The 254,511-nt window shown below is 42.7% G+C and overlaps 3 protein-coding genes across 4 annotated transcripts; 2 read left to right on the forward strand and 1 right to left on the reverse strand.

Moving 5' to 3' along the window:
• The first annotated feature begins 9,118 nt into the window (after nt 1-9,118).
• Nucleotides 9,119-170,904, forward strand: FRMPD4 (FERM and PDZ domain containing 4). Its single transcript, XM_037046296.1, has 16 exons — nt 9,119-9,234; nt 89,781-89,941; nt 94,301-94,403; nt 128,255-128,300; nt 136,830-136,934; nt 139,493-139,600; nt 144,123-144,254; nt 146,125-146,244; nt 150,679-150,815; nt 153,474-153,600; nt 155,809-155,898; nt 156,423-156,605; nt 159,222-159,360; nt 162,636-163,700; nt 164,067-165,356; nt 166,997-170,904. Exons 1-16 carry the CDS (start codon nt 9,197-9,199, stop codon nt 168,322-168,324), a joined length of 5,172 nt encoding a protein of 1,723 aa, XP_036902191.1. The 5' UTR covers nt 9,119-9,196; the 3' UTR covers nt 168,325-170,904.
• A 44,993-nt stretch (nt 170,905-215,897) lies between these two features.
• LOC118987278 (60S ribosomal protein L39-like) lies at nt 215,898-216,059 on the reverse strand (the record flags this gene model as incomplete). Its single annotated transcript, XM_037046363.1, has 1 exon — nt 215,898-216,059. A coding segment is annotated over one exon (162 nt), but the record flags the coding sequence as incomplete, so codon positions are not given.
• Nucleotides 216,060-217,556: 1,497 nt separating this feature from the next.
• PRPS2 (phosphoribosyl pyrophosphate synthetase 2) lies at nt 217,557-246,404 on the forward strand. 2 transcript variants are annotated; one of them, XM_037046298.1, is made up of 7 exons: nt 217,557-217,804; nt 224,273-224,456; nt 232,228-232,326; nt 232,742-232,866; nt 241,643-241,816; nt 242,560-242,719; nt 243,854-246,404. In XM_037046298.1, exons 1-7 carry the CDS (start codon nt 217,683-217,685, stop codon nt 243,944-243,946), a joined length of 957 nt encoding a protein of 318 aa, XP_036902193.1. In that variant the 5' UTR covers nt 217,557-217,682; the 3' UTR covers nt 243,947-246,404. The 2 variants fall into 2 exon arrangements, with proteins under 2 accessions (XP_036902193.1, XP_036902192.1); XM_037046297.1 differs by lacking the exon at nt 217,557-217,804 and adding an exon at nt 217,840-218,179.
• Nucleotides 246,405-254,511: the final 8,107 nt, after the last annotated feature.

Raw genomic sequence — 254,511 nt, forward strand, 5'->3', positions numbered from 1 at the left:
TGCCGGTCACTCTGTTGAGGGGCTACGGTGCACTGGATAAGGTGTCGCAGGGTCTGTGGTCTCTACCCCCTAGATGCCAGTAGTGCTCCACCAACCCCAGTTGTCCCCAGACCATGTCAAATGTCCACTGGGGAGCCAAGGCTCTCCTGTTGAGAGTTGCTGCTCCAGGTGAACAGGGCAAGGATGGCAGTTTGTACACTCCTTTCAAGTTTTCGGTATGATTGAGATTCCTTAAAATGAGAAGTCAGGGAAACTAGCAGTCTTGGTGGGCAGGGTAAGATTCCCAGCAGAGGGGAGCTGCCCCTGACATCTAAGTGAACCTTCATCTGGAGAATGGAAATGACTTTATATCAAGGACACTGGTCAAGGCTGAAGTTAGCATATCAGTAAGATTTATTTTATTTTTTTTAATTTCTTGTGTTTTTTAAAATATTTTATTTATTTTCAGAAAGAGGGGAAGGGAAGGAGAGAGGGAGAGAAATATCAATGTGTGGTTGCCTCTCATGTGTCCCCCACTGGGAACTGGCCTGCAACCCAGGCATGTGCCCTAATCAGGAATTGAACCATGATCCTTTGCTTCACAGGCCCGCGCTCAATCTACTGAGCCACACCAGCCAGGGCCATATCAGTAAGATTTAGACTTAAATCCTTTGATTTCAATTTGAGGCTTTTGAGTTCCATTCTGTCTTTAGAAAAACAAGAGGCTTCCAGGACCGCTGTGGGAGCCAGTTCCTGTTGTTGACAGCAGTACTTTATGGACTAGAGTATCCATCTTTTGAAATCCTTCACTTGTCCTCGCATTGTCATATGGTTCCTTTCAAAAGATGCTCCACATGTGAATGCTACCCATGTATTTGTTTGTTGAAACAAATGGTATTATAAAGCAGTTCCTATGTGCCAGATCCTGTACTGAATGCTGATGTAAAAACTGATGCAGTTGGGATCCGATAATGCAGGATACAGGCTTATTGGCTGTGTGTGAATTCGGGTCCCATGACGGCCACATCTATGCACTCTTACCATGCAGAAAGAATCAACTGGGCAGCCATTCAACAGTGGAAGGTAATAGGAAGACTTACGTTATTGCTTTTGTGTATTTAGGTCTCCCATCCAGAAGCAAGTAATACTATTTCTATTTTTTAAATATATTTTATTGATTATGCCATTACAGTTATAATATTTCTATTTTTGTGCAATTTTGTATAGCCAGGAAAGCATGCACCACAGAACCGCATCTGTGTCCGCTGAGCGAACAAACAGTATGCATCGCATACCTACCATTGCTAGGTACTGAGAACTCGAGGGATGTCAGATGAAAGAGACTGCTGATATCCTTACAGAAATTGGAATTGGCTGAGGGATATTACAGACAAAAAGAGATCATTCCAATTCAACGTCACAGTGCTAATGAGAAATGTTCAAGTTGCAGAGAATTAGTAACAAGTCAGTGTTTGTCAAGCATAAACTATGTGCAGAATGTGGAATTTTTTACAGTTATGAACTCTCAGGAGCTTATAATCTAGGAAGACATGGGTTAACACGGTAAGTATAGAAGGTAGAGGTTAACTCAGTGGTGCACACAGGGGCTTCCCATAAATACAGGGGAGCGAGGGAACCATTTTAGCCCTGACCAGGGAATGAACCCACAACCTCGATGTGTCAGGACGATGCTCTGCCCACCTGAGCTACCTGACCAGGAACAGAATGTTTTCTTAGGCCAATGGACACAGAAAGTTTTTAAAAGTACTTCACACTGGGCACAGTCTTTCTGGAACCAATTTTTTTAATTTGTTTTATATCCATCGTCTCCATCATCCTGGTGACAACCAGCCTCTCTTGTGAAAGTGATGCGATATTCAAAATGGAGTAACCTGTGAAAATCGCTAAAACGATGTCTGCCTAGTAGCAGTTACTGAACACGCAGTACCTGCCTCCTCCCCTGACCAACACGCTTACCGACTCAAAGGCTCAGAGGTACCACTGTCATGCCTAGGGTCCAGTGCCAGTACCATGTACCTTGGATTGTTCTATTAGTTCATATTGAGCTGCTATTACACGTTGGACACTAGTCTGAATAAGAAGAGAAAGATGATGAAGAGCTGGTCCTTGTCCTCACAGAGTGCGCACCAGTCTTTGCATTGTGTGCGCTGAGAACAGCGTTCTAGTGAAAGGGGCTCGATTATGGATGGGCTGACTGTTCCCGCATTTAGCCCTGGAGTGCCTCTTGGCATCCTTGGCCAGCCTGGCCATTCTGCATCTGTTTCCTCCAGTACAATGCAGGGCTAATTATAATTGTCCTTCCTCATCAGTGTACCAACAGATTCAAGTGCACTTCGCACATTCAAGTGACTTTCATGGCCTCCCCCTGTGTGCAGCATTTGGGGACTCTAGATACATGTTGTCAGTCTTGCAAGATGTCTTAGGTCTGCAACAGGAATGTTTACAGAGTGAGGCTAATGTTGCTATGTCCACGTGTATAAAAGTGAACCACTTAACTTGGAAGCTAATTCTCCTAGTAATTCTCCCAGATAACCAATTAGGAAACAGGTCATTCAGTAGGCTGCTGAGAAGTTTGTATTGAAACTCCTGGATGTAGACTTGCACAGTGAGTTTTATTGTGTGGGCTGCTGAACCACACAATGAACGTGCTGAAAATACTGAGAAAAATGTTTGACTTTGGTTATTATAATATACATCCAAATGTCTTTCACCATAGGTAAACTCTTGATTTTTCCTTCATTTAAGCTCTACTAAAATGAATTGGTTATGAATATATTTTTGAGGTCTTGCTTTTAAGAGGCTTGTCATTAATGTTCCAACCAGTTTTTGACTGCCTACTTTTCTTCCTTGACTGGATTTTCCTGTCATCCTTGTCATAAGAGAAGTTAGATCTCAAAAATTGTTGGTAGGATGATGCTTCTCTGTGGATGGCTTTGAGGTTATTTTCCTCCTATTAATGTAGTTTTCTTCACATGCACCCGCACTGAAAGCTGCTACTAAGGGATTATGGCCTGGAAAACTTACCTGTTTGACTAGACTGAAATACCGTGGCTGCTCTACTAAAGCCTGAGTGGATGATGTTCTAAGATAGAACAGAATGCAATGTAATTCAGAACACGTCTGTCTACGTAACAACATAACTAGAGCCATAAGAGTACATTGGGCCCTGGCCAGTGTGGCTCAGTTGGTTGGATAGTCATCCCGTACACCAAAAGGTGGTGGGTGTGATTTCTGGTCAGGGCACATACCTAGGTATTAGGTTTGATCCCCAGTTGTGGTGTGTTCGGGAGGCAGATAAGGGATGTCTCTCTTTCACCTCAATGTTCCTCTTTCTCTCCCTTTCCCTCTCTCTTTCCTGTCTCTCTCTGCCTCTAAAATCAATATACATGTGTTTTTGTAAAAGACTAGATTGGTTATTCGGTGACTCATTGGCACAAGAAACTTTGCAGGAGGGAACCCCCTTAATCCTACTGACCACACGAGGTCAGTCAGTAAAAGAAAAAAGGCTGCCACCAAACTTGGAGCTTTTTCAATTCATGCAGAACCATTTTTGTTTCTTTTTCTCACTTCCTCTCTGCTTCTGTTGCCTTAATCTGTATTGCACATCAACCTTCAGTGTCATGTGCTTGCATATCGTTTGAAATTAGGAGTTCTGTTAGTTTGTGGGTACTATCATCCAGCCACCATTTAGAGCAAAATAAATGAGAAAATACTTTACATTTTATAACACCATTTGTAACACTATACAGCCTTGGGTTATTCTGAAAATAATCTTGGTGTGTTTAAAGAAAGAAGGATGATTGAACTCGGGGTCATATTTTATTTTGTTGGATTTTTGTGGTGTCATTCTGTGTCATGGATCAATAACTAAATACATCTAAATGATCTGAAATGGATGTGTTAATCAGCTTCTCAGTACCATTTTCTGAGGTACAGCTTCATCCTGGCTCCTGGTGGTAAATATTGCCAGGTGTTTAAGGAAGCCCGAAAGCTGAAGTTGGGCTTCATCGTGGTACAGTGTTCGTGGCATGTAATTTGGAGTAACACACAGCATGCTTTCATCCTGGACACTCTGCCAACTAGTTGCAAACCACCAGCAGGAGCTTTGCGTAGGGTAACTTTGAGTGGGTTCTACCTTCCTCACCCCCCATTTCTACCCCTGTACAATCTCCATAAAACACTGCTCACTGCAACATGAATCTCACTTGCAACTACATCGCTGGGCCTATTTCCGTCAAGTGAAGGAGATCTGGTGCCTCCATTGAACGTGGAGCCTCAGTGGCTTTATCTTTCCGATAGATTCATCAATGCCTCACCCTCACTGGAGTTCTGTTGTGTGGTGAGATAGACTTGTAAGTACCAAGGAAATCCTGTAAGTGGAAGTGACTTTTAAAGTGTAAGTCAAACGCAAAAGTTGCTCTTATTACGATTAGAACCACTTAGAGCACAGCACACCGTCTGTGGATGGTTCTATAGGAGTCCAGCACTGTTCTTCTGGCTTTATACATCTCACTGATTTGCATAACATTGATGTGAGCTGGGTGCGTTTTACCTTTGGCACAAAAACTAAAAACCAGCGAGGCCAAGGATTTCACCCAAAGCCAAGCAGCTATTAAGTGGCCAACCTAGGGTTTAAAGTCATTCTCTCTGATGTAAAGATATCTATTGTAACTAGGCTTCAAGTGGAAACATCAAGAATGCTTTTTTAAGTGTATTCAGCACCAACTACAGGTTAAGTCCTGAGTTATGAATTATACATTTATTACTGTATGAGCTAAAGGGGGACACTACTGTCAGTTTTGCTGGACTATTTTCTGGGGGCAGTTCTGTGCATTGAAGGTTGTTTAGCAGCATCCCTGGCCTCCCCACCCACTAGATTACAGAATTCCTGTCCCCATTGTTAGCCAACAATGTCTCTAGACATTGTCATTGTCAAGTGTCCCCTGGCACAAAACCACCCCAGCGTGAGAATCAATGAGTGAGACTAATTCTACTTTACAGATGATGAAAATCAGGCAGAAAGAGTTGACAGTCCAGGGCCACAAAGCTAACAGCTGGCAGACTTTGAATCTGACCCTGGACTTCGGAACCGGATCTCATGCTTTTCTCATGCACCATCTTTTTGTGTGTGTGTGTGTGATCCTGAGTGTGTTTCCTAGGAAACACTGGTCACCAGAGAGCCTGCGGGTCATTTTCTAAGAGCCCACCTGTTCCTAGGTGAGATTTTCCATGAAGATTGTATTCAGGTTCATGAGGTGTACCGATGGGAAGAAACCATGGGTCACTTCCGCCCGTGATCCCAACACAAATAGCTCTGCGATTTTGTCCATCACAGTCACTGCTGTTATCACTTCCTGAAAATTAGGAAGATCTTTTATGTCCAGGACAGTTTCAATCTGTTGCGGAGAATAGATGGGTGAAGCGCCAAGTCACAAATCAGTTCAGTGAATCCTGGAGAGTTTCTGGTTGGACTGAAATAGTCCTGCCAATGTAGGTCATTATTTTTAAAGCTGAGCTAAGTGTTTGAATGTGGTTCACACAGCCATGATCTCAGGTTGAAGTCACAGAACATCAGAGTTGCAAGGAATCTCGGGACTTGGCCTGAGAAGAGTAGAAGTTGACCCTGCCTACCAGGGAGCACACGCACAGCTGGTATTATTGGCTCCTGGGAAAAGCTATCTAATATTTTATTCTGTTTGAGACCAGCTGAAACTCTTCAACTTCCAGCCTTATAAGGAAGGTGTAACTGGGGCTCACTGCAGCCCCTTCTGGCCCTTGACTTATCAGCGTGGAAAACACAGATGACTGATCCTCCCATCCTATTCTAGTTTGAGCCTAGATAAAGCCATTTAGGTTTGCATTCCTACCCAAAGTCCCATGTCCTTTTGAGGGGGAGGCAGAGATGTATGTAGGAGACAGTTGATAGCAGCGTACTAAATACTTTTAAAACACATGTAATATTCTGCCAAGGACATGGTCCTATTATCACAATCTTATAGAAGAGTTTTGGGACTGAGAGGGTTAAAGAGGTTGAGTAACTTGCTCAAATTTATGGAAAAGAACTGGCGGAGCCTGAACCCAAGAGTTTGATTCCAACCTGGCAACCCTGTGCTTCTGAGTTCAGTGGGAACCAGGGTGGCATGATGGATTGGTTGCCCCTTCACTTTGGAGCTTTGGGTTCAGTAGTCTTAGGTGCTGCCTAGTAATTTGCATTTCTAAGAAATTCCTGTGTGCCGCTGATCCTGAGACTTCACTTGCTACTCCAGAAGCCAGGTGGTGGTGTATTGCCACACCCCACTAGTCTGCATTCTAGGGGGTTCTAAAGCCAAACAGCCAGGCACTCTGCCTTTATATGCTCTGGCCCTTAAGTTGCTCTTAAAGCAGACTCCTCTTTGCCTTCGGGTAGAAAACTGTTTCAGCAGTGATGGGATGGGAGGTATTTGGGAGTGGTGGGGAGTTTGGTGCAGCCACAGAAGTGGGAGTCAGAAAAGCAGGTTCTTGTTGCATCTTTCCGATTGAGAATAAGCAACCAGCATCCAAGGCTGAATATTGGGATGGACTTCAAGTAACCACATGGCACAGAGAAGGCAGCCAAATCCTTCCACAACTATGACCCACATCCTTGGTTTTTCTCCATACTGTTATGGATAGATGTATGCAAAGACTTATCTTTCTTCTTGGACTTTTAATTCCCCAATACTCATACCTTTGTGACCTATGTATTTTATGTCAACACAGTAACAGATACAGAGTCATGTCTTAGTTTAATGATTGATGTCCTTTGACCTAAATTAAGTCAATTAGTGTTTGCAAATTTTTCCACTAATAGTTCTTCCCTTGGTGTTTTATGACAAAATAATTTATTGGGGCCTGGCATGCTGGCTCAGTTGTTTGGAGTGTTGTCCCATACACACATGGTTTGCAGATTCAATCCCTGGTGAGGGCATATGTCTAAGTTCTGGGTTCGATCCCTCGTCCCCTCGTCCAGGTACATACAGGAGGAAACTGATCAATGTTTCTGTCTTAAGTTTCTTTGCCTCTTTGTCTCTCTCTAAATTAACAAGCATAGTATCCAGTGAGGACTTAAAAAAAGATTTATTGCAAAACAACTTTCTGGACTGTTGTTTCCTACTTCCTGAACATATGGTACAGGACAGAATGTCATTCGCAATAAAATTTATGTTTCCTCAAGCTCATTATTACAATTATAGTATTTTACATGTCAATTACACAAGGAAGCCTGTGTGTTTCTTTTAGTGATTTAGACTTCAGGGGGGGAAAACAATGGAAGAAAGGGAAAGAAAGGAGAAAAGGCAGCGTACTGTATTTGCTTTTAAGAAGTTACCCCCTCTGCAAAAGGTTAACATTCTGATATAGCACATAATTTAGTAAATACAGAATCAATGGTTGCGTTCTTTACCTAAGCCTCCTTTCTCTTTCAAGAGCATTCTTTGTGTTACCCAGTACTGTACTAATGGCATTATAAACCTGTAATAATGGCATATACTGTATTCATATCTCTAAGGGCTTGGGTTCTTTGGTCCCACCTTAGAAAGCGTTCCCAGTGCGCTCTCAGTGAGGGTTGAGAAATTGGCGGTTTGGGGTGGTCGCTCAGCGTGGAAACTCATGTGTTCTCTCCCTGTGGGGAAGCAGCACATTTTGTTAAAAAACCACCAGAGGAAATTGCTATTGCTGAGTTTTGCAGAAAGAAGAGGAACAAAAACCCTTGCCATGGCTTTGTTTTTTGAATAGTCAAAAGACAAGAAACAATCCTATGGTAGCATTCAAAATTTGCCAGACCTGTACTAAGTGTATGAATGCTTGTTCACCACACTTTATGGTGGACATGGCAAAACTGAGAGGAAGTTGGAGAAAAGCGTGGGAGGTGGTTAAAATAATACCAAGGAGTCCCTCTGGAAAACTTGTAGGAAATGGGCTTCTCTCTCTTGAGGACAGTTTGGGTCCCTAGCAGATGTATAAGTTGGGTGGGGGTTTGGGGTGAGTTCCCCTGCTCTGTGGGGAATTAAGAACCCCTCAGAACCACATCGACTCTCCTGGTTTGGGTGTTGGCTGCACGAGATGTCCGACATATTTGTGTAAGTTGTGAATGTTGTGCTCGTTGTAGGCATCAAGTTCCATGTGGTACTGAGATGCTGATCATGAGGTGCTTGAAATGCCATCCCTGGTGTTGCCTACAGTCTCTGGTGGCAGTCTGCAACTGGGAAGTGTCCACAGGCTCTTGCAGGAAGTAACTTCACCGGGAACAAAAGGCTAAATAAGGAGGAATGTTGGTGAATTATACATGGTATCACATATTTCATTTCCATTGTTCATCCCTGACGGAATCTTGGACATTCATGACAGACCAATGGGTATTCCCTAGGTCCTGGGAAGAAGTGGACTGACTGGGACTGGGCAGTGCTCTTGAAACTGGACTTGAGCTGCAGTTATGGAATGTGACTGCACAGCGCTGCCCATCACAACATTCTGTCACATGGAGTCACTTCCCCTTTCCTGTTCATCTTCTAGAAAATTCTCTATAAACTATCCTTTCATTTTGCTGACAAGTCAGATAATGTGTGGATTTCTGTTGGAAATTCAACTGGGAGTTTGTCTAAGATTTTATGGCTTACCTTGAGTGGAGTATGGCTAGTACGTGTGGAAATTTTGTCGTTGGTCTGAATACTTCAGGTTATTGGACCTGAAGACCCAATACTGTCATTTAGTTTTACATGTGTATGTATATTGTGGTGTGATATCTATTTATGTGCCAAACTATCCCGGTGTCTGGTCTCAGGAATGCGTACTTAATGGAAAGTGTGCAAAACCTTTGTTCAAAACCGGTTTGTGTTTCCTCAAGAAACTAAATCTTTCTGAGGCATTCGTTATTTCATCACCTGCAAAATGGAGTAAGTACATCTACCTCATCGGGCATCTGTTAAACACTAAGCAAGATACTAGAAAAGAAAATTCTGAGCATGTACCTGTCACAAACTATTCATCAGCTGAGGACTGAGCCCTCCGAGGAGAGGAGGAAGTGCTGGGCCACTTCCGGTGTGTCTCAGAAGAAATGTTCAGGAGTGTGGTATAATGCTTTTGTTTATTTTTATTTTCTAGCCACAGGACCAAGTCTTCAGGCTGGCCACCTCCCTCTGGAACCTGGGGCTTGAACCAGGTTGCGCCCTATGGATGGGAGATGACGTCGAACCGGGATGGCCGCGACTGCTTCATCAGGTAGGTGGAGCCTCACATACCTGTAAAATCTATGGCTTTTTGGGTGTCTCTGTTTTGACCCTCTACTCAGGAGAACTAATATACAAATATTATGGACTTAGGAGCATTGGGAGGCCATTGCACCATGAAGTTGATTTTTTGTATTTACTGTACATTGTGACATATGATTGCTTCATTCTTGGACAGGTACCTTCTTAGAGGGACAGTTCCCAAGGCAACCCTAGGTACTCATTGTCTGATGCTCACAGGAAAGTGTGGCATGAGGAGAACCACTCAAAAATGCTTTCTAGAAATATTCAAAACTACAAATGTTACTGATTCACTTATAACTAGAAAAGAAAAATCAGCTCAAGAGATTATGTACATAATGGATTGTGTCATAAATTTTTCACACTGACATTGGCTAAGGTTTTGTATTTTGGTGGTGCTTTTTAAAAAAAGTGTGCATATATATATGCAAGTATATATATACTTGCAAGTATATATATATATATATATACATACCAAAAATTTTGCAATTTTAACTCCTTAGTTGTACAATTTAGTGACAGTAAATATTTTCACAGTGTTGTATAGTTATCACCACTACCCATTACCAGAAGTTTTTCATCATTCCCAACAGGAACTTCCTCTTCCCCCTGTTCACAGCTCACTGGTAAGTTTTATTCTACTTTCTGGTATTATGAATCTACCTATTGTAGGTACCTCACCTAAGTTAAATCATACACTATTTTCCTTTTTTTAAAAAAATATTTATTTATTTTTAGAGAGAAAGGAAGGGAAGGGGAATGAGAGGGATAGAAGCATGAATGTGTGGTTGCCTCTCACGTGGCCCACAGTGGGGCCACAGCCTGCAACCCAGGCATGTGTCCTGACCGGGAATCAAACTCCCAACCATTTGGTTGTCAGGTCCACACTCAATCCACTGAGCTACACCAGCCAGGGCTATTTTTCTTTTCTATGATACTTATTTCACTCAGTGTAATGTCCTCAAGGTTCATCCGTGTGTAGCACATATCAAAATTTTATTTCTTTTTTCAGACTGAATAACATTCTATTGTATGGATTTGTACCACATGTGTTTTTCCATCCATCTGGCAATGGATAGTGAGGGTACCTCTACCTTTGGGCTCTTATGCCCAGTGCTTCTGTATATATTGGTGTGCAAGTGTCTGTTTGTGTCCTTGTTTTCCACTGTCTTGGGCATCTAATTGGGATTGCACTTGCTGGATCCTATGGTAATTCTGGGTTTTTCTTTCTAAGGACCCATCAAACTTTTCCACTGTGCTCTGGTATTGTGCAGTTGTATGAGAAGAATGTTTATATAACACTTCTCAAAAGAGTAAGGGTCAGCCCTGCTTTCTTCTCCAGCTTACATGAAATTCTTAATTATGAGAAGTTAGTGACATAGATTTGAAATTCAGAATGACAGTTTGTCCTAGTCTAATATAATTGAGCAGACATTGGTGGCCAAAGGAAAAGCTGTCTTTTGCCCAGGCTGCATTCTTTTACGTACTGATCAGCAAAGATAGGCTCACCAAGAGGTAGGGTATCATTTTTATAAAAATTAAGACATCTGTCAAGAAGACCTGGCTGGTTTCATGGTGGGTTGGAGCATCATCCCGATACTCCAAGGTTGTTGGTTCGATCCCTGGTGAGAGCACATCCAAGTATAAACAAATGATGTATATATATGTGGAACAACAAATTGATTTCTCTATCTCTCTGCCTCCCTATCTCTCTCTCTCTCTGTCTCTCTCAAATAATTAAATAAATAATTTAAAATATATATCTGCCAAAATTGGGGATATCCCTGCACCTCCATTTTTAAGATTGTTGGAAAGTGGCTAGGGGAAAAAGTCCATGAGTGTTGTGGCCAGTTTCCCGGCCTCTGTAGCTCAAATCTCTTCCCTTCCTGGAATTGCTCTGGGGACAATAAAATCCCAGCTTCACAGTCCATTTGGTGGCTCAGGGGGCTTGCCAACTGGATTCCTGTTGGGAAATTCAAGTTGCCCTTAAAATTGACCCACTGCAGGGAGCCTGTAGGAAGTGGCCCTATGGCTCTTCAAGGCTTTCATGAGGCCATGTTCATAGGGAAACTACCATGGAAGTGGCACTTATTAACGAATCTTTCAGAAAGCTTGAAGACATCAAGAAATGCTAATTGTTTTGCTTACACCCTGGATTCTGAATAGTTAATCTCATTTAATTTGCCTAAATCCCTCATATTGCTAGAAAGATATTTTTACATTATATTGTTTCCTGTCTTTTCGAACATGGTCCTGAATTTACGTAATTGACTCACTTAAGGTGTCATAGATGCTTTGAATCAAAACAGTAAAAGTTGCTCTGACTGATGTGGCTTAGGTGGTCTGTTGTCATCCTAAAGCAAAGGGTCCCTGGTCTGATTTTCAGTTAGGGCACGAGCCTGGGTTATAACTTCAGTCCCCAGTTAGGGTGCTGAGTAGAGGCAATGTACTCATGCTTCTCTTTCACTTCGCTGTTTGTCTCCATGTACTTCTGCCTCTCTCTCTTCCCCTGTCTAAATAAATACATAAGTTAATTTTAAAGGGAACATTTCTGCCCCCCAAATCAAAATTTTAAGAAAAGCATACATTATGAATTCATGAAGGTACATCTCAGATTTCTCCAATTACAAAGGGTTTTCCTTTTTCCCTGGTTAGATTTGGGTCCCTGTACCTTCCAGGCTGTTTGATCAACAGATGGGAGTGAGGGCAGCCCTTGGTGGCATTTTCACATTTCCAAGGGCCTAAAGTGAGCTGCTGAAATGTGTAAGAGGAAATTAGCAGATTAACAGTGCCACTTTTCTAAATCTCTAGGGGGTCTGTCCACAGTCCTCAGAGACTCTGTTTTAAGATGTGACGAACTGGAGTGCTTTGGAAAGTGTTTGCCCTGTCCCTGTCACTAATGAGTTTTACAAATAATGAGAGTCATCCTGATTTTTTCCTTACCTACTGAGTAACATCCATTATAAAAAGGTTCTCTAATTACCAGAGTTTCTGGGGAGCCCCGTTTGCAGTATGGAGTATATCTCTAATCGTTCGTTTTAGAAGTTAAATGAACAATTAGAAAATGAAGCCATGGTTAGTAATTAGCACCTTTCTAGTTCTCACTCTTTCACATATTTTCTTTGAAAGAGATGAGATGTGTTCCCTTTTATATTGTAGTAGGTTCTAAATGATAAGCCCTACCAGGGTGTCATTTTTGAAGGAGGCATAACTACTTGCAAGTGCTAGACAAACGTAAGGGAGGGACCAGGCTTCACATGTTCAAAGTTAGAGCCTCAGAGCTAAGTGATGAGGTAATTTTATCATCGTGAGTCTTTTAGAACATGGTTTGAGATAGTTCAAAACGGATTCAAATTTCTTCCTCCCTCTCCCATTCCCAACTGTTGGTTTCTTTTAAGATTTTATTTATTTTTAGAGAGCAGAAGGGAAGGAGAAAGAGAGGGAGAGAAACATCCATATGTGGTTGCCTCTTGCACACCCCCTACCGGGGACCTGGCCTGAAACCTAGGCATGCGCCCTGACTGGGAGTCGAACTGGCAACCCTTTGGTTCACAAGCCAGCACTCAGTCCACTCAGCCACACCAGCCAGGGCCCATTCCCAACTATTTAAAGTAGGACTGAATAACATGTTTTCTGTAAAGAGTTACTAATCCACAGAGTTAACGAAATTTTAATGCCATCATGCATGTATGGATGTACTTTTTAATAATCTTGAATAGTCTGTAGTAGTTTGCAACCTTGACTGCACATTGCAATAGCCTGAGGTGCAGTAAACATCTTGATTCAGGGTGGCTTTGTCTCATTGGACTGCTATACAAAAAACACCTTAGTCTGGGGCCCTGGCTGGTGTAGCTCAGTGGATTGAGCACGGGCCTGCGAACCAGATGATCACGGTTCGATTCCCAGTCAGGGCACATTCCTGGGTTGCAGGCCAGTTCCCAGCAGGGGCCAGTTCCCAGCAGGGGATAGTTCCCAGCAGGGGATGCACAAGAAGCAACCATACATTGATGTTTCTCTTCCTCTCTCTTTCCCTTCCCCTCTAAAGATAAATAAATAAAATATTTTTAAAAAATTAAAAAAAAACACCTTAGTCTGGGGAGATTAAATATAGAAAATTGTTTCTCACAGTTGCGGAGACTGGGAAGTCCAAGATCTGGGTGCCAACTTGGTCCCCCTCTTCATAAGGACTCTTTTTGAGTTGATGACAGCTGTCTTCCTGCTGTATTCTCATATAGGAGAGAGAAGAGAGAGGGATTATCCCATCATGAGGGCTTGCTCCACGTGACCTAATTACCTCCAGGAGGCCCTGACTTCCAATAGCATCACATTGGTCATTAGGGATTTAGGAGAACACAGTCATTCCATAGCACTGGATCTGGGGTAGATCCTCGGAATAGAAAGGTTCAGAATCTTCCGAGGTGATTCTGAGGGACACCTATGGCTGCTGTTTTAATGCACTTTTCTCTACAAGACCTCATTTAATATAATACAGAATAATTATCACAATTTCAAGATGATAAAACTGTGCAAACTGATAAAATGGCTTTCCCAATATTGTACACATGTACCATGTCCCAACCCATTGATTCTTCAAGTATACTAGATCCCCCATTAAGAAAGAACATCTTTTGTTGGTATTCTGAGGAACAGAGAGCATTACTTCGAAGACATGATGGATGCAAAATAAAAAGTAGTCCATTTATTTTTAGGAGAAAGAGCAGAGAGAGGGAAGGGACAGAGACCAATGTAATGAGAGAAAGTGCAAGGTGATGAAAGGGTCATAGGAAAAAAGAGCATCCTAGTTAGAAATGGACAAAAGAGGGGGATGGATGTAAAGAGCAATGAACAGAAACATAGAAAGTTTTCTGAGACGGTTGTTGTAATAACAGGATGAATAAATAGTTCTTTGTGGGTGAAGGTGTGAATGCTTTTCAATACATGATTGTCAATATAAAGATATTGATGGAGATGTGGATCTAGATAGACAGGAAGAAATGAGTACAGATTATAGATATAGATGACATAGACATAGATACACATGTGTGACCATACATACAACTGGGTGTGCCCAGGAAGGTGTTGGTTTGTGGGTATTGTTCTGACATGATTACGGGTAGTGGCACCTCCATTTGCTATTATAGTGCTCTGCTTTGCATAATACAAAATAACATGACTAAGTATCATACTACCAAAGATTGGGGAATTCTTGCAAGATGGAAGATTTTATTTAATCTTAATAGCTGTCTTTTAAGGCAGTTAAGGTATATTGCGGAATATCCTTTTTTGCAGAAAGAGCTAAAATTCAGAAGCATCAGATTCTCCACATCCTTAGGCTAGTCAGGCCAGTATTTATACCACATCTTCAGACACTAAGCCTCTGAAGTGGAGTTTAATCCATACTAAGCCTCCTCTTATTTTCTAGGAATCTCCACCCCTAGACTTAGCCAGTCTCATCAATGTGTTCTCAGCTCTGCTCACCCCCACCTGCCCCTGCCAGAGCCTTCTCATACAGCAGCCTTAGCAACGGCCTGATCAGCTTGGTTGTCTGGTTCTGCACTTCTTTCAAAAGCTCTCCTTGCTCACACCCAACATTTATTGGGCACCCCAAATGCTCAAGATCCATTTATGAGTAAGATGAGTGCTTACTTCCAGGACCTTAGAGTGTAGAGGAGGTAATAAGGAAAATAATAGCATGTGCTTTAAAAACAATAGAAGCCCCCAAGGAGGAATTCATGAAATCTCTCAGGAGTAGGGGTGATGGTTGGGCAAGGATGCAGGCCGTAGCCATGGGCCTCACTATTGAGAGACCAACCATCATTCTCGATTAAGCAATGTCACTTTCAGTCTCCTTAGCAATGCACAACATGTGTAATAATCAGAGAATAGGGAGCATGGTGTCTTATTATTTACTGTATGTTTCCGTGTGTAATTTGTGTCCATGTTCCTGGCCCACACGGTCAGAAAAAAATGTTTCATTTTATTTTTAAATTCAATTATTTATACATATATTTTTGATATTTTTGGTATTATAAAGGAATGGAAGCATTTAATTATGTTGTATTTAAAATACAAAATATTATATTTTCATTATATTATGGTACAAGAAATTCTATATAGCAATCAATTACAAAATACGAGAATAGATACAAGGTAAAAAATTTTTTAAAGAATTTAAAACACTTATATAGATAAGGAATTAGTATTACAAATGTCTAATGCCCATCCTTGTTTTTTCCTCAAAATTTTAGGGCAAAAAAGCATGCATTATACACAGTAAAATATATTATATTTCAGTTTTGAGTTAAATGAAAGAAGAGCATGCTTATTTGTGTGTTCATGGGGGTAGGAAGAGTGAACACAAAAATACACTTTGTTAATTTGGGGTGTTGGTTTTTGTAGATTAAAGGAAAATTAAAGAAGAAAATAAACATTAAAACACTAGCTAGTAAGATTGATTAATAAGAGGCAATGTGCAGCGTAGGTTAAGCAATTGCATAGGGGCAGACTGGAGGGTCATTTCCAAACTGCATGCCCTGATTTTCCACGTTCAAAGTTTTATACTTTAATTTTTTTATCGTGCTTTTTTTCTGACCACTTTTACTCTGTCAGTCAACAAAAGTAGCTGTGTGTACATATTGGACAAGACCCACTATCCTATCAGATTACCAGCAGTTCCCGTGGTGCACAATTAAGCAGGGTCACTACTTTGTGATGCGGAGGAATTCAGTTCTGAAAACTGAAGAGTGGCGATTAGTAATGAGATATGGGAACTTCCATTTTGTTCTCCAGTATGCATTTAGCCTAACTTGGGAGAAGTTAGCTAGTCCGCCCTGCTCTAGTCAATTGTGTGCTTAATGTGAAACGTATTCTTGGTTCATCTATCTCAAGAAAAGAATTATCCAGAAAGATCCAGGCAGTTTGTGCGCCTCTCTCCCCTTTGTATTATTCACTGCAGAAGCAAGTCAAGTCAGTGTGACTGGATTCTGTCACCATAGAAATTAGAAGTGGCAAGGCTTTACCTCATCATTACGCATGAGCCTCAGAGCATTCCCTGTAGGCTCCACCTAGTCTAATTCAAATATCCCAAAGAGGGGAGAATGTTGATCATCCTCCAACATTATTTGGTATTTCTAAGGTTCTTGTCCTATATTTTCCTTGATTTTTACCCCAAAATTAATTTCATAAGAAATCTTAATGGTATTCTGTAGAAGATTCCCTGAATGTGTTACTCTGTTGTGGTTGTACCCCCTACTCTGTGATATTTTTGTATTTGAAACAATACAATTTCCTGATTTACCAAGCCCACATTTTTAAAAGATTTTATTTACTTTTAGACAAAGGAGAAGCATTGGAGAAAGAGAGGGAGAAAAATATCACTGTGTGGTTACCTTTCATGCACCCCCTACTGGGGTTCTGGCTGGCCACCCAGGCATGTGCCCTGACTGGGAATTGAACTAGCGACCCTTTCGTTAAAGGCCTGTGTTCAATCCACTGAGCTCCACCAGGCAGGGCTCAAGCCTGCATTTTTAATACACATTCAACAGGGGACCAATGAATTTGAGACATCTCACAAGCTGTTACCCTTTGTGGTAATGAAATGCAGAAGAGCTTTGTGGAAATTAACAGTTTTGTCAATAAGGGAAATAAGAGAGATCTATTCGAGGTAGGTGGCTCTTTTATTTTATGCCATTCTAAATATCCAGACCAAACAACTGGCCGTGTATATCTATATCTATATCTATCTATCTATATCTATTAGAACTGGCATTATATTAGAGAAGACGCAGTTTACTTCACTTTTGTGGTTTTGGAAAGAACTCTTAAATATATCGCTTCCAAGTGTACACATCAAATTCTTCATAAAGTGCAAATAATTGCCTAATGGCAAGAGCAAATGCCATTTGCTTAATGAGTTCCTTAGGATCTGCACATCCAGTCAAAGGGAGGAAGGTTTATTATAATTTTGGAAATGGAGGAACAAACTAAGTGTGATAGCGTCATTACATGAAATGAGAGGTAATTAGGTCGTGTCAGTGTGAGAGCTCCCAAGCTGAATGTTAGAGTCTGTGTATCTCCTTCATTGGAGCAGATTGGTTTTCCTTTGAATGCAACAAAGCTCCTATCTGCCAAGTTAGTCATCCCTGTTCCTAGCTGAAAGGTAAGTGTGCAGAGTTGATGGAAGGACTTTTAACAGGAAGGCTTTGAAATGACAGTGTCACTTGAAATTCAACTCAGTATGTGACTCACAGAGTGTTGTGCTGGCCAGATTCTCACATATCACAGCTCTTTCATTTTCCTTGTTCTTGAAACTTTTCTGGTTTTCTTAATCTGTCCATCACCCTAGGACAAGTCCCTGGAATGCTTGACTTATTTTTGTCTGGAAGACCCAAGTCTCTGAAGGCACGGTGATTATCTTTGGTTCCTTGGGCCACTTGATGGCAGGGTTGGGACATGCACATTCAGGTGGAACTGGAGACAGCAGGTTCTCTGGTACCCAGAATGGCTCTCTCTTCTCCTGAGCTTTTATGTAGCCCCTAGGGCCAGCTATGAAGTGGGTCAGAGAGGCCATTCAGAATCACAGGGACAGCCAACCTGTGCCAAGGAGCGGCACCTGGATGACCAGGTTTCCATCACAGACTGTAATTGAAATGCTAGCTTGGGGCTGCTTACCACCCCTTGATTCTTTTGAGCGGCCCTTGGATCTCTTCTTTCTGGATAGAGCCAACCCTTGCAGAGAGCAATTTTGATGTCATCGCCCAAAGCTCGGGCACAGGCAGGAAATTCTGGTCTGTGCCAAATGCCACATGTGGGGCGAGGGCGTTGCTGCCAAGTAAATTGGCTGAACTTAAGAGGACATGCAGTCACCTTTGTGGCAGGTGTCTTTTCATTATTGCCTGCGCTGCTGCCTAAGAGCAGAGGAGGGTTGGTGACAGAGCGCTTTACTGTAGTCCACCAGGGGGTGGGAAATAGCAGTTTCCTGCCAAGCCCTTGTCCTCTAGCTCCTCTCAAAGCTCCAGTAAAACCTTGTTAGCCAATTTCTGAGCAAGAGCCTCTTCAATTGCTAGGATGATGAGAGATGGCTGCGCTTTCTGTGCCAGCGGACACTGATCATCCCGATTTCAGCGAAGCCATGTAACGTTGTTATTCCATGAAGTGTGCCACTCAGCTGCTGCAGGAGCACTGGTTTGGAGATAGCAGTTGAAATTGGAAAGGCTGCGGGCTACACTCAGAGCAGGCTGTTTCGATCTTAAAGGATGCTGCCATGTCTGCAAGGCTACCTGCATAAGTTGTGGGCCCCATTGCTCAGTGAAAATGCAAGCCCCCTGTTCTAAATCCAGATAAAGGTATTGATAAAGTTACTAAAATGAAGTGTCCATCTATGTTCATTGATGCCAATTCAATGCGAACAGGAATCCTTAATCTGGGGTGTAGTGGAGAAGGAAATTTTGTTCTGTGCAAAATGGCTCGGTTTTGTTATACCATGACTGAGAAAATGGCATAGCTGGGAGTTGGTCCTTGGGCCCGGCGTCTATGTGGCTATAGAGCTCTGCTCTGAGCCTCTTGGATAAGATATCTTCCATGTTTCAGCTTGGCCAGGGAGACACAGTCTTCAGTCTTTGGTGGAAAGGGAAAGTGTGCCCTCTGAGCCAGAGGGGAGCTAGCTTATATGAACTGGAGTCCTTCTCCCTGGTCCCTGATTGGTGCATCCTCATGTAAATGAGGACTCTATATCCTTGGAGTTTGATTGGTCAGAGAGGCTCTGTTCTGATTGGTAAGAATATAGAACCACTCTGGTTGTTTGGACCTGCACAACACTGATTGGATAGGAAAATCGACAGTGCTAGTTGTTGAAATAAGATTCCAGGAACTCCTTTATAAGGACAGGCTCTGATGGTAGGAACACTGTGCAGGCAGGCAGTTCAGTGCAGGCATGTCCCTGAAGTGCAGTGTGTGTGAGAGGACTCTCTGCAAATATGGCCACTAGGCTCAGTTCATTTTTGAATTTCAGCCCCATCAGTCTGGAATACCCCTTTGTAGTTGGTGTCTTCTTTCTCAGGGTTCACACACCTTTCTGCTATTTGATGCCATTCTAAGTTAGGAAAAAGTACACTTTTCTTTATCATTTAATTTTGTTTTAGAGAGGAGAAGGGAGGGAGAAGGAGAGGGAAGGAAACATCATTGTGTGGTTGCCTCTGGAACACCCCCTCCTGGGGCCCTGGCCCTCAACCCAGGCACGTGCCCTGACTGGGAGTCCAACCACTGACCTTCCGGTTCGCGGGCCAGCACTCAATCCACTGAGCCACACCAACCGGAGCAGAAAAACTGTCATTTTAAACACATAGCATGAATTCTACTGACCATCCATATATCATGCAATGTGAGTTTTAGGTGCAAATATGAGAGCATTAACTCATATGAGGGAGAAATCACTGAAATTACACAATGGTAATTAATAGCTCATACATATGTTAAGTACTTCTTTCAAATCAGGGAAGTATAAATGCCGCATAAAACAAATGCAGTATTTTTCAGTTTACTTCTGCAACTCAACCAACATCCCCTACCTTTGGCTTGCTGATAAGTGAAGATGAACTGACTTCAAATGGAGCTGAGGGTTGCCATGACTTTCTCCTTTCTTCTCTCTCAGCCCTTTAAGTGTGCCTGGGTGGCCACTCAGGGAAGTAACACAAGAAAGAAAGAGTGTGGCAGGATTCCTCCATCATTCATGTTTCTTAGAAGGCCTCATCTTTTCAACACTAATTACACCTCAACCCTCTCCTCCATCCTTATCTCTTGAATTTTTAAAAATTATTTCTCATGTTTCTTCTGTCTACAGTCCTATTTATCCAATGGGAAAGATTGCCTCTCACTGTGGATTCTCTCAGTAATCAATCTCTTCACCCTCTTAGGGAGGGGCTTTCTCCCCAAAAGATAGACCCTCTTCACCTGACCTATAGCCCTTAATTCTCTGGGATAGGTCAGTACAGTTTTCCTATAGCATGTCACCTCATGAATACTTTAGGATGTGGAGATTACGTGAACTCTATTGCAATTTAACCCAATGCAATGCTTCCATTGTAGAATGAAAGCGGCCATAAGAAATACATAAATAGTTGGACATGGTTATATTTTGATAACATTTTATCAAATACACTGGAGGCCAGATTTGGCCCACACGTTTGCCACACCTTGCTCTAGCCTTTACTGGTGTGACTCAGTTGGTTGGGCATCATCCCACAATGCAAAAGGTTAGTGGTTTGATCCTCAGTCTAGGAACATTCCTGGGTTGCAGGTTTGGTCCACAATCATGGTGCCTACAAGGGGCAGCTGGTCAACATTTCTCTCTCACATCGATGGTTCTGTCCCTTTCTTTCACCATCCCTTACCCTCTCTGTCTTAAAATAAATAAATAAATAAATAAATAAATAAGAAAGTAAATAGATTTTCTAAACCTACTCTTGAATTAGAAGCTGCCATTTCTTGTGCATATGAAAGAAGCCTGGGCCAACATCGGTGACATGACATTTCTGGGCTCGCACTGTGAGCCATGCAGAGAGCGGAACCTGGACCCCCAAGTCCTATTGCTTCCCATTTGTTGTCAAAAAGCTCTATGCTGTATCTACAGTCAGGAAGCAGTTCTTTCACAGCTTGGCCATCCATGGCCTACATCTAAAGGGAATTCTAGAAATAACATCATCAAAATCCACCAGAGACGTGGAACTTTTAATATGAGAGTGTCATGACCGCCCCCCTTTCTTCTGATGCTGCTGCTAATGACAGGATATGTAACTGCTCCCTACCTCTCACCGGGCCCTCCATGGTAGGAGGTGGAGGGACAGGAAATGATAGCTTCATAAAGCCCAGTCACAATGGGATGCCTAATGCATTAAGCAAATAATTATTACAGAGGTGAAAATTACATAGCAACATGTTGTTACTAATGGTCTACAGAGAAACAGCCTCATTGTACTTTCAAAAAGTTAATTGTCCATAGTGCTTTGAAGAAATTGTGCTCATTACCGTTGTAGAAATTTATAAAGCTTGCGAATAAAAGTCCCCAATTCATGTGCGGCGATGTTCTCTATTAGGCTGTTATGCTAGAAGACCGTCCTCCTCGCTTTGCTTCAAACACGCTGGCAACACGCTGGCGTTGCCTTGTTATGTCTTCTTGGCTGGTTTTTCTCCTTTAGCTCAGCATTTAAACTTCAGTGAAGAAGGAACTACTACCCTTTGCAACATCATGGATGGAACTGGAAAGCATTATGCTGAGCGAAATAAGCCAGGTGGTGAAAGACAAATACCATATGATCTCACCGTTAACAGGAATCTAAACAACAAAACAAACAAGCAAGCAAAATATGACCAATGACACTCAAATACGGAACAGGCTGACAGAGTCCAGAGGGGAGAGGGGAGAGAATCATAGGGGAAAAGGGGATGGATTCAATTGAACAAGTATAAAGGACACATGGACAATAACTAAGGGTGGGGGGGCGGAAATGGGAGGGAGGTGGGGACCACTGGGCGGGGGTGGGCAGGGCTGGGAATATAAGACAGAAAACTGTACTTGAACAAGAATTAAATAAAAAATAATAAAAAAATTAAAAAGAATGAGATGAAATTCAAACTTCAAAAATAAAAATAAATAAACTTCGGTTTCCCACATCAGGAAGCATATATTTCTAGTTAGAATCCTCAACAACGAAACAGGGCTCATGCATTGAAATACAGTGATACCATTCAGCTTAGATCCGAACATTGCCGGCACCCAGTGACGTTCTAATATAGGAAATGAAGGACATCAGCGTGCATTGCTTTATGCTGTGCAGAATATTGGCGGGGCAATAGCCGGCCATTAGTATATATTTTCTCAGTAAATACACAGTTATATGTATATATGAGTAGGTGGATGGGAGGATGACTCAATGGAGGAATAGACTTTTTCTGAAGCATTATATTCAGTAGGTGCTTAATGTTTATGCTGGTACATAAGTCAGTAAGTGAAAATTACCTCTCCTTAGTTTGCTGCTGTAGAAATTGCACTATAAATAAATAAATATAGTGAATAGATAGATAGATAGATAAATCACCACATAGATAAATCCTGTATCTTCTAATAAGACTTTGAAACTGCATCAGTGCCTTATCACTGCTTCGTGTACTGTGTGGTTGTTGATAGTATATCCAAAATTCAGGATGTAATGAAGGTACCTTTCTAGGCTAATGTGATTGCAGTGTATCCCACCCACAAGTGGCATAGAATCCTCATGCTCAAAAATTAGTGAGTTGGATCCTCAAGGTCAGATCTCAGCTCTTCTAGCATCCCCTGTGGAATGATGGGTAAATCATGTGGACACCATGGTCCTCATTCATCTCATTGGAAAATAATGGGTTTGCACTAGGAAAATGTATCGGTTGGCTATTTTTGTAGGTTACAAGCAACAGAACATTGTTAACCAATGTAGCTTAAGCAATAAAAACATTTTCTTTCCTTTTATGTATAAAAAATAATTGTTAAAACTGATAAGTAAAGGGGCCTAAGCATAAATGACAACTAAATATGATGTAATGTCCTAGATGACTTTCTGGAACAGATACAGGACATCAGGTAACATCTCAGGATAGTTGGGTAAGAAATGGACTTTAGCTCCTGATAAGTATCAAAAGTGGTTCATTAATTATGACAGATGCGCCATGCTAATGTGAAATGTTAACAGTAGGGGGTACAGGAACTCTCTGTACTCTTTATAGTTTTTTGTAATTCTGAAAGTGGCCTAACATAAGCATTTCAAGTAAAAGATACAATGAGCAAACTGACATCAGCAAGGTTGTGATCTAGGATGCTTCAGACCCTCACTCTCCCACAAAGAAACTAAGTTAATACCTGGACCAATATGCCTTTGTGAAAATTCTAGCACTGGGTCAATTGATTGCAGCACCCAGACCAATGTAAAAGCAAGAAGAAATTCCCACAACAGGGGTAGAAAGAGTCTCATTGTTTTATGTCTGTTCATGCTTCTCTTCATTATGTGACCGAGCTTGGCACAACCAGGAGGAAACCTTCCACGCTGGGGACTTTTCCTCATGTCAGAAATAAAAGAGTGGACCACGCATCCAGTGCTCTGTCCAGTCTGAGAAGTGCGTGTCTGTGTTATCAGAATTGGAGCTGTGACAGAGCTGGTGGCCTTATTTAAAACCTGCTTAAAACAGATGGGATCACCGTGGCATCTTCCAGCTGCAGTTCCCCAATCAGATTCCTGGGTGGACAAGAGATTGTGGTTTTGTGAACAGAAGGAACAAGCTGCTTGGTGAATTAATTTATTTATTTTAAACTACACTTTTTAATTTTATTTACTTATTCTTAGAGGGCAAGGAAGGAAAAAGGAGAGGGAGAGAAGTATTGATATGTGAGAGAAACATTGATAGGTTGTCCTTTGCATGTGCCCCCACTGACCTGGGATTAGGGAGGTCCAGAAGCCACGCATGTTCTGTGACCAGGAATTGAACTGGCGACCTTTCCCCTTTCGGATCTATGCACAGGCAACTGAGTCACTGGAATCTGAGCTGCTTAGTGAATTTCAAAGGAGTAAAAACATGCACAAGCATGGAGAAGGAATTTCCTTGGGAAAGGTAGGAGAGGTCCTAGGATCTCTTAATGAGATTGCTCATAGGAGATTGCTCTCCTACTGTTTGTTCACTTTTAGCAGTGCCTTTTTTCTATATTCAATATTCCATTGATTAGAACCATCTCCTGAGAGATGTACATCTTTTTTTAAAAGATTTTATTATTTTATTTTTAGAGAGGGGAAAAAATGGGGAAGAGAAACATCAATGTGTGGTTGCCTCCTGCACACTCTCTATTGGGGACGTGGCCTGCAACCCAGGCATGTGCCCTGAGTGGGAATTGAACCAGTCACCCTTTGGTTTTCAGTCCAGCATTCAGTCCACTGACCCACACCAGCCAGCGCTGATCTATTTCTTAATGCTTTTATTTTGCAGCCATTGCCCAGAATGCCATTATGTATATGATAGTAGTAAGTTTTCACAATGTAGGTTCAATGATCTGCAGGATAAGAGGGCAAGCCCAAAAAGAAGGATGGGAAGTAGAGTTGAACAATGAGGAGCGGATGATGGAACAACGGAAGGAAAACTAAATTCCTTTTCAAGAGGGTTTAGCTGGTTCTCAAGAAGAAGATTGAAAAAGAAAACAGGCTTGAGAGAAAGTTAAAATACTTGGAATAGCGTGGTTCTGTAGGAGGAGAATGATCTGTTTTTAAACTAAAATGGGCAACTGTGGAATGATTTAGAGAAGTGGATTTTGGCTGCCTTTGAATTGTAGTCCAAATACATTTAGCACGTGTAATAATTTTTTGTTCACTGTTTGTTCGTGACTGCCTACTTTGAAACAAAATACTCTAAGCCTGAGTAGCCAGTGATTTCTGCAAGTTTGGGGGTGTGTCCCCCACTGACCTATCAGTGAGAACTCTGGGACTAATTCTGAGAATGCTGGGCCACAGGGTATGCGTGTGGATGGTGAGTGTCAGGACAATGAGGCAAAATACATAAGGGACCCACTTTGGGCTACTGTGGCCCATCCTGTGGCATATTTGCACTAAGTTTCAAGTGTTTCAGAGCCGTGCAAGAGGGCTGTTAGACAAGGCCCCTGCACAACCACTGGCAATGGCCTATCTCTGAGGTGGTTCATGGTCAAAGACAACTGATTTGGTGGCAATGCACTTGAATAGCTGTGCCCCAGATAAAATCTCAAAGAGGGTCAAAGGGCCATTTAGGGGACTAGGATATGTAGGACCTGGCCAAATTCATCGGGATTGACACCAATCCATGGATCAAAATACTCATTTGTCTAGCTCTTCACAAAACTAAATTGCCCCAATACTGACCAATGAAAATTGCAAACTGTATAATTTGATAGAACTTGCTTTAGTAGTAATATTTCCTAATTAGTAGTGTGTCATTGCCTCCTTTTCATGTGCTCTTGGGCCACCATCATGGGGCTCGTGCCCAGGAGGGTTACACTGGCCCTCCGTCTGGGTGCTTCCCCAAGGCTTTTCCTGTGTTCTGTAAGGACTTTGCTGTTTTTTTCTTTTTCTCTCTTTTATTTTATAAATTGGAGAACTACTTTGTGGAAAACTGCTAATAAAGCTTTGGGCTTTGAACAAATCTTCAAATAGCAGCCCCTTCCTAAAATACCTTCTTGCTTGGTCAATTTTATTTTTATTTTTTTAAGATTTTTTTTTTCAAAAGAGGAAGACAGAAGATAGGGAGAAAAACATTGATATTTGAGAGGTATATCCATTGGTTGCCCCTTACTCACCCCTTACTAGGGACCTGGCCCACAATCCAGGCACGTGTCCTCATTGGAAATCGAGCCAGCAACCTTTTGGTTCACAGGCCAGCGTTCAACCCACTGAGCCACATCAGCCAGGGCTCCTTTTAATATTAGGTTTAAAGGCTGCTGATAACTATGAAACACATTGACAGGCCTCATGGGCTCTCATGAAATAAACAACCCTTAGATTTAGTGCTCAGGGTGTGTTGATGTATACTTTCCTGATACCTGTTGCTTTTCAGGATGTAGGGTTTCATGTATCGCAGTGCGGGGATCAGGTGTATTACAGGGTCCCATGGAGAAACAGGACTAATAGAATAGAAGACAGGTGTATAGAGATTTATTATAACGTATTGGCCCAAAGCAAATCAACAGAGATTGGAGAGTGCCTTGAGATAGGCAGGAATGGAAACACAGCATGCCAGAACTTGTGTGATGCAGCGAGCACGGTTCTAAGAGGGCAGTACCTATATATTAAGTAAACATTCAATAAATAAGTGAATAATAGGTTTGAAGTGGACAACCTAACTTTGTACCATGATGAACTAGAAGAAGAACAATGTTCTGGACCAAAGCTGGCAGAGGAAGGGAAATAATAAAAGGTATAGCAGAGAGAGAAATGAAATGAGACTAGAGCGACAATAGAGAGGATTGATGAAGCTTGAAGTTGGTGTTTGAAATGATAGGTAGAATGGGATGTACCTTTAAGTAGGCTAGCAAATAAAAAATAATAATAAAATTGTAAGTGGAAGATGGGAAATTGCAGGTGATGTCACAGTTGCAGAGGATTCCAAAAGTTTACTGTCAACATTCATAGGGCAAAATATTGGATGACTGTGAAGAGGTACATGGATTCCTGTTGAGAGAGGAAGTTGTGAGGAAAAGACCAGTCCTGAGTAGGAAAGCCCAGGGCCAGATGGTTTCTTGGGTGAATTCTACCAAACGTTTGAAGAAGTAATGTTAATACTTTCCAAATTCTTCCCAAAAATTGTAATGGAGGGAACACTTTTAAACTTATTTAACAACAAGGGTACTATAAGGAAAGAAAATTATAGGCCAATATCCCTGAAGAACATAGATGCAAAAATCTTTAACAAAAACTGGTAAATCTTATTCAACATTACATCAGGCAACAAAATCTATATGTAATAGTCACTAGCATTTCTAGCCACTAAGATTGAACTTTCTGGAAAAAAAATTTAAAGTCATAGTTAAGGAAATTAAAAAGATCAGACATTGTGAAAGATCATTCCTTTCCTAGTTAAGGAAATTAAAAGATCAGACATTGTGGATCTAACAATAGTTCAATATATAAAAATCAATAAATGTGAAACTAAAGACACTGAAATCAAGAAAACAGTGTCCAGAGGGGAGAAGGGAGGAAATTTCAGGGGGAAAAGGGAAGGATTTACAGGAACAAGTATAAAGGACACATGGAAAAAACTAGGGGGCCTGGGATGGGAGTAAAAGACAGAAAACTGTACTTGAACAATAATTAAAATAAAAGATAAAATAATCATTAAATGTGATACCCCACACTTACACAATCAACAACAAAAATCATATCATCTCAACAGATGGAGGAAAAAAATTGACATTTTAAACAGCCTTTGTGATAAAAACACTCAACAAATTAAGTATGAAAACTATATCTCAGTATAATACAGCTTATATGAGAAACCCGTAGTTAACCTCAGACTCACTGGTGAAAGCTGACAGTTGTCTCTTATGATCAAAAATAAGACCAGGGTGCCCCCCTCACCACTCCCATCCCACAGAGTACTGGAAAGTCTAACCAGATCCAGCAGGCAATAAAAAGAAGTAAATATTCAAATGGGAAAGAAAGAAGTTCATTTGTCTCTGTTTATAGATGACAAGATCTTATGTATATAAAACCCTAAGGATTCCACGAAAGAACTTAGAATAAAGGAATTGAGTAGAATGCTGGGAAACAAAATCAATACACAAAAAAGTAATTGCATCTCTATATGTTAACAATGAACTATTTTACAAGGAAATTATGAGTACAATTACATTTTTCAATAGCATCAAAAGATGTCGAATTGTTGGTTCATGTGGTGACTTTTTTTTAACTTTTAGGGAAACTTTCCTATATAACATTCCCACCAGCAATTTCTCTGCATCGTCACTACACTTGCAATTAACCAAGTGTAGATTATAGCCATCCTAGTGAGTGTGAAGTGTTATCTCATGATTTACATTTCAATTTCCCTGATGGCAAATGATACTGAAGGTTTTCCCATATCCTTTTCAACCATCTGTATGTTTTCTCTGGACAAATATCTATTAAACCTTTTGCCCATTTTAAAATGGGGTCTTTTATCTTCTCATTAATAAGCATTCTGTTTGTATCCTGGACCAAACATCATTTCACTTCCTGAAGTCATTTGTAATACATTTTATCCTCAGCCTGAGAGTGCTACAGGGTAGGTAATTTAAAGTTTGAGGGCTTTAAAGTGCCTCCTTAGTGAAGCAAGCACCAACTAGCAATTCCCAGAAGCATACAGCCCTCTGCAGGTTCCCTGGTGGGTCAGTTCCCTTGGTATGTACAATTCATCAAAGTACACTTTGTGTCTGTCTGCCAAGACCAGGAGCTGGTGCACAGCAAGAACTGGGTTGACACTAGCTGTCATCTGACCTGAATTTTCATTTTAAGCAACTTTGTCCTGATGTTTGCTTATGAAATCTAGAACAGCCAGAGCAAGTGACAGGAACCTATACTGAGATCCTTTTTTGGTGTATTATTCTTTTCTGTTCTTTTTAAAAATTATTTTATTGTTCAATTACAGTTCTCTGCATTTACCCTCCACCACTCACATCCACCCCACCATGTCCACTTCCCTCCCCTGATTCCAACCCCCTTGGTTTTGTCCATGTGTCCTTTATTGTTATTCCTTTTGGTATATTATTCTTAATACATGCACATGTTGGCCTCTTCTTTCACAAAGAGCTTTTCAGGGTAAATAGCATTGTTAGAAGTTTTGCTGAAGAGTATAGAAACTGCCGAGTACAGAAAAGCCTGTTTCTAAAAGACTTGAGAGCAATCCAATATCAGGTTCACCCATCAGAAGCGTCCTCTGGATCCCCTTCACCTTCCATTGCCATCCTGCATAACACATTCTCTAAATCTCCCATCCAAGTACTAACCAGGCCCAACCCTGCTTAGCTTCTGAGATCAGACGAGATCGGGCGTGTTCAGGGTGGTATGGCCGTAGACATTCTCTAAATCTTCCTCTTGCATCAACCATAGCGACTTGGTGGTCAAATGATCATTAAAGGTGTCTTTGTCATCCTTGTGGAAACTGTAACTCATGATGCACCTGGCGTTTTTCAGAGATTCCATTGTGAATGACAACAGAAAGGATTTAAATTTCCAGAAGTTTCCGTATGCTAAAACAGTCTGATTTTCAACTAAGCCAAAAAGATTTCTTATACTTTGATAAATATTGTTGTACATCACCTTGCATATCATCAAGAGGAAGGTAGTCACTTAGCGAAGTTTGCATCTTTCACAGCCAGTTTGGTTATAAATGCTGCTCCTAGGATTCCTAGGAATGTCAGTCCTCGAATTAGATGTCAAAAAGTAAGGCGGAATGTGTTTTCTTATCTACAGTCTGCCTTTATCTGCAACATGCACTCAACTTCATGGGTTATCATATAACCAAGATCAAATGTTAGAAACCTGGAGAAAAAAACAATGAAACAATCCTTCAGGAAAATAATGTACAGGCCTTGCTGATGTGGCTAAGTGGATCGAGCACTGGCCTGTGAAGCAAAGGGTCACTGGTTCGATTCCCAGTCAGGGCACATGCCTGGGTTGCAGGCCAGGTCCCCAGTAGTGGGTGTGTGAGAGGCAACCACACATTGATGTTTCCCTTTCTCCATCCCTTCCCCTCTGCTTAAAAATAAATAAGAAAGATAGAAAATAATATTCTTGGTTGATCATTTTGTCTTTTAAATTATAAACACATAATCAATGTATCTCTTAAGGGATAAATATTGGTTGAGTAACTAAGATGGTCCCACGTACCTCCTGGTGCTTAATTAAAGTTCTTACTGATTTTTCACTTGCAGGAAAATGACATGCTGGTGGTATCTTTGTGTTGCTGGGTGTTTTGCCTCATTTCTTCCTTTATTAACTTGCATTTCTGTTTATTTTATTGGCACTGCTTCCCTTACTGTCCTTGATCTTTGTTAATCCTTTGGGCTTAAGGCTTGAAATGTTAACTGGTCCTCCCCAACCTCAGAGACTCAGACATCTCTGATACAAGTGGGGTTTTCTGTTTGTTTCCTTGTCTTGGGGTTTTTGTTTTTGTTTTTGATCTTCCTTCTGTGTGAAGCAGAAGGAAATCACCATGGTCTTGGAATCTGAGGGTTTTTTTAAAGATTTTATTTATTTATCTTTAGAGTAGAAGGGAAGAAGAGAGCAAGAGAAATATCAAGTATGGTTGCCTCTTATGTGTCCCCTACTAGGAACTGGCCTGGAACCCAGGCATGTGCCCTGCCTGACTGGGAATCGAACTGTGATCCCTTGGTTTGCAGGCCTGCGCTCAATCCATTGAGCTCTACCAGTCAGGGCGTAATCTGAGTGTTTTATTGGTTGATCTTAGGCTGGTTGATTTTGCTTTGCCTTTCTGAGACCTTCTGCTATTTAGCCATGTTCTGTATGCCAATCAGAGGTAGACAAAAGACTAATTCAAGGTTAGTTTCTCACTGCCTGGAACTCAACTACCATAATGCATGGGATATATTCACTTATTCTATTAAAATTTTCTTAAGGAATTGAATTGACATGACTGGAATTTTTCCTAAGGTGTTAGATGGCGCTTCTCAAATGCACATTGCAATGAAAATTTAAAGATTAAGACATCTCTTTAATTTAGTGTGCAAATTGAATGTTTTCTTTTTTAAGATTTTTATTTATGTACTTTTAGAGAGCAAGGAAGGGAGGGAAAGAGGAAGAGAAACATCAATGTGTTGTTGCCTCTTGCCTGCCCCTTACTGGGGGCCTGGCCTGCAACCCAGGCATGTGCCCTGACTGGGAATCAACCCTTCGGTTCACAGGCTGGAACTCAACCACTGTGTCATGTGAGTCAGGGCTGAATGCTTTCTTATATTATAATTTCTGGCGCTCTAAAACTTTGTGTTATCTCTCATCAACCTAGCAGTCCATGGGAATTTACTGGACGATTGCCATATGCCAAATGATGCATTAGGTTCCTTGAGAAATTGGAAAAATGCATAATGTGCAGGTAGTTTCAAGGAGCTTGAATTAGTTCATGTATTCACTTATTTATTCATTCAACTAATACTTTCTAAACATCAGTGTATGCCAGACATAATCTACTTGAGGCAAAATAAACATAACAAGGATCTCTAACAGCTGTCCAGGTGGAAATGACAGGACAAAAACTCTAGTAGGAAGTAGCTGGGAGGGCTAAGATATCACGTCTCCTTCACAGGAAGTCAGTCTCCCAGTGTCTTCTTTCACTCCTAGTGGGGTTGCAAAGCCCCCAGTGACCACCCTGAGTCAACACTACTTTGCTTATGTTGCAACTCTGTAGTCAGAGTGAGAAGCAAGATGGTAGCGGTGCTGAGGGATAGAGTCCTCTTTGTAGTATCTGAACTTTTCTTCCAGGAAAGTTAGATACTACAGCATAGATGTAGTATCTAACAGCATAGATGTTAGAGCATAAAAATCCAGCACCAGGAGTTCTTAGATAAAACTCACCTTAAAAAGACTCTCATATTCATGTTGAAAGTAATGTCCAGGATCATCCATATCTATTCTTAAGTCATTATTGTTCAACCCACCCAGATTGGTCCTCTCAATGTGTTAGTTTTCTGTTGCTGCAATAACGAGTTACCCCAAAACTTAGTGGCACACTTTATATCACAGTTCATGTGGGTCAGAAGTTTGGGTATGACCCAGGTGCTTCCCCTGCCCCAGGGTCTCTCACAAAGTTGTAATCAGTGGGTTCACCAGGGTTGAGGTTGCGTTTGAAAATAGACTGCAGAAGGATTCATTTCCTCCAGATTGGATGAAGTGGGTCTTAGGCTGTTGGCCTGAGGCTGCCCTCTGACCCTTGCAGAGTGGCTCGCTTCATCAAAACATCAATCCAAGAAGGTCACAGATACAGTCTGCCAGCATGGTGGAAATCACAATTGTCACAACCTAGTCAGAAAACCAATATCTGCTCCACATTAATGTATTCAATTGGAAGCAAATTGCTCGAAGGGAGAAAGATACCGTGGTCATGAGGTACCTTGAGGCAAGGGTCATTGGGGCTCATCTTAGAAGTTGGATGCATAAATATTTATTTCATTCAGAAAACATTCATCACTCATCCAACATGTTGTCACTAGGGTGCAACTGTAATAATGAGTGGCCCTTGTCCTCAAGGTGCTGACAGTTGTCTTCAGGACATGAGCACATCTACCTTGAACTCTAACATGGAAAATGTTACCAGAGAGTGTCATTAAAAATCCAGTGAGAATATGGAAAAAATGAATGTAACTTTCTGTCACAGTTACAAAGAAATAGAATGTCACTTCCACTGTGGAACTTCCCCAACACTGCTGTTTATCCTCAATGATATTCCCCAAAAGGTGACATTTGAGACAGTTCTTAGACAATGTAAGAAGGACTGGCTTTGTACATGTAAAAGGTAGTTTAATGAGAGGCCTAGAGCTATGATACAGTGTGACATGTTCCAGGAGCAAGCGAACTACAGTGTAACTAGAGTGTTGGAGATGCCGTCAGAGGTGGGGAACTGTTATGGCCTGTAACGAGTTTAGAAAGATGGATTGGGGTCATATTAGGAAAAGGAACTTGAAAACTACTGTGGTGCTCAGTCTTCTCTGTATTGGAAGCAGAGGGCCCCTGTAGGTTTCTAATCAGTAAAATAATGCAGCAAATGGAACTATGGAAGCAGGACAGAGAATCTGCTGGAGATACTAGATAGATGGAGATGATATCCCAGAGTGTGTTGAGAATCATGTAAAATAATCAAAGGGAAAATGAAGATGAAGTTCAAAATTAGAAGATGTTTTACACCTGGAGTTGAGAGGAGTATCAGACTCATGAATGGATCTGGAGGGTATTATTCTCAGGGAAATAAGACAGAGAAAGAGAAATATCATATGATGTTACTTACCTGTGGAATCTAGAAAACAAAATAAATGAACAAACGAACAAAACCAGACTCATAGATACAGAGAACACACTGATGGTTGCCAGGTGGGAGGGGTTTGGGTGGAAGTGGGTGAAGAATGTGAAGGGATTAAGAAGTACAAATTGATAGTTATAAACAGTCTCAGGGATGTAAAGTATAGTATAGGGATTATAGTCAAGAATAACATAATAACTATGCCAGGTGAACACTGGAAATATCAGGGAGAACACTTTATCAAGTATATGATTGCCTGATCATTATGCTGTACACCCAAAACTAATACAGTATTCCACTGTAGTTAAATAAAAATATAAAAATAAATTCAAAAAAATTTTAAAAGGTTATTTGAAATGAGGGAGGCTTATGTAAGAGCCTAGTATTTCTCTGGAAATTTTATCTGAATGGGGAAAAAAAGGTACCTTAAAAGAGGGACCATATCTTACTTGACTTCATAATCTCAGTATTTTATTGGTTCCTGGTACTTGCTGGTTGGCACTGAATGAGTAGACCAGTGAGCGGAGGGATGGAAGGATGGTGGTTGGATGGGTGGATGTCCCTGTGGATTGCATTGTTTAACATTCAAGAGAATGCAGGAGAGAAATCCATTTTGAGGACAGAGGAGAGAAGGGGTACAAGAAGGTATGAAGCCCCGCCCCCCATGGCTAAAGTGAAAGTAGAAAGTTAGGTGAGCAACTAGAACATTAAGCCATGTTTGATCTTTATGGTAACCCATGGCTTTGTTAGTTTTTGTCAGCAATTTGTCATTCCATCTGCTTCAACACATTTCATGAAAGAGTAGTTTTCTTAGAGACCAGAAGTCTTCGTGCAAACCATATCGACGTGTTGGAAACCTATTACATTTCTCAGCAATTTATCCTTAAAACATTATTATGCAAAGCAAGTATGAGTCTGGCCACTGAATTCATTTAACGTGTCTTCAGTTTTAGTGGGGGTCATAGGAATATAGAAATACATTTCCAAACTCTCAAATCAAGAATTCCTTCCTTTTACGTCCTACATTAACATTAATTAGCTTTCACTTTCTATCAATGCTACAATCATACTCCTGAGCAATCCTGAAGTTTCTTGGACAGCAGATTTCTTGAATCAGTGCTTCTCTCACTTTAAAGTATACTGTCTGGTGATCTAGTTAAAATGTGGATTCTGATTTTGGAGTCTGCAGTCTGGCTGGAAAGTCTCCATTTCTAATCAACTTCCAGGCAAATCGGTGCTGCTCATCTGTGGAACCCACTTTGAGTGGCTTGGCTGGTAAGGCTTTCAATATTGGTGACTCGGATGACAACACTATTGTTGTTTACACAGTCAGGTTGTCAGCTACCTGTCAATCAAAATTTTACTTACTTCCCATCCTGGTTCATAGTTTTTTTTGGTGATTTTTTTACTACCTATCTCTTCCCTGCTGCTTGCAGCTCCTCGGAGTTAATAATATGGAAGGATAGCTCCAGTGTGTTGTCCTTTCCCTCCTCCAGATCCCTAATGAAGCTGTCAAAACTGACCTGTTCGTCACTCCCCTCTCATTTCCCTCACCGCCTCTTAGCTTAATGTTTGGTTTACAGTCCTTAGAGTTCAGTCTTTTCTCTCTTGTTCCTTGAAGTCTTTAAACATCCACAAGCAATTAAGGTTTCAACGTCAGAGGTCACATCCATTTTTTGAGTTAAAATTTTGGGTCTGATCATTTTTGCTGTGTTTGGGAGGTCAGCCATGTGGGTAACAGAAGCAAATGAGAAAACAAGTCGGCATAGGTCACTGGGGGATGTTGGCTTAGCTGGACACAAGGCAGCTCAAGTCTCAGCCCTTAGCCTGCCTGAGCCAATGTTCTGTCAGCTGTAAAATAGTACATTAAATTTGAATGATCTCTATGGTCTATTAAAATTAATTATGTAGAGGCCGAAGTAGCCTCATATCTTCATTTTATGTTCAAAGCAGAAGAGAGGCTCCTACCATGAGTTTCAGGAATCTCCAAGAACTCAGGATAGATTTCTGAGAGCCTGGGAACCTTCGGTGGGTGAATGAGCGTGCAGTTATCCTTTTACTCTCACTGACCTCTGACTGTCAGTGAGCATTTTCTTCAATCAGGAGTATAAACAACAGACCAGCTAGTATTTGCAGTGCCTGTGCCTTCTTCACCGATAAAGACCACAAATACCGTTCATGTCACATTACTGTTTTTGTAGATAACAAAATATCCTGATGCTCGCCACTACTTCAAAATGATGCTGCTTCGCTCACCCTCTACCGTGTCTTCTCATTGAACATGCTCATATAGAAGCATATCTATTACTGCAAGTCTCTGGTCATCAATTGGGTCCATTTGACCAGATATGGAGACGTTTTTAGTTGTTATAAATGGGAGAAAGGGAGTTTTATTGTGATTTCATTTGCGGATGCCAGGTATGTTGCTTAATGTCCTACATTGCTCAGGACATTAGCACTACCCAGCACTACCACAAGAAAGCATCACCCACTCCCAAATTCCAATGGTGCTGAGACTGAGACGCCTGTTAAAGCCCTTCTAAAACACTCTGATAACCATGTTTTAATGTCATTAATTTCTTTTCTAATCCTGTGTAGTTTATTTTATGCAGTTTTGAACCTGGTTTTAGGACAGGTCCCATACCTTGTTAGACTGTCAACCATTCCCATTTATTTACATATATTTTCCTTGTCAGCTTTTGAAATACAGTGGATGACTTTGGTTACATCATAGAATGTGCAGTCTTCAATGCTGAAAATATCTACTCCCTGCCTACTCCTGGGAAAAGTTGATTTAATTGAATGCTTGGACTGCTGTATACCTTTGAGGGTAGAGGGCTACAAAGTCTGTAAAGGTGTAGCGGATTTCGTGGTCCAGGCTGAGGCACCCAGTAGGACTATTGTCACCTTTCAGTCACTGATGTGACATCTTTGGGCCTCTAAGGGCAGCTCTATTCACAGAGTAGCCTCTTCAGGGGATTGTGTTGTTTAAATAATGATTGTTCAGTGCTTTAAAGTTTACATTCTTCGCTAATTTTTCTGGCTTTCAAGTTCATTGTGTAAGTAGAACACTGACTACTTGAGCAATCAGTCTTCAGTGTCCGTAAAACAATGTTGTTCCAATTTGTACATTTTATCATTGAAATATCTTCAAAAATTTCAACATTTTTAATTATGCACATATTTTTTACTCCTTGAGTAGATGCATTGTCAGAATTAACAAAACCTTCCCATGTTCCAAATCTTAGAAAGCTAAAAGTACCAACATTATGAATATGATAAAACAAAACTTTTTACATTTCTGAGATGCAAAGAAATTTATTTAGATTTGCACTAAAAATGAAAAGAGCCAATTAACCCCTCAATTGTGTACTTTATCTGGTTGCTACAACGACCATCTCAGTAAGCCAAATTCTATTTGCTCTTATTGACCATACCACAACAAAGTTGTACAGAGGGATTAACGAGGAAATAGTTAGTTGGCCCTTACGAGTCTCTTAGTTATTTCCCTTTTTATCCTAAAGCTTCTTACAGTGGAAGATGCTCTTGCATCTTGCTCTTGCTCTTCCTTCTTCAGGAAGTCAAATGCAGCCTAAGTCACAGACATGGCTTGACCAGAGGTTATGATTGATGTTGTAACTTGGAGCAGGCACCCACAGGGATGGTTCCCCCACCGGTTGTCATTTTATCTGAACAAATCTGGGAGTTGCATTGCCATCATGCCACAGATTCTGTGCCACCAGCCATTCCAGCCAGGGACTTGCTGTGTCCTCCTAGGGAACCTAAATGGCTTGTCCTAAGCCTATGCATCACCTAGCTGATGTTGGGAAGCCCACAGCTTTACAGAGTGTGGACTGGCAGCCCAAGTTCCCAGAGTTGAAGTATACCTAGAATACTTAGTGCTCCGTCTGTGAAAATACTGCAAACCCCACCCACATTAATCATGTAATTACATTTTGCATAGCTTTGCTTGTGTTTCAGTCTAAGTGTCCCATTTGTGTGATTTTACAATTGTTGAGCTTGGCAAAATATTGCTTCTTTCATATTCTCGGGAACCACCATGTCCTTGGATATTTCATTCTGACTCTGTTGGATCCTTTACCTGGCTGTTGAGCCTTGTCACCACACCTTGTAATAGCACACTGCATCCCAGAATCTTGTTGATTCCAGCGTTGTCCTCCTCGGTGCCTCCAAACCCAGCTATTGCCCGCAGAGTAGCTGCCCAGTAAGTGCTTTTCTCATTTATGTCTTCAGTCACCCGTCCGAAAGTGCCAGATAACCCAAATGTCTCTCAGGGTGTCACATCGGCCCTGGGGACTCACAGTGAACAACACACAGAAAAGAATGGCCCCTGAGAATCCCAAATTAATGCAAATGGGCAAACTCCCTGGGAAACGGCGTAGCTCGTGTTAGAGGACAGGGGAGCAATGGGCTCTGTGTGTCTCTCTAATGAGCCCACAGGACTGTGGAGTTGGCTACTGGTTCCCTCAATCCAGCTGACTTCGGGAAGAGCAAGGTATCAGCTTTCCATGGTGAACTGCAGGAGACAGGCACGGGGAGGGGAGGCTGGCTCAGAGTAATCTTGCTGCCTGTGGGCCAGCTCTGTAGTAAAGCATTCTTTCCCATTTAGCATTCCATAGTTTAAGGGAAATTTGAAAAACAGGCACGTCTTGAAAACAAAGAAAACTCCTTAATTACCAGTTAGCTACTTGTCTTATCTTAATTGTGCAACAGTTATCTATCTGTTCTGCTGAAAACCACTGCTGGTAACAGCTGGAAGGAAAAAAACGGTGACTGGAGAAAGGTATCATTTAAAGCTATCACTTTGAGCTACTGTTTCAATATGTCACTGAGAATTGTCCCCATTTCGGCGTATCATTTTCCAATGAATTGTAGTTGTATGGCAGCCATCACTCCGTGCGCTCTATTGTATCTCAAATTGTGAGAGTTGTATTTCTTGCCAACTGCCTTTACTCCTGTTCTCTCTGCAACCCGCAGGCAGCTCTGTTGCAGTTCGTGCTTATGACTGGAATGTTTTCTGATTATTAGTTTGTAAGGCAGAAATTGGAACACAGAATGCACTTTTCCATAGATATAATGGTAAAAGTGGTGGCAGAAATCCAGGCTAACTTACAACAGATGCTTCGTGGACATTTAATTGAGTTTCAACTGGGAATACAGAAGATTTTTTTTCCATGCGCCAATATATTATGATCCATTAGTTTTAATGCTGCTGCCCGTGAGGCACAAGTGGCCAGTGAATCCCCCTAGCAGGCACCCTGGAGCTTGGTCCAGCTGAGCCATTCCCTGCCACCAATAACATCTTCTACTAAAACACTGGTACCTGACTTCTCTGACCATGGTGGGATTTCCGTGAAAATGGGACAAGAGCAAGAATAAAAACAATGAATGTCCATGAAATGTTTGTTATGTGTCCTTCACTGACTATATCAGCCCTGTACCAATCTGGCAGGGGGTTGCTAACTCCCCTTTTTTCATGTGAGGAACCTAGGCATGGAGATGTCAAATAGCTTGCCTGGCCAAGATCATACACCCTGCAAATGGAAGAACCAGGAGCTATCCTCCTGGTCGCTATTGTGCAGAAGTCACCAAACCACACCCCACTTCCTGTTACTCCATGAAGTGCCAACTAGGAATGGTGTTGCCATCTGTCAATGGCTGAGAGTGGGTAAAGAAGAATAGTTTGGGACATGTGAAAACAATGGGCTATTGAAATTCCAGTATTCGTGAATAAAGTTTATAAGAACAGAGATGCACCTATTCTGCTTATTCTCTATAACTTCTTTGGGGCAGAATGGCTGAGTAGTTATGACCCTAAGACTCATAAAACTTAAACCAGTATCTTGTCCTTTTCAGGAAATCTCCCAATATCTGCTACAGTGCATAATAGGATCTCAAGCTCAATGTTGAGCTTACTGTAAATCCTCAGTAAGTTAGCATTTGGAGAAACACACTCATCTTCCTCTCACCTACAGCTGGTGCTACGAGTCCAGAATTTCTGCTTCAATGTCAAGGTCCTTTCATTGAGAAGATTGGAGACAACCCAGCCCCCAATTCTAGGATCCCTGTGACATTACCTGCTTGTAAGGACACCCCCACCACACACACACACTACTTTCAGGTCAGGGTTCTATCAAAAATTTTGGCCTGAAGGCTTTGCTTATGCGAGTGGAGGCCAGAGTGACAGCAGTTCGCAAGGTACCCACTAGCGGCACATTAGGAGTTGGACCTCCAGGTAGATCATCAAAATGTTTTGAACAGTTCTGGTGGGAAGTGGCGGATGGAACAGGCCCTGTACCAACTGTAATTCCAGCTGCTTTAGAGTCGCTGAACTTGGGGACCTTACCATTCTTAACCAGATGTTCCTCCCAGGCTGTAGGAATCAGGTATCTAGAACTGAGGGACTTAACGTGTAGCGGAAATGGTGTGAATGGATTAAACAGTTTTGCACAGGTCAAGTAGGAGATGGCACAAAATTATTTAAAGGAGCATTTCCATAGGAAAAAACCTGGGCACAATCAAAGTGTTGATGAGCAGTAGAACAAATAAATAAATATGGGTCATTTCATTATCTTCTTCAAGTAGTCAATTGATACATTATTAAAGACCCCCCTCTCTCTCTCCCTCCCCCCCTCTCTCTCATGCATAGGGAAGGAAAGGGAGCCAGCCAAATGTGAATTGCATGGCTCCTATGAGATAGGCTCCATTTCCCTGGCACCAGTGTAGAACAAACCCTGCAGTTGTGACAACTGAGGAACTGAGGTCCAGTCCATGTATTGTATTGTTGGAAGGAAAAGTCCTTGGGAGCATTGACTCTTGCACACCACTCTGTGCTGCACTCAGGCTGTGCCACTCCTGTTTCCAGAATACACATTCAGCCAGAAAACCTTAGTCTTTTAAAGTGAAAGCCCAGGGACCTTGGCTAGACTGTCAACTCCAATTGCTACCTTCCCACTGGAGTTTGTGGTGACATTTCCCTTCCCCTCTGCTCATCTGTGATAGGAGACCTCGCTCAGATCCCCATGGCCTCTGGTCTAACCCACACATGGATGAGTTTCCCTAGGTCCCAACCTCTACACATAAGCATGCTCTCACTAAAGTTGAACACAACACAATTTCATGTCCAATGGTGACAGCCCTTTCTCAGCCAAAAACATGTGAGTGCGATTACACTAACTGCCTAAAGAGAAACTTTTCTAAAAATATAAATCAAAGTAAATGGGTGAATGAAGTTATATAGACTTTTAATTTATAAGCCAATTATCAAGAATTTTCAAGGTTTTGAAGCCTAAATTTACTGTTTTAATATGATATGAATAAAATATGTATAAAGTGCTTCAAATAAAAGAAAAAGAAAATAATGTCTCCCCTTTGGCCCAGCAGTAGTATGTCAAAGCATATCCTTGGGATATCATCAAGAATGTAAAAATAATTTGTGTATAAGAATAATTATTGGCATATTCTTAATAATAGAGGAAATTGAAAGCAAACTTAATTCCCAATCTTAGTATAAACATTAAATGTATTGTATAATAAACATATTGCTAGCTCTTTTTCAACCATTGAAATTATTCCTGGGGAGAATTTTAAAGATTACAACCATGTTCATGCCATAATGGCAAGGGATAAAAAGTATGGCGCAAGTATGATTTATACCAACTGTTTGAACAGAGAAATACATCTGTATTTTCTTCTTTCTTTGCATTGATCAGGTATCACATTTGCAATAACACATTCAACTTCAAAAATTAAGTTGGAACCAGATAGGTTAATCTTTCAAAGAATAGAGGGGATTCTAAATGACAAGAGTAATAGAGCTTTAATGAAAGATTCTGGGATCAGAGTTTCTGACTACACTGAGTCCATTTTAATGACCTGCATATAAATCACTGTTGAGAGTTAAAAATTGTCAAGGGACATTATAAGAATTTTAAAAGGTATGGTCATGATTTTGATCTTCATATATTTGTGTACATCTTTACTGTCCATATATTCTTATTAATTCTAAAATAAGTGAAGCGTAGGTCTTAGGATGCTGTTTGTCACCTCTTTACTTAGTTTCTTAATATGGATATCATGAAATGCAATTTAGCCCTGTGGGTTATACTGCCCTTCTACATTACTGTTCCTGAACTGCAAGATGTCTTAAAGGTATTGCTTTGCTAAATTGTAAGTCATGAAGACATCTCACTGATAATTTTGGCCTTGTAGGATGGCGGGGTGGGGGGGAAATAAATGAAAAAGATTGTATAACCCTCATAAGGCTTATAAAGAAGGCTTTCTCATTCCACTGTACAAATCCAGTTCTCTGATTTAAGATTTCATAACCTATGCCATTCAATTATTGCAACGTATTAGTTTAATCAGGTTTGAAATCTGTAGCTCAGATAGTTTTACTTTCCACTCATCATGTAGCTGGTAAAGGCGAATCGTGCATCATATCTTGGTCTATGAAAATATGCTTCTCAGTTGTTGGGCAGCATTCCAACATGATTCCATACAATATAAGTAGAGCAGGCCAGACAGAATTCTACATTCAATTGTATCTTGGTTGTCAATAAAGAATGTCATGAAGTAGTGCCATCTGTTTTTAAAAGTATTTGGACTGCTTGAACGATAAGTAATTTACTGTGAAATTGTAGACAGCTGGGCAGTCGTCTAGGTCATGGCGGACCTTCAACAGTGGAAGGGGCAGTAGACACACTTAGTTAGGGCCACACTTGGTCAGGCCAGGCAGAAGATGATAGCTCCAATCATGTCAGGCCACACATAGGTTGGAGAAAAGGGTACATCTTGCTAAGGCTACAATGGGAGGCAAAAATCAGAGTGGTGAAGAAAGCCCCAGAAGGGCCACACAGCTAGGAAGCTTGACCCTTCAGCGTAGGCTTCTCCTGGAGATGATCAGCACCACGGACAGTTCCCATGAGAGTAAACGTGTTTTTGTTGTCTCTCCCCACCCAACACATACAAATTCTATTTCTTTGAAAAACATTCTGTTCTCTCCCATGACCTCGGTTGTCTCACATAAAGCATTGGGAGAATGGAGCTACAACTAGCAAAATAAACTTCTTTCTGAGGAGACCACACACATACGCTTTCCCAGATTATTAGATAGAATAGCTATCGTTTCTAACCAGTATAATTAAGGATTCTATCAGTTTGTGGAGGTGGGGGTCATACATACTTTTGCGATTTCCTGTCTTAGTTCAGCTCTGAGGTACATACATTGCTGCCTCTAGTTGTGTGTATGTTTTTGAGAGGAAATAAAAATGTCATTTATTTCACAGATCTGATTCCTACAATGTGCATAATTTAAACCTCCATTTTTATTATATCAGTATTGACTGCTTAATTTCCTATAAAATGAGATTACTGAAGTTGTAGGTCCTTTTCATTTATATTCTACAGTTGAAATTAATGTACCTTTTCTTGTCAAAATGAGTTTCTCATTTTGCATTAGGTGTCTGTAATACAAAAGCTCAGAATGTAAGTAGATGGACTTCATTTTTTCTCTAAATTTGCAAGCGTCTGCATCTGGTTCAGAAAATAGAAGTTCTCAATCAGAGCTACAGAACAATGGAATGGGCTCTGTGCTGCTGGTTCTAATTACCTATTGTTGGCAGTATCCAGGCGCCAACAGACCAGCATTTCCCAAACTATGTTTCACTGAACACTAGTCCAACAGACAACTCTGTGAAAGCCAATGCCTCCAAGAAAGAGAAGTTTGGAAAACTCTGCCTTACTTTCTGCCCTTTTTCTCCCACAGAATCACAATCCTCATTTGCATCATATTTTCTGAGTAAAGAAATCATATTCATGCTCTTCAGCCTAGCATTTTCCAAATACTTTGAACTGTAGAACGCTTTGTCATGGTTGTTGTTTTTAAATCAGTAGTAAGCATTATTATCTCCCTGATCTACTATTTACTGTAAAATGCTGGGTTATCTTTCAGGGGACTAATACATCTAACACATAAAGTCAGCGAGATTTATATATCTGTTAACCAGAGAATCTGTGAATTTTGTTACCCTAGCTTAATTATTTACATGTGTGACAGGGTCCATTTTAGTTAAAAAGAAAAGAAATTGCATTCATGTGTTTCTTAAATAGAGCACTTTGGTTCCTTAGGAAATGTTTTTGGAGCAGGGCACTAATTAGAAAGTAGCAGGGATATAGTAGAAGGTTCAGATTTGTGCCTTTTTTTTTTTTAAAGATTTCATTTATTTATCTTTAGAGGGGAAGGGAAGGAGAGAAGGAGAGAAATATCAATGTATGGTTGCCTCTCATGAGTCCCCTGCTGGGAACTGGCCTGCAACCCAGGCATGTGCCCTGACTGGGAATGGAACCATGATCATGTGGTTCGAAGGCCTGTGCTCAATCCACTGAGCTACACCAGCCAGGGCTTAGATTTGTGCCTTTTACAAACCATAATTAAAATCTAGAATATTGATAGTTAGTGTGTTGTCTTAATACTCTAGAGTTCTATGTTAGGTATGGAAAATAACCAAGTAAAAGTGTTAAAATTTTCCTGTACTAAACTGGTTCATAATGGCCTTACAAATGTGAGCATCTTTGAAGCAAAAAGGTCTAATGAATATTTACAAAACAAACAAGGACATGATATCTGATGGTTTTCCCCCAGCAGGCGTGGGATGATTTATTTTGGACTCAGAGGTGTATACTATTGAATATTTCAGAATAGCATGCCAAGTGTAAGGACCAAAGGACTGCGTTTGCAGCTTCTACTTTCAAAGCAGTTTTCCAACCCATTTGTTTCAAAGTATTCATCTTCTGAGCCAAATGTGTATTGCAAAAAAAATTTTGTTCTCTCTATACACAGCCCTTTTTTTCCTTTGAGGCCTTGAGTGCAGAAGATGGATTTAATAATATGCGTTCCTTGATTCGTAGAACATTAACCATTTTTGAGCCACATAAGTCTCCCTTCTGATACACATACACATATATACATGTGTGTGCATCTATGTCTATTCTCTCCTTTAGCGTTTATATACATATTAATGAATGGAGTGTATATATTGTAATAGGTTCATATTGTATTATATTCCCTTTTATACTAGGTATAAATATATATGAATATAGAGAGAGTACATATTGTATACATATATATTACATACATATGCTTTTATGAATATATGTATATGTTTAATTTCACTTTCTCCTAGAGAAACAATAGGGACATTCAGTCAAATTTTTGTCCAAATGTACGTGAAGTATTTTTTTAGTTCATTTAGATTTGTATCACCTATTCAATTCCCAGTTTAGGTGCCTTTCTTTCATTTTGCTTTTTTGAATTAAAAGACCCTTTTGAGGGAGGGCATTTCAGGGGAAAAGGGGAAGGGTTTACAGAAACAAGTATAAAGGACACATGGAGAAAAACTAAGGGGGGCTGGAAATGGGAGGGAGGTGGGGAGCACTGGGGGGGTGGGCAGGGATGGGAGTAAAAGGCAGAAAACTACTTGAACAACAGTTAAATTTAAAAAATTCAAAAACAGATCCTTTGAAATTTTATCTTCTTCAATAACTATTTAAATAATTATCTGATTCCAAAGTGATATCTACAACATAAGATGTATTCAACACCATCAAAATTTTACCCTCATTCTTTGCATGTTGTTTAGCCTCCCTCATAGGTAGAGAAAGTTATTATAGGTAATAAAAGCTATATATTTTTTTCTAGTTTCTATTCTCTTCTCCCTTGGTTTTTAAACACAGGCATTCATATTCATTGTCTGTGTCCATGTCCCATTTGGGTGGTAAACAATGGCCTACAAAAGATGCTTTGCCCAATCATGTGTTTTGACTCACTGTATTCTGGCAATGCTCCCAGAGCCATATAGAAGCAATGCTCACTCCGCTTTCCAGCTGCAGGGAACACTGATGGGCATTTGCGTTGATTCTTGCCTCGCCTTACTGCAAATAATGCCATAGAGCACTAACTTCATGAGATCCATCCATGTTCTAAAATGTACATCCACACCACTGCTTTCAACTGCACAACGTACTCCATATAGTGTAGCCACCACATTTTGCCTCTCCTTCCATCCTGCCTTCACTACAGTCTTCACCCCACTTGCTCTTACCCTGGTCCCCAGGCCCTTCCCCTACCCCACAAAGATGTAGGCCATGCTGTCCTTACAGCTGGCATATTAGCTGTGCCCATTTTCTCGCCAATCATCTTCATGAAAGACACATTTCAGGAGCCAGTTCTATGTAAGTGAAGTATTAAAAATAACTGTGCTTCTCCTAAGTGATCGGTGTTTGTCTTAGAGACAATATGAGTTGTGTTGCATGGCTAGATTTCCCTTGGCATTTGCTTCTAGAAAGTTCAGTATCAAATTTATGACCCACTCAGTGGAGTTACATAAAGCTACGTGGCTGTATTTTTTTTGTCTTCTACAAGTAATTTTTACATCAACATTATGGGGGACATAGTTTTTTAAGAGACAACATCATTCTAGCTATGTGAAGCTCACATCTTGTAGCATTTCACCTATTTTGTATCCAGGTTCTTTCAGCATTTTGGAAGGACATGTGCAAATATGCATGTTACTCCATTTTAGAGGGTGTTTATAAACATCAGTGCCCTTGAAAAATGATTCTAACCACAGTTTTCCAACATTTTCTAAGGCACATTTCTCTACAGTGATGCCATTTTGAGAGGATTCTTGAAATGAGTGCCCTGACCCAAGACACAGTGAGTTCAGTGGGTTTATATAGGGAAATATGAGTTATGGGAGGCCGACCCCTGCCTGGTAGTGTAAGTCTTAGGGAAAAAAAACAGAAGGAGTTATCTTTGGGTGTTTTGTTTCCAGTGTATGTTTGTACTTGTATATTTGTTAATCGAAAGGCACATTAAGAGGTATATTTACAGATTTCAGAACTTTCCAAGTAGTCCACTCTTGATTTCATATTTGTATATTACTTATATGTTATATTTTATATTATCTTTTCTTAATTTTATCTATCAATAACAGTTTCTGGTCAATGTTGTTTTGTATTAGTTTCAGATGTCTTGTATAGTGGTTAGACACTCGTGTGCTTTACAAAGTGTCCCCCTGATATTTCAACTACCCACTTGGCCCCATACATAGTGGTTACAGTATTACTGACTATATTGGCCATGCCATAATTTGCATACCTGCCACTATCCTGTAACTACCATTTATACTTCTTTTTTTTAGATTTTATTTATTTATCTTTAGAGAGGACGGGAAGGAGAGAGAGAAATATCAATGTATGGTTGCCTCTCATGAGTCCCCTGCTGAGAACTGGCCTGCAACCCAGGCATGTGCCCTGACTGGGAATCGAACCAAGATCCTGTGGTTTGCAGGCCCGTGCTCAATCCACTGAGCTACACCAGCCAGGGCCCATTTGTACTTCTTAATCCCTTCACCTTTTTTACCCACTTCTCCAACCTCCTTTCTCCCTGGCAACCATCAGTCCATTCTCAGTGTCCGAGTCTGTTTTAATTTTGTTCATTCATTTATTTTGTTCAAATCATTAATTAGCTATAGGTTCACGCCCAGTTGGCTCCCTGTGATTGGTCATCCTCAACATTTGGCTTTCATTACCTTGAGACCTTTGCAGACTTACATTTGGGTTTGTTCATGTAGGCCTCCTTGGCCGTAGATCCCCCTCCGTCTATTTGCCCCCTTGTCGAGTTAATTTGGCACCTTCAATCTCTCGAGCCAGGTGTTTTATTCATTCAGAAGGGGGCTGGATCAACAGCAGTAGACAATAAATCCTCTTACCCTTCACTGGATCCCGTGTTGTCATATACAGTGAGCTCACTTCGTTTTCTCAGCATCTTCTGGTTAAGCATCATCTGACCTTTTTGTAGAAATGAGAGAATAGATGTTGACATACAGATGTGAAGTCACCTGAGTTAGATAGTTCATCCATGGTTCAAATGAGATTTGATGCTGTGTGGAGGATTGCAACAAGCCTGCCTCTTGCTGCCGCCACATCATGTACAATCGGAGTTGAAGAACCCATCAGTCTGAACCCATTCTTTCCCAAAGGGACCAAGTCATTCATGCATGATACTAACAGCTACCATTTCTCTGTCCCTTTCTGGGCCACAATCAACCTGTGTGGGTTTCATCTGATGTACAAGGTTGATTGCTCATGCAAAACTGTTGCCTGCTTTCTCCTTACAAAAGTTCAAAGGTACATTATCCGGAAGTGAAAAAGAATTGGACGGTTGATAAAAAGAATAAGAAAAGAATATGACCTGAAGACATTAGATGTTTAGAGTTGTTTTGTCACCGAAGCAATAGCAATGCTTATTATCTGTGTCTGCAACTGCAAGGATACAATGAAAACCAGACATTCTGTGTTTTTAACTTACGACATCCTCAGGGAGGAAATCTGCGGTTAAAATATAAACTGTCTTTGCTAAATGATTTCCGTTGCAGCATCCTAGATGACAACCTCTTTCAAAAGTCATTTTGTTTTAAATAGGTGATCGCAGAGATAAAAGACAGAATTGTTTTTTCCTTACCCATGGGAGTCCAAGGAAAAGCAATGTCTTTCTAGAAACAGCAGCCTCGGTTACTACATGGGCTAAATAAAGAAAGTATTAAAATAACCTTCAAGAATGTAAACGGCAAGTTTTGGGGCTTTTACTGTTGTGTCGGTGTTAGGCTTGAGCGCGATACTGAAGTCCAAATATTAACCAGGAGGAATCACTGAAATGTCAGAATTTTCCACTGTGAGACTGCCCGGATTTGCCTAATCATTACTCAAGGTAATTTTTAAGCAGAGAATCATCATTTGATCTGCACATGCCATGTGCAGACAGATTGAAATCAAGAAATGTTTCCCGTACCTGAACAAGAATGAAACTAAAAAAAAATGTTTTATTAGTTAATTGACTGAATAATAACCCTGTCTTCGAGAAAAGCAGTAGTGGCTTCGAGAAAACAAATGCCAAAGAGACATGTGGGAGGAGTGGAAGGAATGATGTATGGAGAGGACTAGGTAAAATGGAAAGGGTTAACATGCACGTGGGAGGCTTAGAAATGAGGCAAATGAAGTTTCTATGTAGGGCATGATTGTACACTACCGTGGAGTCTTTATATAACTCTTCCTTGACGAAAAATCTACTTTCCACAAATAAACATTAGTTACAGATACATGTGTACTATAGGGACTTGTGACTTGCTTGGTCATACCATTATTTAACATAAATTTGGGGCAGGAAAAAATGATGCCTTCAAAGTATATTTTGTGCCCTAAAGGATAAAAATAGGTACTCTATTTTCAGTATGTCCTCCGCGTATTTAGTCCACGATAAAAGAGTTTTCTTTTACAAATACTTTCCAATGATAGATTTGACAGGATTTATGTATTAATAATTCATGCCACATTTTTTAAAAATCCATTGATTTAATTCTCATAGCAAAATATCACGCAGTATACATCTAGCTAGGAATCATTTCCCTTTAAATATAAAGTTGTGAGATTCCATAATATTTTCCATTGTCAAAACCTGTATTCAAATATATACTTGTCTTTTCTTATCTGATGTTCATGCATCTTCAAGTTTCCAAAATCATATACAAGAGTCTGAGAACCCCGGAACATTCAGAAAGGCCAGCCTGGACCAATGGAGGGAAAAGGGCGTAGGCCAGAGAGCATGCAGAAGGGACCGCAAAAAGCCGTGGTCACCCGAGGGAACTCACAGGAGGGGCACTGAGTAGACTTCACAGTAATTTGAGTTCATGGCAATGAATCAATTTTAGGAAAAAATCTCAATAGGGCCTGATATCTTTCAAACAGCCGCAGACCTTTTGGAAAATACTACGAATGACATTGGAAAATAAAATAAAATTTGGGAGCAAAGTCCATTGTTTCATGAGCTGCATATGTTTATCATGTCCAAGAATTCTCAAACATGTCTCAGTGCATCTTCATATGTCTGGCATGGCGTGTCTCAGCAACATTTGCTGTGTGCATATATTTTTTGCCACTTTCCAGCATCTGAGAGTGGTTCTCTGTTGTGTTTTCATCTTCCCTGATCTTGTTTGACAGCTCTAACCCTAATTCTCAGTTCAGTGGAATTCGGGTATATTATATACCTACTTTTACTTTTCCTGGGTTTGGAGAAAAAATCAGTAAGTCCAAGTCTAAAAATAATTGAAGACTGATCCCTGGCTGGTGGAGCTCAGTGGATTGCGCACGGGCTGCTAACCAAAGTGTCACTGGTTCAATTCCCAGTGAGGGCACATGCCTGGGTTGCAGGCCAAGTCTCCACATGGGGCACACGAGTGGCAGCCACACATTGATATTTCTCTCCTTCCCTTCCTCTCTCTCTAAATATAAATAAAAATAAAGACTTTTAAAAAAAGACTGAAAGGATTCAATATATCATTCATGATCAAAACAGTTTTTAATAAATACATAAATAGGTTAAAATATCTTCTCACTAAATTCCATGTTCCCCTTGGATGTATATTCCCTAGAGATTTTCTGCCTCTGTCAAGTGCTATTATATATTGTGAACACACTTATGTGTATTCAATTTTTCTGCAGGCTGCTAAATGAGCAATCAATTCACGTGATCTTTTTAACACAATCATATTGACATTTATGAATCTCTCTATCCTATGCAAGCTACTGGTCTAGGTCCCATAAAATAATTTTAAATAACCTTTGTTCTCCCAAAGCTTAACATCTACTTACTATCAACATAAATTAATCTTACACAGTGTGACTCCTACCAAGTACAGAAAATTGGCCAAGTGTAGGAGTATGAAGAAAGGATCATTAATTATAATAATTAATATTTATCTGTTCAAGGCATCATGTTAATTCCATCCTCCCAGCAACCCTGAAACATAGTTTCGTTAGTCCAAACTGTTCTGCTTGCAAGTGGCAGAAACTGCAACTCCAACTGGTTTGAGAACAAAGGTGGCCTTGTTGGCGCATGTTCAGGAGTAGAGCTGGGTCTCCAGACCCTGGACTATCCCGGGCCTCCCAGATAGTCCTCAGGACTCAGGAACTTCTGCCCGCTCTGGGCTGCCTTCCTTTCCTCAGAGATTCTCTTGGCCACTGTCAGTCTCGGGCCTGTGTCTGGCAAGTTTTGGGGCTGAAAATCGTGTGTCCTTCTCCTAGTCCTTTGCATGCAAACTGTAGGTCTAGCAATCAACTCTTCAGGTAAGCCAAAGAAATTTTTCAGGGGATTCCACTTCATTTTCTAGTCCATTTATTTCGTATCCATGATTTAGGCTTAAAAACCAGCCTTAGATGAACTTGAGTAGGGAATTCTGGGGGCTGAGTATTCCCCAGAGAGCTTTGAAAAGAAATTCTTCCTATAACGTGAAAATATTTTCCTAAGGTTTTATCCTCTTGGGAGGATTTCCTCTTGATGTTTTACAAAGAAGGGCAGTGCCTAACTGAAATGATGTGCTCAACCCTCTTGCATGTTCTCCATTGTGCAATCCAGGAAATTGACCCAGATTGCCGCTTTCTCGTACTGGCCAATGGCCAACAAATCTGTGGCCCCTTTTCCCTCATTCGGACAATTGTGAAAATATTTGCAGTCTACCAGCCTTGGACACATCTTTCTCCATTTTTGAGGAACTCCGTGTGAAATCACTTTAGCTCCTTGGAATGAAACCTTGTGCAAAAGAAGTGTGAAGTATTTGATTAGGTCCTTTATTCTTTTCAGATTGTGTTAGTTGAAGGAGAAAATGAAATGAGAGACAGGAAATGGAGTTTAAAATTCACATAAAACACATAGTCTGTGAGCTGCATGGCATGCTGAGACCCAGAGTGAAACACCATCGAAAAAAAAAAAAAAACTTGGCTAAAATCTGTGAACAGGTTTATCTAGGCAGAAGTCAGTCATCATCTAGTTTCTGTTGCAGGCACTAAGGGAAAGGTATTTTTTCCCAAATGAAACATTCATAGTGTGGGCAGAGACGAATCAAGAGGGACTCCTGCCAGAACAACAAGTATCAGCAAGGCAGTGGGCACCTGTGGAAACAGAGCCCTATTTTCCTGGCAGTATTGGTTCTCAATGTTGAGTCTGAAACTAAAGTACCTAAAATGTTCTCTAGCTAACAAGTCAGCCTGTTGCAGCTTTACACATGTATTAGTGTCTGTGCCCCCACACACAGGCCTCTCCTCTGGATCAAAGGCAGTGTGAATGCCCACAGAGGAGCTTTTTCCAATACCCCAATTCCTTCCAGGGCAATTCAGCAACAGCCAAGTGTCCCTACCTATGTTTTCAGGTTTGGCCCCTCAGATGAGGTGGTCTAGAATGATTAATCCCAAGGCTTGTATAGCAAGTGCTAGCACATTTACCCATCCTCTCTTGTGGACGAACAGGGGCAGTCGCATTGGTCTGAGAGGTAGACAGATCTTCTCCAGGAATAGCGAGCCAGGTCTGTGCTTCACATCCCTGGAATGCGAACACAGCACTCCAGGCAGACACGAGGCTGTATGTCAGGACTAAGGCCTCAGTCTTAAGGGTTTCTACTACTCAGTCGCCCTCTAGCCCAGGTGCCACGCTGTTTTCTTAGGAAGCCCTGACCATGCAGGAACCTGAAACTATTAGGAGCGTTTTTTCTTGGCACACAACTGGGGCTGCCCAACAGAAATCCTGAGGAACTTGATTTTCCCTGTAACTGCCGATTGGTCTGGGTGCTTCCCAAGTCTTTCTGGCCCCATCATATCATGGCAGTTGGATAATAAGAGCGTATCTTCAAGATGATTGTTGGACAAGACTGTGTTGTGGTAGTATCACACTTGGTCTACGTGGAATTTACTTCCCAGGTTGGAATAAGTGTGCTGCTTTCAACCTTGCCATAACCGGAGATTAACTGGATAATAATATCCTGAAATCTAAATTGCTCAAATTGATATTCTATTGTAAAATGATGACTTGATATAATGTGGACTGGTCGAATTTATTCTGTCTGGCAAAAAGGAATGCTTCAGCCATGTGTTGTGTAGGGACACTATTTAGTTCTAAGTATTGGTGCTATGAATATGCAACCTACGGTTTTACAATTTAAAGTTGAATTTTACTAAGCAGGTACTTATGGAATATAATAACTTAATTTAATACTCAGTGAGTAATTGTACTTGGAATCAGTAAGAAAGATCATCTTTCAGGTCAAGGCGCATGACTGCTACTAAAGCCCCTTAAGAGAGCGATAATGCCCTGGCTGGTGTGGCTCAGTGGATTGAGCACGGGCCTGCAAACTGGACAATGGTGGTTCGATTCCCAGTCAGGGCACATGCCTGGGTTGAGGGCCAGTTCCCAGTAGGGGACCCACGAGAGGCAACCATACATTGATGTTCTCTCCCTCTCCTCTTCCCCTCTAAAGATAAAGAAATAAAATCTTTAAAAAAGAGAGAGAGCAATAACATTCTCCATTAAAAGGAAGAAGTGCTCCTTAGAGAAATAGCTGACTTGGAGACCAGATCAAGGAAAATACAAGATTAGGCTACAGCATATTCTAGTGCTAGAAAGTAAGAAAATGTTTTTTTTTTAAAAAATCAACCAAAAAAACTAAAAGCAGAGAACATATCAGATGGACACGGAAGCCAATTTGGAAGGACGCCCAATGGCCAAAGCTGGGAGATTTGAGCATCAAAGTAATAGCATAGTTGCATTACAATCTAATGTAAACCTTACGTACACATGATACTAAAATAGATCCTACCCATCTGTGTTTTCCAATCTGTTTCACAGCATTAACAAACTAATTATTAAAGTTCTGTAGTACACCAAAAAGTATATATTTTGCCCATCTGATCGAAAGAAGTAGTTATAATTTTGATTTACTCACACCATGTAGCTTGTGTTGTGTTGGCTGTTGTCAGTTTTTATTTGACATTCTAAGGGGAAAGGTCACTGCCCCCGACTGAATAGTCAGGTGTTCCGCGTTTTAAAGCTTTCTGTGGAACCAGTTCCAGACCGCTGCTCTCGAGCTCTTCCACACGTTATTTGCTCTGATTCCGAAAGCCCTGTGAAAATATGGAAATACGGGAATGAACACTGACTTCCTTCACTCCATTTCATTATATTGTAGCCACAAAGGTTCATAAGCCATTAGGCATTTTCCTCTTGGTCCTACTTGTGAAAGCAAGCACATTTTTTCCCCTCCATGAAATTCTCTTAGGTATTTCTCTCATGCACAGCCACATTCTGAAGTGCTGCTGATTTCCGTTGTCAGAGTTAGTCTAGTTGAAAAGAACTGTATCTTACTGTCCTGGGTTCCTGAGGGAGGTCGACTTGTCATAGATCAGGCTTCAATGGCAAGAGGTTTGCATCACATTCATTTTCTAGAAGCCTTCCAGTGCTGCCTGTCCTAGAGCCATTTGGATTTTTAAAAAGATTTTATTTATTTATCTTTAGTGCGGAAGGGGAGAGAAATGTCAATGTATGGTTGCCTCTCGTGTGTCCCCTGCTGGGAACTGGCCTGCCACCCAGGCATGTGCCCTGACTGGGAATCAAACTGCCATCCTTTGGTTCGGCCTGTGCTCAATCCACTGAGCTACACCAGCCAGGGCCGTTTGGATTTAATGTAAGCGTTTGATTTGAAATGAAATATCTATGTCCCTTTGTAATGATTCTGTGAAATAAGATTGACTTTTCCCCCAAGGAACTAAAACCTAAACCTCCATGCTCTCTTGAACCATTCATGCACGTATGCGTGCACTCTTCCATTCCTTAAACACTTAGGGCTACTATGTACGGACTGGTAAGACTTCTAAAAGTGAGCAAACTTGTGGGTCCTACACTGAAGTCATTACTCTATCCAAAAGGGAAGCAATATATGAAAGGTCATTGCAATAAATGTGGTGCTGGCCTCAAGAGATGAGCAGCGTGGGCAAGGTTGAGGACATGGGATGACACGCACACGATGAGAACAAGTTTATTCTCTATAGTTAAACGTAAACGTTGGGGGAAGAAGGATCATCTTGGAAGGTCAGGCCCAGGACAGGCACTGGCATTCTCTGGGATTGGTGGCCTGGGATCCTATTGACAGGACTGTTTGGGGCAGGTTCTGAAGAGCCTGCAATGCTACACAGAAGCCACTGGACATGTACCACTAGGGCATGTGAACCAACATTCATTTTTAACGAGCTATGTCTCTTGGACAGTCTCAGTTTATAATAATACCTGAACATCCTCGGCTGTTTTACAAATGACCCAATTTTTTGTGTACTTAAAGAGTGAGAAGCATTTCTGGGAGGACTGTCTAAAAACAAAAAAGACAGCCATGCAATGGAGAGGCCCCTTTGCTGCCCTCTAGAGGCCACCAGGACTCAGTGCTTTTTGAAAAAAATACCCGTGAATCTGCAGGCATACTTCGTGTTGTTTAGCAAGAAAATTTTACCAATAGTTAAAGTTTAAGATTAATCACATCAGTTGCACCTATGTTGACAAAATACTACAGAGAGGTACTATATTGTATTGGCAATTCCGTGCATTTCAAAGTCTTTTAACCTTTATTTCTATAATTCAAATAGTTCTCCAGCAGGGTTTATTTATCTGAGAGACTTGTCATGCTTTGTAAACCGTTAGCTGGCACTAACTATGGCAATTAAGAATAATTATTCCCACATTTAAATAGATTAAGGCTCAAATAACAAAACATATTTAAAAGGCCCACTGGGAAAATATTTGCAATACGTTATGATTGATAAAAAGACTGTACTAATTCTTTTTCTTCATCCCATTAATACATTTTGATGTCTTCCATATCCCTCTCTATTCTTCTTAAATGCTGCTAAAATTCAATAGTATGCAATTTTTTAATGATTTTCAAATGATACCTAAATATGTATTTTATATATCACTAGACCATTTCTTTAAGAATACACTAGAAATGGTTAATATATGTTTTGGGCAGTGGGCCTGGGATTTGCAGAACTTGGGCAAGATCCATATTTTCCATTCAACAGTCTTGTGCATTATTTGACTTTTTCTCTTAAAACATGTTTTACTTTCATCCTTTTAGAAAGCTGGTCTTGAGTTATAAATTAGGAATAAAAAGCACAGAATCAGTTGATGCCTCATCTGAGATTTAGACTGTTGAAAAGGGCTCGGCTGCAAGGATGATGGCCATTTTTAGAGTTACATAGTCTACAAAATCCCACCTACATTTTACATACTGAGGAAGTTACTTGTGACTGAAATTTTAAAATATTTCACAGGAGAATTTATGTGAATCATGCTAAAGGAAACTAGTTTTGCTAATGCAGGATTGTATTAAAATTCTTTTAAGCTGGAAGTTAGGACACCCATAGTTTATTTTATTTTATTTTATTTTATTATTAAATAGAGATAAGGGAACGGAGGGAGAGAAGGAGAGAAACATCAATGTGTGGTTGCCTCTCATGTGCCTCCTACTGGGGACTTGGCTTGCAACCCAGGCATGTGCCCTGACTTGGATTGGAACCAGCGACCTTTTGGTTCATGGGCAGACACTCAATCCACTGAGCCACACCAGCCATGGCAGAAGACCCATTGTTTTAAATTTCTCTCTTGATTCTTGGCATTAAAATAGTTTCTTCTCCGTGGTTCCATTTATCAATCAGCAGAATGGTGATGATTCCATTCAAACATATCAGTGGGAGAGCAATATTTTTTGTCCACTATTCAAAGTCTATGCGAAAGGCAATATTCAGCTGGGATATTGAAAACACATTTTTTTTAATTTTTATGTTTCTGTTATGTTAGCTGTTATTCCTAGTTTCTGTTTGTAGAATAACATTGACTTTAGGGTTTTTTTTCTCGTGATCTCGTGACATAGGATTTTGGTTCTACATTAAAAGAGGTGTCAGTAGAATGAATTGAGCATTAGTGAGTATATTTAAAGCAGAGAGATTTTAGAGACTAAAATTTGGATGGTTCTTTCCGGAGGTATATACCTTAAGTGCAAGAACAAACCTAAACATATGCATCTGCAGCCATATCTCGTATAGCACTAGGCATACAGCAGTTCCTTAACAAAATACCTATGAAAAAATAACTTTCAGGACAAGGGAAAATCAGAAACCCACAGCAGATTTTATGTAACTCATTAACGAGGAAACTGCTTTGTTACAACCACTCTAAAAAAGAATCCAAAAATAGGATTTTGGAATCCTTTCCCACCCCCACCCCCCACTCCCCACTCCCCAGAAATACTGAAATGATCATGCAAACGAGGCACAGTTTGCTTTCCTAGTGCGGCAGAGAAATCACAGAATCCCCACCAGAGAACAGGATGGAATTTGCCCATCTGTTTATGCAGAAATCTGATTTTTCATCGCTATCTGTTACACACAAATTACAGAGCTGCCAAAGAGCTCCCCCAGAGTCAGAATGAGGTAACCCTGGGCAATGTGCAGTTGCCCTGAAGCACAGTTTCGCACCTGCATCCTTAGCCTGACTTTCACTAATCCAGAACACTCGTTTTAACTGGCGCGCCACAAGCATTTTCACAACGTGCACTAGCTGACTATTTAGTCAGGGGCACTGCCCTCTTTTCCCTTAGACTGTCAAATTAAAAAGTAAGAAGGGTCAACACAACAGTTGTCGTCCACTGTGAACGAATCAATTATATGTACGTTTTGTGATGCTGGAAAAAATTATATGTTTGGTGTGCCCCAGAATTTTAGTCATTAGTTGCTTTGCCATGAGATGAAAAAGCAGGAAGTGGCTGCTTAGATGCAAGGCAGAGACCAAAGAGGGCCGCAGCCAGGCTTCCCGGAGGACCTAAGGAGAAACTCCCTGCCGTGTCTGAGCAGGGTCTGCCCTTGCTGCCGGGCGTGTGTTTGCCATTGGTTGGTTAAGGACCAGAGGGCAGTTAATGTGACAACTGCATACGATGTACTCCCTGTAAACGCAGGAGGCGAAAAATATTTCCCGGATGACTGCTCTGGGCCAAGGGCCTGTTTGGCATTTCATAGTCCTAGACTCATTTCAAGCTCACCGAGGACCTCAGCTGAGAAAACAAAGACACCTAAGTGAAGTCCAGTGACCGAGTCCATAATAGGAGGAAAGTGACACCCGACCCCCAGACCCCTGCTCCCCCACCTTACCAGCATACTGCAATCATATTGTTGCTCAATGAATTTGGGGAAAGACAAATGCAGACAGTTCCATTTTTAACAGTGGAAAGCAGAATGCCTGCGGGAGGACAACATTAGGTAAGACGTTCCAAATTGTATCCTATTCCCAGAACTCCCTAAACTGGACTCCATGCACCTTAGGGCTCATCCCAGGAGCTTCCCATTGATTTACCTGAGCTGAATCCTCATCACAACGCTGGGAGGTAGGTATTATCTGCATTTTACAGATGAGAAACCGAGCTGCTGAGATGTTAAGGAGCTTCACGTGGCCAGTGATGGGGATTGCACTCCAGGGTTGGGTGATTTCGATGCCTCAGCGTTTCCCTGGAGGAGACTCCTTAGCCCATCTGTGGGGACCATCCCACTTCCCAAATGCTTAAGACTTCTCCACAGCCTGTAAAGTGGCATTTCTGAATCCTCCCAACTTTGTCCCTCCCGGACATTTTTTTCCTCATCTGGCCTGGGCCATGAGAGCCGCCTCTATCTGTTTGCAGGGCCCATGGGAAGCACCTTCACTCTTGCCTCGTTCACTGGTCTGGCCAGACTCCAGGCCTCCCAGTACCTCTCTGAGCTTCCCTGGGACTGCTCTTTGCAACTGACTCTCCCCGTCTCCAATGCAAAGGACCACAAGAGAATGCACCAAGGTCCTTTCCTTCTGCCGGGGCATCAAATGCTAAAATAATCTCCCTTCCTGACACCCTTTCCTTCCCTGATCTAAGTCCAGCAGTCCTATGTAGTTCTAAGCCAGTGCTCCTGCTCCAAGCTGCCTGCGGTTAGAACCTTTTCCGTAAGAACTCACATGTGCAACCAAATATGCACCAAGTACCCTTCCGTTGCTTCTACTACCTAATGCGGACTTATTCTCCCTGTAAGTTTTTCAAATCCAATCTCATTTGTAGTTGGCCAAGGACTTTTACATTGTTTTCTGATTTGGGTCCATGTAAATTTCCCAACAGTTGCCTGGAGCTGTAGCTGCTTCCCTGAGGCAAGGCTTTGACTTCAGCCCCTGGGGCTCCAGTGAACGCCTTGCCCATTCCACCAGTGCAGGGGTGTCAAAGTCATGTTCACCGGGGGCCACATCAGCCTCCTGGTTGCCTTCAAAGGGCTGAATGTACTTTCAACTCCTTAACGGTAACAGTTAAGGAGTAGTCAAATTTATACAGTCCTAAAATTACTTTGTCCCTTTGAAGGCAACTGCTAGGCTGATATGGTCCCTGGTAAAAATCAGTTTGGCACCCCTGCTCTCAACCATCTGCACACAAACCTCATAAGCCGGACCTTAATTTATTGAACTGTTCAGCTCACTTCTCCCACAATGAATCATTCACTCCTTATCAAGGAATGCCTGCGAAACAATTAAATGAAAACTACACAAACTGATTGTAGGAAAACCTGTATTACCTTACATATAAAATACCGTTATGCTATTTGCTCATAGATATTGCTATGGCAGCAATGTTTTTAAAAATTTAAACATTTGGCACACTAAGTGAAGTCTGGGCTGTGTATAATTTGTTTTTGAAAATGTGCATTTAGATGACGTTGGAACATGACAGTGGCTTAATGAGAACTAAACAAGGGTAGGTTTCACCCTCCCCTCCCCTGCCTGTTTCTACTTCCGCATAGGAGCCATTTCGGGCTTTCGATCCTGATGAACTGTTTCTTAGTATTGGAGAGAACAGCTCTGAACATTCATTCTGGCCTGTAATTGTAGATGATAAATTTTAATTGCACTCTGCAATTGCCAATAATCTGGCCATCTTTGGGCTTTTCTAGAGTGCTCAATTAGAGGAACCCTGGCCATCTCTGTCTTGTGCTTCTACTGAAGCATCTATTCCTGACTCATCTCTGTCTGAATGGCTGTGTCTATAGTTAAACAATTTGATATGTGTCCTCAGATTGGGAAGGCTTTGCAAAGGAGTTGCCTAATTACTGTTGTTCCCTTGATTGCAAATTGCCCAGCTGTAAACCTCTGCTCTGTTCATCATGAGGTCACAGAAGCTTTAATTTGCTTCAGAAAGGGTTCTTTTGTGTTGTCAGTAGTGACCGTTGGTATGAAATAATAGTGATTTTATTTCTGTTTCTTTTCAACACAAGGGGTTATTTCCTAAAGTGAAGTAAAAAGCAAGAAAAAGTTGGTATGATACACTGGGTTTTCATATCACATATAAAACTCGGAACCGGCTTGCCTTGTCTTAAACAGTTTCTCCAAGTGTGTTCATCAGCTACTCCTGCCAGAGGGCTCCCTGAAGAGCCAGCTCCCTGTTCCCAAATGCCCTCAAATGCCCCTCATTGGAGACCCCTCTGGGGGTTTGCAGTGTGTTCCAGGCCTTTCACCCCTTCTGATGATTCTTGCAACAACAACAGAAACCCTGCTTGATTTAGTGTTGCTTTTTTCAGTCTTAGGTTAATTCATTGTCTCCAGGGTGACTAGGAAACTAGGTTGTCAAATGACACATGTGAAACTGAGCTTATAACGCATTCAACCACTTTCAAATCTTATTCTAAACATATTACGGTAATTATGTTAGGGTTCTGAAAACCTCCTTAAAAATATCATTGAAGGAGAAGTGATTGACATCCCATTTAAGAAAGCCAAATTAATGCTGCCTTTGGAAAAAGACATACCCACGTTCTTAAGAAGAAATTCAAAATAAAGCCATTCTTCATAGCAGGGCTTCTCAACTCTGGCACTAGTGATATTTGAGACCAGAAGTTTGCCACAGGGTCCCTGTCCTGTACACTGTAGGATATGTTGTAGCAGCATCCCTGGTGTCTACTCACAGGTGCCAGAAGCCGCCCCCATTCCCAGCTGTGAAGACCAGAAATGTCTCCAGAACATCGTCCCCTTGGAGGACCCCTGCTTTAGAGCTTGTGGACAATTCATATTCTACTTGACATATTGAAAGCTCTTCAAAATTTGACTTACTCCCAACAGTGTCTAGTGGTACTAGGTAAAAGGTTTGAGATTGCTTGGTTCATCACTGCTTACCAACGCTTCTGGTTTGAAAACTCTCCGAAGGAAAGGGAGGATCTAAAGGAAGCCAGGAGTGTGTAGTGGGAATCGTAGGGAAAAGAGGGCAGCACAGGCTATGAGGGAGAACAGACCCCTGCAAGCGCCTCCTGCTTCTCACAGTTAGAAAGGCTCAATGCACTTACAGTCCTCACATGAGGCTGTGGAACCGAAGTTCATTTTTATGGCACTTTTTCCCTGAGTTCTGCTCCAGCACATATTTTGTGGAGCTTATTCATTTATTCGTCACTTATCAGGGGTCCACAGAATACTATCTCCGTGACGAAAATCATACGAGAGTCGCGGTTGTCCAAGTGCGAGCTAGGAGGCCCAGAGGTGCAGAAGGCCCATCACAGGGTCCACAACATCAAAACTATTTGCAGAGTAAAAGTATGTTGTCCATTGTCCCTTTCCCTTTCACTGTGTCACAGTATACAGTGGCATTTTCTGGGTGTGTGATCTCAGAAGGAGTCACATGCAGAGGCAGAAATGACAGCCCCTCCTCTTCCTGTAAGCCAGGCATTGAAGAGATTTGCAGAAATGGAAAACACTCCAGTTCTCTCTAATTTTTCTTATTTGGGAAAACATAAATATGTTGCTTATATTACAATAGGCATCGTTTCTTATTTTAATGAGTATTTTAAATGTCTCAGGGTTTTTTTTTTATTTCCAACGTGGTAAATTCAATAGATTCCATCTGCATAAATGAGCTCTGTGAGGTCCCCAAGAGTTTCAAGCAGGTAACGGGCTTTGGAGACCCACAGTTTAAGAAATGTTGTCCTAGTCATTGAGAACATTCTATTTGGTGTTTGTGGGCACGTAAAGATCAGGCTAAACTAGGCTCCGGAAGCCGGGGGAGCATTTTAAATACACATTGAAAGGGAGAGAGAAGTCTCGAGGCTGAGATTCATTAACATCTTCCACCCAATAAAATGCCACATTAAAAATGAGGCTGCTCTCTGGCCCTCTCCTATCTCCTGAGGGTACTCATTAAACAGGGAGATCTATGAAGACGCGTCTCCTTTCCTGACAGCTCCTGTATCCGTCCTCACCTTCTGCTAACTCAGAGAGACTGGCCCTACTTTCACAACAGGGACTGCAGGTCCCTTGGCTGTCTGGCTGTCCTCCCTACCAGATCCATTATTCCCCTCTGGAAACAACAGATCAAGGTGGTCCCTCAGTCATGCTATTAGTACGAACGCATTCCTGTGCATGCGTATTTGAATACTAACAGAATTGGGAAACATCCTTAAAGCCCAGTTCATTAGAATTGGCCATCAGTCGTTGCATGAATTTGGCAGGTCAGCTATCCTCTTATGTTTGTCATTTGTTGAGTAGGCTATAAAAAAAACTGTCCAAGACACTCTCTTCCTTGATGGGCTTTTTAAAAAAGCAGTGAATGTTGATAAGGAAAGACCTATTTTTTTCTGGACCATATCTTAGTCTCTCCTGGGACCCTCTCTATTACTCCGCCCTGATAAAGTGAGGCCCAGGTGGATAAACTTCAATCTTTTCCTCTGGAGCTCACTGCAGGTCAATAAACCTTTGTAGAATCAAGCTGTGTTCATGCTTCAAGGAACCTTTTAGCATTGAACCCAGTGGTTCGTAAATTCCCCTTTGAGAACATGTTGGTAGCTAGTAACATTTTTTCCCCTGGAACCTGTAAATATGTTACAGAAAATGGCAAAGGGAGATTCAGGGGGGGCAGATGGAGTCAAGGTGATTAAGTGGCTGACCTTAAAATAGAGAGATTGATTAATCTGGATCATCCAAACAGAGCCAATGTAATGAGAAGACCCTCCCAAGTGTACAAGAGGGCAGTGTCATCATGATAGCGACTTGACTACCCACTGCTAGCATTGGAGATGGAAGGAGGCTATGAGCCAAGGACTGCAGGCGCCTCAAGGAGCTGGAGAAGACAAGGAAAAAGATGCCCTGCTAAGCCTCTGGAAGGAAGCCAGCCCTACAGACTCCTTCATTTCTATCCAGAGAGACCCATTTCCAACTTCTGACCTCCAGAGCTGTCATATAAAGCTGTCTGTTGCTTTAAGCCACCAAGTTTATGGCAATCTGTCACAGCAGCAGTAGCAGAGTAAATAGTGCACATGTATGCATACATACCCAGCTTTGTGCCCCATTCCAGGGAGGACTGGCCCCAGGGGCGGGACCCCATGATATGTCACCAAACCTCATATTAATGGTTGGCAGCAGAATGCAAACTCTTGGAGTTGTATTCATCGATGCTCTTTGTAACACTAAGACACTGTTTCACCCAGCCAAGTTCAGAGTTAAAATGAGCTACAATCATATTCACTTTCTATAAAAATAAGTGTTTTTGTCCTGGCTGGTGTAGCTCTGGATTGAGCACGGGCCTGCGAACCAAAGGATCGCGGTTCGATTCCCAGTCAGGGCACACGCCTGGGTTGCAGGCCAGTTCCCAGCAGGGGGCGCAGGAAAGGCAACCATACATTGATATTTCTCTCCCTCTCCCCTTCCCCTCTAAAGATAAATAAATAAAATCTTAAAGAAAAAAGTCAGGGAACATTTGTAATCTAGGTCCCTGATGTGTCATCAATTGGGCTCAAATAAACTTTAAAAAAAAGTAATCGTTTTGAGTACATGTTGGATGGATCTTTTCTTGTTTTAATGAAAGCAAAATAAGAAAAAGAGGTTCGATCCAGACTTGTGAAATCCTGCTGAAGTTGGGGAGGGGAAATAAACAACTCTTGCCCAGAACAGAGCCCCTGTCATTGCAGATACTGAGGCTCGTTGGCTCTCTGAGGACATAAGAAGCAGTACCATGTGTCCAGGGATATTTGTCTTTACCACATGCTGAAGGGCAGTAGGCTAAATCTGTGAAACCAGAAAGCTGTCGTCACCTTCCTTCCCAACAACACCATCCAGGCACTCTGTGGGAATTCAAGCATGAACAAAAAAGCCTTAGTCCCTGTTGCAAGGAGGCGGACTGAGAGTCAGAAGAAAAGGAAGGGGATGGTGGCCTGGGCCTCTCTTACCAGTTGGCAACCCACCTCTACAGGGGGCACTTCAAAAACTCCGAAATGTTCTTTAGCACATTGTTTAGAAACAAAAAGGAAACAAAGATCACTTACCTTGAAGGTTTCACCAGTTTTAGTCACTTTCTGTCTGTAGTAAGAGAATGAGTGGGGGTGGGGGGACACTCACACTAATACCAGTTCAATGAGCTGTGTCTGTCACCTCCCGGGCTGGCCACAGGTCTTCGAGGGGCCAGGGAGGCCTGAATTCCGTGACAGCTCTCACTTGAAGCCTCTGATTCCTGTTCAATTGTAAATCCATGATTCTGTCTAAAGACAGCCAGTGAATTCTAAGCCCCTTGAAGAAAAGAACCATGCATACTCACCATCCTTCTGTCCCAGAAGCAAAACCCTTATGCCTAGTGGGTGCTCAGCAAATGTTTATTGAGGCGAGATGATACTTCAGTTTAAGCCATAGCTGTTTAATCATCCCAGGCATTGTGTTAGATGTGCTGGATTTCTAAAATAAATACCAAAAAGCAACCTCTTTCCTGGAGAAGGCTACACTTAGGGAGAAGAGAGAAGACCCTTATGCAGACAATGGTCACGTGAGCACAACCTGTTCCGTGAGATACCAAAAGCAGAGAGAAAGTGAAGGGGCTTGCAGAAAGGTGGGGCTTTTTCCCCCCAAATGAGGCTCAGGAAGGCTTTGAGGGAGAAGCTCCTTTTTGAGTTTAGTGCTGGTGGTCAGAAGTTATTTCAGATGCCGGTGGGAGAGGTATCCCACCTCAAGAGGGCTATGTGGACAAAGATAGGAGTGTGGAGAGCCCGAAGCCCACACGTTTGGCCACAGAAGAGGGCCTACGATGGGCGCGGAAGAGGCAGTTACGTAAATCAGACACAACATAGAAGAGCTGCTCGGGTTCGAGTGCGCACTGCCCGCACTTCGGTGTTGCTAGTGAGATGAGCCAGCATGGAGGTCTCCTGGGCTGTGCCTTCAAGATTAAGTCTTCAGTGGGTGTTATCTGCTGTGCGACACTAGTGCATCTCAGATCGAAGTCAAGGCATAGCTTTGGGGGACTAGCATCGTATTGAATGGACAGATACACACAAAACCCCAAACTGATACATGTATATACTTATAAAATCTGTATCTATTGTGTAATTGAGGGTCTGCGCCTAATATACATGTATATTCAAGTAGCTAGATAGATACAGTGTGTTTATATCACTGCTTGATCTTTTTTCATTAACTCCCTCAAACAAGGAGCCTTTTTAGATGTTTTCTTCTAATTGCCCCTGCATAAAATACCACAGAATCTTATAATGCATATAAAGTTATGTACTATGTGTATATCTATGCTTTATATTTGAAAAGAGTAAGATTTTTGCAGGACCAACTTTGCAGGACCAAAAGTTGCAGGACCAACTTTTACCCTCCTGGAAGTAAAGTCACTCCCATAGAGAATATATTATATATATAGAGATATCATGATATCTCTATATATAGATATATATCATGATACACATATATATATATTGATAAATACATATATATATATGACATTATTGCAAAAAAGAGTTAGAATCCCACATCCCATATTATGTAGTCATTTCTTTGGAAAATTACTCTTTCCATTGTGAGTCAATAAATATTACCATCTTTTATCCAAGTACCAGGAACATTGAAAGTACTAAGTAGGAGGGAAAAACTGCTTCGAGAATATTGAGTCAAAAGAAAATAAATTGGATAGCCATGGAAATATTTCATCCAAAGTATAGAAATACCTGATGAACTATTCCTCACTCTAACACATAAAACCTTATTTTAGAGCAGTAATATATCTAACTGTATAGTAGATGGAATATTTCTCTTTGACAATGCTGAATGCAACCTCAAAATACAATTTTTTCATCCAGGTCTTTTGGGGGACACCCTGCAGAGCACCCTTCCCATTCTGTGATAAGTCAGCAATTGTCTCATACTTGTTGCAATGCAATTGAGTGGTTGATAGTCCTTGAGAACCGCCTTAGTTTTCTTAATTGGATTACAGTGCAGCCTCTAGTCTCATTGGGGATGTATTTTGAAGGAATTTACCGAGGCGAGTTGCTTCCGATCCATTATGTGTTGTTTTGAGTAGTTCCTGCTTTAGGGCAACATCTTTCTGACATTGTAGCCAAATCCTCGTGGTCCCCCAGTGGAGCCCACCTGCAGAGACCATGAGTCTCAGACTGCAGTACTCAGTTCAGCCTGGCAGCTGATGTTTAGCTCCACATCTTCATCATTATATAATGTTTTTGAAATACATGGATAATAGATTGTGGATTTGGTAGACAAAAACCACTTTGAATCAATCAAGAGCTGACTAATGAATTAGTGCCTTCTCCAAAGTCGTTTTTTTTATAGATTTTATTTGTTTTCTGAGACAGGGTAAAGGAAGAAAGGGAGGCAGAGAAACATCGACGTGTGGTTGCCTCTTGTGTGCCCCCAACTGAGAACCCGGCCAGCAACCCAGGCATGTGCCCCGACTGGGAATTGAACTGGTGAGCCTTTGGTTCACAGGCTGGCACTCAATCCACTGAGCCATACCAGTCAGGGCTCCAATTCTTATTGGACAGAGAAGTTGAATCCAGTTTCCTTCGTGATTGCTTCATTACAGTTAAAAAATATTTCCAGTAAGCAAAAGAAAGCTCAAAATGCAGTCTCGTGATAGGTCTCAGAAATAAATAATGATGAAAAGAAGGAAGATGTTGAAACTACAAGAGAAAATAACTTTGGAAAATAAAATAAAACTTTATTAGAATGAAAGCTATGTGAATTGGTTAAAACTTCAGTTTATAGATTTGTTTAAAAATAAAAAAGGGTTTCCATTTCCAGTATGGCCAAAGAAACTCCTACCAGATCAATCCTCTTCAATATAATTAAACTGGACAAAATCTTGTAAAATTTAAAAACATGTCACAAGGCATTGAAAAATGAATAACAGTGGGCAGATTTTCTAGGGGATTTGACACTTGGAATAGCAAGCGATAAGTTTACCAGCTTTTATGGCTGCAAATGTCACAGCCGGCCCCATGTCAAGTGGGTAAAATTCCAATAGCTAACCTATATTCTGTAAGTTGGGAATAATGGAATATCTAAATCCAGGTTGGAAGATTAGGAATAACACATGTATAGTGCCTGGTACATATACAACTCTCGAAATAGATGGTTGATATATTGGCATATCTTCGTACTTCAGGAAGAGCCCATTACAGTGTCTTACACAACAGAGACATTCAAGAAATACTTGCTGCACTGTGCAAGGAGAAACTGAACGCCAGATGCCAGTTAGTCACAAAGCCAATTCCCCTTACACTGCATGCTGTGACCTTCCTAGTCTTCCATGTTGCCAGAGCCAAGAGATGATTAAATACTGGAGAACTCGCTTTGGCCAGATATTAAGAGAGCTGAAAATCCACATGAAAGCTATGCCCAGGCACTTAGAACCTCTGCCAACCAGCTGGTTCCAAGACAGTCACTTTTCAGTCTCATCTACTCTTGAAGCTTCTTCTTTGCTATCATGAGACACAAGAAGTACTGATCCAGTGCCAGTTCTTGAAAAAAGAAAGTGGCATCTTTAGTATCGTATGTTTGCATCTTGGTTGCTGCGCTATTAGTATTTATTGAAGAGGTAAACATTCATCATCCCTGGTAGCTGACTGAAAGCTTTGTTCTGGATCAGTGGCTTATCTTTGTTTAATTTATGTTTCGAAATTATTAACCGGACCATGCAGACATAACCATTAGCTGTCACTTGTTTGCTCATTGATACACAGAAGTATGAGGACCAGGAGCTAAGTCTGCAGCAATGAGTCTCCTGCTCAGAATCACAGACTTGATTTATCAGTGCAAGAACATGTCCAAACACTAGCAGTTGGATTCATTTTATCTTCTTTGTTTCAGATTCTTCCCTCACAGATACCTTTCCTCCCCCTTTGCCCCATTCACTTGCTTGGAAAAGATCATATGAAAAATGATTCAAGAAATTTAACACTTATACTCTACAAGGGAGCTTACATTTCTTTTTAATATTATCCCTACTCCCAGGCAGTGCCCCATGGAGGCATAGAAAGGAATGAGGGCTTTTCAAGGAGAAAACTAGCCCCTCAAAAGAAAACGTTTTAATGTATTTTTTATTGTGATGCGATACACGTAACTTAAAATAGACTGTTAGTGACATTTAGTACTTTTATAATGTTTACAGCTATGGTTCTGTGTTGGGTTCCATAGCGTGGGAACTTCCCACCTACCCCGCCCCCCACCATTAAGCAATTATCTGACACCAGCTGGGTGGCCTACAGTTCAACTCAATTCCTTCTACCTGGATATAGCACAGATCTTAAAGGTCCTACAAGACTGCTCCTTGTCCCTCCCCAAGAACAGTTCACAGGTGTCACAAACTGAAGTTTTTTTCCTATGCTTCTGACCCCTGGCTATCGGTCTGAGGTTCCAACACACCCTTCCTTGGGTTTGATTGATTTACTACAGCAGAACTCAGAGAATCATTGGAGGTACTGGATGACCAGTTAATTGGAAAGTATACAACTCGGGAACAGCCAAGACTGAAGAGATGCTTAGGGAAAAAGATGAGGAAAGGGTGCAGAGCTAGGCCACTCTCCCCAAATCTACATGTGACCAGCACCCCAAAAGTGCTCCAAACCCCATCCTTTGGAGTTTGTATGGAGACTTTGTTACATAGACACGAATGATTAAATCGTTGGTTATTGGTTGTTGATTCAGATAAACTCCTCTGGTCCCTCTACTGTCCCCAAAGGTCAGAGGCTGGTACTGAGTATTCTAATCACCAATCGTTCATCTTTTATTATGTTAATGAGGTGACTTTGGGAAGCACCTAAAAATAGGGGGCTGGTTGCTTAGGTACCACTCCCTACCCCTAGCAGCCACAAATCTACTTTCGGGTTTTATGGAATTGCCTGTTCTGGACGTTTCATATAAATTGAATTATGCAATATGTAGCCTTTTGTAATTGGTTTCTTTTATTTCACATAATGTTTTCGAGGTTTGTCTATGTTGTCACATGAAGTAGTTCTTCATTCATTTTTATGCCTGAGCAACATTCTATTATATGTGTGTCTGTGAATATGTGTGTGTTTATGTATGTACATGTTTATGTGTATATATGTGCGTTTGGGGGAATCATTCTTCTTCAGCTTTTCTAGCATAAAGACTTTTCCCAAGTCAATATTATCCACATATTTCACTGAAAACTTATTGAAATAATATAGATTATTTCCTGAGCATGTCAGATTATTTTCTTTTTTAAAAGATTTTATTTAGTTATTTTTAGAGAAAGGGGAAGGGAGGGAGAAAGAGTGGGAGTGAAACATCAATGTGTGGTTGTCTCTCACACGCCCCCTACTGGAGTCCTGGGCATATGCCCTGACTGGGAATCCAACCAGTAAAACTTGGCCTTGCAGTCCCACGCTTAAAGATTATTTTCATAATGTAGACATGACCATTTTTGGTTCACTAATACCTGATAGGTTTGAATGTTAGAATCTTTGAAAAAATCTTATCCACTTTGTTTTAAATTAAGCTAATGCCTAATGTGATTTTTCCCCCCTTAGGCCAAAACCAGATGTCTAATTTGAAATTTCTCTTATCCAATGATAATATTTATGAAAACAGCAATGCACTTATATTTTCAGAGGATCAAACCACTGTTCATTTAGCTGCTCCTTAACAAATTCTCAGAATTCAAGGAACACCCCATGGAGGAGAGAAACCCAGGCTCACAGCTGTGAAAAGTCTCAGGTCACAACAATTCGAAAATTGAATAAAGTGTTAGACTCTGTTTTGCATGAACAGTTACACACACAGTCTTTTCATGTAGTATCAGTTAGATAAAAAGTCTTAGCAGTTAATAACATAATTAATAATATAATATAATATAATATAATATAATATAATATAATAATATATCTATAATCCCTGAATTTAGGAGGAGCAGAGGACACATATTGAAACTGTTTGTTTACCCAACCTTCATTTTTGTATACTTTCAACATATTAAACACTTCTGAGATCTGCCTGTGAAAAGTGAATTGTAGCCTTTCTAGGCTTAATTTGCTTCTTAATTGTGCATGCTTTTATAATGCTCATAAAATAATACTTATAGGCATAACATTTCAAAGGCACCCCTTTTCAGAACAGGAGTCTTCGATTTATTTCCAGATGTTTCTACCAAACGTTTCCTTTCCCTCAGCCTATACTCCGATTTCATGGTTGTGATTCACAGTGCAAAGCTCCATAGCAAAATCTCATCAGCTGATTCCTTCCACCTACCAAATTCACTTTTCAGGGTTCAATTTGAGACATCATGAAAGCCTACTTTGCATAATCACCATATGAGACTATCTCTAATTAAATGATGAAATGTAGTGTATGCTCCAGTGTGTAGACTAGGCTTTATGTGAACTGAAACCACAATGGTTTTTTTTTGCTTTACCTTTCATCTGCTGTGTGTGTGTGTGGGGGGGGGATTCAGACAAGAAGCTCACTTCCAACAGACTTGAGGTTGCTCCGGGAATCTTTTGTTGTTGTTGTTCTTGTTTTAATGTCAGGAGAGAAGACAATTTCCTATATTGAAAAATAACAGGATGCTTTCATATGATTGCCTCTTCAATGTTAGTGGATATTGCTCACAAATTTTAATGAGTGATAATGATCAACATTACATTTCTAGTTTTGCCTTTAAACTATCTTAAAAAGCTTTTATGTTAGCTTTTCAAATACCTGTGCAAAAGACCTGTTATTCATCGTGTATTTCAAAAGCCTGAAATGAGCCTTGCAAAAGTTCCTAATCTTGACTAATAGTCTTTCTATTCTATAATTAGAGAAAGCAAAGTTGTCTATATGAAGTTTCAAACTAAAACAAGGGCTTGAAAATTTCAAGCGGGGGATAACATTTCTGCGTTTTTTTTTGTGAAGCTCCATGGAATATTATGAAATTAAACTTAAAGAACTGAAGAGATAAGTTTAGCTAAATTATATCTCTATTCTCCAAGTGTTGTTTCCCCAGCCACCTTGTGGCACACAGTGTGGCCTAGACTACGCATAAAGACGCATATTATGCAGCCTTCAAGTTGTTCTGAATCTCATAGTATTCAGTTATAACATTGCCAAGGTCATCACCTGATGCATTTATTAGTGATGTGCCTGGACAAGTACTCCAGGAAAGTTTCAGTTGAAGTACATGTCATCCATTGGTCTTTTCTTTCCTAAATACTGGGAAGAGGCTAACACTGTTTAATCATGGAGTAGCGTTTATACTCTTGACAAGACCTGGAGAATCAAGAGACAGCGTTAATCTATGGCTGCTTTTGAGCTACAAGGGCATAGTTGAGTAGTTGTGACAGAGCCCAGATGACCTGTGAGGGGAACAGAGTTTGCCCCCCACCCCTGCAATATATTTTAAGCTGGTTATTTTTTAAGAAAAAACACCAACTCAGGAAGAACTTTTGAACTTCCTAACTGCCTATCAGAATTTAGTTCCTCCTCTAGAAAGGAAAATAATGTCATAGATAACTATAGTTTAATATGAACTCCGTGTGATAGACAGGGAGGAGCCTAGCATGGTCTATTCATTCAAACTCCTCTCTGTGTCCCATTGTTAAAGGTGCTCCAGCGAACATCTATTTACCAAACATTTGCTTTCTTGTCTCCTGGGTATTGCCTTCCTGTCTTATGAAATCTCACACCAGAATTCCCCGTTCTCTTTAGTTCAACATGGGATATAAGCCTGAACTGCCAAACATGTCCTGCAGTTTCCCATTCCTATAGAAGCCCCATATGTACATACGTAATCGATTATGTCATTTTCTCTTGTTAATTTATCTCATGTTGAAATGATTATTAGTCCAGCAAGAAGAATTTAGAAAGGTCGAGGAAAAATTATTTTTACCCCTACACCCACAAACTCTAAAATATGTAACATCTGGCCCTTTACCAAAAAAAAAAAATCTACCCAGTTCTGGCCAGGATGCTCAGTGAGTTACAGCATAGGCCTGATACACCAAGGTTATGGGTTCAATCCCTGAACACGGCACACACAAGAATCAACCAATGAATGCATAAATAAATGGAACAACAAATCAATGTTCCTCTCTGTCTCTCCATCACTTCCTCTTTCTCTCTAAAATCAATAAATAAAAGAACGCTTTATAGAAAAATCTGCCAACTCCTGATCTAAGTAATATGCTTCAACTGGTATTTCCGGGAGTACCAATTTTGAACTTCTAATTAACATCGTTTACTCTGCCAGATGTGGCCTAGATTGGTTGCACCTTTCCCCACTTCCTTCTCGGACTCGTCCTTTTCCAGTGTAGTTGTCTAACTATAGAGCTATAAAATGTGTTGTGATTTTAAAGAATAGGTTATACTTTTATTTATTTTTCCTTCCCCTGCAAACTATGTACTGATTCTAGTAATTTCTGCTCAGTAAGATGAAAATGTGGAGTAATTCATGCACATTTCTTGTTTACTTCTTCTTACCCTTTCCTTTCCCACCCTTTGTCTTCCATATTTTGTCTTTACTACTGCAAGAGTTGAAAGCATTTGCAATTGGTCTGTATCCATTACTGAGCCTTTTGTGCCTCAGCTATAAGTTGATTCTAAAATTTAAAACTGGCCCTGGCTGGAGTAGCTCAGTGGATTGAGCATGGGCCTGTGAACCAAAAAAATCACAGTTTGATCCCCAGTCAGGGCACATGCCTGGGTTGCAGGCCAGTTCCCAGCAGGGGATGCATGAGAGGCAACCATACATTGCTATTTCTCTCCCTCTCTCCTTCCCCTCCCCTCTAAAGATAAATAAATAAATAAACTAAAAAATTTAAAACTGAATTTTTTATTGAACAGGTTTATTTTTATTACTATGAAAGTGTTACTGATAGTATAACCAGTTATTGCTGGGTATATTGGCACTATTTTAAACTTTTTTAAAACTAGCAGTCTCTTTCTGTTTCTTATTTCCCCCCTTTCAAGTTCCATCTTAAGAGCTCTGTTCTCTGGAACCACTGTGTTCACCAGGCACCTCCCTTCTCAGTTCCTCCTTATGCTCTAATCTGGATCGGTGACCTCCTTGGCCACTACAAAACTGTCATCCTATGACTTTGCACCTCTCTTATCCCATGTTGGATCCATGGTTTCCTTGATCTCATGCCTTTGTCTTGATATTTTTGGAGTACATCTTCAGGTAACTTGCTTAGAAAACGTGTGTGGGAAGTAAACTTTCTAATCTTTGCATGACTAGACGTCATCATTCTGCCCTCTCTTTTGACATAGAAATCTAGCTTGAAAATTAGTTTTCACAGAAAGTTTAAGTCCTGCTACATTGCCTTCAGGCCTCCAGTTCCACAGTTAGATAATCTGTTTTTCTTTTACTTTTATCTCTAAGGTATCTTTTCTCTCTGGCTTTAAAGATCATTTCTGAATCTTTGGTGTGTTCAAATCTCATTGTGATGCATTCAGGTGTGAAGGTGCTTTTCTTGTCAAGCTAAAGCTGCTGAGGCCAAATTTTCAGCTCATTCCACTCAGGGACTATTCAGATTCATTTATTTGATAATTCCTTTCTCCCTATTTTCTCTTTTCTATTTTAGAATTTCTTATCAATTGTATATTGGATCTTCTAAACTGATTATTAGCTATTTTTAAAATTTCTCTTATATTTCTAATCTGTTGTCTTTTAATTCAACTCTGTAAGATTTTTAAATTTTTTATTTAAGTTTTCCATTGAATACAATGTGAAATCATATATTTAGTTTCCAAGAGTACTTCCTCATTCTCATGTTCTCTCTCTCTTTTCTTTTTTCAATAAAGAGCTGTAATGCAGCCCTGGCTGGTGTGGCTCAGTGGATTGAGCACGGGCCTGCAAACCACATGTTCGCGGTTCGATTCCCAGTCAGGGCACATGCCTAGGTTGCAAGCCAGTTCCCAGCGGGGGACTCACGAGAGGCAACCATACATTGATATTTCTCTCCTTCCCTTCCCCTCTAAAGATAAATAAATAAAATCTAAAAAAAAAAAGAGCTGTAATGCACATTCTAGGGCACATTCCTCTACCCAGGTCTCTTATTGTATACCGTTCAAGAAATGAGCCTGCTGAGGTGCATCAGAATTCCGAAAGCTTATAATGGTCCTTCAAAAGCAAATTGCACCCCCTTACACTTTTATTTAAAGGAAAAAAATTGGCATGCCAGTATTTTCCTTTCCATTTATTAATAAGAATGAGTATCTTTTAGAATTCTATTGTCCATTTATACTATTTTCATCTATGTGTATGATCATAGATTTTACCCCTCTTTAAATTGTATTACCTTTTCTTTTGAAATTTTAAGTTCTTTATTACATATATTATGCATTTGTCAGACATATATGATGCAAAAATTTTCTTCCAGTGTGTTGCCTTCCAACGTTGCTTATGCTTTTGTCCTTTGAAATTGTAATTAGTTGAACCTGTTTGTCTCTTCCTTTGTAGATTCTGAAGTTCATGTTATGCTTAGAAATGCCCTTCCAGCCCTGGCTGGTGTAGCTCAGTGGATTGAGCACAGGCCTGCGAACTAGAGGATTGCAATTCGATTCCCAGTCAGGGCACACGCCTGGGTTGCAGGCCAGTTCCCACCAGGGGGACACACAAGAGACAACCACACATTGATATTTCTCTCCCTCTCTCCTTCCCTTCCCCTCTAAAGATAAATAGATAAAATCTTTAAAAAACGCCAACATTTTAAAATAATAATCATAAAAAATAAAAGAGAAAGAAATGCCCTTCCAACCCCAAGACTTTAAATGTAGTCTTTAGTATTTTCTCCTAGTACCTTCATTGCTTAAGTGTCTTGCATCTTCTTTACGGGAAGCCTTGCGTATGACATGTTTTTGGTCTAGCTTATTTGCCTTCCAAATAGATATTCAGTGAAGTCCACCTAAAACAATAGTTTATTCTTTTCATGGGATTTGGATTTCCCTCCTGTTACCAGCATTGGGGTTCTTGGGTTCCCTACAATAGAAAGTGAGAGGAAAACCCAAGGAATTGCCAGGCAGATTTTATTAACCTTGTGATGGAGCACAGGGGAGGCAGCACAGCGGTCGGGGGCTCACTCTGCTTGGCTGCTTGTATAAGCTGGGAGGAAAGTGGGCTTTCCAGAAAAGGCGGGCTTTTTGAAAATGGCAGGCTTGAAGCATTTTCTATTTCAGGGTGGGGTGAGTTCCTTTTCCGGTTGCGTTGTCTGGTAACTGTCCCAGCCTGCCCTGTCAGGCCAAGATGGCGGACTGCTCTTTACTGCCCCCCTAGGAAAGTGGTATCGGGGTCACACTTTGATCATCTGTGCATGCAGGTCAGTAGTTTGAGCAGGTAATTCGAAGGGTGATAAAATCAGCTGCCTCTGCCTTTTTGAGTAGAGAGTGGAAGGGTGGGGACATTTTTGCTGTCAGTTTATCCCATGTTCCTTGTGACCACGTGGTCTTAACAGGACTTCCGGGCCACCTGGTATTTTCCACTTCTGAGCCCGAGTCCCTATGCTGTGCGTGCCATTCTTGCGTTATTTCTCGATCATTGGTATCGGTTTCTTTTAGAGAATGTACTGTTTCATAATGTAAAGATTCAGTGGGGGCCCCCTTCACTGCCAATGACTAGCTTTCGAAAGTCCAATGACTTGACTGGCCTGTGACTCAGTCCCCTCAACTGCAGATGAGGTGAGAACACTACTCACCTAGTAGGTTCATTCTGAAAATGTGATCATGAACACATATAATCAAAAGGGGTACTTGGCAAGCTTAGTGAATGTTAGCAGCACCTGCTGCTGTTATGGCAATGGTTTATTTGTGCAGCATCTAGCACAGTGCCTGATTGAAAAATGTATAGGACAAGTTTTTGATACATGAATGTAATTATTGAAGAAAATGGAAACCGCTTGTAAGAAAGAGAGAAGGGCCTAAAGTTCTCCTGCTCTTTTTTAAAAGTGGAGACGTGTTGGGGTGAATTGCCTCAGCATTTTGTCCCAACTCTTCTATTTGTTTTCCCCATGACTCATGTGCCCCCAAAATGTGTCACGCTAAAGAAGGCTGAAAGTAGTGTTCAGCCCTTAAATTGAATTCAAGGAATAGTGTTATGACAAGTTCATTAGACATCCATGAAATTGCTAAATATAAGACCTATGTTTCCTAGTTTGTTAAACATCAGTTTTGATCATGAAAAATCTGCATGTAGTAAAATGAATATGGTGACACGTGTTGTTAACAATTGCAGAAAATAATGGACTTGGACTTCAGATGTTCAGGTAGGAATCTTCCCAGTTCTCAGCAGCTCCAGTCTGTGTTGCAGTAGCCACAGGAAAAGAAATGAAAGTAACCCATGCCTCTAATATGCATGCTGCTCAATCATTGACAGTGGTCTGGAATCATGCTAAAATAATGGCAAATGTTAATTCAAGGCACAGAGTCATTTATCATCAAGAATTGCTATTGCCTCCTCTCAATGCTTCTCCATCTGGAAACTGAGATTCTCAAGGCAATCACAGCAAAGTAAGAAGATCTAACAGAGGCCAGCAATCTAGCCAGCCATGCAGGGAGGGTGGCTATGAAGTATGAGACCTGGGGAAGCTGGCTCTTTCATATCTCGAGCGCTCTCCCTGGGTGTCTCACACTGAGCCAGTGCTTTTCAAAGTGTGGTCCTGAGTGAGCCCTGAGCCAGAATCACCTGGACTGCCTTTTAAAAATGGACTCCTGGGTAATGCTGAATAAATTAATGGGGAGAACTGAAGTATGATTTAGGTTGTCCGCTACGTTGGGTCTCAAAAAAGGAATATTTTTAAGCAGATAGCTCAAAGTAGATATCATGAAAAATATCAGAATATCATGACGCTTTCTTCAATTATTTGAAGTTTAGTATTTCTACTTTGAAAAGGAGATATATAGGTGATAGGAAATTCCTAATCTTGCAAGATATTGATCACTGTACTCACTGTGACTAGTCTCTCCACCCACCTGAAATAGAAGGCCTGGCTTGACTGGTGCAGGACACCGAATCTCGGGTTTCCTCCCAGCCCCCCTTCCTGAACTTGACCTTGCTCATCAGCACCTCTAACTTCTAGCTGGAGTGCATGCTTGAAACCACAGGACTGCCCAGCAAGTGTCCTGGAAGGACACTGACATGATCTGAAGATCCCAGCACCTGGCTCTGACCCAATCGCCTAGAAGTCAGGGGTGTGAATAGAAGCTTGGACTTACTACTAAATTGTTTTCTAACGTAGTTATGCCAATATGTTCTTCAGGAGTGGATTTTCATGGTGGTATTTGAAGTGTTCTATAACCTTTTCTCCACTTCAGTTCACATTAACTTACACTCATCCATATACCACACTGTTTACACTGGTTACTGCCGAACAAAGCATGTGATTCTGAGCATTTATTGTGTGACTACCTGCCTATATTACTAGTCTTTTAAATTTTTAAAAGATTTTATTTATGCATTTCTAGAGAGAGGGGAAGGGAAGGAGAAAGAGAGGGAGAGAAACATCAGTGTGTGGTTGCCTCTCACACACCCCCTACTGGGGACCTGGCCTGCACCTCAGGCCTGTGCCCTGACTGGGAATCAAACCTGTGACCCTTTGGATTGCAGGCCAGTGCTCAATGCATCGAGCCACTCCAGCCAGGGCCCAGTCTTTTAAATTTTTGATCCTTGGGAATAAGGCATATCTGGGGTTGATGATATAAGGTCAAGTGGAGAGTTACCAGCTCTTCTCAGCATCTCAATCAATCTAAGAATGTGCCTTGATTATTATTGCCTCTGACACATTAGAGTGTCATTAGGAGAAAAGTCATCCCTTAAACACATTGAACTGAACTCAATTATTGTAATTGATTAGCAGCCTAGCTGTAGGGATTTTGCAGCTTTAGGGAAACTGACAAACATTTTGCCCTTTTAAATCCTACCATTAGATTCACAAGACACAGTAAAGAAGCATTTTGTGGGCGCTAAATTCATCGTCTTTCATGATGACAAAAATCTCTCTGGGTAGATAAACTTGCTGTTGGTCATAGACTAATTGTTCAAATGGTTTTCAGTAGTGGTATTGACAAATAGAACTGGATCCTTGAAGGATAAATTTGATCATGAATTGATGGAACCTATTTTGGACATTAATTTATACAAGCCCTAATAGATCCTTGATTTACTGTGTCTCATTTGCTGAAGCTGAAAGCATGACTGGGAAAATGTATCAGTCTGGCTTCTGTGTAAGCTTTGTCTTCCTTTGAACTATAATCTTCAAAATGAGTAACATTCTTTTTTTATAACACTTTCTTTTTTAAAAGATTTTATTTATTTATTTTTTAGACAGAAGGTTAGGGAGGGAAAAAGAAAGGGAGAGAAACATCAATGTGCGGTTGCCTCTCATGTGTCCCCCACTGGGGACTTGGCCTGCAACCCAGGCATGTGCCCTGACTGGGAATCGAACTGGTGACCCTTTGCTTCACAGACCTGTGCTCAATCCACTGAGCTACACCAGCCAGGGCTCACTAATACTTTGTTAAATAAAGAAACAAATGCAGGTGTGAAACAACAGTCTCAGACTGTACTTTCCAGGCCTTTATATATCTGTACCCCTAGCCTTGGATGTTTTTCCCATGGATGCCCTCCTCGCTTGACCCCTCGCTTCATTCAGATCTCACAGATAACCTCTTCAGAGAAGCCTCTACTCCCATGTTGTTAAGACAATCTAGCCCTCTTCAATTCTCCATCCTGCTCTATTTTTCTTTATAAAAACTATCGTCCTCTCGCCCTGGCTGGTGTGACTCAGTGGATTGAGCGTGGGCCTACAAACCAGAGGATTGAAGTTCTATTCCCAGTCAGGGCACATGCCTGAGTTGCAGGCCAGTTCCCAGCAGGGGACGCATGAGGTATCAACCATCAACCATATATTGATATTTCTCCCTCTCTCCTTCCCTTCCCCTCTAAAGATAAATAAATAAAATCTAAAAAACCTATCAGCCTCTCATAAGATGTGATACAGTTTATGTTTATGTGATTTTCATTATCTTGGTTCTTTTACCAGGGGAGGGGTTAGCAATTTTTCTTGTTCTATAAAAGACAGATAGTTTTCTTACTCTACGAAGGACCAGATGTTCTAGGCTCTGTGGCCCCGACAGTCTCAGTCACAACTACTGAACTCTGCCACTGTAGTGTGAAAGCAACTACAATGCATAAGTGGGTATGGCTGTGCTCCAATAAAACTTTACTTACAAAAGCAGGTGGAGGTCATATTTGGCCCAGGGGTATAGTTTGCTGGCGGCTGCCGTAAAACGGAAGCTTGTCAGTCTGAACCACAGCCCATATCATGGGCTCCGGGCACATAGAAAATTTCTACTAGTTAGTCATTGAATAAATGGTGGATAAAGAACAAAAGAGACTGATTTTGACCAAATTTGAAAAATGATTTTCTGCCAACTAGAAAGAACATGGTATGTGAAATCTTCAAATGAGTAGTCTACTCCTCTAAACTATGGGAGCACTGTCCACGGTCTCGTGTAGCTGTCAAATCCAACGATGTGTCCTCTCCCGTAGGTTTTCTTCTCTGTCTGTAAGGTTTGCTATGTGAGAAATGTTGACCAAACATAAGAGTTTATGATGAACACATTGACAGAGAGAAAAAGAGAGCATGCCTCGGTTAAGACAAAAAGAGATAGCATTTCCACTAAATCGGGTGAGTAAAAATGGATTCCATGGTGGTTATTATATGAACCCAAAGTCTTCATTGTATTTTTAGGTTTATATGTGGAAAATGTGTCTCATTCCGAAAGAAATGCTTGTTTCGTTGGCATTTATTTTGGGGTTTTGTTGTTGCTCGTTTTTGAGAATTGTTGGTATAAACATAAGTATGGTTGATATAAATAAATATTAGCTGAATAATTCATCTCAGTGCAGCTCTCAGTGGAGAAGTGTGCACTGCTTTTGGCTTAGGATCAAACAAGAAGCTGGAATTGCACTCTTCCCTGGAAGCCAGGACGAGTGGCCTCCCTATCAGGGCCATCCACGGGCAGTGTTTGTCTTATGAGACATACAAGGTGGCTTCCTGGAAGAGGGAGGCATGATGCATGGTTCCGAGGCCTGGTAGGATATGGACAAATGTGGGCACAGATGGGGAAACCCACAGGTCTCATTTCGGAGCCAGCGGGACAGCAGCAGCTGGGACCTGTGTGCAAGGCTAACCCTCGAGGGGCTTGGCATGGTGCCTGGTGAGCTCTGGGACCACTGAAAAGGGACTGGCGTGACAGGGAAAGTAATCAGAGTGGATGGAGTAACTCCAGAACTTGTCAAAGTAAGGAGGGGCAGTACAAATAAATACTCTGATCCCTCTCTCCTCCTTACCCCACTTTGTCTTGTCAGCGCCTCCCATTGGTTGAACTCAGTGGAAGCCATGCATAGGAGCCAATCCGCAGACCTTGGAACAGGCAGAAAGCAGCCAGGCACAGGGCTGGGGTGGTGAGTTTCTGTTCACATGTACTGGGGTTAAAACAGGGGAAACACAAGCACACAAACAAAACCAAAACAGAAAATGTTTTGGCTTAGGATCAAACAAGAGGCTGGAATTGCACTCTTCCCCGGAAGCCAGGACGAGTGGCCTCCCTATCAGGGCCATCCACAGGCAGTGTTTGTCTCATGGGACACACAAGGTGGCCTTTCCTTTTCTAAAGAAACTAAATTCTTCAGGTGGGGCTAAGAATCATTATTTTAATGCAGAGAAGATTCAGAGATCACAAGGTCTTAATAAAAACTGAACTGTCTGTTCACTCCATTACGCTGCAGCTTTCTTACCTGCCCCTTTTCATTTCTATCCGACCTCCTTAGTCATCCCATTGAGCCCTTACCACCTCCTGTATTCTCACAGCTTGTCTAGTAGTGAAATCATAAAACTGACAGAGGACTAGATTAACAGGAGAAAAAATAATTTAATACGTGCATGCGAGACAAGCGTCTTGGTTTTCCACTTTATTGAATAAAAGCTTGCCCATTTACCTTATTTCTCTACTTGCGTTTAATCATTGTCACGGGAGCTAAAAAGGAACCAGAGAAACATGAAATAAATGGACAAAGTGTTTTACTGGCTTGTTCACTAGATCATGAAATACTCTCTCTCAATCCCATGTATGCAAGGGATTTTGTTGAAATTCCGCTGGAAAGTGTCCGTGTTCCTTGATGTGCCTCCATTGTTCTCCCAAAGTGAATGGAAGCTGTTGCATGTATTATACATAACAAATGAGTTCGCAATTCACTAAAATGCTTCGTTAGGAAGATTAGAAAATGGGTTAGGAAAATCCATTCCCAAGTTTTTAAAAGCTGCCGTTTGCACAGATACAGATTTGCATAATCTTCCATAAAACAAACACAATGGCGGAACCATTTCCCGGCATTTCTTTCCCTATATCCTGGCCACTGTCCAAGTTGCATTTAAAACATGAGGTGCTTTCTCATTTATTATTATAATACTGCCTTTAGTCTAAAGAGACAGCTCTTTTAGTTCATTGTCCCCAGGTCGCCAACAACTCCTGTGTAGGACAAAAGATGTTCATAGCCACTTTACTGTAATTTAGTGGTTTTCTCTTCCAAAACAACCATCTGGTTGACATACTAAAGCGCTTGAGTTTCTCTGGTGCCAGAGCCTGCATTGAATTCTTGGGCAGCCGTCTCTAAATTTACCCTGAAACCCGTGTTTTGTTCCAGTCAAAGCGGATGCACAATTGTTTTGTACTTTGCTGTATTTGTACTGTTCTCACAGTACCCTAGGGATTGTTATGTTATAATAGGTTCTGGTATCTTGGTGGGCTCGACAACAAGAGTGTTTTTCTTCTTCAGAGTGTTGTTATATATTATTATATGAAATTGAGAATTCTCATGATTGAATTCTTTAAAAAGGACTGTTGAGCTATCTTTATTGGATGGCATTAAATCTATAAATTAATTTGACGGGACCTGAAATTTTCGTATTTAGGCTACCCATCAAGGAGACGCTCCATTTATTTCAAACACTACTAAAATTCTCTGTTTTGTGATTTCTAAGCTTAAGCATTCTGGATTCCTTTTGCTTTTCAAGTACTATGGACATTTGCAAGGTTAACTAAAACAGTACTAAATCTTTAAATGTTCCTGATGTGTTTAGAGAATTGACTGACAGTGGCCTGTGGAAAAGATTCCTCAAGGTCAAGTTCTGTTGAACCCCCAATATGCCTATTCATGAAGACAAAAAGCACGAGCCTCACTATGTTATGTGAGCTAGAAACATATTATTTGCAGTTGTTTATGTTTATATTAAATTTAACTGATGTCCAGTGTCAAGATTTAAAAGGTTTTTTAAAAGATTTTATTTATTTATCTTTTAGAGGGGAAGGAGAGAGGGAGAGAAACTTCAGTGTATGGTTGCCTTTCATCTGTCCCCTGCTGGGAACTGGCCTGCAACCCAGGCATGTGCCCTGACTGGGAATTGAACTGCTATCCTCTGGTTCTCAGGCCTGTGCTCAATCCACTGAGCTATACCAGCCAGGGCTCAGTGTCAAGATTTAGGTAGACTCCTTGAATTCCATAGGACCAAGGCTTATCCAGATTTGCTAAAGTTGAAATGGGAATTCTATGTAAAAATCCCCATATTGCCCTGGTTGGTGTGGCTCAGTGGACTGAGTGCCAGCCTGTGAACCAAAGAGTCTCTAGTTCGATTCCCAGTCTGGGCACATGCCTGGGGTGTGGGTCAGGTTCCCAGTAGGAGGGGCATAGGAGAGGCAACCACACATTGATGTTTCTCCCCTGCTCTTTCTCCCTGCCATTCTCTAAAAATAAAAATAAGGAAAATCTTTTAAAAAACAATTCCTATAGCATCCAAAAATGCCTATATCATAAGAGAGATGGACTTGCATAGACACATGAGAATGAAACTGTAGAGTGGCCGAGCCTCCCAGCCTCCTGGGAATGGGAGGTAGTTCCACGTGCAGAACCTTTAGGGTCCTTATTAGCAGGAGTTCCTGGATCTCCTAGCGTGATGTCACTCTACAGCACATAGTTTCTCTCCACGTTTAGTCACTTCTCTTCCAAGTCCCCTTTTTCCCTTCCCTCAAATATTTTGTTTGCTCATAGTTCCTGTTTTCTAACACAGCCCAAATAAACCTTATCCCTAAACTTGTGTGGGAGTGTCATCCTGTTAAGCTCTTGTAGATTGTCACTTCAAATACAGTCCTGCTGAATATGGACGAAATCTAAGCAGCAGAAGTTTGAGCAGCACTTTATGGTCTTCAGTCCACCTTACCCACTCCTAAGATGCCCTGGTCCGAGCCCCTGAAGTTCACTGACTCTGCCATTTCTTTAGGCTTAACCTATGGGTCTCAGAGCCTTGCTGCACAAACCACCAAGCTCTCTTCCCTGAGGTCTCTGCCACCTCACAGGGGTCCCTGCCCTTGCCTCCTCAGCAAGTTGCTCAGGCTTTCAGGAAACAAAATCAGGAAAGAGGGTTATCTGCAGTCCGCATTCGCTGTGGGCCATGCTACCATATTTTGTTGTGTATAATGACCACCCATGGTTTTTGTGCACATTGTACATGGAAGTAATATACCCATGGTGTGTAATCATTATACCCATGTATGATACACATCCATATTTTTCCCTCAAAATTTTGGGCAACATAGTGCACATTGTACACCTCCCTAAAGCAAGGGGTGCAAAAGCCTATCTACCTTCTTAGACCCGGGAGAGGAAAGCACATCATCATAATGTTGCCTTGCTGGAAACCTGTCTTGAGGTCTAACCTACCTCATGACCTGTCTCTTGTAACCTGTCAACTTTAACAATCCTTGCTTCTGCTTTTTTTTTTCCTTCCTACTTACATTCTTGTTCTGGGGGACTGTGGTTTGCCTAAGTCAGCAGATTTGCTCAGAGCTTTTTTTTTTCATTGAAGTTTGTTTAAATGTATTTTTAAATGTATTTTTATACAGGGGGAAAGGGAGGGAGAAAGAGAGCTAGAGAAACATCAATCAGTTGCCTCTCGCACACCCCCAAACAGGGATGTGGCCTGCAACCCAGGCATCTGCCCTGACTGGGAAGACAATAGGTGACTCTTTGTTGTGTGGAACAACACCCGACCCGCCAAGCCACACCAGTCCAGGCCTGAGTTTTTTTCAACAGGCTCCCTTACATGCCACAGTAGGGTTTACTAATTGTTGACCCTTGTGTCGGGAGCCGCCACCACCCAAGTCTAGTCAGGGATGTGAGAATGCTGTCAGGAATGACCATGGGGTTCCCATGGCTGCCATGTTAACAGCAAATAATAATGGGAGTTGTTTCCTTTGGAAGTGAATTGTCCAGTATAACATATTCAGTCACAAATGGTCTGGGGAATGTGGTTGTTTGAGCAAATCCTTCTGGGATGTGTCATTTTAGGGTTTTAAAATCATATCAGAAGCACTATTTCCAGATTGTATAAGTGAGCATTGGGTGCATAACAAACATTCCCCAAAATTCAATCATCATTTATTATTCCTCATTCAGCTGGCTGATTGAGGCTAGGGGAGGGGATGGCAGTTCTGCTCCACTTGGTTCCTCCCCGAGGTGCCTGCTCTGGTCTGTTCCACACATGTTCAGTCTGGAGCCCACGGTCAAAGGGCAGCAGCTGCCTTAAGAAGGGCTTCTCCGTGTGATGATGGAGAAACAGGAGTACAGGTCCAACTACACGAGTGTTCTTTGCTTCTCATGTCTGGGGTGAGCCGTGTAATATGCTTTGGGCAGGGAGATGTCAGCAGAGTAAAAGGGAAGGGAAATATGTACCATGGGCAGTGGGAAGGAACTGAAAAGCAGTGTGGCATCCAGTGAAGAACCATGTCCTGGGACACAAATAAAGGGGCATTCAAGGTGAGAATATGATATACAGCCAGTTGATTTGCTCATGGCATTGAAGCTGCCCTCCCTGAAAGGTAACACCAACCATGAGTTTCTCAAGCAGGACTTGGGCACTTGAAAGTATAGGTTTATTTATATTCTTTTTCATTCCAGTATTAACTACCACGGGGTCCCATGGGCCACCATCTTCCTAAATTTTTTAACTCCACACCAAAGGCAATATCTGAAATGTGGTTCTTCCTTCCAGGACCTTTCCACTCAGCAGGTACTCCAAACAAGGCCCTCACAGCTCTGATGAGGACAAGGCAAACTGGAATTAAGTTTTCTTACAGGGTGCTGCCTGCTAGTCAAAGTGATTTCGTGTGATACATTGGATGCACACACTTTTATTTCTGCTGAGTAGGAAGGACTCCAAGAGTTCAAGGAAATCCCTTTTGTCCTGTGAGGAGAAGCTAGGCAGCAGGGTGACCATCATTCCTTTTCAAGCGAGCCTGTCAGAAACAGGAAGGTTGCTCATTCCATTTCTGGACACATTTTCCATCACAATTAATGTGTTTTCAGGTCATAGATTCCCGGCCTGTCTGCGTGTTTGTTGGAGAAGGCGGGGGGCTGGGGCCAGAGGTGTGCGTAGCTCATCGGTTATGTTCTTCCATCTCAGCGGCAGAATGCACTAAAGCGTGTTCAGCAGGTAAAAAACAGTGTGACTTTTTCAACCCATTATAAAAGGACTCAAGCATCTTTATAAAAACCATTGCAAAAAGTACTTGTCTCCAAACAACAAAATGATGTTTCATGGGGGAACATTTTTGTGTGGATTCATCATTACTGGAAAAGAGACAGAGGTTGATTATTTTTAGACAATTTATTCTGAAATAGGACCTGTTGGGCAAGAAAATGACGCTGCCATTTAAAGGTTGCCTTCAAAGTGCAAGCAAAACAAAATAATAATAATAATAATAATAATAATAATAATAATAATAGAGCCAAAAAACAAAAACAACAAATGAAAATGATTGAACAGGCAGCCACCAGAGAATAAATATTTAGTTGTGACTTTGGAACCTGGTTTTGGTAGGGAAATGACAATGAAATGATAGGGACTGACATCAGATTCGCTGTTGACACAGAGGATGGCATTTGCTGGGATGAAAGGTGCTGACCCTGTGTCCCAGCCCTTACAACATAAGTCATGTGTCTCATTTTCCCCTTCGCCCAGGCTCACTCCCCAGCCCTGGACACAACCAACATTCACTTAGTGACTGAGACCCATGGTTGAGGAAAATTTAACTAACCATGATTCGGTCTCTGGAGAGGTAGGGTATTATTCTTTTTTCATTTCTTCTTTATTCTCGTACATACTGCTCCATGTGTATCGATTTGAATTTGTGTTTACTGTGTCCATGCTTTGCATAGGATTTTTCAAATTGAAGGCCTTAGTGTTTATACAGCACATGAGAGTCATTTTGCAGAGAATCAGGCTGTAGGTGTTTAAAACATTATTGAGTTTGTTTTCATATTTTAATAAGATTGAAAGAGTTTATGATGTCTAAAAGCTATTCCTTTTAATTCATTAGCCTCAAGATATGAAGATAACAGCGAAGGCTTTTTGACTGCTTACTGTGTGCCAGACACTTTGCTAAGGGCTTTACATTTACTTATTTATCCAATTCCCACAATTTTCTTCTGAGGTTATTATAATTATTATCACTTTTCCACATGAGGGAATTGAGGCACAGAGTGGTGAAGTCATTTGTACATATCACACGCTAGGAAGTGGTGGAGCCAAGATTCGAACCCAGGGAGTCTGGCTCCAAAGTCTGACTGAACCACCATTTCAGTCTTCAGGTTCACTTATACATGGACATGCATGTGTTCCTTATGCAAACCAAAAGCAATAGCTCCTTGCAGAGAAAATAACTCCCAAAAGTTGGCTCTATCAGGACGTAGGATTTGCATTAGACAACATGCTCATAGATCGCTCCTCACTGGATCGCCCTGTGTGCGCAGAAGGTTGTAGAGTAGGAACTGCACCCCTGTTCTGTCAGAGTAGCCTTTAAGTATGTGAAAAACCCAACAGTTTCTTGTCTCTGCCGTTCTCACCCTGGTGCAAGGCACCATGATCATTTGTTAGGATCTATACAATGAGTCCAGAAACAGCCTCTCTCCTCCGACTAGTGCCCCTTTCTGTCTGGTTCAGGGGCTATCACCTTACTTTCCACTCGGAGCCTCGCAATGGCTTCTGTTTCTCCCAGGACAATACACAGAGTCCTTCCAAGAGCTTCTGCGGTCTTCGATGTCCCCCTAGGTCTTCTTTACTGCACCCCTCACTGCTTTCAACCTCCCCTTGGTGCTGGCCTCTAGGATGTCCCCTAGACATGCTCTCAGCCAGTGCAGCAAGCCTCAGGACCTTTGTCCTTGGTGCTCTCTCCCAGGCATTTCCCTTTTCCCTGGTATCTCACTGTGGTCCCCTCACCCAGCCGCTGTCTATTCTACCTCCCAGCATTATTCTTCTCTGTTGTGCTTTTAATAAGCTGATATGCCATAAATTTTAGTCATTTGTTAGTTTATTCTGTGATTCTGAAAACTAAAGTGAACAATTTATTTTCTTATTCTACTTTCATTCCTATTTTATCCCCAGAACTGAGAATCCAGTGGGCATTTAGTAAATATTTGTTAACTAAATGAATGCATTATGAAGTTGTTTGGGAGAGTCAAGTGCACTAACATATGGAAAGCATTAGAAAAATGGTTAGCATGAAATCAGTGTTTAATAAATGCCGAGTATTAATAAAATAATAGTGATTAAATGAAGGAAGTATTAAAAGTTGGAGACTATTACTTTATCGTGTACTGGCAAGAGGATAGTCAAGCTACAGATACTTTGAATGTTTTAATTTACACTCATAATGTATAGGAGAGGGAGTAATCTGGACATCATTTGTGCCCTCTTTTTTTATCTAGAAGGGGTGCTAGATCCCACCCTTCCCGGGGCAGGTGAATGTTCCCCTAACCTGACTGAGCTTTGCAGTCACCTGGAAATCTTTTTATTTTTAAAGACTTTACTTAGTCATTTTTAGAGAGAGGGGAAGGGAGGGAGGAAGAGAGGGAGAGAAACATCAATATGTGGTTGCTTCTCACGCGCCCCCTACTGGGGACCTGGCCCACAACCCAGGCATGTCTGGTTCAGGGACCCTGACCTGGAATTGAACCCATGACCCTTTGGTTCACAGGCCAGCACTCAATCCACTGAGCCACACCAGCCAGGGCTGGAATTTCTTAAAAAATTGATCCTGTCTCCCATTCTCAGATAGTCTGATATGATTGGTCTACAGGGAAACTACTCTTCAACACGTGATCATTAGCGAATCCCTTCACTTGTACCCTCATTTAGAGTATGTCTTCTATGGGTTATGGTGCAAACTCAGGGCTCTGGGTCCAGGCTCTAAAAATGTGCTTTCCCCTCTCCTTTTTCCTTCGTTTCTTCCAGGGATAAAAAGAGAGAGTCATTTGCCAATGTAGCTCTGAGCTGGAGTCCTCTTACAGGGCAGACAAGGATGAGTTCGGATCATTGGCCACAACCCCGAGGGGGCCCCATTTTCCCCCAGGCACACACAGTCATGCCTGTTTCAGGCCTGTGATGTATCAATGTCAGGGGATCAAGTTCCCGCCGTGGAGCTGCTGTAGGAACATCAGAGGTCCTCCCAGTGTCCTGCTTCCCAGCCCTGACTTCTCCACCTGTTTCCTGTGTCTCAGTCCCTCCCTGCCCAGGACCTTGTCCAAGGCCCCTGTGTTGGATACCAGGGTTCACTCAGCATTAGCTTTGCTTGTTTAATCACAGTCTTGAATTCTGTCCTTCAGACTACCATACTTCACCATGTGACCTGCCCACCTGAGGTCCCCCACCTCCCTTCATCCCGAGCATGTATGCCACCACGGTAGCCATGTCTAATTTCTGTGGCCAAACGCCTGCCATTTCACATAAGACATCCCTCCCCCCCTTGATCCTATTATGCCACCATTCTGAGCCTAGCAATTTGCAGAATGGTTGGGGCGTTGGGAATAGCACACTACGAGGGCCATCCTCAAGGGCATGTGACCAGTGCAATCACACAGGGCCCTGGGCTGGGTTTCCCTATCTGTTCTTTGAGATTCTTAAGTGTGTTTTAACGAGGGGCCCCACGTCTTCGTTTTGCACCGTTCTTACAAATTACGTAGCTGGTCCAGCACAGAACACTCAGAGTCAGAAGACATGGTGTGAATTGCACCTGGCTTACACCTGAGAAGCATGTGACCTTGGCCCAGTTATTTCCCCTCTCTCATCATTCGCAGAGAGGAGGGGGGCATATCAACTGGCTCCATTGAAGGGGAGTTGTGAAAATGAAATAAGATAGCAAATGAGGGTCGGCACGTGACACACAACTTGTTCGTTCTCAACGAACACTTCTCTTTTCCCTCGCGTTCCAGATCACATGCTGCTGGATCCAAAAGACATTTCTGCTTCAAAGGGATTTTAAACTTTATTTTCCTAGTCCGTGATATATGCCTAAAGGACAGATTCTGGAGAGTTTCCATTGATTTGTGTTAACTCTTATTAATTACACGGAAGAACAATGGGAATCCTTCTCTGTCTTTATTACATTTGAACAATATGTCATTCAGATGCCATACAAAGTAGCATCTTTCAAGGTATTTATAAATGATCTGCTTTCAGTTGTTGAAGAAGATTAGAGAGAAACAATATTGAATGAAGTCCATGTCATTGAAGTAATGGTGGTTTACTTTACTTTAAGGAGATTTTTAGAATTCAAAGTAATAACTCTACCGTTGAAAGAAGTCTGCCTTGGGTAACGTGCATGAGTGAAGGCGTCATTAAGAGTCACGGGAGTTGGTTCGTGACCTAACACTCTCACATACCAGCTATGAGCTCTGAGTGACTACAAGCCACTGTTTTCATCTCAGTTTCCCTGCTGGGAAATGCAGACAATACTGTCCTCCTTGCTCCCTCATTCTCGAGGTTGTTTTGTGGATCAAATGGGATATGTGCGGAAGCATTTCGAAACTTTTAGAAAGTCCTACTCAGTGCATGTTTTGATTATTGACAGGACTTCAGAAGTTTAGGTGTGAACAAAAACATTCCTTGAAATCATTTGAAAATCTCTCCAGGGTAGAAATGGTAAGAATTCCTTTCTCAACTCCTTTGGAAAGGGGGGCTGTATCTGACACCAGGGTAACCTAGTGCCACCAAAATGAACCCCATCACTTTGGTGTCACTGGGAACCACGTATGTCACTGAGGTTCTTTCTCCATACATCAGTTCTAACTGGGTCGTTTTCTATAGAAAACATGTCTTTCTACTTTAGCATTCAGTTATTCATTGAGAACCCACCAATGTCAGCCACCATTCTTGGTTCCTGGGATAAATCACTGAATAAAGCCAAGTGCCTTGCCATCACGGAGCTTACAATTGAGTATGGAGAGCAAAACAATGAAAATGAATGTATTGCCCAGCACATTAACAAGTGATTAGTCCTATAGAGAAAAAAGTAGAAGAGAGTGAGGGGAGCTGGGTGTGTAGGAACAAGGTTGCAATTTTAGAGCGAGTGACCAGAACAGAGCTCTTAAAAGAGGTCTCACCTGAGCAGAGATTTGGGAAAGGTGAGGGTCAGCTATACAGATATCGGCAGGACAAGCATTTCAGGTTGAGGGAACAGTCAGTGCAGAAGCCTAAAGCAAAGGTGGGCGTAGAGGTTTCAAAGACCAAGGCAGCTGCAAGAAGCCTGACTGTGGATCTCTCTCCACCACTCACACTCTCTACCAAACAGAATAGAAAGTTTTGAAATGGGGGGCAATGGGATTACCAGGCCATTGCCTAACATAAACTGATTCCTCGCTTGTCTTGCCTGTGCTTTTCCCACAGTCACATGACTCAGGCAGTCCCATTTGATGATCCTCGGTTCGACAGCTGCCAAATCATCCCTCCAGCCCCACGGAAGGTGGAGATGAGGAGGGACCCTGTCCTGGGATTCGGTTTCGTGGCAGGGAGTGAAAAGCCAGTGGTTGTTCGCTCAGTGACACCAGGTAAGCATCCCACCCTACGCCTCAGTCCGATGGGAACATCGTTCACTCGTCTGCTGGAAGGACTACTGTACATTTTCCTAAGTTTCATAATGTTTCATTAAAGGCTATGAAGGCTAGCTGAGTTTTCCCAACACCTGCATGGAGACCAACCACCAGAGGGACAGAAATGGTCCTGAAAACACAGTTTAGACTGATAAATCCATTGCATTGCTTTATTTAGGAAAACACTGATCCATCATTTGTAACCATGGAAATGACTGACTTCTTAATGTGTTAATAGAAATAATAAGAGGCAGGTACTTTACTGTATTTCAGTAAGCTCCTGATGAACTCCTCAGTGAGAAAAAGGCAGGAAGTGGTATTTATTTAAGTGACTGCAGGATTTAGTCATTGGTGGTGGTTTATTTTACAGAGATACACTACTCTCCCTTCCCACTAGAGGCAGAAGGTAGTTGCTTACCCCATTGCTGTGAAGCTAGACCAGGGGACTGACTTTGGCCAATAGCATATTAGCAAAGACAATGTAGGCAAAGCCTGGAAATATGCTTGAGCTTCTTTCTTTGGTTTCTGCCCTGACCATAAGAATTTTTCTCAAGTGGATGCTACCCGTTCTACCTAAGCCTGAAAATGAACACTTAGGCAGGCAGCCTGCCGCCTGGAATGAAGTACATCCTAATCTACAGCGCGAAACGGATGCGCCCAGCCAAGTGTGTCGTGGATCAGACTATCTATGGTCATCCAAAAGAACCCTAAGCATGAGAAGAAATGATTATTGGACATCCAACTAAGTTTTAGAGTGGTTTGTCATATAGTAAACACTGACTGATACTGTGCGTGGCAAATTTCTTAAATTTTACAGTCTGATCTGGTAATTAATGTACTTCCCTTAGTCATTCTTCTTGAAGTATACAGATGTTCCACCAGCAACTCATTTGAATATAATGATGCAATTGCCTGCAATGGGCTACCTTTCCCCTTGTAGAGACAGTGCTCTTTTTAGTGTTTATTTGTTATACATATTTATGTATTTATTTTAATGGCCTTCCACTGGATGGAAACTGCCTTCTATCCTGCTTCTGGGATTTTGCAAGTAGGTAGCAGAGTTCCCCAGTAGAAAGCACAGACTCATGTGTCAGGCTGCCTGGGTTTGATGGATGGGAATCCTGCCTCTGCCCTTTATTAGAGACCTTGGCTCCCATGTGAACTCCCCAGCATTTCAGTTTGCTGCAAGTTCTCTAGATCATCTGCATAATGAGGATCATAATAGCATCTACCTTACAGGGCTGGGGAGAGAATAAAATACATTAGAAGAAGAGCGGTTTTTCCACTTTTTCCATAGTGATTATTACTAGTAAACTGTAGAACATTTGGCCAGCTGAGTCTGTCAGTTAAGGGAAATGAAATCCAACTAGTAAGCTAGCTCAGATTTTTATAAATTGACTTTAATTTTTCATATTTTATAATTTGACATGATATAACCCAGGACAAGCACCACAGAACAGTCAACCACTTTCGGCTCATGCAGAGAACGCGTTATTTTTTTCACTCCTACCATGGCCTTGTCACTTCTTACTCTGTCTGCCAAGCTTTTCATTTTATTAGCCATGGATCATACTTCAATTCTCTGTGTGGGTTTGTTGCGCTTAACACAATTGAGAATTTTATCCTAAAAATAAAAAAGATCTGTTACTTTTTATGATAAAATAACACACAGGGTTTCTAAAAATATAATGTACTAGGTAGTATAGAGGAGAAAATGAAAAAAAAAATCACCAAGCTCTTACTGCTGAGAGTTGGACATTATTAATGTATACGCAGAGAACATATGTCTGGTACACAATTCTGGGCACACATACACATATGTTTTCTATCATATACATACGTGTAAGATTATATGTGTGTATATAGCCACATTTTTTCCTAACTGGGATTCCATTTGGCACGCTGTTTCAGAATGGAGGGGTATTTTAACGTCTCTGGTGATAAGGTTCTCTCCAGTGTGTGTCCTTCTGAGACCTGACTGGAGATTTGAAGGCTCCTTTTTCAGTTTCTTGTATTGCCTGGCTGCTCCTTCAGCCCTTCCTTGTCCTCGGCTCTCTTTAGCTTCAGACACTAACACCTGCTGTGAGATAATTTTGAGAAGAGTAGAAAAGAGTGAAAACAGAGGTCAAAGAGTTTTGTTTCCAGTCATTTTTATGAGTGTAAATGCTGGTCAAATCTACTGTGTCTATCATCAAAATGACTCTCCTGAAGTCCCAAGTGATTTCTGCAACGTGACCGGATTTTTGATACCAGGCAGCCCAGCCTTCAGACTAGCAGGTTGGTGGCGATTCTTTGATGGGGGTCACTCCTTAATATTTTTGAGGGAACTATATGTTGCTGGCTCCTGGATTTTTTATTCAAGTCACTTGATTAAAAAGAATATTTCATTTGATTCAAAAACAGAGGTTCTATGTAAGAATATGTCCTATCCATCTGCAAGTGCTTTGCACATCAGACTAGGCAGTCTGTCATTCCAACAACTATTCTGAGCTAGATTCTGTATTTGACCAGCATTTGATTTCCAACCATTTGTTTGACTGAATTGGAGTGACTGGTGGCACATTTTCCAACAGTTATAAGACGTCTCCCAGGTGATCTTCAGAATTACTTGTGTATACAAACACTGACTCTCAGTTCCCACATCTCAAAATGAATATTTTCCGTCACTCATGTGGGGACATGTTAAAGTTCCCCACCGCTTCCTCCCGAGAAAGAAGATCAAGTTGATGCTCCAGCTTGAGTGACACATAAGTCAAGTGTCTGGGTGGCTGGAGAACAGCTGCACTGCTTTGGGTTCCACGTTCTGGGTGTGAAGTTCACTTCAATTGCTTAGTAACAGTGACAGCATTGGAAGCATAAGGCTTCTGGCAGCTCCTATCACCTAGGGACAGACCTCTGGGAAGGAAGTTAGCATTTTAGCACCGTATCATGTAATTGCATTATACGTGTGAGAATGTTCCAGCTAAGTGGAGTATTTGTTTACAGGTTTTATTTCATACAGATGTGTGTTTCCTGCAGCTGTGGCTTTAACTTTATGTGTCAAGACACCTGGCAGTGACCAACTTTTGAGTTATGGGAGCGAGTTCAAAAGAGATGTTGGCCACTCTGAACTTGGATAAGAGCCCACAGACCTAAGCTGAGATCCAGGCCTGTCCTTCCAGCCAGCTCTTTAACTGTATTAGCCTTAGTTATCTCATGATACTGAAGGGATTTCAGTATTCAGTGAGGTTACTAGGCCCAGCATCTCGGCCGTTGCCTAGTGCATAAGAAGTGTTCATCGAATGCTATTTCCCTACCTCCTCCTTTCAAAAGCTGCCCTGGACTCAGGAGCTTGCAGACCCTCGCAGCTGAGCCTGGGTGCTCTCCTGTTGACCACGAGCAACGCCACCTAACATCCACATCAGACAAGGCTGCTCTGTGACTGTGACAGGGCTAACATAAGAGTCCTCCGTAATCACATGTGAGCACAGACACAAACATGCAAGCATAGTCTGCACCACAAAAAGGACCAAACAGCCTCATCACCCAGCTGATATGAGTGGCTGCTGCTCCTTTAACCAGTCCCAGGTTCAGACCTGCTTCCTTCCTCCCAACTTTCAGACAAGAATTCTTAAGACGCTCAGAATTATCCCCCAACATCCTTAGAGCAGAGTCCTTCCTACCACCCTCTCACTGGGCTGCCTTCCAATTGCCTGCAGCGCGTGGGACCCCTAGTTGTAATGGGTAAATAAATGCAATGCTATTCGACTCCAGGTGTGCCCAGCGGGGTGCAGCTTTGGCTGCAGGGCATCAACACAAATGATTGGCTACCTGTTGTGGGATACTGTTTTCTAGGGGCCTTGAAACTCAACGTTCAGTCGGTGGACCAATAGCAGGAGCAGTACCCGGGAGCTTGTGAGAAATGCATTATCTCGCCCCCACATGCCTCCCAGCATGCTGAATCAGTCTGCAGGCTAACAAGGTCCCCTGGTGACTCTGTGCCCATTACAGTGTTAGAAGCACCGCTAGGCCATGGAGTCTCAACCTTGCCTGGAACATTTTAGAGAAATGTTGATACCTGAGACCCACCTCCAAAGACTCTGATTTAATTGGCCAGAGTGCAGCCTGGGCCTCGGGCTTATCCAGAGAGCCCCAGTTCCTTCTACTGTGCTGCCACAGTTGAGAAGGACAGTTGCAGAGGACACCCAGGTGGGGTTGGGTTTCCTTTTTCCCCCGATAGCATCATTTGCTCACAGTGAATCTTGATTGGAAGAGGAGGCCGCTGATGGTTTGATTAGCAATGATCTTCTCACACACTTCACTCTCATTTGTCTGCAGGTGGCCCCTCGGAAGGCAAGCTGATTCCAGGAGATCAGATAGTAATGATCAATGACGAGCCGGTGAGCGCTGCACCAAGGGAGCGGGTCATCGATCTGGTCAGGTGGGTACTTTGATCACTGTGCCCAGCCCAGCTGAAGAGCCTGCCTCACAGCTCTGAGGCCTCATCCAGCAAAGGGAGGGCTGCTTGGGAGCCAGGTTGGGGCAGGAACACAGACCCACACATTCACCTTGACAGTGCTGACTTCTAACTTGAGACACATGCACCAAAGACACAAGGCACCAGATTGCTCACTTTGTATTAACATTCAGAGTGTATATACTTCATCTAAAGTGGGTTTTGAGTCCTATTTCTGTCACTATATCCAAAGGTTGTGGTTTTTTCCTTCCAAATTACTAACACGCTGATGTTTCATAATCAAAGAGATCAAAGTGCGATACCTGAATTCAGGGTAAATGAAGAGTAATTTTATATACATAACCCCATGGGAACCAAAACATATAGTTCACCAATTTTTCATACTCCACCAAGTAATTCATTACTGAATTTGGAGGTCATCAGCCTAGGCAAAAGGATAGTTAAGTCAAAGCTAGGATAGTTTAAAAATGTGCTGGGTTGATTGGTTTCATTTTATCATAGATGTAAATAATTTGTTATGTGATGTTCTCAGTTGGCACCAGAGAATATATTTCATGCGATGTTAAAATGTTGGTCAAGAATTTTCTTAAAAGTCTACTGGAGTTACACTTATTCAGTGCGTTTAGGGCAAAAGGCATCTTTTGATGTTTTCCAAACAAATCTGCGCCTGTTACATTAGGGATGCACTCATCAGAACGCTTTCAACTGAGAAAGGGATCTCCTACCACTTCTGCTCGCTTACAACTAACTACAGGTCCATCTGGGCTTTGGGACAGGCACAAAGGGGAGTATTTCTGGGGTTTTCCAGAGCTGGTTTCTTTCCTAAGCCTCTTTCAGCTTCTGCTTCACAGAGAAGCATTGTGTGGTCCTGTATCCGTGCAAGAAGATAAATAGAAATAGACGAAGCTGTCTTGTAGGGCGAGCAACCATCCCAGGTTCAGCAAGAAAAGGGCCACGTCCTGGAAAACCCTCAGTCCCACAAAGTAAGTCACCCTGCTATAGCCCAGGCTTAACAAGAAAACCTTCACAGCTGTCTGCAAGGTCATGCCTGTCTTCATGGGGCATCCAAGTCTTCAAGTGTGTTTCTGCCAGGAGCGGTCCCTGAGGCTCATGTTAGAGCCATCCTGCATCTGGAACGAGACCTCAGTGTGCCTCCAACCTTCCCTTGGATCGGGGATAGAGGAACCTGGAGTGACTTCATATTTGCCCCGGCAGGAAGCCGCGCCGCCAGTGTTTGCAACCACTTTTCTCTTGAGCTGTGGGCAGCCATCAGCGGGGACATGGCTCATCCGGCAGGCCCTCCGCCTGGCGGGCCGGTGTCATAGAGTGCCGTGTTTGGGCCCGGTGACAGGTCCCATGGTCATTTTGTTTCCCCTCGGTCACACGCCTTCTCGGTGATCTGTCCTATTGATTTCTGTGCCTGGGGGATGACAGAAGAAATAAAATATCTGTGTTTGTGTGTGCTGTGACTGAATTGCATGCTGCAGGACAGAGATGGAGTAAAAGCTATCTAAACGGTGATCATTTCCTAGCAATGCTGCCGGGGGCCTTTAGAAAGAGTTTTTTCCCCAGAAATCCGTTTTTCCTTCTGCTTTGCTGCATCAGGGAAGAAAATGGCATCTCTGCCATCTCTTCCAACGGAAGTCTCCATAGGACTTTCTGTGTAATGGAGCTCAATGAGGATTTGTTGAGGAAATGAACCAATTAGAAGAGGGGCAGCGAGCGACAGCTTGCACGCGGTCCGTCCAGCCTGCCACCTGCTTTTGCACAGCCCGTGAGCTAAGAATGGTTTTCTTCCAACCATTTTGAATGGTTGGAAGAAATAAAAGAGGAATATTTTATAACACGTGAAAGTCCTATGAAATTCAAATTTCCGAGTCCATAAATAAAGTTTTGTGTGAAAAGAGCCACACCCAGTCATTTACATTTTGTCTAAGAATGCTTCCTCTGTGATGGCTGATTTGAGTGGCTGCGGCAGAAACCTGTGACCCACAAAGGCTGAAATAGTTACTATCTGGCCCTTTTACAGCAGATGTTCACCAAGCCCTGCTTTAGGAGATATTAAGGTAACCAGTTTCATTTTCTTTCATTAAGTCTCATTTAGTCCAAAACCCCAAATAATATGCACGGAGGATTTCTCTCCCACTAGACTTATGTAGGGCAAGATTTCCACATAGTTGATAAAGAGACTGTGGTGTTTAAAATGGATTGAAAAGGAAACATGCACAAAATACATACAACTCTCTTTCCCTTCTCATGGCCTGGCCCCTGTGGGCTGGAGGTCTCAAGGGCATTGACGAGCGAGGACAGAGGGCTAAGCGCTCCTTAAGTCACTCCTTGCACTTAGGGTCTGCCCTCGGCCCCCACCCCACCCCCCTCACCCCACTGTCTTGGTGAACTGTGGCTGTTCCTCTGACTAGCGTTGGCTCTTGACTACTGTTTGCGTTGCCGGAACCTCCATGTCGGCTGTCCTGTAAGCTCATCTGTGAGTTCTTTTGTGGCAGGAGAGGAGGGGCCCCTTAGGAGCCACCCCACCGCACAGTAATGTCCTTGGGAGGTCTGGTTCAGGCTGAGCCCTCTTGCTGCCCGTGTTCCTGGCCACACCTCTTGGGTAAGGCACCGCAAGACCAGCTGCTCTTCAAGATGTCCATGTGACCTCATTACAGAGGGGAGGAACTAAACTGTCACTAGATCACAGCACTTCTGACAGTGCCACAGTCTCTCTCCCACCCTTTTTGGCCTTATATGGACTGGGGGAGGAGAGGGGACGAGGAGGAGGTGGTAGCAGGCAGCAGCTGATCACCATGTGCCTCCTTCTAGAAAGTTCTCGGGGGTCCCAGGTTTTTGCAGCTAACTTTGAAATGTGGTCTCAGCATCCCTTTGCCAATGTCTCTCTGATAGGTGACAGGGACACAGTTTGTATCTGGAATGTAGTTTGCCTCAGAATCAGGTGACCTGAATTCTAATTTCTGTGAGAAGAGAGAGCTCGTGAGTGTTGTCCCTTGCCGTGTCCCCATGACGTATCCCAATGCCCAGCTCATAGGAGGTACTCAATGACAATGTGTTGAGTGAGTGAGTGGGCTCAGAAGAACTGTCTTGCCCAGCTATAGATTTAGATGGTTTTCCCCCAGCCCTCCTTCAGCTTTCAGTTCTATAAGTTTAAACCTCACCTAATGAATCCATGCCTCAGAATACATGCCTTAGGCACCTACTGTGCACAGGACACACAGCTAGGCACCCAATACACAGAGATGGGGGAGACAAAGCCCAGCTTTCAGGGACTTCCACTCTATGCTACTATGAATAGTGATGTCTATTAATGTGGGACCTTCTTAAGACTGACAAATCCTCATCCTGGACACTTGGAGGAACTGTCAGATTTAAAGGAGTTTTAGTAGTGACAGAAACACATAGACCTTCGGTGCTGTTGGGGTGGTGAACATGTAATTCTAAAACATACTCCCTTTCAATGTCAGGGCAGCCAATGTATCTTTATAAAAACAACCCAGCACTTTATTTGAAGCAAATAAATCTAAAGATGGGGCCCTGGCTGGTGTAGCTCAGTGGATTGAGCACGGGCCTGTGAAGCAAAGGGTCGCCGGTTCGATTCCCAGTCAAGGCACAGGACTGGGTTGCAGGCCAGGTCCCCAGCTGGGGACACATGAGAGGCAACCACACATGACATTTCTCTTCCACTCTTCCTCCTTCCCTTACCCTCTCTCTAAAAAATAAATAAATAAAATATTTTTTAAATTAAAAAAAAGATAAAGATAGGGTACTCTTCGCAGGGATGAAGTGCAGCTGGTTGCAGAGTTCTTGTTGCTGACCCCTTCAAACTCGCTAAACCAGGATTTTTGAAATAATGTTATTTCTCACTAATGGCACAGTTCACACAGTAGAAAAACTCCGTGTGCCTTCTCATTAGTCGGCCATATGTGTGCTAACCTGGCAACTTTGCTGTTAGCAAATAATCTCTTTTTTATTGGCCTTCTCAGCCGATATGTTTTTAATGTCTATATCTTACACAAGATAAATTCCCTTTCTGATTAATAAAATATCCCATTTTCTCAGCCACTAAGGAAGTTTGGGAAGAAAATACTCATCATTTGGCTAACACTGTAAAATTCTCTCTGTAAAAGCTGGCATTTCCATTTATTTGCGTAAGTGGGTTCATCTTGTTTTATTCTTTTTTTCTCCCCTTGCCTTTGCTCGTGGATCATTTGTTGTGTTTCCAGATACATTTGTGTTTCTTTGTGGATTATTTTTCTTATGTGGGTGCTCTCTTAGAGAAATTTTTTTCTTGAGAAAATGGAAGAGTTTCTTGAAGACCAATTTACTGCTATAGTAACCACATTTGGGTTTCTGCATGTATCCTCAAAAAGTTCTATAATTGCAGCACTGAAATTAGACAAGTTCTGTTCATCTCGTAGTTTTGTAAGTTAACTGTCACTCATACTTTGGAATGGTTGAGGAGCAAAATCTTTGAAGAGTTTAGGCCTTTGCAAATTACCATAGACTTCTTTAGACGTATCCAAGGGTAATTTCTCTTGGCTTTTCACAATTAGACAAATTAACTGAAGGCAGTCTCCAAAATTTTATTTTTCAAAACTATGGGGTATAATTGCTAATAGCATATTTTCTTCTTTTTTTAATTTAATTTTTATTATATTTTTTCATTACCATGTATCTCCCTTATACCAACCTTCCCCTGCATTCCCCATGCTGTTGTCCATGCCCATGAGTCCCTTTTCCTTGTTTCTCAGTCCCTCCACCCCTTAACTTCCTCCCACAAACTGTCATCCAGCTCACCGTCTAGCTCATAGCCATTTTGAATCATGCCCCATTCCCCAAGGCTAGCCAAGCCAATTAAATTTGTTTGACTTCAGCAATTATTGAGCAGTCACTAGGTAAGAAATGTTATGTAAGGCGCTGGGGGACATATAAATACCTAAAACATGGTCCCTGCACTCAAGGAGGAGACTTCTAATTAATTGCACTATATTTATGACTGTGCAAGGCTTGGGGGGGATATTGTTTGGTAGCAATATTTGGTGGGGATGGAGGGGATGGGAAGGGATGCAGCGGTGGTGGTGAAGGGCAGCGACTGAACCTGAGTGGAAGGATGGGTTTATGCAGGGAGCGAGGGCTGTGAAATCAATCCCCCCATTTCCCTGGAAACCCCAGACCCTCCTCACTTAGCAACCTGCAGATACAGAGATATCCACTGCCCAGATGGCTTCCCCAGCCACAACCTCAAAATTTCCCCCTGCTTTTTTCCTCAGTGGCCCCTTGCAGGTGGCAATGCAAATCACCTGGCTCGCGTTAGACTGGAGGCATTTGTCTTTAGAGGCAAGAGCCATTTGAGGATCTGATAAATACTATGGACTTATTCCTCCACCCAGAGAAATCCACACGAATGCACGGTGTTGCATGTAATATCAGAAGGCTTTACAACCCCCCTCACTTCCCACGCCAATCTCAGTTTCAGAGCTGTGGCGGCCGACTCTGAAAACGCTGGCACCCTTCCTCTCCCTTTGTCTTCATCAGAAGGGAGCGTCAAAGAGCCAACCGTGTGAGTAACTCTCTGCCCATCGTGGCAGTGGCAGCCGAGCCCCACAGTAAAAAGGCACGAGGCTCGAACTGGAAACTAGCACTCCTTCCTCTGCACTAGGGCAGCGAACTGCCAACCCAGCTGTCTTCTCTCATTTACCGCAATCGATTATTCCTCCTGATCTAACTAGTGAGCAGTGCCATAGCTATGAGTGCATCTACAGAAGGCTGCCCGCATCCGCCAGCTCTTCTATACCTAGTCACTGGGATTGGAGAGCGTTTCTGGGGAGCAGTAGAGTTCTTCTCATAGGAAAGGAACCATAACAAGAATAGGTGATGGGCCCTGGCTGGCATAGCTCAGTGGATTGAGCTCAGGCCTGCAAACCACACGATCACGGTTCGATTCCCAGTCAGGGCACATGCCTGGGTTGCAGGCCAGTTCCCAGCAGGGGACTCACGAGAGGCAGCTATACATTGATATTTCTCTCCTTCTCTCCTTCCCTTCCCCTCTAAGGATAAATAAATAAAATCTTAAAAAAAAGAATAGGTGATGGCTGACTGATCATTCCTTTCATTCACAAAGGACAAAACCGCTGATGTTTAATAATATTTCTCTTACCTAAGTAACTACTGCATATAATCACATGCTAAGCAATATACAAACTCTACTTTAAACCCAGAAAGATTATTGAAACAACTCTAACAAGAATTCCTACAAAGGAAATGAGCCAACTCCCTGACACAATCAAGGTCAAAGCTTTGTGAATAACTTTTAAGGGTCACTTTTTTGATGCTTCAGAAACAAAAAGAATGTTATTGATGGTATCCCAACTGATAATGATGATGAGAATTAACATGTATTATGTCTTTATTATACACTAACCCTTCTGCTAAACACTTCCATTCCTTAGTATTAGGACAAGTTAACATTTACATGGTGCTAACTATGGCCTGTCCTGAGTTCTTTCTGTATGTTAACTCTTTCCATCATCACAGTGGTGAATGGGTATGAGGGTGACCTCTAATTTATAGATGGGGAAACTGAGTTACAGGGAGGGAAGAGGACGTACCCGAGATCCCAGAGCTGGTAAGTGGTGGAGTGAAACCCAGTCAGGCTCCTGAGTGAACGCTCTCAACCTGCTTATTACCTGTATTCCTCACGACAGCCCTGAGAGCAAGTACTCTTCATTGTACACACATTATGGAGTGGAAGCTGAGGTCGAGAGAGGGTGAAACATGTGTTCAACCTGAGCAGTTCCATGCAGTGTGTGGTGGAAGTAAGCTGGTCCAAATTCCCAAAACCTGCTGGGCGGAAGGGGATCAGAAGCCTGAAGACAAGAAGACCTTAGTCGGTGGGCCAAGCAAACAACAGAACCTGGGTTTTAGCACCCATACCCCATAATTCCTTGTTTTGATTCTACACAAACAGCCTGTCTCCTCTATGAGGTTTGCCAAGCCCTTGCCTTGGCTTTAGTAGGAAGTGCCCAGGACTACCTGCTTGTTGCAGTTGGTGGGAGATTGGCAAGTTTAATAAGAGCAACATCAACCATGTAGAGGGACCATCTAAAAATTAGATCATGTGCCCTTTTATCAGTCCCTCCTTATCAGCATTATAATGGAAAGACAACTCGGGTCGTGTTCCAGGGCTACTGTGCCTCTGGAAGAATTAGGAAGGTCACCTTTCTGTCCACTTTCAGCCAGGCTTAGATGCATGATGGTGCTGCTTAGTAAAATAACAAAGCAAAGAACATCTACCGAGCATTTGGCCCATGAAATATGCATGATGATGTATGATATAATAAAGCCTTGTTACGGTAGGACCAGCAAGCAATTTCAGTGCAAACACAAAAGAACAGCCCCTCGGTATGCCGACACTACAGATCGTTGTGTTGCCCAGTGCACACTTGCACTGCACACGTTTTCTCACAATTGCAAATTACAGAGCCTGGGGAGAAAGAGGGCAGTGATTCCAGCAAGTAGAATGTGTGGGAAATCATTCTAATCCAGAAAACAAAACTAGAAAAAAGGGATTTGAGTCTATTGTTCATAAAGACTACAATGACAGACAGGGGCAGGCACAAATAGCACCCTTGTTTTATTACAAAATCCTAAGTATGTAACTCTGTAATGTAACAATAATGCACTCAAGCACATCATAGGACATTCGAGGTGAAATGTTCCAATGATGACACCCATACCCTCACCCTGCCAACCACACTCAAGCAGGTGTCACTTCTGCTGGACCCTGTATGTTGATGAAAATTAATAAGAAAGATGGCTTCACCCAGATTATTCCGTGCCCCTTAGATGTTGTTAATGACCATCTCCCACTAATCATGTCTCTCTGTTGCCGGAGATGCCTTTGTGCAACTCGTGGATGGGAAACAGGTGTTGAAAATTGAAAAACCATAAGAAGTTTTAAACCAGGGCGAGTTTTCAGTGATCTCATGTGATTGACATTACGGAATGTCTTAACACCTTACTTGTGTTAAGAAAAAAAAGAAGGATAATTATTGCCCTTGTTGCATGTTCTATTAATTCTTTAGAACTACAAATTTATAAATTATTCCATGCCCCTTCTATAAGTAGCTGACAAGACCCCCCCCCCATCCCAATCCTTTTCAGCCTGTGCTCAGAACATGCCCAGGGCTAAAGTGTAAGCCTTATTTCTGCGGGGTCTGAGTAGAAGGGAGTCAGGAGCTCAAACTTTTACGCATGACACGGTGGGTAGGTGTGGTGAGCAAGAATCTCAGGTCACAGTCATGTACATGATCTGTGTCATTATTCATTTATTAATTACAATAGTCCATATTTCATTTCAAATGCCCATCCTAGCGTGTGGTTGCTTCATCCCATTTTCTGCAGTACTGCATCTGCATTTAGGGCTGTCGGTTCAGTGGGAGGAAGGGTTGGCGGCAGTGAGGGGTACCTACTCACTGGTCCCGTCATCCATTTCTGTAGAATTCCCTGAGAGGTCTTTGTGTCTTTCCTTGTTCACCACTGTCAGCCTCTAGCACCTTGGGAGCCCTTGCCCTTTGTGAGCTGTGCTGGGATGTGAGATCATTTCTAGGGCTGATTCCCTCCGGGATCTTGTCATCTTCACCGGATGTTGAGTGAAGAAAGAAGGCACAGTTTGCTGTGCTCTAACATCCGCAAAGATGTTTAGCTGTTCCCGGTTGGTTCTTTCTGGAGGATCAGCTTCTGAAAAGGGAGTGGGGGAGGCATGCCTGTTCTTTCCCAGGCTTGCACTGGTTGGTGCTCTTTGCTTGCCCTAGGATTTATTGCACCTCTCCATCCTCTTGACAAGTCCCTGTTCTGGAGAGGAGGCAGCTTTACTCTGATTTATTCAATATCCTTCCTAGCCTATACTCTTTATCCTTTGTTCCTGGAACCTAGCTGTTACTCTCCTTTATAACAACCCTGTCCTGTGGCGATGAACGTTGTGGGGTCTGGCTGAACAAATGGGGAAAAAAATTGACCTGCTCAATCAGAGCAAGGAAATGGAGGTACGGGGGTAGCGGGGAACATCAGTGAATATTTCAAAATAGGATGCTGTTACTCCATGAAAAGGCAAGGCGTAGAAATGAGGAGCAAAGTCAGAATTCACATCCACCCTCTGCAGTGGTTCAGCTGTGTATAACCTTGGGCAAGGACTTAATTTATATAATCTGTTTCATGACCTATACAACGAAGACCTACGGCACACAGTTGTTTTAAGAATGAGATAAACCACAGTGAGTAAAGCTCTTAGCAGAGGAAGAGTACAGGATAAGCTGTTGATAAATGTGAGTTAATGTTGTCTTCATCGAGGTCATCTTCACATCATCAGCACAGCAGAACCATGCTGAGCAAGTTGCTTCAATCCCAGGGTCTTGATCTCCTTGTGTATAACTGTAACTAGGAATTCACACTTCTGAGCCTTTGTCTAAGGCTCAAATGAGATCCTGTATGTGAGAGCACATGACTTTTAATCAGTTAGGTTTTTTCCTCAATGATTCCTCTTAAAGTTGCAGAGTAGGGGTCTGGGACACAAGCCTTGATACTCAATCAAAACCAGAGAGGAAGGCCCTGACTGATATGGCTCAGTGGATTGAGTGCTGACCTGCAAACCAAAGGATCACCAGTTCAATTCCCAGTCAGGGCACATGCCTGGGTTGCAGGCCAGGTCTCCAGTAGGGGGCATGTGAGAGACAACCACACATTGATGTTTTTCTCCCTCTCTTTCTACCTCCCTTTTCCTCTCTCTAAAAATAAGTAAATAAAATCTTGAAAAATAAAAAATAGAATTTCATTAAAAAAGTAACCCAGAGAGAAAGCTGGGTAGAAACATAGTATTTTAGGATAAAGATAACTTGGGAAATGATTAAAAAGCCTTGCTACTCAGGACTTGTAAAGGACTCTGTCCTGGGGTGCTAGGACCCAGCAGTGGTGGTCAGTGAACTTGACCTGGGGCATCACACAGGCGTGCAGCAGTGCGATAAGGTGGTGGCTAGAACAAGAGTAATTTCAGTGTTGTCACATGGGTAAAGGGGGCGTAGAAACATTCAAGAGGCATTGGCATGCGCCCTGCTGGCATTGAGTTTGGGTGACGAATGACCCGAATCAAGGGTCAGAAAACTTTGTACAAAGGACCAGATAGTGGGTATTTTAGGTTTCGCAGGCCCTCTGCCCTCTGCCACGACTTAATGCTGCCATTATAAGCATATAAGTGGCCATAGATAATATGTAAGGAAGTGGGTGTGGCTGTGTTCCACTAAAATGTTATTTACGGAGACAGGGGACAGGCTGGACCTAGCCTACGGGTTATCATTGGCCACCTATGACTTAAGCAGATGAAACTTAAAAAGACCTGAACACAATAGGACATGGAGGCAGAGAAATAAAGCAGAGGGGGCTGAGCTTGTTTTTGCTAGCAATAATAGTAAAGACAAAGCAAATATTATGAACTCTGGCCACCTAAAATCCTGTTTTAAAAGTGGAGAGTTAAAAAAAGTAATGAAATAAACAGCACAAATATTTGCGGGTGCATTCCCTGACTCGTCCCCAATATACCTCCAAAGTTAGTGAGTCCCATATCTTGGCCCACTGAAATGTATATACATCTTTATTGTAATTTATACTATACAATGTTAGCATTATTTGTGAATTTCTCTGTCTTTCTCACAAGTCTATATATGACAGGGATCAGAATTAGGATAATATCAGCTACGGTAGTGAACTCGAGCTACAAAGAGGTTCAGTCACCAGAGGAGTTTGTCAATCATGTAAAGTCCATAATAGCTGCTCCTAATTGGCGGCCAGCTCTGTGTCAGGGCCTGATCCGGGGACCCCTGACCCAGACCCTCCCTGTTCTGTAGCTCTGCCATTTTAAATGCATGGCTTCCTATTTTTCCCTGTCGAACTGCACAAGGGGGCCAGGATAGAAAGGCACGTGGAAGGTTTCTAGGCCAGGCCCAAAGGCGAAGACAACACTTCTACTCCCCTTCCTTTAGCAGGAAGCCAGCCCCCTAAATGAATCCACTTATACAATAAGGCGAACGTAGTCTAGCTGTGTGCCCAGACAGTGGGGGGGGGGGGGGCAGGTGTGCAGAGCACATAGCCCGTCTCCTCACAGATCCTATTCTATTCATTACGCCAGCCTTCATGCCTAGTGCCATGATGAGAATGAAATTGTAAGGAAATCAATGCTTGCAGAAAGAACCCTAAGAGGGAATGTAATATTACCTGCCTTTATAAAGATGACATACTATTTATTTTATTATTTTAATCAAATCTAAATGAGTTGATAGCTTTTCAGCCCTTGTGCCAGAAGCAGGTCCATCGCTTGTCTCCTGTATTTGCATATGTGTTGATTTTAACCTTGACACATCAGATGTCCTAAACATCTCTACCGCTCCATCAGCATCATTCACTATATTATTCCTCTGCTTCACTTCTACTGACTTCACAGTTCCCAGCCTCTTCACATTCACATTAGACTCCACTCACAGGTTTACAATGAGCTACTTGGCATGTAGTTGACATCAGGTTTCTGGAATTCACCTGCCCGTGTGCCTTAATGCAGTGTCAGATCATACACCTACCATAACCAGAGTTACATTCAAGCCCACACTTAAGATGACCTCTAATATGACATTAGATTCAATAACCCATCTTTCCTCTGGATAAGGATAAGGGCAGTGTTTACTGCCCTTTTGTGTTGGGTTAAGGGCTGTACTTATGCCCCGAGTACATCATTTACACGTGAACTTGCAGAAAAACATCCTCCCCCTTTGCTAACTGAATCAGCATCCGAGCTTTGTCCTCTCCCTGTGCTCCCTTCTTGTCAGTAAGGGGCACACAGTGCGACAGACCTGAGTCTGGGGGAGAGAAGATCATGGAGCCACATGGCATCTCCCAAGCAGCTTTGTCAGGTTGGACACGGAGCATCGTTAGAGTCTTCATCCCCCAGAAGGCCGGGACGGGGGGCTAGAGGCATTCTGTGTGAGATCATACTTCATTATTCAGGTCTGTCTTTGAATGGAAGGGCATTTAGCACCTGCAGCCTCCTCCACTGAATCCTGGTGGTACTCCCTAATCATTGGGGATGCCTCTGCCCCACTGAGGCCCACTGGAGATGATTGTTATAAAATCTGTCCAGGTTAAGCATACTATGATGAGCAGTAGATGCATCTCACCTTTTTCTCAAAAGGGTGCAATTTTTTAAATCCTACAAATGAACGGTTCCCCAGTGGGTGGGAATGTTCTAAGATGGCAGAATATCCATGAGATGTTGAGAAGACAGGAGGGAGGTAATGAGGCAAGCTCTGTCCCTGTTCCCAAGCAACAGAGCAGGGAGCAGGGAGGTAGCAAATATCAAGAGCCGCCCTCTCCCTGCTGGGAACCCAGATGGTGTGGCAGCAGAGACCCCTGTGTGCATAAACTAAATGATAAGACAGTGGATTTTAGTTATAAATAGAATATATAAAAGTAAATTGGCTTCTACATTTGTAGAATGAGATAGAAAGGGATTCTTTGAACAAGTAAGATGCAAAGAGAGATTTTATACTCCCTCACTACTGTTTTTTTTTAATGCAAACAGAAACTTCTGGAAGAGGCCCTTGAACTCTTGATCAATTTGATTTTAACAAAAAGGAAAAGAGAAGCAGCTACCATTTTCTAAGCTCTCCTTCGGGCCACATACATCAAATCCTAGCACATCTTTGTGACTGGGGTTAATCAGACCAGTGTATAGTTAACAAACAGGATTATAGAAGTTCATGGCTCTATACTAAATTGTGAGTTCCATAATGTGGCCATGTTAAGTTGAGCAATACTTGATGAAGCCATGAAGTCAACCCGATGTCCATCTGTGGTATGTACTTTCTCTTACACCATGCTGTTGCTTGATATCTAAGGGACCCTTAGACACTGAGGAAGCCAGTCTAACATCCTCAGGACTTTTGCATGACTCACGCAAAAGGGGAAATCTCTCAAGACATGCCTGAGACTGTTTTTCCCACCAGTCAACTGGGCAAGAGTTCAGAGTGGAGATATGTTGCTTTTTTAAAAAGATTTTATTTATTTTCAGAGAAAGAGGGAGAGAAACATCAGTGTGTGGTTGCCTCTCGCACCACTCCTACTGTGGACCTGGTCCACAACCTAGGCATGTGCCTGATTGGGAATTGAAGTTGTGACCCTTTGGTTCACAGTCTGGCACTCAATCCACTGGGCTCCACCAGCCAGGGCTAGAGATAAATTTTAGAAATACAAAGAAATGAGTCATTTCTTACAACTAGTGTTATGGAGTAAAAATTCTGAACACACTATGTAGGCTTATTTTTTAAAAGATTTTATTTATTTATCTTTAGAGGGGAAGGGAAGGAGAGAAGGAAAGAAATATCAATGTATGGTTGCCTCTCATGAGTCCCCTGCTGGGAACTGGCCTGCAACCCAGGCATGTGCCCTGACTGGGAATCGAACCGCGATCATGTGGTTTGCAGGCCTGTGCTCAGTCCACTGAGCTACACCAGCCAGGGCTTGTAGTCTTAATTTTTAATGTTCACAAAATACAGAAGGAAAACAGGGACCTTCTTTAGTGCCATTTCTCCACTCTAAGATAGCTTTTGATTCCACATGTAAACGTATGAGCTCACATCTATCAAACTGGTCTTGGTCCAAATAAAATTACACTTTTATTTCAACATCTTTGCTTGTTAATACTCAGCACATTTTATATCAGTCTTTATTAAGTGTGCCAAGTTGTTTATCACCACAAGGTAGATATCAAAAATCAGTTAATAAGTCATTGGGTAACAACTTCAAAGATTAAATACAGATTCATTTCCTCCATGTGGTATACATGTTTAGACAGAAAAGTACCAAAAATAATTATAGCTCTTGTCATTCAGACAGAAGCAATTGTATTGTATTGTTATTCAAAATATGATTTCACTTTTATTTCAACTCTTTGCTTTTTTGTATTCCGAGGATTTCCAAAATTCATTACCGATTCTGGGTCAAATAATAAAGGACCTAGAAAATAAAAAATTTGTTCTTTTCCCCCATGTGAGAATTTATCACTGTTAAACATCCTTCACTCCCTTTCAGCTCCTTGCTGCTGCCCCATTTGTATTTTTATGCACAGAATAGTCCACATCTCTGTCTAATAAATGGGATTGCTTCGTGGGTTGAGGTTTCTTGGTTTCTTACAAGAAGCATGTCAGAGCTGAATTTTCATCACATGTTCTGAAACTCTACCCCAGGGTGTTGTCATTTATATTTAATGTGAAATCAAGGGTATTAGAGGTGGAACAGACTGTTATTCATTGAACCCAATCAAGAGTATCAGCTCACTGTGAATTCTGGAAATAACATTTGGAATGTTTTTTCTGATACACCACTTCAGGGTATCTGGGTAACTTGAAGCTTGGTCATTTCAAAATTGAATAGCCACACGAAATAGCAAAGCAAGGCTCTCTTGGGATTTATAATAAAAAAAATACCAAGGTTGGAGAAAATGTCTAAAAGTGCAAAGATTTTTTTTAAAAAACCACACGCATTTCTCAGCCTTTAATTTCCTGCGTGTATTATGTTTCCTAAGCACTGTGAGGTACTGGTTTCCATTATTTGACAAAGTAATACAATATGTGGGAGGCCCATAAAATTAGCCTTCCACTGTAATTTGCTTCTTCTCTCCATAAAGTAAGTCCCTCCCCTGGGCCCTTAAATATACAGTATGTCTTAAAAGTAACATAGCTGTGATTAGTAAGAGCCTTTCAGGCAGAAGTGAACCATAATTCAAACAGACTTAAGCAACAAGTGAGTTTAGTGGTTGGCAGAACTGAAAAGGTGGGTGGAGCCTGTTTCCCAGGAGGGGAGTTGGGTGTTGAGACCAGGCAGTACCAGGAATACTTGGCCCTCCACCCCTTGACTTTGCCCACTTTTCTGTGTTGACTTCATCCTCAGGGGAGCTCTCTCCAAGTCCTGTGACACTAAACCAGAACTTGTATGCTACCAGCTTAACAACCCAAGTGGGGTGAAAGACCACCATTTCCTGCTTAATCCAACCAGACATCCCAGACAGGGCTTCCAATGGCCCGATATAGTGACTATCCACTCTGGGTGGACTGGGGTGGGGTGCCAGGTTCTAGGTCATCTGACAAAAATGGGATCAGCCCCACCTGGATTTTCAGCATCTACACTGGGGTAGTTGGTTCTGCAAAGGAAATCTGGTGGCCATTACTAAAACAATGATCAACCCAAGGAAATGCCTGCCATTATACTCTTTGTTCATGGCTACAGGTTGTTTTAGACCTATGTTGCTATGGGAAATTTTGAACAGCATCATGCATGTAGAGAACTCTATAGTCAACCTGTGTTCCCATCATCCAGCTTCAAGACTCATCAGCGCATGGCCAGTCATCCCCGAGATACTTCCCAAGCCTTCGATGATATTGAAGCAAACCTCAGATATTTCATCATTTCATCTGTAATAATTCAGTATATATCTCTAAGGAATACGCAAGCTGCATAAAAAGTAAAATTCCACAAGAGCATTATAGCACCTTACAAATTAAGGCTATTTTCTGAATATTATCAAATATTAAGTCAGTATTCAAATATCTTTCATGATCTTATAATTCCTTATTGTAGTATATTTGAATCAAGATCCCTTTAAAGTCCAGATACTGTGATTTGTGTCCTTTCAGAATCTTTTAATCTATATTTTCTTCTTCTATCTCTTTTCTATCTTTCACAGCAACTTACTTGCATTTGAAGAAATAAGTTATTTGTCCTGTAGGGACTCCCAGAGGCTTAATTTTGCTGCCTGCATCCCCAGATGTCATGTCACACAATCTGTCCTCCTGCATTTCCTGTAAGAGTCTCATCCACTCTGTTGTGGACAATGCTATGCCCTTTCATCCTCTGGAAGTGCATGAGACCTGCTTGTGTTTCTATGACATGAGCAACAGTTGTTCATCTTTGCCAAGATCTACCAGTTTCTTAACTGTAACGCTCAGGTCTTGCTCTAATTCCATCATTTCTTCTTGAGTTATTAGCTGAATAACTATACAAAGAGAAACTATATGGTTACCCTGAGAAGCAGTTCTTATGAAAAGCAGGACAAATACTTGATTCTGACCCTTTATTTACTACTTTTCAAAATAATGAATTGATTCATTGGCATTCCCAAGACACAGGGCTTTTTTTAAGTCTCTTTATGAACTCATGATTTAAGTTTATTTGCTGGTGTAAATCCATTGTTGTTATTATTTTTGTTGAAGCTCAATTGCTGTAATCTTTTTTAAGTGGGAGCTTATTCAAGAGAGGTATTGAGTCCTCTTGACATGAACCTAGTAACCCTGGTCTCCAAGTCATCAGGTCCCCTTTCTAGTTTGGCTGGGGATGTTGTCCGTGGGTTTTTGACTTTGCCATCCCAGTTGCTTTCCCTCTTGTTATGGGAGAACTCAAGGATATTCAAAAACTATTTTACCTCATTCACATAATCCTTAGTAGCCACAGATTTTATCAAAAAGTTTCATTTCGAAGAACTATTTATAAATGTTCATTATCTCTTATGGTAATGTAGTGCTTTCATCTGAGTAATTCTCAACCAGTTGTAGCAGACAAATACAAACAAACAATATTTCTCACAGGCTCAGGTAAAATCCTGCTATTTTTTAATAAAGAAGAAATAGTCATAGATTATGGAGAAATGAAACAGCCATTCTGTTGAGAACAGAGCATTCCCCTTTCCCCCGGGAAGAGAATAATAGACTACTTTTTATGATGCATGCAATCTGCTTTATGAAGTTTAAATGTTGAGAATTTTACATTTTTGGACATCAAGCAAAGCCTAGACTTAGAAAGTTGACTTCCTGCAAAGCCGAGTATGTGTTTCTCAAGTAGAGTGGGGAACATCTGACCCATTGCAGGTGTTGCCTCTGCCACTGTTATTTTCATACTCTATGTTCTTCCATGATTAACACATAATGAGTAAAGGGTCCCGATCACCTTCACAAAATAGTGGACTGACAGGAAAGGTGTTCTTTTTTTAAAATTTATTTAATTATTTTTCAAGTACAGTTTTCTGTCTATTACTCCCATCCCATCCCACCCCACCCCCTGTGCTCCCCCTCCCTCCCATTTCCACCCTTTTTAGTTGTTGTCCATGTATCCTTTATATTTGTTCCTCTGAATCCCTCCCCTATTTCCCCTGAAATTCCCTCCCCTCTCCCCTCTGGTCACTGTAGGCCTGTTCTCTATTTCAGTGTCTTTGGTTATATTTTGCTTGCTTGTTTGTTTTGTTGTTTAGCTTCCTGTTAAAGGTGAGATCATATGGTATTTGTCCTTCAACACCTGGCTTATTTCACTCAGCATAATGCTTTCCAGTTCCATTTGCAAAAGGTAGGAGCTCCTTCTTTCTTTCTGCTGCATAGAATTCCATTGTGTATATGTACCATAGTTTTTGGATCCATTCATTTACTGACAGGCACCTAGGTTGCTTCCAACTCTTGGCTATTGTAAATTGTGCTGCTATGAACATTGGGGTGCATAGGTTCTTTGGGATTGGTGTTTTTCTTGATTCTATAAATGAGGTCATAGAGGCTCAAAAAAGTAGTATTTTCCCAGAGTCTCACATCCAGGAAAGAGCAGAGCCCAGAGCAGAACATAAATGCCAGGTGAAACAATGGCTGAGAACCATCGTAGCGGACCATGGCGAAACCAGGCAGCACCACTGTCAGCACAAGGAGGAGCTCTTACCATCACTACTGGAAATGAAAACTTTGATTTTTCATTTGCTTAAAGGATAGTGAAAAGAGGAGGGGGAAAGGAGAAGCTTGCTGGGCTTATATAGTCTAAACATTATGGTTAGAAGGATCTTTTCCCCCCACTAAGTTTTATAAGCTATAATTCAGAGAGGCACCAGGGTGGTATCTGCCCACCTCTGGATTGAAAAAGAAACAGAATCAAGGCTATTTTAGGCATCTGTCAGGCTGTAATTACCTCTTTGCTCTCAGGAATCTTTATGTAAGACTAATGCAGATTGGCATTTCTTCATTTTACAGGAACATTTCCAGTCATCTTTTTAAAAGAATGAGACTTATTAATGATGGTTGTTTCAATATGTTTTGATAAAGGAGAAATGTTCCCAATATGGTCTTGGCACAGGAGGTTTGACTTTTATTTCGTTTTTTAATCATTGTACTTATTTATTTATTTATTTTTAGAGAGGAGAAAGAGAAACACCAATGTGTGGTTTCCTCTCGGGTGCCCCCTACTGGGGACCTGGCCTGCAGCCCAGGCATGTGCCCTGAGGGGAATCGAAGTGGCAGCTGTTTGGTCCACAGGCTGGTACTGAATCCACTGAGCCATACCAGCCAGGGCAGGAGGTTTTACTTTTAATCTGGTCTGTTTCTTATTTAGTTATGAACTCCGAGTACTTCAAGCTTTTGCCTCCTACTCTTTCAAGCTCAGAAATTGTTAAATGGCATTTACTTAAAATTTTCAAGTAAGCTGAACTTGCTTATGTCTACTTTCCACAAAAGTCTATCCAGACTATGACCACTAAGACGGGGGAATGAAATGACAATTTAGAGAGAGAATACCAAGTTTCCTCCTTAAGTACTTGCTCACTGACTTAGGTTGGACTCCCAGAACCTGACCATGAGATGAGGATCCATGCGGAAGTGTCTTAATTGGACGAGATCCCAGGAAAAATTGACTAGGAGTGTGGGAAGGTGGAGCCTGCAAGAAAGGAAGGCCAAACAAAGATGCCAAGTCAAGCAAAGTGCCACGTGGGTAACTTCAGTGCAGTCCATAAGGGAGTTCTGGGTGTCTTCTAGGTCACACCTGATGCTTGCCTCATGGGAGTCAGGGACATGGAGCATTTGTACTCCTCCTCCATCACAGGACACTCACTGGTTAAGGACTGCTCCCCAGGGAATGTAAATTCCCATGGACTTTCAGCTCACCAGGCCCCCTCTGTGCTTTCAGGCTGGGATCAACTCAGTAGCCTGCTGCTGGATGTGAGCAAAAGCCCCTGGGATCAGCATAGGCCCTGTATCCTGATTATTCTGCTTTCTTCGCTCCGCTCCTTGCACTTGCTTTATTCCTGCTGCTCTCCTCAACACATTTTAGAACTACCAAGGACATCCTAAGCAGACACAGGTGCATAAGATGTTCAAGTTCTGTTGTGTTTCTAGAAACACGTCAAATCAACTGTCAGAGACCACCTGTCCCTAATCCAACATTTGTTTCTAGCCTAACATTCCACATTCACTGACAGTTATCTCTATATAGGACTTGAGGGTGAATTAATTTAGCATGGAAGAAGCATCTGCTTTAAAAAGAAGACAATGCTTTTGTAATCTTTAACTCCGATTACAAATATGCAACTAAAGTAGCCTGAATGTTCTGACTGGGGTGATAGATCACAAATCATTTGCATGTTATTCGAAAGAGTGTATATAGCTTTTTAAAGAAGTGACCCTGTTCATTAAGGCTGTATCTATTCAGGTAAGTACCAAATGCAAGAAAATTGTCTGAGTACAGCCACTTCCCTGGGTACCTGACATATTTAACACAGCAATCCTCTAAGGCAAATATTGTCACTGGCCATCTTACAGGTGAGGAAACAAAGACCAAAGAGATGAAAAGTATTTAATCAATAAGCATTTATGCCCTGGCCATCATGGCTCAGTGGGATGGGCAACATTTCATCAAAAGTTGCCACTTCAGATTTGAGTCAGGGCACATGCCTGGGTTGCGGGTTTGGTCCCCAGTTTGGGCCTCCGAGAGGCAACCGATCAGTGTTTTTCTCTCTCTCTCATTCTCCCCTTCTTCCCCTCACACTAAAAAATAAAATGAAATGAAATGAAAATTCGGTCACCCTCGAACTTTTGTTAAGGAAATAAATGAAAACTAAAATAAATATTGATTAGGTACCCACTGTATGCTCAGCATGGTGGTAGGTACTGGGTACGGAGTAGTGAACAACACAGATTTGGTGCCTTCTCTCCTTGAGCATCTCACCTAGTGAGGAAGATGGGCAATAAGAGGTGAAACAAGCAAACACATAGATAATGACAAATTATGATAAGTGCCACAAAGGAAGAGAACAGCGCACTATAACAAAGAGTGATGGCATAGAAGGGGGACACCCAGGGAGGTCCTCAATGAGGAGGTGACCTTTAAGTTGTGACTGAGAGGATGGGAAATGTCACCCAGGCAAAAAGCTTATAGTATTGAGAGAGAGAAGTAAAGGCCTCGTGTCTGTTCTTGGCCAGCAGAAGAGAAAGTGATGTGAAAAGACTAGAGAAACAGACAGGAACTGGGTCATGCAGGGTCTCCTAGTGTGGGAGCTGGAAAACTGGCTCACTGGCCCAATCTGTTTCTCAACCTGTTTTTGTAAATTGAGTCTTATTGGAATGTAGCCACGCCTATTCATTTACATATTGTCAATGGCTCCCTTTGTGCTACAGCTGCAGTTATAGAGTACTAACAAGAGACTGTCTGGTCCACAAAGCCTAAAATAGTTGCTATTCTGGCCATTAACATAGAACAAATATGCTGACCCCTGGTCTAGACCCTGAAAGAAGTCAGGATTTTATTCTAGGCAAGAGAAGGAACCATTGAAGGGTTTTAAGCAGTACAGTAAAGTAATCCGACTTGTATATTAAAAACACCACTCTGGCTACATGGCATGGAGAATGAAATAATGGAGGCAAATGTAGAAACAGAGAAGCCCTTAGAAGTCCTTGAAAGAGTCCAAATGGGAAATAACAGCTGAAAGATTGGACCCACATAGTCCTGGGGATAGAGAAAAGGGTGTCATAGATGAAGAATCAGTGGGACTTGGTAGTGTATTTGATGCAAAGACTGAGAGACTCAATCAAATTTCTACCTTGAGCTCTGGGTGGATGATGACGCCAATGAGATGAGCCAAGAGGAGTTGGTGGAAATAACGTAGGTGAGTAGTGAGTTTAAGTTGCTCAGAGTTCTCTGTTACTGACTCATGGAGTCCGCATCAGAGGCCAGATCATGATGTTTCAGTAGACAGTGTGGCTTCCCATAGGAATCATCACAAAGGTTTAACTCTCAATTGAATCGTTGCCTTGGACACACAACCACCATATATAAATCTTTTCACTGCCAATGTTTGGAGCACTTGTGTAATCAGGCCACCAAGAAATGGTCCACGTGATGTCTTTTTGGCAGATATACGATATGTGTGATTGTGTAGCTCCGTTGTTATGTTGGACAAATTATTATATAATTGGTATTATGCATAAGCATGAGCGCATTTCAAGCTTCAGATTTAACAAAAATTGCAGATCATTGATTGAAATGTTTCAGATGTGAATTGAATATGTACCCATATGTGCTATACAGAGAGCATCTTTGAGGACATAGAGTATAGGGTTCAAAATAGTTGTGGGGCTCTGTGGTCACCATCATATTTACTTTTCCTCAGGCAACTCTGGGGGACTCCACCACCAACATTTCTTGGGTCCTGGTTTGAAATCATTAGGTTCTAGAACTGTGCCCAGCCATAGACTGGACAGGCTTGGCTTGTAGGGATCCCAGCTTGAACAAGACCTCCCACATCTGGTTCAGCTTCCCATGGAGGTAGCTGAAAGAGTAGCAAGGGGCTTCTCCTGGTGGTCTCACTGCTCCACTCAGGCAGAGTGGAATCTTAAGTTCCAGGTCACCCCTCCCCACCCCCCACCTAAGTTTTCTGAAGCAACAGAACTGCCCCGGGTTTGAATCTGGCACAGCTTGGAAACTGAAAGATGGCTCAGTTAGCCATGTTTCAAGTTCATGCTCAAAGTGCCACTTGTATTTAATCGTTTTCTGGGGATCTCTGTAGAAGAGATCTTCTACAGAGAAGATCTCTTTTATTTCCCCTTCTTTAAATGAATAGCAGTTCATCTACATGGAGAAACTGGATATAAATAAAACAAAGTCGGTAAAAGAGGAGTTATTAACTATGTAAATTGACCACTTCACCTGTTCTGGCCAGACTTTCCTAACAGTTTTATAAGGTATATGTTTAATATTCTTCATATGCTACATCACACGAGTTTCAGAGAAGCCATTACTGTCTCATTTGGCCAAACAAAATGCATTTTCTAAAAGAACCCCTAATGTACGTTTGTATAATCGTGTCTTGTGGTATTTGCAATGTTGCTAGTGTTCATCAAACATGAAAAAAAAAGACTTTACAATCTTATCAAAACAATATTCACACAGTAATAGTCTCCTACCTATGTTATATTTTCTGTTCATTCCTAATCATTGTTTCCAACATGTAATGATCCATTCAGAACTTACTGTATTGTAGTTCATACTATTTTTCTGTGCATTGTATTTTGTGTGTTATGCACTGGCCAATTCTGAAAACCCTCTTTAACTCAGGTTCTAGATTCTCCTTGTCTTAGCCCCTCACCACCTTTCAGGACTCTTTCCTCCTGACCCAGTTGAATATTGGTCCTCCTTGGACATCACTGGAACTCAAGAAAAAATGCTTAGTGTGAGAGACTCAAATTTGCTCATATTTGTAAAGATTGTTGCATGTATTTTGGCTCGTATCCTTTTTAACTCGCTCTGGTTCTGGGCTTGAGGTTAAGCTTCCATTTGGTGGCCAGAGTGAAAAACATACGGTGATTAAAAATAGAAATCACCAGCACCCACTTCCCCTTTCCTTCCTGGCCTGAGAGTAGAAAGGAGTGAAGGCAGTGCTACTGCTGAACCTCAGATCTCTTATTATGTAAGGGGACGCACAGGGAAAGGGTCTGAGCTGTACTCCCAGGCCGTGTAGGGAGAAAGTTATTTCACTACTTGCACTTGTTTGTTCAGTTTCCTTTGTTTTCTCACCCCAGTGGATATCTGGTTTTGAAAACTTATCTTTAGGTGACTCCTTATGTAACAATTGAGTAGCTTCTGTGAGTGAAGTGCACTTATAGTCAGCCCAAGTGCAGAGTGTAAAGCCAGTTCATACAAAGGAGAAAGGTCTCAGAAGTCAGTTGCAGAGGTAGTGTGGTTTAAGATCATGTTTAAAGCAGTATTTCCAATAGATGGGAGGATGTGATTTCTCTCTGCCTTGCCACGAATAAATCATAACTATTGATGAGTATATAGTTTTCCTATGTTGAGGCTCAATTCAAACATGGAAAACACACCTCGAAGATGTTGTAGAAATCTCCCAACCTCTTCCCATCAATGAAAATATCATGGTTGACTGGAAATCAGTTGGCTTCCAGAGAGGATTAGGGCATTGCTAGGCTTTCTGAGATTTGAGGTGTTTTAGGATAGCCGTATTTGAGATACGTGCCTCGTCCTCCTTAACCTGGTGTTTTCTTCCCGGCAAGAGGGTATATTGTGTCCTGTAGCTTCCTCAGTGGTGTCTCTATTGCTTGCCAATGTCAAAGCTAGTATTTCTCTATTCCACACTTGGCATCTCTCCCCCAACATGCATGTGAAAGTTCTCAGCTGAAACAAGAGTTCCAGGACGTGAACATTGCCTTATTGTCAATATTCAAGTACAAGTTCAGTCCCAGCAGTGCTCTGTGTAGTTCCAGTTCTGAAACATGCAGATTGGGAGGGAGTGGCTATGGTCATGAACCCCTAGGAACACCTGGAAGCCCCGGCTAGTTTGGCACCAGAACAACATTATATGTAGGTTGCATTTCACTAATTCCATCTGTGCCTTTTACTTTTTTTTATTCCTGAACACTCCTCAGAATATGAGGCCCTGGAACTGTTCTCAGAGCTGCCTTCTCTTCATCACTATTTTTACAACATTAGTTTAAGCCATCTTCACCTAGCGTATGGCAATAGCTTCATCACTGAGTCACCTTCTCCCCAGGCCCCTGACCTTTGCCTGCACTGTTGGTTGGGTGAACTTTTAAGAATAAAACTGACGGCATCCGTCCCAGCTCAAAGGACCCGCCTCGGGGTCACTGTCATCTGAGATACTGTGCACAGTGCCTACACAAGGTCAAGACCCTGTGATTGCCATGCTCCTGGTCAGCCTCAGACCCTGCCTGTCCTCTCCCGTCTTGTTTTCTTTGGACTTATTCCCACTACCTGAAATTTCCTTCATTTTCTTCCCACCTAGTAAACTCCTCCTCCATCCTTCCAGACCATTCAGGAGCATCTCCTACTTTGCAAAAGCATCCATGAGAGTAACTCCCCCCACAAGTGCTGTGGGAAAAGTTGACCCATTCCCCCTTCACATTACTGTGTACCCAAAGAGTCTTCTACAAGGCACCTTCATTGTGGTTATATTTATCTGGCACTCTAGAGTGTGGCCTTCTTGAGGACGGGAAACCTGCTATGTTCTTTGTGTTCCCGTAGCCTAGCATGCATGGTCTCAGCTACTTAAGTGTTTATTGAATGAAAAAAAAATGACCAAACAAATGTATGAATCAATGAGATCCAGATTAAGCTGACTGGTTTTGAAAACCTTTATTCCTTCTGGAAAAAAATAATGAGTTTCTTCTACATGCTGATGGTGATGGTAGGGATTCTAGAGGTTGCCTTGCTGTGTGACACCCGCTAGACACACAAACTGCACTCACACATGTAAGCTTTCGCCTATAACTCCAGTAGGTTTTCAATGCACAGGATAATTCCTGCTGGCTGTTACACATTGACAGCGTCCTGGCCCTCTGGCATGAATCTGCTACTGAAGAGGAGTTCTCACCAGGATTCTTTCCATTAACAGCATCTTCCTCAGCTCCCTCCAACCCTGTCTTCCTTTCCAGTCTTCCCTCTCTTAAGAGCCACCCACTTATCTTGCAACTTAGTTATCCTGGGAAATGCACTCCTCCCTTACCAGGTCCAAACCATTCCTGCCTGTAGAACTGTTTTCACCTCAGTGCTCCTGGAAACAACTTTTCCTTGTCAGGCTTTTATCCATCCATCAAGATCAAGCTCGGAAGCTGCCTTCTCTGTGCTTCTCCATCAATTGTCCTCCTACTACCCACCAGGTGGAGCTGCTCTTTTCCCATTCTTTGTTTCCAAGACATGGGCAGTAAGCTGGCTTTGCTGCTGCTGCTGAAGTGGACATATTGCTGGGTCTCTTGGCACCACCATTTAGTCAACTACCAAGTGGAGAAGGTGGTGCTTGCCTGTCAGTAGCATTATGGAGATTAAAAGAAACAATATGGGAACATGCTTTGGAGCCTATGAAAATAAACACCACATGGACCTTTATTGGGCAGCTCTAGTGAACCAACAGAGGGAGGCAAACCTTTGGGATGCAGACACTCTGAATGCTGACAATGACTTTATTATCAAGGACAGAAGGAGAAACCATCAGTGCACATGGCCTAGGTGGGATTCCTGGCTCCATCTCGAATGAGCAGCGTGGACTTGGACGAGATGCTTAACCTCCTGAAGCAAGCCTGTTTTCTCCCACGCAAAGTGGACATGAGTTCTTTGAAAGCTGAGAGGTGATGAGGATCAGACAGGCCAGGTCAGGGCCAGTGCAGGCAGTGATGAATAGGAATGGAAGCTGACATCGCTCCAATGACTGGAGCCCGAACGGCTTCTGATGTGTTTGTATCATTTCCCACATGGACTGTACTGGTTGGGACACACACCCGGGGCAACAGACAGTGTTTCGTGACTGGAGAAAGCCTGAGAGAGAGTGGCTGTCTGACCAGAGAGACTGAATTCCACTCTGGAAGGCTGTCCACCTGAACAAGTGTCAAGATCCTGGTTTCAAATCCTGCTTTGCAAACCAGCACACCCCCGGGTTTTTGAAGTCACACCTGAGAGCCATCTAGAGTGTCATACCAGCTCCTTAGGAGTTCTTCTCAGAACTTCGGGGACAGTGAGCTGAGACAGAAGCTCCAAGAATATGCAGCATGTGTGGTCAGGGGAGAGCCATCCTTCTGTCACTGGGCTGCACCCTCTTCTGTATCTTCTAGAATGCCCTCCCTCAGGGCTCCACGGACAGGAATTCATAATAATAAAAACAATAATGGCTTAATGACAATAACAGCAGGCACCACCATTTATGAGGCTTTATGGGCCAGAGCAGCATGCAATGCATCTCTCATATGTTATCCTACTTAATCCTGCCACCAGGATCTGGATTCTGCCCCAGGGTTAAGCCTGCAGCTGGGCCTGTAGCAAGGACTCTCCTCCTGCTGCAGGAGTGCATTGCTTTGGTAAAAGAGGATTGTTTTTTCTACATCTGGCCCTTGGCCTCAAATATTTTAATTTCCGGAACCTCCGCATCTTCATCTCTAATTACTAACATACTTAAACGAATGCATGAAAAATATTGGGTGTGAAGCGCTTTCCACAGTCCCTAGCATACAGATGTGAAATAAATGATCCCTCATATGGGCATTTCTGCTGAGAATGCTGTTGGTCGGCCCCACACAGATCCCTCTCTCCTGCTTGTATTAACACCTTGTTCAAAGTAGCCTTCTGATTTTTTTTTTAAAAAAAGCGTGACACCAGGTAGGCCAGCAGCCTGTTTCTGCTCACTTTTCCTAACTTGTTCCCTCTTTTCTTTGAGAGGCAGAGTCCCTCCACCTGCCCCTGCAGAGCTGTCCCTGCAGGGGAAAGGTTGCCATGGAAACTAGTGGCCCTGGAGGCAGAGGGGTAATCTGGGAACACTTCAGAGAGTGACTCCCTGAGGGTGTTGGGAAGAAGGAGGGTTGTTGAAGGAAAGGTCACAGGAAGTTTGAAGTGAATGACGTTGAACGGAACAGCGTGATTTATGGAGGGACTCATCAACTGAAAGGGTAAGCAGCTCTGGGTATCTAGGAGGGACCCCTGTCATCTGAGGTCTGGCCCAGTGTCTGCATCTTCTGGATGAGAATTTGGGTCGTGGATGGACGAAGGGGCTGCTCAGGCCCACTCCCAGCTGGCAAGGGCATCCTCTGTTCAAATGCCCAGATGATTGCACAGAGTGGCAGCCCCAGACAGCCAGGGCTTTGTTCTGTTTTGCTCACCGATGTACCCTCATAACCTAGAACCGTCTCTGATATATAGTAGGGGTCATTCAACATGTGTGGAGTGAATTCTCGTGGTCTGTAAAGTTGAAGTGTCAGTGGAGACCGATGGGAAGCCACTAAGAGTATCCCCCATTGGGAGAAAGAGATGAGGAACTATCCTGCAATCCGCATTGCTGTTAGAAATCACGGGATCTCAAGAAGGGGAGCCGTGTGCTTGGCAGAATACTTCAGAAAGATGGTTCAAATTGCTCCCAAACAGGCGAGAGAGAAAGGAGATAGAAGGCATTCCAGTTCTCGCTACAAAGTGATTTTTCCCAATTATGTTACTGAATGAATTCATTTGAAAAGCAGTGTACTGCTTGTCTTGAAACCCATAACTTCCCCTTCTCATCGCAGCTGACAAAGTCGAATGTGTCGGTGGAGACCAAGACAGGAATTTAACTTCTCTCACTATAAATTGCAACAAGCTGCCCATCAGCCTTGCCTCCTGAAATGCTCAGTTTAAAACAGCAGTTGCAGTCCGGTGATTACCAGCGGGAAAGGGGAGCCGCAGGGAGGTAGAAGAAGGTAAAGGGGGATAAATGGTGATGGAAGGAGACTTGACTTTGGGTGGCGAATACACAATGCAACAAACAGACGATGTAGAACTGTATACCTGAAACCTATATAATTTTATTCACCAATGTCACCCCAGTAACCTAAATGAAGAAAGCACCCACAGTTGCAGGGACTGACCTTTGCATGTGCACTCTCCCATAGCGGGTAATGTCAGTGTCTGCCCTTGGGCCCAAGCATTAGAGTCGCCTGAGGAGAACATTCTTGGTGGGGCTGAAAACACAGAGCAAAGTGATGGCGGCAAAGGCAGTAGCTACGTCCACAGGGCGGACAGCATGCTCTGAGCACCAGGGACATAAAATCTAGGTATTTCCTGGCTGAGAGCAAGAGGCTAGGAAAAGCGCACATTCATTCCACCTCCCACGTGACTGAGTGGCTCGGTAGATGGTGTTTATTCAAGCAAATTCAGTGGCCAGAAAGTACTTCTCTCTATCTCTTGCCTCTTTGAATTCTTTTCTCTCCCTTTCCTCTGTCAAGCCCTGTTCTCATCCACCCACTAGGATCTTTTTTTTTTTTTTGGCAGTCTTCAAGGAAAAATAATGAAAAGAAAAAAGAACTGGAGTTTACATAATATCTGTCTTCCAAGATACTAAAAGCAGTTCACCCATCTATAATTTGTTCTCACAACAGTTCTCTGAACAGGGCTGTTATTATCACTATTATCATATCCATTTTGCAGTCACGTCGCTTGCTGCTGAGACCTTTAGCTAACATCTCATTTCTTTTCTTTCCCCCTTCAGCATCAAGAGAAGCTTTATTAATTTTTGTTGATGATGTTATTATGAATGCCAAGACATTCATCTGTAGATTAGTAACATGTATTAGGCACTTGTGAATCCTACAAAGCATTTTTACAAACATTATTTCACTTAACAAAAGTCCTACTATTAATTCCTTTTTACAAAGAACCTGGAACTTAGAAAGGTTGTATATCTTGTCCCAAATCCCAAGATGAGTGAACAAATAGCAGGAATTTGAAGCCAGATTGCTGGACTCTAAGGCCCCTGTGATTATGTAGAACATTATAACGCTTCCCAAGTATCGGTAGCCACCATGATCTATCGAATTACTGCTAAACAAAAAAGGTTTAATAACTGACCGCATGTCTTAGTGACAGGTGGAAACAGAATTCAGCACCTCTTTGACTCCAAAGGTCAAGATCGTTCTACCACAATCGTACTTTGAAAGGAAAGTCGTTCAAAATGTTTCCATGTGGCCCACAGATTGGTAACTAAAATTAAGGTACCTGCCCAGGTGTCACCAGAATGTAGGCAAGTCCTTCTTTAAAGGTTCCTCAGGCCTGGAAAACTATGCTAAATATGAAAACACCGAGTTGATTTTTGTCTGGAACTGATTTTATGACATCTCATTTCTTGCACAATTTTAGCCCCTAAGCATACATTTCAAAAGGCTTCAACTAACACCTCTCCTATGTGACTGTGCCACACGTCCCACCGCAGTCTCTGGCCCTCTGTTTAATGTTGTCATTTAAAAATATAGTCAATCCCTATACTGCCAGCGCTGCAGGACTTGTGAGTGGGGCTGAGGAAAGAGCCGAAAGAGAGCAGAATCCAACATAAATCTCTTCTGAACTAAGAAAGGGATGGAAGTAACTGTCAAGGCAAATTGATTTGAATTGCATAAGAATGTGATTTTTTAAAAAAGAATTGACTCAGGATATGAACTATTCTTTCTAAAAGCTTCAACTTGGCAGATGACACTACCTGTCTCTTTTTAATCTCTCCCAGTGTTTCAGGCTCCCTATTTGTGTTGGCTTCAGATTTTTTTAGTGTTTGAAAGATGGTTCCGGCTCACTGAATTCCTCTAGTCATCTCACATGCCCCCTGACAGCAGTGCCTTGGGGGCAATGACCCCGAAGTGGCATAAGCCACTTGCAAATGGTCTCTTTTAATTGCTGCGACAATCGCTTCCTTGGCCCACTACCTCATTTATTCTTAACCTGCAAAGATTTTATTCAACGGACCAGATGTTGAATCTGACATCGTCCCCTCTTTCTTCTTCTCTCACTCACATCCAGTGTTACATCACATTCCCATTCCTCTCTCTGTATAATACCTGCCCTGGATTAGACAGAGGCTGTATCAGTCAGTCAGCTGTTGCCTCAGAACAAATGACCATAAGATGGCAGTGGCTTATAACAACAAGCATTTCTTTTTTCATTATGGTGGTCAAATATATATAACATAAAATTTGCCATTTTATCCACTTTTAAGTGTGCAATTCACAAGCATTAATTACACTCACGGTGTTGTGGTACCATTACCACTACCTGTTTCCCAAACTTTTTCAACATCCCAAACAGCAGCTCTGTACCCAGCTCCTCCCAGAGATAAAACTCTGTTCCATCTTCCCCTCAGTCTCAGGTAACCTCTAATCTACTTTCTGTGTCTAGGAGTCTGCCTATTCCAGATATTTTACATAAGTGGAATCCTATAATATCGGTCCTTTTCTGTCTGGAAATAAGCATTTCTTCCTCATGTGTTGGAAAACTAGTTGGGATGGCTAGGTTGATCTTGGCTGGGCTTGCGTGAAAGCTGCAGGTTAGGGTCACATCTACTGCGCAGATGTCTCATCCTCTGTAGTTGAGGGTGCTAGCTAGGGTGTAATATGCACATGGAGATACAGAGCAGGAGGGGACAAGCAAGAACATACAAAGACTCTTGAAGAGGAGGCTCTGATCTCTACCTCTTCCACTGGCCCAAGCAAGCCATTGGCCAAGCCCAAAGTCTACAGTCAGGCAAGTAATGACTGCCACCTTCTAGTCATGCAACTTTATTAAATGTGCTGTAACCCCTCCGAGCCTCATTTCTTTCTCTGTAAAAGTGGGATAATCCAATAGTATTACCTACCTCTAGGGTGTTGTGATTATTACTGAAATGCTCTACGTTTGCAGTATAAAATAGCAGGTGATATTATTGCCATTCTTAAAATATAAAGAATGAAAAAGCAACCAAATCCAATAAAACTTTGTTGTCTTTCCTTTTTTAAAAAAGATTTTATTTCTTTATCTTTAGAGGGGAAGGGAAAGAGAGAGGAGGGAGAGAATATCAATGTAGGGTTGCCTCACCTGGGTCCCCTGCTGGGAACTGGCCTGCAACCCAGGCATGTGCCCTGACTGGGAATCAAACCACGATCCTCTGGTTCACAGACCCGCGCTCAATCTACTGAGCTACACCAGCCAGGGCATTGTCTTTGCTTTTTACTGAGGAAAAGTTTCGGTTAGAAGAGACTGCTGGACAGCTTTGTGGGAATTCAGAATGCAACTTAAAATGCAGGCAGAGACCTATTGGAATTTGATGAACCAGCGACAATGATTTTGTCCATTGGTTTTTCCATTTGCTTTTAGCGACAGATCTGTTTTTCAATCGAAGCCTAGCCGACAATCCCAGTGCATAAGCAGTGGAGGGTTTCTGGTTGAGAAGACACCGGCTATCCCAGTGGCACATGTCACCCTCTCAGAAGGGTTGACGAGGGTTGCATGGAGCACAATTTGAAAGCCACTAATTGAGTCCAAGCCCCTTCTTCTACATGAAAACAGTGAACCCTGATGGGATGATGTAATTTGCCCCAAATGTGAACGAGAAACAGAAGCTTTTTTAAAGCACTAAGAATGCTCACCACACTTGGAGGTGTTACCAGGGCTGCCACAATGCCACTCTAGTAGCTTGCAAATTTTGTGCTTTTAGACCCATATCTGAATTTCTGCAGGACAACTTAAGGACACAGGCACAGGCTTTGGAGTCAGAAAGCACAGGTCCGCCTTCTGCTTCTGCCAGTTACTGATGTGAACTGGGACCATTTCATTGATCTTTCTGAATCTCAGTTACGTCATCTCTGAAGTGGCCATGACAGTGCCTTCTGTACTGGGTTATGAGAAGCTTGAATTGTGCAACCCCAGCAACATATGCAGTACAATGTTCGGCACATGGTAATCATTGAGAACACAATAGCTACTCATCTACTTCCTATTTTGCAGGTGTTGCTGTTCAATGTTTTTTCTGGTTTTATGTGAACTTGGGCACAGGGGAATACATTTGGGGGAATCTTAAAACAATATTAGCTGAAATCTTTGTAAATCATCATGTTTTTGGGAAAATAGAGTATTTTTTAATTTCAGCCTGCCGCTGAGGGCTGTGGGAACAGCCTTAGGCAGAGGAGAGCAGGCAGGGTGAGCAGGCTTGCCACCACGGCTGCCACAGTCTTCGGTCAGTGGAGCTTCATAGCATTTCTCATCTGCTGGGTGTTTCTTGCTTCCTACAAGTACGGTAAACTTCAGCGAGGCTACGAAGCCTTACTTTGCTTCTGTTCGTGTTGCTTTCTGTACATTCGTTCCTCTCAACTGCCTGGGAAGTGGTGGGAGCCCAGGGGCTGTGTTAAATCAACCGAGAAAGAGGTAGTCCAGTGAGGGGGCACACCCAAAGAGTTGGGAGGCAAGTTCCCTGTCGTCTTGGTGAACAATTAGGAATTACTTTAGAGATCTCCCAAGAGCCACCTCTCCTTAACCAGTTTATATATTTGCTGACATGTGACTACCCCCAATTTCGTCTTTGTTCAAGTTATGATATTTTCAAAGTCACAGATACAGAGAGTTGAATTCATCAAACTAATAAACTCATGGTGTAAATGGTTATCATCATACGCCTGTGCAAGGCCCCTCTCTGGTTCTATTTATTTATGCTCATGCTCACTGCCGTCTGCCCCAAGAGGAAAACCATTCTAACATGTGTAGTGTGTATCCTGTTGCTTTTATTGCATTATTCCCAATATATTGTTGCTGTTCTGTGCAGGCATTTTGAGCCCATGTAAATGGTATTATGTTATATACTTCATACCGTTTCATGTGCAGCTACACTCTCCGACCATGCATCGATAGTGCATCTTACCCACTGATTTCTCCTTCGTGACCCCATTGAATGGGTCCACCGGCTGTCTATACATTTGCTGGGGTTCTCTGCCAATGCTTGTCAACTGGGAACTCAATGGGAGCAGGTGGGCCACTCACCAGTGAGTGAACTGCCCTCCCTACCATCACCATCATCCTGAGTGTTCTGGGTGTTTCTCCAGTCCCTTGAGTTGTAGCCTTGCTGTTCCTGGGCCACAGGTTTCTCCTCCTGCTCCCCATCCCCAGCATCAGGACCCACTCCCATCAGTGCTGTGATCCAATCCTGCCAGCAGGGAGCAGACTAAACCAGGGGATAGATGCTACTAGAAGTGCCATTGGTCATGGCTTCTGCCTGGGAACAGCCCTGTGGCATATCCCCTTCACTTTATTTCTTTGGGCAATAAATCCCCAAAGCGGGGGATTAATTACAACCTAAAGTCAGAAAAGTCAGCTCCTCCTCCACAAAGCGGCAACTGACCTTTCTCCTGCTGATGATAAAAAAGGAACTAAGGAAGGAAGGAAGAAAAACTATTATAACTCATCATATGATTTTCCCCCTAGGGTTTGAGTTATTTGAAAGGTTCGGGTTACTCGGAGGAAATTAAATAAACCATTATATTACACTGCTCTGCTTTTAGCTACAAAGTGTTCCCTATTGTGAAAAACATTTCCCAGTGAGTGCCTGTCTGCAATATTTATCAGCCCAAGGTTCTAGGCGCCGTTCCCGCGCACTCAGTAAGCCACGCAGTGTGGGAAGTCATGTTTCCTGCTGTGCTGTTTTTACACAAAAGCTTGCAGTGACATTTTCTTGCGTGATGCTGACCCCGAGAACATAGTATTCAATGAATTGATTTCCAAAAGTCTATCCCCCTCGCAGAAAAACTATGCTGAAATGTTTTCATACCTAAAGGGAAATCCGAAGTAGACAATTGTAAGAGCAGTGAAAAGTGTAAAAAGACTGAGGTGGTACTTCTGAAACCCATCCCCCCTCAGCGAATTTCACATTAGGACCCTGCTGTTCCTCGTGGCAGATAGCGTAGCCCAGCGTAAACTGCATGGGAAGATTTCACCAGGCCGATGGTTACACTGGCTGAAGCCTTCCCTTTGGTTTTCCCCGAAAGCCCCCTTCAGAGCTGCTGGATTCCTTGCCCTTTGAGCCCGAGTGACATTCAACAACTCACACATTTTGTTTCGTAAGAAACATTTGTGACAGTTTCCAACTGTCACTGTTGGGATTTAAGCCCTGTGCCTTTCATAAATGTTTGTGTTTTTCTCTTTTACAGAAGCTGCAAAGAGTCGATACTCCTGACTGTCATTCAGCCTTACCCTGTAAGTGTCTTGCGAGTAAAAGTGCCATCATACAACCTCAGGCCCCTGTCTCCTCCTCCCAGCCCAGTGACACCCTGAGAAAAAATAGCACGCAGTCCCAGTTGGAAAATGATGATTCTTTGTGTTTTGTATATACTCCACGATGGTACGTCCAGTCATTGGAGAGGAAACAAAGTGGCGCGTTCCCTAAATATCCTAAAAATCAGCTACTCAGTCCTGGGCAACTCCAACACCTGGAAATCACACAAAACTCAAGGCTTTCTTGAAGTGTCCAGCTTAAGAATTGCAAGTCTAACAGGAACGTGTCTTTATAGAAGGCTGAAGCATGATTGTTTTTCTTACTCCCATCTAAATAATTTGGGAGAGAACTAGATATTTCAGCGAGACCTGCTTTAAAAGGTGGATATTAGAGGTAGTATAGTATAAAAGTTCGTGCAGCTGCCTTGGTCAGGAGGGTGGGGGATGATTAAAATCATACTGCCTTCACTTCCTATGGTTTTTTTTTTTTTAACTGAGGAGACTTGACTCAGGGTGGTGAATACACAATACAGTGTACAGATGATAGATCATAGAACTGTACACCTGGAACCTATATAACTTTATTAACCGATGTCACCCCAATACATTCAACAAAAAATGTGCAATTCAATAATCTTTATAAAATGTTCTGAAGTACTCAGCCTTCATCACAATCCAGTTTGAAAGCACGTCAGCCACCCCAATAAGATGCCTCACTCCCATTTACAATGAAAGCCTTCCCACCCTTAGACCCAGGACACCGCTCATTTAGTTTCTATAGATTTGCCATCGTTTGTGAGTTTCATACCTCATCAGTTGAATAAAAAAATGCTGAAGCAAATTCCTTCAGATTTTTCCTGAAACATGGACTGTCGGTACCTGTGTGGCCTCCACACACAGCGCAGAGCTTCCTACCTGGTTATGCCTCCATTGCCTTCCCCTTAGAGTTGGAGTGTTGGCGCGTCAATTAAATGTTCTGGTGTCTGCCAGTCTCCATCTTTGAATCAAACTCTTCATCTCCTCGCTTCAGACTTTTCCTCCTAAGCGCTATAGGCTAGGTGTTTTAGGCAGGAAACGACATGTACTCAACATTCTGATCTGAGCACAAATAGAATTAACCAAGACAACAAAGTACACCATAAAGAAAAAAAAACAGCTTAATATTGACTGTTACTTTTAGTCCCATCTCTCTCATTAAACTATGCACACGTACATACACACCACTTTTGATTTGAAAACTGAGGAGACAACAGATGGTATGAGAACCAAGATTTGAGATCTAGTTTCCAACCACATAATGGGTAAGTTCTCTGCTCCACCATGCCCTGCTTCCACGATGCCTTCCCTGGTCTGTTCATAGACTGTCTCCATTAACCAACATCTCACCCACACTTACTGCAAATCTATCCAGACATCTTTTCTTTGCAGTGGACAAATCCATTTTGGCTCTACCAATGTAAATGTCGATAATAAGCAAGTGGTTGACCAATGATAAATTCCTGGGGGGACTTCATGTTTGCATTGCCTTTCTTGAGTTCTCTCTCCCCACTTTAACCTATTAGCAATGCAAGATCAGAACCACTTGACTGCAAACCAGGTTATTTTTGCAGTGTTTGGTAACAGTTTGCTCCATGCAGTAAATTTACAGAAAGGGAGGCAATCGCTTCTCAGCCTTTTGGCTAAGATCAAGTGCAGAAAGGGAGGCAAGTTTTGCATTCAGGTTAAGGGTCGTGTCTTGTTGCTTTGCTTGCTCTGTTTGCAATCTGAGTCTGCTTGACTTGTTATTCATATGAACACCGTCACCTTCAGTGAGTCATGGAACTTCCTTTTAACAGGTAATCTGGAATGTTCTAAGCCGTCAGGTGGCTCTTGCTATTGTGCTATATTGAAAGTCAACATTTAGCCAGAACATTTAGGAGCAAGTATTGCATGTTCTTATGGCCAACAGCTGTACCTCTGCTCTTCAGAATCACTCGCCCCCTCCCACTCATTTAGAAGTATTCTCATCTTTGACTTCCTTTGACCAGCCCTCCTTCCTGAAATGCCCATGATATATTCGATGCCACAACCTCCTCAGCCTGGTTGAATCCTTCTCACCCTTCAAGTCTCAGCACAAATTCTAAATGCTACCTTAGAGTCTTTCAATGTTGGCAGTGTTGCCGTTTGGGCAGGAGAATTAACTCTCTGTGGTAGGGGCTGTCATGTGCAGCAATCCTGGCCTCCACCCACTAGATGGCAGTAGTGACTCTCCCCTAGTTGTGACAACCAAGTTCAACCAAGTTCAAGAAGCAAGATCTCTGTCACGTGGGAACCACTGTCCCATCTAAAGTTTTTTCCCTTACTGACCTAGCCCAAGGTGGCTCTTTTCTTTTCTGAATTGTAGGAGTTGAAATAAAGGAGTTAAAATCCCAAAGTTATTTAAAAGATACATTACATGTAGAGAGGAGAGCAGATGAGAGCAGGAGGGATAGAGAGCGGGAGAGAAACATCAATGTACGGTTGGTTGCCTCTCATGCATCCCCTGCTGGGAACTGGCCTGCAACCCAGGCATGTGCCCTGACTGGGAATCGAACCCACAACCCTTTGCTTCACAGGCCCGCACCCCATCCACTGAACCACACCAGCCAGGGCTAATGTTTTTAATTGTTTTTTATGTATTTTCCAAACATTCTTGTGGCAATCAGGATTGACATGCAGAAACACAGGACCCACCATCCCGAAAGGAAGTCCACACGTTTTATTTTTATTATGAACAATAAACATTAGCATTTTAATTTCTTTGAAATTTGCTGGACAGCATTTTTATGTTGTATTCCCTCTGCATAATAAGGTCCAGTCACAGCCTTGACTTACACTTCTCTTCTTCTCTGGGCTGTACCTCAACACGACCCAGTCACAAACACCCATTTCTAACCAGGCCTGGGTCAAGGGCACCTGGAAAAAGATCTTAGGATCCCTGAAATGCTTTGAGAAGAAATAATTCTTAATAGGTCGCTACCTTCTATTTTCAGTAATACGCAGGGTTCACGCTCTTTCTCTCCACCCTGTTTGTTTCTTAGAAAAACACATGTGTAAGTCGAGAAGGAAATGCAGAAGCAAAAACTGTGTATCAGCAAACCTTTTCCTCAGAGACAGCGGTGGAAATAATTTTGGCCAGTTTCTTCAGTCTTCTGCTGTAGGCCTTGTCAACATCTGCGAGCATAGTATATGTACAATTTTAGTCTGCTGACAAGCATCATATACATGGCTGTAAAACATTACATTGAACCAAGATTCACTTAACCAACTCCCCATCATTGAGCCCTTCATAATGTCTTTAACGTTTTACTATTATAAATAATTCTGCAAAGAACATCTTTGTGTATACGTCCTAATCCATATTTAGCAGTATTTCCTAAGGACAAAATTTTAGAAGAAGAACCTCTGAGTCACTCATGAATTTTATTTCTTTGGTTCTGATATAATTGCTTCTTTTTTGTTTCTGTTGCTGTTTTTCATTACAGATCTTTCTTGTCCAAGTTCTTTCTTTCTTCCTTCCCCCAGTTCCCAAGTCTGGAACTTCCCAGTTCAACCCTACCTGAGACAGAGTGTTTCAAGAGTCTCCGTAACCTGCACTCACATAATCCCAACTCCGGGACTTGAGCTAAGTCATTTTCCATTCTGGTGTCCCTGAGCTAGCGTGATTCAGATTCCTTCAGGTGTCTTCTAGGCCAGAGAGCCAAGGGACCCATCTGCCTGCCTCTTACTTCCGGCCTACCTTCCGGTGTGTTCCACACACCTGAGGGATGCTACAGACTTCCTCACAGAAGCCCCAGTGCAACAGATGCTATTAGAACTGCGACCGTATCCTATTTGCATGTGTCACATCAAGCATGCCAGACCCATTTCCGAGAACACCAGTGACACATTGCCTGTGGGCTTTTTGTGGCCACAGGGGCATGCTCACAGAGCATACCGGAAATGCTGAAGAATGACCCCTCCCAGAAGAGCAGCCATTCCATCACTGCTTGCCAGGGTCTGGTGCATAAATGAATGCCCCAGCTTCCCCTCCTCTCAGTCAATACAACTCTGGGGCCTGTGGTCTGCCTTGTTTCCCAACATTCCCAGGAGGGTTACGTTTTAGTTATTTACAGTGGTGCCTGACTTAACAATGGATACTGTATTGGCTTACCCCATTTACCTCTCTATTTTCCCCCACATACCTACCTGTGCTTCCTGGGAGCACCTCCCAAATCAGCCACTTGCTTGTAAATCCTTGTCTTAGGGGCTGTTTTCGGGGGACTCCAAACTAAGTTATCCAGGGCTGACTTTGGGCGAGTTATCTCGTCAACAAGCATTTTCTCAGCGCCTACTACGTAAGTAGCACTGTAAAGGTACAGGGGTTCCAAGTTCGGTATCTTACACTTCACTTTCAGAAATTGATCTTATTAATGTATATTTCTCAAGCTATGTTGTAGGGACTTCTAAGAGCACCTAAAATCATCAGGAGCTTGCCACACATTTAACGTGGCCACCTTAGCAATAGCAAATTTGGAAAGGGGTTCAGAGGTTGATTAGAGGCCTTCTTATCTTAAAATTAATTAACAGCAGGAGAATCTGATTATTCTAAATGGTAATTACTTGTCATTTGCACCCCAGGACATGAAGTGCTTATGATCAGGTCTGCAGATTGCTAAGAATGACATCATCAGGTCTTTTGGTGGTAGGCGCCTTGTGTGTTTTTTGAGCCACGAAGAGAGATCTGGATAAAAACTGTGGGCATGATTGGTTTACATCTCCCGTGGACTGCAAGTAACTGCAGCCTCTGGAATAAGGTGTGACTGTGTTGCTTCTAACTCAGTAACCATCAGACTTGAAGAGCTTATGTTTTTATTATGAGAAAGTAATTTTGAAATGTGCGTCGATTATGTGAAATAGTCACAAATCCAGAACAAGAAAAATGCACTAGTATAGATTCTTAGTTAGACTTCCACATTCATATACAGCAACATTTGTTGAACTACCTTAGCTGTCTAGTTTGCTCTCTGGTTTTCCTACATTAGCAGGTTTCTGCTCAGGGCATGGTGGATAAATGTGAGGATGAGGCTACAAGGGGTGGGCATGCTCTGGCTACACAGGGAAGAGAGAGACATCCCATCTTGACAAGTTCTGCTATGTGGGGCCACTTATCTAAACACAAATAACCCCATATACTTCTACGGGAACATCACTGCATTCTAAGATTACATATCAAATGCCATGCCTAGAAATTTAAGCTCTGCTAAATATACATTTTTATGGAGGCAAGGAATTATGTAGAGCATTTTAGAGAAATATGGTAAGACATTACATTACAAAACTTCAGATGCATAGAGTAATAAGCCCCAGTCTCTGGCACATTGAGCACATATGAAATCCTTCATTCCCAAACGATGCCAGAGAAGTGGAGTGTTGGTGCATCCTGACATCTCAACTAATTAGCACTGTGTTCGGGTAGCTTTACTATAGCCGCCTCACTTGTGCTAAAGTCATTGTGCCCGTGTGAATATTGCCTGCTCAAAACCATTCAGGGAGAATAATGTCTTCCCTTCAGCTAAAAAATTGTTCATCATGAGCAGATGAACTGACTACTATATGATTTGCTTGTTAATCGTTCCTAAACTTGGCCTGTAATTACCAAGATGCCAAAGAGAGCACCAGTGTCGTCGCTTCAGCTCTGCAAGTAGGACTTTGAAAGTCAAGTTGAGCTTGTTCAAAGCTGTTATTTTTTAGGAATAGCCATTTGGAGTGCTTGTTTTCTTTTTCTTTTGTTTAAAGGGAAGTCATTCTCTTTTTTTAAATAATATTTTAATTTTTTAAGATTTTATTTATCTTTAGAGGGAAAGGGAAGGAGAGAAGGAGAGAAGTATCAATGTATGGTTGCCTCTCATGAGTCCCCTGCTGGGAACTGGCCTGCAACCCAGGCATGTGCCCTGACTGGGAATTGAACCGCGATTATCTGGTTCGCAGGCCTGTGCTCAATCCACTGAGCTACACCAGCCAGGACAGGAAGTCATTCTCTTAAAACATCTGGCAAACATGGAGGAATTAAAGCTGTGGAGGTCAAACCATCCATCTATCCAGTCCTGTGACACCGCTGGGAGTGAAGGGTAGACGGGTGTGGTGGGGAACTTCGATCAACATAACAGGATTCCCCCAGTAGCAAAGCAAAACTGCCCCCAGGAATCTAGCCATACATGTTTTACTGTGTTTGTGTTTTTTAATTTTTTTATTTAATTCTTGTTCAAGTACAGCTTTCTGTCTTATATTCCCAGCCCTGCCCCCCCAAGTGCTCCCCACCTCCCTCCCATTTCCACCCCCCACCTTAGTTATTGTCCATGTGTCCTTTATACTTGTTCCTGTGAGTCCTTCCCCTTTTCCCCTGTGATTCTCTCCCCTCTCCCCTCTGGTCCCTGTCAGCCTGTTCTGTATTTCAGTGTCTTTGGTCATATTTTGCTTGCTTGTTTGTTTTGTTGTTTAGATTCCTGTTAACAGTGAGATCATATGGTATTTGTATTACAAAGCCACTGTAATCAAAACAGCCTGGTACTGGCGTAAAAACAGGCACATAGACCAATGGAATAGAACATAGAGCCCAGAAATAAAAACCCAACTCTCTACAGTCAATTAATATTTGGCAAAGTGGCAGTTACATAAAATGGAGTAAAGATAGCCTCTTCAACAAGTGGTGTTGGGAGAACTGGACAGCTACGTGCAAAAAAATGAAACTCGAGCACCAACTTACACCATACACCAAAATAAATTCAAGGTTGATATAAGACTTAAATGTAAGCCGTGAAACCATGAAAGCCCTAGAGGAGAGCATTGGCAGGAAAATCTCAGATATTCCACGCGCAATATTTTTACTGATACGTCCTCTAGAGCAAGGGATATAAAGGAAAGAATAAACAAATGGGATCTCATCAATATTAAAAGCTTCTGCATGGCTCTATTTTACTGTGTTTGTTAATGGTGATTTTAGTTCATCATACTGTTTCATATTATTGTAAAAATATTTTATTATTTATTATATACACATCACATAAACATACCATTTTAAGCATTTTACAGTGTACAACTCTGTGGCATTAAGTAAGTACACGCAAAATCTTGTGTAACCAGTGCCACTATCTAGCTGCCGAAATTTTCATTGCCCCTAAAGGAAAACGCATACCCGTTAAATATTCACTCCTCATTCTCCCCTCCACTAGCCTCTGGCAGCCACTGATCTACTTCTTTCTCTGTGGATTTGTCTATCCTGTATATTTCATATACATGGAATGAAATCCTATAATATTGACAAAGATGGGATTGCTTTTCTCCCCACTTTATTTGAAATTCAAAGTATGGGATACGCTAATTGGCATTTATGCCTTGAGATTAATGCAGCACATAGAAGGTCGAGCTTCTATGTTGATTCTAGAGTCAATCACTAGGATTCTTCACACGACATCGAGATGTTTGACGACGACCTAGTCTGAAAAACATTATACGTTGTACCATATGCAGTTTCCAATACTTGACCATTTTAGTGTATAAAATAGCAATTGCATGATTGAAACGAAATATTTACCTCAATATTAGGTTCCATAGAGAATGCAGCTCTTTCCAAAAGTAAACAAGTGGTGCATTCACCTGCTCATGTGGATTTCCTTCCCCTCAGACGTCATTCCAATCATCCAACAAGGATGATTCTCAGATGAAGTAAATGTACCAGGATCATGCAGTGAGGGGTCTCCCTGAATCACAGCCCCCTTCTGAGCAGGGTTTCCCATTGCCGTTCCCTTTTCAGTTTGGGAGGAAGAAGAACTGAATCTCTCAGTCCTCTTTCCAATAAAAGAGAATATAATCCAAAAACCTGTAAGAGAAGGCAGAATATGAGATCAACTCGCAATTCTAAGTCAAAGGTTTCTACCCTGCCCAGGATGACCATGGGATCACAGGTTACCAACAAGAGGCTGAAATTCAAGTTTCGGGCACATGAAGCACGGGCTGGTGGGTGTGTCCTTGCCTGCTCACATAGCCATGTGCCCTTAATGTGAATAACAATAAGATTATCAATCATTTTAGAACTATCAATGGCTCTTCTCCACCTTATTAAAAAAGGTAATTAGTGACCCACTCATCATAAACCCAGCATTAGATTTGGCTACCACCTCACCTCCCATGTACCAATCAAGTCTCTATTAAAATCAGGATTTAAGTACTTTGGCAGCCATCATGCAAAAAGGTCCTGGGAGATGTGCTCAATAAGAACATGGAACATGCCGTTTGTAGTTCTGGTCTGGTGACTGAATAAACTTATCGCTGTGTGTGTGCGACAGTGTTCTGATTGCATCTATAGTTTATATTTCCTCCCTGATTTGGTCACGTACCGAATGCTCAAAAATATTGTACAGCTGCAAGGATAAAGACAGAAAACAACGGTTGCAAGGTTTGCGTTATGTTACCCATAGTCAGATAAAATGTTTCCTTTCTTTTTTTCTTTTTTAGTCGCCCAAATCAGCATTTATCAGTGCTGCAAAAAAGGCCAGATTAAAGTCCAATCCCGTCAAAGTGCGCTTCTCCGAAGAGGTCATCATCAACGGCCAGGTGTCGGTGAGTGGCAGTCGTCTGCTTGTGACTCAGAGCGAGTCACTACGGCACTCAGCAAAGCCAGTGGCTCCTAGAACTATCAGTCTGAAATGGTTGGTGGATTCCAGAGGGGCATCAAACCTGAGGATTGTAAAGGGCTTCAGTGGTCCCCATGTCGTGCCCGATGTGTTCCCTCTAACGTTTGCAGAATCCAAATAGTCCAGTATTTCCCTGAATGCTTCCACTGTTAGAGACCTCGCTATTACGCAAAGGGGCTCGCTTGACTTGAGGTCCCTATCTTTGCCCCATCTTGAGTCAAATATGCCTCTTTGAAACTCCCACTTAGTTTTTCCTGTTCTGCCAACTCACCATCCTTCCATGACAGCCCCTTGTGTATTTTCACTAATGTCTTTCCTTATCCAGAATAAAATGTCTTTATTCTTTCAACTAATCAAAATGGGAAGAAGTGAAAATGATGGAAAACCTTCATCTATGCAACCAGAAGTGCAAACAACTGCCAGGATTTTCACCCATAGGTCTTGATGGATATCATGGTTGCTCAGGCACATAACTGATCTTCAAAATGGATAGTGCAAACATGACTATGATACTTTATTTTCAATTTTCTGCAAAAAAAATGTAGCATAACATTTTTAGAAAGCTGGCATCTAGGCCACTATTACCTTTTGGACCTTTGAAGTGCCAGCTTCTTTGGGCTGAGGCTTTATGGTCGCTGTTGGTACTGTTTAAATAAGCTCACAAGTGTGAAATCTCATTGTGTCATGCTTGGTATGGCTTGCACACTCTCCCCTGAGCATGCTCCTGGATCTGAGTTTGAAGATGTAAGCCTATACATGTTGGGCGAGGCGCTCATGGTCCAAGTATCTCCTGGCCTAAGCTTGCTGACCTCGGTCTACCCTGGTTGGAGTCCAGGAGCTTGGCTGCCCAATCTCTCATACTATTGGGATGCCCATGGCGGGAGGAGGCCTAAGGTAGTCACTGTGCTGCCCTGTGACCATTTAGCTGTAGGCTTGTCCTCCCAATCACCCATCTGTCACCCCATCTCCTCTGCCCTGCTTCACGCCACGGTGTGTTCTGCTCAGTCCGTGGGTGCCCATCACCTTGGGGGCAGAGTTGCCGCACGTGATCCTTTCAGAACAAGGCCATTCAGCTTAAGGCTGGAAGGTTCCAACCATGAGGGAATCACTGTATCACAGAAGACCACGTGCAACTTCCCTCATCTTTGGTCAAGCTTCTGGGCATGAGACTAGGCAGTCAGTCTGTGAATCTCTAGAGAGACTGTGATGCTAGAAGCTGCTGTGGCAGTGTCAGCACGTTCCTGAGTAGAATAGGGCTCAGTCCAGGCAGCTGGTATGGTCTGGGGGGGTGGATCATCTCGTGCGGCCTCTGCTGCCTCGTGACAGCCCTGTGTGTGGCAGGGACATTCGGTCACACGTCTGTTCCTCAGGCTTTGTGACCCTCTTCACTTCTGGTCTGCTTTTCTGAGTCATCGTGTGTCCCGTCTTCCGGACTGGAAGCCAAATGAACTCACAGAATTCGGTAGCCAAGAAGTCAGGTGTGAAGTATAGAAAGGAAAGGAAGGAATTTCAGAGAAAGAAATAAGAAGTGAAAGGCACAGAGCCTGTTCCAGAAATACTTAGGGCTTGAATCCTCATGGACTACCTGTAGAACATTAGCAAGTCTCTGAACATCTCGTCTTCAGTTTCCTCATCTGTGAAACAAGGAAATACAGTCGCACAATGGCTGAGTCCTCCTGGACGCCTGTGACTTCGTGGCCAAGCACATGGGAGCAACACAGTTCACTGCAAGGATTGGGGGACCCACCCCACATGCTGTCTTTCTCCCCCTTTTGTCTCGCCCTACTTCCAGTTAGAGAAGAGATTCCAAGAGATATGTTTCTATTGTTTACTTTGGGTTGTGTTTCAGACACCTCTTTCTGAGTTATTTTTAAATTACAAACTGTCTGTTAGGGACTTAGCGTCCACTCCATCCATATGTTAACCCATTCTCTATACGTCATCCCCTTTGAATTTGGGGAATGTTCCTTAATAAGCTAAAAACCGTTTCCCAGAATAACTTTACTCTTGAAGCGGAGTAACACTTGTGATTCCCTGTCATTGCCTCTGGCCGGCATCACATCAAACATCCCTGTAGCCGGTGCTTATTCTGCTCTACACATACTGTTCTGCTACAGTCTGGGCGTGTGGTCAAACATTGTGGTTTACTCACAAAGGGGTCACTTCTATAATTGTATTTTCCAATGGGAAACCTCGATTTAAAAAAAAAACTCATCTCAATCTCAATGACTTTCTGATGGGAAAAGGTTGGTCTTTGATTTGAATCAACTGATTTATTTGTAGCTGGAAAAGAAGAATCTCTCTGTGAATAACTGGACTTGGGTCTCACCAAAGGGACGCTTTGGTTGGCCTCAGAGAGTTCAATTCTGTTTTGATGTTGCGTTAGAATGCCTTGTAGATATGTGTGGCGACTGAAAAGAGCAGAATGATAGTTCTACTGATGTAAAACCCCTCCCTCTTTTTGTTGTCATTGTTGTTAAACAGGAAACTGTTAAGGATAATTCACTTCTTTTTATGCCAAATGTTTTGAAAGTCTATCTGGAAAATGGGCAGACCAAGTCATTTCGCTTTGACTCCAGCACCTCCATAAAGGTAAGAGGCCACCCTGGACCCTGTCCCTGACACTGTCAGAGCGGAAGGGAATGCTGCACTGTTGTGACAGTCTCATGTGACAGTACCGACTTTCACAACTGCTTATTTCTGAGATTATTTTCAGTTGCTTCCAAATAAGGTAGTGTTTGAGTACTTAAAAGCAAACCCAAACAAAAAGCGTAAACTATGAAGGTTCTGCTGTGTGTGTGTGTGTGTGTGTGTATGTTACAAAACTATATAATATGCTATCAGTGAAAAAGCACTACAGCACGTCATTTTAATGCAACTTCAGATTAATTAAAATAGCCTGACTGTCACCAAGAAGGCTTGGCACCCTGCCCAAAGCCAGCGTGATTTCTCAGCAATGTTAGCCACCAAGAAGATTAATGTTAGCTGTTAATTGAGTATCTGCTACTTTGGTGTCCAGCAAAAACAAGGGGTAGGATAATGTAAAAGTAACATTTTCTTGCAATTCCTGTAACCACTTTCATGGAAATGATGTGATGCATAAAAGGCAGAAATGAGGCAGGAAAAAAAAGGCATCTTAGAAGAAGAGGTGAAAACAAAGGGTCACAAAGCAATTCAATTACAGTAGTCTCCCCCTTATTCACGGGGGATACCTTCAAAGACCCCCCAGTGGATGCCGAGACTGCAGATGGGAACGAGCTCTATATGTACTATGTCTTTTCCTATACTTGCCCACTTTTTCACTGAAAAGAAGCTCTTCCTGACTGCCCTTTGGCCTCTCTGAAGTGCCAGGATCACTGCTCTTGTGCTTTGTGGCCATTATGAAGTAAAATAAGGCTGGCTGGAACACAAGCACCGTGTCACTTCCATGGCCAATGTGATAACTGAGACGGCTGCTAAGGGACTAACAAGTGGAGGGTGTACAGTGTGGAGACACCAGACAAAGGGATGAGTCACATCCCAAGTGGCATGGAGCGAGATTTCATCCCACTGCTCAGAACAGCATGCCGTTTAATACTTATAGATTCCTTGTTTGTGCAATTTTCCATTTAATACTTCGGGACTGCAGTTGACTGCAGGTAATTGAAACCGTGGAAAGTGAAACTGCAGATAAGGGGCAACTACTGTATTTCAGAGTCACGGGTGAGTTTGCATAATGGGGATTCAAACAAAACATGCCAGTTTTTCTCCCCGTGCTTCCTTCCTGTGGAAAAAAAAAAAACGCTACAGACTCTTTTTTTTATTGAACAAAATCACATTCAGAAATTGATTGCTCCCTAATGCTCCATCAACATAAAATAGGCTTTCTTCAAATGCCATTTTATTGAGGTAAAATAAAAAAGTACCCAGTGACGTTCTATACAGTAATGTATCAGGAGAATATCAACTGTGTGTTTAAAATGTCTATTAATAGTCATGCCCTAATTCTCAGTTTTTTTAATTAATCAGCATAAATCTTACGAGTGCAAGTGTTTCTGCAAGGCCCACTCACTGCGTTCTTATTACCGTTATACCAGCAAGCAGCTTGTTTGGCATTGCTTTAAATAGGTAGCGATTTAGCAGGTAATAGAGCAGACAATAAGAGTAAATGGATGATAGAGCATTTAACTCATCCTTAAATCATTCCAGATGTGATATGAACTTCCTTCAGACAAGACGGCTAAGTTTAAATGGTGATGACTTAAAAAGGCCTTTCCTTTATTCCTACTCAAAATCGATGGACAATGAGATGTTATTCTAATTATTGATCAACTGACCTAGGGGTTGGCAAACCTTCTCTGGAAGGGCCTCGAGAGTAAATATTTTAGGCCTTTGTGGGACATTTGATTGCTGTTGCCATGACCCATCTCTCCTCTTGTGTCGGGACAGCAGCCATAGAAAGGTGGGCTCAGGGGCTCCTTAACACCACTCTTAGGTTCAGTATTGCACTGGAAGGCCTCACAGAACTCCGCAAATTGTTATGCTCACAGTTACCGCTTATTACAGCGAAAGGATACAAACTGAAATCAACAATAGGAAAACGGGTATAGGGCAACAGAGATTGGGCATAGAGCTTGCACTCATCCCCTCCCAGTGGCGTCGTGCAGGGTTTCCTCCGGGCACTGGTGTGTGACCACATGCACAGGGTCCCCGCAACCAGGGAAGCTCACCTGAGCCTTGGTGTGCGGTTTCCATTGCTGGCTGGTTCCACAGACACAGTTGACCACCTGTGTGGCTGACTTCAGTATCCAGCCCCTCCAGAGCTCCAGTTGATACCACATGGCCCAAGATCCCCAGCATAAGTGACATTGTTAGCATGGACTCTCTGGTGTGGTCCCAGATCCCCAGGTCAACCAAGCTGCTCCTTTGAGGCAAAACATTCCACGGTTATAAGAGTTACCTCCCAAAAGCCAAGAGTAAAGAGACAAACCTTTCTTTAGATGACTGAATTTGTTTACTACATAGACACTGTATAAATGGATGGGTGTGGCCAGATTCGACCCACGAACCATAGTTTGCAGACCCCTGACGTAACCTATAGAATTGCATTATTCCAGATCTCTCAGATGCGAAGGCCTTACTCTGTTGACATCAACTGGTCAGAAAAGCTTCTTGTCACTGTACCCCTCCCCCACCCAAAGATCTCAGTAAAGACTTGAATGCCTTTTTGAACAGAAATAAATCTGAATTCAGTAGAGACTGATTCCTGTTGTGTAATCCCCTCTGCCCTCTTTATGGCAGGAATGCACCCTAGACTAAGTTCCATTTCCCTGAAGATGGCAGCGACAATGACAAGACAGGAAGCAATGCAAAAAGTTCCCATGGAATTGTAGTGATCTTGTACCTAACAGCCTTATTATCACACTAGATGCGGGCTGGTAGGCATAAAATGGAAATAGTATAGTTATGAAAGGTATGTGGCACTGTTTAATAAAAATCGCCCAAAATCTTGCTGCAGAGTCGCAATAGGAACAAAGTGTTGCTATTGATTTTCCAGCGTCCTGCCTGGCGATTCAAGAGGTTTTAGAAAGTATGTGTTTTTACACAAACACTAATCTTGTTTTCTCTTCCCTGGGCCTTGACCAAAGAATTCTGCAATGGGAAGTTTTTTTATGAAATTCAATATAGTCAAGGCATTTCTGTTGAATGATTATTTGGGGGGTGGATAGGTGTGGGGTTCTTTGTTTTAACGGGGCCTGAAGACATTGAAAGAAGTCCACAGTGAACAATCAAAACATTGGAAAGATCAGAAAATTAACAAACAACTCAACGTGTGGCAGGGTTTCTCTATCTTGGCATTGTTGATACTTTGGACCAGATAATTCGGTGTTGCCGGGGCTCTCTTATACATTGCAGGATACTGAGTAGCATCTCCCCGTGCCTAGCATCCCCAATGCTGTTGTGACAACCAAAAATAATATCTCCACAGGTTGCCAAGTGTTGGCTGTGGGGGGAAATTACCCCAACTGAATATCACTCAGTGCTGTATGGGATGTTTAGCGCATAAGCATAAATTATCTTGAAGAGAGATCATTGATGCTTTTCAAGTACATGAGAGAAGTAATGGTGGAGGACATTACGGCTTTGCATTCTGGGGAACATGTGTTTGTGTATGGAACGCCTTTCTGATCACAGATGTTGAGTCCTTTAAAGGATTGCTGATGAAGCTTGCTCATTCTACCTTCCCCAGAGATTTAAACGAACAGCTAATGTATGCATATTGTTAGAGTGCCCTAACTCATGCCAGACTATGCTGTAATAGACGCTTTCTGTGTTTGAACTTGTTAAGTCTTTATATGTATTCTGAGGCAAGTATTAGTACTATCCCCAGTTTACAGACAGAGACACTAAGATACTTAGAGGTTAAACAACTTGCCCTACGCTGTGCAGCTAATATGTGGTACAGCTGGGATTAGAAACCAGACTATTTTCAGAGCCCACAGGCCTTACCACCTTATAAAACAGTAGGCTAGAGGTTACCAGGCTTTTTCTGCAAAGGGCAGATAGCGAGAACTGTACGTTTCAAAGGGCACTCTGTCTCTTGTAACTACTCAACTCAGCTGATCCAGAGCAGGGAAGCTGCCAGAGATGACACATAAACAGATAGGTGTGACTGTGTGCCGATAAAACTTTATTCACACAAATATGTGGTGGGCCGGATTTAGCACATAGGCATTATTTTGCTGACCCTTGGGGTAGACCACTTTCAGAGGTGGTTTAATTACCATCCTATTTAGAAAATAGGAGAGCCGAATGGACCACACTGCACAATCTAGTCATCACCTTTCTGCATTAAAACCTTAGGTGATAGGTAAGCACCTCCCCCCATTATTCACCGTGTTGCCTCTTTCTGAGCCCCCAAAAGATTTGGGGTGGCATAGGCCAGGAAAAGAGTAAAAAAGGAGGCCTCGTTTCTGGGTCTTTTTGGGTTTTTGGAGCATCAAGCTTCAGAACCAATCAGAGGATAACACCTACGGATCTGAAGTCTATCTGGGCAGCACTTCTCAGTCCTGGCAGATGCCCCAGGGGAGCTCCTTTGGTTTCAATTACATCTTGGCAACGTTTCCTCTCTAAGGACGTCATCTTAACTCTTCAAGAGAAGCTCTCCATCAAAGGCATCGAACACTTCTCCCTCATGCTGGAGCAGAGGACAGAAGGGGCCGGGACCAAGCTGCTGTTGCTGCATGAACAGGAGACCCTGACTCAGGTGAGCGAGAGGACCCTGATCACTTGAGCTGCTGCCGCGAGCAGAGGCTGCCCGGCCCTGGAATGCCCCCAGCCTGGAACCCTGCAAATGTGTTTGCTGCCTCGCTGGGTAGCCCTGCTAAAGGGAGCGCTGGCATTAATAATGGATTTTACACCTCAAGGTGATGTTTCCCTTTTTGTCAATTTTTCACAGACTGTCGGTTGGTCTCAGAAACAGATTTATCATTCAGAGCCGCAGCAGCCACGCTTCAAGAATGTGACTCTGTAGAGTGATATTTTATGTCATTATAATGAGTTGTTCACCTGTTTTCATAATTGATCTCTTGAAACCATTAAAAGGCAATGGTTTCCAAGATTATTTATATTAAGGCAAAATCACGTTAGTCGTGGGAAGTTACGGGCGTACACTTCAGACTACTTTCAGGAGCCTGAAATCCCTGGCCCAGTCCTGCCCACTGTAAATATGGGATCCGCCAATGTGTCCCAACTCCTGATTCTCAACATGCCACTCCCATCTGTTCTCTGGGGGGGACAAGTAAGCTGCTTGTCGGTTGAACTCAGCACTGTGCCCTGACTTCTCTTGTAATTCCACACAGCAGGGTCTTTGTTGGCTGTCTAAGGGATCTCAACCAGTTCCTCTCATGTAGGAGAGGTCAGTGGGGAGAGGGCTAGGCTGTTGGGTTCCTATTTCCTCCTTCCTGCTTTCCTTCACCATCAGCCGGGGCTGAGCAGCCCACAGCCCTCAGTCTCACGGGTCCACACTGCTTTGCGATCCTGCCCAGTGTACCTTTCAAAGCAGGGTGTGCTTTCCCATCGAAATTCTTCTACTCAATGAAGTTAGCCATGTAAACTACAAGCATATAGACACGCGCACACCATGGAGCTCAATAAAGCTATTGCTATAATTATTTTGAATTTCTCAATTGCAGTTCACAAACATTTTTGTTTTTTGAGGTTTGTCCCCTGCATAAAAGTAGTTACAAGTCCATGAAACTGCATCTTTGTGCGTTAAAAAGTACATACAAGCACAAAAAACTGCAAGCAGGACAGCCATGCTGGCTCGTACTACAATGGCCTGCATTTCATCATGTTGGCCTCTTTGGGGACATTGGAGAGCTTTTACCCACTTACTCAGAGTCCAGTGTGTTTTCAGTCATTCAACTCTGTACTAAGCACCTACTACTTACTGACTCCATTTTATTACAAAAGGAGTTAAACTGGCACCTAGTAGTTGGCACATGCTGTGCTGGCACCATGGCCCTTAACTTAACCTGAGGATCCTGGACTGTATTCTACACAACTTCGTCCAATTTGAGCAGTGTCACGGTATATCAAAACTTCGCCCCCTTTTGTAGCTCCCACCCCACCCTAGCTTTGGTGTACTGAACAACGCCCATCACCCTCAGAAGCACTCTCAGACGCTGAGTGCATGTTCTGTCCATCCCGGAAAGTCACATGCCCCTGGGACAGCCAGAAGCCAAGCGCTTGTCTGCACTTCTTTGGCTCAGGTCTCTCGGCTCTGTGGTGTAGGTTACCCTGCAGAGTCCTCTGAGGGACAGGCTGTGGGCTGAGCCCCGCTTGGTACCATGTACTTGCTCAGCATCCTCCCCTGCCAGCCCCACTTGCCCTGCCTCCATGCTGGCTTCTCCTGGGAGCAGTTCCTTAGTCTCTCCTGCCAGGGTCTGCTTCAAGGGAACTCAGCCTAAGTCACCAGGTCGGGGCAGTTTTCAGGGAATGAGTACATAAGGCAAATATTAAGAGCCTCAACCATTTCTTTCCTCGATGCCCAAAGAAAGTTGCCTTTGCTTCTGTGTCACTCAGCTGTCTCTCGGTCACCACTGAGTATTCTTGTAATCGGTCTGCTCTTCCAGGTCACGCAGCGGCCCAGCTCCCATAAGATGAGGTGTCTTTTCCGAATTAGCTTTGTCCCCAAGGATCCAATCGACCTGTTAAGGAGAGATCCAGTTGCTTTCGAGTATCTCTACGTCCAGGTACGCCATGCTATAAGAATGTTTGGGGTAAATTAAGTGTTTGCCCCACTCTACCCCAATGTCAATGCTTTCTAAATAATTCCATGGTGTCTTTTTTACTTTGGATTTTGAAATAACTTCATAGTTACGAAAAAGTGGCAAGCGTAGTAAATGATCTCTTTGATATCCTGCAACCCGATTCACCCATTCTTCGCATGTGAGCACATTTACTTCATCTTTCGTGTCTGTGCGTCTTTCCTCTCCCTGACACACACACTGTTTCCAAACCATATGAATGTCAGGGACCAAAATCATGCTCATTTACCCCTAAGTGCTGCGGTGTGTATCTTCTGGTATCAAGGACATTTTCTTAGAATCATTGTGCAGTTAACAAACTCAGGAAACTCAGCACCAGTTCATTTCCATGATCTCATCTGTAGTCCATATGGACACGTTGCCACTTGTCTCCCGAAATGTCCTTTATGTCAGTTCTTTTTCTAGAGCAGGATCCACTCCAGGTTCCCATTTTGCATTGAGTTGTCATATCACTTTAGTCTCCTGCAAGTGACACGTTATGAGGAGTACTGATCAGTTACTTTGTGGAAATCTCTCGATTTGGGTTTCTCGGATGTTTCTTCCTGATCGGATTGAGGTTCTGCCTTGTGAGCCGAGCAATGTGAGTGACTTGGTGCATTCTTCAATGCATCATATCAGGAGGCCCATAAGGCCACTTTGTCCCTTTAATGGTTGCCTTGGGAAGGGGAGACCTCTTAAGTACTATTGCTAATGCTACTTAGGGAGTATTGCTAAGCACGGTTCTGGAGAAGGTATGTTTGCACAAATGTAATGCAGTTCATTCTTGACATAAAAGACATGTCTTTTATACCTTGGAATTGTCCTGAGCACGGTAACACCTGTCTCAGGGTTCTTGCCCCGAGACCAGGGTTCTTGCTTGGGTGTTGCATGAGCGACGAAGTAGCCACCTCTTCAATGGGTAGTGGGAGACAGGGAAAGGGGGCAGTGGGAAGCCATGTGCAGACAGTGATAGAAACTAAAATTAAGCTACTGTCATCTTATATATCTTCCACCGAGAATGGCTTGCATTCACACCCTCTGCTTCACGGCACCTTCTGTCACAGAGAATGTGTACTATGTCTAAAGCAGCATCTGTCTAACAGAAGTCAGTGAATCTGCAGATGGTGCTATGGGCCCATGTTGGTTTGAAAGTACTAAAAAGATGCAATAACATTAGCCTAGAAAACAAAAGAGCAAGCAGAAGCAATATAGACCACATTAAAAAAACAAAAATCAATTCAGCCTACTGGGTTTCTAATGAGGACGGTAGCCATTGGCTACACAGGCCATGGTGAGGAAGACAGTTTTCAACAGTGATAATAATAGCTATTAATCTCCTAGTCATTACCAGACTACGAGGAATTTTTCCAGATTTTGGCATGTGTAATAACAGTAAACCCTAATAATCCAGACTGTTGTACTTCATAATTATAATGAGCCATGCAGACATTTACCTGTCCAGTATCCATTAAGAAAAAGATTGTTACACCACTTACCGTATTCTGCCATATATAATGTGCACCACATTTTTGTGCGCATTATACAGAGGATTATTATGGCCATGTATACTGTGCATCTTTTTTCCCCCTCAAAAATGTGGACAAAAATGTGTGCATTATACATGGCAAAATACGGAACTAAACAGGGCAATACCTGAAGCTATAGAATGTCTTGAAACACTTTAGCAGTGTCAGTTTCCTTTTTAACATCTAACATACTGTATCTTTTGGACCATAAGATTCACTTAGGTTTTAGAGGAAAATGGGGGAAAACATTTGAAGCAAAAGAATGTAGTAAAATATTTAATAACATAAATAACTTAGTATTTCACCAATGTAAATGTAAACAGAACTCAACAGCAGCATGAACAACCATTATTCCTCCCAAATGGGGGGGGGGGCGCGTTGTATAGTCTAAAAAATATGGTATTCATTATCAATGAACTTTTTGCAGAACTTATGTGGGTGTGTTGTGAACCTTCAGTTAGCAGAACAATGATCACCATTTGCTTGTGTAACTATATTGTAAGTAATGTACCTGAAGGTAATAAAAGAATGATTAGCACCAAAATATGTAAGTCAGACTTCACACTAACTCTCCAGGAGCAGTGTTAACTAATTATGTGTAGCCACATTATATATAATGTAATTAAGTGGCTAATGACCTTGAAAAAATTCACCCAGCAGTCTGGTTAAAATATAGGACACACACACACACACACACACACACACACACAGATGGGGATATAATTGGGATGGGAAAAAAACAGTTGTAGTTGCAGCTCTTAGAAGTAAGAGTGATGACTCACCTGTGTAAAGCACATTACATTTTATGAAGCATCCTTACAAGTATCCCAGCAACCATGAGTTAACTGCTTTTAGCCCATTTTTCATATAAGAAAAAGGAGACTAAAGAGAGACAAAATGCCATGTCCAAGGCCATTTGATTAGTGGTTGACAGAGCCTAAGGATCGAACCTCAAGCTTTTATCTCTAAATACTGGGCTAAAATCCTATTTCAAATCCATTATGCAATAGGAGCCATAGAAGAAGGTGACTTAGGAAAAAGCTGACTCTGTTATTATGGTCTGGCCCTGCTAAGTGGCTCCCTCACCCTCAAACCTCATGAGACTCTACAAAATGACCCTAGGTGGGCCCTAAACCCTGTGGTGCTCCATTATGGACAACCCTGGGTGCTTGGAAATAACTGTGAAACCCAAGACTAGCAAAACCAAATGGCAGCCTGCAATTGCTCTCAGGGCCTGTGTTCGCTGCCTCCCACCTCATGTCCAACCCACCTCCAACAGGCAGTGCTGCACAAGCCTGATAGATGTAAGGTTTTAAGGGGAAGCAGAGTTGGAAGACGATAGGGTGGAAGTGGGAGAGAATGACCTCACTCCCAGGGGTGAAGAGATGGGCTGAGAGGCACACACTCAGGGCATGTGGACAGGAGGTATATCACTCAGCACTGGTGCAGCGGGGATGAGTATTTGAAGGGTAAACATTGTGTGCAAAAACCATGCTGGGATACAGGCTCCCATTTAGTAAAGTCAATACACTTGGAAAGGAGGCAAACACATCCTGATAGAGTTTTCCACTTGAAATCATCTTGGGACAAGGTAAAGAATAAGAAAGGGAGAAAGAGGCTACAATGTTGTATTTTCTAGCCCAAAAGTCTGGTTTCCCAGAACGAAACTGAAGAAGCACACCTGCGGAATGCACTTAGGCAGCGCTGCACTTCCCTTGACTTTTGGCTCAGCCTTTGCTCTTAATGAGCGAGGAGAATGCCATCCTCAACCCAATCTCTTACGGTCATGTAGGATGTTGCACTTTACAACATCCTCTCAGACGCTCTTCAGTATGATGCTCTTCCCAAACCGGGTGAGGGAGCATCACTGGGAACCCTTGTAGGTGGCTCCCTTTCACAGATGAACAAACTGAGACGGAGAGATTGGATGCCTCCGCCATTGTGACAGTGGGGGCCGTCACTATTAGGACGGGCTAAGGATTTCAATAACCCCCTTTCCTGAGTTCACCAGGGCGCTGTGAGCAGGCGTGGGCTGGGCATCTCAGCACAGCCGCCACTGCTACTGTCGGGTGCGCAGTGCAAATCCCCGTCACACAGGTGAGCTGCCTGGGGCTGCAGGAGAAAATAAACTGGTCCAAGTTGCGTACATAGATAGTCGGGGGCCCAGCTGGGACCCCGAAGCAGGTGGGCTTTAATCCAACCCAGCTGCTTTCCATCACCTGGCCAAGTGCTCTGCCTCCCGGAACCTGCCCTAAATGATAACAATTGATAACGCAGAGGAAGAGGATGATGATTGTTAGCACGCACGAGTGCTTTCTAGTCTACAGCTAGAGTTCTAAGGGCTTTACACGTCTAGCTCATTTCCTCCTGACAACAACCCTGTGAATAGGAAACAGAACTAACCCTGCTTTACAGAAGGAGAAAGTGAGGTACAGGGCAATTAAGAAACTTGTCCAAGCTCATGCCCCTGTTAGGTGGAAGAACAGGATTTAAACCCAGGACTCCAATCCCAGCAGCCTAACTCTGGAAGTCGCCTTGCTCTCTCAGGTCTGCCTGTTCCATCGCACCACCTGTGTTTTGAAATTCCATACCTTAATTCCTAATTATTTTTACAAAAAGCTAAATATTTAAATAGCAGCTTGCTTGTCGATTGATGTTAAATGTTTTGCGTGGTCTCTATGTTTGCGAGTGCAATTAAATATTGACTCGGTTCCAAACTGCGCGGTGCAACTGTTTCCACATTTAGCCTCCTTGTCTTTGAAGCGGGGTGAGGGGGTGCAGTCACCTGCTCCAGCAGGCAATGCCTTGTGGCCCGTTCTTTGACAAGCTGCGCCCTCTGCTGGTCTCTTTGCAGAGTTGTAACGACGTCGTACAGGAGCGATTTGGACCCGAGCTGAAATATGACATAGCCCTTCGGCTGGCGGCCTTGCAAATGTACATCGCAACCGTTACCACCAAGCAAACGCAGAAAATCTCCCTCAAATACATCGAGTAAGTGTTTACTGGGAGCCACTTCAGGGACGAGGTTGCCGTCCCCTTAACAACCAACTGTATTTTTTATCTATATCTTTATTTCCAAAATTGATCCTTGTGGCAGTCCATTTGTTACACATGGGGAAAATATATGGATAGGCATGTTCATTTTTGGTGGAAGACATCCACTCTTATGTAATTCACATTTAGAGAATTGTGGTTCAAATGAGAGTCATATTTAAATTGAAACACACCTTTTTAAACTCCTAAACAGACTTGGTTCCAAGCCAAGCTTTGGTCTCAGTGCTTTTTAGACATTAAACTGTTTAATTTTCACAACGTCCCTATGAGATCAGTAGAATTTTAGCTCCATTTTATAGAAGAGCCAAACGAGGCACAGAATGGGTAAGTAATTTACTCAAGTCACACCGACTATTTATCAGAGGGGGCAGGATTCGAACCCAGGCAGTGAGACTCCACATTGAGCTATTAGTTTGTGTGATCACTTGAAGCACCTGTATTTGAAAGTGGTCTGTATAACCCGAGATTCCTTTTACGTGAGGAAAATGCGACATGAAAAGCAATGCTCTAAGTCACAGCTGGGGAGGATGGTATTTGCCGTAAGGAACTGATGTTCGGGCACTGTGACTGTCTGGTCTTGCTGAGTACATCAGGATGCTGCCTCTTTGTCCGGAGAAGATGCCCTCTTCTTAGAAAAATAGCAGTTTGTGTTGCTGTCAGTTGATGAGTCTATTTAAGGGTCCATCCCTGAAAAGAGCACCTCTGTTGCCCAGTCTGTGTGCCCCCTGTGGGCAGGTGATTCCATACCCTAAAGCAGCCATACCTCCTTAATCCTGGCAGCTCTAATGCTAAGACAAAGGAACACACATATTCCAAAGTTCATGGCAGGGCTGAAGGCACGTCTCCACCTAACGCTAAAAGCCTTAGGGTCCTCTCCATTACTACCTCTAAGAGGCATACAAGCTCATTGAAATCCCGCCTTGCAACCCCATGTGCTGCCTGGAAAGACTCTAAATTCCAGAGTGCTGGGTCCCAGTCCACTCCTTTTCACAGATGGTTGATCTCTTTCTCTCTTCCCAAGTGTGCTCTGACTGTAGCCTGAGAGAGCCAGCCCACAGAGAGGTCTCACATTCAGATAGACACATTCATACCCTCACCCACTTCCCTTTTTTGAGTTCTTGGGCATGGATGACAATGGCTGGCACTCGAAAAGGTGGTCTGCAAAAATCGAGGTGATTTTCAGACAACCTAAATGCATTTCTCTTGCTACTCTTGGGACCCACACTTTACCAGACTGAATATGGTACAGTCAAAAACTTCCAGAGAGAGCTAGCTTGACTAGGAATCTTGTATCATCTATCATCATGCGCTCCTTAATTTCATTCATACACCCAACAAATGCTCACGGAGCATTTTATATGGTATTCATACTGGAGTGATAGAAAATATAATGCATAAATTATAATCTTAACCATCCATCATTTGTGATCTGCTTATGAAAACAAGCAGATCACAAATGATATCATAGCAAGATATGAAAAATAATGATTTCAAATAATAAAAGTAAAATTATAAGGTAGCCCCTAAGGAATGCCAAATGATGGATAAAAATAATGAGTACAGCCTGAGGAAGAGGAGGAAAATGGTGATTACAAAAAAAAAACCCACCATCCGAACTAGTGAAGAAGAGCGTAAATGGTCAAGTGGAAGGAGGCTGTCTTCCTGCCCTTCTTCGGAGAGGATCTGGAGCAGGAGAAATAACCAGGACCTTCTCAAAGTCCTTCACAGAATTCAGAAGACACTGCCTAGGCATGTGATCAATCAGGATAGAGTTCCTAAAACTCAAAATATGGAAGCTTCTTAGGGCAGGGCTCTAGTCATAGGGAAATGGCCTCTTGGAAAAAATATATGAACCCAGTCCCATTTATTTGTTTGTTTGTTTTTCTTTCTTTTGTTTTAATTTTTATTTTTTTATGTTTGTTTGTTTTTCTTATATCTTCACACCTATGAGATGTTTGTACCTTTTTATCAGTCGCAGGCATATTTAAGGGTCATGGACCCCACCCCAAGTTCACAGCAGCAGCAGCCCTCCCCCAAGCAAGAAATGTTGATGGAAGGAGTTAGATAGCCTAACTGGCTGGGGGGAAAAAAGAGAATTGTGTGTTTCTAAGCAAGTAGCCATTGATGAGGGAGAGTGGGAGGGAAGAATGGTTTGGGGCGTGAAGGGGTAGCATCTGTCCTTCTCAGAGAAGAGAGACAGAGTGTGCACAGACAGGGATAAGTGACAAAAGGGAACGAGCAAAGGGACAGAAAGGAATCGGTGTTGGAAATACAAACTCAGATATGTGAGTGAATTCTAAGAGACTCAAGGTGGATTGGATGAAGTCTCATCAGTTTCCACTAGTCCCAGATGCCTGTTCGCATTCTCTCTGGACAGCGAACAATGTGTTTCTTTCAAAAGGCAAACTTATGTATTAAAGATCCAATAGTGTTTCCTGAGCGCAAATTAAAAGTTGCTTCCCTAACTGGGGACTTGTCTCCTTATCTCTCCCTCGCCAAGCTTTCATTTGTTCCACCAAACATCAGGGCACCATTTTGTCTTAGATAACTCATCATCACAAGAATGTGAAATTAAAAATATGCTCTTTATTGCAGAAAAGAGTGGGGATTAGAGACTTTTCTTCCCTCTGCTGTGCTGCAAAGCATGAAGGAGAAGAACATAAAGAAAGCACTTTCACACCTTGTCAAAGCAAATCAAAACTTGGTACCACCCGGTAAAAAGGTATCACATTTGCATCTTAATAGACAATGGATTTTAAAGAGAGAGGCTTGCATGCATTTTTTTTAATGTTTAAAATTAGCGCATGGATAAAATACTTAGCACCACATTTTCAGAAGCAGTAACATGCTAACCTTAAAAAAAAAAACTATGAACATGTTTCTAAGACCAATGAAAAATAAGGATTCTTATGGAAAGCTATTTATTTCTTGCAAACTGTAGACTTCTTTGTATGTGGGGGTGGGTTCACAGGGGCATGCAGGAGAACATGACCTGACCTCTGATCGGAGGGCAGATTCGTAAGATAATTTCACATGGCTATCCAAGCTCTCGCTTTACACTCAGATCAGACCAGCTCAACTGCAGCTGCCAGCAAGGGTCCCTGCAGACCAGAGGCCACATTAATTAAACCAGGGTTCTCTGCCTCGGTGCTAATGACCTTTGGGGCCATATCATTCTTTGTTAAGGGGAGGGGCTGTCCTGTGCACTGTGCCATGTTTAGCAGCATCCCTGGCCTCTACCCAACCAAAAATGTCTCCAGACACGTGCCCTGGGGAATAAAATCACCCATGGTTGACAACCACTGAATTCAATCTCACTTTTGGAGGGAAGACAAAATTCTTTCTGTCATTCACCATCGTTAGTGTTAAAATCTCGGTCTCTCTTCTTTTTTTTTTTCATCAAGTAGAAGAAACACAAAGCCTATTTTAAAATATACTGTTGGTCAAAATAAAGAACTGTGTTCACAGATAAAATAAAACAAAGGGTTTCAGGAATCAGAAGGAGCTTTAAAACGCTGGACCTATAAACCTGGAGGCAGTCCAAAACCCAAGAACATTTTCCAGTTGATATTAGCCATAGAAACTTGTGTGACTGGAACACAAATCACTGTTTATGTGGGTAATTCTTTGGTCTTAGGATCTGATTTTAAGTCATTTTTATAGGCGAAGACAGGCTTATTTCTATTCCCTCCTCACCGCATGGCTTTTTTAAAACAAATGATCAAGTTCAAAACGCTATCAACACCTTGGGCTCACTTCCGGTTTCTGTAAACATTCAGCTCACGGAAATAGAGCAGGACACCACGGATGAAGATTTTTAAAATTTCAGTTCCAAATTGCCCAAAGCTAATTTTTTCCAATCAGCTTAGTAGGATTTTTTTCAAGCCTGGCCCACAGGTTTTATAATTTGTGTACCTGTTCTTAGGTTGATCTACCCATCTATCACTCTCTATAAAGGTCATTCTTTCTAGCCGAGGATGAGTGGTTTGCTTTCAAATCGATTTGCAAAGTGCTTTGGGTTTTTAAAAGAAGTTGGATGGATGAATAGTCCCAAATCCCAGTTACCTAAAGGGTAGTGTACTTAGGTGTAGTAAACAAATGAGTTGGCAAGTCATCTGCCATTGAAAACAGTTTTCCAGTCTGCTTCTTGGAGTCTATGCCTTGTTGGAAATTCTTAGCCCCCAACGAACATTCCTGGCACATTCAGTATGAACTCTGGGCTTTTTTTTTTTAAATCAAGGAGTTTTTTATGATGTAAGAATCTATATATTTAAGTCTTCATGAAGATAAATTTTATCTAGATACAATGTCATTTGTAAATCATTCAGGAACCTCCGTAGATTCTTGGAGTTGAGTGAATAGAGCAAGTTTTAACATTTCCCTAGTGATGAGAGCTCAGAAAGTTCCTTTTCCCTAAAAACTTGCGAAGAACGTAAGAAACTTGAGCTGGGCATGTAGAGCCTGTTTAATGGCTTTGTGTAGGTTGCAGGTGTGTTTTCAAGACGGCTCCCACAAACTCTGCACACAGGTTAAGTCTCCTGTGTGACAGGAGAATGTGCACAGCCTGCCCTGGTCTCTAATTGCCATTTGGGGACAGTGCTGGCCTCTCGAAATCCCCCCCAGGCGGATGTTTCAGTGGAAAAATGTATCATCTTGCTATCACTGGCCAGGTGTATCTGCGCTTATGAATGCCTCATACATTCCCCCAAAATGAAACAATTTGAATGCAAATGTCCTGTTGCGGCCCTTCATCAGAACACCAAATGTAGAGCAATTTTTTTTCGTTCCTCTTAAAGAGTCCTTGTCACACCCACCCACTGGGGGTAGAGCCATCCTCCAGTCTGCCCTTGTTTGCAGCTGGTGTCCAGCAGGAACAGAGTCACACCTTTCTCAATGGAGTTCACACCTCAGGTTTCTTCTCTCTCCACAGCTCTCCGCCCTGCAAGCCAAGGTCCATTATCTCAAGTTCCTCAGTGACCTTCGTTTGTACGGTGGTCGTGTGTTCAAAGCAACATTAGTGGTAATTTCTTTTTCTTGCTTTCTCCGGGAAGCCATGGAGGCCTGCAAAATGTCACTGCATAGCTTGTCTTTAAGGTGCTACTTTCGATGACAAAAACCCATCAGCTATGAATAGTTTCCAGCCTTGATTTCTCACCGACTGCACCCGAGTCTAGAGAAATGTTCCACTAGAGAACGCCACTGTAGAATGCCTTCAAAAATGAAATGGGAAGAACCAAGAGAACTGGTACATTCTGACCATGGCCTTCCTTTAAATCATTGGGCCAGAAGTTGCTTTCACATTAAACAGATGTTTATGTCTCATTTCTAACCTCTGATAAGTATGAACCTACATACTATGATAACATTTACTTTCTACAGTAGGTTTGATTTATCAGAGCCTCGATATAGTCATATATCTGGTTCTTCTAATGGGTGACTTAGTGCCTAGAAATACTTTCTAAAGAAAATGCAGGTTTACAAAAACATTCCGTCAGGTCTTCGGAAGTCTAGTATTTTTATATTTTGCCAATGTCCCTTTCTCAGCAGGCAGAAAAGCGCTCAGAAGTGACTCTCCTGGTCGGGCCTCGATATGGCATAAGCCACGTCATAAACACCAAAACCAATCTGGTGGCCCTTTTAGCTGACTTCAGCCACGTCAACAGGATCGAGATGTTTACTGAGGAGGAAAACTTGGTGAGGGTGGAGCTGCATGTGCTGGATGTGAAGGTATGTCTCTTGCCTGTCGCCACATGGCCTTGATTGGAACAGCTCATTTGTGACCCACTGCTGAGATTTACACAGCGGGCAAAACTTCAGTGTGTGCAGAGCATCAAAGGGATGGTGTGGTACAGAAAAAAATCCACCCAACTCAGGCCTGAGCGCTCCGGTCCTCACTCACTACCCGTGGGATTTGGGGACAAGTCGCTATTCTTCTCTGGGCTCAATTTCATCACCTGTAATAAGAAAGCAAGGGTGTTCATTTCCAAGGTCCCTTTGGCTCCAGAATACATGAGTCATTCGATAGAGTGGAAGGGATTTTTCCCTACTAACATTTTAGAATATATGACTCTTATGTAGACAGCCAGGGAGGTTTTTACCAGCTTTGTTTAGAACTCCCACTTCTTTGTGTTAGATCTGGTGTATTTATTCTTTTGGAAAAGCTGAGTATTTTGGTCAATCTGTCTTTTCATACTAGAGCAATTAGTACTGACTGAACATCTGGCTCCAGCAAACGTCATGACCATTCCACTTAAAACAACAATCTGACATCATCCTCAAGTGGTAAAACTTGACTCCCAAAGCAGAATTTGGCATGAAATAATCCAGATTCCCTGCCCTCACCTTCTTGTGGCAGTGATAGATGAGCCATTGGATTTGGGCAGTTTTGATGTATCCAGTAACAACAGGAAGTGCTCTGAGAATAGGCAGGAAGACCCCTCCCACTAGGGTGGTGTGGGAGGAGCAGATTATGGGAAAGGGCTTCTACACAGCAAGTCGTACTCTGCATCAGTGTGCTCTGCAGCAGGAAGAGATGACCGTGAGAATGTAGAGCTCCGCCAGGTGGGCCACAGCCTGTGGGATTTCATGGGCTAAACCCAGGGGGCTCCAGTTGACTTCAGGTACAAGAAGAGACTTGGAATGCCTGTCCTAAGATGCAGAAAACAATAGCTCCATTGTGGAAGAAGGATGATTTGGATACAGGCATCACAGACCTTCTAACCAGGGATAATCTGTCTCAAAGAGAAGTGGATGGCAAGGCCCTAGTCATGGTTTCCTGCCTGTATCAGGGAATTGTGGGACAGCTTGAGGGGAGACCTCAATTGAAATGGAAGGGAAAAGCAGTTCATTAAGTAGTACAGAGGCTTTGGATGGGAAGTTAGATTCTACCAGTGGGGTCATCCACCCTGGCCAATGTTCCCCACCTGAAAGGGAGAGCAGGATGCCTATCACTGTTTCTGTGTCTCTCTGGGTGTCTGCTTTTTTGTTGTTCTAGTATTTCCCTCTGGCTTTATCTCCCTTTCAATAAGAGCACACTGGCCACTCCCCCCTTCCTAACTCAATGAGAATAATTGTTTCAACTGAACACTTCCTTCCCCATAGGCCCAAGATGCATGTCTAATGAAATAATGACCTCGTTGCTTCCAGAAAGTTTTTTAAAAGGATTTTATTATTTATTTGATTTTTTAGAGAGAGGGGAAAGAAGGGAGAGAGGGAGAGAAACATCAATGTGTGGTTGCCTCTCACATGCACCCTACTGGGGACTTGGCCCGCAACCCAGATAGTTTTAGGAAGGCCTTTTCTCAACTCCCATGTCTCTTTTGACCTCCTGTTAATTTACAATTTGTCTTACAAGCCTCCTATTTCAGGGTTTCTTTGACACCTTTCTTTCAGTCTTAGCAGTCATTTCCACTTAATTCTGATTCCTCTTCAACACTAATTTTCGTCATGAACTCAAACTTAATCTTCCCATGGTCTTTCAGATTGTGGATTCATATCTGGTAACAAACCCCTTAGCTATCACTTTTTAAAATGTTAACCATTTTGGGGCAAAACCCATGTTACTTTCTTTTTATTCCCCTATGACTTGGAAAAGATTCCAAACACCTGACCTTTTCTCCGCATTTATGTCTTTCCAATGAAATGTTGCTCCACAACTTCTATTGTTTACATTTCATAAGCACAAATACAGTAATTGTCACCCGAATGAAATCATTCAGTTTGCCAAAAAGTTTGTTTGATTTTTTCCATACAGTGGCTCTAGTAGCTAGCGCTTAGTGGTCTTGAACTTCATTGGAAACAATTTTGTCAGATTGCGTTCTGACAGCTGTCATATCAGCATGCATTAAAAAAAGTTATGAAAATTGGTGAATTTTTGTGTCACCATTTGAATATCAAATGGCCGCACAGAAAGGATGGAATAATAACATGGAAGAAAATATGCAACATTTTCAGCATATTATGCTTTCTTATTTCAAGAAATGCAAAAATGCAACTGAAGCACCAAAAAAGACTTGTGCCATGTATGGAGAAGGTGCTGTGACAGAGCGAATGTGTCAAGCATGGTTTGCAAACTTTCATGCTGGAAATTGCTCGCTGGACAATTCTCCACGGTCAGATAGAACAGTTGAAGTTGATAGCAATAAAATCAAGACATTAATTGAGAACAACCAATGCTCTACCACGTAGGAGATAGCCAACATACTCAAAATATCCAAGTCAATAAAGTTATTGGTGAAAATGTAAAACATCTTTTTTATTTTATGGGAAAAAACTGCATGGACTTTTTGGCCAGCCCAATATTAAGGAGAGATGGCTTTAACTTTAACGTTCTGTTTTGTGTAGCCCATCACGCTCCTGATGGAATCATCCGATGCCATGAACCTGGCCTGCCTAACAGCTGGATACTACAGGCTCCTGGTGGACTCCAGGAGGTCGATATTCAACATGGCCAACAAGAAAAATGCAGGGACACAGGAAACAGGTATTCTCTTCCTAAACTCATGAAGCACTGACTACCTCCACCTCACCTGACAAGAATAATAAGGCTCTTTCTTGAAAGGTTAAAATGATATGCATAAAAAGTCTACTGTCCAAGTTGAACACAAAAGCCTTCAGAGATATCCAATGTGGTCTGATTTGTTCTAGGAAAATGGTCTTTTTTCATCACACGTTATACCTCACTTGAAAATGCCCGAGTATGTGCTTCAAAGGCAGTGATTTAATGCCTCTTTGCAGCTGGGTTTTAATGTCTCACTCTCACAGCAGTCAGGACGCAGAGAACAAACAATGCAATGCCCAGTAGCAAGTGTGAGCCCCCAGCTGTAGGCCTTGTCCCTCCTTAGGATGCCGTAGGCCCAGCTGCCTAGGGCCCTCATCCTGCATCAGACTTACCTCCGGGACCTGGGAACTCTCCCAACAGGACGCTTGGGTAGCACCCAGCATTCAGATTTGGGGCTTTAGGAGGGACTGTAGCAGCCATCTTAGCTCTGTATTGGGAGCTAGCTTTGTGATAGGAAAGATTTCAAATAATTTGATCCAGCCACTTGACAGGATGAAATAGCCCTGAAGGGCTATTTCAAAGGCAAGGAGGGCTGCAAATGCTGCGTGGATAGTTTGTCTCAGGGTGGGTGGTTTCCGTTTGTGTAGACCATTTGTCTTCACCTTGGCATCGTCTCTGTCTACAGTGGACATGCAGTAAACATGGCTGAGGGACAGACACAACTCCTGAAGCCAAAGCTACTGACCCACAAAAAAGTCTAATCATGGCTCCCATAATGAAGGTTTCTTTTAGAAGAAAGGGAAAATTTTATAAACAAATTCCACTGTTGCTGTTCCTGAGAGAAAAGAGGGGGAGGAAAAAGAAGGGGAGGGAAATCTTGCTTTTAAACTTAGCAAAAAACCAGAAATGATTATTCCAGAAATATATTGTGATGTGTGAGCAGACACACAGAAAGAGACTCGCATGCCATTTATGGTGATGGCTGGTTAAATGGCAGCAATTTTAGACATGGGATAAAGGAAACCAGAGAGGAAGAGAGAGACGGACAAGGCAGGCCAGAAGGCAAACTCAACTCTATTTAATCAAACCCCACCTTGAAATGCCTATTTAAAAAAAATCTCTAAATTTGGGGCTTTTAATTTATAGAATTAGTATTAAAAACTTAGAATAGCTAAGAATCAGGTAAGAATCAGAAAAAAATATAGATAGACCACACCTAAAACGAGGCCTGGTAGTTCTACTCATAATTTGTAATAGGGAAAGAAAACAGAAATTGGGAAAATTCAGAGTGAAAATAACAGAAACACAGAAAGGAGTGGAAGACAGACACAAGGCAAAGAAAGCCCCTGAAAGACACAGATGATCACAAATAAATGGGAAGGAATGAAAAGAACATGGTGAGTCTGTCCTGGGTTTGGTGGTGAGCATTTTTGTGACCACATTTTCACTGAGCTAGGAGGTTTGGAGCAATTGAACGCTGACCTCTGAAATTTCAAACACCAGTTCGGCAATTTAACACACTCCTTTAACGTTAGAAAACCAGTTTTGGGCTTTTTATTTTCAAACCTTGAAGTTTATCTAGAACATAAAACCTTTTCCCTATGGACTGTTAAAATTGTGGAGATGCATGAAGAAATCCAAACCTACCAGTCTAAAAATGGTTACAGTGATAAGGGCCTAGATTCTGTCCCCTTTATAATGACTTACAATGTAACATTTAATAAAATTTCAAGAGGCAAAACTTAGTTCCGAAGAGTATTATCACCATGGGGGAAAGAATGAAACTTCAGCCTTGCATTAATTTCTCCCAGGTCTACAGTGCGAATGAGTGAGAGAGCACACATGCGATCACCTGTGTGTGCGAGAAGAGGGGAAAGGGAGAGAGATCATACTCCAATGAGCAACTAGTTGACCCAAGCTGAGCAGCAGTCCAAGGCTTAGCATCCTCTAATGGTGGAAAGTCTTATTTTCTCTATAGAGACTCCCCAAAGACCTCCTGAGGCTCAAAAACTGTAGACAGTGAGTTCCATTTTAGGCCAGCTCATCCCTACTCCATTCTCTCCTCCCGCTCTGTAAGATACTGGACCATAGTATAGATCCTAATTCCCAGTCCACATCCTTCCTCTCCGAAATCATTCCAAAAGACCAAATCAGTCCGCTTTTGGGGAGGAAGCCAAGACTGAGGGTGTATTTTCTTCTGGTCTCAATTTGATCAAAGACGTTACTCAAGATTTCTAACAAAGAACAGTAAGTCCGCATTTGTCCTTCTGTATCTTGAAAATGAACCTAAAGTACTTTCAAAATCCCCAAACCCACATATTTATGCATATCTGAGTCTTACGAGGGTGTCAGCAAGAATCTCTTAACTTGCTTGTAGCCTGCTGGCCTGTTCAGTTTTCTTGTCGGTTTAATCCTGGAGGTGGCAAACTATGGCCCACGGGCCAAATCTTGCTCTTGTAAATACAGTTTTATTGGAACTCAGCCACGCACATTGTATTAATTTCGTAGGGCTCTGGAACAAATTACCACCAACTTGGGGGCTTCACATAACCGAAACTTATTCTCGCACAGTTTTGGAGGCTGTAGGTTCAAAACCTAGGTGTTGGCAGGACCACGCTTCCTCCAAAGGCTCTAAGGATGTATGTAAACATCTACTAGGATATAAAAGAGCTGAAGATAGAGGTAATCATGCTATCATTCCAATATTTATTATTATATTTTATTGCTATATTTTATTATTACATTATTACATGATCATTACAACATCTTCTAAAGTAAGTGGTAGAAATATGTAGATCCTTGACTTTCTCTTAGCTCAATGAAGAAAAAGTCTCACATCTTCCGCTATAAAGTGGGCATTGTTAGATGTCACTTTGCAAAGTAAAGGACAATCTACATTCTGGAATTAGAGCTTGTTGGACTACCACCTTTAAGGATTTTAAAAGGCATGTTTCATATTCACATTCATAGATGTAAGTGAGGTCTTCCTACTCTCAGATGGTATTAACCGTCTGTTTTATCAAATAGCAGTCACATTTTCTGTAATAGCAATTCGGTTAATGTCAGTTCTCCCAACCAAGAAGTCCTCACACCTGAAGCCTAAATCGATCACTACCACATTTGGAAAGCTGAATAACCCCATTTTTACCAATGTGGTGCTACAGGCCATTAAATTAAAAACCAGAGATGATCACCCTCTGCCCCCCTCCAAGCCAAACAGCACTGTAATGTGTCTTTGCATGATTCTTTCTCTTTAGGGACTGAAAATAAAGGAAAGCACAATGTCCTCGGCCCTGATTGGAACTGTGTACCCCAAATGACCACCTTTATTGGCGAAGGGGAACAAGAAGCCCAGATAACATATATAGACTCCAAACAGAAGACGGTGGAGATTGCGGACGGAACCTCATGTCCAAAAGACCACCGGCACTTGTACATGGCCAACACCTATAATTCGGATGAACTCAACCAACAGCTGGCTCAGCCAGGAGATGCTGCCTGTGAGGCCGACTACAGAAGTCTAGCTCAGCGGTCCCTGTTGACCTTCTCAGAACCAGAAACTCTAAAGAAAGCACAGGAGTCTCCGAGAGGAGCTAAAGTGTCCTTTATTTTTGGAGATCTTGCCATGGACGATGGGATCAATCCCCCTACTCTCAGCTATGAGAGGCTACTGGACGAGAGTCCAGAGCTCCTGGAGAAGCAGTCACGTGTCTACATGAGCAGTGCCAATGACATGAAGAGCCTGGATCTCACTCCAGATGCAGACAACATCCAGTTTGTGGAACATTCTGTTTATGCAAACATAGGTGATGTGAAGAACTTCGAGGCTACCCAGGGGATAGAGGAGCCCCTGCTGCGTGATATTTGCTATGCAGAGAACACTGACGATGCAGAAGATGAGGATGAGGTGAGCTGTGAGGAGGACCTCATGGTGGGAGACATGAACCAGCCAGCCCTCCTCAACCTGTCTGGGTCAAGTGATGACATCATTGACCTCACATCCCTACCCCCTCCTGAAGGAGACGACAATGAGGATGACTTCCTGCTGCGTTCCTTGAACATGGCTATCGCCGCACCCCCACCTGGCTTTAGAGATAGTTCAGATGAGGAGGACTCTCAGAGCCAGGCAGCTTCCTTCCTTGAGGACAAGGAGCCAGGCAGCAGCCTGCAAAATGATGAGATCCCCGTGTCCCTCATTGACGCTGTGCCCACCAACACTGAGGGGACGTGTGACAAGGGACTGGATAACACCGTCGTTTCCCCGCTGGAAGCTCTAGAAGCTCTGTCCGTGTCAGAAGAACAGCAGACCAGTAACAATTCAGGTTCTTTCACGATTGTTACATTTATTCACTGATAAACATACCACTCATCCCATCAAGCCATTTGCCCTTGGAATCCTATTATGTTGTGTTCTCTCATTTCACGCATGTCCCGTTTCATAAATGTGCAGCAACTACCATCGTGGCTTTTTTTGTGTCTGTGGTTTCCTTTGTTATTTTTTTTTAAACATGTGGCACGTTTTCCCCTCATTTCTGGAACAACTATGCAATAAACTCAGAGTCCTTACTGAGAAGGGAAAACCTTGTTTTGCTCTGTTGTTAGTAGTAATAATGAGTCCCATTTTCATACATGTCTCCTGGTGCCTCTGATGCATCCATTAATCGGTTCTTGTTTTTTACGGCATGCAGGTGTAGCCATCTTGAGGGCTTATAGTCCTGAGTCTTCCTCAGACTCAGGCAATGAGACTAACTCTTCTGAAATGACTGAGAGCTCTGAACTGGCCACAGCGCAGAAGCAGTCAGAAAACCTCTCCCGCATGTTCTTGGCCACTCATGAAGGCTACCACCCCCTGGCAGAAGAGCAGACAGAGTTCTCCACCTCCAAAACCCCTGCCGGGGGCTTGCCCCCCAAATCCTCCCACCCTCTGGCCACCCGTCCAGTGACTGACCTCCCGCCCAAAGTCGTGCCTTCCAAGCAGATACTTCACTCAGACCACATGGAGATGGAGCCTGAAACAATGGAGACCAAGTCGGTCACTGACTATTTTAGCAAACTGCACATGGGGTCAGTGGCATATTCCTGCACCAGCAAGAGGAAAAGCAAGCTGGCCGATGGGGAGGGCAAAGCACCCCCTATGGGGAGCGTACCAGGGAAAAAACAGCAGGGAACCAAAACCGCTGAGGCAGAGGAGGACGCCAAAGGTAAATTTGGTTCCGTGTCTGCAAGGGACAGTCAACACCTAAGCACTTTTAACCTGGAGAGAACTGCCTTTCGCAAGGACAGCCAAAGATGGTATGTGGCCACCGAGGGCGGGGTGGCTGAAAAGAGTGGATTGGACGCAGCAACAGGGATAGTCTTTCCAAGAGCTTCTGGTCTGGGGACAAGGGAGGCCGAAGGGAAGGATGACGGGGCCCCCAATGGGGAAGCCAATGAGGTTTCAGCACTTGGCCAACGGGACCACTTCTTAACTGATGTGACCTGTGTCTCTTCAGCCAAAGACTTAGATAACCCAGAGGATGCTGATCCATCTACCTGTGACCATCCTTCCAAGCTTCCTGGGGCGGAAGAGAGTGTGGCCCATCTTTGTGACTACCACTTGGCCAAGCGGATGTCATCATTCCAAAGCGAGGGCCATTTTTCTCTGCAGAGCTCTCAAGGCTCTTCAGTGGACGCAGGCTGTGGCACGGGCAGCAGCAGCAGCACCTGCGCCACGCCTGTGGAGTCCCCACTCTGCCCCTCCCTGGGGAAGCACTTGATTCCTGAGACGCCAGGAAAAGGCGTGACTTACGTTCCTTCAGAGGAGAGGGCCACTGGGCTTCCCAACCACGGGGCCCCCTTCAAGGAATCGCATCCACAAACAGAAGGGGTGGGTCCACGGATGACAGTGCCTGCTCTGCACACAGCCATTAATGCCGAACCCCTGTTTGGCACTTTGAGAGACGGATGTCATCGACTCCCCAAGATTAAGGAAACCACAGGTACAGCAATGAGGGATTTAGTGCTTTGCCTTATACACCAGGAGCATGTAAAACAAATTCACAAGAAACCTAAAAGAGTATGAAACCTGGAAGCAAAGTACAGGTTAGAACCTTTAAAAAGGCTGCACGGCCATGGCCTGGCTAAGTATGAACCATTGATCCCTCAGTGTTTAAAAAAATACCGAAGTTTCCAGATCTGAGACAATGGTAAAGATGTCCTTTACTCTTTACAACTTTGCTCTCTTCTTCCTTTTAGAATCTGATGGAGCAATGCTTTCTTTTCAATTCTAAATGTAGAGTTTTAGCAGTATCCAGTGTGACTTTTAGTTACAAAATGGTATTGCTTAGAGTCCCAAAATTGTTTGGTTTCTTTTTTAAGGCGTTCAATTTCTAATTTTGCCATTTCATTTTTGAGAGGAAGGATCATGGAGCAGGGTTTCAGGGAGATTGGAGGGGCTAGGGAAGACCCTTTGCTTTTCAGCAGTACACACAGATTCATCTTGACGAAGCTTGAGAGCTTAGTAAGGCTCTCCCAGAGGAGTATTCGGAAGTGTCTGGCATACCTCAGCATCAGGAAGGTTTTGGGGGTGTGCATGACAAGCTGCTATATTTTCCCCAAAATAGTAACACATAGACATATATAGAAACAAGGACACGGCCACCTTCTATGCCTGCTTCACCATTCTGCCCGCCCCCCAGTTGGCACTTATTCCTCTCACCAATCCACTTGGCCAGCCATCATGTGGCAACAGCTAATGCCCCTTTCATACTTTGCCGTTTAAAAGTATATCATCAGTACTGTGTTTTCCATATACACAAGTAGATGCTAGTGAGGTCTTACATTGGGTAATTTCTAGTCCTACTCTTTTAAGATTGTCTACCTTCTCAAAACCCACCACTGGCTTAACCTGCCCTGGGAAACCCACCTATACATGCTACATAACTCATCAGTCAACCTCTAAATTAATTAAATCACACTGTTTGATCCTTTGCAGTTCACAGGGAGCTTTCACCTAATTTTCCTCTTGCTCCTCACAAAAATTCTGTGAAATGGAGATTTTCTTCACAGGACTGCTTTTCTGAGGGAAGTTCAGTAAGTTGTCCAGTGTCTCCACTTCACACCTTATACCTGGAAGACTTCATGGGGTCCTCTTTAAAGGCAAGGTAGTTTAGCATTAATTAAATTAGGCCCCTTATTTATAAAAAGACTAACTGATACCAGGATTAACCTAACTCCCTTGAAATAAAACTTCAATGTCATAAGTGTGTTTGAATAATCTCCATGTAGGATGTGTGTTTTCTAATGATGTGTCTAAGCTTTGACAGATCAATGCTTGGGAGCAAGGCAATTCATGTAATTCCATTGTCTCCCTGAAAACATTGGGGACTTCTAGACAATTCCAAATGAATCAGCAACTTAAGAAATAACAGATTACAGTATTTTTTGAAATGTATTGAGGTGGAAATCTGTTATGTGATCTTAGGAGGCAGTCTTTGGAAACTGGGGTGACCCTGACAAATGGCAGCTGTTCTGGAATGCATCCTTGGGAAGCAACAGGCATCACAGAGAGATGTAGTGAAACTGACCATCCATGAGATGTTTAATGATTCTCTCTGTTTTTCTACTACCCCTAGTGTAGCTTTGACAGAGTCTGGGAAGGAGAGACGAGGAAGCATGCCTTCAGTTTGGTCTCAATATCCTGAAGCTGATCCCATCCTGCTACCATCAAACATTCACTCGGAATCAAAGGTGCCAATTCCAAATCAAGACCCCACTGATTTCTCCCAAGCATACCAGGCCTACGGAGAGGCTGTGAGCTGGCAGCCACTGGATCTGAGAGGGGAGAGCCACGGGACAGCCCCCGGCCAGAGGGCTCTGAGACGTAGCAGCAGTATCCTCTCAGGATGTGTAGGTTTGGAGACCTTCCGAGAGAGAAGCAAGGTTGCAGTCAGCTTCAAGTGTCCAGGTATCACAGATGCACAGGAGGCCAGTTCAGAAAGGCGGGCAGAACTCCCACTGGGGAAGAAGCTCACCAAAAGTTTTTCCCAAAGCTCAATGCACTTTACCTCTGACGGGAAGTTTCACAAAAGGTCCCCGGTGGCTCAGAAAGACTCAAAGCTATATAAGACATTACCCTTGCGGAAGCTAGAGGGCAGCAATTGGAGATGCCGGGGACCTTTCAGCTACTGCTTTCTGAACCGAGGGCAGGATGAAGATGAGGAGGAGGATGAAGAGGAAGGAGGGCCCACCCGTCGTCGGATCTCTTGCCTCTTTCCACCACAGGTGACTGAAGCCATGCCTGAACCCACCAGCCTGCCCCTGGCTGTTGGGATCCAGAGGCAAGGAGTGGCGCTGTCCAGAGTTTCAGTGCTGAAGGTATGGGCAGAAGACCTGAGTAGTTCAGATGACATGGACTTCAGCAACCTGGCTTTTGATGCCCGGATCGCAAGAATAAATGCCCTGAAGCAGAGTACGTATGCAATGCCCGATGGGTTCCTTGCAGCCCAAAATGATGCCAATGAGCTGCTCTGCCTTGTCAGGGCAACCAAGGGGAAGAAAGAGGAGTCACGCCCTGAAGCATATGACCTTACACTTTCTCAGTACAAGCAACTGTTGTCCATTGACTCCAGACAATTGGGAAGTGCCTGTAGGAAAATGGCGATGGCCGAGAAGAGCCCAGAGGAGATGCTCCTAGCTATGACTTCTAGCTTTCAAGTGCTCTGTTGCCTAACAGAAGCTTGCATGCGATTAGTTAAAGTCGTGAACTCAGAATCACAGCGGCAGGAAATCGTAGCGAAGATTGATGAAGTGGTCATAAACTACATTTGTCTCCTGAAAGCTGCTGAGGCAGCCACTGGAAAGACCACTGGGGATCCCAGTGTTGGACTCTCCACGCGACAGTCAACCACCATGGCCGCTCTCGTAAGCACACTAACACGTTCTCTGAAGATGCTTTTAAACAAATAAAGTCTGAAAGTCACGTCATAATCTACCTTTGCAAAGCCATACATGAACTTTTATTTACTTTCTGTGTACGATGAACAGATGTCTCCTTTCTTCTCCCTGTATATTTTGTTATTTTGTATAAAATAGGAGATAAAAGTCACATTGGTGAAATGTTGAAATGTACTAATCAGATGTACTCTGTTTATATTATACATATATACATGTAAAAGAAATATACAAGAAAGTGATGACATTGGCTATTTTTCATATAGTCGAAACTTGGGGTATATGATGTGAGATTTTAAATTTTGCCATGTTAGACCAAAACAATGAATCCTATTCCCTATCCTTCCAAGCAGATAGTTGGAGACCATATCATTAATATCTAGGAGAGAAAGAAAGAAAGAAAGAAAGAAAGAAAGAAAGAAAGAAAGAAAGGAAGAAAGAAAATAATTACAATGTATATAAAACAATACGTATGTTTTAAAATTATGATTTTTAAGCATTGGAACTAGCAAAAAGACATTTAAAATTCAAGAAGCTATTATGAATTATTAGAGAATATATATAATAAATTAATTTTTGCTCATAGTGTTTGGTTATCTGATGCTTTCTTCCAAGAATCCCATATGTTTCATTTTGGCTTATTCCACTTGGGTTAAAATGGGTGGAGGTGGATTCTACTGTGTCAACGCAAATACTCTTCATGATGTTCCTAGAGTTAAAATACTTCCCAAATAGAAGAACAGAAGGAATGATGGGCAGGTCCCTGCATAATACCTAGCTATAGATTATCTAATTACATAAATGAAAGAATTAATACCAAAATTAAAATTTTAATGAAAAGAGATCTGCTTTGACTAAATGTCAAAATATGTAAACCAAAGACATCATCCACCCCCGCAACTCGACCATGAAACTTAGAATTCTCTTAAGAGTGACAGAACATTTAATAAACTATTTGCGAAACTATAAAAAATGAACATTTGATGATCATTGAAAGTAAGTGCAGATCCAGTTCCATAAACCAGACTGCACAACAGCCTGAGCCACATCTCAGATCGTAGCACTTAGCATCACACAGTTTCATGCCGCACCTTCTCTACTGGGGCCAATGCTTCCAACCCCTCTTGGAATTACAGCCTAACACTGGGACAGACTTTCAAATCTGCAATGTTCGCAAAATTGGGGAGAGATGGCTCCTCTAGTGTAGAGGCCATGATTAAATAAACAATTGTGTTTATTAAATGATCTAATCTGAATTGGCTTATAGAAAAATGAAAGCTAAACCAAAAAAAAAAAAAAAGAAAAACAGACGTGGTCAATCTGACCACATTAGGTAAAATGGATGGAATGCAAAGAAGTTTTCAGAACTGTCGTCTCTCTCAAAATGTACCTTTGGGTCAAAGCAAAAGAATGCGAACTCTGCAACTGTAAAATAAAATTGACATGTACATATATACTTCATGGGTCATTTAGTGCTCAGGCTACATGCACTCCTATTAATGTACATGGCTCCTTAAAATATGACAGCAGTGTGCCAAGTACAAGTATTTCCATTTTTGTAGCCTGCTGGGCAGGAGGAATAGCGCAGTCTACAGTCACTATGTCTCATCAGTCATTCCACAGAGACTCCATAACAAAAGTCACATGTAGTTGTAGATGGTAGCATACAAAAGGAGTTTAGACATGTGTTATTAAAAATAATGTTTAAATAATAAAACATTATTTTATTACAATGATAAATATTGGTGTTTGATATTGAGAAATATTAATGCTGTTTACTGTGGAAATTTTTGGTAAATATTCTCTGTACTAAAATACTAACATTAACAGGATGTGTGTTCTATGTCAGCCAATGTGCTAAACATATCTCATATATTATCTTGTTCAGTCATCACAACAATCTTATTGTTTGGACACTGCCGTTAATTCCCTATGGAGGCAATATGGTTTAGTTGTTGAGGACATGGGGATGGAGGTCAGAAACCTCTTGATTTAAGTTTGGACTCTGCCATTTTCTAGAGCTTTTGTCTTGGGAAAGCCAATGGATTTTTTTCTGTCTCATAGGGCTGTCATGAGTTCTAAGTCAAATAATGTATGTAAAGTTCTTACTATAACCCCTGGCAGATTAAGTAATTAATGTTAGATATTATTATCATCATAATCATTGTGTTAAATATATTGCCCAAGACAATATGTGGGGATGTTTGTTTTATATGCATATTGTATCCTGACTCTATGTGCAGAATACATTATGTGTATTGCATATGTATAAAAGAAATGTACAAGGAAGTGATGATCCTTGTTCAAATCACACATCCAGTTGGAATAGCTTCTTCGTCCATTTCAGTTGGAGAGGCCTCAGTGAAATACTTCTGGGTCTTTCTAATCAATGTCCCATTATGGGTGCTCCAATAAGTTTCTGTTTCTTATAAATAAACTCTTTGCTACTTAGAAAACCTGAAGGGCCACCCATTCACTAAATATGGGGTTCCTAAGTGGGGTCCACATCCACTGGAGTCTAGGAAGAACATTAGAATGATACTTGTGTTTATTTTTATCTGACCTTTTTTATGTTTGCGTATGTTTTATAATGGCATAATAGTACAGTGGTATATGTACATCGTTTTAAATAAATTAATTAATTAACAAGCATATGCCTGGTGCATGTATGCAAAAAAAGTGCCGCAGGTAGGGTTTCATTTACTAAAGTTTGAAGACCACTGAACTAGAGAGTAAGAATCCCTTGTACTCAAGGTTCTTTACCTTTACTCCCCAGCCTAAATTTCCAAGTGTCTCACCTAACATTTTTCTTAAATTATGTTATTTTTATCATAAAACTTTAAAGTGTACACAAAAATAGACACAATGATAGAATGAATCAACATGTACTCATTCCATACCAATTCGTGTCTAGCATTTTCTCTATTTCCATGCATCTCCTTCCACACTGTATTAGCAGATCTCAGACCTCATAGCATCTAATCCATGAATATTTCAGGAAGAATTTCCTAGAGATAAGAACTTTTAAACATAATCACAATGCCATGTTCACACTTTTAAAACTTAAGAATTCCCTAATATTATCAAGTAAATACAGAAATAAATGATGAACAAAGTGGAAATTCCTATAAACCCAAGGCCAAAGATAGTCATTATCAACAATTTAGGACATCTGCTTTCAACTTTATATATACTAATGTTATTATTGTTGCATGTGTTCATGACTTTCCCTTTTGACTGAGCAAGTTGTTCTGACCACATTTGCCCTTCTGTTTGAGTCTCAGCTGCACCAGATCTTATGTAAGAGAATTGGCTAGAAGGGATATGATTGACATGAAGAAAAACAATACTCAGATGAATGGCCACCACAGCATTAGGCTTATAGTCATCGACGACTAATGCAATTGCCTCAGATACTAAAATGAATGCAGACTCCTAGGAAGATAGGGAATTAGTCTAATCACAAAATAAATTGTTTTTTCCAGAAAAGAAAAACACAATAATGAAATGCCCAGTTACAGCAGCACTACAATGGATCAATTCCTTTTGCTCTGAATTTCATCTTTCATTATGACTTATCTTAGGAAAACCAGTCTTCATTTGTTTATGTTCCTGTTACATACATTTCTAAATGCCACTTATTTTTCTGAATGTGAATTCTGAACCACTCAGGATGTCACTCTAGTCCACCTGGGTTATTCTTGATTTGGGAGAAGTTTGCTGTCTGTCGTTGGTTACCACCATTCATCATTGTATTAATTGTCTTTGAAATTGAAAAAAAAGCAAAATCAGCTATGTTTAGGTGATTCCTATCAGTTGCAAACATTTAGAAATCTGCACAGGGATCAAATGCAAGGATATCACATTGTTTCTCTCTGCCCTGATTTTGTGTCTGCTTGGAAAGTGGTCAAGTTTGTGTGTGTGTGCGTGTGTGTGTGTGTGTGTTTGGGTGTATAGAGGTTTGGGCATAGAGACATGTAGGGGAGGCGTTTGAATAGGTAGTTGTGTGTGTCTGTCTGTGAGACTAGTTTTCAGTTTGGCTTTAGGAATTTTAGGCTAGCTTATCCTCTGGCAGTCCAAAAGTGATGATAAATTTTATAATGTTTCCAAATCTTCTTTTAAAGTCAGATTGCAGAAATAGTTTCTCAGTTTTGAAAGATCAAAGAATCAGAATCTTCCCTTTTAAACTGAATTCCCCTTCATAACAACCTGAACCACAGATGTTGGATACTTTTTAGTTATTTCACCTATTCCCTGACCTACTACTCTCAGTCTTTAAGTTCAAACTCTATACATAGAAAAGCCATGGAAGGACAATGTGTGTCTTTATCAAGCACTTCTGCTGCACAGAATAATGGAACAGGTTTGAGCTTGTATCTCGAAGAGTAGATAACCCAGTAGCTTATCCCAAGTAGTTTATTTCACCATTCAAATTGAAATTAACCTGCTGCTTTCAGCTGAACTGTCTCTAATATTCCCTCCACGTTTATAATTCCATCTCAATTTTCTGTTACACATTCATTCCAAAGCATTTGGGGTTGGGTTTTTTTTTTTTCATTGTACCTGTTAATTCTCATTTTCCACTCCATGGTTTGGACCACACTTCTGTGCCATTTGTGGCCTTGTCCTCCACAACATTAGGCAGAATTAGCTTTGGGATTCAGGAAGCCAAGCCTTCTTGGTAATATCCAACCAGGTCATGTTTCTCCTGTTTTCATTTTGATTAGTACCCTTTATACATAGTGCCCTTCCACTAAATGATCCTCTTCTGTCATCCACTTAAAGAGGCAGGATATGTGTCTTCATTCATTCAAATAGCTATTAACAACTCCTTCATCTGGGCAAACATTGTGCTAGGTGCTGGAGGTGGGGTACAATGGGAAATGTAACTGACACAGTATGGCATGCCGTTCTGGAATGGGTGATATGTGTTGTTGAAGAAAGAAAGGGTCTCAGACTGAGTCAGCTTTACAGGCTGAGTTTTCTGTGCATGGTGGCACACAACTCTAAAGATGACTGCCAGCCAACACTACATGGCGATCTTAATAATCAGGGAACACAAATGACAATTGTGTCATGATTTACATTTCAAAACATTGCTCTTCAGTTACAAACATAGGGGGACATGACAAAATATAGCCAAACATTTATTTAATATACAGTAATTCAAAGCATTAGAAATTTGGAGTGAGCATCTTTTCTGTATTTTGGCGAATTGTCATAGTCTTGTCTACATTTGGATAAGTCTCCAACATTTTATCATGAGTGCTTTCAATGTCATGAAATCTCTCCCAGAGTTCCTTCCACATCAGTGTCTTTTTTCCCAGTGTTACCTCCTCTGGGACAGCTTCCCCCTTTTCATCACAGCCACCATTTTGACTGAAGTCACTACATTCGCCTTCCCTGCCCTCCGGCACGTCTCAGAGGAGGACCATGTCCGCAGGTCCACAGTCAGCTTTTTGCTATGACTCCATTCCCATTTGATTTTCATTTCACTTCCAGTACATTATTGCTCTTTGTTTCTTTGTGGCACTTTCATCCTGGTTGGCCAGTTCCCTCTTTCAATCTTCCAGTCCTATAAATGCCATGTGACTGTCCTCAAGCTGTCAGGGCTGACCACAGATCCTGCCCTAGGGTCATCTCCCACAGGGCTGCTCATGTTATCAAGCACCTTCACATTTACACAATTTACGTTGTTACTAAGCCTTATAGAGGACCCAGTCCCTCCCCCTCTTATGGGATTTCATGTGATCAAGTCAGGCCTACCCAGGATAAACTCCCTTTTGATTAACTCAAAATTCACTGATTTGGGACCTTAAGGACATCTTCCAAGTTTCTTCCCCATGGCCATATTCTGTTGGTTAGAACCATGTCACAAGTCCTGCCCACACTCATGGGGACAAGGCTGTTCAGGGCAACACCTCCAGGAGCCAGGAACTGTGGGGACCACCTAAGGGTCTGCCTGCCATGACACTTGCAGACACTTGCAACACAGACTTGAAAGGCTTTCCCGGCCTCAGCCCTGACATACGCCATCGAAGTCCACATGAGCAGCTTCTGGCTCTCTCTGCCCTTGCACAAGCTCATTCTATAGATATATATATTTTTTTATTTTATTTATTTATCTTTGCAGGAGAAAGAGAGAGGGAGAGAAACATCAATGTATGGTTGCCTCTAATGTGTCCCCTGCTGGTAACTGGCCTGCACGGAACTGGCCTGCAACCCAGGCATGTGCCCTGACTGGGAATCGAACCACGATCCTCTGGGTTCTATAGATATATTTTTGTGTTGATATGCCAAGTTGCTCTGGAGCTGACAACCAATAATTATGATGTACTGGTCTGTCCAGGTCAGGATTTTATCAGTACTAAGTTCATAGGTAAGTTTCCAGTGGCAATATGACTGTATTTATTGCACTCATTATAAACTTGTTATGACTTTGAGATCAGGTTAGACTGAATAATTCACCCTGGAGATGAATTATTAAAGATGCTGAACTTTAACCAGTGTGACCATGCCTTTCTCAAGTAATTACATTGCAGGCAGGGGAATGAGTCAACTCAGTCTGATTGTTCCTAAGTCATTCATCTGGAATTTGGTCTCCAATCTATTGTCTGTATGATTATAATGACATTATAATGCCTAACATTTATTCATGCAAATATACTGGGTACTATGCTAAATGATCTTTATGCATAATTATCACATCTATCTCCCAAACCAACCTATGAGAATTTACTATTATCATCCTTTTTTTAAGAAAGGAAATTGAGTTTAGAGACTTCAAATAGCTTGCCCAAAATCATGGATGCTAGTCAGAATTAAAATTGGAACTCAGTAATTTCAATTTCGTTTCTCGGTTTTTGGCCAAGTTAATAGCTTCATTGTTTTTACTCTAACAAATACCAGCATGTATTTTTTTTACTGTAAATTCCACCAAAGAACTTAGAACAAAAAGCAACCATCTCCTGCCCTACACCCCCCGTTCTCTGTCCCAATTCCAAGGGACAACCGCTTTCACCAGTTTCTGCTTTTAGTTTCCCTGGTGGTTCTCTCCTTAATTCTAAATAATATAATTTTTTCACTTACCGACTTTGGATGATTTCTACCAACTACCTCTTTAAAAACAAAGAATTCATTTTCTTATATTACCCTTCACCTTTAATGAAAGTCTACCTCCCTAACTGATGTTTGATAGGGAGACTCTTATTATGTTCTATTCTTAGTTATGTATTTAACTTGAAATACTAGCATTGCAACTCTGCTTCTTGTTCAATCATCTTTAGACTGTCTCTCTTGACTCCTCATCCATGTGGAATGAAGCTGTGTGTTCCCCGAGCCTGTCTTTTCTTCTTCTCACTACTTCATTACTTCTCTCTCTGATCTTAGGCCATCAGGACCTTCATATTTACATCATTTACATTGTTATTAAAAGCAGTGTTTTCTAGTGTTTAAGGAAGAAAATGTTGTAAACCCCCCACAGCCTGGAAAAATAGTCCATTGCTTTCTCAAAAAACAAACTTATCTTGTAGAGGCTGGAACAAATGTGGAAGGAGAGAAGAAAGTTGCCTATGACTTCATTGTATCTTAAACCGGGGGCTCTCAAAGTGTGGCCCCTGAACCAGTGGCATCATCACTGGAGAAAGTGCTGGAGATGTGCACTCCTGTGTTCTGCCCCAGAACTGCTCGGACACTTGGGATTTAACAAGCCTTTCCGGCCATTCTAACACAAGTTCAAATTTGAGAATCATTGTGTTAAATGAGCAACAAAATTTCTCAAAATCATGCCATGTTTAGATCCCTTTGCATTACTTTCTAGGTTTACATTTTTTTTCTCCTGGAGTTCCTACAGGTTTTCCTTTTTTCTCACTGACAAAATAAATATGTGTTCTTCTGAATATCTATTGCTGCATTAAAAACCACGCCAAAGTGTAGAAGCTTAAGGAACAATTTATTATTATCTCTCCTGGTTCTAGGAATGGGCTCCACTGAGTGGTCCATACATGCAGTGTCTCGTACAGTTGCAGTGAGGTGGTGGTGAGGACAGAGGAGGCTCGGCAGATTTTCAAGGTGACTTCTCATGTGGCTAGCACTTGGCTGGGGAGCTGGGTTGAGGCTAACCAGCAGTCTTACATGGGACCTCTTCACCAGACTTGGCCTTCTCATAGCATAACATTCTCAGGATAGCAGTTCCTCTTAAACCAGGCTGGCCTCCAAAATGGAGCATCACAAGGAAAAGTGTTCTCAGGGAAGCGGGCAGATGCTGCAATCCTTATGACCTAAGACCCTTTCTATTCATTTTCTAGTATAAAACTGTTTGTATCTCAGTAAATACCGCCTTAGAACTTCCCAGCATTCCTAGAATGGACCCCACGGTTTCTTGTATCCTATATTGCCTAAAGAAATTCTTCCCATAAAGATGACATGCAATGTAACCTGTTTGAATTGAGCCTGTCTGAAAATGCCTTCGCTTTGTCCTTGGGCTTAATCTATTATTTGGCGGCATATGGGATCCCAGATTCCAAATGGCATTCCTTGAGAACATGGAGGTCCTTGCTCCGTCATCTTTTTGCATCAGTTTCCTAAATGTTATTCTTGTTATTTTAAAGGTTCTCCCCCCATTTCACCTAAAAGATCTGTTTCTTCCGCTTCCTCTTTTCCTTGTGGTGTGAATTTCACCAGGGTGTGTCTAGGACTGGAATTTTTTTTTCTCATTCTACCTGGAATTTCATTCCTTCTGCCTAGAATTTAGTGCATCTTCTCTTTCTGAGAGTTCATGCCTTTCTTCAATTCTAGGTTATTTTCCTACTATTCTTGATTTTTCCTCCATTTTCTCTGTAGCCTTTATCTAATGTTCAGTGAAAAGAGAAAACCAGTTACATATTTGTCCAGAGACAAGAGGTATACTGCTTTCATAAAATCCTTTTTAGTTCACTACAGAGCCCTGGTTTGGCATTTTTATGATTTGAGTTACTACGTGAACAAATGGAATATGTGGAGGTCATAGAGGAATGGTAGCGTTCCCACCCTGGTCATCATCTGTGTGTGAATAAGTAGCCGTGCAGGTAGCCTAGTTTATATTGCTCCTTTAGCACAAATTGACTTATATTGTGATTGTGGTATACTCGAAGCAGACTTTATTCTCAAGAATTTTATGAAGTCAGTTTCTGTGTACCAACTGCCCAGATTTGTCAGATCCTAGCCATTTACCATATTGTTTTGGATCTTTGCTTTAAGGAACTAAATATCAGAGACAGGGTTGGAACACTCTGAGCAACCTCCCCCAGTCTCTCATCCTCCTCAGATATCATTGGCCTGCCTTTGCTTTTGTATCATTCCCGTGCAGTTCTTCATATATTGACCACATAATTACATGTCCTTAACAATGTGCGATATTGTTTGGCGTGTTTTCGAACTTGATGTAAATGCTACCATACTGTACATATCCTTCCACACTTCAATTTTGTTATTTAATATAAGTTTTATAAGAACTATACCTTTTCATAGATATAGTTTACATTCATTTACCTTCATTGCTTTACAGTAGTCTATTGCATATTAGAATTTAGATTCTGCTGTTAATGGACATTTAGGTTGTTTACAATTTTTTTGCTATTAAAAACACTGCTGTAATGAACATTCTTGTACCTGTCTTTTTGTGCATAAACCCTTGTGATTGTTCTCTAGGGCGTGTGCCCCAGTGTGGAATCTGAGAATTAGGCTGTCTTCAGCTTTACGAGGTGGTGGCTCCCCTCCCTGGGGCAGGCCCATCAATCCGTGCTGATGGCAAGGGCAGGGAAAGAAGTCCGAGCTAAGTTGCTCTCAATTTTCTTTCCCCGGCATCAGCTCCACTTTGACAATATGACTACAGTGTAGAAGATGTTGGTGGTAAATGTCTGATACTCATAGACACAACCTGGATAAATCAGACAAAGCGAGGAGAGAAAGGAGGGGAGACAAGTCGGGGGGAAGGAAGGGAATGAAAGGAAATGAAATGACCAGTTCAGGAGGCCCATCGCCTGAATAACATGTCTCCAGGAGAAATCAAAGAAAAATGTAGTGTTGTTTTGTTTGCCTGTATCATGCTTTAATATAAATGATACTGTACTACCCATCTCATTCTAATGATCGTATTTATCTTAATTTTCCCATGTTGCCATCTGTGCTCTTCGGTCACACCCTGCTTTCTCATCACTGTATGATATTGCATCACTCATATCCACTGCATTTACTTACCCATTTCCCCAGGGATGGATGGCTAGATGACCTTCAACTTCCTTCTACAAACAAAGCTGAGATGTATGTCCCCAGACACTCCCCTGTGTAACAACAAAAACAGCACACACACACATACGAGATCACAGGGCACATGTGTACATAATGTGGCCAAGATGGCAGCACCCCTCTACCCACCCGCAGGACATTGGTCCTTGTGTCTCACCAACAGTGTGTATTATCCAGCACTGTGTCTCCAGGGTTTGGTTAACTGTCCTCAATTCTTTCTGGGAGAGGTATTGTCCCACATTCTCTTCCATTGCCTTTATACTTTTACCATTCATATGTAGGACTTTAACACATCTGAAATCTACTTTTTAAATATGAAGTTGGGTAGGAATCCACTTCTTTTTTCTCCATGATGTACACAATTTCCTCCACATCAAATGCCTGATCGGATCCTATGGGACAAGCAGCACATTGAGATGGCAAAGTGTAGATGGATTGGGGAGGGTGACTTGTATCACCTCTACTTTATACACGGTCTGCTGCTGGTTCACTTGGGGCTCTCAGGAGGGAACGCCCTGGGCTGGGACACAGAGTCCACTGTGGTGCTGTGGCCTGGGAAAAGGCTGAGGTGCCCTGCACCAGTTTAGAGGGAGTAGGTCACCAGAAGGAGGAACTGAGGCCGAAAAACGCGGTGGATGTCCGAGTTTGGGGCAGAACCACTGGTGACCTCACGTGACATACCATAAGCAGCAGTAAGCTTTGCTTGCAGCTGATCTACAGCCCCAGGGCTGGGGACCCCTGCGAACTCCCAGGCCCTGACTGGTGTGGCTCAGTGGGTTGGGAGTCATTCCTCAAACTGAAAAGTCACCAGTTTGACTCCCAGTCAGGGCACTTGCCTGGGTTGGAAGCCAGGTCCCCAGTTGGGGGCATGCAAGAGGCATGGTTTTCTCCCTCTTTTTCTCTCCTTTCCCCTCTCTAAAAGATAAATAAATAAAATCTTTAAAAACAAAAAGGAGAAGAGGAAGTGGCAGGAAATGCTGGGTGAGACATTAACAGGAAAGAAAAGTATTACATTACTAGGTGGCACAAGAGCAGCCAAGCCACGGTAAATTTTTACTAGCTGATCCCTTCTGCAATCACACAGCTGATAGGCCAGGGGAAGTAGAACAATACGGGTGGGGCAAAAGTCAGCTTCCAGCTGAGAGTGTGTGAAACACAGAGTTTATTCTTGTATTGTTACTTACTAGTTACTGTATTATTTTCTAGGTGAACAACTGTAAGCCTGCTTTTGCCCACCCCATGCATGTAAATTTTATTCTCCTCTGTGTGACGGGGTGAAACTGTTACTGGACAGAGGACTCAGCCCTGAGTGGGGCTGCCTAGGGCCAGCTGTAGTGCGTGGGTTCTTTGTGTGGGAAAGATGTCACAACACAAGTCTAGGTGACTGTGAGGGTACATTTATGAAAGCTGGGGACAGGGAAACAAGGAAGGTCCTTGCATAGAAGAAGCAACAGGAGAACCCAGGCTGGGCTGCCTTAGCTCACTGGGACATCAGAGAAAAGGGGCCCTGGGGACAGGGTCAGGGGGTCTTCCCAGGATGAGATGCCACTGCCCATTGCTCCCCTGGTTGCAAGTTTCGTGGCAGCCCTGTGAGTTTAGGAGAGGCAAGTCTGTGGGGGAGGAAGTGAGGAAAGAAGAGGGGAAAGGGAATGGCAAGGGCCGTTCCCCAGCAGGAGAGTGGTCCTTTTGTCTTGAGGCTTTTATCTCTCTCTTTCAGGCAGGAATCTTGGGGGAGGACCCTGGAGGATCTCACCAGAACATTCATCAGCCCTCCAGGGTGGTGCGTGGGTGGTGTGGAGGGGCTGTGGGGGGTGGGGGTGGTCTTTAGTCATTGCAGCTGGTCCTGGTTTTGCTACTTTTCTCGGCCTGGAACTGAAATACAACTGAGGCCTGGATGTTATCTCCCAGGAGAGGACCTCCTGCACCGGGCTGTAAATTGCTCAGCCAGTTTGTTCAGCAGGCCTGACTCAGTTTCCCTATTCCACTTGGCCTGGCTTTCAGGGCCATTTCAAAACTACCCTTTTATTTCCAGGTTCATTAAATAAGAATTACATTCCTGGGAGTAAATTGCAGTTGAAAGGAAAAAATTGTTTTTGAAACCAAGCCTGTGTAGATCACCCATTCATGTTATGAGTGAAGGATTACTCTATATTTGAGAATTATTTTTCTATTACACACCATCATATTGTTAAAGGCACATGGATATGAAATAAGACATTATAACATTTAATCATGTGAAAATATCACTAAATCACACTTGGACATGTCTTTAAAAATACATAATAGAAAGAATAACTCAGTCTGGGGAGACACTTTTATCTCTCTTTAAGACTATAGAACAAATTAAAAGTATAATGACTGACTTTGATAAACACGTGAATTTGGAATTACAGTTTCTAGTGGCCTGTTTCAAGGAAAACAGCTCTCCATCTGGAAGCCCGTCCTCTGTTTTGTCCGACTAGTGAAGTCCTAGTCATTTTTCAAATTGCACCTGAGAGGTCACCCCACACCAGGCAGCCCGCCAATGATCACCCCTCCCAGCCCACTCCAGAGCGACACTCCTCTTCTTGGCCCCCTGTGTCTTGTTAATAATTCCATTACCACATTTCTCACAGTATTCATTTTGGGATTGTGTTTTTAGCTGTTCTGCTTAGGGAAGTACCTGCCTCTTGTATTTATGTCCTCCATGCCTAGAACAATCCCTGGCACACAGCAGGCGGTAAAGAAATGTTTGTTTGTTTGTTTGTTTGTTTTAATTTCAACTGAGCCCTAGCTGGTGTAGCTCAGTGGATTGAGCATGCTCACGATTGAGCATGAACCAGAGGATCGTGGTTCGATTCCCAGTCAGGACACATGCCTGAGTTGCAGGCCAGTTCCCAGCAGGGAACCCACAAGAGGGAATCATACATTGACATTTCTCTCCCCCTCTCTTTCCCCTCTAAAGATAAATAAGTAAAATCTTTAAAATAATTTAAACTGAAATGCAAAGGGCTTTCTTTATGCATTGACACAGTGATAAAACAGTTGTGCGGAGGGAAAGAGGTGTGCTTTTTAAAACTTTAATACAATCTGATCTGTGGCCACATTCAAATACAGAATCATACTACTTGAATTTTGCATTGAATGTCATATAGCTCAGCACCTCTCCAACGTTAATTTGCATAGGAATCACCTGGGCTTTTGTTACACTAGAGCAGGGGTCTCAAGGTCATTCACGGGGGGCAGTGGGGGCGGGGCACATCAGCCTGGAAGTTTCCTTCAAAGGGTCCAATGTAATTTCAACTCCTCAACAGTTAAGGAGTAGTTACATTTATACAGTTCTCAAATTACATTCAGCCCTTTGAAGGCAACCAGGAGGCTGATGTGCACCGCCCCCCCACCCTCCCAACCCGGTGACAATGACTTTGACACCCCTGAATTGTAGAATAGATCCTGATTTAGGAGGTCTGGGGCAAGCCTGAGATTTTGCATTTTGAACAAGCTCCCAGGTGACAGCAATGTTTTTGATCCACAAAACCATCACATGGGTACTTCTAGACTCAGCTCCTCCAGGCCATCCTGACCATCCCCAGTCTCCCTGGACAGCTGCCCTTGGCTCTTGAACAATATGATGGTATGTCTTTAGCTGTCCTCAAGTTCCTTGAGGACAAAGGTGAATTTTATGCATATTTATTCTCAAGCAACTAAGAGGTACTCCTGGCAAAGAGCAGGTGTTCACTAAATGTTTAGTATTGAATGAATAAAAATACTAAGCCCTGGGCTCCAAATAGCTTTTTAGGACCTGGCTTTATGCTAATTCTCTAATTTTAGCTGCTTTAAAGTATTAGAGAAGAATCCCCACGAAGTAGTGCTGGGAATGAGAGACACAATTTACTGCTTAACACAATTCTCCAGGGACAAATCCATGGTTAGGCTGCTGAGCTATAAATGTTTTTTTTTTTTAATTTTCAGACTTAATGATACATAGAATTATTTTTGTAGGAAGTATTGTCACTGCTACTCACTTTCACAAGCTTTATTAAGGCAAGTTTTCCCATTGGGCCTTGCTTTTATAAATAAACTGGGCCTTTTATTACTGTAAAAGAGTGCATTAAAAAAAAGAAATCTTTTGTGCTTCGGTGTTTTTTAGATTTTAAAAGTTATATTTTAGTTAGGAACACTTTCCTGGTTAATAGAATAATAAATGCATGTTTCTCCTTTTTCAGCTTGTTAAACAAAAACTTTCACAGCTGAAAGCTTTTCTAAAAGAAGGCTTTATTGGGCCATGTGAGCGAGAAAGGGACCAGGTGGTGGGCTTGCCTTTTACGCCACCAGCATCAGGATTAGGTGCGGAAGGCACATGGCTGCCGCCTTCCTGCGGCTGATGGGCTTCACACTGGCTACAGAAAGAGGGGGTGGGAGGAGGTGAAGCAGAGCTGGCTCTGGGATAGGTTTGGAGCCCCTACGGAAGAAATGTTTACTTTTTAAGATCGGTGTGGGCAAGAGTCCAGAAAGTTCAAGTGTAAGCAAAAAGCCGTGGTCATTGGTGCTGGGTGGTCAGCTTCTCACTTCTTTTCTTTAGATAATTGTGGAAATAGCCACCTGGAAGTTAATGCCAAGTTTCAACACCTTCAGAAACACAAGCAGTCTTTTGTTGGTTTTACCCCACAGTTGTCTCTTCCTTCCACCCTCCCACCTGGTGTAATTTTAGGGCATCTCAGGATCTCGTTCTTGTCGAGCTCGACCACGTTCCGGCCGTGACTTTGGTGAGTGACTTTGGGTGAGGCGTCTAATGTTTCTGTACCCGTTTTCTCATCTGTAAGATAGGGTTGAAACAGTTCCCATCTTACCGTCTCCATAGGAAATCCATGAGTTAATAGATGTCGTGAGAAGAGTATCTAACATATAGTAAACCCTAATAAATGTTAGCAAATACTATTTTAGGTCTGAGGAGCATGAACATGTGTGCAGGAAGGTGCCGGCTTTCTAACCATAGGCTGAGGTGACGTTTGCCCCCACCCAGGTCATGGGCCAGAAAAGGGGCTGCTTTGGGTAGCTCTCATGAGCACACACAAAGACAGGCTCCCTGAGTAATTCAGTGAGTGGAGTCTCTCATTTTGTTCATGTCTTCACAGAAGACAGAGTGCTTCTCCAAGTCTTATTCTTTTTCCCAGTTCTGCGTGTCTTAATGATTCATTGCATCTGGCTTCCCTGTTCATAACAGCACTGGTCACAGTAGCCAAGATATGGAAACAGCCATCAGTGGATGAGTGGATAAAGAAAACATGATAGATAGATAATATATAGTATAACACATGTAGATATATGTGGATCTATAATATATAGATATATGGGTCTAAAATGTATACACATATATGTGGACATAGATAGATAGATAGATACATAACAGAATAATACTATTCAGTCATAAAAAGAAGGAAATCCTGCCATTTGCAGCAACATGAATGAGCCTGAGTACATTATGCTAAGTAAAAGAAGCCAGTCGCAGAAGAACAAATATTATATGACTCCACTTATACAAGGAATCTAAAATAGTCAAAGTCATAGAAGCAGAGAGCGAGTGGACTGGTGGTTGCCAGAGGCTCAGGGGAGGGAGAAAGGGCAAGCTGTTCAAGAAGTGTAACGCTTCGGTCGAGCTAGATAGGTAAGTTCTGTAGCTCTGCTGCACAACACTGTGCCTATGTTAACAATCCTGCACTGTAGGGCACCGGAAAATTTGTTGAGGATACATCTCATGTTAAGTGTTCCTACCACAATTTTTTAAAAAGGATTTCATAGCCTTCTACAGCATCTTGCTTTGCAAGGAGCATTCTCAATTGTCCTCCTCGAATCCCCCAAACAATTCTGTCGTTCTCCCCAATTCCCACCGAGGAAATGGCCTCTAACAAGTCTGGTGGGAGGACCTGCTCAGGGGCCTTTGAAAAAGCATGGAGGGCAGAACGTGGCTCTGGTCTTTGACTCGGAGTCACAAGCTCACATCCTGAAACCACCCCATGTTGCATTACAAGTCATAATGAGTGGGCCGGTGAAGGATGTAAACATCTGTTTTCCAATGTCAAAATTCACATATTGACTAATGCCCATCATGTGACTCCACCAAATATTCCTCTGTGGTTCTCTTCGCTCACTGCATGGTAGAGGCCAGTCAAGAGAGGAGAGGGGAAGGTCAGCAGGCCAGGCTGGGTACAACGGAACTAATGACTAAAGGGGGGGTCTCAGTTACCCTAATAGTCTGAGCCCTACAAAAGAAGGAAAGTAAGTGGCCTTGGTAGCCTGCAGGGTGGGGCTTTGGCCAAAGCTATAGCCTAGCTGGACTCGGCTTCTGTCATTATGAACAATGGCCCCTGCGGCTGCATGGCTTACGGCCAGGCACAGTTGCCAAAAGGGCACAGGCAGACAAAAGAAAAACAGCTAGAAGCTCAGATTGCCTGCAAATGCTATATCCAGCAAGTCAGATCTCTTGTTCAGATTTAAGGGGTTGCCATGGTGGGTAATTGAGGTAATGAAGAAGAAAGGAAGCTAATGGCAAACCAGACATGAAGGCCCAGGAGAGAGCAGTGACAACAGAGAAGGCTGCCCACAGGCTAAATAGTTAGCACATGGGACACTGCAGATAAGCCTGCTTGGTGAGGAGACTTGCAGGACTCAGTTGCCACCCCTAATTCCCCAGCTGATAACCAGGCAACCTGCAGAAACAGAGAGGCCTAGCTAACCTGTCTCCGACCGAAGCTGCGTGAGAACCCAGCTGAAGGCAGAACTGCCCAGCCAAGCTCAGCCTATAGAGCCAAACCAAAAAATCGGGAGCTGCCTTAGCCAGGTGGGCTCAGTTGATTGGAACATCGCCCTGTACACCAAAAGGTTGTGTGTTTGACCACTGGTCAGGGCACATATGGGAGACAATTGGTCGATGTTTCGCTCTCTCTTCCCCTTCCTCTCTCTCTAAATCAATAAACATATTAAAGAGAAAAAAAATGCCAAGCTAGTAAATAGCAGCTGTATAAAGGTCCTAAGTGTTTGTTATGCGGCAGTGGATAACTTATAGAGGGAACAATTATAGTCATTCATATATGGACTAGATATATGATATCAAGGCAGTTATGAACTTTCTGAAGTGTGATAAATGGTATTGTGACTATGTATAAATGTACATATAAACGTGTCCTTATTTTGAGAAGCTATAGGAGTGCTACATTATAACATCTGCAACTTTCAAAAGATTCAACAAAATATAGATAAGTAGCTTAATTAAAAGGTAAAGCAAACATGATAAAACATTTTTAGTTGTTGAATCCAGATGACAAGTATATGGTGGTCATTGTGCTATTTTTTCAACTTTCCTTCATATTTGAAAATTTCATACCAAAACATTGGAAAATAAAATTTAAAAAAATTACCCATATCCCATAGTAAACATATATTTCTATGTTAAATGATGTTTTTAATAATTTTCTGTAGAAATTATTTAGCTATGAGTAATCATTAAACTATCTTTTGGCTATAACATAAACATTCAGGAATTTCATGAATTATAAAATTTAATTTATAAATTGTTTCCAAATATACAGGAATTTCTACAAAATACATGAATTTTTATGAATTTTAAGTGCCAAATTTGTTTACCAAACTTAACAATGTATAAAGTTGGCATATTAAATCTTACAGCCATGTATTTGAACACTTACTAATGAACTAATTTTGACTTCACAGTTTTGTTTTTCCATTTAGGGGTCAGTCATTTTTTCCTCAGTCCTCCAAGGCTTTCATAGACTATGTAGGAACAGTAGTTCAAGACTAAAAACACCAGTTCTTCTCCTTTAAAAACTGCAAGAAGAAGCCAAATACCTCACTTGACAGAGCTAGTAAAGGAAGTTATTCCTTTCTAGGGCCTTGGAACTGGGTCCTGGGAGCCAGAGAGACCTGGGTTCAAATTCCAGTGATTCCATTTTTCTTTTTTCTTTTTTTCAAAAATATTTATTTATTTTTAGAGAGAGGGGAAGGGAGGGAGATGGAGAGGGAGAGAAACATCAATCAGTTGCTTCTTGCATGCGCCCCAACCGGGGATCTGGCCCACAACCCAGGCACATGCCCTGACCAGAAATCCAACCAACGACCTTTGGTTCTCAGCCCAGCGCTCAACCCACTGAACCACACCAGCCAGGGACCAGTGATGCCATTTTTCAAGAAGCCACTTTACCACTCTGAAACTCAACCATTCTGAGGTTTAAAGTGGTGATAATAAAGACTATGTGAGCCCTGGCTGGTATAGCTCAGTGGATTGAGCGCGGGCCTGCGAACCACACGATCGCGGTTCAATTCCCAGTCAGGGCACATGCCTGGGTTGCAGGCCAGTTCCCAGAAGGGGACGCACGAGAGGCAACCACACATTGATATTTCTCTCCCTCTCTCCTTCCCTTCCCCTCTAAAGATAAATAAATAATTTATAAAAAAATAAAAATAAAAAATAAAGACTGACCAGATTGTCAGATTGTCATGATGAGCAAAGGAGGGAATAGCCTATAAGCCTGGTGGCACTGTTATTGGGAAATCAATCCTTTGAAGTCAATGCCTGCAGGGAAGGAAGGCAGGCATTGGGTGTGGATTTCTGCTCAGCCTTCCAACTCACTGCATGCCAAACTCAGAACAGTGGGCTGGCCCCTTGGGAGAACCTCAATAAATGGTTGTCAAATAAATTAATGGGACTTGTCACCAAATTGTACCTTCCTTAGAGGGAGTGCTGTATTTGGGGGATGATCGAGAGGCAAGAGCTAGGAGGATGATAGCAGAAGTAGCTGGAGCACAACCACTTAATTAACCCAGTCACCACTAAGGTTGCCATTAGTCCATGTGACATCTTTGTGCAAATTAGAAAAAGGTACCTGTTCCTGGACATACTTTATGTGTTGGAAATCTGCTGAAATGTACTGAATTATTTTTAGGCCAAGACAATCTATTATTGTCTGCTAGGAAATTGTCACAATAAATATACTAATTAATTGTATCTACCTTATGAATTATGGATAGAGATGGTGCTTATTTTTTGTGGCAATGACTGGATATTCAAAGTTAGAATATATACATACATGTCACCATGCTCAGCAACAGTGAAATTTAATTCATGGTCAACTCTTCCCTGAGCAGCTGGGAACAAATGAAAAGCTTGATCTCACTAACATTTAAGAGATATTTGATGCTAAGTCCAGAATAAAGAAAAAGAAAAATCAACAGAAGAAAAACTGTATTTTACATGAAATTATTCTTGCTTGAACCTTTTTGGGCACAGACCAGCATTTGTTCCTGGTTTTACTTTTAACCTTCCTGAAAATAACACACTTTAGTTTTCATTCCTATTAAGCTGCGATCATTCATAAAAGACAACAGAAACCAGCCCAGTCTGGTCCAGTGGTTTTCCAAAGTCACTCAACATCATAACCACCTACAAAACTATTTAAAAAAAAACAAAGACCTACAACACAGGCCCAAGCTTCTCACTTCAGATAGATTTCAAACCCATTGGTCTAATGAAGAGATAAGACAATGTTGTCAACGGGAGACCTTGAGTCCTCCCTCTTCCAACACCCATTCCATTTCCTCTCTATATTTATATTTGAAATGACATTTTTAATGCTGTAGAATCAGGAAGAGCCAATGTCCAAAGTCAAAGGCCAGCAGGCAGAAAGAGTCCATGTTCTAGTTTGAAGACCATCAGGAAGGAGAATTCTCTCTTGACTTGGGGACAGGTCAGCCTTTTCAACTGATTGAATGAGGCCCACCCACATGAGGGAGAGAAATCTGTTTTCCTCAGTCTACCCACTTAAATGTTAACACCACCCCAAAAACACCTGCACAGAAACACCCAAAATAATGTCTGACCAAATGTCTGGGCACTGCATGTCCCAGTCAAGTCGACACATAAAATTAACTATCATAAGATGCTGCAGGTATGTACTGAGCACTTCCAGTAGAGTTGCTTCCAGTTACACCACTTCCATTCCCAGGTGCCCAGTTTAAACTTCTGCGATGGCCATTTTTAATGGCTTCTCCTGCCATTGTAAGTTTTACTCCTTTCTCAGTCCCACAAGTGGCTATGGTTCAAGTCCTGCTGTCTCTTACTAAAAAGTGAGACTAAAGAGAACTTACCCATAAAATAATGAGTTAAAGTTTTGAGACACCTAAAGGTTTTGGTGCATTTTCGAGCAAACTTTTGGCAACATTTCATGCAACTTTTCTTCATCAGGACCAGAATGCAGACAACATATTCTAACAAGGAATGTAGAGGCAGTAAATCCAGCTAAATCTTCCAGAGTAGCTGGGACATGAATCTGCTTCTGTGCATTAACCTTGGAGCGGCCTCTGGCTCTTCTCCCAAAGGCACAACCAGCGCTAGCTGTGCATCCAAGAGTACTATTCCTATGCTTGAGATGAGGGAAACAATAAGCAAAAGACCAAACAGCTGCAACTGGTGAGAGCTGAGAGCCCAATGGTTTCCTCTCCCCATGGCTTAGCTGAGGGGTCAACCTCACCCCAGGGGAGTAGAGACCTGACTGCATGAGGGGAAGCCTCAGCCAATGTAGCTCAGTAACCATGGAGGGGGAACCACACAGAAGTCTTAGAACAGGCAGCTTCTAGTGAACCATAACAGGTGGAAGAGACACACCACCTCTAATGGAAAAGAGACTGAGAAAGACCTATGGGAATTCCATTTCAGCATTAGAAAACGCCTTTCTGGAACTAAAGTCAAACAAAATAAATGGCTTCCAAGTTTTAAAAGAATGTGTAGGTTTCATTCACTGCTCATTACACATTTCAACAAATAGCCAACAAATCAATAAAATTCAGTGGCCTCAAAGTGGACTAAAGCAATTAAGGAAACCAAAATCAAAACCACAGTGAGATACCACTTCACACCCATGAGGACGATGGCTATCATGAAAAATGAAACAACATAGGAGATATCCAGTGTTGATGAGGATGAGGAGAAATCGGAATCCTTCTGCATTGATGATGGGAGTACATAAATTGGTACAGCTTCTGTGGAAAACAGTATCAGGATTCCTCAAAAAATTAAACATAGAGCTACCACATGATCCAGCAATTCCACTTCTGGGCATGTAATCAAAATACATGAAGGCAGAGACTCAAACATATATGTACACCAATGTTCAAAGCAGTATTATTCCCAATAGCCCAATGGTGGGACCCATACAGCTGTCAATTGACAAATTAATGGGCAACCTGGTGTTATGTGATTGAACGAGGCCCACCCATATTAGGGAGGGCAACGTGTTTGTATCCTGTCCACACAATGGAGTGTTGTTCTGCCCAAACAAGGAGGGAGATATGGCAGATGCTATAACACAGATGGAACTTAAGGATGTTACACTCAGTGAAATAAGCCAGACACAAAAGGACAAATACTCGCTGATTCCCACTTCCTGGGAAGAAATATCAGGAGGAGTCAAATCCATAGAGACAGAAAGGAGAATGGGGTGGGAGGTGGAGGGGATTGTGTAATTGGGCAAAGAGTTTCAGTTGGGGAAGATGAAAGCATTCCGGAGGAAAGATATCAAAGCAGAATTTATGAGGAATAAGATAAGATACACGAAGACAAGAGATTGGGGAAACCTCATCTGTAAGTCAGAGGCGTTCTAGAAGGGGAAAAGAACAAAAGGCAGGTGAATAATTAAAGAAACAATAGAAGGATGATTTTCCTAGTCTGAAGAAAGACAAGTCTGCAGACTGAAAGGGCCCGCGGGGTCCAGATGGGATTAGTAAGAAATCAAAGGCCCTTGCTTAGCAACATGTTGATGACGTTCTAAGTTCCAGAGGTTTAGAGAAAACGGCATAAACATTGTTCAGTGTGAAATAACACGTTACTTTCAAAGGCAAAGATTCAGACAAGCATCAAAGTTATGATAAACAACATTAAAAATTAGAAGGAAGTAAAATAATATCCATAAACCAGTAACAGAAAAGAACGACAAAAAAAGAAAAAAGAGCCCTGGCTGGTATGGATTGAGCACTGGCCTGTGAACAGAAAGATGGCCAGTTTGACTCCCAGTCAGGGCAAACGCCTGGGTTGCGGGCCAGATTCCCAGTAGGGAGTATGCAAGAGGCAAGCACACATTGATGTTTCTCACCCTCTCTTTCCCCCTCCCTCCCCACTCTCTACAAGTAAATAAAGTGTAAAAAAAAAAAAAGAACTACAGTTAAAGAACCCAACAGCCCAGATACTGACCTATCTGTAAAATACACACAGGAATAGATAACATATTAATAGCAAGTGTACTGAGCACTTCCTACGTTCCAGGTACTCTTGCATAAGCAGTATAGCTAATACTCATTTCAGCCTCACAACAGCTCTATGAGCCAAATACTTTTATGATGACCCCAGTATTACAGATGAGGAAACTGAGGCTAAAAGGAATGAAGTAAACTGCTTGAGATTACACAGCCCAGAAGTAGCAGAGCCAAACTTCAAATTCTGGTGTTCACAGGCTGACAGCATTCCGCCATTCCTAAAATGAGTTGACTCTGTGAGAGGCAGAGGAAAGGCAAGAGGAGGAAGATTTGCAGAGTTGGGGATTGTGGGGGGAGACCAGTAAACGGGAGAAAGTACATGTTGTAATGCACACAATGTATATGAAACAAAAAACGCTATAAGGTATTTTATTGCAAATATATAAAAATTGCACATACATATTGAGAAGAACTAGAAGGTGGTAAGGCATAGGAACACATGGACTTGATCTTGACCCGTCTGCAAGTCATTTTATTCTTAGGTTTCTGCTTTTTCAATATGTTGTCTTTGATCAAGAGTTCAGAAAGAACAGAGTGCCAACTTGGTGGACAGGCTGCCTGGGCTCCAACTCTCGTTCCAGTCACTTAGCTGCTGTGTGATCTTGGGAGAGCTCTGGGGTGGGAATTTCGCCCTGGAGTTTGTTCCACTTTGAGGGAAAGCAGCGGGGCCCTCAGACTCCAGCTGCCGTCAGTCATTAGCTGTGACTGCCCGAGAGGTGTGGATGCTGGGATGTCTCTTGTGATGAAGCTGCTGCGGTTCCAGTAGCCTTAGCCATAGACCTCAAGAAGAGGTCACCAGTGTGAATAGTTACAGGCCACGTGCACCAAAATGGGAGAAGTAGCCCTTGGAACCAGTAAAGTGTACCAAGTAAGGTGTATCCAAGGAAATTGAGGCAGTCCGGAAGCATCCCTAGGTTGTCTATTTTTCTCCCACAGCAAAAAAGACAAGGAAGTAGTGGGAAGAGTGAGATAAAGAGGTGATAATGGTAGCAAGAAACAAAGTGCTTTAGACCTGGCGGCTTTGCCCATGCTTAGCATGCCAGCTGTTTGCTTTAGGGGTTGAGATGCCACTCAGCCTGCAGACGTAATGGGCATGTTTCAAGCAGGAAGAAGTGGGAAAGGGTGATGGCCTTTAAAAAGGTGCTCCCTACTAAAGCTTTTAGGTTTTTGTAATTTATTTATACAGAAAGGGAGACGACTCCTTTCAGCTCATTAGCCAGAACTGGAAGAAAAGCTTACCCCCAAAGCCAAGGGAATGAGATCTCCATGTGATTTAGACTAATCGTTTTCAGTCCCTGCTTCTGCGGTAGGAGCCCACCCTCCCTGACATCCAGGGTTGCCCCCAGTGACCTGAACAGGTCGCTATTGTATCATCAGCACTGATGGCTGGTAGGTTGGGTCTAGCAGAACCTGCCACCACTCAGTACCCTAATGGAAGTCATGTGAATCACAGGAATTATCCAAAGGAAAAGGCAAAGAGTAGAAAGTGGAGAGGACCGGAGCTTGAGGAAGCAAGCTGTGGGGAGACTGGCAGAGGAGGAAGCGCCCATGGAGGCATCTGGAAGAGGAGCCACGGAGTAGGAGAACTGGGGTGTCCGATCTCAGAGGAGCCAAGGTACAAAGTGTCCCACTCACTCACGTCACACTTGCACTGTATAACAGACCACCCAATCTTTGTGCCTTCAATCAGCCTGCACTTATTATTATAATCTCTCATGGTCTGGGGGGCTGACTAGGCTCCACTGGGTGGTCCTAGCTCAGGGTTTCTCATATGACTGCAGTCAGCCAGTGACTGAGGCTGGAGTTGCCTCAAAGCCTTCCTCACTCACATGTCTGCTGCACCCACTGGGAAGAGGCAGATGCTGGAGCCTGGAGCAGCTGAGCAAGCATCACTCTCTATTTCTGTGGTCTTCCTACAATGTCTCCTCCCTGTGACTGCTTCATGGTAGCTTGACCAGTGACACGTTCCAAAAGCGCAAGAGCCAAGGAGAGAGCCAGGCAGAAGTTGTGGCACCTTTTAATGACCTAGCCTTGGAAGTCATGAAGCATCACCTCCTGTTGCATTCTCATGAGAAGCTAGTGGCAGAGGCCCACCTCTATTCAATGGCTCTTGATGGGAGCCGAGGCAAAGAATCTCCAGGCATGTTTTAAAGCCATATCTCAGTCACTTTTGTTTTAAACTACTGCTTGCTTGTCACAACAGGACAAGGATACAATTGCTGGAAAGATCCCAGGCTAATAATGATACAGGTTTCTTCAATGTAGCTACAGGATATGAAAGAACCATGAGGAATCTATCCACAGAAGGAGCCCAGGCACATTTCCAATGGGATGGAGACACTTTGCTGGGCTTTAAAGTCCCCCCCAAGTCACACAGCTGATCACACATCCCAGAAGTTCAGGTTTGCCATTCCCTCGGGGGTTTTCACATCCTCTAGTTTGCACCCCTATCTTACCCAGTGTTCTGGAGTCCTACCCAAGCTGTCCAGCTCTCAGGCTCAGGCTACTGATAAGAAGACTACGCATTGCATTTTTGCCTGTGTTTGTTGCAAGGCCGAGGGATCAAAGGTCACTTCTCCAGCCTGGCTTCTGCCAGGCGCCCCTGACGTGGGGCTGCGTACAGCCCTCCTAGGACCTTCTTATCTAAAATCTCTACCTGCCTGTTTCCAAAGCTCTGAGGCTGCTCCCTTGACCAGAACAAAGGGTACAATGGGGTAATTAGAGAACAAAGATGCCCCTGGGCAGAGGACAAAGGGAGAAGAAAATGATAGCTCTAAGCTTCCTGATAGTGAAGCCAAAACCACAAATCTTGGCTTCTGTATTTTTTTTTCATTCTTCAGGCACAAACTTTTTCTGAAAGTAAGTTCATTTATCACAACAGGGTAATGAATAGAGGACACTTGGTTACAAAAGTCCACCTGACACCTTTAACTACAGTTATGCAAGAGTCATTGGCTGTCTACATGATGGATTCTTCTATTGATCCTTCGTAAAGATTAAAGATAGACCATGACCATTAGGCTGTCTCTCCCAATATTATGTGTCTTAAATGAGTCTTTCTTAGGTTCCTTCTCTGAAAAATGGATTATCTTCAATATGTCAGAACCTGCACCAAGTGCTAAAATAGTGAATTTATTCTGGAGTCCTCGCAGACAGCACTTCTCAAACTTGAGTGTGCAACGCTGCAACCTGCAGAGCTTGTTAAACCTCTGGGCTCTAGAACCAGGGCTTCTGATTCCCTGGGTCTGAGTGGGGCACAGGAATTTGCATTTCTAACACTTTCCCAGGTGATGATGCTGCTAGTCCAGGGCCCACGCTTTGAGAAGCACTACTCTGAGTCACTATAGATGGGCATTATAAAACAGTTTTAAGTTTGTTACATGCTTTGGATGTGAGATTTGAGGGGGAGAGGAGTAGTGGAATGCACATGTATCTGAGAAAGAGTAAGACTCAGGTTTTGCCCAGGCTGGTGTGGCTCAGTTGGTTGGAGCATGGTCCTATTAACCAAAATGTCACAGGTTCAATTCCCAGTCAAGGCACCTATACCCAGGTTGCAGGTTTGATCCCAGGTTGGGGAGCCTACAAGAGGCAACCAATCAATAATTCTCCCTCCCTCCCCCTCTATCTAAAAGCAATGAAGAAAATGCCCTTTGGTGAGGATTTACAACAAAGAGTCATACTTTATTTCTAGCTACAAGGAATATTAATTCACTCTTGAAATTCATGGGAAATAGTGAGGCACGAAATAGGACATGTGGCAATTTTCTCAGCCAAGACCTTGGGATCTTTTAAAAATACATAAGGCCCTGAAATTACTTCAAAACAGAATGGAAAAGATGCTATTTGGCCCAAAAATCTTTTGAAACCTGTGTTTCCTTCTCATAGCTTAGTCCACACAAGAACCCTAGTGCTGCCCTGGCTGGCATAGCTCAGTGGAATGAGCATGGGCCTGCAAACCACAGGATCACGGTTCGATTCCCAGTCAGGGCACATGCCTGGGTTGCGGGCCAGTTCCCAGCAGGGGACTCATGAGAGGCAACCACACATTGATATTTCTCTCCCTCTCTCCTTCCCTTCCTCTCTAAAGATAAATAAATAAAATCTTAAAAAAAAAGAACCCTAGTGTTGCCCTGAAGAATATTCTAGCTTTATGAAGACTACCATTTTGATGGATTTGTGAGATTGAATTAAGTGCGAAATGCCCTCTGAAGCCTGTGAAATTGTCACACTAGGACCAAAGGGAAATCCATAGAAACTTCCAGAGAGGGAAAGCAGAGAAGAAACAAACTCATACCAAAAGAGCAGGGACTGAAATACTTTGACCGTCTCAACAGAACAATAAAAGCTAGAAGTATGTAGAACAAAGCCTTTCCAATGTGGAGACAAAAGGATTTCTAACCAAGAATTCTCCAGCCAAGTTGAAGTTAAGTGTAAATGTGTGCGAAAGATATTTATAGACTTGAAGAACCGCACAAATGTACTTCATATGCCCCATTTTTTCAGGAAGCTACTGGAAGACAGCTAGCTCTCTCCGCCACCCCCCTGTGCCAATGAGGGAGTGAGTCCAAAAAGAGAAAAGAAAAGAAAGAGATGTGGTTCCAGGAAAATTCTGAGCTGGTGATAAAAGTGAGGCTTGGGAATAAGAAGACTGAGCTTCAGACAAAGCAAATGTAGTTTTAAATCGTATTCTTCTTATATTCTAAATAACAGAGAAAATCATCTGAACCCAGGGTCTCGAACTTTGTTATTTTTTTAATCCTCACCTGAGGACATTTGTCATTGCTTTTTAGAGAGTGAGAAAGGGAGAGACAAAAACATCGATGTGACAGAGAAACATTGAAGTGAGAGAGAAACATCAATTGGTTGCCTCCTGTACATGCCTCCTGATTGGGGATTGTACATGCCCAGACTGGGGATCAAACTCGCAACCTTTCAGTTAGAGGACAATGTTCCAACCAACTGAACCACACTGGCCAGGGCCAGGGTCTCAGACTTGAATATGTGAATCACCGAAAGGACTTGTTAAATCAGTGCAAGCTTCCTGGACAGAAACGTTTGTATCATATTGTTGAGAGATATGGAGATTAATTAAGAAAAAGGGGAAGGAAGCATTGAAAGGTGTATCTAGGGAGGAAGAACTGGGGCCATAGGAGGTAGGGATTTGTGGGGAAGGGTGTGCAGTGCAGGACACTATTGTGACTAACTATTGTGTAGACCCTTGCAGAAAAAGCTGTGGCCTTTTAAAGCAGGTGTCAGCAGAGCCAGCTGCTATTCTCGTAAATGAGGTTCTGTTGGCACATTTTCTGGCTACTTTCCCGTGACAAGGGCAGAGTTAAGCAGTTGGGACAGAATCCCTGTGGCCCACAAAGGCTTAAATATGTACTAGCTGGCCCTTTACCGGAAAAGCTGCTCAACCCCTGTTTTAACCCATCAGTGTTTAACTGATTAAAAAAAAAGTAAATGAAACAAGTAAAAACCAAAAATTAGTGACTATAGAATTATAAGATGTGAGCACTGGAAGAAATCACCTACGCTTGCATTGACTCACAGGTGAGAAGACAGGTTCAGGGAGAACTAACTTGTCCAAGGTCTGGGGGGTCATGGGAAATTGGGAATATTTTCTGGGCCATTCTCTGAACCAACAGTGTTGGTTAGGTGAGTCATAGAAAGTCACTAAGGTAAGGTATTCGCAAATGAAATCAGCGTGTTAGTAGGGCTCACCAAGAGTTCTAATTCAGCCCTGGCTGGTGTGGCTCAGTGGACTGAGGACCAGACTAAGAACAAGAAGGTTGCAGGTTCAATTCTCCGCCAAGATACATGCCTGGGTTGTGGGCCAGGTCCCCAGGTGGGGGCATGTGAGAGGCAACTGATGAATATTTTTCTCTTCTAAAAAAAGATTTCCAACTCGGCATTCTATAATGAAACCTGTGAATTATACAGCTCACACGGAGCCGAAATTCCCAAACTTTTCAAGAAGATTTGAGTCCACAGTGTTGCCTTGGGTGTGATTTTTGATTGCTTTACATTTTACAGTATTACTCCAGCTTGTCAGTTATTTCATCAGCTGGTGTGTATATGCTAATTGGGGGCCTATAATCTTCCCAAAGTAAGATCGAAGGTGGGAAAGATCGAGAGTGCGAATATGAATCATGCCCATGCTTTGTTAACAAGCTAAACTGCTACAACAGGTGAATCCAAAAATGTAATGGCTTGCACTCAAAGGAGTTTCTGACTCCCATAACACTTTGAAGGCATAGGAGTTGAGGCAGCACAGTGTACAAGGTCAGTGGGGAGAGGAAAGTGAGGCTGTGCTCCATATACTCATTCGGGGACCCAGGCTAATGGCAGTTCTGCCGTCTTTCAATGTGGCTTTCAGGCACACTCTATCATCATCCTTCCAGCCAGCAGGAAGCGAAGAAGGCCATGGAGAGGTATGTGTGGTTTTATGTCACTTTCTACTGGCTGGAACCCAGCAACATGACCATACCTAACTGTAAAAGCAACTGGAAAACATAGGTATCTCCTATGAAAGAGGAGATATCTCCTATCTCCTATCTTCCTGAGAAATCAGGAAGCATGCAGGGAATTTATTTTACAACAAAACTTTTCATGCATTTTCAATGAACATGCACAAACTTTTTTCCAACTCATAAATACCTTTTTAGGTGTGTGCCCATGGACCCGGGAAAGGATAGGTGGATTTTGGTGGTCTCCAGCATTCCTGTCTCTAAAGAGGAGGTTTGTAGCCAAAAATGCTTATAGAGCAACATCCCATTGTTATCACTTACATCTTTTCACCATTGAAAAGTAGGGTGAGTCACACAGGTGTCTTCTAGGCACGTTTTGTCCTATCAAAAACATTGCTACGGAACAGCAGTTTCAGTCTATAATTTGGTGGCTAAAAATTAAGGGGTGGGGATTTTAGTTGAGACCTAAAAAGGATATAGTCTCCCCAGGGACTCAGATTTCAGGACAGGACCTACCTGACCCGAGGCTGAACAACACTGAAGCAGAATAAGCCCTATTCACCCACAAGCACTAATAAGTAATCATGTAGAATGGATAGAAATATCTTTAGCTTATATCCCAGTCATATAAGCTAGAGACAGACAGTCCACAAGCCCAGCTAAAGCACCCAAGTCTGTGCACTTCATGACCAGGGTCCTACAGGCCTGTGGCTTTCCCACTCATCAGATCAACATGGGTCCTAAATCCTGTAGGAGCACACCCATGTTTCTTCCCTCATTGTACCAGGGGCATTGCTGCCTGGAAGAAACTACAGACTGGGAAAAGGGAAACACTCCCCGTTCAGGTCTTGCATAAAGTGGTCTGGGTTTGGTGTAATGCACATGGTCTGCCATTTAGTATGCTCTCCCAGCCCTTCCTGATCACCTGCAGAGATGGAGCTGGCAGTGGGAGCAGCAGAACAGGGAGGCACGTACCAAGCGGGGGAGCTGGCCATACCTGATGGGAACGGGGCCACCCAAACGTTTAGGGGAAGGTATAGGATTTGAGCCGGTCCAGTCGTCACCTCTGGGCTATTTATTTGTGCCATCAGAATGCTTTGATTTAGTGGGAGCATTAGGTTTGTGTTCGTTTTGATGTACAAATTCCTGCCATCTAGTGGCACCATTAAGAGCGCACCTTTTCTTTTAAACATGCCAATATTTGCCCAAGATTCAATGAGCTGATCCTTACATCGTGAGTTGTTTTAAAATGCCTTCTGCATATGTTTGAACATATTCGATGGAGAAACAAAATGTAGTCTTGAAGTTGAAAGTTCCGAGATGTGGTGTATGATGTACACAAGGACCGGAAAGAAAACAGAGCTCAGACAAAACGGACGCTGGGCTCTGCTGCCAGTGTGCTCTCACCCAGTCAGGTCCTAGGAGGCCAAGTATCATGCATTATCTATGCACTGTTGCCATTGTTACCATCACCTATGTAGAAGGGACAAAGGGCAGGTTTGCTTAAGCAAGGGGCGGAATGGACTATGGCAGTGGGTTTTGTGGGTATTTTTTTTAGATTTTATGTATTCATTTTTAGAGAATAAGGAAGGGAGGGGAAAGAGAAGGAGAAAAACATCACTATGACAGAGAAATATGGATCTGTTGCCTCTCATACACGCTCCAGCCGGGGACTAAACCTGCAACCCAGGCATGTGCACAGACCAGGAATGGAAATGGTGACCTTTTGGTTTGAGGCACAATGGGCCACCAACTAAGCCACTCGCTTGCACATTAGCATCACCTGGGGAGTGTTTAAAAATGCCAAAGCCCAGGTGGCTTCCCAGACCAATGGACTGTTCACCCCCTAGGAATTCTGCGCTCTCTGATAGGATTTCTACTGTGCAGACACACATGGAAACCACTAGCCTGTGGGTATTTAGCACTTACTTCAATACAACATTGGCTTATGCAAAGCACTGCACAATTTACGAGAGCACGTTGGCATAGATGATCTCATCTAATCCACCTGCAATCGGCCCAATCATCCCCTTGGCTGCTCTTGAGCTTTTGTAGAGGAGGACATCAGGGTGGCCATATCAGGACGAGCAGCAGGCGCCATGTGCGCCTGCATTCAGCTCACAGGGCACATGCATGCATTCAGAGTCCTTCATTTTCAGCAAAGGAAGTGTAGGAAAATCTGAATGTTTCTAACTATATGAGATGGTTATTTACTTTGTGAAACACTTCCTCTCTTTGTGAAAAAAAAATTACCCCCAGGAGTTCTTAAGATAACCGACTCCTTTACTATGTTTTGTTTATTTATTTAAAATACGTTTTGTTTTTAAATTACAGGTGAGATACAATATTATATTGGTTTTAGGTGTACACCCCAGTGATTAGACATCATGCAACATATTAAGTGATCACCCCAATAAATCTAGTACCCACTTTGCCCCATCCATAGTTATTACAATATTATTGACTATATTCCCTATGTTGTACTTTACATCCCCATGACTATTTTGTAACTACCAATCTATATTTCTCAATCCCTTCACCTTCTTTTTTAAGAGGTATGTTCCCACTCATCTATATTCAAGAGAACTTTATGCCTTATACTCTGAACATAAAGAATTCAGCTAATAGAAGGGTTTTGTTTGCCCTGCAGAACATATACCATGACCCCCTATTGACCTCCAGTGTCATTTTCACCTTTATTCTTCTGAGCAAAAACTGATTCCCTTTGCATTCAAATACAAGGTTGACCTCTTCTCAGTTTTGTGTTTCAAATGGCCTTCCAAATATCTTTACTTGTGAGTGTTAGCCTCCCTTAGCTGGGCATCACAAAGCAGGTCCAGGGAGGAAACATGGGGGACCTTTCTAACTGGTATGGGTCACCTGGGCTCCGGTATAATAGAGAGCTCCTGCAATCGGTGTGTTAGGGTCGAGCTCCCTGAGCTCTGGCTAGTGGCCCTTTCATTTCTTCCTGCATCCAAATCTCCAGTAAATGTTGAAAGCCGTCCTCCAAAATCCTGACTCTGCGGCTCTCCCCTCACCCATCCACTGTTCCTCCAGGAATCTTATACACTACTTTGCTTTCTTTGCCTCCCTTGGCAGCCTGGAAGCTCAGAGCTATTTAGGCTTTCAAATGCCCTCTTTCAATTTGGCTTACTAATGAATTTCTCCAAAAGCCATTAGATCTTTTGAATCTTGGGTTCATATGTTTGGTTTGATTACTTCTGTGCTTTTCCTCTTCAAACTGCACCCAATCCCTTTGGGGAAGGAACAGAGTAAAGACACCTGTGATTGGATATATGCATTTCCAACTCTGAGCCTTTGAGCTGTGGCCAGGAAGCTGGTGCTTGGGAAAACAGAGGCCAGAAGACCCCTGAGCCCCTGGTTCCTGCTCATGGTAACGGCTGGAGTGGCTGGGGACAAAAACCTTTGTGCACTCTCCTCTTTTTTTAATACCTAGGAATCATGGGACAGAAAGCCACAATGGTAAGCAGGGACAGTGTATGCAGTAGTTGAGGTGACTGGCTCCAGAGATCGCCCGCCCCTGAGTTCAAACCCCAGCTCCCTTGTGCAGCATCCATCACATAACTTATTGTCCCCGCCCTTCAGTTTACTCATCTGTAAAATGGGGAGAGTCATTCATACTTTTTCAGCTTATGTGAGGAGTAATTAAAATCACAAATGCAAATGCTTAGCACAGTGCTTAGCACAGACTTCATCATATGGCCTTAATATGTATTACAGCCAAATACAAAAAGTATAGTTCTATCATTTTGTTTCCCGTAGAAAGCTGGATTATACGTAGTATAGTATTATACTGGCTATTTTATTAGTTGCCGTTCTAAATAGCAGGCACAATTCAAATTGTTCTCCTTTATGAAAAGACATGGGAGATATGGGGGAAAAACTCTGGGTGAAATCCTATTTCCATCTTCAGAAGTTTCCCCAGTGTTTTCTCCAAATTTTTATACCTGTGTAAGGGACCTGTTCTCAACATCAGTGTATTAAGACAGTAAAAGGTTTGATTTGCCCACAGTAATCTTTAATTCAAGACAAGAAAATGCTTTTCCTCTGGAGTTCTTCCCCCAATTTAAAAATTAACAGCATATGATGATCTCAGCACCAGTCAATAAAATAGCCAAAAAGTAAAAGTTTTAAATGCCCTTCACTGGTAGAAAAACAAGTTTGCTGAAAATTGCAAATAGTGAATTCTCGTTCCCTCCTTTATACCTGCTTCAGTATTAGACCTGTATAACTTCCATATTTTCATTTTTTTCAAATTGTATATAAAATGCACAATAAAAACTAAAAATATTACCAAAACGATGGCGCTGCAATAAAAGCCCTTCTCAGGAAGAAAACTAAAATAGAGACCTATGTCTAAAATAAGTACTAGTGGGGGAATGAAGCTAAACCTGCAAATGTCACACTACAGAGGCATACAATTCAAATGAAAAGGAAAAGTGCTGACTTGTGTCTGAAACAGAAAGCTAAATTTAGACACGTCCACAGTTACCTGTTGTCTTAGGGATGCATTATTCATTTGAAAATTGGCTCCTTTTTTTAATCCTCGAAAAGTGCAAGGCAGGATGCAGATCCTTTGCCATGAGGAGCACACAACCTATGACTGCGGGGCTCTGTGAGGCAAGAGCAGACTCACCTGTTGAAGAACAGTCTCCATATTAGGGCGGCATTTACACAGACCTATTCAATGTGCTCTTTCTTGTTGCTAGGTGGTTGTTTGTTTTCTTCAACAGTAAAAGCGCACTTCCTTTCTAGGAGGGTAATTAAATTTGTCTAGGCGCATACACATTCTGGGTTTGTAACTGCAGGCAGACAGCTACTTGCCCTCTAATTGAAATGGGCCCTAAGACTAAGAGGTAGACAAGCAAAACCATCCGCCTGCAAGAGCTGAGACAGCAGTGGAAACGTGTGACCAGGACGTGGCGTAAGAACAACCAGAAGCACAATCATGATGAAAAATGACAGTCGACACTTGGTTTCTCTGGGAATAAAATAGAAAACACTGGGGCAGATGGCAGAGGGGAGATCACTGCCCCCCCCCAAAGGAAACAGCCTCGACTCGGGGGGGCCAAACAATTGCGTGTGTACAGGAGCAGGACCTGTGCTACCAGATCTTCTGACTTTTCAAGAAAAGTCACAAGATCTGGCTTTTATATGAAATCTTCTATATTTTATTTTATTTTTGAAAACAATTTCCTCCTTATTTTTTAAGATTTTATTTATTTATTTTTAGAGAGAGGAGAAGGGAGGGGGAAAGATTAATGTGTGGTTGCCTCTCACGTGGCCCCCACTGGGGACCTGACCTGCAACCCAGGCATGTGCCCTGACTGGGAATTGAACCGTGACCCTTTGGTTCGCAGCCTGCGCTCAATCCACTGAGCCACACCAGTCAGGGCAAAAATCTTTTGTATTTTAAAAGTTAGCAACTCATTTAAGTGAAAGGCAACAACCCAGCAACCTCATTATGATGGCCAGAGGGAACAGAATGCAAGATACTGGATTCTAAACGCTGGCCTAGTATGTGACGTTTTCATCAGCTGCAGTTCCCCTTGAAATATAAATGGAGACAAATGCTATTCTTTGCAAAACTCTTCTCTAGAAGAAATATTTGAAAAAATATTTTAAAAACCCCACAGTACATGCAATGTGGTATTCTGGCTTGCATCCTGGACCACAAACAAACAACCCCCCCCCAATCCATTGTGGTAAAGTAGTAAAATCAAATCAAGTCTGGAGTTTAGTTCATAGCATTGGATCAATGTTCATTTCTTGGTGTTGACAAATGGACGGTGGTTCTGCACGATCTGAATGTGAAGGGAGACAGAATGAAGGGTGTGTAGGAACTCTGTAGGAGCTTGGCAACTTTTCTGTAGATCTCAAGTTATCCGCAATACAGAATTCATTCAAAAATAAATATGTCTGGTCAATGAATTCATCAAACAAATATTGAACAAGCAAGTACAAGCAAGTTGTCCAAGAATATCACTGTGGTCAGTGTAGCATGTGAGGAGGAAATAAGGGCAAATACACAACTGAGTTCAGGTATGGAGTGAAGACAAAAGTAAAAATACCGGTAAAAACAAGATAGCTTAAGTCAGTTGAGTAAACCAACGTGGGTGGATCACAGGGTCTGTTAGGGGAGGTGTTCGGTGAAAAGTCTGAAAGAAAATGAGGGCGAAGTCTTATTGTCCTGAATTCTTTGTAGACACAGGAGACACTGTCGTTATTCATTTGTTTTCTCTTTACTTACATATTGTTTTAAACACAGTAAGGCTTCTTTATTCACCTGGAGGTCTACTGATTTCCTAGCTATTGATTTTCAGTTGTTTTTTCTTCACCACGTTAATGAAATACAAGGTGTATGCTAGTGAAGATTAAGCACAAACAAAGGTCCAGAAGGAGAGGAAAGAGATAGCAATCTAAGCCACAGCACTGTGTGCACAAAGATGGCCATCTAGTCTATCTATGGATTCACTGATAGCAGGGGTTCTCAGACTCAGTGCTGTTGGCATTTTGGACTCCATCATTCTTTGTGGTGGAGCTGCCCTGTGCATTTTATGAAGCTTAGCAGCATCCCTGGTCTTTTCTCACTAGATGCCAGTAGTAGTCCCTAAGTTGTGACAAACAGAAATATCTCCAGCCCTGGCTGGTGTGGGCCAGAGGATCAAGCACTGGCCTGTGAACTGAAAGGTTATTGCTTCAATTCCCAGTCAGAGCTCAAGCCTGGGTTGCAGGCCGGGTCCGCAGCTGGGGTGTGTGGGAGACACACCAATTCACATTTTTTCTCTTGCACATCAATGTGTCTCTCCCTCTATTTCTCCCTCTGTTCTTCTGTCTCTAAAAATAAATAAAATATTTTTTTTAATTTCTTTTTTTAAGAATTTATTTATTTATTTACCTTTAGAGGGGAAGGGAAGGAGAGAAGAAGAGAAGTATCAATGTATGGTTGCCTCTTGTGTGTCCCCTGCTGGGAACTGGCCGGCAACCCAGGCATGTGCCCTGACTGGGAATCGAACCACGATCGTGTGGTTGGCAGGCATGTGCTCAATCCACTGAGCTACACCAGCCAGGGCAATAAAATTTTTTTAAAAAAATATGTCCAGACATTGTCTCATGTCACCTGGGATGCAAAACTGCCCTGAGAACTACCAGCCAAGAGAAAAGCATGTATATCTAAATCAGGGGGTGTGTTCCATAGATATACCCCTGTACTGCCCTTCAAGGTGTTAGAACTATCAGGTGGAACCATATGAAAGCGCTGGTTTTGTAAGCCACAAATGGTTCACTATCAGCAATTTCATGTTTCAACCTGAAATTGCTGTACCTCTGTGTTAATTGGTAAAGAGCAAACTAACAACTGCTAATGGTGGTAAAAATAATGAATAACTTGCATTCTAATATAAACTTGTCAGTCCAAGGTAATTGCCGTGTCATAAAGTGTCATGATAACCAATGACCGTGATGGCTGTGTGACTTAGTAAATTATAAGATATGAAATGTATTAACATCCCCGCTAGAAATAGTAGCTGGGAAACATTTTCATTAATTTTGTGTGGGTTTATCAGAAGCTAAAAGTGACTTCAGATCTGAGTATAATATCATTGCTCCTAACATATATTCTCTGCTGATTAGTTGAGAAGTCACCCAACAATACGGCCCTCTGGCAGCCCCAAAGACAGGCTATGGGACCTGGGAGACAGTGCTGGTATCGGGTGTCTAGCAATGGCATTGGACGGGAGGGGCTGCCCAGCAGGCTGGAGCAGGGGGTGTGGTTGGCCCCTTGGTCCACAGCATGCACAGGTCTGTGGTTCCCACAGGCTCCGCCAGCTGGGATCCAGGGCACCCAGCCTTGTGGCCCCTAGGATACAACGAATCTGAGAGCTGGCACAATGGCCTAATGACATCCATTTAAAGGAGCGCAATCATTGGATGAGTCAGACGTGGTTCCTTGTGTGAGATCATGGCTCAGACAGGGGCATCACTGAGCCAGTCATAGCTATGTCAAAGAAAAGGTCACACCAACAGTCTCTAATGATCAAAAGTGCCTTGGAAACTATCAGAATATTTAATGAGCAATATACAGCCACTGAGATTACTTGGTAAGCAGTTTTGGATTGATGTAGCTTAGTTCATTTAGAGAATAAATGGGAGCACATTTATAATTATATAGAGATATTTTTCTTTTTCTTGTTTTCAAAGATTTTATTTATTTATTTTTAGAGGGGAAAGGAGAGAAGGAAACAACCATGTGTGATTGCCTCTTGTGCTCTGCCTATTGGGGACCTGGCCTGCAACCCAGGCATGTACCCTGACTGGAAATCGAACCAGCGAGCCTGTGGTTTGCAGGCTGGAACTCAATCCATTTGAGCCACACCAGCCAGGGCATGATTATTCATATACATATATTTTTTCCCATTGCAGTTGTAAAATATATTTATTTCACTGGTGATCTATCATCAGATCTTTGGAATCTTACTGGCTCACAAAGGAGAACTCACCCTACCCAGTATTGAAGAGTGAGCAATTATTTTCTATGTTTCAACAAATTATTTTATATGTTTCAAGGTATAAACAAAACAGAGAAGAAAGTTTAAATCCTTGCCCACCACTAACTTGGATACCTTACAAACTCTCTCAGAGCCTCAGTTTTCTCATCTGTGCTATTGAAGCCAGAGCCACAGTGGACACTTTGAAAACTAAATGTGACTCTATGAGGCAGACTGTGGCACGTGGGAGAGAGTCGTATTCCCTTCCTTGTTTCCCATTAATGAATGAATGAACAAGAAACCTTTTTCTATATGAAAATGATATGATTTGTGCTTAATGCTTTGTATTTCACATAATAGGGAGGTTTATTAAGCATATCTTATTGTCTGGATTTAAAGCATTGGGAATGTAAGGGTCTAAATAGTCCTCAGGAGAGTGTTTGAGCTAAAATTCCTGATTGTGGCTTGTTATAACTCTTCTCTTACCTGCGATTGTGTAACCTTGAAGGAGTGCCAAGGGAGTTAATAATTTATAAAGTGCAGCTTTTTTCCCAAAGACACTTGAGCCGAGGCTTTTTCAAGTTGGAATAGGGTCACATTCTTATTATAAAGATCAAGAAAATGACATCATGCTCAGAGAACTGATATGTGGATAGTGGATAGCTTATCATAAGCTGGCGTTCAAAGAAGTGAACATTTTTTTGCTAAAAAGCAGTACTTGTAAATCAGATTCTTCTACATGATAAACCTCCTGAAAATACATGCTGAGCTCTTTTTACCTCCTTTAGAGTTCTATGTTGGACAAAGTTTTAAAAAATTATTCACTTTTCTTTTTAAAATATGTTATTTAAAAAAATTAAGTTTCAAAAAATAAACACTCAGAAAATATTGATTGCATCATTTCCCCACTACCTTTGCTACATTAGGTAGCATAAAGAATTTGTATCTTTTTAACTGGCACCTCTGAGTCTGAAGAACCAAAGGTCTTTAACATGGGAGAATTGATAGACATTATGTTACCCTTGCAGCCCAAGGACCTGAATAGTGGTAGGAAAAGAGAGTGGCAGCCTAAAGAACTAAGTCAACAGTGTGGTGATTGCTGGGGGGAGGATAGTGTAAGGGGACTAAAGGAGAATGGGGAAAAATATAATAAAGATCTTTTAAAAAGAATAAAATGACCACAACCAAAAACACATGCACTGCTAAGTTGGATGTTAGTTTCAGGTTCATTACCAGTTCTTCCAAGGAAAAGTGTCTCAATATTCTGGGGAAAGAGACGAAAAGGGTGGTTCAATTCAGAATCCAGAGAGACAAAAAGCCAATGGTAAACTGGAAAGATTGGGGCGGGAGGGATGTCTTACTACACAATGGTCAGAAAGACAGGCTTCGTTAGTTATTCCTCATCACTCTACGGAGTTTCTAGGGGTCATTTGATATTAGTTCTTATGTTGTCACCCAAGTATTTATCAGAGTGGCTGATCTTAAGAAAGATGACAAATGATGAAGGGACTTAGGGTTGCTGTCTACATTGACCATGTCAATTGCAAATAATCAGAGTTTCATTTAACCATGTGTTGTGCTCTCTCTGAATGCACATTTAAAGAATATTGGATGGAGAACATTTCTCATTTTAAAATTTTTTCCTGCATGTCTTCTTTGTTTAAAATAAAAAGGAAAGAAAAGAAAAAAATGTGGGAATCTGCCAATCGATGTGCTAGATGAGGGACTGGCAAACTACTGATGGCCTATGGGCCAAATGTCACCCATTTCCCTGTTTGTGGGAAAACAGAAATACACACACACACACGCGCATGCATGGATATTATTCAGCTACAAGAAAGAAGAAAATGCTGTTGTTTGCCATAACTTGAGTGAGCTTTGAGGGCATTATGCTAAGTGAAATAATTCAGACTAAGACAAATACTGTATGATCACACATATATAGAATCTAAAAATACCGAACTCATAGGAGCAGAGTAGAGTGGTGGTAGCCAGGGGCTTGGGGTAGGGGTGGTGTATGGGGAGATGTTGGTCAGAGGGCACAAAGTTTCCATTATGAGATTAGCAAGTTCTCGGGATCTAATACATGGCATAGTGATTATAGTTAACAGTACTGTCTTATACACTTGAAGGTTGCTAAGAGAGTGGATCTTAATTGTTCTCATTGCAAAAAAGGCATGGTAATTATGTGAAGTCATGGAGTGCTAGCTAACACGCTATGGTGGAAATTGTATCGCAATATGTGTGATTCTATTCAACACGTTCTACACACCTTACACCTACACAATGGTATATGTCAACTATATCTCAATAAAGCTGGAGAGAGGATAGACGTTCAATGGAGAGGCCCAGCTTTTTCTGTAAATGACCAAATAGTAAATATTTAGGCGTCGAAGCCACATGCTATCTGCCACAACTCCTCAGCTCTGTGACCCCGAGCAGCCATAGCCAGTGTGTAAATGAACGGGTGTGTGAATGTGTAGAACTTAATTTATAAAATACTGTGAGCAGAATTTGGCCTTAGTTTAGTTTGCCAACCTCTGCTGTAGAGTTGATCTTCATGACTAGCATTCGGGAGAGAGGTCTGAGCTGGAGACACAAACAGTTAAATCATCAGGATTTGGGCATGGGCCTGGGTGACAGCAAGGAGAGCTTGTAAAAAGAACAAAGAAGACCAGAAAGCCCAGGAACGGGCTTGGGGGCATCCAAGGAACATGCTGGGTGAGCAGGATATTCCTCATTAAAATTGAAGGACTATGTAGAAGTGAGAAACACTGTCATAAGGAAGGAGAAACTAGCTTTTAATACGCCACATCGATGTGAAATGGAAAGCCTTCTTCAACTTCCTCCACTTACGTGGTGGAGTGAAGCAAGAGGCAGCAGAGGCAGTAGGAGAACCTGCCTGGCTCCCCTACTCAGCTGTGTAACCTTGGGTAAGTTCCCTAACCTCTCTGTTCCTCAGTTTCTTGACCTGTGAAGTGGCCATGTGAGTAATAAACTGACCTCATAGCATTGTTGTGAAGGGCTGCCGTGCAGTAAGGGCTCTACACGTGTGCAGTATAATTATTCCTTCCCTCAATGGCCACCTTATTCTAGAAGAGATTGGCAGCAACTCTCTCTTACTGGCTCTTACTTAATTTAGACCCTATACTTCTCAAGCTTGGCTCACAGCAAAATGAAACTGTTCAACTTCACTGACTCCTCTCGTCAGAATATTACTGCTCCTTCTCACAACCGTGCAGACCTTCTGTCCCTTTTTTAAAAATATATATTTTATTCATTATGTTATTACAGTTGTCTCATTTCCCCCCTTCATTCCCCTTCACCCTGCACACCCCCTCCCACCCACATTCCCCCCCTTTACTTTATGTCCATGGGTCATAAGTTCTTTAGCTTCTACATTGCCCATACTATTCTTGCCCTCCCCTGTCTATTTTCTCCCAACTGTTTATGCTAGTTATTCTCTGTACCTTCTCCCCCCTTCTCCTCCTTCCACTTCCCTGTTGCTAACCCTCCATGTGATCTCCATTTCTGTGGCTCTGCTCCCGATCTAGCTGTCCACTTAGTTTGCTTTTGTTTTAGGTGTGGTTGTTAATAACTGTGAGTTTGCTGTCCTTTCACTGTTCATATTTTTATCTTCTTTTTCTTAGATAAGTCCCTTTAACATTTCATATAATAAGGGCTTGGTGATGATGAACTCCTTGAACTTGACCTTATCTGAGAAGCATTTTATCTGCCCTTCTATTCTAAATGAAAGCTTTGCTGGATAGAGCAATCTTGGCTGTAGGTCCTTGCCTTTCATGACTTGGAATACTCCTTTCCAGCCCCTTCTTGCCTGTAAGGTCTCTTGAGAAATCCGCTGACAGTCTGATGGGAACTCCTTTGTAGGGGACTGTCCCCTTAACTCTTGCTGCTTCTAAAATTCTCTCCTTCATGTTCATCTTGGCTAATGTAATTATGATGTGCCTTGGTTCCTCCTTGGGTCCACCTTCTTTGGGACTCTCTGAGCTTCCTGGACTTCCTGGAAGTCTATTGCCTTTCCCAGATTGGGGAAGTTCTCCTTTATTACTTGTTCAAATAAGGTGTCCACTTGTTACTCTTCCTCTTCCCCTTCTGGTACCCCTATAATTCGGATGTTGGAACATTTAAAGATGTCCTGGAGGTTCCTAAGCCTCTCCTCATTTTTTGAATTCTTGCTTCTTCATTCTTTTCTGTTTGGTTGTTTCTTTCTTCTCTCTGGTCCACTCCATTGATTTGAGTCCCAGTTTTCTTCCCATCACTATTGGTTCCCTGTACATTTTCTTTCATTTTTCACTTAGTGTAGCCTTCATTTTTCCATCTAATTTGCAAACAAAATCAACCACTTCTGTGAGCATCCTGATTACCAGTGCTTTGAACTGTGTATCTGATAGGTTGGCTATCTCTTGGTCACTTAGATATATTGGCTCTGGGGCTTTGAGCTGTTCTTCCATTTGGGCCATTTTTTTGGTCTGGTCACACCTGTTACACAGTGAGGGGCAGAGCCTTAGGTGTTCACCAGGGCAGGGCAACCCAGTCGCTGGGTTGTGAGGCTGTATGTTGGGGTGGGGTCTGAGAGGGAACAATGGTGCTTGCTCCACTCTCTCTTAGGTTTCAGTCCCCTCTGCTGCTTCCCACAAGCAGATTGGGACCTTCTGGTGCTGGTTCCCGGGTGGGTGGACTTGTGTATGTTCTAAGACCCTGTGGGTCTCTCCAACAAACTCTCCTGTGAGGCTGGGGGTCTCTCCCAGCACCTCAACCCCCACAGGTGTTTTCAATCAGTGTTTTTAGGCTTTATTTCCCGGCACTGGGGCCCTGGGTTGCTCGGTCTGTCTCACTCCCCATTTTTGCCTGGTTTATCTGCATGTGAATGTGGGACCATAGTCAGCCAGCCACCTTGTGTGCCTTACTGGGTCTGCTCTTTGCCACCTTAATCCAGGGGTTTGCTAGCTGCTACCTGTGCACCTGGGTCTGCCAGCCACCACTTTTTTCTGCCATGACCCTTCTCCGCAGTCCGCTGACTCCACCCCTCTTTTCGGTCTGGATGAATGGTTGTTGGACTTCTGTACAGCTCAATTTTCTGTCAGTTCTGGTTGTTTTTTTGTTTGTTTATTTCTAAATTTTTGTTGTCCTTAATTTTGGTTGTTTAAGAAGGCACAGTGTTTCTACCTATGCCTCCATCTTGGCTGGAAGTCCCCTCTGTCCCTTTCAAGAACCTTCTGGGTCCATCATTATGAAATTTCCTCAAACTCCCATCTATACCCTGGTTGAGAATTCCTGGGCTGCTTATCTTGCCCTGACTCCTCAGCTTGAATTATGTATCCAACTCTTAAAAGTGCACTGAGTGCCCCAGAGTCTATGTTTGATCGAATTTCCAGGACTAACTTATGCACTGCACATAAAAGGGACATTTACCTGAGCAGTATCAGTTTCTAGGTAATTGCTCAAGAAACCAGTTAATTCCACCTTCACCTTGCCTCTCAAGAACATTTCCTCTTTAATGACCAATTTGCATGGAAAGGAGTTAGTTTAATATCCATCTTCATTGGAGTCAAGAGAAGTTTACTTTTGTTCCTGTTTTGTTCTGCTTTTCATTTTAGTGAGTATCGTTATGGATTCATGGATTTTTGTACATTTGCTCCACTATTTCAGGCAATTATCACTCCATGAATTTTTGATGTTCACACTGTCCTACTTTTGATAAGTAGTGGCCACTTTAAGCTGGCTGCTTTATCCCCCCTACACACTCCACCCTTCCTTCGATACAGCCAAGGCACCCCAGAGTCCTCACTCTGGTTGCTCCTTTTCACCCACATAGCCAAGGAGCCTTGGATACTTTCAGTGGGAGGTAGCATTCACACAACAAACTCTTTGCTCAGCAAACAGGTGATTAAAAGAAAGAAAATGAAACTTGATTCCCAGTACAAACTGTATTTTAGAGTAACCAAGTAGTTTCAGAAGATGGAGGGATGTTCTTTACTGGAGAATTCAGCTAATATTTGTGGACAGGAAGCATGATAAAACTAGAAAATTAGCATTTGCAAGGGCAGAAAACAGTCTTATAATAGAGGAATCAGACCATCACGACCTTAGATCAATGAGTGCTCTCAATATCACTAACAGCAGGAGAGCCTGACATATTAATATCTTAGATGTGATCATGATATTGGATTCATAAAGAAAAATGTCCTCATCTCTTGTTAAAGTAGTTCTTTTGGTGATATAATTCACGTACCATTCAATTCAGCCATTTACAGTGTAAAATTCAATGGCTTTTAGTATTTCCAGAGTGGTGCCCCTGCCTCCACAATCAATTTTGGAACATTTTCATTAACCCTCAAAGAACTCCATACCCTTTAGCCTTCTCCCCCTAGTCCCTCCATCCTCCCATCCCCCAGCCCTAGGCAACCACTAATTTACTTTCTGTCTATAGATTTGCCTCTTCCGAGCATATCGGAATCATGCAATATCTGGTCCTTTGTGACTGGCTCCTTTCACTTAGCATACTGTTTTCAAGGTACATCCACATGAATTATATTCCATTGTATGGATAGACCACATTTTATTTATCTGTCCACCAGTTGTTGGACATCTGGGTTGTTTACATCTTTTGGCTGCTGTGAATAGAGTTCCGCTGTGAACATTGATGCAAACTATTCATCTGAGTACCTGTTTTCAGCTCTTTCGTCTCTGCACCTAGGAGTGGAATTGCTGGGTCATCTGCTAATTCTATGTTTAACTGTTTGTTTGTTTTGACCCTTCCTAAGGTTTATTTGCACAAACAACACAGGAGGACCCCAGCCCCGGGGGCACACCAGTCCTTCTGTCCTCACATCAGCAGACAGAGGCCTCTATTATAGAGCTTTCGCAGGGGCCTGGGCACTTTTGTGAGCCTGAAACTGAGCCTGAGCCACAGCTGCATCTGCCGCCTGGGGTTTGGTTTGGGCCATGGCCTTGGCCTTTGGCTGGCAGAGCCTGAGACCCTTCATGATGCAGGCACGAGCATATTTTCCAAGCTTGGGGTGAGCAATGTAAGCAAGTTGACTAAGCTTGCAGCTGCTGCCCTTTGGGATCTTGGGCTTGACCTCCTTGGACTTGACCAAGTCCTCCCCGGTCTTGATAGCCTCAGCATGTGCTCTCATGGCCTTGATGCTATTGGCCTACATCTTCTTCAGGCCCTTCTTGTTGTGCCTCTTGGCAAAGCGCGTGTTCCTCAGGAACCTGGGGTCTACCCCCTTGAGAGATTCACATGTTTTCGATCAGGGTTTCTTGATGTCATTTCTGTGCTATTTAACTGTGTGAGGAAATGCTAGGCTGTTTCCCAAAGCAGCTGCACCATTTTACATCCCCCCAGCAGCATATGAAGGTTCCCATTTCTCTACATTCTCACCAACATTTGTTGTTTTGTCTTTTTCATTTTAGCCATCCAAGTGAGTATGAAGTGGTATCTCATTGTGGCTTTCATTTGCCTTTCCCTGATGGCTAATGATACTGATCATCTTATCATGTGTTTACTAGCCATGTGGGTATCTTCTTTGGAGACATATCTATTCAGATCCTTTGCCCATTTTTTTTCATTTTTAATAGAATTTATTTTTTATAGCTGTTTGGGGTTCTCAGCAAAGTTGAGTAGAATGCACAGAGTGTTCTCACAGACCCCCTGCCTCCACACAGTCTTGCCCACTATCAACATCCTATACCAGTGGGGATACATTTGTTGTCACTGATGAACCAAGATTAACACATCATATTGATCTAAGTGCATAGTTTACATCAGGATTCATTCTTGCTGTTGTACATTCCATGGGTTTGGACAAATGTATAATGACATGTATCCACCATTATAGTATCATGCAAGACAAATCCTCTGCACTCCTCCCTTCGTCCCTCCTTCCTCACAACCCCTGGTAACCATTCATCTTGTATCTTGTCTCAGTAATTTGGCCTTTTCCAGAAGGTCATAGCACTGGAATCATACACTATGTAGTTTTTTTCAGATTGGCGTATTTCACTTAATAACATGCATTTGAGGTCCCTGTGTGCATTTTCATGGCTCTATAGTTCATTTCTTTTCAGCACTGAAAACTATTCCATTGTCCAGATGGACCACAGCTTATTTATCCACTCACCTATTGAAGGACATCTTGGTTGCTTTCAAATTTTGGCAATTATGAGAAAAGGTGCTATAAACATCTACATGCACCTTGCCCATTTTAAAATTCTCTTTCTCATTCTTGAGTTGTGATCACTCTTATACATTCTAAATACAGGTCCCTCATCAGTATATGAACTGCAAACATTTTCTCGCATGCTTTGCATTGTCATTGGTATCTTTTGAAACACGTAAGTTTTTAATTTTAATGTTCAGTGGATTTTTGTTGCTGCTGCTTGTGCTTTTGGTGTCATAGTAAAGAAATCATTGTCTAATTCAAGGTCATGAAGATTTAGACCTATATTTTCTTTTTGAGAGTTTTTTGTTTTAGCTCTTACATTGTCTTTGATCCACTTTGAATTAATTTTTGCATATGGTGTGATAACCTTATTATTTTTTATAGATGCAGACTAAAGAATTTAGGTGTGAATATAGGTGGACTATAATTTAAAATACTTCAGAAAAAATAGATGAATCAAATATGGCAAAAGTTTGACAGCTGCTAAGTCTAAGGTGTTGGGTTTATGTTGCTCTTGAAACTCTCTGTATTTTTTTTAAATTTCCGTGCCTTTTGACCCAGCAATTCCACTCTTAGGAGTATATCCTAAGAATCCTGAAATACCAATCCAAAAGAACCTATGCACCCCAATGTTCATAGCAGCACAATTCACGATAGCCAAGAGTTGGAAGCAACCTAGATGCCCATCGGTCAATGACTGGATCAAAAAACTATGGTACATTTACACAATGGAATTCTATGCTGCAGAAAGGAAGAAGGAACTACTACCCTTTGCAACATCATGGATGGAACTGGAAAGCATTATGCTGAGTGAAATAAGCCAGGCCGTGAAAGACAAATACCATATGATATCACCGTTAACAGGGATCTAAACAAAACAAACAAGCAAGCAAAATATGACCAAAGACACTGAAATAGGGAACAGGCTGACAGGGTCCAGAGGGGAGAGGGGAGAGAATCATAGGGGAAAAGGGAATGGACTCACATGAACAAGTATAAAGGCCACGTGGACAATAACTAAGGGTGGGGGGTGGAAATGGGAGGGAGGTGGGGAGCATGGGGTGGGGGGCGGGCAGGGTTGGGAATATAAGACAGAAAGCTGTACTTGAAAAAGAATTAAATAAAAAAATTATTTTAAAAAATAAAAATAAATACATATACCTATATGCACAGAGCACAAAAAAAATATCCGGTAAATTCTAATGTAAATGTCAAAATGTTCATTTGCTTCTCCCAACTATTTAACAATGCAGAAATGGTATCGCTTCTTGGCCTTTGGGCTAAGATCAAGTGTAAAAACGCAGAGATTTAGTTCACAGGCTGACAAAAACAGGGAGCAGAGCAGCTTGTCCACCTCTGGTTCAGATGATTCCTACTCATGCTGAGGAAGTGCATATAACGATGCTTTTCAAAAGAATGCATTCCCCTCAGGCATGAGGATGACACAAAGCACTTCCTAGAAGAGAAGGTCTAAAAGCCACTAGCTTGGTGGAACTATATAATTACAATGAAATAAAAGTTTAAAAAGTCGGTTACTTATACTGGCCATAATGAAGTACTTCATAGCTAGAGAACATGTGTATCATTGAATACTCACAAATCAGAATACAACGGCAGTTCAAATGGTTTCACATTTATCCATGAACCGACTGCAGGAAAAAAAATCAACAGAGAAAAATCATTTTTCTGATAAGTTCCCAGTGAAAACTGTGCAGAGAGTAGTGATCTTTTCAGTGCTTTAAAGAGGCAAACAACCTGGACAGAGCGTAAATACGTGAGCTATCTCTTATATGCCCTTCCCTAGAGAACCAGTTTGGTTCTTGTCCAATCTCATGTGTGTTTCCTTACAAACCCTGTTTTGTTCTTCTCCAGTGTCTCCTCTTAGAGTTGTACCTGAGTTTATTACCAGTTTCTGTCCCAATCCCCTGGGGAAAGGGCCGACTCTGCCTTCGCTTCTTGGCCAGGAACCTCTTGATCCTGAAAGTCTTGTGAGAAGATGTGACAAAGAAAAGTCAACCTCACAGACCACAATGGCAGAGAGAGGGGGGAGGAAACAGTCTCTGTGATACATTTTTGTATTCTTTAAATAACAGAAAGTACAAGGAAAAGATTGAAATAAAAATTACAAAAATACCTGATTTATGAGTGAAAATGTAACTAATGGAAGAATAAATTTGCATTCATTTTTAGACTTTAAATTATTTATGAACTTTACCATTTTATGTTTATTTATGTAATCCTCACCCAAGGATATGTTTATTGATTTGAGAGAGAGAGAAACATTGATCAGTTGCCTCTTGTAGGCACTGCCACTGGAGATGGAACCAACCCAGGTATGTGCCCCGACCAAGGACAGAATCTGGGACTTTTTGATATATGGGGCTACACCCAACCAACTGAGCTACCCAGCCTGGGCTAAACTTTAGCATTTTATAATTTGGTTTAAATTATTTGTCACACTGCTAATAAAAACATGACAGAATGGATGAATCAAGGTGTCTTGGCACCGCTCTTAAGGACCAGTGTTCTAGAGCTTCTCCCTCTAATATGGCAACTCCTAGGGGCATGTGGCTGTTGGGCACTTGAAATATGGAGAGTCCAAATTGGGATGTACTCAAGGTGTAAAGTATACATCGGCAAATTTTGACTCAGGACTGGATGGTAAATAATTTAGGCTTTGAGGGCCAAGAGGCAAAATGGAGAGGAAAATATGTTGGTACTTGTATAACCACAGAAAACAAATTTTCACAATGTTTTTATTGACGAAATCCCAAATATAGTAACAGTTGAGTGCAGCTTTTTGCAGTACGCACCTATGAGAGGAAATGAGTTCTTTCTACAGGGGGATATTTCTCCTAATTGGAGTGCAAAGGTAGTGTAGCTATTATCTTATAGATTGCAAAAGTTCCTGTGTGAAAAAACAGCTCTGGGGTACAAAGAGGCAGCAGCACTGTGGATGTGGCCTTGGATAAAACTAGGGCCGCAGTTTGTGGACCCTTGTAGTTGGACACCAGCCGTGTGCAATGAGTTTGGGGGTATTCTGGGTTGAGGGAGTCCCTCCTGGTTTCGAGACTCGTGCATCGCCTCTTGCAGCACTCTCCCTAAGTGCCCACTTAATCTGGTTCATTAGCTTTCCCCCACGAAGCAGGATCGAAAAGTCAAGATTTGTGGTCTGGAGGTGTCCTAGGGAGGAGACACCTTAATGCTTCAGGACTACCCAGGGATTCCAAACCTACCGCCCTGGGGCTGTGGTTACCCACTGCCTCCCAGCACCCTCCGGATCTCTCTCCATCCCTGCTCCCCCACCCCCTCCAAGTGCGCTTCTCCTCCCCAGGCGCAGGTTGCTCCTCCCCATGCGCAGGCTGCTCCTCCCCATGCGCAGGTTGCTCCTCCCCATACACAGGTTGCTCCTCCCCACCACTATCGCTCCACCGCCTGGTCCTGCCGCTGCACTTTACAGTTCCTCCCCCGCCCCCGCCCCCTGAAGCCCCGCCTCCCGCAGCTCCGCCTCCCGCTGCTATTCCTCGCCGGTTCCTCAGTCAGCCTGGCATCCGCGCTTTCCCGCTCGTGCAGCTACTACTAGAGTCACCGTTGCCTCCGTCTCGGTCTCGCACCCGTCGAGTCTCAAGATGACCAACATCGTGCTCTTCAGCGGCAGCTCCCACCAGGACCTGTCCCAGCGTGTGGCCGACCGTCTCGGCCTGGAGCTGGGCAAGGTGATGACCAAGAAGTTCAGCAACCAGGAGACCAGGTGGGGACCTCGCCAAGCCGGGGAGGGCGCCTGGAGCTTGGCAGCGAGGCCGAGCAGGGCGCTCCCCCTTCCGGGGCGGGCCAGCCACGACGCGGCCTCCGCGCCACCGTCGCGGCGCCCCGGAAAGCCTAGGAGGGCGGCCCCAGCCCGGAAGGGCAACCTGGGGGCGGTCACAGCGCCTCGGAGCGCGGTGGGCGCAGCGGGCACAGCGGGCGGGAACCGCCGGGGTGCGGGACAGGCGAGGATGGCCGCCCTGGGTGCGCTCGTCCCGGTTTCGTATCCCTACAGGGCTGTTCCCAAACCTCGCGTGCTAGGGAAGGTGCCGCCCACGCCCCCAGCTCACGGTCTGGGGAGCAGCGCGGTAAAAGCTGGCAGGTGACTGTTCTGAGCAGCCGGGATACAACCCTTTGCGTTAACCAGCAGGTGTGGTTGTGAAAGGGTTTAAAGACCCTGGGAACTCTGGGGGCGCACGTGTTGGGTTGCCTTATGCTTCCTCTAATTTTTCTGCCTCAAAAATGGTACACTTTCAGCTCCTTCGCCGTTCTGGGACTTGGCTGTGTCCAGGAGCCAGGTCCTGGCTAGAGTGTAAGTACCGCTCATGTGTCAGGTCCACAACCAGCGGCCGCCTCCGCTCATTGAAGGCAGGTGATGGCCCCTTCAGAGGCCCGCCCAGGGGCTCCTCTCTCCACCTGCCTGAGTCCTCAAAGCTCTTCACGGTAATTTCAAGTTGGCGTCGTTTCTCCCCGCTCTCCCTTTAAATACCTAGCGCTGCACACGGTTCCTGATCATTTTGTATCTCTGGCCAAGACCCGCTTCAACATTTTCAACAAGTGCTGCTGGAACAGTGGTGCCACCTGCAAAACAAAATCCTCGGTCCCGACTTCCCTCCGTTTGAAAAATTAAACTTGAAACAGTTCATATAAACCTAAATATAAACCCAGAACTAAACGTTTCTAGATGAAAACACAAAGAGAAAAGCTTGATGACCTTGGGTTAGGCAAAACATTTCTTAGGTGCTGAGATGTGATATTCCTCCTTATGGGGAAGGTGTTGTTCATTTTCAGCTTTTTAGGAGCAGTCGATCCCTTCTTCCCCGCGGGAAATTATAATTACAGGGTCCCGATGATAATATAAGTGAAGGAACATTTGTGGCTGAGCAGCAGGTGGTGTTAATACTCAGAGTCCTTCGACTAAAGAAGGTCTCTTTGCATAGTTTTATCCAAAACACCACGGGGGATGGCAAGGGCTCAGGAAAAAGATAGTAAAGGTATGTTTGAGCACTGCAACATTTTGCCAGTCCTGTGGAAGTTTCAGTAGCATTCAGAACACAAGAAGAGTGGGATAATAGTTTTTGTTCAGGGGGCGGTATCATATAAGTAAAGGGGAAATTTCTGGATGAAGTGTATTTTGAAAGCAAACATGTCTCTCTTCTGTGTTATCTCGTGTAGCCCAACCCTTGGCTGCTAAAGAATGTGGTTAATCTGTGAAGTCAGTTTAAGTGCTGTTGGGTCAAACTCACTCAGACAATGAAGTATTAAAGCAGACTCGATTTTATTTGGTTTTGAGTGTTTAATGACTACCACTTAATAAGAAATCACAAGGTCTCAAAAACCATTCTGCATAAAGTCTTGAAATTGCTTATAAAGTTCCATTCTTTGTTTTGAATATCTACACTCAAAAAGGTTGACTTTTTTACTTTGCTATGAACTGTGTAGGTCCAGAGGCTGATTTTTATCAATAATCCTCTCTGTACCAGGTGCTATGCTAGCGATCCAGTGTATACGGTGTGCCCCTAAGACCAGAAAGGGAAGGGCAAAAGAAAGAGACAACGGATTCAGTTCATGTAAGGGGTCCCTCCGTGAATCTCTTACGGAGCCAGGACTGGAAATCGCGTTTGCTGTCTCCAGGTCATCACTGCTCCCAGTCCCAATTTTTCAAACACTACAGAACTGGACCACAGCCTCCTGATTTTACCTTCCCATCTCTAAAGCGTCTCACATATGAGGGAGGTGCCTGCCCCAGCGTTTACTGTAGCCACTGAAATGCCCTGATGATGTTCTGGGACAACACCCATGATGGTGTCTGAACATCTGTTGTAACGTTTTATCCTGGTCAGTTAACTTGCCCATGGAGTTCTTAGCAGTACTGTAAGACCCAAAGTTCTGGTTATCTCTTGTTGGGTAACAAATCACCCCCAGAACTTTATAGCTTAAGACAGTAACCATTTATTTGACTCTCACATCTGCAATTTAGGCAGGGTTCAGGAAGGAAGGCTTGTTTCTGCCCCATCTGGTGGCATCTAGGACAATAAACTGACACCAGAGGATCTGCTTCTAAGAGGGCTTACTCACGTGGCTGGTTAAGTTGGTACTAGTGTGCACCTGGAGGTTGGTTAGCAACCTCAGTACCTCTCCACTGGGCTGCTTCAGCTTCCGCCTTACCTGGAAGCCAGGTGCCAAGCATGAGTGTCCCAATAGACAGCATACAGGAGCTACTAGTCTGTTAAAGCGTGGGCATCATCCCTTCTGTCACATTCTACTGTCAAGCAGAGTCCTCCCAGATCTGAGAGGAATCTTATTGATAAAAGAGTGTTAGAGAGGCTGAGGCCATCTTTTTTAAAAAAAGATTATTTATTTATTTATTTGTCTTTAGAGAGGAAGAGAAAGAGAGAAACGTCAATGTATATGGTTGCCTCTTGTGAGTCCCCTGCTGGGAACTGGCCCACACCCCAGGCATGTGCCCAGACTGGGAATCGAACCGCGATCATGTGGTTCGCAGGCCCGCGCTCAATCCACTGAGTTACGCCAGCCAGGGCAATCTTTTAATGACCACATCCATTTATTGTTGACTTGGATAAATGCACCAGCCTCCTTATTTCGGAATCAGTAAAGATCCTTTGTCTGAAGAGCAAAGGGATGCTGCCTTCTGGCCACAGTTTTTCAAAGTCCTAGAATAAAGACCAGCTGTGATCATTTTTTTTTGAGGAGAAGCAGGAATAGCTTTGGAGAAAAGTTGCCATGGTGATATGATTTGCTGTCCTCCCCTGGACTTCTAGTCATATGGGGATTGAGGTTCCTGAGGAAAACTAGGCCAAAGAGGTTGAAGTTTGGCGATAAACAGTTATCCCACCAGGAATTGGCAAACCTGATGTCAAGGGCCAGATAGTGAATAGTTTAGGTTTTGCAGGCCCTGTCATCTCTCTAGCATCAGACCGTTCTTTGGGCTATAAATGCATCATGGGTCACTGCGTTCTTTCTGGAGGTGCTGGGGGTGGGGGTGGGGGATCCATTCCCTGGCCTTTCCCAGCTTTTAGAAGCTGCCCGCATTCCTTGACTCTTGGCCCCTTCTTCCATCTTCAAAGCCAGCAGTGAAGTAACTCTTTGACCCCACTCCAGTCCTCACATCTTCTCATGACCTTCTGTCTCCCTCTTCCATTTGTGCAGACCCTGTGATTACATTGGTCCACTAGAACAATCCAGAATAGTCTCCCTATTTTAAGGTCAGCTGATTCCAGCTGTCCTTAATTCCAGCTTCCACCTTGCCATGCAAACCAACAGATTTCAGAGGTTCAGCAGATGACAGAAATATCTCTAAAGAGGTCATTGTTCTGCCTACCACATCGTTCTCAGCCTGGGGGCTGCAGATTGTTGGTCCATGAGCTACGTAGTGCCGTGACTTCCAAATTGACTTCATCCCAGAGGTGACATGATGTTCACAAGGGCATTCCTTTTAGCTCCTTCACCCTGGAAGATAGGAGGCAGTACACAGAATTCTGTCTGTCCCTCTCATCCTGACAGGTTGGCATTGAACTGTTTTTACCCATAGTTGAGCACCTGCAAGACTATAACCCACGTGCTCTTACCAAAACTCACTTGCAGATCGTGTCAACTTGGAAAACTTCATATTTGTCTTCTAATCTACTTGAGGTTGGGTAGAAGCTTCTCTTGGTTCAGATAGGCTACCATATGGTCTCTCAAATGGCACTTGTGTTTACATTTTCTTTAGAAATCGGCTCTTTTAATAATAACATTGAGTACAAATGGCTTCTGATAGCAGGAGGAGGGATAAAAGTAAATACATGTCTTGTGGTTTTAAAATAAGATTCAATGGCTTTATCTTTTGGATGTGCCTTTTATTTACAGTCACTTCCGTAAGGTGGCAAATGCATTTCCAAAAATCATCACGCTGTGATGATTGTACAGTAAAATTGCACGGTAAAAAGCACAGGGCTTATGAGAAAAGTGGAGTTAAGGACACAACACTGAAAACTTCCTTTGTGACGTATTTTGTTTTTAAAAGATGGAAATAGAATAAAATGGTAGAACACTTTTGCACATATTACATGTTCAAAAAATACATACATGCTACAGTAAACATGGTACTTTTTGGTGAAGAAGACCTGCGGGTTGCTTGATAAAGTGGTTCTTGGAAGGATTGGAGCTTGAGTTGTGAGGAGTTCAAAGGGGGGTGATCAGAAATGCTGGGGAGCCCTGGCTAGTGTGGCTCAGTGGATTGAGCACTGGCCTGCAGACTGACAGGTCACCTGTTCAATTCCCAGTCGGGGCACATGCCTGGGTTGCCAGCCAGGTCCCCAGTAGGGGGTGCTTGAGAGACAACCACACATTGCTGTTTCTCTCCCTCTCCCTTCCCCTCTCTCTAAAAATAAGCAAAATGTAAAAAAAGAAAAGAAAAATGCTGGGGAGAGTTGGGACAGCAGATGTGGGTGGGTGTGGCTGTTGTCCTCGAGAGGCAACTGTGCCTGCAGACTAGTTCTTAGTGTCTCCACTTTATCTTCTGTGTTCTCGTAGGAAAGCAAAAGCAAATGCAGAATGCCCGTTATGCTCAAATTGTTCCCAATATGCTCAGATTGTTTCTAATATATTAATCACCGGGGAAAATGTTGCCTTTTTGACAACAAACATTTAAGCCGAGCTGGCACTGTCCTTGATGCTCAACAACACTCTGAAGGACCAGCCTGAGCACGTGGCCCGACTTCACTCTGCTTCCGTAGAGGGGACATGCCAGTGATGGGCAGGTTGGCTCTCAGGTTGAATGTGCAGAATTCTGCCCCCCCCCAATTCAGAAATTTTCCAATTTTCCAAAAATTCAGCAATTTCGAGAGACTTTCAAAGCTCCTATTTACTCTTCTCAAGAAGCTACTAGAGGGTGTTTGTCAGCAAAACAAGGAAGTACAGCAAGAAAGAACACAAATTGGGAAATGGATTGTGGTGGAGGGGCAAAGGGAATCCCTGGGGGGCAGCAGATGGGGCCAAAAGGGCCCAGGCCAGACGGCCCTGGGCAAGTCGAGGCAGGACAATGAAGTGGAGATAGCACTTGAGGTCTCTGACCTTGTGGGACTCTGTTAGCCAAGTGTTTAGGCTGGATTTTGCATTCAGCACTTAGAAAACTTAGCAGATGAAAAGATTAATTTCCTCCAGGGAAAACAACCCCCTAAAACATTGTGCATAAAAGGGAAGTACTATAAACTTTGCTCTAAGTTTGGTAGATGGGCTCAACTCTGCTCAGCATTTACACAGTTAAAATGTAGCACACATATTTGGTTAGAATATTGATCGATATTGGGATGATGGCCAGGGGAGGTGTGGGGGGTGCTGTGTACCAAGTGGGTGATGGGACAGGGAAGAAATAGAGAAATAGAAAAAATTCTTATTTTCATAGGGAGGAGTCTCATCTGGTGGCTAGATTAGGAAATCAAATGAAGCCATGCAAACATTAGCTGGAGACTTGAAGATAAATGTCAAAGAACCTTATCAAGTGTTGGAATTGGTTGCCTCTGGACTGTTTGTTGTAAGCCTTACAGAATGATTTGAATTTGTAAAGCAATGTGCATCTGTAACTTTAATAAAACATAAATAATTAAGTATCATATTTAGCAGAGAAGAGTTAACATGGCAGGACCGAGGCAGATTTCTAAGAAGCACATGAGGTTGCCTCCTACATGTAAAAGGCCTGCTTGGAAGGTGGCCCTTGGCCAGTCTCTGGGAACTTAGCTTTACCTGGGGTTCCCTCCATTCATTCCCCGATAGGAAGAGCTTACTACGTGAACAGTGCGGTGAATGCTGAATGCCTGGGAATCTGGGATTTTGGTACGTGCCAGGCAGACGGTGCCTACATCACCAGCCCCCCAGTCAAACCCTAAGTCTCTTAATGAGCATCTTGGTACACAGCAAGCACTTCACATGCATTGTCACAGCTCATTGCTGGGGGACTTAAGCTCCACCTGTGTGACTCCACTGGGGACGACTCTCAGGAGCTTGCACCTGGATTCGCCCTGTGCACCTTTGCCCTCAGCTCACTGTGCTCTGTGCCCTCTCACTGTAACACATCACACCCCTGAGTACAACTGTCCACTCAGTCCTGGGGAAGCATCAGACTTGGGCGGTCTTGGGGACCCCACACGACAGAAATAGGCTTGACGGTTAATAGCTGACATTTTTCTTCTCCAAGCGTGGAGATTGGTGAAAGCGTGAGAGGGGAAGATGTCTACATCATCCAGAGTGGCTGTGGAGAGATCAACGACAACCTGATGGAGCTGCTCATCATGATCAACGCCTGCAAGATCGCGTCGTCCTCCAGGGTGACCGCTGTCATCCCCTGCTTTCCGTACGCGCGCCAAGATAAAAAGGACAAGGTATGGGAGCTGTGTCCTGTCGGAGGGCAACCCTGCTCTGGGCGGACGTTGCCTCTTCTTTTTTCTCACGGTACCTTTGAATACCTAGAAAGTGTTTGCCCTCTATTTTAAGGATCGAGTAAATGTGCTTTTGCACCTTGGCGTTCTCAAAGGTTTGTCTCTGAGCCAGCCATCATGTTAATATGTACAGCTCGAGAGACAGTTAAAGTAGAATGTCTTTGCAGGTCTTAAAACACCATTAGCGTCCTATAGCAGCAATTTTCCGCCTTTTTCACCTCATGGTGCACTTAAACAAATCCCAAACTTCTGCAGCACACCAAAAAATACATTTTTGCCGGAAGAAAAAAAAACATATAATTTTGATTCATTCACAGTGGTGGCTGCTGTTGTGTTGGCTGTTGTCATTTTTTTTATTTGACCACCTAAGGGGAAAGTGGTCAGTGCCCCCTGACTGAATAGTCAGGCACTGCGTGTTGTACAAATTCTTGCAGCGCACCGGTTGAAAGTCGCTGTTCCATAGTGTTGAAATGGTTGCGTATCTTTGCACTGGTGAATAGAACCAAGTACCCACTCTCACACTCATGCCCACCCCGTGAGCACAGAAAGCAGGGTGGGGCCGAGTGAGAATCGGGTCACTGGGCTGTGTCAGCGCCAGTATCCTGGCTGGGATACTGGACTCCAGTTTTTCAAAATGTTACCATGAGGAGAAACTGGCTGAAGGACACACGCACCATTTCTTACCATTATCCCTTTTTAACCTTTCAGGAGAATGAAGCTAATGTCTAGGAATTATTCTTTTAGTGGCACTAGCTCAATAAGAGTGGCCCTGGGGAAAAAGCACCCAAGTTGGAGCTGAGGAGACCTTTAAAGCGAATTGTGTTAGTTTCCTAGGGTGGCAGTAATGAATTAGCACAAACTGGGTGGCTTAAATAAAAGAATGGAAATGTATTCTGTTCTCCTGTTCTGGAGGCCAGAGGTCAGGAATCAACCTCTGGGCGGAGCCTGCTCTGAAGACGTTAGCGGGGAGCCTTTTTTGCCTCTCGTGGTTTCTGATGGCTCCTGGCAGTCCTTGGCTTCTGGCAGCATCACTCCCATCTCCGCCTCTGTCTTCGCATGGCCTTCTCCCCTGTGTCTCTTTGCCCGTCTTATAAATGGACAGTCGTCGGATTTACAGCCCACCCTAATCCGGAATGATCTCTTCTTGCTCTTTCCCTTCGGTATCATCTGCAAAGACCCTGTTTCCAAATGAGGTCACATGTTGAGGTTCTGGGTGGACATGAGCTGTGGGTGATATCATTCAGCCCCCTGCAGGGACCCCCTCTTATGCTGTTTTCTGCTCTATATCTTAGGAATGGCCGTTCAGTCAGGTTCCACGTGAATCCTTCCAGTTTATAAGACACCCTGCTGTTTTGTCGTGTGGTGACTAATTATGAGAAAGCTTTTCCCCAGTACCCATCCATTTATCTTCATAGTTCATTTGGTGAAACAACGCAAGTTTGTAAAAACAGTTACAAGATCCCCTCAGGTGTGAACACATTCCCTTTATAAATTTGAAGTCATCTACCATGGTGGTGCAGTTTCCAGAGCCCATGCCAAACACAGCTTAGTTCATTTGTTCCTGAAATCTTGATCTCAGGAATACCATTCCGCACTTGACATACGATTTACAATATACAGATTAGAAGGGTTCAGCAACCTTTTTCTGTAAAAGGCTGTATGGTCTCTGTGGCAACTACCGAGCTCTGGCTGTATATCAAACAGGGACAGACAGTCAGTAAATGACCAGCGTGGCTGAATTTCAACAGAACTTGTATTTATGGACACTGAAATATGAATTTTGTGTAATTGTCACATGCCATTGAAATATTCTTCTTTTGATTTTATTCCAGCTGTATGGTCATGTAAAAGCCATTATTAGCTCACAAGCAATACGAAAACAAGTGGCTGGCCTGATATGGCCCACGGGCCATAGTGTGCGGACCTGCCCCACGTTATAGCATCCATTGCTTGCGTGTGGGCCCATCATGTGATTTAACTTTAGTGCACGTTAGGTCACATCTGCTGCTGTGAAGTGTATGACCACCCACATGTTATTTATGGAGCTTCTTTTATTCTAAACTCAATTGGCAAGTTTTATGTACATTTTTAGCTGCTAAATTTCGATCTTTTACTTTGTCCTATCCATGTGAACAGTTGTTTCAGCTGTTCCTCTCATCTGTGATTCCATGGCATGGGGTAGCATCTCACCCTTGTCCTAAATGAACTAACATTCTGCTGCTCTGTCTTCACCAGGTAGCTATGGGGTTAGGAAAATGTATATTCTGTTTATTCTGTAATTTGCAGTCAGGTTTTCCTTTCACTTCTAGTAGCTTTTGCATTTGGGGCAAAGATACTTGATAATCCTAACTTCTTCGGTAAATGATTCCTTTATCATTACAGGGCCATTTCCCACTGATTTGTAAACTAACTTCTCCTGTAACTGATACAAATGCCAAGACTCCCACATTCTTGGTTTGCAAGTATCTGATTTGCCACTGTTTCCAAGGTTGCGTTTTCAAGCTTTGTTTCTTATGTATTCATAATGCGCTCTTTGTTATATAGAGCTGGTCTATATATCTGGTTATATATCTGGCTGGTCTCCTGCCACACAGGGGATGTGACGTGCTCCTGACCTCTGACCTCCAATGGCCAGCAGTGCCCCTTGCCACTGTGCTGACAAAAAGAGCCCCATGGAATTCTGGAAACCCTGGTGGGTTTAGCTGTTCTGTGGATCTGTGTCATCTGACTGGCACTTTATTCGTTTTCCCATCGTAGGAAAGGTAGACGGGTTGGCCATTTGGGGCCATCTCAAGTACCCATTCCTTCCCTGTCCTTTACCCTGTCTTCACCACTGTGCTGTACTTGTATTTCACATTAGAGAAACTCATGAAGGAATCATGGAGGGCTGTATGACTTGCCTGTCGCTACCACAATGCATTGCCACAGACTGGGTGGTTTAAGACAACAGAAGTGTATTTGCTCACACTTCTGGGGCCAGAAACGGAGAATCAGGCTGGGGCAGCGCCCCGTCCACAGGCTCCAGGGGCGGCTCCTTCCCGGCCTGTTCCAGCTTCCAGCATGAGGCCTCCTCACTCCAACCTCTGCTTCTGAGTTCACACGACCTTCTCTTGTGCCTGTCAAATCTCCGTCTTTGAGGGTACGTGAGGTAGCGTCCTGGCCCTCCAGGATAATTGCCCTATCTCAGAACTCTTCATGTAATCACAGCTGCAGAGACCTTCTTTCCAGGTAAGGGAACAGTTGCCCAGGTCCCAGGGATTACGACCTGATGTTTCTGGGGCCGCCATTCAGTTCAGTGCAGGGCCTGTTCAAGGCAGTCATTAATGTGTTGATAAATGGACATTTTGAAGATAGTTCAAGCTTGAGGTAGTGTCGTTATTATATCATTTATCATCTAAAGCCAGTGCATTTGAGAGCTTGAAAGGAGCTCTGTGAATAATTATGCGAGGAAACAAGGGTCCACCCTGGCTGTCCCAGGTGTGTCTGACATATGGCCACCCTTTTACAGGCCTCTGGCTTTGGGACTGACCTTGGAGCTGGCCAAGACATAGAGATTGTTCTGGCACTATTATTTCTGTCACATCTGTATGGTCAGTGTACCTCACATTAAAATAATTAGTTTAATTCTTTCACCAGACTGGTCAAGAGGGAAATTCTTAATTTTGGCTGTCATTTCAGGTATGGTGTGCCTTTGTATTTTGTTTTTGAAATTGCTGCTAATAGCTGTTAATAACTGTTCTAGCCATTTCCTAGGTCAAATGGATTGGTTCTGTATTGGGAAACTGTATTGAAGCGGGGTAACAGGTAATCGATCTGCTTTGGAGCCCAGAAAAAGGTGGAGCCTTTGAACCGTTTCCAAAGCTTATTTCATCATTTTAGACCTCACCGGTCCCTTGTACGCAAGCCCTGTACATCTGCAAGCTTTATTTGTGGTTTTGTTTATATGTGCAAGAGACCAGGGACAAGTTCTGACAGTGAAGGAAGGGTCTCAGACATCGGACACTTCAGCACGATGCAGTTCTACCACAGAAAATGGTGATGCTGGTGTTCATTGTAGAATTTGTGGTGCTGTGTGGTCTCAGCTCTGAGGTTCCACCTTAAGAATCGGGTAGACTCAGGCCTGAATTTCAGTGCCATTATTTTCTCAGTTCATCCTTCATAAAAGTAGCTTAAACTCCTTGTGCCTTTAGTTTCCTCATCCGTAGATTCAGAATGATATTTGTTACTATTTATAAAGTGCTTAGCAGAACTTCCCCCGCCCCCAAAAAGGTGTCATTTTTTTTTGTCCTCACCTGAGAACATGCTTATTGATTCCAGAGTCAGGGGAAGCAGGGGAGAGAAAGGGAGAGAAACATCAATGTGAGAGAGTAACACCAATCAGGATGTTGATGCTCTTGTATGCTCCCAACTGGGGACCAAATCCACAACCTGAGCATGTGCTCCAGCTGGGAATCAAACCTACAAATTTTTGGTTTAGGAGACCATGCTCCAACCAACTGAGCCACACCAGCCAGGGCCAGATGTCAAATTTTTTAGGCTTTGTGGACCGCTGGGTAGAGACAAATGGCTCAGCTCCACCATTTTCACATGAAAGCAGCCATATATCACATGTCAATGAAGGGCCATGGCTGTGTTCCACTAAACCTTTATGGACATAGCAATAGGAATCTCATATACTTTTCAAATGTCACAATATACTCTTCTTGTTTGGACTGTTTTTACAACCACTTAAAAATGCAAATTCCATGCTTCTCTCACAGGTTGTACAAAACCACACCACAGGCCAGGCTTGGCCCACAGAGCTCCATTCGCTGATACCTACTATAGGGGACACTCAGTAATTGCTAGTTTCCTTTCCCAGTAAAAGCAGTATGACATGTCCCAGCCAGTGTGGTTCAGTTGGTTGGGCATCTTCTGGCAAAGTGAAAGGTCACCATTTCGATTTGGGGTCAGAGCACATGCCTAGGTTATAGGTTTGGTCCCTGGTTGGGGTGCATGCGAGAGGCAGCCAATTAAATGTTTCCCTCTCACATTGATGTTTCTCTCCCTCCATTCCCCTCTCTCTAAAATAAAAAATAAATTTAAAAAGTAATATGGCGTGGGCAAGACTGCAAATAATTACTTGGGAGGTGATAGAGGACTTGTAGCTTTTTCCCAAACTGCTTTCAAGGTTCTGTTCTCTTTTCAATGAAATGGCTTCTTTTTATTTTGTAACTGAAGAAAAAAATATTGAGGACCATTGTTTTGATTCAAATTTCTCCAATCTTGTCCATTTTTCAAGGTTGCCCAATGTACTTTCAGCAGGATGGCATCTGATACCTTGTTTGGGGCTTGAAATAGCCAGAGAGTCTTTGTCAGGGTTGGTCTGGCCCACGAAACTTTTGACCTTTATCAGTGTCTCATTAGGGTAGTCCAACATTTTATTTTTGATTACTGTACTTTGATTCTACCTTTGTTGAAATGTCAGGCTCATTTTCCTTTTTATTGGCTGTAAAGTCAGCTAACTTATAAATAGTTTTTCATGCAAGATTCAGTTGGGCCTTGGGCCAAATGATGAAACAGTGCTAAAACCGAATTTGTAAACAAGGTTCTGTGGTTTGGATCTCAGGAGGACAAGATGCTTGACGTAGTGAGAGCGATGACCAGAGGACTCTTCCTGCCAATTATAAACTTGTAGGGAGAGTCCCAAATTGACTAGTGTTGCAAGTCAGACTGTATTACAAAGAAGTCCCAGTAATCAATTGATTCTCTTAGTTTTTCTGCAATTTTGGTAAACTGAAGAAGTCTCACAGTTGGTGAAGCTAATGATGAAGCCTTGGAAACTTGCTGTTAACGGAGATTCTATTATGAAATAATTAGCAAAGATAAGCATTGTATGCCAGGTACAGAGCTATGTGCTGTAGATGACATGAAAAGTCTCCAAACCCAGTTCTCTGTCCTTGAGAGTCTAGTTGTGACCCCGACATCCATATATAGACAGTGTTCTCACATCAGTCTTTCAGCAGGTGGTCCCAAATGGTGGGAGGCCAAATGCCGAGCCAGTGCCATGTCCCGTTAGAAGGGACGGATCCTTTCTTTCTGGAGTTCTCAGAGTGCCTTTAAGTTTGGAGGCCTGAACCAGCTCTGGAGGGTCACACAAGTTGCCTGAGCAGAGGCAGCCAAAATGCAGGTGTGTGGCTGTGACAGCACTTGGAAGTGTCCCCCAGAAGAGGCGGAGCAGGCCCAGGACAGACTGCAGGGAGGACCCGCATTGGCAGAGGCATGTGTGCAGGAGGACCAGCTCTCAGTAGCGAGAGCCAGACTGGCTCGAGGGCTTTTTATCCGAAAGGTAGCATGGAACAGAACAGGGCAGTGAACGGTGAAAACATGCATGATCATAGGTAGTTAGTTGAGAAGATTGCAAATTTTTTTAAAAAACAAGAGAAATATTGTCCCATAATCTCACTATCTAGAAACATTGCCTATTAACATTTGGGGGTGTTTCCTCTAATTTTTTGTGTATTGAGAAGAAATGTGTGTGTATGCGTGTGTGTGTGTGTATTTGCATGTGTATATATATTAAAGTAATGTTTCCTTTTTTTAAAAAAGAATGGTATAGCAGCATACAAATTATCTGTTAACATTGTGATGTAATTCCTTTCTGTGTGTTTTTACCTGAATATATATTGTGTGTGTGTGTAACAGGAATCATTGATTTTTACTATTGCAAATGAACTCTTTTCTCACCTTTATTGAGATATAAATGGCATATAACACTGTGGAAGTTTGAGTGAAATGTTTTAACCTTATATTTTCTTTTTTGTGTGGCTGATATGTAGCAATATTCACAGCAAATTGCCGAACTTTTTTCCTAGGTCTAATCATGTCTGTATAGTCTCTTGGATATTTTTCTTTTCGATGCAGACAGAGTTATTGAGCATAATTTACGATGTGGAAGCTGCAGCTGGGGAGAAGTTAGGTCACTCGAAGGCAGTAAATCACAGTGCACCTCCTTCTGTAAATACGAAATTCTCCATCACCGTAAGGTGTTCTCTCCTCGATCTGGTTTTTGTGTAATTTCTAACACTGAGCATTGGCTCCCGGCTTCCTGTTTGACAGCCGGCCTTGGCTGGTGGGGCTGTGCGGGAGGTGGCCCTGCCTCCCCATCCGGCGTTCGCACTCTCCCCTGTGACCAAACTGGACTTCGTTTGTTCAGTTCCTGGATGTGATCTCTCAGCTTGGGCCATGTCACACGTGCCGCTCTTTGTGGAACACTGGTCTCCCCGCCTCCGCCAGCCTGCAAAGCGGTTTCCTCAGAGGGCCTCTGCCAAAGAGCCTCTTTAAACTTCGTGTCCTCCGCGCTAGTGTCTGTCCCAGTACCTCTCCTTCCCCACGCTTGTCCCGATTTGAATTAGGCAGATCATGACATTACACGTAAACAGTTTGTTTGTTTCTTTGACATTTGTTCTCCATACCCAGCGTCGGGCCTTGTGATAGTATATGTAGATAGTAAATATTTGGTGAACAAAATGAAATGAATACTCTTTGTTGTTAAAACATGTAATTTACTATTGCTAAGTAGATAATTGAAAGTTATTGTTAATTTTCTTTATTAACATGTTATCGAGAGGCTGTGATTTATCTTTGTCGTGCAAACCTCAGTGGGAGGAGTCTGAAGGTACCTGTCTCTTCCAGTCTGTTTTCCTGTGATAAAATCCATGTCTTTATATTTTAGAGTCGTGCTCCGATTTCTGCGAAACTCGTGGCCAATATGCTCTCGGTTGCCGGGGCAGATCACATCATCACCATGGACCTGCACGCCTCTCAGATCCAGGTTCTGGCGCTTTCTTTCTTGCCCTCGGTTGTGATTGGGGGTTCAGCGCAAGTGCTTAAATCCTGTTTGTTGTGAAGTTACGTAATTTTCAAAGGAGGTAACGTGACTTGGGGCTGGTTTTTCACCTTTACTGAACTTGGAAATGTAATTTCACGTTGAAAGCGCCTGTCTCCACCACCCCCTTGTCTCCAGTCAGTTTTGGAGGGGTGGGAATATCTTCTGGGCAGTCCCCACAAATAAGAGATGGAACTAAAATATGCTCCTGGAGTGGACCTGTCTTTTGATTTAATTCTGTTAAAATTAAGGAAAGGGAATCTGCTGAGAAGGCTTCCTTTGAATAAAAATACTCAAATTTTATGTAACGAAAGACCACCTTTTCAAAAGCCTGCAGTGTGACGCTCACTTCTCCCCACAGGGATTCTTTGACATCCCCGTGGATAACTTGTATGCGGAGCCCGCGGTCCTGCAGTGGATTCGGGAGAACATCACGGATTGGAGGAACTGTATCATCGTTTCCCCGGATGCGGGTGGAGCCAAAAGGTAGGCACTGACCACACCAGGTATATTTCTGCATTTGCTGATTGCTTTTTCCCTTTCTTGTGTATTGGATAAGGAAACATGTTTGAGATGACTTATCACTTGATTTTGCAAACGAGCCAATAAGGAGCAACAGGCTTAAGCTCCAGAGCAGAGTGCTGTCTTCTTTGTCAACATTTCATCAGTCATAAGGGAGAAAAAATTCATACACACACACACGTATCTGTTTTCAGCAAAGAGTATGTTTTGAGGTTTTTAGGTAATGTTTTGCTGATTATAAAAGCAAAAGCCCAATTGGAAAATGAGGCTTTTAATTAGCAACATGATTGACTAAGCCAGTCTTTTCTACTACGAACACTTGGAAGTGATAGCCAAGATAGAATTTTAAAAACAGAAATACACATTCATGGAATACCAGTATAGCTCCTCTTTCTCCAAGAGAGAGAGGAAGCTATCTGGGGCTAAGAAATGAAGAGGGGCTGAAAGCCATGCTTGGGTGGCCTGAGGATCAGGTGTCATATCCAGGAAGAGTGAGGTGACTGGGGTGTTGGTACCCACATAGGTGCTTCCAGAGAGAACGGGGAGGAAAGGGTGACTTCTGCTCTGCAGCCCAGAAGGCAAGCCAGGCTTTACCAGTGCCTTTGAATGGGGGGAGAAAATAGGCACCTGTGAGATGCCAAAGTGATGCCTGTGCCACGTGTCAACATGCGGCGGGTTAACCTCTGTCCCTGGGGGGCGGGAACCCCTATGCTAAAAAGATTTCCATTAAAACTGGTCCCAGACTGCAAAGCCACTGCAAAGGGACAGTTCCACAGGCTCAGGTAGTACTCACTGTTGAAGTCAACCCGATCATGCCTGCTAGTCCAAATCGCCGGGCCACAGACAGCCAGCGTCACAAGGCTACAGAACAGTTACTAGGTGTAATGTAAGCTGTACAGAGACTATCGTGGCTCTGAGAGCATCAGAGTGCGGGCACACTGAATGGCATAGGAAAACTGTAGGAGCAGCTGCAAATCTGGAGCGCTTTGCAGAGACTTGAATTAAGAAGCAATAGGTACTGCAAGTGGGGATGGTGACTCACTCAAAGTGACCTTGTAGAACTATGCACCTGCCCTCTGGGAAGGAAGAAAAAGTGGAATGGGGTTTTAGCACCTTGCCTGGAAGGGAGAGGTGAAAGAGACCTCCTGTCCAATAGCGCTGTAAGAAAGCAAAGAACTCACCTTGTGGTGAGAGACCAGTGACCATCATCAGGCTTCAGGACGTCTTTAAAATGTAAATACCCATCCCTCATTTGGCTCCCTCATCTACCTGCAGGCCAGCTAGGGCCCTAGAATGAAACTTAAAAGCTTCGGAATAGCCCAGAAAGTGAGGGGCCTGATTCTTACAAGAGCCCCTTAGTGCACATAAGCTGCTGTTGCTAGTGCTTACATTTCCAGCACAGAAGAGAAGGGAAAACAGGGCTCAGCTGGAGATGGGTCTCCAACAGCAGCAGAAAGTGGCCACTGAAGGAGCTCACAAACATTATAAAAGACAGAAGCAGAGCATTAATTTGCAAGGACCCCAGCTGGGCAGCGATAGGGTGGGGAGAAGTACCATATCAGAGCCCAGCACTGAGCGTGATGCTCGCAAATGTGCCCCAGCCAGGCCCCCCAGGTGCAAGACACTGTGAGTATTGTCTGCTTAAGCAGATGGGAAGATGAGCAACGTTTTGGAATAATTTCTAGTGGCAACGCTGGCAGTTTACTTGGGAACTTACGTAGGTCATTCGGTGGAATCCATATTCCATATGACAAGTCTGTTGGCCTGATGGGAAGTTAGAGGGGAACACGTGGACCAAGGGGCACATGAGCATGCCATGCAACTTGTGATTAATAAGAGCTTTGTTGACAAATAATTCACATACCTCAGTTTTCCCAGTTAAAGTGCACAGTTCAGTGGTTTTCGGAATACTCACAATTTGTGTATCCATCTAATTCTGGAACATTTTTTATCACCCCCCAGAGGAAACACCGTACCCATTAGTAGTCACTCCCCATTCCCTCCCAGCCCCTGGCAGCCGCTCATCAGCTTTCTGTCTCTGTGAGGTCGCCTCTCTGGACATTTGATGTAAATGGAATCAGACAATATTATGTGCCTTTGGCTCAGTCATATTTGTTCTTTAAAAAAAAGAAAAAAAGAAAAAAATTACTTTGGCAGGTAATAAGCCAAAAAGAACAGATTCCACAAACTTTTGTTGCTTTTTTAAAATCCCAACCATATTTTTTAATATATAATGTGAAAATATAATACTCTTAGCAAACCTTCAAACAGGGTAGCATCCCCCATTTCCTTCTTTAGCAACATTCCTCTATTCTTTCCAATGTCAGAATTACGTTATTCAAACATCTATCTCCCTTGTATTTCATACAGATGGTAATATGCTGTACGTACTCCTTATGTGTATACTCTGCTTTTATTAAAACTTAACTTGCTCCATTGTTTTTTTACAGCTGGGTAATATTCCATTGTATTTGTATGTTGTGATTCTTTTAACCAGTTCCCATTCCTCACTCATAGACTGTTTGTACTGTCACGGGTCGCTTAACGACAGGAACATGTTCTGAGAGTTGCGTCATTAGGCAATGCGTCCTGGTGTGAACACAATAGAGTGCACTTACACAAGCCTAGACAGTACAGCCTCCACACCAGGGCTAGGCCACAAACCTGCACAACTGGTTGCTACACTGAATGCTATAGGCAGTTGTAACACAGCGGTAAGTATGTATGTATTTAAACATGGAAAAGGTACAGGACAAATACAGTATGAAGGACACAGAAAGGAGCGCCTGCACAGGGCACTTGGTGTGAGTGGAGCCGGCAGGACTGGCAGCTGCTCCGGGTGAGGCAGAGAGGGAGGGTGGGGCCAAGAAGGCCCGGGACAGCCTCGTACACTACTGTCCACCCACTGTCCACTTACATTTATTTAAAAATGTCTTCAGTAATAAATGAAACGTAGTGTACTGTGATGCTTTTTACTTTATAAACTTGAGAATTCTTTTTAGCTTCCTGACTCTTGGAATGACACTTAGCATAAAACAAACACATTATACAGGTGTACAAAAATATTTTCTCTATATCCTTATTCCATAGGGATTTTACTGTTTGTATTTTTTTATTTTATTTTTGTTTAAAGATTTTATTTATTTTTAGATGGAGGGAAAGAGTGGGAGAGAAACAGCAATGTGTGGTTCCCTCTCGAGTGCCCCCCTACTGGGGACCTGGCCTGCAGCCCAGGCATGTGCCCTGACTGGGAATGGAACCAGTGACCCTTGGTTCACAGGCTGGCACTCAATCCACTGAGCCACACTTTCCAGGGTAGATTTTACTATTTTTAAGTTTATTTTTTACTTTTTAAATTCTCTTGTTAAAGACTAAGACACAAACACACATTAGCCTAGGCCGGCACAGGGTCCAGGTCACCAGTATCACTGTCTTCTACCTGCCCATCTTGTCCCATTGGAGGGTCTTCATCTCTATGGTGACAGTGCCTTCTCTGGAACACCTCCTGAAGGACCTGCCTGGGGCTCTTCTTGAGGAGGTGTCACTTTTTTCAGAGACATGTTTGAGGCCTCTCTATTAATGAAACCTTTTGGATGCTGGGGTGCTGAGGGTAGGGTTCAGCACCCTTCCAGGCGTGTTTATTTTCCATGAGGGTCTGTTCTTACCTTTTTGCCTATTCTGTTGGCCTGAGGCCTTTTCCTTTGCATTCTGAAGAGTGCCCACAGGCAAGAGGTCACACCTTAGGCTCTTGTGTTGGGGGGGATTCAGATGTCTGTGCCCCCACCCTGCTTTTTTCATTTCTTCTCTTTGTGTGTTTTTATTCTCTGCAGGACTTTCCCAACATTCTTTAGCTGTCTCTTCACCTTTTTTTGGTTTCTGGGTTTATAAAGGATTCACTCTCTCAACATTTTTCTTCTCCTATGATTTTGTTTAAGGGTTGTTCTTTTCTTTTTTAATGTTCCATTTTTTTTAACCTGAAATTGTATTGGAATGAAGAGTGAAATGAGATTCCAGCTCTTCCCCCACCTCCCAGCCTTCTACTTGTTCCAAAACTACTTATTAAATAATCCATCTCTCCCTTATGCAAGAAACATGGCCTTTTATGATAGGTTCCCCTATTTTTTTTGCCACCTCCTTTCCCCCTTCCCAAGCTTTTATTATACATTATCATCCTCACATTCCAAACTCAGCTATTTCCCAACTGACTGAACAGCCTCACAGGTAACACATGGTGTGTGCAGTTTACATTATCTGTGACTTCTTTGCTTAATGCAAAAAGTCCTCCCTATTCCACCAAAGAAAATAAATCTCTATCTCACAAATTGGAACTTTCTGCCTTAGAAAAAGCTTTGCCGCTTGACTTGTTCCCGGTCAAAATATATATATATATTTAATGTCGCCACAAGAGGTCCCTCGGGTAGTTTTTGAAACTTCATTGGGCTAACAGCTAAGAGCAAATAAACCTTAAAAGGAAACACACCTGCCATGGTTAAGATAATCAATATTAACTAAAACTGGTACAGGAAGTTGGTGAAACTAAGTAATTCAGGTTTAATTTTTATTTTTTCTGGTTTAGAAAGAGTGTAAACATGTGTCCAGAAGAAATGGAGAGTAAACTGTGCATTATTTTTCTTCTAGCTTTTCCTGCTTAAGATTTCTGTGTGATATATTGTCTCAACACTATTTGTTAGGGTTACGTATTAATAAGTCTCAGTTGTCTACCTGCAAACAGAGTTGTAGGCTGTTCAGGACTAGGAATATTCTATTAAGTGGCTGGGCCTCCCCACTCATGTTCCATGCTCACCCTCGTTCCCCCAAAGCCCCATGGCTCACTCAGCTTGTTCCTCACCCTGCTTCTGGGTGCCCCCCTTGTCTGCTTGCCCAAGGGGCAGGAGAGTGGGGTCACCTGGCAGAGGTGTGAATGCATGTTGTACTTGAACTTCACAGCTCCATGGGCTTAGAACTTAGGCCACAACGGTGGTGGGCCATGGGCCAGGGCCCTGCCACGCTGAGATCTTTCTGATCCTTACAAATAAACCAGTGCTCTAATGTAGACACACGCATTGCATATACGGTGTTCACGAGTCTCTTCTTGGGAAAATCTGTCTTGTTTCCTGAGAAACTCGCTTTCCTGAATTACAGTTTATATGGCTTATCTTTATGAAATTGGCATATGGATAGTAGTAAATGTTGTGATTGTGGGGAACAATTTTTGTCAGCATTGTAATTAATTTGTTTGCCCAATTAAGTCCTTATGTTAGGAAACCAGTGGTAAATAGATTTAGAAATGAAGGGTGTGAGCTAGAGTAATGTGGTTTTGGTTTGAGACGGAAGGATGCATTTTTTAGACTACTTTTTTTTCCCCAATTTTTTTTATTTAATTATTTTTCAAGTATAGTCTCCTGTCTATTACTCCCATCCCATCCCACCCCCCGTGCTCCCCCCTCCCTCCCATTTCCACCCTTCTCAGATGTTGTCCATGTATCCTTTATATATGTTCCTTTAAATCCCTCCCCTATTTCCCCTGAAATTCCCTCCCTCATATTTTTTTTTAAATTTTTTTCGAAGGGGAGGGAAGGAGAAAGAGAGGGAGAGAAACAGCAATGTGTGGTTGCCTCTCACATGGCCCCCACTAGGGACCTGGCCAGCAACCCAGGCATGAGCCCTGACTGGGAATCAAACCATAAGCCTTTGGTTCACAGCCCATGCTCAATCCACTGAGCTACACCAGCCAGGGAAAGGATGCATTTTTGATAACAGGAAGAATATAGACCTTTATCACAGTAATGCTTCCCTTTGCTTCAGGGACTTTGGAGATCTGAAGCTGGTGTCTTATCTTAGCTGCTCTAACAGCCTTTGTCTTTAAGTGGAAAGTTTGTTCCTTATTTTGTTGATTGATAGGAGAGAATGAGACATCAGCTTGTTTTTCCACTTAGTTGTGCACTCATTGGCTGATTCTTCTGTGTGCTCTGACTGGGGAGCAAGCCTGCAGCCTTGCTATATCCAGACGATGTGCTAACCAGTGGAGATACCCAGCCAGGGCCTGATCCTTTCTCTTTTGAGATTATCGACATTTTCATTCGTGACCACCATCTTTTGTACTTTAAAGCTATTGTCTGGTGTAGTTTCTTTCTTTTCCACAAATTAGACATCATTATTGCAATTTTAGATAATAAACATTTATTTAGATTTGTCTACTTAGTGGCTGTCTTTGCTTACCTCTCCCCCCGCCACCATATCCCAATGTATCTGTTATCATTTTTCCTTATCTTGGACTATTACCCCAAAGGATCATTTTGAGTTCAATTCTCCACTTGTGGGTTTTAGCATATACAGCATGGGAATTTGGATGAATAACACTAAGGACTGCCTACGTGCAGTTTGCAACTCTTGGGAGCGAACTAATGCCCTCCACTTAGCATGGAGTTTGAGACAGCCACACGTCCTTCCCGTCCCTACCTGGGCAGCAGGTTAATTATTGCGGTTTGATTCCCAGTCAGGGCACATGCCTGGGTTGCCGGCCAGGTCTCTAGTGGGGGCCATGTGAGAGGCAACCACACATTGCAGGTTAATTTTTACTTACTATGCTGAGGGATAACCTCCAGCATCCCTCTGTTACACAGGGTCACCTCTTAGGCTCAAGATCCTTTAAGGCTCCTTAGAAACCCTCGGGGCAAGACCTTAGCTGCTTGCCTGCTTCTTAGGATAACCCACTTTTACATCCTCGGCTTCTGAAGATCCCGACTACTGTTCCAGCTCAGCGATGCATTCGTACAGATAGTCCCCTCTGTGACCTAGCACTGGAGCTGTTTCCATCAGAAAGGGTGCCCAGGGGCCTACTGTGCCACAGTGCAACTCTAGAATGTTCAGAAATGGAGATTTTCCTACATGGAGTAAAGGTGGCCTCGCCTTAGGCCTCATTCTCATTTCTGGCCCTTACGTGAGTAACAGATGTCCCTGCTAATTTCAGGGAAAACACTAAGATCTGAAAAAGGTGGCTGTGGTCTTTGGTCAAGTTGGGAGCTGGTAAAAGACTGGCTAAATAAGTTATATACACAGCGCTACCATATGACCCAGTAATTCTGCCCATATGTATGCACCTAAAGGACTTAAAAGCAGGGACTCAGACATACTTCTGTGCCAATGTTTATAGCAGCAGAATTCACAGTAGCCAAAACATTGAAACAATCCAGGTGCCCATCAGCACATGACTGGCTAGGCAGAACGGGCTATTGTATATCCTTATGATGCAAATGATTGATCCATACCAAGGAATAAAATAGTGATCTATGCTACAACACGGACAAACTGAGTAAATATCAGTTCCAACTGGTGTGGCAGAGTGGCTTGGGTATCATCCTGTAGACCAAAAGGTCTCCTGTTTGATTCCCGGTAAGGGCACATGCCTGGGTTGCAGGCCAGGTTCCCAATTGGGGCACATATGAGAGGCAACCAATTGATTTTTCTCACATCGATGTTTCTTTCCCTTTCTCCCTCCCTTCCCCTCTCTCTAAAAATAAATAAAACCTTTTTAGAAAAACTAGTAAACATGCTAAGAGAAAGAAGCCAGCTACAAAAGACCATACATTGTATGATTCCATTCATATGAAAATTTCAGAAGACGTAAATCCATAGAGATGAAGTAGCCTCATGGCCATGGTGGCCTGGGGGGAGTGGGGAGTGACTGCCAAAATGGCACGGGGTTTCCTTTTGGCGTGGTGAAAATGTTCTGGAAATTAGAGGTGGTACTTATACAATACGATGTGTGTGCGCTGAATGCCACCGAATTGTATGTTTTAAGCTGGTTGAAATGATAGACTCTATTTTATATGCATGTTAGATTCTATTTTATATGCATGTTACCACAATTAAAAAGCACGGTCACTGAACCTTCTCAGAAGCAGGTGAGGGAGACCTGGGGTGCAGAGACTTGTCGCTGTCTCTGTGGTCGGAGCGCCCAGGAGCACCCTTCCCGGTTGCTGTCTGAGGATGATGCAGTGAACAGGAGCAGGGCCCTAAAAAGGCACGGAGGTCACTCTCCATTCACTGCCTACAAAACTGCAGCGTGCGACAGTGAGTGTATCGGGCCCCCAGTATCACTTCTCAGCTGAATTGCATAGCAGTTGATTGTTATAAGAACTCAAATCTCATTTCAAGTCGCCTTGTATCTGTGGCATCATTTTGTGGTCACTTTTCATCGGAAAAATGTCCTGGGCTCACAGACGGGCCCAGCCTGTCACCTCCTCTTTCTGGGGCCAGCTCCGTGCTTTCTGAGCTGCTGGCTTTTGAGCATTCACAGTTGACGGGTGGAGGAACCAGACTCATGATTTAGTCTCCAAGTGTACTAAGGCTTCAAGTGTACTGGCGCCTATGGCTGTAAGCCTGCCTGTTCCATAGCTGCATTTCACCAGGACTTTGTCCCCCACAGCCACGCCCCTAACTGCGCCCATGGCAGTTTCCAAGAAACTTGCTTAAATTCATGCCTGGGATTTCAAAAACCACCACGCAGCACTACCAAATTGAATATCAGTCATTATCCAGTAGCGTTAGCCAGTGGGCAGGGTACTCTGTCATTTATCCCCAGCTGCCACAAATGCAGAGCCACGTCACTGGCCTCACAAGTGACAGCTGATTCTTTCATTGTGTAGAGTGTGGCTGGTGACTACATTCCTAATGGGCAACTTGAAAGAACGAAATTGTTTTACTGACTGTTTTTAACGTGTCCTCTTCATCTGCACAGGGTCACATCCATTGCTGACAGGTTGAATGTGGACTTTGCGCTGATTCACAAAGAGAGGAAGAAGGCGAACGAGGTGGATGGGATGGTCCTGGTGGGTGACGTGAAGGACCGTGTGGCCATCCTCGTGGATGACATGGCTGACACTTGTGGCACAATCTGCCACGCTGCGGACAAGTACGAGGGACAATTTGGGAAAGTGTTAGGATATCTCATTAAGAAGGGGGAAGTGTCAGCTTTGAAAAATTAGGCCTGTTTTTCCTAATCATTGCTGTCTGCTTAGCAGTGACATTTCAAATCAGGGGAGGTTCTAGGCGCATTTATTTTCCTTGGTAGGAAGGAAACCATGGTCCTTTAAGGCCTGCTTTCTACTTTCAAGGTGGGTTTTATGAAGGGTCCAAGGAGGCATGCCCCCTGTACCTGAGCACAGAAAGAAAGACACCCCTTGCAGGCTTCCTCGGGCTCTCACTGCCTTCTGTTCGGCCCTCGCTCCAGCCTTCAAAGACAGTACAAAGCAAAGAACAAAATCTCTCAATGATATTTTATATTGATACGTCGAAAGGATGATATTCAGGCTATTTTGGTTTAAACCAATGGCTCTCAACCAAGGGCAGTTTTGTTCCCTGGGGGACATTTGACAATGTCTGGAGACATTTTTGGTTGTCACAGCCCAGGGGAGGGAGGCATTGCTACAGTGCAGTCCAGGGGTGCAGCACAACAAAGGACCCTCTGGGCCCACGGCCAAGGTCAGTAGTCCCGGATTTAATGGCATAACAAAGCATGTTGCCAACACATACCTTTTAAGAGCCTGGTTTTTGGCTACTGAACGTGAATGAAATTGGTTTTGTGGTTTCCTTTATGGAACACTTTGCTTTTAAATTCACACTAAGGGGAGACTTTTTTGGTCTTCTGTTTTATAGGTTGGTCTTGGCCGGAGCTACCAAAGTTTATGCCATTCTTACCCACGGGATCTTCTCTGGACCAGCTATTTCCAGAATCAACAGTGCCTCCTTCGAGGCTGTTGTTGTCACAAACACAATCCCGCAAGAGGACAAAATGATTCATTGCCCCAAGATCCAGGTACTGTCTACCCTGCAGGCAGAGCCAAGCGAGGCACCTACCTTGGATCTCGAAAAATAGCATCTGTGCGTGACTGCTGACGAAGGCAGATGTCAGCAGAGGGTGCAGCTTCCCTTTTGCGGGGGGGCGGGTGTCTAACTCATGTTCGAGCTCTGAGAAAGGCTCTGGCCAGCAAAGGTCAAAGTTAGAAATAGTAAGTGGATAAAACCACTTACTGTGGAGAGAAAAAGAGGAAGAGCCAGGCTGGGCTGGAGCTCAACAGAATTAACTTACAACCCAAAAGGTCCACCAGATCAGCTGCAGGTGACAGTCCGTGAGCTATGGCCCACCAGCCCAGTCCAGCCCATCATGTGCTTTTGTAAATAAAGTTTTATGGGAACACAGCCACGCCCATGAATTTATATATCGTCTGTGGCTGTTCTCACACAACCATGACAACTGAGTTGGGCGTGGCCTACAAAGCAGAAAATATTTTTTCTCAAGCCCTTTACAGAAACAGTAGTTTGCTGAACCCTGAGTTAGAATGATCATAGTTGTGCTTTTAAATGATATAGTCACTACATTGTTCTGAAACCAAGAGAAAGAGAAACCTTCCATATAATTGAATAAAATTAATTTGAAAACAACAAACGCCCAAGAAAAGGATGTCTCTGGTTAACGGCAGCTCTGGAAAGCCTTTGAGTATCTGCACTGAAAATCTGCCTCCCAGGATCCCATTAGGCAGGGGTGTCAGACTCATGTTCACCAGGGACCACATCAGCCTCTCAGTTGCCTTCAAAGGGCTGAATGTAACTGTAGGACTGTATACATGTAACTGCTCCTTAATGGTTAAGCGAGAGCTCGGTGCTGCCGCTGGATAGAAACTAGGTGCCGGGCTGGATAAAACGAGGTGGAGGGCCGGATTCGGCCTGCGGGCCTTGTGTTTGCCACCTGTGTCTTAGGGGTTTGGTTTCACAGGCCGTAATTTGAAGATTGACCCAAAGCTGTCTCTCCTCCCAAAAGAAAATGGGTATAGGTCTTGATAATAGCATGTCTTGCAGGTAGAGAAATTGTAGGTTTTCTGGCTTTTATGTTTTTAATTACATGCGACTAAGATGCCTCACTTCCCTTGCCCTTTTTCTCTTTGTCACTTAGGTCATTGACATTTCAATGATCTTGGCCGAGGCGATCCGCCGGACCCACAACGGTGAATCTGTGTCTTACCTGTTCAGCCATGTCCCGCTGTAAATCCAGGGCGGGAGGATGGAGCAAGCCTGCTGATTTCTGATGAGTGTGTTTTCATCTGATTTGTTAGCTTCAGGGCTCAGCAGTTAGAACACAAAAGCCAGATCTTTGTATCCACCAAGACCCGGTGTGTCCCCCTTCTATAGCTCAAAGACCATTTACTTCCAGTTTCGGGGCAGGGCAGTGGTTATTTGATCTGCTAACTGTCATAAATCAAAAGCATTTTTGTTATCTTGACTTGCTCTGATAGGCGACTTTCTCCTTTGTCCTGTTTGTTTTGAGGCCACAACTTCCACATATGTAATTGCATTGTGGAGGTTCATAATTTATATATTTCAGGGTTGCCCAAGGTGACTTTAGGATAAAGACTTCTATGTATATATAAAATGATAATGCCTGTGGACATTTGAGTAAAACCCCGTATAGAATGAGCCCTTCTAAGAAAACCTTAGAAAATATATAATACCATGATTTTTTTTTTAGTAGCCAGGTTTCAAATAAACCATTTTAGTTACTGTGTTTGATTTGGACCAAAGTCTTTGTACTTGAAGATGGCCACTGATACATTTTTGAGTGAATATTAGACCTATCAGAGGCCATTTAGCTCCAAATTGTTTTTATTACCACTTCTGGAACACATGTTACAGCAATCACCTGCGTGAAATGTCGTGTTCTCAAATCCCACAATGACTTCAGTGATAGATCCGCATTGGAGCCCGTTTTGAGACAGTCTCTGCACTGTCCCGCTCCTGCTCGCCTCTGTCCATCCCAGACGGACAGTTGTTTGGGCGCCATTTGTCCTGTCGTCTTGTTGAGGTCACGTTTTCAGCTCTGGCTTTGACTTAGCCTTTTTCCAAACATGAAAATGTTGTTGATTTCCACCCGGCCAAAAGCTCCTAAGTCCCCTCAGATTGACTGGTCATCATTTGGCCTTTCACAGGAATGAAAGGGTGGATTTTTTTTTGTAATTTACACTAAATGCATATTTAAGCATCATCAGTTTTGATTTTTCACGTTCATCAGCTTTTTGTAATAAGAAGTAGCGAGACTAGGCAACTGATTATTGGAACCAAAGCCACTACGGGAACAATTTTTCATGTAGGCCTACAAGAAAAGTACAAATAAATAAACAGGAGTTCCCCCATTGAAATAATATTCAACTAGGGGCCCGAGAGTGATTGTGGGGGAAAAGATTGCTTCCTCCCCGAGGTGGCCCTTGATGACCTCCTCCCACGTCAGGTGCCTCCCCGATGCCCTCCCTCCTTGTGAGTTTTATTATGTGCCCACTGGTGCGCACCCAGCTGAATACTGTGCCACCGGAAGAAGACCATTCACCTGCATAAGATAATAAGCAAACAGGCTCTCCCTCCTGCTGAATCTTAAAACTTGGAGAGGATAAATTGTTTAAAATGTGCAGAGGGAAAAGGAAAAATCTATTGAAGTCATTAACAAATTTGTTAGAAACCTTCACAAAGAGGCCGTTATGGTTTCCAACTTCACTGCAGCAGAGGTGGAAACGAAGTGAAAAAGTGTCATTTTTGTCACCACAGAAACGAGCATTTTGAGGTACGGTTTTTGAGATAAAATGGTATAGCCTGGTACAGCCAGCTATGCAATACAGAGTGACAATGTCTAGAAAGAGTTGACTTGAGATAATATAAAGAGTTTATTTAGATGCTATGTAATTTTAATTTTTTGATAAACGAGGGATAGCTGTATTTCTTAGGATTTCTATGCATAGAGAAATGAAAATGTAGTTATATGGATATGCGTAAGTAGACAGCTTGGCATACGAGTGTGGGCCTGTTGACATGACATGACTAAACCCAGTTGCTTTCAAGGTAATCATTTCATCTAACATTTATAATTGGTAGTAAAATAGGGAGTTGATTTTAAAATAAGATCCAAAGGGGGAAAATTTTTACAAAATCTATTGTAATCTTCTAAATTAAGACCTGACTGTTTCTTAGATTGTTTAGTACCAAGTGTGTTTTTGAAAGTACTTCTAATACATTAGCTAACTAATTAGACTGGACTCGGCCATACATAGTGGCAGTGTGGGCCCGAGCTATTTGCTTTCAGTTCAGCGAAGATGGGGAAGGTAGCCTACGAGCAGCTTCCTCCCACAGCTCCCAGAACTCACGCTTTTCCTATTGCTGGTGTGGAAACGTGTCCATGAAACCACTGAACACGTTGGTCCTGTCAGCTCTGCTGGGTGGAGGCTGACTTGCTGTGTATCTAGCCAAAAAGGGGAGCCAGAGAAATGGGAACATAACCAAAATCGCTCAGCCCTCCAAGTTACATTAATCAACTTGCAGATATTCATAGGGTAACTGTGTTTTGTTAGATGTCAACTAGATTCAGGAATATATCATTTGCAGTGCTTGTATTCGTTTACTATAACATTTTCAGATCTTTCAACACTGTACTAAAACCTTTCAATAAAGTCCTACTACTTTCATAGTGTGAGTCGTCATTGCGGAGCTGTTTGTTTTGCCTGAGTGATGTTTTGTGGGCTACCTGAAAATGTCTGCCACTTCTGACTATAGCCCACCATATAAAATTACAGAAAAGCCAGTTTTTTTAAGTCAGCTGTCTTCCTTTTTTATCCACACCTGAGGATATTTTTTCATTGCTTTTATAGAGAGAAGCAGAGAGGGGGGACATTTATTGATTGACTTCTTGCACACATCCTGACTGGGGACTAAACCCGTGACCTGTGTATGTGCCCTGACTGGGAATTGAACCCACAACCTTTCAATTTATAGGACGACACTCTGACCAACTGAGCCACATGGGTCAGGACTCTCTCCTCCATTTTGAAGGTATTTCTGAAGGACTGATTAGCAGTCTCCTTGCCCCAAAGTGTAATAGTGGTACCACATAAGGTATCCAAGTTGATAATTCTAGATTTTTCCTGTAAAACAAAGATTGCACAGTGTTTACACAGCAAAGTAGTAATGTTTGGTAGCCATAGGTTGGAGTGGACCAAACTTAAATGTACGCGCCATAGAAGTTTCTCATGTGCTTTGATTTTGGAAGTGCCAAAAAGCATTTCCTGTTCCCACAGAACAACTTGTATTCAGTGATGCTTTAAGTTATTCTCGTAGGGACAAGATAAATTTATATAATACTCATGCTCTCCCAGTAATGCTCAGGTTTAAAGTGTGGGTAACCCAGAGTGGCAACCTTTAGTCTTAAAGTTCCAGTGAAATATAAAGAACTAAGCTCCATCGGAGATGATCTGTTTGAGAGAATGTGATGGAATGTACTCGAAGGAAGGGGGAAATGAAGCAGTGGTGGAAACACTTCAATTCCACCTAACAATGCTGTCACACCTCTGGGGGTATGTCATTCCATGTGGCAGATCTTACCAAATCCAGCTGAGCTACAGGATGGACAGGCTGTGTGTCAGGGAAAGATGAAATAGAGGTTCAGAGGATGAGCAAGGCTAGGGTGATCTGAATGGGCTTTGTGAAGGGACAGCTTGCTGGTGCTTCATGGCAGAATTTTTCAGAACCAGATGGCTGTATTCCAGCAAGGGCTCAAGCAGGATCAGCACAAGGTGTTTGGTGTGTAGTATGTTTGAGTGAGGATGGCCAATGAAGATGGAAGTGAAGGGCTGAAACATACTAGTATATCCTTCCTGTGTGTTGCCTGCAGAAGTCAACATGTTGTCTGTCCTTTTCCCTACAGAGCTTCACTTCACTTTATTGCTTGACCTGCTGTACCCTAGAAACACATCCCTCCATCTTTCCCTGCCCTCACTTCCCAAGACCACCTTCTGGATTGGTTGGCTTCACTGTAGTCTCCAAGCTCTGTTTTGTGTTCTTGAAAGGGCACAAACACAATCCCCTCACCCAGAGAGCTCATTGTCCTGACCATCTCCATCAAGGGTAGCATTAGGTAGTGGCAAACAGATGCATGTTGAAAATACTTCCAATGGGCTGTAGACACAACAGGAATAATTGCCGTACAATAACAGAGATGGTGATCAATTGAAGCCTTTCACACCAACCTAATTTGTGTGACCATACCAATATAAATGGAACCAAAAGCAGTGCCCTGTATAATGATAAGAGCAGTTCTCACTATCTATCCTAAAGGCTGAGTCCTGTGATCAAAAGAAAAACCAGCAAAAATAACTTCGCATTTTAAAAGCAATAAAAATGGAAAAGCAAACAATGCAATGTGGTGGAAAGTGCCCTAAACCAGGAGTGTAGCGATGTAGAGGCTGGTCCCTGGTATGCTACTGCCAAGCTGTGTGGCCTTGGGCAGATGTCCACAGCACTCTGAGTCTGGGTATCTGTGAAATGAGATACCCATTTAATTGAGCTATAATATTACAATTAATAACACAACTGGCATAAAAAAAAAGGTTTAGAAACAGCTGAATCTTGGAAATCACCTCAACTGGTATATGTACTAGTAGTACCCTGCTGACCTGAGATGTTAAATAGGTCCTGGACATCAATCAACATTTATTTTTTTATGGAAGGAAAAGAGCGTGCAGGTTAACCAATTAAATTGTAAATAGAGGTCAGGTTAAGAGAGCTTCTATCATTCCTGTTTGTCTCAAGCTTGTCTGTCCACTGAAATCAATTGAGCAGTTCTGAAAACTCCCAATACCCAAGCCCCACCCATGAGTGGTTAAATCAGAGTCATTGGGTGCCTGACATGAAAGTCCCTTTCCAATGTGCCACCAAGATTCAGAACTTCCACTTTAAGCTCATGGCCACAAAGCTCTCAAGGTCTGCTCCCTCCTCCCAACATGCAAGCATATCAGGTTTGGGACACTACACTTAGAAAGCAAAAGAGCAAAGCAAAGTATATGTAAGAACAAAGGGCTGCCATTAATTCCATAAATCTATACAAGTCAGCACCTACATTTTGGAGAATTTTAAAACATTTCTCCTTTGTTAGAATTCCTACACATGGTGTTGCTCCATTGGAGCAATGCCCCTCTTGAACTCGGGTATACTTGAGTCCCTCGCTGGAAAGGTACTATCAATTTGCACGCCCACCCAAACTCCAGAAATCCTGGCTGACACTGAATAGGCAATTTTTCCCCCTTTTTTCCAATCTGATTATTTAAAAATACTGGGATGTTGTTTTATTTGTATTTCTTTAAGAACTTTATTTTATTGACTATAAATATTTATTTTATAAAATCTGTAAGATAATGTAGTAATAGAAATATTACATAGATATACCCAAACCTTGTTAATCTATCACCAATTACTGCACATTTTCTTTTTCTTCAATTATATAAAGACTTTATTACTGACTATAAAATAATATATATCCATTGAGGAAATTTTGGTAAATACAAGGACAAGAAATGTTTTAAAATTTTTCACAATTACTTGGCAATAACAATGGCTAAAAGTGTAGCATATAACTGAACAAGAAGTTGTTTAAAAATTTTTTTACACTTACCATTTTCCATGTCATTTAACATTCTAATACATGACTTCCAGAGGCTGCATAGTAATCTAAAGTAATAGGTTTTAAATCCAATACCCTTGAGCCCTGGCTGGCGTAGCTCAGTGGATTGAGCACGGACCTGTGAACCAAAGGATTGTGGTTCAATACCCAGTCAGGGCACATGCCTGGGTTGCAGGCCAGTTCCCAGCAGGGGACTCACAAGAAGCAAGCATACATACATTGATATTTCTCTCCCTCTCTCCTTCCCTTCCCCTCTAAAGATAAATGAATAAAACACTTTTAAAAATCCAGTACCCTTGAAAAAATCTGAAACAACAGATCTTGGCTTAAATACTAATCCCCTTACCTTTCTCTTATATATGTCACAAGCAGTACCCTGTTACTTTGGTGGTTCCCAGTGAACCACAGCTCCCAATTTTCATGATCATATGTAGTGCCCTCCCTTACTGACTCTTGGCTTAGCCAACATATAGGCCATTCGCAAGGATAATGCAAACAAGGGCTTAGTGCTTGCTCACTGGGCTTGTACTGGAATACTCACTTTTAGTATCTAATCACCATGAAAAGAAGCCCAAGCTAGCCACATGGAAAGCAAAAAAGCAAGAGGTCACCACCTCCCAACCTTCCCCACTGGGGCACTGGATATGTGAACAAAGCCATTTGACTGCAAGCGCATGAGAGACCCCAACTGCGACCAACAGAAAGACAGCCCAGCAGAGCCCTCCCAATGCAAAGTGCAGTGAATGCGGAAACTTGTAGCTGGTTTAAGCTAATAAGTTTCAGTATGGTTTGTCACACAGCAATATGTAACTGAAACATGGCAGCCTCGAATGTGAATTGTTACATCGAATAGGGAAAGTAGGTCTTTAGAATCATAAACTCAAGCAGGTCTTCTGGTTTATAATCTGGTTTAAATGGCTGAGGACCAGGCTGATGAGATGAACACAGGCGGGGGAGTCAAAACAACATGAACTGTAACCCAGTTTTGCGTATTACTAGATATATGACTTCTTAGAGTATCAGCTTCCATGTGGACAAATCAGGCTCCAGCACCAGCTACCTCACAGGTGTTTTATTTTTAGGCTTCATGAGTGATGAAGCTCATAAAGAGCTGGGTGCTTCTAACGCAAGTGTGTCAAACTCATTTTCACCGGGGGCCACATCTGTCTTGCAGTTGCCTTCAGAGGGCTGAATGTAATTTCAGGACTGTGTAAACGTAACTGTTCCTTAACAGTTAAGTGAGAGGTCAGTGCTGCTGCTGGGTAGAAACAAGGTGCTGGGCCAGATAAAACAAGGTAGAGGGCCTTGTGTTTGCCACCTGTGCTCTAATGCAGTGAGGTCATTAACCAGGTGAAGGAATAGATGTACAGATGTGAGGAGCATTTTTATTAGGCAGTCATGTCTCTGGCACACAAGAGACCATTCTTTCCACTATACCTTACTACTGATGGACTTACTTAACCGGTCTACAAAAACCAGATGATGAGATCGATTCTCTGTAATGCCCACCTGCTTCTGATATTTCAAGGCAGCAGGCAGACTGCTTGGAGACCATTACAGCCATAAATAGCCTTTCCTCTTTTTAACCAAGTCATCTATTCGTTATTTGCATCGGGGGCTTTTTTCAAATCATCTGACCCTCTGGACTTTTCTGGTAGGACCCATCCTCAACAGGAAAGAAGGGTGCTGTCACATGAATTTGCATATCCTGTCAAGGTCATCTTCAGAACACTTTCATTTCAAGGTAAAATGAAACTCACAGGACTGAGCAGACAGGTGCTTCACAGTTCAGTGTAAAGAGGGGATGAGAAAACAAAGACAAGGGTAACCGTGGCACGAGGCTTTCCGATGCTGCAAACATATATACAAAGGAACCATGTGGCCTGTGTTCTATCTCCACGTGTCACTTACAAAGAGCAGGCTTGTGGTATTGGCACATTTCTAGTGCAGACTATGATTTCAAAAGGACTCATTGTTGCATCTAACTGAAAGGGTTCAGCCTTGTGATAAAAATACCATTAAAGTCCTCTCTCCTTTTCATCAACCAAACCCCGACTTTCTGAGCCCAAGAGTGGAAACGGGCAGCAGGAATCGGGGAAGCAATGGGGTTAATACCTACCTCTCACTCACCGCATGCTCACCCAAACCGAGGAACTTGCATACAGACACAGTAAGGCCTGTTCTTCCCCATGCTGGGGACGCGGCATTGGGTGTACTGGAGCAATTTGCTCAAGGGATTTATTGAGGTTCCCATCCGCTGTGGCAAGCTCTGTATGATGCTACGTTCCCACCCAACCTGTTTGATGTCTACACTGGAGTCAAATGGCAGAGCTGGGACTCAAACCTGGGCATCTGTCCACAGCTGTGCACTTGTTCAACCACTGCTGTGGGTGTTGGCTCCAGTCTGGCCTTCCTTTTAATTTCGGAGGTTAAATCCCAAGAGTCCTTCAATGTTTAAATCTGTAGATGAACATGACAGTAAATAGGGCTGCCAAGATACACTACGGGATACCCAATTAAATTTGAATTTTAGATAAACAGCCAATAATTTTTTAGTATAAGCATGGCCCAATTTGCCAAACTTAGCAGCCTTACAGTACAGCTTATCTACCCACCAAGGGTGGTTCTTGATCTGCTAAAAGGAAAAAAACCAAAATGCAATGAGACTTAGAAAACCCAGTATGAGGCAGCCCACCCTCCTACTTCTTCATCCAATAATTGCTCTTGAGCTTGCTAACCTGCAGGAGACTGCGCTGACCATGTGGCCATCTTCTGGGTCCTCACTCAGACTGGGTCCTCACTCAGACTGGATCACGACTGGGGCCACAACTAACTCTTCAGCAGAAGATCTTCCATAGGTTCAAGGTGAGTCAAGGTAAACGAAGACCCGAACAAACCCAGCTGCCCATCATTAGAGGGACAGTTAAGTAAACTGTGGACTATCCAGACAAGGAAGGCTGTCTAACTGTGAGAAAAGAGTGAGGATGCCCCTCTATGAAGCTGTAGTGTAGAAGGAACTCCACATAAAAAGGCAAGTGAGGAACAAAGTGCATGCTAATGAAATATACCTAGGGGGTAAATGGGAGGGGAATAAGATAAAGAAATTCTGGGAAGAGAAATGAGGAACTGATAATAGTGGTTTCTTGTCGGCGTGGGGCAGGGCGGGGGGAATTGGAAAAATGGCTCATGACGAATTTTGTTTACCATGTGTCCATCTACGCATGCGTGTATGTCTGTATCTGAGCAGACAAGAGTTCAGAGCAGGCGTGAGGCTGCTGTCCTTAGAAAGGGCTGCTTCCCAGGTTGGCCTTGGACTGGCAGCTGGGAACTTGAGTTTTTAGTGGGTCCTCACCATCCCCAGAACTGGGAAGAGTGGCTCACTGTGGCTTAACTGTTTGTAAACAATATAATTTATACTGAACAATATAATTTCCTTCTGGAATTTTGGTATGTGCTAGGCAGAGGGTGCCTACATGACAGGCCCCCACTAAAAACCCTGAGTGCTGAGTCTGCAATGAGTTTCCTGGTGGATAACATTTCATATGTGTTTTCTCAAGTGGTTGCTGGGGGAAGAAGCATGTCCTGAGCTTGTGCCTGGGTTCCTCCGGTCATTGCCCTGTACCTTCCCCTGTACTGACTTTGGTTTGTACCCTTTCAGCATAATGATCACAGCTGTGAGCAAACTACAGGCTGAGTCCTGCGAGTCCCCCTAGCGAGTCACTAAACTAGGGATGCTTTTGGGTACCCCTCACATCTCTCTCTCTCTCTCTCCATATATGTTATATGTATTTCTGTACCACACGAATATTTATTATACATCATCTATGAAAATAAAATCAAAAGGAAAGTCCTTTACTTTCCAAGTTGATTTTAGAGAGAGAAGAAGGGAGAGAAAGCGCGAGAGAGAAACATCAATTTATCGTTCTTCTTATTTATACACTCATCGCTTGCTTCTTGTATGTGTCCTTACCAGGGATCAAATCTGCATCCTCGGCACATCAGGACGATGCTCCAACCAACTAAGCTATCCAAACCAAGGGGAAAGTCCTTTACTTTTTATATGTCTAGGTAAAAGTCCCATTCAATCTATCTCCCTCCCTTCGTTTCTTTTTTGTTCTTGTTTGTCTGTTTGCTATGCATTAGAGTTCCTAACTTATGACTAGGTACTTTCTAGTAAAATTAAAGAAAAAGTTAGAAGGTCATTGCCTTGCCTTATATTTGCCTAGCTAAAAGCCCCATTCAAATAGAAACAGAGAGAGGAGAAAAATGAAAGGAACCAAGAATGCAACAGAATTCACTGCCTTGATCTATAAGGAGACGCAATTCTTGTAGCTTTTAAATAGCCATTTTGGTTTTTTAATTTCTTCAGAAGTTTTTCAGCTTTTACACACTGATCTCTCAAAATCTTAGGGCTTTGTTCTAGAAGAGGATGTCCCTCTTTGTACATATAGAACAGTCCGGCACGTAACTGGAAATGTAAGTCTGCCACTTAGGTGAACACTTTTGTCGCAGAGCTTAAAGCCACCTTTGCAGGGGTGGATGTCACACATTAAAGCAGGTTTTACATAAAGAAAGATTGTAAAGAGATTACAGAGATACCCAGGAGCTGCCGAACCAGAGAAAAAGGCTGCAAAAGATGGTTTGGGGACAAATTGGGAGAATTGGAATATAAAATAGATATGAGGTGATGTTGTGGCATTATTAATTCTCTTAAGTCTCATCCTTATTTGAGGATATATAAGCTTCAGAGCTTGGGGTAACATGTCTGCAATTTCCAAATGACTTAGAAAAACGTATACATGTGTATATCCACCTACAAAGTGGTAAAAGTGAGGTGATGTGCTCTGAACAATTGTTGCATTCAGGCAGCAGGCATGCAGGTTGCACTGTAAAATTCTTTTAGGTTTTCTATATAGCTGAAATTTTTCAAAATGAACTTGCTAAGAAAAAAGAAATTTTTAAACAAATAGGCTGTTAGTATAATTGAACTTAAATAGAATGATATATAATATCAGTTATTAGAACATCAATAACCACTCTGCTGTTGAATTTGCCACATTGATTTAAGGATGTAGAATCTGTTTGGATCCAGAAAACAAAAGGCTTCATTTATGCTCGAT

Source organism: Sturnira hondurensis, unplaced genomic scaffold, assembly GCF_014824575.4.
Source record: "Sturnira hondurensis isolate 20B ecotype Veracruz unplaced genomic scaffold, ASM1482457v3 Scaffold0005220, whole genome shotgun sequence".
Lineage (NCBI taxonomy): Eukaryota > Metazoa > Chordata > Mammalia > Chiroptera > Phyllostomidae > Sturnira > Sturnira hondurensis.

Excerpts from the sequence above, each read along its gene's own strand:
- PRPS2 (XM_037046297.1), top strand. The coding sequence starts at position 218,049 with ATGGCCGCCCTGGGTGCGCTCGTCCCGGTTTCGTATCCCTACAGGGCT. Across the intron at positions 218,180-224,272 it reads AGCGCGGTAAAAGCTGGCAG|CGTGGAGATTGGTGAAAGCG; the intron begins GTGACTGTTCTG and ends TTCTTCTCCAAG. Across the intron at positions 241,817-242,559 it reads ATCTGCCACGCTGCGGACAA|GTTGGTCTTGGCCGGAGCTA; the intron begins GTACGAGGGACA and ends TCTGTTTTATAG.
- FRMPD4 (XM_037046296.1), top strand. The coding sequence starts at position 9,197 with ATGACGTCGAACCGGGATGGCCGCGACTGCTTCATCAG. Across the intron at positions 94,404-128,254 it reads CGGGTCATCGATCTGGTCAG|AAGCTGCAAAGAGTCGATAC; the intron begins GTGGGTACTTTG and ends TCTCTTTTACAG. Across the intron at positions 165,357-166,996 it reads CAAGATTAAGGAAACCACAG|CTTTGACAGAGTCTGGGAAG; the intron begins GTACAGCAATGA and ends CCCCTAGTGTAG.